We start from the raw sequence: 243,793 nt of genomic DNA on the forward strand, positions 1-243,793 counted from the left end.
GAACATGGGTCCTAACCATAAATACAGATGCCTGCAAGTTCTTAATCTACATGACTTCACATGTTATATGACTAGATATATTACTATAAATACTAATATTCATAATCAAATGTCAAATCACTGTTGACCCCTGCACGGCCACAAGTCTTATGTATGAACTTGGCAATTACAAATAGGGCTTCATCTGTAAAAGACTGTGTTGTCTAGGATTGAACTTCAGTTGAAGGTAAACATAAAAGAATAAAATTAAGGTCTAGAAAATTCTTATAGAGCAGTCTTCCCACTTTGGGATGTATCAACATTTTGGGGCCTTGGAATGCCATGCAAAGTTGGAGACTATCAAAACAAACAGAGATATCATTCTGTCAAGTCAGATTTTAAAATCAGACAATTTTTGGAGGCATATCTGAACCACAAAAGGTTGATCCGTATGTTCTAAAACTGGCCAACATGCAGTATGCTCATTGTTTTGAAACCTAGATCCAAGTCTTGTCTCTTTACAATGAGTTAAATCAAAGCAAGGACTCCAATTGTCCTCTTCGTGATTCTGCATCCAAATTCTGTACCTTGAGCTTGTCTCTAAATAGATATGTTAATATTCATTGTAAGGACATATATTTGATGTGAACTCTGATGGAAACGGGAAGACCCACTTCCTCTTTCCCTTGATAACTCATGAAAAGCAGTAAACATGCATGAGCCTGTTTTTAAAAAGCTACAGAAGTTTAAGACAAGATTAAAAGCGTTATAGCTTTCCCTTACTGAGATGCTGATGCACTGATTAAACTGAGGCTTCACCACTGTAGCTATTGCAATAGTCAAAACTGTGCATGGATCCTTAAGAGATGTTTATGTACACTCATGATATTTCTTTTTGCTATGTAACTAAGAAGTCACCTTGATTTATGCGGTAGAGCCATCTTTTTTTGCAAGAGACAAAGGTAGTTCATAATTTCATACCGAAGAGAAATCATCATGAATATGTGATAACTAGTATTACAGCTATGATTCTAGTACTACCCTTGCTGTTAAATTTCATTTTAGGCTTATATAACATTTTAAAGCTCTTGTCTTTTCCAGAACTTCTAAGATTTCTTCATTTCTTTTTGTCCCAAATGAGAAGATAGAAACTGAACCAGGAAGATAAAAACTGAACCCTTTACAGAACAGAAATCCTAAATTATTTCTGTTTGGAAGCACAAAAATATTCCAGTTCAGTGTTTTTCATCAAATGGAAATGTTTTCATTCATTTAGCTGTTGTGAAATACTTTGACTGAAGTCATTACATCATAAATTTTTATTTTCCCATAGGGATGTCTCATAGTAACAGTAGTACAGGAAGAAAACTACTTATTCCTTCACAGTAAATCATGTTTCTTGTTTGGATTGTATTGCTGTCATGAACTAGGCAGATTGACCACACAGAAACTGCACTTTGACAGATATAATTCTCAAGGAAGTCAGGCCAGCTAGAGTAGAGTAGGAATTGAAAGTAAAACTTCTTTTATCTAAGAAAAGTGAAAGTCTGTTTAAAGTTCTTTTGAGGTATTTCAAATTTAGGTATTTCATGTCAACTCAGAATCAATCCATTTCTCAAAGGAAAAGAGAATACTTGCAGTAATAGTACAATGTCTGTAAGGAAGATTTCAGTCGTTTAGAAATCACATTTGCCACTAGGACAGCCTTTCCAATGAAAATTCCTAAATAGTTGGTAGATACAACTTCTACATGGGGCCATAGCACTTGCTGCATCTGTACAAGCTGTTGTTTCACGTGGCTGTGAATGGTTAATAACATGGCCAGGTTGATTTTACTAATCTCTTCTGAGTTAAGGGTGAGAAAAAGAATGTTAATGCTGAGAATAATTACTGTACTGTAACTAGTTTAATAGTTTGATCTGACACGATACAGACTGATTGGCAGATAGTCAGCAAATGTCTCTGTAGTTGTTTTACTAGCTATTCTTTGAGCAAAATGTTAAAATGGATTTAATATCCTTAGTTATTTTCAATATAACTCTTGCACATCTCCATGTAATCCAGGATGATTATTAAATTAGATTTTTTCATCTAAATATCAAACCTAGAGTATTTGTAACATTTTGTCACTGTTTGGCATGCTTAGACTTGTGAATTTTGAGTTTGCAAAGCTTACAAATAAGCTTTGTAAACCAAATTAAATGTTCTGATCTAAAATATTTGTCCATAATATATTGGACTTTTTGTTCTACATCAAGCTCTCTAGATCGGTATCACTTGAAATAATGCCTTGGGCATATCTTCAATTCCTGCAAATTTAATATCTTCTGAAGGCAGCTGTTACACACTGTTAAATCCCATTAATGTAGTGTTTGTAGTTTGGGATTAAACTGTAGCAATTGCAAAACTATTAAACCAACAGTAATAAATGATGGAACAAATGGAGATACCAAAATCAAGGGGTTCAAAAAAAGGCAGCAGCAGCTCTAGGTGTAAAGAGTGTTAGCTCATAGCAACACAAACTGACTTTATTACTTTTTTGGTGTAGTTACTGTGATACGTGGTTCACTAAGGACTTGGAAGGAGAGGAAGAAGCATGCTGTATTCTGGACATGCCTGCTGAGTTGCAGGCTGACCATGGAGGTTGTACTGAAACACTGGCAATGTTTCAAACAATTATTGGCCAGTGCTGACAAATTATAGAGGGCAAGTCAGCGTGAGTGAGATATACAATGATTTTCTGATGAATGTGCCAGACAACTGTAAAAGTGGAAGTGTTGGCCATGCAGTGAGTACAGCAGCTTGCAACTCAACAGCTAATGAGATCACTTTGTGCTGTTTCTTTCTTGTGGAAATGTTCTTGTTTAGTTTATCAAGAAGTTATTATGCTGGTAACTTACTCCAATTTAGAAAAAATACGTTACGTTGTACTCAAGTTTCATTTTTTTTGTTTGTAGAGCACTGTCTCATTGAAATGGACACAGTATCTAGGAAGAGGGATGGAGGGAATACATCTCACTGAACTTGTGCCTTGACATTTACAATGCAGATAGTCACCTAAGGTTTCCTCTACACCAAGGAAGAGAAATAAAATTTTTATGTATAGTCCATTTGTTCCATGTTAGACACATATTTTTCAAGTCAAACTGTCTCAGCAAATTTGTATTTGCTTTCACAGCCTGTGAGAACAGTCTAGAACACTGGCTGAGATGAATGGCATTTAAAGCTACTAGAACAACAATTGGGGTGGGAGCATGTCTGTCACTGAACTTACATCCTTGATTTATTTCCTTTCTGTCTAGATATTCGTTGTATACAATTTTACCAGTGTTGTATTTTGGCTCTTAAAATCTGAGGTTAGTTTATCCAGATAACGTCTTTTTCAATAAGTATTACTTCAGAGAAAAACTGAGGCATAGACTGATGGGGAAGTTGGAGACATCTGGATCTCAGACACAAAGCAAAGACATGTGCTGAAGCTCTTAGTCTCCAAATTGCCTTTTTGTGGCTTAATTGAGCCTCACATACAAGGCAGAACTTCACCTGATTTCCTACAGTCCTTGAGATACCACATGATAAATATTACCTGACATTCAGCAGCACAGCATGGAATTGGCTGGAGAGTCTATTACAGTTGGTGAGCTCCCTAGAGGCTTTTACTCTCTTCAGTATATAAGGCAGCAACAGAAGCCTGCAGGGCTGTAGTGCATATATAGATACATATGTAGACTTGGACTAGTTTATGTGATCACAGAAACCTTCTGCCATAACATTTTCTCTGTAACAAAAGATCCTAAACATATAATATAGAATTATATGGTTTCTATAGGATATTTGCTCCTGCTATCTAAAAAATACTGGACCTGACAGACTTTAAAAATGAGTAGCACATTTCTGAAGCACCCCGGGTCCTTTTTCTCAGAGCCTGCTTTGGTTGTTGCCACCCAGCTATTGGCTCAATGAAAGCTCAGTCCGTGCATGCACCACCTCTGTCCCTGCACAGGGCTCACTGCTTGTGGATTGGCTGTGGTGGCCCTTTCCAACAGCCATCTTACTTCCTTCGCCCTTCGGGCAGGAAGCAAGCTGCTGGGCAAAAGACCCTTTGGGTACGTGTGAGGACACGGTGCAGTTGTGCACATGTCGTAGGTCTGGGTTTGTGATGGAAGAGGGACCGTACTGTACTCCACATTTGCTAAACATTCCCTGGCTTCTCATGACCAGAACAGGCTTTGTGAAGAGGTGTGTGAAAGGAAGCAGGTAACAGCTTTCCACGTTCTGCAATAATGCGAACAGCGAAAGCAACAACCAGGCCTGGGGATTTCCCACTCTTCAGCTACAGAACCCATGATTCTTGTAAAGAACACATGGGACGTTACTTTGCCCATATTTTCCCAGTTTTGGCTGTTCCCTCCACTTCTTCTACCCAGATGGTGGAATAAGAATTCAAAAACATGAAGAAAGATTTATTCCACATCTTTTTTAACGAGGAACATAGGATTGATTTGAGGATGAAGTACAGAAAATCCCACATCGTATAGGATTTCTGGCAGGTTTTGGTAATATTTTACCAGCTGTAGAAGAATTTTTTATTACAAGCTGAATTATGTGGGTTTCCACTATGATTTCAGTTCAGTTTTGTGTGGCAGGACACAACGCATTTGTGTTGACCCTGCTTTGACTTGTATTATGTTTAAAAAGAACCAAATAAATATACAAATATTCAGCTTCCTTGTGCTCAGAGGATAACTTCTTCCTGTTGTCTTTTTACTTTCATAGCTTTTGAAGGAAATTATTTGCCCCACTTTTTTCTCCAAAAACAGAAAGAATCTCTGCAAAGAAGTAAGTGCCTGACCTGGTATTTCATGTTCATGTTACAGCTATGAGTAACAGCTCCATTCAGCACCAGTTATATATTGCAGGAGACTGTACAAAGCACGTAATAAAAATAAGTTCTCGCCTCAAGGAGCAGATGTTTTAAAGCAATAGTTTTAGAAATTCTGAATGTAGAGTTTGCCTATAAAAAGATGGTAATATATGTTGTCTCACTCTGGTAAGTTTTACACTAACCCAAATGTGCTTTAATGTGCCACGCTGAGGTTTTGATGCCGAAGGATAGAAACTGTGAGCAGTTTAGTAGCCTTCCACACTTAGAAATTTGCTGTTGAGGTAACGTGTGTGATCTGTTTGATTTTCATTCCTGCAGATTAGTTCCTAATAATATCTAAGAATTTAGGAAATGTATTTTTTTGATGCTACAAAATCCAGGAAATGAAATAAAGCTGATTCTCCATGTAGGCTACATCTATGAGATTATTTTAAAAACCACGGGTTAAAGGAACTTTATGTGCAAGTGAAAGACCAGAATATGGAACATTTCTTTCTCACCTTTATAGCCAGCAGTCAGTGAGGAGTCGGGGTATGGTCAGGTCTCAGATTTAACATCTGGCTGTGCCAGCTGAAGCTACTGTTGTCACAGTTTTGGTAGTTTCCCAGAATTTTTCCTCCTACTAAGAATGGCTTGTGTGCATGAACCCAAACCTGCAAGCAAAATTAACTCCAGCCACCTACTTACTGCAAATTTGTGCTAGTCCTTCTGAGTCTGCAAAATACAAAAGTTATTAAGATACTACTATCTTACTTGCATAAAAATGTGTATGATGCCAAAGCACAAAACAATTAACATGTTATAGCTTTAAAGTAGTAGAAATATTAGCTACCAGAAGTACTGCTAGAAAGGCGGGTATCATCAAAATGTTAACTCATAATTGAAAGGGTAACTTTTGACAGCTGTGATTGTGGTATTTTCTGTTACAAAGAAATTTCACTTCAGTTCAAAAGGAGGCTGGACAGGTACTTGGAAGACAGAGCACAATGGGGGTAAGCAGACAAATCCCAATAACCTCACAGAGTCCCCTGGACTGAAAATACTTGGAGACTGAGAGAGTATCTGGGGAAGTATATGTGCTTGACCGGATGGTGCTCTTCCCTTGGGCAGTCCTTTAATATCACTGCTGGAAATAAAAAACTGAGCTACCTCAACCCTTGGTCAGAACCAACACACCTTTTTACATGTTCTTTTTTGAAGAAATGTGAGGCATTGATTTTTCAATTTAAATTTCATTCATTAAACATGTAATTTTCCACATCCATGACAAGAATGAATAGATGTCATATTCTAACACGGTATACTGTATTTTACAAGACGTGTTGTTCCACTAAGACAGGATACAGAAGGCTCTAAACCTTCTGAAAACACACAGGTTTTGCTAGATCCTTTCTAAAATAAATATGGCTATCAGTCCTAGTATTCTGAACAATTTTTCTATCATATTCTATTTACAGACATCCTTCCTAGCAATCCATAATCTTCATGGTTTACATTAAAATACTGTGCTTTACTGTTGCATACTGTTAAAAGGCAACTCTATGTACTCCAGAAGTTGCTGCATTTCAGTGCTTGACAGTGAAATTCTTAACCCAGTTTGGGGAAAATGCAGAGGTGTAGAACAAAAAGAATTACACAAAATGCAAATTTATTACAATGAAAAGTATTTCTTTAGGCAGGAGAAGCAGAGAGGGGTTTGAATTAGGTGAATTCTCATTTAGCATAAGCATCAAAAAGCTACATGAAGTTCATCCTAAATGTAAAAATAGTTGAGTACCCGTGATAAGCCAAAAAAAAAAAAAAATTAATTCAGCAATGCATCTCTGTTTTCTGTCCTTGCACCAAGAGGAACAGTGGGGCATGGATATACACAAATTAAAAGAAAATTACTAGATATGACTTAATAAAAACTGAATTGAAAAGACAAATATATAATCTAGGTTTAAATTTCTTGAGTTACTGACATTCCCATTTGTTATTTTTCTCTGATAAGCTTTAGATAAAAACAAATACACTGAAGACACTCCCATATTTATAGAAAGGGACACCTATTGCACTCTGACCATTTTGCGACCCCAGGCGATCGTTCCTGAAAGAGCTGGGGTTTTCTGGTCAGTGTCACTTAAGCACAACATATTAAACTAGACAGAAATGGGCATGAAGGATCAATTAAAACAATTAGGTGATTCCTACTTTCCGGTCAGATGTTCTGGACAGCACAGACGTATGGAAGAGGAGTGCTTTTTGCCAACAGGTAACACCTCATTGGGAAACAGTATTGTCTACATGACCTGAATAAAACCAGAAGAATTCTGTAGTCATTTGGTCACTCTTTTTAAGAGTAAAAAATGTTGCAGCTTTAAAGCAGTGAATATAAATTTCAGGTAGACTTTGCTAAACTTACCTGATACTTTGTGCTCCTAAGATATATTCTAAGATACTCAAGCTTCATATAACTCCATAAGCAAAAATAATTAAAAAATTCAAAGTAACGATCTGAGTCTGGAAGGATATAAGCAAGGACATGATTTTACTTCAGTAGTTCCATCAGCTTCAGAGGGACTGTTCAAATGCTTTAAGTAGGTATAGAAATATCCAACATCAAGTGCTGGAGTTGTATCTCTTTTTTTTATGATTCATTTCAACTTCCTAAAATCCGTCCATTCAGATGAAAAGCGATTACTTTCTAAAAATGAAAACTGATCAAAAGACTCCATATAGTTACAAAGCTGGCTGGAATTTTGTCACACAAAAACAGAGCCAAAAAAAGTGGGGACTTTTACAAGTTGGGCTTTGAAGACTGTGGTGTTAAAAGTCTCTCCAGTAGCAAGCTGTCACTTTTGCAAACAGATTGAGCTGACTGAAATAATAAGGTAAACCTTTATATTAACCAAAAAGAAGATGGAAGAGTGTTTCCCAAGCTAGGAAGCTAGGGAGCTCTCTTCTGCTTACAGTAAATTACAGTAAATTGCTCTGACTACAATTATTGTTTCACTTTCCTGATGAGATAAAATTTTGAGGTTACCAAAAATAAATGGTTAGGATGCTGTTTACATAATTAATCTGAGTAAAAACTTTACTAGCTTTTTCTGCTATTTATATTTGAAATGACAATCAGAATGAGCAAACATGCTGTTAGGAGACCTAAATCCATTTTTTTCTCTTCCATTTTTATAGTTTTGAGCAAGGATTCCTGTTCTACCTGGGGTGGAGGGCATTTTTCAACCTTTGATAAATACCAGTATGACTTCACCGGGACTTGCAACTATATCTTTGCAACTGTATGTGATGAAAGCACCCCAGACTTCAACATTCAGTTCCGGCGTGGGCTGGACAAAAAAATTGCAAGGATCATTATTGAGCTGGGACCTTCTGTTATCATTGTTGAGAAAGGCAGCATTTTTGTCAGGAATGTTGGGTAAGATTATGCATGAAGGGGTAAAATGTGTTTAAAGAAGGGAAGGATTTATATAACAGTTGCATTAAAGAAGACTAGGTCATATCAAAAATTAATGAACAAATTACAGAGGTTAGCACACCTAACTGGACTCTACTCCCATTTCTTCCTATCAAGCATTCACCCTTTCTAGATGAGTATTTAATTTGAAGCTATTTGAAACAAGCTTAGGGCACATTTGTGTAGGCAAAGGGATAAAATAACCTTCTCGGACTAAACCAGTTCTCACATTGAAACAATATCTCCTAGATACTACCAGTCTGCTTATCCTTTTCTCTGTTACAAGCACAGTTGAAATGGCTTATACTCTTTAGTAGATATTAGCTGAAATTCCTGTGTTTTGCTTAGATTTTGATTTCAGACTTAGATAACTCTGAACCTCTGTGCTAAAGATAACACATATATAGGCTATAGGAGAAACTTTGATCTATACAGCCAACAGAGAAGTATTGGAGAGGCTTACAAAGAAGTCTTTGTGTATGACACCACTGACTGTTCACGTTACTCCAAGTATGTCCAGAAAACAGCTGTTTTACTGAGGAATTACACTGATGGGAAACGTTGGGTTCAGCATCATTCATTCTTCTAGACAAATTGCTCCCATACAAGGAAATTTCTTCCTCCAGGGAAGTTTTAAGCATTTTTATCAGATAGACAGTGTTGAATTTTTGTCTGCGAGTACATGCAGATATGAGAAATAATCGACTGTGGATTGTCTGTATCTGATTATATTTACCTGGGTACAATAACCATCACAACAAAAAGACAACTGGCAGCTGTACCTTGAATTAGCAAACTGTATTTAGAAAAACTTCCTTTATTAATTTATATTCCAGGAAAGCTATGTAGGTCTATGGGCCTAACCCAATGATCTGCGTTTTAAATTTTTGTCCTACATTCACAAGAACCAAATGCCGTGACTGACTGGTTCTAGTGTTGCACATAGCCCTGATTAAGTGGAAGGCTGGCCTGGGCAACTTCATAAGGTCCCTTCCAACCAACTTCTCTATCATTATATCACATAGTTACTGAGTAAGTAGCAAAATATATTTGTTCTTTCACATTGTTAGTTTGTAGCAGTAGAATTCAGCTCAAGGATGAAAACCTAATTCTGCTACAACACTCTGGTTATGGATTTCTCTAACCTTGTCACTTTTAATATACAGCCCATATTAACAGGCTGTACTCCATAGAAGCTCTTCAGGATAATCCACAATAGTCCTACCATGCAAACTGTATAATTACAAGTTCTGGAAACACATAAGCTACACCCTAATAAAACCAAACCAAGTGAAGATGCCCAGTCCTGTGCAAACATTTTCACTATGCAACCATCTCCCGGTGATTTTTCTATGAAACCACTGACATTGACTTAAAATCAACAGAGATTTCAATGTATCTTGAAATGTTAGCGAGAAAGGAAAAAAATTCTATTTCATGGTGCTGCAAGTACTCAGACTGTATGTGTATTATAACTAAAAAAGATAACTGATACCTGCATGATATTGGCATGAAAAGGTCAGTTTCTCTTCTCGATTTGTTACAGTGTCATTAACTTGCCTTACACCAGCAATGGAATTCAAATAGCACCTTTTGGACGCAACATCCGTCTGGTGGCCAAGCTGATGGAGATGGAGCTAGCTGTCATGTGGAACAATGATGACTATCTCATGGTTGGTCAAATATTCTTGTAAAGAAGAGGAGAAAATTCTCACTGACTTACTGGAATGACAAGTTCTCATTAGACTTAATGGGGGCTTTTTGCGTGTGTTTACTATTTGAATATGTATTCTTTTCCTGCTTCATCCATTCCTTTTGAAATGCACAACTTTGCTTTTAATACCTTCACGTTCCTTTCACTTCCAGCATTGGCAGCTAATTAAAGTCACCAACGCTGAGCTTTGTGGATGCTTTCACAGACTTTAAACTTTCCTCAGGCTATTCCAGCAGCTACAAGATTTTGCTAAAGGGATGTTGAAGTTGTTCAAAGTTGTGTAGAATTTAATAGTGTATGCCATAGTTTTGTCATTTTTACCCTGCTTCCCCTGGACATCTTTTGGTTTCAAACCCATGGTGCTCCTATCAGCTCCTTTCTTTCTTTCCTTTTTTCTGAATCTTTTCATGTTGTCCCTCCAAAATCCCTGATATTTTAGAGAAGAGGATACATTTTCTCAGCGTGACCCGTGATATAAATGCCATGAAAGAAACTGATTTCTAAATTGGTAAGTTTGCTAAAACAGGGACATTGTTATGTAATAAATTGTCAGGGAGATTCACCAGCATTACTATCACAGATATAACAGGAAATGCTACTGTGATGGGTGCACACTATATTCTTCACATAGTCAGATTATTTCTGATCTACGGTTTTCATAACAAATCATTGATTGTAGCCAGTAGTAATATTACCACTTCACTTTCCAGAGCAATAGATACCTGAATAACCTTCTTCTGAAAAAAATATTTTCTTCCTGTAACCTTCAATTTCTTAAGAGAACAAACCTGAAACTTGTGCTCTGTCAACAATGATCAAGGAAACACCATCATTTCCTTTTCTATTTTTTCTTGCTCCTTAGAATATTATCCCCCCCTAAATTCTTTGCAAAAGTCTTAGAATCGTATTCTGTTATTATATCAAAAAAAATCACAACTATCACTATCTGCCTATTGGGAAAAGAAGTTACTGCTTCCAAAACTTTTCCTCCAGCCAGATCAGTGAAATTAATGAGAAGGATCACCTTTAACTGAATTCTTTAAATTTAAATTCTGAATTTAACTGGATTCTTAAACTGAATTTGTTTGAGAATGGTGATAGTGTATAGATAATTTTACTTTGGGTGATCCTTTTAAATCTTTTGTTTTATTTTATTTTAGGTTTTGGCTGAAAAAAAGTATATGGGGAAAACCTGTGGAATGTGTGGAAATTATGATGGTTATGAATTGAATGAATTTGTGAGTGAAGGTAAGATCTAAGGGCAGGTCAATGGAAGAAGAGCTAGTTAAACTGAGTCAAGGTGGAAATTTAATACTGTATGAACATTGCTCACTCAGTTTCAAATTTGAGTAAAGCACGTCCATAGGTCACCAACACACCTGTTGTATGATTATGCACACTAATATTTGCTATGATAATATTGTGTACTCCTCAGACAAGTGATAAGAACTCATATTTTAGAAAAAAGTGGTAAGGATCACAGTTGCTCTCACCTAACTTTCAGAACAGTCTAGGCTCATAGCAAGGCACAGTGAGGGAAAATATTACATTAAGCAGAAGCAAGAATGAGGTTACAATAAAAAAAGACAAACAACATCAACAAGTAGTGTGTCGCAATAAGGGTGAATCTTTAGAACAAAATAGTTGGTGCTGTGGTCTTGACCTCTGTGCTATATGTGGTTTGGGGGGTTTGCTTCAGAGTCACTCTAATCGGGTGTGTTGAACTCATGCCCATGAACAGTTGGAGCTCATTACACATGCTCTTGGAGCACATCTGGCTTGGTTTCATCTTAAAGAATCTCTGTAGGTGAAGACCACTCCACACTGGAAATCAGATTGTATGGAGTGGGGATGTTTGGAAGATGTACTTTAAAAGCACACTGCTAATATGAAGTACAGTGCTGCTGTGGAGATATTAAAATGCACAGTAAACTAATCTCACCTCATCACAGACAGAAGCAGTTTTCTGTACACGTCACGGTTCTAAAAAGTATACAATATTTTTGGGGTTGTGATGAGTTTTCCCCTGTAGGGGAAAATATAAGAATGAGGGATGAGGAGAAGAGGCATAAATTAACAGCTAGCAAAAGATAACACAGCTCTCAGAAAAGAGTAGCAGCTGATATCATGTAAGGTAGTAATGTGATAGATTAGGAAACAACTCAGAGAAAGGATCAAGGTGATAAAAGTATGTTTTACTGAATAGACTCCAGGTAAAGCACAAAGGAGGTAGTTGTTATCATCAGGAAGATTAATTAGTAGGACCTTTCACAGTTAAAGAGTAGAATCTCAGTTTTGCTACATCACAGTAACAAGGAAACAAATCCATGTGGGCTTTTTCCTGACAAATTATAACCCTTCGATTTACAGGTAGATTGCTGGATACATATAAATTTGCTGCTTTACAAAAAATGGATGATCCATCAGAGATCTGCCTGTCTGAGGAGATACCAACTTCCAACGTTCCTCACAAAAAATACGTAAGAAAGATCTTGGCTTTTCTGCAACGTGATTCTTAACAGAGGTGGAAAGAGAGTTAGAAATGAACCAGAGAGGCAGTGGAAACTGACTTTCATTAAAATGGATAAAGTCAAAATTTATATAGGATGATATGAGAAAGAAAAGGAGTTCTTTGCATTTTGAAAAATGCCCGTGGGCATTTTTAAGGCTGGATTTATATTGCTCATATAAACCTACCAGCATTTAGTTCACAGCTTTCTGAAATCTGATGCAGGTCAGCACAGGAAATTCATCTTCACTGGTTTCCAAGTTTTAAAGAACTTTTTATTGAACAACTAGAGACCTGACATTATAAGCTATACAGACTTGAAGACATTCAACAATGCTTTAAACATATTGCCATATAACAGCGCTCATAACAGGGACAGCCACTATCAACTCCTATCACTTCCAGTCCTAGATGAAAAGAAGATCAGTGTACCTGAAACATGATGCATCCTTTTGGTAGAAGCAAAGAACAAAAGGGCTTCTATTTCTTAGATTTTGCGGATACAGGAATCAAATCCTACTTAGGATGATCCTGTTGTTTCACTAGGAAAACTCAAATTTTCATTCCCACACTGATTTTACAGAATTACTGAGTGATTTAGCTTGGAAGGCATCATATCATATAATGTAGCCCAACCCCTCTGTTCAAGCAGGGTCAACAAGAGCAGGTTGTCCTGGCCAATGTCTAGGAGGTTTTGAGTAACTTCTGAGTGGATCTTCCAGGCTGAGGAGATGGAAACTCTACAATTTCTCTCAGTAACCTGCTCTTTTTTCTGCTTAGGAAGTCATAAAGTCATCATATACTTAAAATATACCTAAAAGTCACCATATACTTAATGTCAACCCTAATGGCTGTCCTCTGGAAAGCATTTCACTTTGCATAGATCATGCTCTTTCTTTGGTTTTGTTTGTTCTTCCTCACAAGAACATGATCTTTAGTAATTCTCATGTACTTACTTGTATACAGTATATAGGTTACTAGTAATTAAAGAATGCTTTAAAAGTTTTCTTTGAAATAGGAGATTTTTCTTCCTTTTTCCTTAATAGTTTCATCTTATTTTTCTAGCAACACAAGAATTTCTTAGTGTGAACATAGAAACCATTCCCCTTGCTAAAACATTTAGCTTTCATACGACAGAGAAAGAGCCAGCTAGAATCCTACTGAGATTCTCCTTTTCCCAGAACAGAAAAACAGAGAAACATTAGTTTTGTAGCATCTCTTTTACAAGAGCAGCAAGAGTAAAGGAGTTTCTATGGGCACTGAGGAAGATACTTTTCTGAAGAAGACGGTTGTATATATTACTTGTATTCACCCTGAAAAATTGCTCCGATCTGGTGGAGAACTTCTGTTGGCTGGGAGGTTTAACTTTTTTATGTTGTTCCTCTTTGAGACCTTATACTGCAGTAAGCCACATGATAGGCAATACAAACATATCAAATGTTTGCCTAGAGGGGAATGACTGTTGCTATCTTCACATTGAGGATGTTTGTTTTGGAACGGATTTCCATGAGACAACATACTTCCTGCCTTTAATGTTCTCAGCCATTTTTAAGGGTCCTGAAAGAATGACTGAATTTTCAACCCAATGAGAAGTGGAATTAACTCAACATATCAAGATCCTTCTAAATATTATACAACGGATTTATATTCCCTTATATTCATGAATTTCTCATGTATTTTAAGTTAAATACATAGTACTAAACTGTAGGGGGAAAAAAGGCAAACAAAACAAGAAAATTATAATAGGGATACTGTAATGTGTTTTCCATAGTGGGGAAACACTACTAGGAACAATTTTCTTTCTCTTTTTATTTAGGCCATGATCTGCTCTCAGCTTCTTAACTTGGTATCACCAACCTGCAGTGTGCCAAAGGATGGGTTTGTTGTTCGTTGCCAGCTTGATATGCAGGACTGCAGTGAGCCAGGACAAAACAACTGCACTTGCTCTACGCTATCAGAGTATTCAAGGCAATGTGCTATGTCACACCAAATGGTGTTCAACTGGAGAACTGAAAACTTCTGCTGTGAGTTCAAATGTTTTATTCACAGAAGATTGTACTTAACTTTGCTCTATCTAACACACAGAGAGAATGATGATTAACTGGAATTTAAATCAGCTGATAGAAAAATTTCTACTGTCTTAAATCAAACACATCATTTTCTTAAGAGAACAACAGTGGTCTTTCGTAAAGCATTAATGAGAAGAAGGGAGCATGAAATGTAGCTCCTACGACTAGATCAGTAGCCATAAAAGAAAGAAATATCCACCAAGTGAAAACTTGAATTTCTCAGACTTCTGACAGGAGGCTGTTCTCTCTTAGTACGGTTTTTAAATTATGGTACTTAGCAAATTAGCCAGTGAAAAGCGTCAACTTTTAAATGGCATCTGAAGTCTTTGAACCTTTTTGCTAACAATTGCCATAGCCCCTTCTATTCACAGGAGATTTTCAGTGGTCCTTTTTCAGATGCTCAGCCTTCTTAATTACAACTACTCATTGGAAGTAAATAGGAAGCAAATTGGAAGAAAATCTTCCATTACTCTCCACGTTTTACATGACTGGACACACTTTTTTTCAATTGCCTGCTTGTTATCAAAGTTCTGATTCACTTTTTGCTGTCTTTTTGAACCTACTTGAAACTTCAATCTATAGTCAACGTTATGTAGCAGGATTCATTGTTTTATAGAGAACATATTGATCATAAAAAAATTAAAAGTATCTTACACCGTCATTCTTTCTAAAACAACTCACACATTAAATTACACATTAAATTACCAGAGATGCAGCTCATGTCAAAAAAGACGAGCTTTCAAAATTACCTTGCTTAAGCATATTATTTAATCAGAAGCATATCATTTAATCATACTTTTATTTATCCTTTATATGAATATATAGTGATGGGCAGCAAATTCATAAAATAAATTGCTTGACAGGAATATATTTCTCCTTATCCCTTTATTCTTATTCTGTTTCAAAAATCTTTAAGATTGGCTATCATTTAGATTTTAGCATAAGAATAGTGAAATCCCATATGAATTATACTCCTGAAGTCATTGTTTGCCATAGTCTATGGTCTCACCACTGCTACTTACAAGGCTTTGCATCATTTTGCCATCCCTCTATCTACAGTGCCGTATTCTATTCTCTTGATCTTCACATATTGGTGCCACTCTTCATTTTTTGTTTTGTATTTAGCATTGAGTTTCTTTCATTCTTTCATCATACTTACTGAAAACGTTCCCTGATAAGCTCCCTCATGATCCCTGACACTTTAAAATTGCACCTCTTTCTAAAATAATTTTTCTCCTCCTCTTCTCCAAGGTTACCATCTTACATAAATCAGCAATCTATTTTATTCTTCAGTTGGCCTGCAATTGGGTTTAATCCTTAAAAACTGTAAACTCCTCGTGGCATTTTATAGATTCAGATAAATATTAGTAAGACACTGTGTGCATTCACAGGACTGTACAATAATTTTTACTAATTGCAGTAAAGTAATAGCCTAGTTTTCTTCAAGAAATAGCAGTTTTTGTGTTGCCCGTTGACCATTACTAGGACTGGTAGTAAAGCAATAAAAGGCAAATCTTAAAAAAACAGGGGAATGGGAACCCTTATTTCCCAAAAAAAACAAAGGTATGAATCTAAGAATTGTCAAAAAACCACCAAATATACAGAGGTAATTAACTTTTTAATCTTCGTTATTTCTTTGTCAGCCTCATCTCTAACTACCTTTATTTCCCTGCCTCACTTATTTTTACTCTTCCAGATAAGGAAAAAAAATCTCTGCTTGTATTTATTACATAATAAAACATGTTCTGAGTTTCATATATTATAATTGCTAGGTAGCTGCATTTTGAAAAGCAGATTATGTCTGAAAAGCAGAGACTATACAGAAGATCAAGAGTTATATTCTTTAAATCCTTCAAGTACTACAGGAAATCTGATTTGTGGTAGTTTATTAGGCTGCAGTATAGCCTGTTTGCCATTCTTCAAGCTTCTGAAAGGATTTTCTAATAGATAGGGCATGAAAAATTAATAAAAGCTGGAGTGAATATGATGGTAATGATGAATACTGAGATGATGAAATGAGTATTGAAGCAGGATAAGAGATTATTAGTGCCAGAAATCACAAAGTCTTCTCCGTCTTAGGTGGTAGATGAGAGATTATTCTATGTTTACACTTTAAAAATCTCAACACTTTCACTGTTTGTTGCAGCTGTGGGAAAATGTTCTGCTAACCAAATCTATGAGGAATGCGGTTCTCCGTGTATTAAAACCTGTTCCAATCCAGAGTACAGCTGTTCCAGTCACTGTACCTATGGTTGCTTTTGTCCAGAAGGTACCATTTCTGTATTCATCATATCCTAAATGGCCCATACAAATGTTTTTGGCATATATCCAGTCAAGTGGAACAGACTTCTTAATAATGAACTAGCAGTGCATTTCAGGGCATTGTGCTGCTAGAACTGCCATATCTCAGGTAATAGAATATAACTGGAGTCTCGACTAGTCATGATCCTTAAAGATCTTTGGTCACTATTTGCATGAACAGAGCTGTGAAAGCATTCTTCCCACAAGACTGTGATACATGAGGGGATAATTATATGCTGGCTGACTAAAGTCCTGTACAGTAACATACAGTGAGTAAGCTTATTTCCTATCCCAAAGAGATATCTAGCCTTTCAGGGCATCAGCAAGAGGTAGCATACCTCAGAGAAGTTTTGCAATATTATGGGCATTTTGTAAAATCCCTTTAAAATAGTTCAAGATTAATTTCCTACAAAAATTATAATTATGACTATCATTTGCATTGTTTCTTGAAATCTCAGAACCAAAATATCCTCCAAGGTTACTGTGACATGGGTATTTACATCAATATCATCACCGTTTTATAGCAGTCGGAAGTAATGTGTTGTGAGCTACATATTTAAAACTAGACTTAATACTCTAGGAAATAGAATGTGTCCGTTCTTCAAAATTCCCAACTTAATTGGAATGTCATAGCAAAAACAAAACAAACAAACAAACAAATATCATTGAAGCTTACTGGTATTTCAAATTAAGTTCAAATTTTGAATTAAGACAATTGTCTGAACTTTCATGTACTGAAGTAGCCAAACAGTGCTATCACTTGTAAAGAGTCAAGTTTTATTTTAATTAAGAGAAAATGTCCTGCATGTTATATCTCTAAGTATGGGCACTGGCTGTGCAAGAATAGCATTCTCAAGCTAATTGTGGAAGGCATTCAAGCTCTACTGCTAAGTAAGGACACAGAAAATATTTTGTTTATCTGCTTTGGCAGGAACTGTTCTTGATGACATCTCGAAGAATCGAACATGTGTTCACATTAAGCAGTGTCCATGTACATTGAACGGCAAAACCTATGCTCCTGGGGAGACAATGAAAGCAGCATGTAGAACTTGGTGAGCAGCAACAGCTACTTTCATGAGAGGATGAAGAGTATCCTGACCAAGCAATTGGAAAAATTAGTTTTCCAGAAGGCAGCTGCAAATGTGTCATACCATCTCTGAGGCCACCTTCTCTGAGTGGCACAAATCATATATTTGTAACTAAAGATGTATAAGTCTAATTTCTTCATTAATCTGTACAAATATATATGCTCCTTCAAGCCACACAAAACAGTAGCATTTTCATCTCCTTTGTGAAAGTGGACATAAAATCAGTACAAAACAAATATCCAGTATTTACACTTTATTTCTGGCAATCTCAGCATTTCTGATCACCAAATCAATGCTGAAAACCAAATTTCTGGTTTGCAACATAAAATAATTACTTAAGACAATATTTTTTAAATTTTGATTTTTTTTTCAAAAAAAATATGGAATAATCTTTTTTGGTGTTACTTCTCTTGTTATCATAATTCTAATAAATAAAATAAAGGATAAATAATGGAATCTGATCCTCAGAACTGTAACAATGAACGCACTTTCCATGTTTACTCTATTCAGGAAAGTTTACTGATGATCTATACAAGAGCTCAGCAACTTTGAATTAAGATGAACAACTTCAACTGGTACAGATAGACAAAGAAAATCAAAGCCTAGAAAGTATAAAGTGGTACAAATTACATCTTCCATTACTACGAAGTAGCTGAGTATTTAGAGCATAAAGAAAAGACATTTCAAACCAGCAGAAATAACAGTTCAGAATGTGTATGTAAGTTATACTGTGTTCACTAACCAATTTTGCATGTTGATCAGCTACAGCAAAACCTCCAGACAGGAGGATCAAATCCTCTGCTGGTAAATAGTGCCTTGGTATGAGAATAACCTTACACAGAATTTCTTGTTTTCCTCAGCAAATGTACGATGGGTCAATGGAACTGCAAAGACTTGCTCTGCCCTGGAAGGTGTTCACTGGAAGGAGGCTCTTTCATTACCACATTTGATTCTAGATCATACAGGTTCCATGGCGTTTGCACTTATGTTCTTATGAAGGTAATTTCCTACAGTCTAGAAACTCATACTGTCAAATGGATATATTTTAGTCTGCCTTTGGTTTCCTAATGGAACAGAAACTGAGGTTTTCCTACAATACACATTTACTCTAGAAATATTTGTTATTCTGTCACAAACTTCCCTTTTCACTATCTTCCTCCAGAGTTCCAGCCTGCCACACAATGGAACACTGATGGCTGTGTATGAAAAATCTGGTTATTCTCATTCTGAAACATCACTCAGTGCTATAATTTACATATCTACGATGGTAAGTACTCCCTCCACAGGTTCTATCCAGCATTTCAGTAACCAGATTAGCAAAATATTTAAAGTCATTGCTAAAAGCCTGAACTGAAACATTACTGGGGATAGATACTAAAGATATGTTTCAGTTCACGCGTACACAATAAAGATCTCAGTTGCCACATCAACTCAGGAAGTTGGAGTATTTTCAAAGTGAAAACTGAAAGCAGCATGGAATAAGACACGAGGAAAAGCTTGAATCAATCTTTTCCTATTGTATAGGTCACTGACAACACAGTTACTTAAGTTAGAAAACATATAAATACCATCAGTACAAATAATTACTTCTGATTCCATGTCCTTTTCTTACAGGACAAAATTGTGATTTCTCAGAATGAACTCCTTACTGACGATGATGAACTTAAGCGGCTACCTTACAGATCAGGTAAAGAAAAAGGGAATACACATAAAAGTCAAATTACATTAGATGTCTGTTTTACACAATCTAGCAACTTCTCTCTTACAATTGCCAATAGAGAGGAAGGTTAAAATATTTCCCATTGCACCTGTTCCTCTGGGGAGAGTTGTGTGTGGAAGGAGAAGACTTGTAGACAGAATGCTAGAACACTTACGTATGCATTAAAATCATTACTTTGCAATATCCTATGGATCAAAATCTCTATTTCTAAATATCCTTGTTCTTATAGGAAACATCACTATTTTCAGACAGTCCTCAATGTACATCCAAATGTATACAACCTTTGGGCTGGAGGTTGTAGTGCAAACATCACCTGTGTTCCAAGCCTATGTGAAAGTTGGATCACAGTTCAAAGGAAGAACCCTAGGTAAGAAATCGAGTCCCCCTTGTGAAGGTGAAAATGTAGGTAGTGTAATTTTGAAAGCTTAGTACTTAACCTTTAAGGAATAAACTTTCTTATCTGTATTCAAAGAAAAAACAACAAAAATACTTGCATTAGAAAACGATATTATTTTTGCTAATAACATTAAAATTAATCAAAGAAATTAGATGGGTGACATTTTTCGTGTGTAATATAATACTGTTTTTCACAGGTGTGTCTGTTTCAATATGTGCTTTACTACACAATGAAGGGGCAACAAATTAGTCTGTGTGGTCTCTACATCTTGGAGCACAATATTCTTTGATCGTAGTGCACGATCACTGTAACACAATGAGTCTAAGAATCTAAAAGCTTCTCAGGTGATAAGCACCAGATGGAGATGTTTATGCTTATTGCACAGCGACATTAGCCACAAAGGCATATCCTGCATTCTCGTTATCTATGGGGAATTACAGAGAGGCTTTAGTTTTTAAAAGGTCTACATATATGTTCTTTGTCATTACAGATTTTATATACATAAGAAAACGTGTAACAGCAAAAGTATTTCATGTTCTTTCTCTTTTACATGATTTAAGGCCACTAAAAAATCCTTCATTGTATAGAAGTGGACAATCTTAACTTGAGAAGGCAGAGGATCAGTGACTGAATGTGTACATAATTAAGATTTTCTAGCTACTTGATCTATAGAATTCATTGACACTCCATGTAGAACTTCTGAATCATTTTTTTTACTATTATAGAATGAAACACAGGCCATTGGGTACACATTCTTTAATTTTCAGCCATCCCTTGGATTTCTGATGTTTTCAGGTTTGTGTGGCAATTACAATGGAGACACTACAGATGACTTCATGACTAGCATGGATATCACTGAAGGGACAGCCTCCCTGTTTGTAGATTCCTGGAGGGCTGGGAATTGCCATCCTGCTTTAGAGAGAGACACCGACCCTTGTGCTTTGAGTCAACTGAACAGTAAGTAGATGATCCTCTTGTAACTGATCTTTCCAGCTAGCTTTGCCTGACACTGCCATAAACCCATATCAGGGGAATGAGAGAGTTTGAGAGAAGCAGAGACTGAGATGTTTGAACATCACAAATTCTGTCACCAAGATATCTCTGATTTCTAGAATACATATCTAGTGAAAGCTTATCAGATCCCATTATAGATCAGATCCCATTATAGAAATCTGGGACTGAGATGATGAATGAGAGGGTTTTGGTGATACTTCCAGTGAAATTGCAATGTCCAGGGATGTCAGTGTTGCTCAGCAGGACTGTGACTGAAATCCAGGCTTTGCCTTCTCAAGTTGCTATTGCTATTGGTCTTTTTTTTTTAAAAAACTTTTTTTTTTAAAAAACTTTTTTTTTTTTTTAACTACTGAGTTATTTGAAAAAAAATGTAGTCTGCAAGATAACAAGCTAAGAAGTTGTCCTTTTGTTCAATCCATCATTGCCAAAAGTTCAGCTAGATTAGTGTGTCCACAGGGGTTTTTTAATTTCTTTTTATTTATTTATTAATTTTTCATTTTTTCATTTCCTTTTCCTAAATTTGTCTGTTTAATGTCCATGATTTACTTTCATCATTAGAAATATCTGCTGAGACTCACTGCTCCATTCTTACCAAGAAGGGCACAGTGTTCGAGAAATGCCATGCTGTGGTGAACCCTATACCTTTCTACAAGGTAGGAAATTATGACAGACCTTGTACAGAGGGTGTTCAAGTATGGACCCGAATGTGCTCATGTACACTACCCCACTCATTTGGATCAGAAGTGCATAGCAGCTAAGGAACAAGTGTGGTTTTGAGATTTATGTCTCCACAACACTAAGAGTCTGTTTGTTCATAGGCACCAGTCCCACCTCTATGAATCAGAAGGTATTTTTGCTCATGTTTCAGTTCTCCATGTCAACAACTTTAACTATGCAAAGTATTAATTTTCCCATATAACTGAGCTCATTATATTTGCCAATCTCCATAAAACATTTTGAAAAATAATAATGAAAAGCAGTGAAGCAAAGGCATTTTTTAGGTGCTAAGTATGTTTTATTCCTGTCAATCAGGTAATTATCCGATCTTTTTCATCAGTTTTAGTTATGCAATATGTGTTTCGCATGATTTACCTCTGCAATTCAGCATAGAATCGTAGAATCATAGAGTCATTTAGGTTTGGAAATACCTTTAAGATCATTAAGTCCAACTGTAAACCTAACGCTGCCAAGACCACCACTAACCGTGTCCCTAAGCATCATATCTACAAATGTCTGCTCCGCAGTAACAGAGTAATCTCCATGTATTGGGTTTCAGAGATGTGTGTACCAAGCCTGTAATTACGAAGAGACCTTTCCCTATATTTGTTCTGCTCTGGGATCATATGCACGAACATGCAGTTCAATGGGTTTAATTCTTGAGAACTGGAGAAACAGTATGGACAATTGTAGTAAGTAACTGAACCAACTCTTAATAGTCTGCTACCAGATGAATGCATGCATACAGGTCTATCTGTTTCCATTTAGACTACCCCCATGTTTGATTCACCTATGGCCAAACTGAATAAGAGCAAGAACATATTTTAAAAGTACTTGTCAGTCATTAGAAAATAACTACTTACTGCTCAAGTAGTCCAACCAGCAGGTATAAAAGTCATATTCCCAGGAGCTGCTGACTTCACAGATGTGTCATAACACAATAAAAACCGTAAATGGTAAAGCAGTGTTCTAGACAGTGGGCAGATAATTAGAGTAATGAGGAAAGTAGTGAACAGAAAGAAGATGAAAGCAGAAACGGGATAACAGATAACCAAATTTTGAATATCCTTCTAGTCTGTTTCAGAAAAGGGTTGCTATTTTAAGACTACATGAAAAAGATTACTCATATGCTTTGATGTGAGCATGTGGATGCTTACAAGACTTGATAATTAAGTGAGAGAATAGACAGATAAATAAACCTATACTGTATAAAATGAGAAACAACTAGGAAAAACTCCGTTTAGCAGATGTGATTTTGTTATTAGACAGCTTAGACATTGACACAAATTTTCATAGTTACTCAAAAATACGTTGGTATTTCTGCAAAGCTTCTGTTTGCAATATTTTATTCCAAGATACACAAAGAAGCAGTAAGATATTTAACCTTCACAAAACTTCCAAACAGCTACATGGTAGGTGTTAAGTTCTCATCTGTGATATTTTTTGCTAAAGCTCCACATCCACAGGAAGAGAAGCAATAGGAAGCATTAAGCATTGAAGCTGTTGACACAATATATGCAGCACATTAGGAGCACAATTATCTTTCACAGGGAAGAGAATAAGTAAATGAAGTTTAACACATACTCTTGTCTTGTTCTACAGCCATTACTTGTACAGGCAACCAAACATTCAGCTACAACACTGAGGCATGTGACAGGACATGCTTGTCACTCTCCAACCGAGCCCTGGAATGTCATCCAACTGACATCCCTATTGAAGGCTGTCATTGTCCTGAAGGAATGTACTTGAACCACAAGAACGAGTGTGTTCGTAAATCTCATTGTCCCTGCTATTTAGAAGATAGGAAGTACATCTTGCCTGACCAGTCAATAATAACTGGCGGGATTACCTGGTAAGTGTGTCAACTTTAAAGATTACAAACTGGGAATGGAGACAATGGGTCTTCAATTGTCTCTGTTGAGGGTTAATGGCAGGAAGCAGCTAAGAACTACACAGTCGCTTGTTCACACCACTTCAGCCAGATGCAGAAGAGAATCAGAAGGGCAAAAGCAAGAAAACTTCTGCGTTGAGATAAAGACAGTTTAATAACTTTCTTTGTTGTTAATAAGCAAAGATAAGCTTATTTAATAAGCAAAGCGCCATGTACAATCAAAGCTAAGTAAGGAATTAATTAACTACCTCCCATCAGCAGGCAGATGCTTAGACATTCCTGGAAAACATGAATTTGGCATGCATAATGGTTACTTGGGAAGACAAGCACCATAACTGAATATCCCTCCTTCCTCCTTCTCCACCTGAGTTTTTATTGCTGAGCATGATGTTGTATAGTATGGAATATCTCTTTGGTCAGTTTGGGTCAGCTATCCTGGCTGTGTCCCCTCCCAGCTTGTGCACTCCCAGCCTGCTCATTGGCGGGACAGCATGAGAAGCAGAGAAGGCTTTGACAATGTCCAACAATAGCTAAAATAACATTGTTTTATCAACACTGATTCGGACACAAATCAAAAACATAGCACCATCAGGCTGCTAAGAAGAAAATTAACTCCATTCCAGCCAAAAGCAGCATAGCCTCCTTTACTTTTAAGAGCAAAGGTTTATTTTTTAAGACATTTTTTTTACCCTTTCCTAAAATACAAATATTTTTTAAATGGACAAAAAGCATTTCACTTACCTTAAGCTTGGAAAAGTTAAGGAAAAAATTAGAAAATAACAAGTGAGATCTGATTTCTAGTAGGAGGTTTTGTCAACAGCATCTGGACAGCTATATACAAACCTCTACAAACCTCAGGAATTATTTGGTAGGTAATCATAATAGTGAATGGCCTACTATTCACTTTCAAAACTGATGTTATTTTGTGCTACAGGAACTAGAGACAAGTTGACTCACGTTCCATTTTGAAGGATGGGGAAGGGCTAATAATATAAATGAAACATTTCCAATTATGAGAAACATGAAGTAATTTTGCAAAAAATTAAAACTTCTTTCTTAGGAGAGAATTTAATTGGTTTTTTGTTTGTTTGTTTGTTTTTTTCCCCCTAGCTACTGTGTTAATGGGAGGCTAAGTTGCACAGGCAAACCTCAAAATCCTGCAGGTATGGGTCTGATGTGGTTTACTTAGAAACATACTCTTTTCCTCTATGTTGCAAAATTGCTACCTCACGGTTTCTCCAATGTGTGTTTTTATTCCTTTTTCCTAGAAAGCTGCAAAGCTCCTAAGAAGTATGTGTCATGTTCTGACAGTTTAGAAAACAAGTATGGAGCTGCATGTGCCCCTACCTGTCAAATGCTGGCTACTGGAATTGAATGCGTGAGTTTCAAGTTTCACAGCTCTGGAATATTTATCCTCCTGAGAGAAGAATGTTCTAGTTATTACTTAGAACTTGGCAATGTTCCTTCTAGTGAAAAGAAAGGAGATGTTTGTTCTAACACGATACAGCTAAACAGATTTCCTTTCACAGACTGTGGACACAAAAAAATTACGTATATTCAAGAAGTGATTAAAGTAATTAAACTGCATTAATTAATGAATTAAATTCTATTAAATGTCTAGAATAAAAATCCATGAAGAATTCTTAACTACATGGCTCTCACCTCCGGCACAGGTACTCCATAAGCTACATGTCACTGGAAAATGACAGAACATGTCATTTATGCTTCATCTTCTATTCTTCCCCATCTGTTGCTGATGGTTCCAGGATGCAGGAGACCTAGGCTAAGTGGACTGGTCTGTCCTGACAGGGTTTTCTTATGTGTATTAAGGAAACAGACTAATTCGAAGAATTGTAATAGGCTTCCTTTATAAAGAAACTTCTATTGTCCTCTGTCTGAAAGATTGGTATCAACGAAAGATAATTTTTCCTGATGTTTACTATCTCACACAACAGATATATCTTAAAACTTCAGCGAAACTAGTTCAACTGACTAGATATTAGCACAGGGAAATATCACAAAACTGAAATCAAGTCTAAACTAGAACTTAGTACAGGTTGACTCTTGACACCATTCAGATAAAAGATAAAATGCATCTCACGTTTCTTCTCATTTTGCAATCTGTTGATCTTTACCAGATACCCACTAAATGTGAATCAGGATGTGTCTGTGCTGATGGGCTCTATGAAAATCTCGATGGCAGGTGTGTTCCAGCTGAGGAGTGTCCATGTGAATATGGTGGTCTTGCTTACGGAAAAGGTGAACAGATCCAAACAGAATGTGAGATCTGGTAAGAATCACACAGTTTTCTATTGTGGAAGCTCTGTTTCACTGAACTGTACATCTATGTAACAAAAACGTTTAGTTGATAGGAGAGTAGGAAACAGCAACAGCTGAACAGAAGGAATACAAAGCACAGAGGTGATAAAGAGAAGCTTAACATTTGACAGTATATATGTACAGATAAAAGAGTCATGGTATTGGCTTCAGAGATAATTTCTGCCATATGCATATCCAGGCATAAGGGCATCCAGTAGGGGCTGTAACTGGAAACTACATAAGGTCAAGGGTTAACAGCCCCACCTAAATAAAGATGAAAAGATAATCGTAGATAAAAGCAACCCCCCCAAAAGATTCCTTCCATCTCTTCAGCAACATTCTCAAATTACTTTATTCTCTTTCCAGTAACTAATCTAGTATTAAAAAACCACCACCACCCAAACTACATAAAACAGTGGCATCTGTTCTCGTTAAGAGCAAAAATAAATTGGTTTTATAGTCTTTCTTTCTTGAAAAAAAGAAAGGAAAAATTACTTAAGATTTCTTCTTTATCATGAATCGATTTTCTAGTCAGTCCTTAACTTTTAGTTATGGTTCTTATTTTAACTGTGACTTGGTCACCGTGTACACAAGTCAATTAAATGAACATCTTATCTGTAAAAGTATATCTATAGAAAAAGAAACAGGTTAAGGTGACATTTCTTTGAAATATCAGTATGGTTTCTCTTCTCACTCCCAGCACTTGCACTAAAGGCAAATGGAAATGTGTTCAGAAATCGAAGTGTTCCTCAACATGTAATCTGTATGGAGAAGGCCACATCACCACTTTTGATGGACAGCGTTTTGTGTTTGATGGCAACTGTGAATACATATTAGCTATGGTAATCTGTCTCTTACTGCTTATTTTGGCAGTCTCTTAAGATGAAGAAATAGCTTGATTTAAATGGCTAATGAAAACATCCTTGCATGCATTTACAACTAACAGAACAATTTGAATTTTTATAAATGCTTTATGTGTTTTTATATTTTCTGTTTATTTCATTACTTAAAATGAAAAGACTTCACTTCTCAAACCCCTTTTTTTTTCAACACAGTTACAGCCAATTTTAGATTTAATAACATGTTTAAGTTGTCACTGATATGTATGTATTCTGTACCAGCCAACTATATCTTTTAGAGAACTGTTATCAGTTTGACTACCAAATCAGAGGTTATGACCTTCCAAAACAGGTACAATCAAAGTCATGACATGTTTAAGCTTTCTTTACTTTTTTATGCTTTTATGTTTTGAGTTGGAAGACTCCGGACACAGACTCTACTGGGGTTTTGTGCTTTTTGTGATTTTTTTTGGTTTTTTTTAGGATGGCTGCAGTGTTAATAGACCTTTTTCCTCTTTCAAAATTGTTACTGAGAATGTCATCTGTGGGAAATCAGGGGTTACATGCTCCAGATCCATCAGCATTTACCTTGGGGTAAGATGTTTATTCTGCTGTTATCCAACTGAATAGCTATTTTAAGCCTCTGTCTGCTTCCCTTTTGGAAGCTTTAGCTGTGTCTTTGAAGTAATGTTTTGCAAGCGAAATTATGTGCTAAACCTAGAGCTTCAGTTTTGGTAGGAATTGCGATCAGGTTTTTTTTCAATTCTCATCTCAGTGTTTCAGTCCCTGAACTTCTTGCCTACATAGAAGCCAAAAAAATTTGAACTTTACTGAGTCAGCAGTGAATTGCTCAGTCAAAAGATAGTGATTTCCCCACTCTACCAAACTCAGGAAAACAGTAGTATAAAATTGAGGAATTCTCATCATGGATGATGAACGAAAGCTCTCAAAATTTCTCTAAGTCCAGATAATATATCTAGATCTTACCTGAGATATATCAGTGAAACTACAGCAATAAGCAGTTATCCTCATTTCCACTGCTGTGTGGCAGGTTCCAAACTGGGTACGTTTTACTGTTCTCAGTTCTATGGGACAGTAATGCTCAGTAGTATCACATCATCTTACAGTCAGCCCTTCATTATCCGACAGAGAGAAGAATATGGATGGATGGTATTTTATCCCAAGGAACACTCACTAGGAGCAGTACACATTTGCCACATTACTGACTAACTACTGGTAGTTTCAGCTAGTCAGTGCTGTGGTGAAAAGTGCTGTGCTGTTTGCTTAGGATCCAGTTTCATAATGCATGCTCCAGACAAATCTTTCTGTTGATTTTCTAGACACTGAAACACTGCAGTATGACAGCAGTAAAGTTGTAAGAGTCCACATGCAAGTGGGAAATAGTAAAATACCTCAACACAGAGAGCTATTTGCCCTAACTTGATTATTCTTAGGAACACATAAAAACATACTTCCTCTACTCTGCTGGCTGTATGTAGATGATGATACTATTTACACAAAATGCAGTCAAAATGTTAGCACACCTAACAATGAGGGTGGAAAAATGACAGATATTTTTGTTTCCCATGAAGATTTGCATATTTTGCATACAAAATAATTCCAAAGGGGTAAAAAAAGCCTGCAAAATAGAATCATAGAATAGAAAAGAATTATAGAAAAACTTGGGTTGGAAGACACATTTAAAGATCATCTAGTCCAACCTCCCTGCAGTGAGCAGGGACATCTTCAACTAGATCAGGTTACTCAAAGCCCCCTCCAAACTGGCCTTGAATGTTTCCAGGGATGGGGCATCCACCAACTCTCTGGGCAACCTCTGCCAGTGTTTCACTACACTCACCGTAAAAAAATTCTTCTTTACATCTAGTCTGAATCTACCTTCTTTTAGGGGTAAAACCATCACCCCTTGTCCTGTCGCTACAGTCCTTGTTAAAAGGTCTGTCCCCATCTTTCCTGTAAGCCCCCTTCAAGTATTGAAAGGCTGCTCTAAGGTCTCCCCAGAGCCTTCTCCTCTCCAGGCTGAACAACCGCAACTCCCCCAGCCTGTCCTCACAGGAGAGGGGTTCCAGCCCTCTGATCATCTTCGTGGCCTCCTCTGGACCCGCTCCAACAGGTCCATGTCTTTCCTCTACTGAGGACTCCAGAGCTGGACACAGCACTGCAGAGGGGGTATCACGAGAGTGGAGTAGAGCACAAGAATCCCCTCCTTGACCTGCTGGCCACACTTCTCTTGATGCAGCCCAGGACACACTTGGCTTTCCGGACTGCGAGCACACATTGCTGGCTCATGTCCAGCTTTTCATCCACCATTACTCCCAAGTCGTTCTCCCCAGAGCTGCTCTCAATCCCTTCATCCCCCAGCCTGTATTGATACTGGGAGTTGCCCGGTCTCATGTTCAGGACCTTGCAGTTGACCTTGTTGAACCCCACAGGGTTCACATGGGCCCACTTCCTGAGCTTGTCCAGGTCCCTCTGGATGGCATCCCGTCCCTCAGGTGTGTCACCACACCACTCAGCCTGGTGTCATCTGCAAATGTGCTGAGGGTGCGCTCGATCCCACTGTCCGTGTCATTGATGAAGATATTAAACAGCACTGGTCCCAGTACAGGCCCCTGTGGGACACCACTCATCACTGATCTCCATCCATACTCTGAGCTGCAACCACTACTCTCTGAAGGCAACCATCCAGCCAATTCCTTATCTACCAAATAATCAGTGCATCAAATCCATTTCTCTCCAATTTAGAGAAAATGTTGTGTGGGGACTGTGTCAAAGGCCTTACAGAACTCCAGACAGATGACATCCATAGCTCTGCCCTTGTCCACTGATGTAGTCGTTCCACTGTTGAAGGCTGCTAGGTTGGTCAGGCAAGACTTGCCCTTGGTGAAGCCAGACTGATTGTCTCGAATCACCTCCCTATCCTCCTTGTGCCTTGGCACAGCTTCTAGGCAGATCTATTCCATGGTCTTCCCAGGCACGGAGGTGAGGCTGACAGGTTGGCAGTTCCTAGGATCCTCCTTTCTCCCCTTTTTAAAAATGCCTGCAGTATTTCCCTTTTTCCATTCACTGGTGACTTCACCTGCCTGTCATGACTCTTCAAAAATAAGTGGGAATGTCAAGACACTCTGTAATAGCACAGCATCTGATCTTCAGCAATGTGACACAGAGTAAGGAAAATGCTGAAACTTGACAAGTTATAACATCCAGCTAAATTTTCTTCCAGAATTTGACATTCGTACTGCGAGATGAAACCTTTGCTATTTCTGGGAAAAATCCTGGAGTACGATATCATGTGAAAAAGAATGCCCTTCACCTGATGTTTGATATCATTATCCCAGGAAAATACAACATGACCCTTATCTGGAATAAGCACATGAACTTCTTCATCAAGATCTCTAGAGAAACACAGGTATTGCACAATAACTTCCTCAGTAACCTTTCCTTCAATTCAGATTTGAACGGCATATTTGATGATGGTTGCCTTGACTCTCTATGATGACAAAGGTTTTCAGAGATGCTACGAGCAATTCATTTCCATCATTATCTTCAAAACAGCAGAGATTTTCCTTAGAGGCTGATTTTTCAGTGATTACCCTACTGCATTCAGCTAAGTGCTTCTATTTTATACAACTGCATGGTCTAATTTGATCTCTAAAACATGACAGTTTACATTTTAGAGAAGAAACACATTCATCCACTGATGAACAGAACCTCATGCAGAAAATGCTAAGAATGTATGAGAGAGTATTTGTAGATCACATTCACTACTAAAGCACAGGAAACGCAATAATCAAAAGGGAAGGTGAGTAATTGTCACTTGCTGAACTACATTTCTGCTTTCATTTAATCTAGGAAACGATATGTGGTTTGTGTGGGAACTATAATGGCAATATGAAAGATGATTTTGAAACTCGAAGCAAGTATGTGGCATCAAATGAATTGGAATTTGTCAATTCTTGGAAGGAGAATCCTCTCTGTGGGGATGTCTACTTTGTAGTGGACCCCTGTAGCAAGAACCCTTATCGTAAAGCATGGGCGGAAAAGACATGTGCCATCATCAACAGCCAAGTCTTTTCTGCTTGTCACAGTAAGGTAAGAATTGATTTGCCTTCTTTTTTTTATAGACATAATCTCTATTCTTACAAAATGCTCACACTTGATTTTCTCTTCCCCAAACTGTTTTAATAAAACATATAAAAAATGTTTTATGGCTCTCATTTATGTTAATCTTCAACCTTTTTTTATTTGTACTTCACCAGCCCTTTTTTTAAGCATAAAAGCTAAGTGTGACATTAACTGATTAGTTAAGAATATCAATGTGAGAAACGAATGAAGACAACTATCGGAAATTAGTCAGTCTGTTGATGTTGCCGGATACTGATCAATGCACTGTTTACTCTTTTGAAACTATTTAGCCTTTGTTAGAAAACCGAATGTTAAGAAAAGCCTTGTTCTCAACAGTAAGTCAACAGCATTACTTAGAAGATGCAGATCAGCCCAAGAGCAAGCATCAACTCTTCTATTTGTTTTAAATTGTCCACTTTGTAGAAATGAAAAGATCTCAAAGTTCATCAGAACCAGGCCTTCTGAAGGAAAATCACTGTTTTCAGGAGGTGAAAACAAGTGAGAAATGATGATAATGCTGCAGTGCTCATGTAGATCTCTGAAGGGTGTACAGCTGACGAACGGATGTGGGGGTTTGGGGTGTTTTTAGCTGACTATACATAATATGTTCAGGACTAGTATGAATTTAGAAATACATATCTAGCAAAACATCATCAGTTTCTGTTGTTGATGTGGAGACAACTACGTTCTTGATAAAAAGATTTGTATGAAATGGGATTGTAATTCCTTTGGTAAGTGTTCAAAGGAAATCCTAGTCACTCTCACTTAATGGAACACGTATAGTTTAGCCCAGGGAAAAACACCTTCTTAACAAATAGGCACAAAGAATCCTAGAAAATTCATTCCTTCATTTTCCAATGCAGGTGAATCGTATGCCCTATTATGAGGCCTGTGTTCGAGACTCTTGTGGTTGTGACATTGGAGGCGACTGTGAATGCATGTGCGATGCCATTGCAGTATATGCTATGGCATGCTTAGATAAAGGGATCTGCATTGATTGGAGGACCCCTGAGTTCTGTCGTAAGTTTCTTTAAGCTCTCTTTAAACAGGTTTAAGAGATGATGATGATGATGATGATTATTGTGAGTATATTAATATGGCAACATAGGTAATTTCTTAATAAGCACCTCGTAAGATATATTTTCTTTATGGAGAAAGAGTTGGCTTCAGTCACATGGATTTTGAAATCTGTAGTTTTCACCTGTGCTAAATTAATCAAAATATTATATCTCTTTTTACCATGGAGAGAGCAAATAATGTGGTCATAAAAGGCAGACTCTTTCCTCTGTCACCTCTGTATAGTGAACTGTGAGTTTGTCAGCAGAAAGAGTATGATTTAAAAAAAAAAAAAAATGTTTCATTTTAGCTGCGATGAAATCAGCATCTGTGTAGATGTCAAGGAAATAAAGACAGCTGTGTTGGCTAGAACACTGTAAAACAGGAAAAACATATCAAGGTGTTTCAGAACACTGTATATGGAGGAAAAAAAGAGTGTGTTATAAATCAGTGCTAGAGTTGCCATCTTTGATGGTTTCTTTTCAACATTTCACTATTTTATGCATTAAAAGTTGTGGAAATGTCTGCATAGTGCACTTGCAAAAAAGAAACTGACTTCACTGGAGTGTAAATTTCAATTTACATCAGAAGCCAGTAACAAAATTTTTTCAAACTTTTTTTTTGTCCTCCCTTTAGTCCTTTGAAATTTTAGTCTTTTGCCATTAATTTGAAAAATTCTGATTTCTCTCTTGCTTTTACTTTTTTTTTTTTTAGCTGTCTATTGTGAGTATTACAACTCTCATAAAAATACAGGAAGTGGTGCTGCTTATTCCTATGACTACAACAATGACAACTGCACCTGGCATTACAGGCCTTGTAATTGTCCAAATCAAAACTACAAATATGTCAACATTGAAGGTAATAAGCTGTAGTAGTGTAAACCTGGAAACAGAAACATAGTCATTTTTTAAATGGTGTTTTTTAGATCAGTCATACCACAGTTAAATAATGGTATTCTAATTGATGCTATCTCTGAAGCAGTTGTAATGATCTTTACCTTACTACTACTGCTTAAATACATAATCAGTTCACCAGATCAAAAGAATATGCTGTACTTAGGTAAGAATTAGGAGTTAATATTTTTATTGGACAAATAGATATAGTTGGAGAAACCAAAAAAATTACGACATAGACAGACCCTTCTTCCGAGGATATAATTGGAAATGCTTACCTGAATAGATGATGTTGCAATCAATACATTTTTTTAGTAACAAAAATGTAAGATACTAGATTATATATAGTACAAAATAAATGCTCTTCTCTGAGAAATAAAAAACAAACTGTTCCCCTTTCTTCAGGCTGTTACAACTGCTCTCATGATGAATACTTTGACCATGAGATGGGAGGATGCATGCCATGTGGTAAGCAGTGACCTATATACTCATTTTCTTTCTCTACAGTAATTGGAAAACAATACAAAAACATATGTGTTTTCTCAGAGAAGGTATTTTTCCTAGTACCTCTCAATTAATGAGTGTTCATCCAAACATAACTTTCCTTCAAAGTAACCCCATTACTGTACTGTTAGTATATAAAACTTCAGCTGACAAATAAAGGAATGAAAATAACTAATTAAAAAAAAAAAAAGATTAAGGTAGGGAAGGCTATAATACAGAAGCTGGATGACCCTGACTGATTTGAGTTAAAAACATGAAAAGTTACATTCATGGTAGACGTGGGTCTTTCTGAAAGTGTATTGGTGTTCTGATCTGCATGAGGGGCTGCCCCAGCAGAGCTGTGGGTCTCGGATACATTCAACAGCTTTCATTAAAAAAACCTAGAATATATAGAAGAGGCTCAGACCTAGGTAATGGAATTTACTTAGTAAATATCTTTTTAGAGGGCTTTTTAAAAAATATATTTTTTTTTGTTATTTTAACTTCAGGTTTTTTATCATATGGTTTACTTCTATGAAAATCTATGTTATTAAATAATTTTTTTGATAGACTCTAGTTGCACATTTTGGATTTTCATGCAGATGTAAAAACATTCAAGGACAATTTTTTTCATATTACAGAATTCTAACTTGTGTAACCATGATCTCAGCTAGTGATCTCATTTACAGACAGAAAACATATTTCCATTATCCCTGAAAAGTGAGGTGCCCTTAAGCATAAAAATCATAAGAAAGGTAGCAAAAACTCATGTTCATTATTATTATGAGATGTATTGATTTCTTTGTCATTGTTTAAGTCCTTTGATGTGAAGTTTACCACTGAAATATATAATATAAAGCATTTTCAGGAATATCTCACTAATTAAGACAATCCTTTGAACCCAATCTGTAATTTGTCTTATTTGAAATATTTTAATATGCTTTGCTTCACACACTTAACCTCTTCTACCTTTACATAACAGGATATGAAAGCACTACTACCACACCAGAAACACCTTCACCTTCAACAGGTTAGTTTATATAGTTGACCAAACTAGTACTTACACAATGAGGTATCTCCTGATATGTGTTTATGAGGTAAGCAGCATCCTTTTTTGCATGATACAGCAGCATCACCAGTTTCAAATGCGTAAGATGTAATGATGAAAAATAACTTGGTACCAGTTATCACAAAATTTTTCCCAGAAGTATTTGTTAGACATCTTAAGAAAATCAAATACTGGGAGAACATTGTTTCCTGGGTATATATAGGCACTTCAGGATATCATAATGAAATATCTCTGTCAGTGAATAAGGACTTCTGTCTTGGCTCTGATGGACAGTGGGATCAAGCGCACCCTCAGCACATTTGCAGATGACACCAGGCTGAGTGGTGTGGTGACACACCTGAGGGATGGGATGCCATCCAGAGGGACCTGGACAAGATCAGGAAGTGGGCCCATGTGAACCCTGTGGGGTTCAACAAGGTCAACTGCAAGGTCCTGAACATGAGACCGGGCAACTCCCAGTATCAATACAGGCTGGGGGATGAAGGGATTGAGAGCAGCCCTGGGGAGAACGACTTGGGAGTAATGGTGGATGAAAAGCTGGACATGAACCAGCAATGTGTGCTCGCAGTCCGGAAAGCCAAGTGTGTCCTGGGCTGCATCAAGAGAAGTGTGGCCAGCAGGTCAAGGAGGGGATTCTTGTGCTCTACTCCACTCTCGTGATACCCCCTCTGCAGTGCTGTGTCCAGCTCTGGAGTCCTCAGTAGAGGAAAGACATGGACCTGTTGGAGTGGGTCCAGAGGAGGCCACGAAGATGATCAGAGGGCTGGAACCCCTCTCCTGTGAGGACAGGCTGGGGGAGTTGCGGTTGTTCAGCCTGGAGAGGAGAAGGCTCTGGGGAGACCTTAGAGCAGCCTTTCAATACTTGAAGGGGGCTTACAGGAAAGATGGGGACAGACCTTTTAACAAGGACTGTAGCGACAGGACAAGGGGTGATGGTTTTACCCCTAAAAGAAGGTAGATTCAGACTAGATGTAAAGAAGAATTTTTTTACGGTGAGTGTAGTGAAACACTGGCAGAGGTTGCCCAGAGAGTTGGTGGATGCCCCATCCCTGGAAACATTCAAGGCCAGTTTGGAGGGGGCTTTGAGTAACCTGATCTAGTTGAAGATGTCCCTGCTCATGGCAGAGGCGGTTGGACTAGATGACCTTTAACGGTGCCTTCCAAACCAACCCATTCTATATTTCTACCATGTACAAAATCCCACAAAAATTTCATCACAGTTCTTGGTGGTGACTGGACATATAATACTTTGACAGTTTAAGGTCTTCATGGAAATGTATGAATTAGCATACCAAAACTCTATAGCCTGATCCAGAAAGTTATCTATATATTAAGCTTAAGGTTTTTAGAAATTTCATTAATTTCCCTGAAGACAGATGGTATTGGGAAAACATTACACTCTCAGCTGTGTGAATAATAAAATGCTATTCCATTTCTACTGATATGAACAAGTATTTATGCCAAATTCACTTTAAGATAATGAAAAAACTGTGTAAAGTTTCTACAAGAATTCCTGTTCAATATATTTATTGCACATAAAAGCAAAGGAATAGATGGAAAGCTTATCTCAAACGTTTCATCTAAAAGCTAATGGCTTTCAATTGTAGTTACTACTAGTAGCTGTTAAGACAGTGTTTTTACTTAAAAATAATTTTCAATTTATATAGGTATATTATAAATGGATTATCAAGAGCTATTTCTGATCTTAATTTTTTCTCTCTCTCTTAGTAACAACTGTGCAGCCTGAAGTAACAAGAAGCTCTACCACCAGTACCCTACCGACAGGACCTAGTATTTCTTCTTCTGTAGCTACTGAGACTACAAATCCAACAATGACCTCAAAAATCACATTTCCAAGAACTCCACCAGCATCACCTCTTGTCACAATAAAGTCAATAACTGGTAGGTTTTTTGTGTTACTGTCTAAAATAAATTAGAGTAAATAATACTCTAAATATAACTGTAAATAGATTAGATATCACTACTAGGAAAGCATTGCATGCCATCTTAACATACAAGCACAGGACTCCATGAAGTAAGCAAAGCAGGCTTCCAGGAGGAGTCTGTAAATCAGAAATGTTCAGACATAGATTGAAAGTGTGTGGAAAGAGAAAGCACATAGACACTAGCTTAAAAATACAACCAAAAATCACTTGTATGACTCATCTGAGAAGCACATTAAAAGTTCTGTAAGCAGTGAGCCAGCTCAGCTCAGTTGAATTTATTAGCTCAGTTTCAGCCTTTTTTCCACAACAGGTTCAGTTATGTAGTAATATTCAAGGATCACCCAACCTACTAACTCTGAATATTATAAGCAGGATCCAAAGCAGAATCACACAGGTCCCAGTCCAGCAGCTTTGTCTAGGATTCTAGAGCCCTGCTCTCAGGAGGATGACTCCTCCAACATAAATAACTTTCTGATTCTATGTATTGTGGACACTCATAATAACATGTTGCTTCCCACCAACATGCACTCAACTAATAAGCCATCCTAGAACAGGCTATCAGGGAAAGCAGATTTAAAAAGAGGTCCTACAGGTGTCAAATCTCAGCTTCAAAGGCTGCCATTGTAACAGGTGATTGTGCACTGGGACAAGGAAAGTCTTATAGTATGATATTATTATCTGTGTAATACAAATTGTGGAAAGCTGAAACTGTGGCTGATAAGAATAGACAATGAAACTGTCATTCGGGCAAAGCTCATACAGACTTTAGCCAACGAATGACAACAAAGATAACTTCTTTAAAAAAGCATATAAAAAATAATCTAATACAGGAAAAATACAGAAAATGAGAACAAAAATATGAGATAACAGAAAACAAATACGTAGAGAAAGATTTTGCAAGCTTATGAGAACATGAATGTAAAAAAATTATACACAAAAAGAACAAGGATGAAAATTGAGTCTCTGGAATATGGGTAGCTTCTTCATAATTTATCTATTTTTAATTATTCAGTTGATTACTCACATTATATTATTTACCTTTACTCCAAAAGAACATACAACAACAATTCTTACCACACCAAATATGACTACAACCATCACTACTCCTTCCATAACTACCTCAACTAAAAGAACCATGACCACTACACCAAGGCCTACACCTGTTGTCTCATCAACCACTGCTTCAACAGAGACGGAACAAGCAAGGTTCGCCACACCACCCTTCAAGACCACTATCAAAAAGGAAACAACCACTTCAACACCTACTGAAACCACATCTCAGATAACAGCTTTCAGCAAGCCTAAACTAACAACAGTAGGTAAATATCACTTTTTAATATCTGCCAGGGGAGGCTATCACTCACAAGACACATGTCAATGTGTTCCTTATTAAAAAAAACAGGCATTCTTACTAGTTCTCTTAACATTGCGTATAGATAGGAAAGGACATGGATAACTTAAGAAGTGTGATAAAAACGGGAATTTATGTGTCTTGCCAATGGAGCAAGAATCTGACATCCAAATATCATCTTAAACCTAACATCTCTCTTCAAGGCCATACTCTACACTTCCTCCAAATTTATGCAAAATCTCTCTATGCTTCAAAGCAAGTTCTTGAAAACTCACAGATGGCAGAATGTGTTCCCCCTAGACATTGTAACAAATTCTCCCAAAAATAAATATTAAAAATAGGACTTTGGGATGTCAGGTACTCCATATGTCAACAAGGACAGTCTCCTCTGAGGCTGTATGACAACATGAATTACTAGGTTAGCTCCGACAGCAGAGACTGGGACAGAAGTCTCATGTAGTGGGAGGTCAGGTGTACACTCTCTCCCAATCCATCGGTCTCCCACAAAGTACTGTTGGGGTGCACACAGCTGGGTCTTCTTGTGCCAGCAATTGCAGCTTCCTCTGAGGAAGTATCATAACCCACTTTAATTAGGAATCTTACCAGTTCCCAACCATTACTACCAGCCATTCTTCCTTACTTTACAGAGAGTGAGGGGACCCAAGCAACCACTCTGCACCACCTCCCAGTAGGTGAGTAAGAGGAAGCTGAGAGATGCCCTTGGCCTAAGACTCTGCTTCACTTACCCCATCTTTTCCAGATTATGTTCTTGCCCAGTCTGGAACACCTTGGAGGGCAGACATGCACATCCAGAGAGGCTCTTCTTCCCTCAGGAAGAGGCAGGAAGTGCTGAATTGTCAGAGGGCACCCATCAGGCCCAGTTCTTGACCCGTATTTGGGGGGGGGATCCACTGGCCCGTTTCTCCCTCTTGCCCAGTAAGACAGTGTGGTCTGTCCTGCCTTTCTTACCTCCACCCATAGCCCGGGCATTCTGCCTGGGAATTGCCCACCTCCTTTGCTTTCCCCTTTTGCCCTGCCACCCTTAATCAACCTGTGCTTTTTTCTCTGTAGTTGTCACTCACAGCAGACCAACAAAGTCACAGCATCTCATCACACAGACCACCTCTGCCACATCTGCCAGCAGCACTTCTCTCCCAAGAGAGGCCAGCCCTGCCAGCAGCCCAGAAGTCCCACTGACAAGGATATCTCCAAGCACCAGCTCTTCACCTGCCACCTCAGCCTCATCTGCGTCCTCAACATGGTTGAAACCATCACATCCTGGTAAGGCTCCCTCCTGCCCTTCCTGCTGCTCTGCTTGCTCCTTCCAGCTTCCACCATTCTCTCCTAAGCTGTACCTCTCACAGGCTTCAGCTTTAGTATTCATTCTCAATTCCCACTGCTTTTGGCATGGAACTCCTGAGAGCCAGGCAGTGTGGGACTGGCCCACATGTGACCCTGACTGCAACCTCCTCCCTTGCCACTTCGGGAGTTAGGGTCTAGGACACAGGCCTTTACCAGGGTACAGACATCTGTGAGATCCTGCCCTACAACTAGCAATCAGAGACAAGCTAACACGTTCCCTCCCCTTAGAGTTTTGTCCTGAGAATGCACAGTGGGGGGGGAACAGAAGGCAGCGAAACTGGAATCTTGTCTCCCATTTACACCTCAGGACATTTTTGGGTGAGCGACAGAACACAAGGCATGATCCCCATCAAAAGGATGCCCAGCCCCTAGCACAGCTATGACAAGTGTGGGTCAATAAATACCACCTCATTGGCCAATGCTGACCCTGGGTATAAAAGAGTCACCAGGGGAAGGTGGGAAAGAAAATGTACACTCAAATCCAGGATAATATTCTCCTATTTAGACCCATCAGGCTCCACAGGCCTGGGTTGTCTTGATGTTGAACAGGACAGCATCGTTTGAGGAGAGGCTGCAATGTGCTTTGACTAGAATCCTTCCCAAGAATCAACCATTCTTTTCTCTCATCCCTTTCTTTGTAGCAAGGGAGCCAACCAGAGCTAAGAATTCAACTAGTAAAGTAGTAACAGGTGAGGGCTCTGGTCAGGAGGGAGCTAAGAGCCATACATGGGCAATGCCTGTCCCTTCAGTAGACTCAGCTCTCCCATGGATCCTATCCAGCAGAATCTACAGCAGACAAATTGTAAACTGCATGCCAACCAAAGAAAATTAACATGAAAGTAGATAACCACTCAAAAATTGAAAGACGAAGGAGACAGAAAAATTGCTAGAGGATATGTTTCAAAATGTTCTCTAGTCTAAAATGTCCAAAAGAAGGCAGGACAGGATGGGATAATTTGGAGGACAAGGCCCCATTCTTTCACCTTTAAAACACAACAGATTAGAGGGACCCAATTCTCCATTCCTTGCCCATATACTAATACTAGGTGTCCTAGGTGTCTACACCAAAACTGTCTCGAACACATAAGGACCCGTAATAGCTAATAAGATTCAAATGACCTGTGCTTTCCTCCAGCAGCCTTCACACACAAAGAGACAACCGTGCCGCACATCGCACCGCCTCTGACCACGCAGAAGACCAGCACCGCCACCTCGGCCACCAGCACCTCCAAGACCTCTGTCTCCAGAGAGGCCAGCCCTGCCACCAGCACAGAAGTCCCTCTCACAATGACGTCTCCAAGCCCCAGCTCTCCGCCTGCCCCCAGCAGCCCGCTCAGCACCCGCCTGACATCTCCCGCCACTTCCACACTCTCCTCCACAGCGGCCACAACCTCCAGCCCCAAGCCTACACCTACAACACTAAGGACCAAGCCTTCTGCCACGAGAACCACTGCTCCAAAAGAGTTGCCTGCCACAGAGTCTTCCTCACCCTCCACAGCCAAAACCAGCCCCCTGCCTTCGACTGCTTCTTCTCCCTCCTCAGCTGTGTCCTCAACATGGATGAGCTCCTCATACCCTGGTACAGCTCCCCCCTGCCCTTCCTCCTGCTTCTGCCTGCTCTTCCCAACTCCTACCATTCTTTCCTTCCTTCGTGCCTGCCTTCCACCCTTCCTTCCTTCCTTCTTCGCTTCCTCCCTTCCTTCTCTCCTGCCCTTCCTTCCCAGAATGATATAATTATGGAAGACTTTTTATGGCACTTGGCCCTCTCTTCCAGCTGCCCTTGGCCAGCCTGGGACCTGCCGCAGGCCTGGGGCTCAGCACTGTCTCTTGCTGGGACGGAGCTAATTTCTGTTCCTAGCAAGTCTCCTGGTGCTCTGGTTTGGATGTGTGCCCCAGCCAGTGTTCAGAGCACACAAGTGCTTTAGCTATGGCTGAGGAGTGCTAGCACAGCATCCAGGCCTTCCCTCTTTCTCCTTCTGCCTGCCAGCAAGTGGGAAAGAGGTGGCTCAGCGACACAGCCAGGAGAGGTGACATAGAGGAAGCGACCAAGGACATCCTCTGTACCACAGAACATCGTGATGAGTAGATAAATGGGGGGGTGGCCGGAGGGAGTTTTCCCAAGTAGCCATTGCTCACAGACTGCCTGAGCATTGGCCAGCGGTGTGAGGTGGAGAGGAACAGCATTTGTGTTTCATGGGTGGGTTTTGGGTTGATTTCCCTACCATTCCTTCACTTCTGGAAGATATCTCTCTCTAGACGTGTTGGGTTTACTCAGCTATTACACATGTGGGTCTCTCCCCCTTTGTACCGAGGAATGGCCCTAAATGTGGGCGCTGAGTGTCCTGCCAAGGTCACCCCATTGCCCAATGACACATACAATGTCCCTGACTGTGTCTCGGCAGAATGGGGAGCCTTAGGGAAGTAGTCAGAAGCCCAATCCTCTCTCTCATTCAACAAGAATTAGTATGATACACAGCTGCATCTTTTGCTACTTTTGCCCCAGGACCCAGCCCAGGGATTCTACGCACCTCCTTTGCCTTCCCCGCTTGGCCTAAACACCCTCAGTCAACCTGTGCTTTCCTCCGGCAGCCTTCACACACAAAGAGACAACCGTGCCACACATCGCGCCGCCTCTGACCACGCAGAAGACCAGCGCCGCCACCTCCACCACCAGCACCTCCAAGACCTCTGTCTCCAGAGAGGCCAGCCCCGCCACCAGCACAGAAGTCCCTCTCACAACGATGTCTCCAAGACCCAGCTCTCCGCCTGCCCCCAGCAGCCCGCTCAGCACCCGCCTGACATCTCCCGCCACTTCCACACTCTCCTCCACAGCGGCCACAACCTCCAGCCCCAAGCCTACACCGACAACACTAAGGACCAAGCCTTCTGCCATGAGAACCGCTGCTCCAAAAGAGTTGACGACCACAGAGTCTTCCGCACCCTCCACAGCCAAAACCAGCCCCCTGCCTTCGACTGCTTCTTCTCCCTCCTCAGCTGTGTCCTCAACATGGATGAGCTCCTCACACCCCAGTACGGCTCCCTCCTGCCCTTCCTCCTGCTTCTGTCTGCTCTTCCCAGCTCCTACCACTCTTTCCTACCTTTCTGCCTGCCTTCCACCCTTTCTTCCTTCCTTCTTCGCTTCCTCCCTTCCTTCTCTCCTGCCCTTCCTTCCCAGTAGCATAAACTCACTACAGATATTTTTGGGCACTTGGTCCTCCCTTACTGCTGCCTTTGGCCAGCCTGGGACCTGCCACAGGCCTGGGGCTCAGTACTGTCTCTGGCTGGGACGGAGCTAATTTCTGTTCCTAGCAAGTTGCTGGGTGCTCTGGTTTAGATGTGTGCCCCAGCCAGTGTTCAGAGCACACAAGTGCTTTAGCTATGGCTGAGGAGTGCTAGCACAGCATCCAGGCCTTCCCTCATTCTCCATCTGCCTGTCAGCGAGTGGGCAAGGGGTGGCTTAGGGACTCAGCCAGGAGAGTGACCCAAAGGTAGCGACCAAGGACATGCTCTGTACCACAGAATGTTGTGCTGAGCAGTAACACAGGAGGGTGGCCAGGGGGAGTTTTTCCCAAGTAGCCAGTGCTCGCAGACTGCCTAGGCATTGGCCACCAGTAGGAGGTGGGAGGGGGCCCTTTGCATCTCATGGGTGGGTTTTGAGTGGTTTTCCCTTCCATTTTTTCAGTTATGGAAGACGTCTCTCTCCTGACATGTCAGGTTTTCTAGACTTTTGTACTACTGTTTCTCTCCCCCTTCATGCTGAGGTGAGGGCAAGCAAGCAAGTGGCTGTGTAGGTGCTGAACATCCAGACAGGGCCACCCCACGGCCCACTGACACACATTGGCCCCAACTGCTTCTCAGCTGGACAGGGAGGCTTGGGGAAGCAGTCAAAAGCCAAATCCTCTCACTCACTCTATGAGACTCAGTGCGATACATGGCCACTGCTTTTGATTCTTTTGACCCAGGCACCAGCCTAGGGATTCTACCCACCTCCTTTACCTTCCCTGCTTGGCCTGACACCCTCAGTCAACCTGTGCTTTCCTCCGGCAGCCTTCAAACACAAAGAGACAACCGTGCCACACATCGCGCCACCTCTGACCACGCAGAAGACCAGCGCCGCCACCTCCGCCACCAGCACCTCCAAGACCTCTGTCTCCAGAGAGGCCAGCCCCGCCACCAGCACAGAAGTCCCTCTCACAATGACGTCTCCAAGCCCCAGCTCTCCGCCTGCCCCCAGCAGCCCGCTCAGCACCCACCTGACATCTCCCACCACTTCCACACTCTCCTCCACAGCGGCCACAACCTCCAGCCCCAAGCCTACACCGACAACACTAAGGACCAAGCCTTCTGCCATGAGAACCACTGCTCCAAAAGAGTTGCCTGCCACAGAGTCTTCCGCACCCTCCACAGCCAAAACCAGCCCCCTGCCTTCGACTGCTTCTTCTCCCTCCTCAGCTGTGTCCTCAACATGGATGAGCTCCTCACACCCCGGTACGGCTCCCTCCGGCCCTTCAGCTTCTGTCTGCTCTTCCCAGCTCCTACCACTGCTTCCTCCCTCCTTGCTTCTAGACTTCCTTCCTTCCTTTCCTCCACCCTTCATGCCTTCCTTCTCTCCTGCCCTCCCTTCCCAGAACCATAAACTCATGGCATATTTTGGGGGCATTTGGCCCTCCCTTCCCGCTGCCTTTGGCCAGCCTGGGACCTGCCGCAGGCCTGGGGCTCAGCACTGTCTCTGGCTGGGACGGAGCTAATTTCTATTCCTAGCCAGTCAAGTGGTGCTCTGGTTTAGATGTGTGCCCCAGCCAGTGTTCAGAGCACACAAGTGCTTTAGCTATGGCTGAGGAGTGCTAGCACAGCATCCAGGCCTTCCCTCATTCTCCATCTGCCTGCCAGCAAGTGGGAAAGTAGTGGCTAAGGGAGACAGCCAGGAGTGCTGACCCAAAGGGAGCGACCAAGGACAAGCTCTGTACCACAGAACGTTGTGATGAGCACTAAAAACGGAGGGTGGCCAGCGGGACTTTCTCCCAAGTAGCCATTGCTCACAGAATGTCTGGGCATTGGCCACCTGCAGGAGGTGAGGAGAGACTTCTTTTGCATCTTATGGGTGGGTTTGGTTCCTTTCTCTTGTGTTTCTTCAATTCTGTATGATGTCTCCCTCCTGTCATGTTGGTTTTTCTCAACTTCTGCACTTCCTGTTTCCCCCCCCTTCCTGCTGAGGTGAGGGCAAACCAGCGAGTGGCTGTGTGGGTGCTGAGCGTCCAGACAGGGCCACCCCACTGCCCATTGACACACACAATGGTTCCGATGGCATCTCAGCAGGAAGGGGACGCTTGGGGAAGCAGTCAGAAGCCCAATCCTCTCACTCAGCAAGACGCAGTGCGATTCGTGGCTGCTTCCTTTGATTCTTTTGACCCAGGCCCCAGCCCAGGGATTCTACCCACTTCCTTTGCCTTCCCCGCTTGGCCTAAACACCCTCAGTCAACCTGTGCTTCCCTCCGGCAGCCTTCACACACAAAGAGACAACCGTGCCACACATCGCGCCGCCTCTGACCACGCAGAAGACCAGCGCCTCCACCTCCGCCACCAGCACCTCCAAGACCTCTGTCTCCAGAGAGGCCAGCCCCGCCACCAGCACAGAAGTCCCTCTCACAACGACGTCTCCAAGCCCCAGCTCTCCGCCTGCCCCCAGCAGCCCGCTCAGCACCCGCCTGACATCTCCTGCCACTTCCACACTCTCCTCCACAGCGGCCACAACCTCCAGCCCCAAGCCTACACCGACAACACTAAGGACCAAGCCTTCTGCCACGAGAACCGCTGCTCCGAAAGAGTTGACTACCACAGAGTCTTCCGCACCCTCCACAGCCAAAACCAGCCCCCTGCCTTCGACTGCTTCTTCTCCTTCCTCAACTGTGTCCTCAACATGGATGAGCTCCTCACACCCCGGTACGGCTCCCTCCGGCCCTTCCTCCTGCTTCTGCCTGGTCTTCTCATCTCTTAATACTCCTTCCTTCCACCCTTCCACCCTTCCTGCCTACCTTCTCTCATGCCCTTTTTTCCCAGAACCATAAACTCATAGCGGATATTTTTGGGCATTTGGCCCTCCCTTCCCGCCTCCTTTGGCCAGCCTGGGACCTGCTACAGGCCTTGACTCTCTGCACTGTCTCTGGTTGTGACGGAGCTAATTTCCGTTCCTAGAAAGTCTCGCAGTGCTGTGTTTTAGATGTGTGCCCCAGCCAGTGTTCAGAGCACAAAGGTGCTTTAGCTATGTCTGAGGAGTGCTAGCACAGCATCCAGGCCTTCCCTCTTTCTCCTTCTGCCTGTCAGTGAGTGGCAAGTGGTGGCTCAGCGACACAGCTAGGAGAGTGACCCAATGGGAGAGACCAAGGACATGCTTTGTACCACAGAATGTTCTATTGAGCAGTAAAACTGGGGGGTGGCCACGAGGAGTTTTTCCTAAATAGCCATTGCACACAGAACGCTTGGGCATTGGCCACCAATGGGAGGTAGGGACTCTCTTTATGTCTCATGGGTGGCTTTTGGGTTTTTTTCCCTTCCCTTTCTTCAATTTTAGAAGAAGTCAGTGAGAGAACCGAGTAGAGAAGGTGCCCTGCTGGATCTCCTCTTTCTGAACAGAGAAGGACTGGTGGATTATGTGGTGGTTGGAGGCCAACTAGGGCACAGCGATCACAAAGTTATAGTGTTCTCTATTCTTAGAGAGGCCAGGAGAGAGCTAAGCAGCACTGACATCCTGGACTTCAAAAGGGCTGACTTCGTCTTGTTTAGGCACCTGTTTGAAAGGATCCCCTGGCAGACTCTCCGGAAGGGTACAGGGGCCCAGGAAGGCTGGGCGCTCTTTAAGAAGGAAGTGTTAATGGCTCAGGAGCAGGCAGTCCCCAGGCACTGTAAGAGAAGCCGAAGCCAGAGAAGACCACCCTGGCTGAACAGGGAACTTTGGCTGCATCTCAGGGAGAAAAGGAGAGTTTACAGCCTTTGGAAGAAGGGGCTAGCCACTCACAGTGATTACAGAGAGGCTGTGAGGCTATGCAGGGTGGAAATAAGGAGGGCTAAAGACCAGCTGGAAATTAATTTGGCCTCTGCAATCAAGGATAACAAGAAATGTGTTTGTAAGCATGTCAGTAGCAAAAGATGGTCCAGGGAGAGCCTCCATCCCCTGCTAGACACAGGAGGAAACATGGTAACAAGTGTTGAGGAGAAGGCTGAGGTGCTTAATGCCTTCTTTGCCTCAGTCTTTAATAACAAGATTAGTTGTATTGATGGAATCCAGCCTCCACAGCCAGAATACAGAGACTGGGAGAACGACCCCCCTGCAATCCAGGAGACAGTCAGTGACCTGCTGCATCACACAGACATACACAGGTCTATGGGACCAGATGGGATACACCCGAGGGTGCTGAAGGAGCTGGCTGGGTGCTCACCAAGCCACTTCCCATCATTTACCAGCAGTCCTGGCTGACCGGGGAGGTCCCGACTGATTGGAAACTGGCCAATGTGACGCCCATCTATAAGAAGGGTCGGAAGGATGATCCGGGAAATTACAGGCCTGTCAGCTTGACTTCGGTACCTGGGAAGCTGATGGAGCAGCTCATCCTAAATGCCACCATACAACACATGTGGGACAACCAGATGCTCAGGCCCAGTCAGCATGGGTTTAGGAAAGGCAGGTCCTGCTTGACAAACCTGATCTCCTTCTGTGACAGAGTGACCTGCTTATTGGATGAGGGAAAGGCTGTGGAGGTTGTTTACCTTGACTTTAGCAAGGCTTTTGACACCGTTTCCCACAGCATTCTCCTGGTGAAACTGGCTGTTCGAGGTTTGGACAACTGCACACTTCGCTGGGTTATAAACTGGCTGGACAACCGGGCCCAGAGAGTTGTGGTGAACGGAGTTAAATCCAGCTGGTGGCCGGTCACGAGTGGTGTCCCCCAGGGCTCGGTTTTGGGGTCACTCCTGTTTAACATCTTTATTGATGATCTGGATGAGGGGATCGAGTGCACCCTCAGTCAGTTTGCAGATGACACCCAGTTGGGCGGGAGTGTTGATCTGCTCGAGGGTGGGGAGGCTCTGCAGAGAGACCTGGACAGGCTGGAGCCATGGGCTGAGCCCAACTGGGGGAGTTTCACTGAGGGCAAATGCTGGGGGCTGCCCTTGGGCCACAACAACCCCCAGCAGCGCTACAGGCTTGGGGAGGAGTGGCTGGAGAGCTGCCAGTCAGAGAGGGGCCTGGGGGGGTTGGTTGCCAGCTGGCTGAACAGGAGCCAGCAGTGTGCCTAGGTGGCCAAGAAGGCCGATGGCATCCTGGCTTGTGTCAGCACTGGCGTGGCCAGCAGGGACAGGGAAGGGATCTGACCCCTGTGCTTGGCACTGGTGAGGCTGCACCTCACCAGCGGGTTCAGTTTTGGGCCCCTCACTCCAAAAAGGCCATTGAATGACTCAAGCGTGTCCAGAGAAGGGCAACGGAGCTGGTGAAGGGCCTGGAGAACATGTCATACGAGGAATGGCTGAGGGAACTGGGGCTGTTTAGTCTGGAGAAGAGGAGGCTGAGGGAAGACCTCATCGCCCTCTACAGTACCTGAAAGGAAGATGAAGAGAGCTGGGTTTCAGCCTCTTTAACCAAGTAGTAAGCAACAGGACAAGAGGTAATGGCCTCAAGTTGCGCCAGGAGAAGTTTAGACTAGATGTCAGGAAATACTTCTTTACAGAAAGTGTTGTTAAGTGTTGGAATGGGCTGCCCAGGGAGGTGGTGGAGTCCCCATCCCTGGAGGTGTTTAAGAGTCAGGTTGATTTAGCACTTAAGGATATGGTGTAGTTGGGAACTGTCAGTGCTAGGTGAACGGTTGGACCAGATGATCTTCAAGGTCCTTTCCAAACTAGATGGTTCTGTGATTCTGTTAAGTCTCATTCCTCACATACCGGGTTTTTTCGGCTTTTGCACTACTGGTTGCCTCCGCCTTCCTGCTGAGGTGAGGGGAGGCCAGTGAGAGGCTGTGAGGGTGCTGAGCGTCCAGACAGGGCCACCCCACTGCCCACTGACACACACATTGGCCCTGACAGTGTCTCAGCAGGAAGGGGAGCCTTAGGGAAGCAGTCAGAAGCCAAATCCTCTCTCTTGCTCAGTGAGACTCAGTGAGATACACAGCTGCTTCTTTTGCTTCTTTTGCCCCAGGCCTCAGCCCAGGGATTCTACGCACCTCCTTTGCCTTCCCCGCTTGGCCTAAACACCCTCAGTCAACCTGTGCTTTCCTCCGGCAGCCTTCACACACAAAGAGACAACCGTGCCACACATCGCGCCGCCTCTGACCACGCAGAAGACCAGCGCCGCCACCTCCGCCACCAGCACCTCCAAGACCTCTGTCTCCAGAGAGGCCAGCCCCGCCACCAGCACAGAAGTCCCTCTCACAACGACGTCTCCAAGCCCCAGCTCTCCGCCTGCCCCCAGCAGCCCGCTCAGCACCCGCCTGACATCTCCCGCCACTTCCACACTCTCCTCCACAGCGCCCACAACCTCCAGCCCCAAGCCTACACCGACAACACTAAGGACCAAGCCTTCTGCCATGAGAACCACTGCTCCAAAAGAGTTGACGACCACAGAGTCTTCCGCACCCTCCACAGCCAAAACCAGCCCCCTGCCTTCGACTGCTTCTTCTCCCTCCTCAACTGTGTCCTCAACATGGATGAGCTCCTCACACCCCAGTACGGCTCCCTCCAGCCCTTCCTCCTGCTTCTGCCTGCTCTTCCCAACTCTTATGATGTCTTCCTCCCTCCTTGGTTCTTGCCTTCCTTCCTTCCTTCCACCCTTCAACACTTCCTGCCTTCCTTCTCTCATGCCCTTCCTTCCCAGAACCATACCCTCAGGGCAGATTTTTAGGGGCACTTGGCCTTCCCTTCCCGCTGCCTTTGGCCAGCCTGGAACCTGCTACAGGCCTGGGGCTCTGCACTGTCTCTGGTTAGGACAGAGCAAATTTCTCTTCCTAGTAAGTCACCTGGTGCTATTTATGTGCGTGCCCCAGTCACTGCTGAGAGCACACAAGTGCTTTAGCTATGGCTGAGGAGTGCTAGCACAGCATCCAGGCCTCCCCTCTTTCTCCTTCTGCCTGCCAGCGGGTGGGAAAGAGGTGGCTCAAGGACACAGCCAGGAGAGTGACCCAAAGGGAGCAACCAAGGACATACTCTGTACCACAGATCGTTGTGCTAAGCAGTAAAATGGGAGGGTGGCTGCGAGGAATTTTTCCCAAGTAGTCGCTTCTCGCAGAACGTCTGGGCATTGGCCACCAATGGGAGGTGGGGAGGGACTCCTTTTACATCTCATGGGTGAGCTTTGAGTTGTTTTCCTTCATGTTTCTTCAGTTCTGGAAGATGTCTCTCTCCTGACATGTTGGGTTTCCTCAGCTTTTGCACTTCTGGTTCCCTCCCCCTTCCTGCTGAGGCACGGGCAGGCCAGCGAGGGGCTGTGCGGGCGCTGAGCATCCAGCCAGGGCCACCCCATCACTCACCGTCACACACAATGGCCCCGAGAGATTCTTGGTAGAACGGGGAGGCTTAGGGATGCAGACAGAAGCCCAATCCTCTGTCTCATTCAGCGAGACTCAGTGAGATACATGGCTGTTTATTTCCTTTTTTTGCGCAAGGCAACAGCTCAATGCTTCTGCCCACCTCCTTTGCCTTCCCCGCTTGGCCTAAACACCCTCAGTCAACCTGTGCTTTCCTCCGGCAGCCTTCACACACAAAGAGACAACCGTGCCACACATCGCGCCGCCTCTGACCACGCAGAAGACCAGCGCCGCCACCTCCGCCACCAGCACCTCCAAGACCTCTGTCTCCAGAGAGGCCAGCCCCGCCACCAGCACAGAAGTCCCTCTCACAACGACGTCTCCAAGCCCCAGCTCTCCGCCTGCCCCCAGCAGCCCGCTCAGCACCCGCCTGACATCTCCCGCCACTTCCACACTCTCCTCCACAGCGGCCACAACCTCCAGCCCCAAGCCTACACCGACAACACTAAGGACCAAGCCTTCTGCCACGAGAACCACTGCTCCAAAAGAGTTGCCTGCCACAGAGTCTTCCGCACCCTCCACAGCCAAAACCAGCCCCCTGCCTTCGACTGCTTCTTCTCCCTCCTCAGCTGTGTCCTCAACATGGATGAGCTCCTCACACCCCGGTACGGCTCCCTCCGGCCCTTCAGCTTCTGTCTGCTCTTCCCAGTTCATACCACTGCTTCCTCCCTCCTTGCTTCTTGACTTCCTTCCTTCTTTCCACCCTTCATGCCTTCCTTATCTCCTGCCCTTCCTTCCCAGAACCATAAACTCATGGCATATTTTGGGGGTCACTTGGCTCTCCCTTCCCGCTGCCTTTGGCCAGTCTGGGACTTGCTGCAGTCCTGGGTCTCTGCACTGTCTCTGGCTGGGATGGAGCTAATTTCTGTTCCTAGCCAGTCACGTGGTGCTCTGGTTTAGATGTGTGCCCCAGCCAGTGTTCAGAGCACACAAGTGCTTTAGCTATGGCTGAGGAGTGCTAGCACAGCATCCAGGCCTTCCCTCATTCTCCTTCTGCCTGCCAGCAAGTGGGAAAGTAGTGGCTAAGGGAGACAGCCAGGAGTGCTGACCCAAAGGTAGCGACCAAGGACAAGCTCTGTACCACAGAACGTTGTGCTGAGCAGTAAAAACGGAGGGTGGCCAGCGGGACTTTCTCCCAAGTAGCCATTGCTCACAGAATGTCTGGGCATTGGCCACCTGCAGTAAGTGAGGAGAGACTTCTTTTGCATCTTATGGGTGGGTTTGGTTCCTTTCTCTTTTGTTTCTTCAGTTCTGTATGATGTCTCCCTCCTGTCATGTTGGTTTTTCTCAACTTCTGCACTTCCTGTTTCCCCCCCCTTCCTGCTGAGGTGAGGGCAAACCAGCGAGTGGCTGTGTGGGTGCTGAGCGTCCAGACAGGGCCACCCCACTGCCCACTGACACACACAATGGTTCCGATGGCATCTCAGCAGGAAGGGGACGCTTGGGGAAGCAGTCAGAAGCCCAATCCTCTCACTCAGCAAGACGCAGTGCGATTCGTGGCTGCTTCCTTTGATTCTTTTGACCCAGGCCCCAGCCCAGGGATTCTGCCCACCTCCTTTGCCTTCCCCGCTTGGCCTAAACACCCTCAGTCAACCTGTGCTTTCCTCCGGCAGCCTTCACACACAAAGAGACAACCGTGCCACACATCGCGCCGCCTCTGACCACGCAGAAGACCAGCGCCGCCAGCTCCCCCACCAGCACCTCCAAGACCTCTGTCTCCAGAGAGGCCAGCCCCGCCACCAGCACAGAAGTCCCTCTCACAACGATGTCTCCAAGACCCAGCTCTCCGCCTGCCCCCAGCAGCCCGCTCAGCACCCGCCTGACATCTCCCGCCACTTCCACACTCTCCTCCACAGCGGCCACAACCTCCAGCCCCAAGCCTACACCGACAACACTAAGGACCAAGCCTTCTGCCATGAGAACCGCTGCTCCAAAAGAGTTGACGACCACAGAGTCTTCCGCACCCTCCACAGCCAAAACCAGCCCCCTGCCTTCGACTGCTTCTTCTCCCTCCTCAACTGTGTCCTCAACATGGATGAGTTCCTCACACCCCGGTACGGCTCCCTCCTGCCCTTCCTCCTGCTTCTGCCTGCTCTTTCCAACTCCTATCATTACATCCTCCCTCCTTCCTTCTTGACTTTCTTCCTTCTTTCCACCCTTCATGCCTTCCTTATCTCCTGCCCTTCCTTCCCAGAACCATAAACTCATGGCATATTTTGGGGGTCACTTGGCCCTCCCTTCCCGCTGCCTTTGGCCAGACTGGGACCTGCCGCAGGCCCGGGGCTCAGCACTGTCTCTGGTTGGGAAGTACCTAATTTCTGCTCCTAGAAACTCGTCCCGTTCTGTGCTTTAGATGTGTGCCCAGGTCACTGCTGAGAGCACAAAAGTGGTTTAGCTATGTCTGAGGAGTGCTAGCACAGCATCCAGGCCTTCCCTCTTTCTCCTTCTGCCTATCAGCGAGTGGGCAAGGGGTGGCTTAGGGACACAGCCAGGAGAGTGACCCAAAGGGAGCGACCAAGGACATGCTCTGTACCACAGAATGTCATTTTGAGCAGTAAAACAGGAGGGTGGCCGAGAGGAATTTTTCGCAAGTAGCCATTGCTCACAGAACGTCTGAGCATTGGCCAACGGTAGGAGGTGGGGAGGGACTCATTTTACATCTCATGTGTGGCTTTTGCTTTTTTTCCCTTGCGTTTCTTCACTTCTGGAAGAAGTCTCTCTCCTGACATGTCGGATTTCCTCGGCTTTTGCACATCTGGTTCCCTCCCCCTTCCTGCTGAGGCGAGGGCAGGCCAGCGAGGGGCCGTGTAGGTGCTGAGCATCCAGACAGGGCCACCCTACTGCCCACTGACACACACAGTAGCCCCAAGAGATTCTTGGTAGAACAGGGAGGCTTAGGGAAGCAGTCACAATCCCAATCCTCTCTGTCATTCAGCAAGACACAGTACGATTCGTGGCTGCTTCCTTTGATTTTTTTGACCAGGCCCCAGCCCAGGGCTTCTGCCCACCTCCTTTGCCTTCCCCGCTTGGCCTAAACACCCTCAGTCAACCTGTGCTTTCCTCCGGCAGCCTTCACACACAAAGAGACAACCGTGCCACACATCGCGCCGCCTCTGACCACGCAGAAGACCAGCGCCGCCACCTCCACCACCAGCACCTCCAAGACCTCTGTCTCCAGAGAGGCCAGCCCCGCCACCAGCACAGAAGTCCCTCTCACAACGACGTCTCCAAGCCCCAGCTCTCCGCCTGCCCCCAGCAGCCCGCTCAGCACCCGCCTGACATCTCCCGCCACTTCCACACTCTCCTCCACAGCGCCCACAACCTCCAGCCCCAAGCCTACACCGACAACACTAAGGACCAAGCCTTCTGCCATGAGAACCGCTGCTCCAAAAGAGTTGCCTGCCACAGAGTCTTCCGCACCCTCCACAGCCAAAACCAGCCCCCTGCCTTCGACTGCTTCTTCTCCCTCCTCAGCTGTGTCCTCAACATGGATGAGCTCCTCACACCCCGGTACGGCTCCCTCCGGCCCTTCAGCTTCTGTCTGCTCTTCCCAGCTCCTACCACTGCTTCCTCCCTCCTTGCTTCTAGACTTCCTTCCTTCCTTTCCTCCACCCTTCATGCCTTCCTTCTCTCCTGCCCTCCCTTCCCAGAACCATAAACTCATGGCATATTTTGGGGGCATTTGGCCCTCCCTTCCCGCTGCCTTTGGCCAGCCTGGGACCTGCCGCAGGCCTGGGGCTCAGCACTGTCTCTGGCTGGGACGGAGCTAATTTCTGTTCCTAGCCAGTCACGTGGTGCTCTGGTTTAGATGTGTGCCCCAGCCAGTGTTCAGAGCACACAAGTGCTTTAGCTATGGCTGAGGAGTGCTAGCACAGCATCCAGGCCTTCCCTCATTCTCCATCTGCCTGCCAGCAAGTGGGAAAGTAGTGGCTAAGGGAGACAGCCAGGAGTGCTGACCCAAAGGGAGCGACCAAGGACAAGCTCTGTATCACAGAACGTTGTGCTCAGCACTAAAAACGGAGGGTGGCCAGCGGGACTTTCTCCCAAGTAGCCATTGCTTACAGAATGTCTGGGCATTGGCCACCTGCAGGTGGTGAGGAGAGACTTCTTTTGCATCTTATGGGTGGGTTTGGTTCCTTTCTCTTGTGTTTCTTCAATTCTGTATGATGTCTCCCTCCTGTCATGTTGGTTTTTCTCAACTTCTGCACTTCCTGTTTCCCCCCCCTTCCTGCTGAGGTGAGGGCAAACCAGCGAGTGGCTGTGTGGGTGCTGAGCGTCCAGACAGGGCCACCCCACTGCCCACTGACACACACAATGGTTCCGATGGCATCTCAGCAGGAAGGGGACGCTTGGGGAAGCAGTCAGAAGCCCAATCCTCTCACTCAGCAAGACGCAGTGCGATTCGTGGCTGCTTCCTTTGATTCTTTTGACCCAGGCCCCAGCCCAGGGATTCTACCCACTTCCTTTGCCTTCCCCGCTTGGCCTAAACACCCTCAGTCAACCTGTGCTTCCCTCCGGCAGCCTTCACACACAAAGAGACAACCGTGCCACACATCGCGCCGCCTCTGACCACGCAGAAGACCAGCGCCTCCACCTCCGCCACCAGCACCTCCAAGACCTCTGTCTCCAGAGAGGCCAGCCCCGCCACCAGCACAGAAGTCCCTCTCACAACGATGTCTCCAAGACCCAGCTCTCCACCTGCCCCCAGCAGCCCGCTCAGCACCCGCCTGACATCTCCCGCCACTTCCACACTCTCCTCCACAGCGGCCACAACCTCCAGCCCCAAGCCTACACCGACAACACTAAGGACCAAGCCTTCTGCCATGAGAACCGCTGCTCCAAAAGAGTTGACGACCACAGAGTCTTCCGCACCCTCCACAGCCAAAACCAGCCCCCTGCCTTCGACTGCTTCTTCTCCCTCCTCAACTGTGTCCTCAACATGGATGAGCTCCTCACACCCCGGTACGGCTCCCTCCGGCCCTTCCTCCTGCTTCTGCCTGCTCTTTCCAACTCCTATCATTACATCCTTCCTCCTTGCTTCTTGACTTTCTTCCTTCTTTCCACCATTCATGCCTTCCTTATCTCCTGCCCTTCCTTCCCAGAACCATAAACTCATGGCATATTTTGGGGGTCACTTGGCCCTCCCTTCCCGCTGCCTTTGGCCAGACTGGGACCTGCCGCAGGCCCGGGGCTCAGCACTGTCTCTGGTTGGGAAGTACCTAATTTCTGCTCCTAGAAACTCATCCCGTTCTGTGCTTTAGATGTGTGCCCAGGTCACTGCTGAGAGCACAAAAGTGGTACCGCCCCCTCCTGCCCTTCAGCTTCTGTCTGCTCTTCCCAGCTCCTACCACTGCTTCCTCCCTCCTTGCTTCTAGACTTCCTTCCTTCCTTTCCTCCACCCTTCATGCCTTCCTTCTCTCCTGCCCTCCCTTCCCAGAACCATAAACTCATGGCATATTTTGGGGGCATTTGGCCCTCCCTTCCCGCTGCCTTTGGCCAGCCTGGGACCTGCCGCAGGCCTGGGGCTCAGCACTGTCTCTTGCTGGGACGGAGCTAATTTCTATTCCTAGCCAGTCAAGTGGTGCTCTGGTTTAGATGTGTGCCCCAGCCAGTGTTCAGAGCACACAAGTGCTTTTGCTATGGCTGAGGAGTGCTAGCACAGCATCCAGGCCTTCCCTCTTTCTCCTTCTGCCTGCCAGCAAGTGGGAAAGTAGTGGCTAAGGGAGACAGCCAGGAGAGTGACCCAAAGGGAGCGACCAAGTACAAGCTCTGTAGCACAGAATGTTGTGCTGAGCAGTAAAACGAGGGGATTGTCGCGAGAAGTTTTTCCCAAGTAGCCACTGCTCACTGAATGCCCGGCCATTGGCCACCAGTGGGACGTAGTGACTTCTTTTGCATCTCATGTGTGGCTTCTGGGTTTTTTTCCCTTCCATTTCTTCAGTTCTGGAAGAAGTCTCTCTCCTGACATGTCGGATTTTCTCAGCTTTTGCACTTCTGTTTCCATCCCCCTTCCTGCTGAGGTGAGGGCAGACCAGCGAGGGGCTGTGTGGGCACTGAGCATGCAGCCAGGGCCACCCCACTGCCCACTGACACATACAATGTCCCCGATGGCGTCTCGGCAGAATGCGGAGCCTTAGGGAAGCAATCAGAAGCCCAATCCTCTGTCTCACTCAGCGAGATACATGGCTGCTTCTTTTGCACAAGGCAACAGCTCAATGCTTCTGCCCACCTCCTTTGCCTTCCCCGCTTGGCCTAAACACCCTCAGTCAACCTGTGCTTTCCTCCGGCAGCCTTCACACACAAAGAGACAACCGTGCCACACATCGCGCCGCCTCTGACCACGCAGAAGACCAGCGCCGCCACCTCCGCCACCAGCACCTCCAAGACCTCTGTCTCCAGAGAGGCCAGCCCAGCCACCAGCACAGAAGTCCCTCTCACAACGACGTCTCCAAGCCCCAGCTCTCCGCCTGCCCCCAGCAGCCCGCTCAGCACCCGCCTGACATCTCCCGCCACTTCCACACTCTCCTCCACAGCGGCCACAACCTCCAGCCCCAAGCCTACACCGACAACGCTAAGGACCAAGCCTTCTGCCACGAGAACCACTGCTCCGAAAGAGTTGACTACCACAGAGTCTTCCGCACCCTCCACAGCCAAAACCAGCCCCCTGCCTTCGACTGCTTCTTCTCCCTCCTCAGCTGTGTCCTCAACATGGATGAGCTCCTCACACCCCGGTACGGCTCCCTCCGGCCCTTCCTTCTCCTTCTGCCTCATCTTCCCAACTCTTACAATTTCTTCTTTCCTCCTTGCTTCTTCCTTCCTTCCTTCCACCCTTCAACTCTTCCTGCCTTCCTGCCCTTCCTTCCCAGAACCATACCCTCAGGGCAGATTTTTAGGGGCACTTGGCCTTCCCTTCCCGCTGCCTTTGGCCAGCCTGGGACCTGCTACAGGCCTGGGGCTCTGCACTGTCTCTGGTTAGGACAGAGCAAATTTCTCTTCCTAGTAAGTCACTTGGTGCTATTTATGTGTGTGCCCCAGTCACTGCTGAGAGCACACAAGTGCTTTAGCTATGGCTGAGGAGTGCTAGCACAGCATCCAGGCCTTCCCTCATTCTCCTTCTGCCTGCCAGTGAGTGGGAAAGAGGTGGCTCAAGGACACAGCCAGGAGAGTGACCCAAAGGGAGCAACCAAGGACATGCTCTGTACCACAGATCGTTGTGCTAAGCAGTAAAATGGGAGGGTGGCCAGCAGGACTTTCTCCCAAGTAGCCATTGCTCACAGAAAGTCTGGGCATTGGCCACCTGCAGGAGGTGAGGAGAGACTTCTTTTGCATCTTATGGGTGGGTTTGGTTCCTTTCTCTTGTGTTTCTTCAATTCTGGATGATGTCTCTCTCCTGACATGTTGGGTTTCCTCAGCTTTTGCACTTCTGGTTCCCTCCCCCTTCCTGCTGAGGCACGGGCAGGCCAGCGAGGGGCTGTGTGGGCGCTGAGCATCCAGCCAGGGCCACCCCATCACTCACCGTCACACACAATGGCCCCGAGAGATTCTTGGTAGAACGGGGAGGCTTAGGGATGCAGACAGAAGCCCAATCCTCTGTCTCATTCAGCGAGACTCAGTGAGATACATGGCTGTTTATTTTGCTTTTTTTTGCACAAGGCAACAGCTCAATGCTTCTGCCCACCTCCTTTGCCTTCCCCGCTTGGCCTGACACCCTCAGTCAACCTGTGCTTTCCTCCGGCAGCCTTCACACACAAAGAGACAACCGTGCCACACATCGCGCCGCCTCTGACCACGCAGAAGACCAGCACCGCCACATCCGCCACCAGCACCTCCAAGACCTCTGTCTCCAGAGAGGCCAGCCCCGCCACCAGCACAGAAGTCCCTCTCACAACGACGTCTCCAAGCCCCAGCTCTCCACCTGCCCCCAGCAGCCCGCTCAGCACCCGCCTGACATCTCCCGCCACTTCCACACTCTCCTCCACAGCGCCCACAACCTCCAGCCCCAAGCCTACACCGACAACACTAAGGACCAAGCCTTCTGCCATGAGAACCACTGCTCCAAAAGAGTTGCCTGCCACAGAGTCTTCCGCACCCTCCACAGCCAAAACCAGCCCCCTGCCTTCGACTGCTTCTTCTCCCTCCTCAGCTGTGTCCTCAACATGGATGAGCTCCTCACACCCCGGTACCGCCCCCTCCTGCCCTTCAGCTTCTGTCTGCTCTTCCCAGCTCCTACCACTGCTTCCTCCCTCCTTGCTTCTAGACTTCCTTCCTTCCTTTCCTCCACCCTTCATGCCTTCCTTCTCTCCTGCCCTCCCTTCCCAGAACCATAAACTCATGGCATATTTTGGGGGCATTTGGCCCTCCCTTCCCGCTGCCTTTGGCCAGCCTGGGACCTGCCGCAGGCCTGGGGCTCAGCACTGTCTCTTGCTGGGACGGAGCTAATTTCTATTCCTAGCCAGTCAAGTGGTGCTCTGGTTTAGATGTGTGCCCCAGCCAGTGTTCAGAGCACACAAGTGCTTTTGCTATGGCTGAGGAGTGCTAGCACAGCATCCAGGCCTTCCCTCTTTCTCCTTCTGCCTGCCAGCAAGTGGGAAAGTAGTGGCTAAGGGAGACAGCCAGGAGAGTGACCCAAAGGGAGCGACCAAGTACAAGCTCTGTAGCACAGAATGTTGTGCTGAGCAGTAAAACGAGGGGATTGTCGCGAGGAGTTTTTCCCAAGTAGCCACTGCTCACTGAATGCCCGGCCATTGGCCACCAGTGGGACGTAGTGACTTCTTTTGCATCTCATGTGTGGCTTCTGGGTTTTTTTCCCTTCCATTTCTTCAGTTCTGGAAGAAGTCTCTCTCCTGACATGTCGGATTTTCTCAGCTTTTGCACTTCTGTTTCCATCCCCCTTCCTGCTGAGGTGAGGGCAGACCAGCGAGGGGCTGTGTGGGCACTGAGCATGCAGCCAGGGCCACCCCACTGCCCACTGACACATACAATGTCCCCGATGGCGTCTCGGCAGAATGCGGAGCCTTAGGGAAGCAATCAGAAGCCCAATCCTCTGTCTCACTCAGCGAGATACATGGCTGCTTCTTTTGCGCAAGGCAACAGCTCAATGCTTCTGCCCACCTCCTTTGCCTTCCCCGCTTGGCCTAAACACCCTCAGTCAACCTGTGCTTTCCTCCGGCAGCCTTCACACACAAAGAGACAACCGTGCCACACATCGCACCGCCTCTGACCACGCAGAAGACCAGCGCCTCCACCTCCGCCACCAGCACCTCCAAGACCTCTGTCTCCAGAGAGGCCAGCCCCGCCACCAGCACAGAAGTCCCTCTCACAACGACGTCTCCAAGCCCCAGCTCTCCGCCTGCCCCCAGCAGCCCGCTCAGCACCCGCCTGACATCTCCCGCCACTTCCACACTCTCCTCCACAGCGGCCACAACCTCCAGCCCCGAGCCTACGTCTATATCCCTCACTACTTCACCTTTTAGGTCTGCTGAGAGTACTACGTATTTCTCTTTACAAAATACAACATTTACTCCACATGGCAAAACATCTTCATCAGTAGTTCCTACTAGTATCTCTAAGTCCACTCCAGTTTTTATCCCCACAGTTTTATCTACAACCATTACTTTTGCTCCAAGTGTTATCACTAGTGCTTCTACAGAGTCAGTGGAAAGAACTTCTTTGCAAACAACAACATTAACCACTACTCGCACTACATCATCTCCTTTGACCTCTAGACTTTCAACATCCTTGTCTTCCATTGTACCGTTAACTGTGCCACAAGGTAAAGTATATATCCATACAGTTTCCTATATCATATTTTTGCCATTAGCACATCTTTACTTTCATGAGTGTATGAACTTACATTCATACCATTTGTACACATTGCCCCCATCTTTTCTTTTTTTCCTTTCTGCAGTTATTTTTTGTAGAGCAGTCATTATGAAATCAAAGATTTCGGACAACAGGTTCCCTGCTACATACTAACGTAAACATTAAAATGTGTGAGTTAAGGAGGCCGACAGGATGTGTATCAGGAGATTCACAGAACTGTTTGGGTTTTAATCTTAAAATTCTAGTTAGGCAGTGTAAGGAATTATATTTTATTTGGATGGGCTACCTCTTGACTTACCTCCTCTTAGCTCTTGTATACTTTCTGCATACTTGATCATTTTTGGGTATCTTTTCTGTAGGATACCGTTTTCTCAGTTTTCAAGGTACAGTGATGTTTTTTGGCTGATATGTGTAATTAAAAGCTAGTATGTTCTGACGGAGGGAACTGCACATTCTACATACAATTTCTGCACAATTTCATGTGAACGGAAGCACACAAAAAACCATCCTCTCTTCTGGATTTAAATGGAACCATCCTACTTTAGAATCCACAGTACAGGAGTCAGGAACACTGTCATGGATGCACAAGAGAGACTATACATTTTTAACCTTTATATGTATAGGTAGCAGAGCCCTGTTTCTAGTCCTAGTTATTAACAGTGAGGCAGACAGTTTTTATTCCACAATTCCTATGATATCAATTAACCCTTCTAAGAATAAACCAGATATATGTACCGTTCAATCTGTGAATGGAAGGTGAATTTCCTGTGTAATTCTTTTTTGTATGTTTGTTTGTTTTAACCACTGTTTGAGTACCCAGGGAAGAGTTAATCAGCTACTTTGCATTCTCTTTTGGGAGAATTCAATATACAAAGGAGAAACTATCTGGAAAATGTACTTTAGCCATATCATACTGCCTCCTTTCCTATTGCCTTCTTGAGTCATATACGAGTTTCCCTGTTCTCCTTTTCTGTGTTTAATTCGTAAAGGAAGTACAACCTCAGCTCCAACAAGTCACTTGCCTTATCTTTTTTAAGATTTAGGAGGAGTATACAGCATCCTAACAGGCCTGCTTAGTAATTAGATTATAAGTATTTGCATCTTCTGAACTTTGAAGCACATGTTCAAAATTTTTTGAGGCCTATATGCTGTTTCCTTAGTTGTTGTGAATCTTCGCACAAAATCCTCCGTTCCATCGTTACAATCAGATCATCTGAAGCAGAAACATCTCTAATAGCAATAAAAAATGAATAAAGTGGAAGTCCACACTACTGAGTCTTACTCCAGGAGACTGATTTACACAAAGGGTCCCAAATAGTCAACTAAGGAAACTGTGTTTGTGGTTTACTACTACTCTGAAATGGTGATGTAAGAATCAATATATAATCGATATATGAGTGGGTATAGTCGTCTGCAGGAGAACCTTTCATCTCTGTTTTCACTGCTAACCTTGTCAGCAGAGTGCAGCTTGTACAGGTCAGTCAGCTCAGCCACAAGGCACAGCAGAAGGACCTACCTGTAGAGCAAGCAACTGAATGCAGGGTCTGTCTTTCCTCAAGTAATGCAGTACATAGACACTGGTTTCAGGTTTTTCAGCAGAAAGAAGGCTCAAATTGACTGCTTGCATGAGCAGGAAATGATAGTTTGACTCAAGGAGATGGGATTCTTTCTATTTCCCCACTCCCTTTGATCCTGCTTTCCCTGCATCTTCATAATTTGCACCTCACAGAATGGGAATCCAAGTAGCAACTCTCATAAGCAGAAGGATTTCCCCCCAGTATAATTAAACTTTTGGTGCCTGCTTTAGATTCTGTTTGCATTCTTTTTCTAAGAGAAGTGCTTCAGAACACTATCTTGCCAACTATACCATTACCAGGTCTGTTCCTTGAAGTTAACAGGCAGTACCTCCCAGTATTTATTTCATGAAGTTGAGAACTTCTTTCTCTGCACATTTTTTCAGCCCTGAACTGAGCAATTCTGGTACTTTTTAGTCTTGCAGAATATTAACAATACCTTTCAGTCCAGAAAGAAAGTCTTTCTAGAAAAGAAAATACTAGCCTAGTTCCTAGCTTTTAATTTATGAGATACAGTGTCCAGTTATTAGCTGCTTTTTTTCCAATGACAAATTCCCTAATTCCTACTACAATATTAACTAAGCCTTCCCTGCAACAATGTGCAGGTTTCATCTATAACCTTTCTTCAAGCAGGGAACGTGAATGTGCTCAAAAGCACGTTGTACAGGAGCAGCATGAGAGATGCATAAATTGCCTTCATAGTATTCAATGCTTTTGTTCTCCTTAATATAAACTTCAAAAATCAGTCTTTAAGCTTGTTGGAAAGCCTGTGTTTTCAGTCAGCTTTATGCTTCATAAAGTGCTTAGTGTCTTGCTTCAAGTCAGGAGAAAATGTAAGATCAACATATGTAATCATTACCTGCTATGTAGCATTACGCATTCTATCTAGTAAAGAGAGACAGACTCCAGGCAGGCATTTAAGTTGAACTCCTGGCTGCCTATAAATCAATCAGTCCTTAAGATGAGTAAATGAAGCATTTTTCAATTAAGTAAAATCTATTAAAAGTTTGTCAACCAGAAATAATTCCACCAGAATTAGCCAGCTGGTTGGTTGATCAGCATCACTGTGTTCTCAGCGGTGGATTAGTGTTTTGCCCTGCTGGACTGAATTTGCACTATATTCTTAACAGAAACTTTTTTTTTGCTCATTTTTAATTCCAGTAACTTGCATTTTCATAGTTGTCCTCCAGGGTAACTATCTCAAACATCTTCAGTGCCTAGTTTAAAACCTTCTCTTGCCGTCTTACTCACTTGTGACTTGTTAACTGACTCATGCAGTAAGAATGGTTTTCCACGAAACCAAGTATGGAGGCTTTTGGCATCCAGCAAAGGTCCCTTGAGAGGAGTAAGAAAAATTTCTGCTACGATTTTTTCTTTTTACATTTGACAGAGCGTTGCAGAGAGCTCAAGTATGAAGAAAACATAACTTACAAAGGCTGTTCTACAAATGTCACTTTAAGCCGATGTGAAGGATCGTGTCCATCTTCAACAAAGTAAGGATAGTTGAGAATGTATAGTACTGAAATTGCTTCTTTTTCTTACTTGGTCATCTCTCAAGTAGTGATATTTGTTAACTACCAGTCAGTCCTCTATAACTCAGGGAGAAAAATATGGTTGGTATCTACCCAGCAATACAACATTACAGTATAAGCCAGCTAACTAGAAACAACGCTAAGAAGGTCATTTAGTTCATACGGATTTACAGTTTGAACAAAGAATGTTATCTCACTTCCTTAAGATTTTTTAAAAGAACATACATCAGTGATGCAGTCTGGGGTGTTTTCTGTTGTTTTGTTGGGTTTTTTTCTTGTTTTGTTGTTGCTGTTGCTTTTCTTGTGTTTTTGTTTTGTTTTTTAAGATGGAAACATCAGTTAGACTACAAATACTTTTTTTCAAATAGTCAAGACAGCAAAATAAGAAATTTATTAGACCTGAATACATGAAATCACTTCAGTTGCCTTATAATGTTCTTTTAATAGCATCATTCAAGGATATTTTGTAGTTACAAGTGTGCTGTTTGTGCAGTTCTGCTTGCTCACTGGGAGACTACTCACACAGGGAATCAAGGCTTCAAATAAAACTAAACTCACTGCAGCAGTGTTACAGAGTTCACAGCTATCTGGGGAAAAAATGTAAATTGTTGTACTCCCAACAATCCAAGCAAATACAATGTTCAAGCAATGTTCATTACTTTTACAACAACTAATCTAAATTAATCCTGAGGCTACAAATTATCCCTGCAAAGGGAGTTCAGGTGTGCCTCAGCATTTTCAAAACCAAGTGACTGACTTTGTATTTTGAGTTTTCAAAAGGGGTGTGAAGCCTGGAGGAAGATTTTTAAAGTTATTAAGGTTCACCAGAGTCACCGAAAAAGTTGTGGTTAAAAACCAGATTTAACTGAAACCAAGAAGACTTGTTTCCCCTTTATAGAGATTTTCACAAAAATACTTTTTCTGTAACTCTTGTTCTCATAGCTGAATTCTAGCCTACATTTATGTAACTTCCCACTGACAAAAAAAATAAAAATACAAGCAAGACCAGCAGCAGTTGGCTGAACATGGTGAGAAAAGCAACACTATAACAGAACAACAATATTATCAGAAGAAAATCTAGTCTCACCTGGTTATTCAAGTTATTACTTCACCAATCTGTGCTTTATTCCTATTAATTCACCAAGATATGTGCAAGTCTACTACTACTTTGTTAAGTGACCTCAGAGCCCAGAGTTGATATTAGGCAGGCATCAGCTCAGACTCTGGTGCTCGCAGTTCCGAGGAAGAAAGGGAACTTACTTCCTCCATCAACTGTGCAAAAGGAACACGCAAAATTTAGCATCCTTGTTAACAGGTCATACTAGAAACCTTTTGCAAACTGTAAGTAGTATGGTGCACAGCTTTACAAAATTTTAAATATATATATATATATTTATATATATATATATCATAAGGTAACTACTTTATGATTTCCAGAATTGCAAAAGGAGAATGGGGAAACTAAATTTAGTTTTCCAGTGAGGTCTGAGGAATAGCTAAATAATAGCAAAATATAGCTAAACAATAGCTAAAAGCCCTTTGAAAATTCAGTCTTAAAAAGGAAAGCAGCAGCTCAGTACACCTGAACTGCAGGAGTCATCATGAGAACTTAAAATACTCAGTTGCTGCACTGTTTGTAGTTCTGTAGTTGACAGAACCTTAAACTCTAAGGGTTGTGCTCTTTCCTCTAAATGTTCTACTATTAGGGAAAAAAAAAAATAAATTTCAAATACTTGAAAAGCTGCAAGCCTAAAATGCTGTATACTAATCCTTCCTCTCCTCCAAACAGGTTGAATGTCGAGAAGATGGTGGTCACAACAGCATGCGGCTGCTGTAGGCCACTTCAGCTTCTTAAGAAGGAAATCCAACTACCATGCCAAGACCCAGATAACCCTGGAAAAAGGCTCGTGACAGAAATAATTGTATTTAGTGGCTGCGTTTGTAACTTTGACAGTTGCATACACTAGCCAAAACTCCAAATGGCCTCAGATACCAATTTTTTTTTTTTTTTAATTAAACACTGATCACAATTGAGTACTTCCACAGTGACTGCTCGGTGCTGGGAGTTCTCCTGTACAGATTATACAGGACAGCCTTGCAGTGAGGAGCTACCTGGAGTGTCAATGAAGTTAACTGATAAATTATTCCTGATCAGCAGAGGTTGGGGGGTGGGAGAATGAAAAAGGGGGGGGGGGGTGTGGGGGGGTGTGCAAAGACCACGTCAGAGACTGTCTGGCATTGCTCAGGGTGATATTTAACCAGTGGCTAAAAACTGGCCTATACACTGTGCAATAAGAGAAATTTGACTTTCAAATAAAGTAGAAGGAATTGAATTTACTAACTTATTTGTCATTATTTGACCAATTATTTTAACTGAAAATAGTCCATTAGGTTCACTACAGTTGAACTAGGACCTGTGGAATAGCTCATTACTGCACTGGGAAAGAGAGACCAGAGGTGACCTGTTCCCTTTCCTTTGAAACCCTGTCCTTGTCACCCATACACAGCTGCTGTCAAAGCAAGGTGCTCCATGAGCCAAAAGCTAATTGTGAGCTTTCTACATGGATCCTTCATGTGGCGGGACATTTCTAGAAACATCATTAGCGCAGACATGTAGTGGCTTTTGGACGAAGCCAAAATTTGCAGGGCATTTCTCTGCACAAAATCAAAGATCGTGTGTGTCTAACAGGACACGGGTAGTTCATCACAAGCAATTTCAACTCGCTGCTAGCAGAGAGTATTCTTTGTGTGCAATTCATTCAAGAAAAAATTGTATGAATGCACAAAAGCTCACAGTGCCCAGGTTTTGTTTTGGGTGGGGTTTTTTTAGCAAGTTTGAGAGAAGTATTAAGAATCTGAAGCAACATTTAAAGCTTGAGTGAGGTTTTTTAGCAGTTTAGATACTCTTACACAACGTCAACTTTTTTTTTCCTAAGTCCTGCCTGTGTGTAATACAGGTGTGTGCTTCATACCCTCAACCATACCCCACTGTTACACCAGTTTGTAATGATACACCAGCATGTACTGTTAATATACTTACTGTTGTTAAAACACTATAGGAAGAAAGATTTTTACATTGTTTTTCCTTACAGCAGAGTACTTGTAACATGTGACCAAACAGACCAACAAAAAAGCCATAAACAAACCCACTGAGGAAGCAGAGATCTGCAGACTCAACTGAACACAACCCACCAGTAGTTTGCAGAAAAGAATTTACTATTACACATAAACTCATGTTCCATAACAACCATTCCATGCAAGTATTTTTTACACTTCCATGCGCCCAGACAAAAAAATGACAGTTTGATTACTGTTCTAATCATTTATTTAGTCTTAATACGGTCTTCTGATGAATATAGTCTAATATATAGTCTCCTATATGAAAATTCTCCACTTAATTTGACAGAACTTTGTTTTATACAAATAAGACAATCACCATAAATGTTACATACTGGAGTGTAGGTCAAGAATGAACATATGCTACCTGTTTTGCTATTCAGTTATTTTCACATGTCAATGCCTGAAAATACTGTACTTAAAAACAATAACACTGTTTACTGCAGAAATTACTTGTCTGCTTGACAGGATACATCACTTTGGTAAGTTAACCATCATTCACAAAAAAATAATCAAGTATTTGTCTGAATTTGTTCACTTTTCTGCTCATGGCTTCATTGAGCTGACATTTAATACAAAGTGTGAACAGTCATAAGCTTAACACAGTCACCACTGAAAAGACACTTTCCCTCACCCCCCTTCTTCAAATATTTTTAATGCACATTTTAGCACAGCTTGAACCAAAGCAAAGTGAACTAAAGTAGTGCAGTGTCTCAAGGTGTCCTTTAATGAGGGCACAGAACATTTTCAGAGGGACAGATATACAACAGGATTTGGAAAAAATGAAATATAAGCTCCTCCCCTGTCTTTGCTAAGACTCCCTTTAGTTCAGCACATCAGATTTGTAATGTAGCAGCCAACAGCACGGTTAAGATAACAGGACTAATAGAGACACACTGCATCCAAAGGACAATTAGTATTTTGCCAGCTGCCCATCCTGACTGCAGGAACTGCTCATGAAGATTTTCAAAGACAATGTTTGTGATCAAAGAATCTTGATTAGCTATTTGAAAGGCCATAAAAAGGCCAATTGTTCAAGAGAACTTTTGCAGAAAGACCAGGACTATAGCCAAGTTTTCAGTCGTAACATCCAGTTACGAGCAACTTCTGGAAAAACTAAACAATACCCCCCCCACCCCACCCCCCAAAACCCACACACCACAGCCAAACCTTTGTTCTTCATTTTGCACTTGCACTCAAGTATGATCCCTAGCCTTCAACCAAACCAAATTATAATCACCCAGTTCCATCATTTAACTCAAAACACTGAAGAAAAAAAGCAAGGCACACTCAATCTTGTAGCATCCCTGTCCCCTGCTGTGCACTGGGCAACATGAAAGGAGCCTCATTTAAATGTGTTTTCAATGTCATCACTATCACTCAAAACCTTTATTTCATGGGCATACTTGGCTGTGTGTGTTGTGAGAGAGCAGTCCCAGGCTTCCTTTAAATAATCTTGAGGAAATCTTGATCTGAGGTTCACTTCTCACATCAGCAGTAGCTGATTTCGTTCATCATGACCTACAGTACTCGCCCACAACTGCCCGCAGTTTCTAACTGTATGACCTCACCTGCTTTGCTTTAGCAGCCTTTGTTGCACCTGAAGGCTTAAACAGCATGAGCCAAAATCGTGTCCACTTACTTCTGCAGAGAAGCTGCAAAGAGTTTGCTGACGTGAAGCAAGTTACAAAGGATTTGGTCGTAAAAGCCACTACAAAAGCCGAGCAGTTTTGGACCTTCTACTCTCGGTCTCAACACAAGTCTCTACACCATGTTGGATATTTTTACCACCACTGATAGACAGGAAACTGTTCAGATACCAGTTATTCAACCTCTCGAGTTTTAACATTACTCTACACTGGGGAAAAAATAGTTTAAAATTACATTTTTATCTAAGACTACATGCCTTACAGCCCTTCAAGGGCCCATTTCTTCCCACTCCTCCTTTTATACAATACCAGACTCTGCAGTTAGTTATATCACATCATTAGGACTATTACTTGCTAAGTCTGATGGGAAACAGAAAAAACACAAAACAGAATATTTAACATCAGTTTGACTAACAATGAACAAGCATGTACTCATTCACCACCTACTAAACAAGCTCACCTCATTATTTGAGATAAGCAGAAGGCTTAAGAATAGCTTTTGTGTTCAATCCACTTTCCAAAGTTCAGAAAACATTAAGAAGTAAAGGATTACAAGATTAATAGTCTAAGACTCTGGTCCTGTGGCATTTTTCAAATACAAAGATTGATGACAATCAACATAAATGTTCACTCACTTGAATCCGATTCAAACACATCTTGGAATCTGCCATTCCACCCAGTACAAGACTTGTTCAACTTTACAAAGTTTTGACTCTACATTAATATCTGAATTAACCTTACTGCGCAGCGTTACGTTGGTTACTTTCAACTCGGAGCAGAGCAAGTACCTGTTAAAGGCACTAAGGCAGAATGTTACTAGCCATTTCCAGTTGAAATCCTTGGTTACCACGTCTAAATCAACTTCCTTTAGCAAAGTTAAAAGCCTGACCTCTGCAAGAAAAAGGAGCACAAGACAGCCCTCCCACCCTTTGTGTAACACACTAAAAGCCATTTTTAATGTAAAAAGTCACTTCCATGTACTGTACATTTTATAGTCTTAATTTCAAACAAGGGTCAAGTCCTATTAAGGCAGGGAGCTGGTATTGGTTAACATTGCAGTACTCAGACAGTGATGTACAAGACATTTATTTGCAGTATGATGACAGTGATATAAATGGAAAAACCAAAACTGACATGATTAATATTAAAACTGTTCTGACAGCAATTCACATAATCTCTGAGATACAGCTTCTTTACTTGTTCGTAGTGTGAGCCTATACATCTGAAAAAGAACATAAGTATTATTTACATTTTAAACAGTTTGGCATTAAATGAATGCACAGTCAACTAGTGAAAGCTACCAGTTATCTCTTAGCCATTTTGTTAGATTTGGTAGGAAAAAGACCTCAAGTGAAAACATTCAGAAGCAGCAGCCACTGAGTAATACAGCTTTTTCAAACCACAGGCTGAAGAACATATTCAAACCCTTGTTAAGAGTTACCATTGCTCTCATATTTTCAGGCTTTAAGAGCAAGGTGTTGTCCAAAATTTTTCTTTAAAAGAAGTAAATGTTGTGGACAAGTCTAAAGACTCTCTATCACCACTTCTTCAGAAAACAGGAAACTTACCACCCCAAAATTATTTTTAGTCCTCAGTTAACTTTGATAAAACCTCTATCAAAATGCTTGAGGAAAAATATAAATATTCTTTAACATTGTCTTCACTTGCTTATGTTTTCTCTTTTAGCCAATCATTCTTTTAGTAATTTAAAATGGCAAAGGGAATTCTACTTCATCTTTCCAAGGTGCACAAAACAGAAACATTAAATGTTTCCAACGTTCAAGAGAAGATGAGACTCCATGGACTGTCTGGAATAATAAAATGATCTCTTCCAACGGGAAAGAGAATTGCTATGAAGAAGTAGCTTACCAAACTGGGCCAGGACCCGCTTCTACAATTTAATTTCTTGTTGGAGTCTGCAGTCACAATTAGCTATTGCAGTAGTGATTTTATATAAATACCTTAAGGAGTTTCAGATATACACAGATATTTAGTTCAAACGAGAATCTGTATTTAAGCTGTAGATACTTAAACAGATACCTGTGCCTGGAGGTTGGGTTCAAGGCGCAGCAAGCATCCAATCTGAGTAGTTTTTGTATGTATGATACCAGCACCGACAAAGTTAGCAGGATTGGGATCTACCTCCTCAAGTAGGGCTGATCCAAAGCCAATTATCTGTGAAAGAAATCCCGAAGATTTTCATGTGGGGACTGTGGGACACCAATACTAAGTCTACCCAAGCACAGCCACCGCCAACTAGCAAAACAAGTAGGAGACTAATTTTTATTTGACATGTTCAAGACATTAAAGGATTATCCTATACCAATTTTATTACAACAAATTTTTGAAGTGACAGAGTGACCCTGATAATGCTCCTGAAAAAGAGGTTCTCAAAAATAAACTGATAAATAAGTTAGATATCCAGGTTTTGATAAAGCCACTCCTGTCTTACACTAGTCACTTCTGTTTTGCCTAAGGCAGCCAGTTCTACAAAAGGTCACTTGTTTTGTTTTCTTTTCTAACTAGTAACTCTAGTATAAATTAAAGCTTGAAGTATCTTTCAATTCAGTTTTAAGCACTGAATTGGTGTTTCCTTAAATACTTTCAAGTTTCCAGCTGCTATTGAAGACTAAATCTAATTCAAGCCACAATGAGAAACAGTCTACTCAACCCGGCACTGCCAAGGGTCTGTTACACAACATGGACTCAAATTTTAACAGGACAATCCAATTCCCATGTAAACCAAGACAAACAAAGTTTGTGTATACTGCTATCCTTATACTCTGAATCAAAAATACCACACAACACCCACCTTTGCTTTTGTGATCTCTGCATCCATTGGGTGTTTTGCTTTAAAGATATTCTGTACTTCTTGTTTCGGACTGCAAGACAAGGCAAGATGAACATATGGTGTAACACACGTATGGTGTACAGCACTGTTCAATAGCAACGGATTATACTGGGAGAGTTTATAAGTCACAAGATTAAGTATGAGATGAGGCACTGCACCAGCTACATTCACAGTATAACCTTTTTCTTCCCTTGGCCCACCACAAGAGTCCCAAGCCCAAACACAGACAAAGTCTTACTTGCTCAGTTGCTTCCAACGCTGAAAAAAGTCTTGAGAAGACATCTCTGTCGGCTGGAAAAATTTATTCAGTGTGATGGGTAATTTTACTGAAAGATTTTGAAATGTTCCGCCATACCTGCATATGGAACAGAAAGAACACTGTGTATGAAGCACAGTGCCAGCAGTGTCTCAGCCTAAATCAACCAAGCAATTGTGCATGATTAGCGTTATCTGAAGTTCACAGATTTTATTTCTAAGATACAGGTTTAATCCACTGTTAAACAAATTTATTTGCTTTGCTTAGATGGCAAATGAAAATGAATTGGCAGAACTTCTAATAAGGATCTCTCGTCTCAACATAGGTTGTTATCCTTCTAGATAGCCCCCATCAAAGGTGTGAAAATATATCCCTGTGAAAACATACCAGGAATAATTGGTTTAGACTAGAACATCAGAATGTAGCCCAGAAATCAGAATTTCCTAAAGGCTGATGTGAGTGGACATAACAAGATTCTGGTTTTGACTGCATGCATTTCCAGTCCACACTGTTTGCAGAAATGTTCTTGGTTTCCAGAAGGGAGAAGTTACTAAGTATATTCCTATCAAGACTTCTTAAGCAAACAGGAAGACTGCTGTTTCATACGGATAGTGGAAAGAGAAGTCATGGAGATATTTTACCAGCAGCTGCTTCTTGATTAGTAAATCACATTGTTCTAAGTGGATTCCCTACCTTACCTAGTAACTTAAAGCTTGGTTAGATCAACGTGTCCTTATTCTACACTTCAGTCATAGGACCAGGACAAATTCAACATCTTCCATCCAATTAATTCACTAACATTGGAATCCTATGTTTTACCTGAATTGAATGTTCAGGATTGGAGCTTCCATAAAGTCTGACACACATTCGATGTTTACAACCTGCTGAACCTGTGCACCTCCATCCACAGTGGGGTCAACAGGTTTTGTCTGAAGATTCAGGCATAAGAACTGCTTAAGGAAACTCATCAATGAATTGGTAACTTTTTTTTTAAAAAAAAGCAAATCCTTCAATAAGCTACATGAGGAATTAGCATCATTCACTCATTCTCTATATGCTACTGAATATTCAAAGGCCAATTCTTGTACAGCAAGTTGGGGGTTTTTTCATACTGACACACCTAGAAGCAATAACCCCCCACAATTCTCAGTTATTTGGATACTCTTAAAGAAAGGTGCCCTCAAAAAGATATGAAGGCACAGACAGACTTCACAATAGACACCACTGGATGTGAACATCACAGTGATGCTTTGAGTCAAACAAGCTTGATTACACAGTCTCCCAGAAATCCTAAATTTGCAATATCAAGTGTTAAGGATGAACTGTAAATTAAGAGCTTATTTTATATCACCATCTTTGTGCACATGTATTCTTCTATCTCCATCTCATCTGAGGTTATCTCCTAACACAGGACTTGAAGGATGTCACATCTATACCCCTGCCACTTCATGACAGTGGCGAAAGCTACAGTTACTTTACGTATTTATTCAGCCAAATTTCTCCTTATTTCAACAGTAAGTTTGTGTTTGTAACCAGAGCTTTAAGGAGAGAATGTTCCCTCTCTGCTCAAGGCCTGTTCTTTCTCCAAGAACTTTAGAAAGTTATCAGCAAGTTTCTCATTTCTTCATATTCAAGGACACCATGCCTTGATCCAGCAGCTTTACTATAATTTTGTGTGGCATAAAACACAAAACCCAAATAAGAAAACACATGCTACTTCATTTAAGGATATTTGACTGTAGGTCATCTGAGCAGATTACTGTTGGAGTAAAATTCAAGAACTGTGTTGATGTCTTATTACCATAGAATATGAACATACGTCCTAAAAAGAAAAGAATAAAAGACATCAGAATTTTTAGGTACATCACATATAATCATATTAAAATATATGTGCTTCAATTATCTAATATCTTTCTACCTTTCTTTAAAGCAACTTTTAAAAACAAAGCATGATTTACATGGTTTATCTTACCAACATATTCACAGTTCAAAATGAAATAACAGATTAAAGCAAACCGTGCAACTTCTCCCACAGTAGCTGTCACACAGGCAGTTAAAGAATCTGTGGAAGTCTTTCCGAGAACATTACTTATTGTGTAAACAAACTGTTATGATGTCAAAAGTGATGCAGAAGGCAGAAGCAAGCAATCCTAGTGCTGGCCTGTGTCTGATTCCTAGCTCTTTCCTAAAGGTCTTCAGTACCTTGTGCATTAATGTATTATGATAGACATATCTGAAATGTATTATTATTACAATAAGCTATACTGTAAGATATAAAAATTGAGGAGAACAGTCCTTTATAACCCTGGCTGTACCAGTCTTACAAAGAGGCAGCAAGAGCTGGAGCTTACAGTACCACTTAACACTCCCAGTTCATCTCAGCTACCAAAACAACCCATAAGTTTAAGGAAACAAGAACCCACACAGAAGCCAGAGGCACACAAACAGTGAATATCCTAAGACAGGTTAGGCCTGAAATCACATTTCCCTCTTAAGCAGATGAAAAGTAAATCACATCCATAACATTGTGCTGGCATTGGAGTTGATGATGCAGACAGCTAACCACTTGGCCTGAAAGATCTTACCCAGGTTCTGTCGAAATTCAGACTTCAATCCAATTTGTAGCAACTGATTTTCAAATAAGACTCCATTATTTTTACACACAAACCTAGGGGAAGAGAGAAAAACATGTTTTAAATTGAGTTATATTAAATAATACTTAGAACCACAAAATTCAGGGTTTACACAGAGGATGAAGATTGTGGTTAACCTAGAGTGCATAAGTCTGTGAGAGAGGTCTTTGCAGAAAACTGCAGAGTTAGAAAAGACAATTTTACAACCAAAACCACCACTTGTAGGACATTAAAAGAACTGAAATTTTTATTTGATAGGATGTCTGAGAAACTACAGAGGAAGCCACAATGTGCTACACACACACACACACACACACACACATTGTCTATAAAGGACCAGGCAACAGACTAGGATTTTTCTTATGCATATTCTTGACAACTTCTGAAACTCATTAGGCTGGTGTAGAATTGAAAAGTTTGAGGCTTTGACTGTTTAAACCTGAAAGAAAAAAGAATCCCTTGTTTTATCAGTTCCGTATCACATAAGTCAACTGAGAGCTGTATTATTTTTTTTTTCCATTTTGAGAGAGGAAGCCCATTCTACAGTGATTTCAGTCCTTTCTGTCACCCTTCACTTAAAAGTAGAAGAGGTGGTCAGCAAACATCAGCCTTTCACATACAAGGCACTTAAAACATACTCCCAAGTATCAGTACTTTTGACAATTTACTCTTTCATGGTTTTCCTTTATTTGTGAATAGTTGCAAAACTTAATCTACAACTGACATCGCCTCATTTTAGAGCAGTGTGTGATAGCACTGACTCATAAAGGCAACTCTAACCTGTGTATTCACAAACTTGTCATAAAATCCACAGCATCTACAGAGGTATTCTAGTCACAAGTCTGACAGTACATGTTTCTCTAGTTTTGCTGGTATTAAGTTAATGCACAATAGAGTTTTGCTTTATAACTATAATCTGGAAGTTGCCCAGCCTTGCAAGGTTTTAGTATTGCTTACTTGTGAAAAAGCTCATCAGCATCATGCACAGTATCAGCTGGTTCCTCAGAAACTACCTCAGATGAAGCCAGGTCAGGGCTAGTTCAGGCAGCACAAAGGAAGAAAGGCAGTAGCGACAGAGATAGCAGGAGTTAGTAAAGACAGCTTAGTGCTTAGTTATTTCTTTTACCTCCTTCCTCAAAAATGGCAGTGCTGAGTTTAATGCATGAAAAATTTATTAGCTGCCCTAGCTCAGTACACCTAGAAAGGTTTTAGGCATTAGGCAATGTTTTCCCCACTTCTCTCCCCCACCCCACCCCTCCCTGATTGTCAGGAACCAGCAATTCTTCCCCGAGACAGGAGACAGTTGAAGGCGTTCAGTGGCTTAAATTTATACCTCTTAAAGAACCAACTCCTTTCAGGTGTTTAATTGTGACAGCAGAAAACTTTCAGTTCAAAACCATAAAGGGAGATGTACATTAACTACTACAAAGGTGCTCTTTGAAGCAGAGGCCTCACCAACCTTAGTGGCACTTCTAATTACAGCTGCACAATCTGTTCTTAAAAACACGCACGTATTAAGTGTAGGCAAGGGTATACGGGCACACAGAGAATGACTTACCCCAAGTATCAGATTAGAAACAAAAGTGACAACAGCACTAAAAAGAGGCAGGAAACTGTAAAAGGCAACTTCTCAGTATCACTAGAGAAGCATTTCATCATCTACAGACAGACCAAGGGGTTGGGCAATGCTATACTTTCTTCTGCAGAAAGAGAAAACTCTTTTTAGGTAACTTTTGCTTATGAAGCTACTAGTATTGGTTTCTTTAAAAGAGGAAAAAAACCAAAAACCTCTAACAAGCTTGTGTAGCTTCTTAAAGTTTTGGTATTGTATAGCATGATTAAACATCACTTATTGACTTTCAAGGAAAACACAGGATCAAGTCCCAATCACTGCAAACCTGCAACAATGCATTGCCTAGTATAAAATTTTGATGAAAGTCTCAATGATCCAGGCAGATTAGTTTCGCTAATTACGTCTTTTATATTAAGATGCATTGTAAATCTGTCATGCCATCATTTAAAATTTGGTCCTTGACAATAGTAACACATTCTTTGGCCAATAAGATGAGAGATTTTTTAAAGGCATTCTATGATTTTATACTATTTATTTCCAAAATTTTAGCCAAATAATTTTTGAGTGTAGCTACAGTGGCTTTGAATATTAACAAAATTAAGAACATATTGCACCTACACTACACTTGGTAATGTATCTAGGAAGATACTTGTATCAAATACCCTAAAAAAAAAAAAAAAAGCAAAGCACTTTTTTTTTTTCCCCTTTTCACACCTGTTTGTCAGACAGTAGCAGAACAATTTAAGTGTATCTTGAAATTCTGAGAACCAGTATCTCTGGATATAATCCATCTCATTGTTCCAGTATCAGCTTGCCGTAAGTGGAGAGACACAAGAATACTTTATGGAAATAAGAGAAGAATAAACGAATTCATATCAGGCCAGATAACTCCCAAATTCAGGATGTATTGAGATGCACAAGCAGCTTACTTTAAAGAAGCAAAACCAGCATGAAAACTAGGCAATACTGTGTGGCTAATACCCTCAGGTTGATTACTACAGACTCAGTTTTTCCATGAACAGAAGTATTCAATAAAGATAGCACATCCAGCACAGTGTTCAAGAACACCTCTCTTGCTGTGCTACTACCACCCAGGAATGCATTCCATAAGCTGGAACAAAACTGGAAATTAATGTATTTTTTTTCTCTAATCCTGTTTTAAGAGACAAATTCTTCTTCAGATTCCTTACAGGGTGACTTAATTACCTCGCAAAGTTGTCATCAGAACCAGGAGCAAGAGGTGCAACTGCAGAAGCTGAATCTGAAAATACATCCACCAGCAGGCTACCACTAGAGGACGGTGGGGGAGCTGAATTGGTGAGAGGGGCAGCACCCAGACCCAGCAGATCCGCAGATGGAGAAGGAGTAGACTAGGGAAGACAAGACACTTCGGTGTTACACTACAGCAAAACTAAAACAAAGCTGTCTCTTTTGCACAGACAATTAAGCGATGGCAAAGTGTCTCTCCCCACCACAAATCAAGCTTTGAATGGACGTAGTAGGCCTCATGAATGCAGCTATCACCTTGCATTTCAACTTAAGCTCATTAACAGATGTGGGGTTTTTTTTCTGTTGAAGAGAGTCATATGTCCATCTAACCATTACATAAAAAACCAAAATTAATCTGTCTGGAATCTGATTCTGCAGAAGAAAGATGACACTTTTTCCCTCTCTCTTCTCACCTCTTAGTTTCAAGGGAAATTAAGTACTGTAGGGAACAAAATTCAAATGTGCTGCTTTTCTTTCATGAAGAAGAATCTAGGAAGAAATATAGTAGCTTTTATGCAAACCTAAATTAAAACATCACAGCATCTTTAAAATTGACTATCAGTTTAGTCCGGAGTTTTTGAAGCTTGGCAAACCTTAGAAACCATGTAAGACCTAACCAGCAAAAAAGCAGAGCCTGTAGCTAGTTCAAGCTGCAAACACTAAAGGTAGAGGTATGACCTTTGAAGTTTTTTTTTTCCTCAAATACAACAAATCAGGTAGCCAGGACACAGAATCGTGCAACAGAGGCTGCATATATGTCCCCACGTCACATGCAAGAACAAAGCATAGACTGTTAAATAAAATGTTCATGTATTAGACATTAGCAGCCTACAATACTCCATATACACTCAAGATGAGTCATGAGATGCATTTGGATTGAGCCTGAAATTTTGGTTTTGTAAACAAACTCAAAGTTATCGTATACTCCAAAAATGGAATTTGATGCAGTAAATGAAAAATACCCTGGCAAAAAGTATTTCAGAAGCCAATTGGTAAGAAATACTGAAAGCAAACAGTTGGGATTTCAATTTGGAACATATTCTTGGCATTTAAGCCGGGGTCACACCAAGGCCACTGATGACAGTAACAGAACGGAGTTTCTTACATGGCTGCAACCCATAAAGTGAAGCTTATAAAGCATAATGCAATTTTAACTGCCAGTCACCTCTGTCAATTTGGCATGCAAAGGAAACTTGGCAACTTTTCTGCTGGAAAGGTATTTCTGTCCATTCAAAGATTTTGCACTTGGAACATCTACTCTTACATAATGCAATGACTAAGAGTTAAAGGATTGCACTTCAACAATCTGGGCAGAGAGTGTGCTACAGCGTTTCCTCCTCTTAGGTATACTACTGCCTCTCAAATGTAATTACAAGCTATGCTAGTCATTAAAACCAGAAACAAGTATTACATTATGGAAACAATTCATCCTCCCACCTTTAACTGACAATACGAGAACTTTCAGCTCAGAATAAACAAGACTGTGGCCTTGTCTACCATAACTGAACTCAAATACTACTGTCAAATAAACAGTAACAACATTATATTGTTTTAAGGACATCTGTCTTAAGTCAAGTGTCATCCATTTCTAGTAAAAACAGTAACAATCCAAAACAAGAGGCAAAACATGTACCATGTTAGACAAAGCAGAACAGCAGCTGATATATTGAAATTCAAGTCATTATTCCTTTGAAATATGTTAATTTTATCATCTCAATTTCACTGCAATTTCACCAGCAAGAAAATTCCCATTTCTAAGCTTACAGGAATATTTTTCAAATTAACAACATAAAAGGGATTCTTTTTTAGATAGTTCGTCCCCATTTACATAAGATTTCCAAAGAAAAACTGCATCCAAGCATGCAGTTGGGGGAAAGAAACTGTATGTGCCCCTGCTGCTTTATGGCAAATACCCATACTTTCAAACCCCAAGAAGACACTTTAAGGAAAACATTATTTTCTCAGGCTGTCTAAATTAGTGAAGTAACAGCTTTTAAACTCACAACAGCACTGGCATTGACAGAGGTGGGTTCAGCACTTCCATTCATATCGGAGCTCCTCTCCTTTTTGATCTCTTCCAGGTCAGTAACTGTGCCTGGGCCTTTCTTCTTCTTGAGTTTAGCCAAAATAGAAGATTCCCTCTCTGGAAAGGGAGGCATTTCTTCCAGCACTGTAGCCTTATCGCAGAAAAAAATTATTAGCTAAACTTACAGAAAAAGTCAAACCAGCTTCTTTGAAGAAATACACCTTACAGATTGCATGAGGCAAAAGCAGAAGTAATTATCCATACAGAAAGTAACAATGCAGTTTATTGTACGGTGATGGAATAGACTTGCTTTTTTCTTTAAAAATAATTAAAAAAAAAAACACAAAACTTTAAGTCCTCCCAAAGCAGTTATTCAAGAGAACAGGAGCATATCGATTCTCTGGTACAGTATTGTTGAATTAAAAAAAAAAAATAGTAAAAGAAATTAGATCACAGCAGGTCCTTACGTCAAACAGATCTAGACTGAAACCACAGAAGATTCCCCAAAGGTCTAGTCAGACCTAAGCATTTATTAGCTGTCAAGACTACGTGTGCCATGCTCTGGCCAGATCTGAGAGTATCAGGTTAAAACACTGTGAACTTCTAGAGACAGAAAAACATAAAATTAAATTTAAAAAACCCAAAATCAGCAGAATTACAAGTTTCTTCCCACCATCAAGTAAGTTCTCAGAACAAAGCACTAGCCTTTTGGTATCTGAATGCTGTGGGACCCTGTACGCCAGCTTTCACTGGCTTCCCAGCTCCAGATCAGCATCCTTTAATGGTCATTTGTACCACTAAAACAATAACAACTTGGATTTTAGCTCTAAATCAAAGGTGACTGCAGCTGAGTTAGGCAGACTAAAAGAATAAGTGCCCACATTGTGGATCCTTAATCCTTCTTTAAGACTTCTGAGCAATCAGGTAAGGTTTAGTGGAATTTACTTGTTGACAGAAGACACAGCTACAGAGTTCCACACAATAAAACCAAATGATCTTTATACCTACCAATATATCAGTACTGGCAATAGTACTGAGCCTCAAATACTCAACAGCTCTCTGCTGCAGCTCAACATCAGCATTCTTTAACTGACTGTCACTGCGCAATACGTCTTGAATTGTGGTTTTGATTTCTGGAAACAGGTTCACAAACTTGATGTAGGTAGACAGAAGCAGAGCTCGGGTAGGAACACTACACAGATGAAACTTGGAATGTAGCAAGTTGAACTGGATGAGGGGACTTAAAAGACGGGAAGAAAAAGAATTTTTATCAGTTCTTGTAGACATGATCCTTCTTAATGCATTACTAGCAAGAGCGGAATCATTTGTTAACTGGCCTTTAGGAGTATTAAATAGACATTAGATTCTTTACAGAAAGTGTTACTACTTCAATATTTTAGAAGGTGTTTTACCTTGATCTTGGATCACCTGCTATCAGATTTCCGAATTCTCCCAAGATGTAGCCACCTACTTTTACAAGATTCTCATGGCATGCTGGAGCTTGAAGGGCCTGTAAGAACACATTAAATAGTCATTGGTCAGCAGTGTATCAAAACAAGATCTTTTCTGTCACTTTCATGAGCGGTTTCCTAGTCTACTTTCCTGTAAGAGCAGACCATAGGTCTAGACACTACAGAGCACTTATGAGAAAAGCATGATAGATGGTATGACTTTATATAAGAACCCTTAATATAAGTATTACTTGCTTAAGAGCTCTCTTAGGCCCACCTAGCAACACTGTGGACTTCCGAGGATAAACACAGCTGCTTAGGTTTCCCCTTACATCTTTAGAGGTGTCAGAAAGATATTAATACACTTAATTTGAACCTTGCAAGAATGTGTTGAAGTTGTCCAGGATATAAATACTGTCTTTATTGAGCACAAAGGAAAACATAGCAGGGATGAGTTCTGAAAGTCAACTTTAACATTCAGGAAAGGAAATAAAAAAAGTGGAACACCCATATGAAGAATCCAGTCAGAGCAACAAGGACAGACACTTGGAAGTGTTCTCCTTTAATAGCTCAAATTCCAGTTTTATCAGAATGGATGGATATATGCTTCCAGAAGGATCATCAAGGTATAATTTTGAGTGTTTTAGATTCCTGCATGCAGAAAACTCAAAACCAAAAAGCAAGCCACCCTGTAAAAGCCTTCTGTTTTTACTACATTTCAGTAATTTTCCAGGTAATGCAATTCCCTTACTAAGCCATCCATTCAATGCCATCCACCAAAATAATAAAAAAACAGCATAACCCGCCCTGCCCTCCTTCACCAAAACCAGAACAGTACCAGGTGTATTCTACATTACTTAAGCCGAAGAAGCTTCTCCTCAACTTAATACAGTCTTCTGACTCTGAAAATCTATGATGCTAGTTTTACAGAAAGCTCAGCAGCATTTTATTGAAATATTCAGGATCTTATTTTAACTCCTCCCCAACGTGGGGAAGCACACAAATCTGCTAGATGATGTGGTGTTTACTTAATTCCTACCTCATTTTGAAATTGAATTGAAAACAGTTATTCTCACCTCAAAAACAGTCTTTGCTGCATACCCTTGAACATCATCCCTGTTGATGACAATCTGAATAACTCGATACCACACTTCTTCACTGACATAGTCACCAGCAATGCGAATCAGATTCAGGATTGTGTCCACATACCAGGTATAATCCACTGCATACTTTTCAGCTAGAATTGCAACTTTCAGAACCTGAACACAGATAAGAGAATAGAGAAGGTTGACTAGCTTCTACTATAAGCTGCGTATCAGGACTCACTTTCATACACACACCTAGTGATACCCCATGGTAGCCCAGAAGCCCAGCTAAGGTGACAGCTGAACATTGAATTCTGTGGCAGAACACACCAGTTGTCAGGTACACAATGCCCTCCCCATAATGCATTTGAATATGTTGTACCTGTGGCTTTCAACTGTGTAGCTAAGCAATCAAGAGCAATTTAATGAACATTTTTTGTTTGCTATAAATATACCATTTAAACCATCACCAAGACAGGACCAAGTAGGAAACTGGACACCTCTTAAAAAAAGAAAAAAGGAGAAACTCAAGTCAGCAGAGACAGATCAGAGTCACCAACACATACCTGACTTTTTCAGGTCATACTGATCCCTAGATCCTGAAGCAAACAATCAGCATATGAAGAGACCTCCACATAATTTGTTACCAGTTGTATTTATACTGACATTCTTTTAGGAGTACTAAATTAAGAGAATGACATTCACACTATCTGCCAAGTCAGGGTAGATTGCCCATGGCAACAAGACAGTACAAGATGTAAATCACCTAACACTGTATCTATGTTAACTTTTCTGACCAAGAAACTTTGGCACCTAACTAAGCTAAATGACTACCATAAACACAGGTTCTGGCTACCATGCTAAGGTGGCTGGTTTTTTTTCCCAATGGAAGGAAGGAGACCGATACCATGGTTGTCTTTTACCTGATTATAAGGTACTGGTTTTGGGAATCCTTGGACTAAGAGAACATTCTCACAGCATACACAGTATGAAGTTCTACCTACAAATAAGTATTTATCACACTAATTTTTGAAACTACTAAACTACTAGAGTAGGACACAACCCTCAGAACCAGAGATTGTATTTCCTCAAGCCTTGATAAAATTCACTTCACTTTCTACATGCAATGCCCCGAGACAAAGACTTAGTTTTTAAAATTCCTGGATTCCAAGGCTGTGGGGGTTTTTTCCCCTCTCCCATTAGTTTAACCTAAATAAAGAACAGTCTTTGCTATTAAGCCTACAAACTTAGGGGGGGTGGTTGGTTTTTTTCTTTCTTTGTTGTTTTTTTTTAAACCACTATGAAAAAGAATCTCTATCACAGACTATCCAGCATCCCAATCAATAAATAATACATAAGCTGCCAAAGCCAGCTACGAAAAAAATAAGGAAACACAAATATCTCACAATTTCTTCTCTAATAGAATAATCAGCAGTCTCCAAGTAATTCAGCATTTCAGCCACAATCTGTTGGGCATTGCTCCGGTCACACATTGCGTACAGGAGATCTACAGCTCTTTGTCGTACACTTACATCTCTTTCAGTCTGCAAAAGGACACACAGCAAAAGATTAAGATGATTTCATCTTTATTGGGAAAGCACATGCAACTTACTGAAGAAATAAAACTTATAATACACAGCCAAATTTAAAAGAAAGACATTTTCATAATCTTTCAGACACAGAATTAATTTAGATATATCCTTCACAGAAGCTATGAGTTTTTCATGTTATTCTCACTTTCAGTCACCTAGAAGGAAGTCACTGGACACTCAGACAGCTTCCTGCTCTTAGATAATTATTATAAAAATACAAATCATCAGGTTTTGTTTCTGTAATATACATATCCAAATCTGTGCAAGTGCTGAAAGGATGGAGGAGTTTGTACAGAATACTCCACTACTACCATAATGAGGGTGAATGAGTTTGTGGTCCACCGTGCACTGGGTAACTGGCACCACTGGCCACAAATGCACTAATTACTGGCTGAAACCGTCAAATCATCACCAGGCCAATGGGCAATTGCCTACCTGTAGGTTTAGTGTTGGGCTTGCCTTTTATCAACAAAAAAGCCCAGACAGAACAGATATGTACTTTAAAGTTAAGTGTATTAAGCATGAGCTTGAAAGAATACAATACACATAAACACTGAAGTGTGCAAGTAAATTTACATGCAAATCAGTCTTTCTCTTTTGACTTCTGCTTTTTCATATAAACACGGCCTGGGAATGTGTCTTTCTGGTTTCTTGACTTTCTGATTCTGCAGCAGAAGCTGATCTGCTTTACTGCTCCCCTTAAGCTACCGCAGTGAAGGAACAGCATCAGATACCAGCAAGACACTAATAAAACGAAGTCTTCCCAGTATTCTCAGTTTTGAAAGAATTATTCATCTTCAGTCTACAGCATGGGAAGATACCAAAGTGTTACAGGGGCCACAGCTACAAGTATCAGATTTAATAGGAAAGTGCAGAAATAAACTGAAGCTGACCTCTATTGCTGCCAGCACAGCAAGGTTTTGAAGGATTGAGGAAAAAACCTAAAGCAGACTTCTGAGAATCACTCATTTGGTCCCCAAGTATTGTTAGCTTAATTGGGGATGGGGGGCTTGGGGCAGTGGGGGGAGAGGGCATGGAGGCAGAGGAGAAGACAAGACTAAGAACAGACTGCACACTTAAATATTTACCTTCAATGCATTGATAACTGTTTCTATGTGTGTTTTCACAGCCTCATGTGAGAATTCAGAGCTGGCAAGCGTGCACATGCTTTCCAGTGCTAGGTAACGCAAATTAGTTTCTCGGTGCTGCAAGAACTGACCTAGCTGGTTACAGGCACGGACTAGTAGATTTGGCTCACTGCACAGAACAGGAGAGAAAGTGAAAGGGTTAAAAGCAACAGGTTTGAAAACATCCAATACAGAATACTACTTCTGCAGTTGAAATTTCTTAAAATGCTTCAAAGTGTCTGCTAAAATGCCCTGATGATGAAATGAGAATTCAGATACTGTGAGCAAATACCCTCTGTTGGATTAGAGTGGTGGGGTCAATACAAAACACCAAAAAAAAGAAGTAGCAAGAAACAAAGCAATAAAAAATATGCTGACAGCGACATGGTTCATTAATATTGTTGAATTCCATTGCTGTGGTTGTGTTCCAATCTAGCAAGCAACTTCATATTCTGTTCTCCCCCCGTCCTTCCCACCCCGGGAGAACCCCATTTAGTGTTCAAGACAAAGCTACAGCTTTTCCCTTTAAAAAATCCTCTCATAATAGAAGTGTGACAGCTCACCTGTCATGATGTATAATTAAGCTTATTGCCTCAAACAGCACAGCGTTCTTTGCATTTGAGTGTTGTACTTTTTTTGACTTTGGTGGCTCCTGTGCTTTGTTAAGAATAGTTTCCAGACATTCTGTTAGACGACCACGTACCGCCGGGTCTTCTGGAGAAGAACAAGCCGTTGGACAACTTCATTTTGCTCAACACCCTAATCCCTACCTTAGGCCTTCCACCTTGCTAAACCTGAATAAACTGAGGTATTCTGATACATTAAAAACAGTTCACCGTCCCCCAAAATACAGTTGGCAAAAGAATTCTGAGCCACAGTTCTATTTGGGTGAGAACAAATGCCAAACGTGATCTGCACTATAAAATATTTCAAGGCTTTAGTACAGTTGATAACATTAAAGAATATTTTAAATGGCAGTTGCAATGGGTTTGTAAGATGCACACTGGTTTGACACTTTGTTCTAAGCTACATGGCCTTTTGAATTATGTTGTGTTTAACAATTTGAAACACTCAAGAATACACACTTCAGAATCCTTGTCTTAAGTCAACATGCTTGTGCTCCAAGTTACAGTAATACTACTGCATCGTAGCTCTTTGGAGACTGTACTGCATAAGAGACGACCACTGTTGTGATTTGTGCATTACCTGGAGGTGGATAGCACTGTAACAGCCTCAGAAGTTTCACAGATAACCAAGGAGCAGGAACAAAGTAGTACGTATAGTCCTGAAGATCTGTTGATGCAGAAGTTACAATCTGTAAATAAGTAGACAGGATGTTAGCTACTGAAGGTAAGTGATGCACAATCAAGAGAAGCACCCAAAGAACACTGTAGGTCACCTCTGACAGAAGCTTACAAAACTATGTCACTAGTAATGTTTAATGCAGTAGATTAGTCAGGTGCAAGTTGTCATACTGTGAGTATACCACGAGTCTAGGTTCCCTAGCAATAGAAATTCAGTTTTACAGATACATTAGTCTATGAAGTCTCTTCCTGAAAGCATACATGCTTTTAAGAATGAAGATCACCATCTTGTAACACCAATATATTTAACTAAAAGCTTGACTTTCTTTGGTTCAGCAATTCATAGATTCAGTTAACAGAACGCCTAAATATGGTGTTATAGCTGACTGCTGATAGGTGAACTTGGAGTTCAATCACAAGATGCTACGACAGACGGAACTAAAGCAGAAGGACCAACTAACACCTTCCATAACATTCGTACTCCAGAGCAAGGAACAGATAGCTTTCACAGAAGAGGTTTATATGCATAGTGAAATGTGATAAGGATTACATTAAGTTTTAGAGGGAGTACCCCTCTGCATGGATTTCTCTTCCCCCTTTGATTCTAAGGTAAGAATGAGTTTGGCACTAGCTTTGCTCAAAGAAATTCCATCTAATTCTTGCTGCTCCATTACAGAACAGAAACACACTTCCCCTAGCAGTCTCTTGCTTTTAAGTATTAGACAAAATCTTCATATTTGAAAAGAAATTAAACTTCTCTGACCTACAAGTAACTGTGGGTATAACACTGCATAAATCTGGGTCTAAAATACATTTGTGAAGCAGCATCCTCCCACGTCTTGTGTACCATCCAAAAGACAAAAATCAAACAAAACAGTAACGTAAGTTTTCCAGCAGGACATGCTAACTTACAGAAATGTCTCTCCACCCCTCTCTGCACCCTCTGTCCTGGCTTAGACCCCTACACCCATTTACAGAATATCAAATGTTTATGATTATTAAAGCAGCAGCAGCTCAAAAGAGAGAACAGGAAGAAGACTCATCTTGTAAGAAGCTCAGATAAAAGTCAGAAGTACGGGCTGTATTTTTGAGGGTTCTGCACAGAAGTTTGCAGAATTGGTCTTGGATCCAAATACTTTTTCATGTTATAATAACATAAAACGAAGATTAAAAACTCAACCGCATCATGGTGATCCTTTCAAATACAATTAGATGAGACAGACAAACAGACACCTTTTTTCTACATAGACTTGGAGCAAAGCAAGGATTACAGCAAGAAAATTTGGGCAAGCTTACCAGTGTCCTGCTCTGGTAAGCAGCAAGTGTTAAAAGAGGCTAGCTGAACCAACTGCGTGAAGTGAAACTGAATCAACTTCTCCTTTAATGGTATGCTAAACTGATCTGACCTAGGAACCTGAGTAAACTGAGCAACAGTGAAGTATTATCAGGGTTATCGTTGGACTCACTCTGCTTAATCTAGACACTGCCAAGGAGACTGAAGTTTTAAACTCTTCTGGGTTCTTCTGTGCCAAAGTGGTGATCAGACTTGTAGCTGCAGTAACCACACCCTAGAAAAAAAACAAAGCAATACATTCAATTTTGTCACACTTTAAGGAGCTGCCCATTAACACCTTTCACTTCAAATACTTTTAATACGCAATAAAACTAAATTTATCCCCATGATAAAGCCCCACATTAAAAAGCCCTTCATTTGGCTGGCAGCTAGACTAATTATACTTCTTCAAAATCCAACAGGATTTTCACCAACATGATACTCTGCTTGGCCCTGGAGGGAAGAGGGGCCCAAGAAAGCTGGTTCATGTTCAAGAATCACCTCCTCCAAGCTCAGGAGCTATGCATCCCAGCAAAGAGGAAGCCAGGCAAAAACACCGGGAGGCTGCATGGATGGACAAGGAGCTCCTGGACAGGCTCAGACATAAAAAAGAAGCCTACAGAGGGTGGAAGCAAGGACAGGCAGCCTGAAGGGATACAGAGAAATTGTTGAGCAGCCAAAGATCAGGTTAGGAAAGCTAAAAGCTCTGAATTATCAGGCATCAAGGGCAACAAGAAAAACTTCTTGGTACACTGGTGATAACGGTAAGACTAGGGAAAATGTGGGCCCTTCTCCAGAAGGAAACGAGAGTCCTGGTTACATGTGATAAGAAGACTGAGGTAGTCAATGACTTTTTTGCCTCGATCTTTACTGGCAAGTGCTCCAGCCACACCACCCAAGATACAGAAGGCAAAGGCAGGGACTGGAAGAAGGGAAAACCACCCACTGCAGGAGCAGATCAGGTTCAAGACCATCTGAGGAACCTGAAGGTGCACAAGCCCATGGGACCTGATGAGATGCATCTGCTGGTTCTGAGGTAACTGGCAGGTGAAGTGGTCTAGCCACTGTCCATCATATTTGAGAAGAAATGGTAGTCCAATGAAGTTCCCCTGACTGAAAAAGGGGAAAGAAACATAATCCCCCTTTTTAAAAAAGTTTAAAAGATCCAGGGAACTACAGGCCAGTTTTACCTCCGTGCCCAGTAAGATCACAGAGTGGATCCTTCTGCCATGTTAAAGCACATGGAAAATAAGGAGGTAATTGGTGACAGCCAACATGTCTTCAATAAGGACAAATTATGCCTGACAGATCTGGTGGCCTTCTATGACAGGGTTACAGCATTGGTGGATAAGGGAAGGAGCAACAGATGCTGCCTACTTGGACTTTTGACACTGTCCCACATGACATCCTTGTGTCTAAATTGGAGAGACATGGATTTGATGGATGGACCACTCGGTGAATAAGGAATTGGCTGGATGGTCACACTCAGAGTTGTGGTCAATGACTCGATGTCCAAGTGCAGAGCAGTGACAAGTGCTGCTCCTCAGGGGTTGGGACCAGTGCTGTTTAACATGTTTGTCAGTGACATGGACAGTGGGATTGAGGCACCCTCAGCAAGTTCACTGACAACACCAAGTTGTGTGGCAAACATGCCAGAGGGAAGGGATCCATCTAGGGGTACCTGGACAGGCTGGAGAGGTGGGACTGTGCAAACCTCATGGAGTTCAACAAGACCAAGGGCAAGGTCCTGCACATGCATCATGGCAATCCCAAACACAAACACAAATACAGGCTGGGCAGAGAATGGATCAAGAGAAACCCTGTGAAGAAGGACTTGGGGATGTTGACAAGAAGCTCAGCATGACCTGGAAATAGGCACTTGCAGCCCAGAAAGCCATTTGGATCCTGGGCTGCATCAAGAGCAGTGTGGGCAGCAGGTCAAGGGAGGGGATTCTCCCCCTCTGCTCTCACCAGACCCCCCTGCAGTGCTGTGTCCAGCTCTGAGGGCACCAAATAAGGACACGGACCTGCTTGAGTGGGGCCAGAGGAGGCCACGATGATGATCAGGGGCTGGAGCACCCCCCTGTGAGGACAGGCTGAGAGAGTTGGGGGGTTCAGCTGGAGAAGAGAAGGCTCCAGGGAGACCTCAGAGCGGCCTCCCAGTACTTAAAGGGGCTACAGGAAAGAGGGGAGGGACTCTGGGGTCATAGAGTGTATCGGGGTGTAGAGATAGGATGAGGGGTAATGGTTTTAAACTGAGTTTTATTTATATTAGATATAAGGAGGAAATTCTTTACTGTGAGAGTGGTGAGGCCCTATCACAGGTTGCCCAGAGAAGCTGTGGCTGCCCCCTCCCTGGAAGGGTTCAAGGCCAGGTTGGACGGGGCTTTGGGCAACCTGGGCTGGTGGAAGGTGTCCCTGCCCATGGCAGGGGGGGTTGGACTAGATCTTTAAGGTCCCTTCCAAACCAAACCAGTCTAGGATTCTATAGTACTGTCATGCCTACAGAACATTTCATGCTATTTTTGTGTTAGCTCTGTCTCATGTTTGGATAGTACATCTAAAATGAGAGCTATATTAAAAAAAAGCCAGGATGAAAATTATGTTATTACACAAGAGAAGCACAAGTAGAGAAACAGGATGCAGTAGATTATCCAGGAAAGAATTCTGACAACCCAACATGAAGAAAAGGCTTTGCATAACACAAACATTTTATATTACTGCAGAATAAAGCACTCTTTTTACTGTTGAAGCACGGGTCTTAATAGCCTTACTTTCATAAAGGAACTAGACAGGAGGAAAAATAGAGTCTCTTATCTAAAACAATTGTGTTTTTTGAACCAGCAAAATAAGAATGACAACAATGACACCACAAGACAAGGAAGTCCAAGCACTGCGAAATCAGGCCTTGCATTTTTAGTGCACGTCTAATCTTAAGAGGCCTAGAAAATTTGTATCACAGCTATGCAATTATACTTAGGATCACAACACACAAGATTAATTTATTTACAGCCAGAGCAAAAGAACTTGTACATAGCATTTTTATATCTCCAAGAAAAAGGTAAACAAAGCTTTATTAAAAATACATACAGTAACTAAGAAAGGACAACTCATTCCATCTCATTCCCCAAGCCTGAAGAAAACATCAACTCACTTGTTTGAAAGACTCGAGAAGAAATAAATTAATCGTGTATTTAACTGCAGAAGAGACATCATTCTCTATACAGAGTAGGCCTGAGAAGCATAATGAAGCTGATTTACCAAGTGCTGGTCATTGAGGAGATGCACCACTCGAGAAGTCCAGTCTCCCATGGGGACAAGGTCAGGAGAAGTTCTATATAAACGCAGCAAGCAAAGGGCAGCGCTCTGCTTCACACTATCCATAGTATCTCTGCAAGACATAAATATGGATTTAAAATACAGCGGTTGAGTCACAGCAATACTTGCAGGCTGGCATTATGCTAGTCTTTGCACTGACTCAGCATCCCCAGCCAGGCAGCATCTTTTCAACAGAAGTTGAAAGAGAAGTTCACTAAATTAATCCTATGTTATAGTATTCGTTGTTCTTAATTTTGTCCAGCAAGTTTAACTAGTTTTCAACCATTACATGTGTCTAGTAGCCTCTATAATGATATTATATGATACTATAATGCAACTTAAAGTGACATTTCACATCTTTTTATTAGAATTAGTAAAAACTGGCTTCTTGATGAGTCAGTTTGGAAGAAGCTGATTCTTAAGTCAAACAGTTAAGGGACACTATTATGCATGTGACCAAAGCTGGATCTCCTGATATGCAGGACCTATCAGAAACAAATCACTAACTACTCAACAGTTTCAGTACCTACAGCTAGCATGTAAGTCAGCTAACTATCACCAAGCATGCAAACGACAAACCTATTCTCCTTGCCATCCATGCTGCTGGAATAGAAATGGAGTATTTTAAGAGCAGCATGCTACTATTCTAGTTCAGTGAACTCCCTTTCACAAAGTAGTCAATTAAACATTTTGTATGTTGTGCAAACAACAGCTAAAAAGTGTATAGAGCATTATCACTGGAAGTTTTAAGAGGTAGTTTATACTATGCAATCTTGGTTAAATGTTCAGAAACCTCCACATTCCCAATAGAATTTCAGTCCACCTGTTCTTTATGAATTTACCAATTTTCCATAAGATCAAACCATACCTCAGTTAAGAAAAAAATCCAACAAACCAACCTATTTCTCCCCTCCCTGTCCTCTCTCTCCCTCCAATTTACATTCAAGCTAAGGGAGCTCCACTAAAGTTGCAAATGTATCGAAAGTGCTCATACTGCACAGGTCACTTAGACATAACATGTACATATACACATTTTATATACATATTCTCTTAGAAATGCAGAAGGAATGAGGCCCTGAAGACTGATCTCAGAATAGAAACACACCTCAAAGTTCAAACAAGTCTGAACTGAAGATGCTGTGGTCTGTCAGCAATTGATGACCCTAAGTAAAATTTGTGGAACTTTTAAAGGTTATCTTATTAAAACCCATGCCTCAGCATTGCAGTGTTGTCTCCATTATGCTACATGGAGAATGCAGGACAGGACAACAACAAACCACACAGGAGCCCAGAACGTTCCATCTCTAAGCATGTGCCCTTACATGGGGAATTCCATGTCTGAGAAGGGTGGAATTACAGGATAGATTCTCCACCATTTCCTCCACCAGATCAGACCAGACCCATACTGAGCATCAGGTGCCAGCTGCTCATTCTGCTTTCTGGCCCATACTACATTTCAGTTCTGCTAAACAGTAACAGTGTTCAAGTGTGGCATTATAGAGACACTATTTCAAGAGTTCAGAAGTATTTCCTAAGACTTTTGCCACAACTAATCATCACGTGATATCCTTCCTCTTGTCACTAACTCAGACAGTATGCACAATAGACATAGTCAGAATTAGTGTTGCATAAGCACATCTCCAACATTTGCAAGCTCTAGTGCTTGACATTTAGAGTATTACTGCTGTTCTTGTGCAACATGTCACTTTTTTATATTAATGTAAGACATTAGTTTGTTATAAAACAAGATTCATGCATATTCCAAAATATTTCATGTTCATAAGAGTTTACAAGCAGTTTGCAACTTGGACATTTTAAGTTTCAATATAAATTAGCCCTGTAATCACAAGTTTTATTTTAGATTTACTTAACTACAGTTCCAGAAATTTGCCAGGTCTGCTTAGAGACATCCAGTTATACAACAGAAAAGTTAGAAAGTTGGCGGTGACTATTTGTCATTTACAGGAATTGCTGTTTACATGGCTAGTAGAGGAAGGAAGAAAGTTCACACAGCAGAATATTCTCACATTCCTTATTAAGTCAGAAACGTTTAAATAAGGGCTTCGGTTTATAACAAATTTTGTACTGTACACATCTATTTAGGTTCATTTATTTCTTCTTTTCATCAGGAGGGACAAGGGAAGTAAAACATACGCAGTTCAGGGGTATTCACTGCCACACATTTATACAGAACTGGATCACAACAAAGCTGTAAAAGCCTATGCAAGATACTGCCATAGTCTTAACTTCCATGTTGTATTTGTACACTTACACAAACAACTTCATGCTCAGGTATATCAAAGTATCTGCAGTTACTGGAAATTGTCACTATTTGTACTGCAAGCCAAGGGCTGTACAGCTCTGAGCATGGATCAAGCTGCTGCAATCGAAGTCAGTTGCTGAGAAGGTTTATTGATGTGTATTTGAAGGAGGCATGTCATACCTACCCAGCTACAAGTATTTTGGGGATTTCTCCAGCAAATGCTTCTGCCATCTCCCGGCTACCCACGTTAGCAATACAATGCAGAGCAAGCCCCATGAAGGTGGGGTTGCGGCTGGCCAGATCATTCTTGATCGCATTGTTTATTAAGCGAATCAGCTCACTGTTAGAGTTCACTAGTACGGAGATGAAGAGATATCCCTGTGATTCAGAAATAGGAAAATGAAAATGGATTTTAGCTGACTTAAATTATGTTTTCTGTTAATGCCACAAGTAATTCTTTGAAACATACAGTTCTCCTCCAATACCAAACATATGGGCAGAAATAGATATTTAGATAGCAGAGCAAAGTCTAGACAGATTAAGTGAACAAAAATAAGTTTAGCATTATCCTAATCTATCAGTTTTTAAGCATTTCAATCTATTTCAGCATTTTAGATGAAGGGAGTAAATAAAAAATTTGACTTACTATTCAGACACTAGTAAATCACATGTACCTGAAAAACACAACCTTATCTAAGAAGATTTAAAGAGATATTCTGCAAATTAAAAGGTGACTTACCTTTTAATGCAAGACTCAAGGCAGTTTCTTAACAAGAGTAATAATTTTACCCAAAGTCCACATTTTAGCTTTTAAAATTAATATAAGATTCCCTGTGCACAAAGGTGTTTAAATTTCAGAACCACTGCTAGATCCAAAATAAGGCTTTAAGATGGGGGCAGAAGGGTGGGAACAAAGCAAAGTGCTTTACAGCTGAGGTAGGATATTAGACAGAACAGCTTATCTTCTACAGAGACAGAGTTACTCACAATTTGTTTCTCTGTATATCTGTTGGAACTGAGCAGGTTTACAGCCTCCATGTGACCAAAGTCAATGTCATGCCCCAGGAGAAAGATGAAAAGCAGTTTGCAGACATATTTTTTCTTACTGTAACCATCCAGAGCCTTGTCACCTGTAAAGTAAGGAAACAAAGAACAATTAAGCCTATACTGTTCCTGTATCTGGTTCCCCTGGCTCCTCAGTTCCACTGAGGTATCTCATCATATCTTACAATGAGACAACTTACAGTTGTACTTAACAATTAAGACTGACATTTGATTCACTACGTATCACCCTACAGAAGAGGGATAGAGGGTTCAGCTATTGCGGTACTTGAACTTCACAAATTTTAAATGTATTATTTCAGCTTTTATTCACTCTACAGTGAGCAAAATACTAAATATATCCACTTATCTCTGACTTAAAGGACCATTAAGTCTTTACAATATTTTGTGCTAAACACATAAAAGTTATCACAAACCATCATCATCAGATGTCAGGCAATCAAATGACTCCTGGGTTTAAAAAAAAATAAATAATTATTCCCAGTCACAGAACACAGGTAGCTTCCTAATGGTTCAAGACAGAAAAAGGCATAACTGAAAAAGCTCTGCTTCAGCTGTCACTGTATCAACAAGACAATCACATGGTACTCATTTATAAGGAAAAACCCCACCAAAAACTGAAGATTTTAGCATTAATTCCATTTACCATTATCTATATCCTAATGGACAGACATGAAATAATCATCTAGTCCCTGAATTATCCTATGTCCTTAAAAGTATTTTCTTGTTAAGAGGCAAGTACATTATGTGTTTACTCAATTTTGATTTTCCTATTTAAGAGAAGCTATGTCTTCCATACACATGTTAAATCAATTATCAAACCTTTATCACAGTGAAATGTCTTAAGGAAGAAGAGAAGAAGATATAGAGAAGAAGGTCTTAAGAAAGAAGAAAAGGGAAAACTCAGTCATAGCAAAATAAAAACAGCAAGTCTTTTATATAGATGGAATGATAGAGGTATATCCCAAAGCCTTGAAAAAACACATGAGATTACGAGGAAAGCTTTAAAGTGTCTGTAAAATGACAGCATTCCCAAGTATTTCAGTTTTAGAAGAAAAACGTGCCCTAAATAGCTTTGGCCTTATGTTGCAGTATTGTATTTTAGAAGCTTGTAAAAGCTACATGGAACAGTATGGCAGCTTACAGCTCATCAGGCAGACTGTTTCTCCTGAAGAAAAAGGGTACATAAGAACATACACTTTTTGCAGAACATTCTCTCCCTACCCCAAATCAGGATATAAAGGAGTATCCACTAAATCAAGCAAGCCTGAATGCTAGGGAGTTCAGTCAGGGTAGCAGAATTTTGATAGGTGCTGCTGCGTAAAAGGCTGCATAAGCTCCTCAGCCTCTGCATTCTGGGCCCAAAGTAACTAGTCTGATCAGTGTGTACTCCTTAGTGATGGGCTGGTTCAGCCAGAACAGCATGGCATAAAGTAAAGTTTAAGTAAGATATCCCTAACTCATTGCCTTTACCAAAAAAGCTTCAAGCTGCATCTTTTTAAAACTTCAGATCTGTGTAACAGGCAGATAAATATATAATAAAGAACCTTAATATTATAGAAGTTTCTCCTTCCTTCTCATCCACTGGTGCAGAAGCAGGTTAGATTTCCCATGCCACATGCATCCAGAGTTCCCATAGATTTCACACTACATTCACTGACAGTATAAAAACAATGGAAACCTTACCACTACAAACTTATAGTTTGTGAAAGAAAACTACCATCAGTGTGTGAAGCTGTGTCATGTTAGTGAACCAAGAGAAAGCATACTGGCACACTGAAGTAGACGATGATAAAAGGTTACACCTACAGGCTGCAATCATGCATTTTCAAAGGTTGCTTTCTATTTTGACTCTGAAAACTTACTTTATTGAGTTTTATTTCAACTGAGAAAAAAAATTTGAGCACGTGACTGCCATTTTAATATGAACAACAACAGCCTTCAAGTCTGAGTCTTTAGACACCTGTTGATTTGTTTTGTTTTTTGTTTTGTTTTTTTTTAAACTGGCACAGACAGCATATCAGCTGCCAAGAAGCATTACGTTAAAGCTACTTTTATGTCACACAAAGAAAAGTTGCCTTCAGGTCCATACCACAGAAGCCGATACATGTCACATTTTACTTAGATACATGAAGCAGCATTACTAAAGATACTTATGGCAGTGAAATCCTGCTATACTGGATCCTGACAAGATCCTCTGTCAACAGCCAGCTCGGCAGAAAGTTGCCCAAAGACATGTTTTCTTCAAGTCACATTTACATTTTGCTGCCATAAGGCTATTTAACTGTTGAGTCAGCCAACGAATCCAGGGCAGTGCAAAACATTCAGACTGGAGCAGGAGAAAGTTGCATTTGGGGTTTTTCTCCCTTCTTTAGAAGCAATATGGCCAGAAGGAAAAGAAGATATTCAGCCATGTCTGTCTGCAGTGGCCTTCAAACTATGGCTTGAGCAGCAAAGGAATAAAGTCTTCTGTATTTATAACAGGGGAAATAAATACCTCCTGTTATGCTATTTCCCCAATAAAATGGTACTCGAGAGCGGAAGCTTCTTCCCATATCATCATGGTGGGAAGATGCTGATCAAAGATACCTTCCTTAGGAAAGGCAAGAAAAAAAACCCAAACCAACACACAAAAAAAACAAAACAGGAAAAGGCAGTGACATCTTTAGTTTTTAAACATTTTTCAGCTGCTGAAAAAAAGTTTCTACAAACTCTTAGGATTTTATTTTCAATTGATCTCCTCCATGAGATCTGCAAGGAAAAGAAATAATTAGTGAATAAACCAGGGTGGCTTTATATTGCTTAACAATAAAATATGCCAACTCATAACAAGACAGCTGTTTCCAGGTGACTGAATAAAGGAACCGGTGATGCTGGATACTATTATGATTCACAGAAGGGGACACTAAACAAGCTGAATCTATTTTGGTCAGTGTTCCTCTGCTGGATGAGATCTACACAATTGAGGACTTGCTATGGTATTTAATAGCATTAATAGTTGCCTCTCTCAGAGATACAGACACACCAAAAAGGCATCAGAAAGTAGCTTTCACATGAACTTTACCATAAGTGAGAAAAATCCAATCAGTCTCCAAGACTGAAGCTCCCAAGGAATCCAAGAGATTGAACTGCAGTGGCGTGTTACTGTACAATCCATCAGCAATACACAAAAGTCACAAGTATAAAACCTGTTCTCTCATGTTCTCAAATGACTCTGAATGTTGACTTTGTGAGATCAGAAGAGAAGAGGGAGTATTGAACACTACAACCCAATTTCTTAATGAAGAAAAATGCAGATGAAAGTATACATACTCTGAACCACATCAACTTTCACAGCAAAGTACTTGTCATGGTTTGGCAATTCCTTTTTTCAGGTTTAGGACCCAGGTATTTAAAGCATTATATCCTTCCAAGATACCAGTATTTTAAGAGCTCAGATTAGCAAGGTCCTTGGATCTTGGGGTATTTGAAGCATTTTTGATGGAAGCTATGCCATGCAATCAAGCTCAAAACATAGCACCATCCTACTGACAAGGAAAAAACACCCTTCTCCATCATGTGCTATTGAAGGAGAATATTGTAAAAATCAGTACCTGAAACTTTTTCTTAAGACAGAAAAAATAGTTCACTCCTTTCAAAAGCTTCCATCCTTTGTATGCAGAACTGAAGACAATGTGAAGGTTCTCAACAACAGGCAAGCTTATGAACTAAGCCAAGTAACAGTTACTAGAACTCTTCTTTACAGCCTTATTAGTTCCCAGCAATAAGAGAACATCATTGTCTTTTTAAAAAAAATTGTTTAATTAGCTGAGCAATTTGAAAAAAAGAGCATTGCAGTCAAAGGTCTCACTGTAGTTGCCTAACTCTAGCTATGTTTGGAAGTAGTCTTTGATTCAGATTCTTAGTGAAATTTCAAGTTTAACTATCCAATTCCTCTCTCTCTCATGTAGCATTTACCAAGAGATAAAGATTCTATTTTAAACATTACTAACAAGTTTCATTGCTTAAGTATGTGCTAAAATAGTACAGCTTTCCCCAGCCTCAAGCAAACATCCGAACAGAGCAGAAGGAAATTTCACATGTTCTGTTATCTTTATTGCAATACACAATCATTTCTTTTAACTCAGCTCATTTTTAAATGCTTTTGGGAACATTTGCAAGTACTGCAAATCAAGTCAGCAGAAACAGGAAGGATTCGAAACATGTCAGCATGTTTTGAGCACAGTGGGCATTTCAAAGGCTACTTGCTTTCCCTGGAAAGTTTATTAGTCATTCTGCTAAGAAAAGAATTATTAACAACTGATCAGCAAATAGTATTATTATTAAGAAGGAATTACTACCTTCACATTTCTATGCATCACCTTTCTACCATATCAATGGCTAAGTTTGAGTTTTCATTGCTCATACATCTCTTTCACACAGCCTTCCAAAAACAAAGAAATTAGGCATTATGAGACCCTTTGGTTCCCATGCACAACCTTCTCTAAGTTGGACCATGAGTTAAAAAACAGCACCTGCTTTTGAATCTAATTCAGTATGCTTAACAATCAGCCTGCTGCAGTTACAGAGCCTGCCGCCAGCCAGAGGGGGCACGAAGGCAGTTTAGACCCGTGGGATGCTCACTGGGGCATAGAGGGTGAGGAAGCCTGACACATCTAGTCTCACTAGCATCCAAATGGTTGATTGCTATCTCAAATCAAGACAATCTTTGATTTTAAAACTGCAGTGATGACATGTAAAACAGGATGGACAACACCCTTAGCTGTTTCTTTGCATTCAGTGGATCTCCTTCTTAGATTGACACTGACCTACATTCATGCAACTGACAGCAATCCAGTGCTATACAGTATCACAAGGCCTACTACTAGCTTAGATGTTGAGACAAGATTTGGCTTTCTATAAGAGTGACAGTCCAAGCCCTCTAAATGAAAGGCTGAAAAATTGTGGCAGAGAACCCATACAAAACCATAAGCTAGTATTTAGTTACCTGACTACTACCACCAGAGTATTACTAGAACAGCCCTACAATTCAGGTGATACTTGAAGCCTCATTTTGCTTCCAATAATTCACTCCGTCAGTGAAGACACTTCATTATTTTACTGCCCAGTTGCCTTCATACAGCTCTTTGATGATCAGAAAACAACTTTCATAGCCTGACAGGAAAGCAATTTACTGGTATGCAGCTCTGTTTAAAACAAGTATTTAGAGGCTTATCTTGAACTTGCTGCAAAGGGTGTAGTTTGGGGCAACAGAGAAGTCTTGCTTGAATTTGGGAAAAACAAGTGAGCTGAAGTAAAAAAAAAAAAGAGGAAAAAAGCAGAGATTATCAACTGACATTGGGGCACCTCTGCACAATCCAAAACTAATATACACTAGTACGTCTGAAATCTAGCAACTGCTCCTGTAACACAAACCCTATTAAGCAGTTGGAACAAAACTAAAATCTAATGCCAGATCTGGAAAAAAGAACAAGCCTGAATCAAGCAGAGAACAAAGTTCCTTTGACTGCAGAAACAATTTATAGATTTGTGGGCAGTTTCATTAGTATACAAATTCTGCTATGAGAGATCAAAACAACACCACAAATTAATAAACCAGATATTTTTTTCACTTATTTACAAAGCAATTACTACTCTGACAGCCAGACTTCTAATTCGGCTCAAGCATGCAAGCAAAATCAGTTTACAGTATGAACATTTAAAAGGAATAGTATTCTCCACACTTAATTCCTACAACTTCTGCTTTATTACACTAGTGTAGCTTCTCTCTACTACACACATCTTATCTTAGTTAATGCAGAAGCATTTAAAGCAACTGTCAAGGACACACTGACCTCAGCAATGGAACTTCCTCACGCTGAAACAAGAGACAAAGTAGCCTTAGTCCAGAGATCCTAGATTACTTCTGAGCTTGCAGCACAGAAGCCAGAACAGAACACAAAGCCATGGCATACGTTCCATCAGTTCAAGAAAAGTATGGCTTTACTAGAGAGTGTAGCCTCATCTCAGCCTATTAAGTACAAGCGTATTTTAAATAGCAATTACTGAAACATAGGCAGGTAACAGGCTTGCCAGCTCTCGCATGACAGAAGTAGAAATACTCTGTAAAAGAATGCATCTTGCAAATTATATTGGGGGGGGGGGGGTGGGGTGTCTAGATAATAAGAGTATGCTGAAGGGTCTAAAGGTTCAGAGGAAGGAAAGGGTACTCATGGTATACCAGTCTCTCATGCCAAGAGGCACTACTACTGGCCTTCCTTCTCACAGACAGCAACGCAGCCAGTCCAATGGGGGCATCTTCAGCCAAGTGATTAACCCAGGGCACCATTACTCCCCATAGTTACCTAGCAAGGGACTCCATCTTAAATTCACAGTCACACATTTGTCTCAATCCAAACTATTTAACAACATTTTAAAAAGTCAGAGCTAAGTAAAAAGAAACTGGGTTAAGCTGATCTCCACTTAAACCAAGAATAAAATGCATTATGAAGGTCTGTTTATTTTTAAACAGCCCTTCTGCAAGAAAAAGCCATGCAGCACAAAGCTGATGTAGAACTCCTGCAGCAGAAAGATACACAGCTATCACCTCCTCACACTCTCAAGGCCTTAAGCAGTTACACAAGTTGTCCAAATTCAGCTGCTTCCAAATTGTGACATTTATGTCTAGTTTTTGTTTAGTCTACATCAAGTTACTGTCTTCAGTTAAGTTTTTTTCACCTAAAATCCATACAAATAAAGTAGCCATAATGAAGATCAGCTTATGGGAATGTTCAGCCATCTTTCATTCAAGCTACTGAATAAAAACACACTAATATTTATTCAAAACTATTTAAACTGTGCTTAAAGGATGCTACTTTAAGTAGGCTAAAGTTATTGCAGGCTAAAATTATTGCACAACTCTGCTGAAAGCACTTCTGTTCTCTGATCATTGCCGACTCATGGTTCCACACAGCCCAAGCTTCCTAAGGTCATAAGGAGCTGGGCTAGTAAGCAGCAAGTGAGATACTAACTCCTACCTAAAAAGGATTACTTAGTAGGGTTTGATTCCAGCCAAACAGCAAGAACTGGACTATACCCCTGTAAGTCAGTACTGCAACAGCTGTAACCATTATGAACTTTCCTGCAATCCCCTATTGCATTCCTTTACAACAGCATGCTTAACTCTAGCAGTGAAGTGAGCAGGTCTGACAGAACCTTCTTCATGCTTCAAGCATGCTGGAACACACAGTAGGCACTGAGGTTCTTCAGCAGCTTCAATAACTTTTTTTTTTTTCCCCCCACCTTTTCAAGTTTGCAGAACTTCACTGCAGACTGAAGACTTAGTCTGATGAAAGCTTCTGGTTTCATTAGTGAAAAATTGATTAGGTTTTGCAAACAAACTAAAGCTTGCCCATCAAATCAAGATTAAAAAAGTGGTGTAGCCTGAAGTTAAATTGCTGAAAGAACTAGATTTCTGTGTTAGTGTGACTGCAGCAAGCTTTCCAGCTAGGCATTAACTGCTAGTTGTTCTTGATGACAGAAGGGCATAGGCGGAGTAACTTAACATATTTACAGGGAAAGTGACTGCTGCTTTCTAGAAAAACCTGTCCTGTCTAAACAATTAAGTAACGAATTTAGATGCTGACATGAATTTTGGCAATAGCTGATAACCAATAATGCCGCTGTCTGACAGCACGTAGTTTTACAAACACAGACTAAGGGAAAACAAGCAGTCTTTTTGCCTGTGTCTTCCATATTAATCAACTTAAGATTAGTTGAAAGATGAAGTAACAGAAAACTTTGATTAAGTGTGCAGAAATTTCTTAAACAGATTTTAATTAAACTCAGTCTCTATCTGAAAAATAATAAAAGATAATTAATTTGTCTAGTACAGATCTTGCTTGGAGATTAAACTGCTTTATTTAAGAGTTAAAATTTTATGCTTAAACTGACTAGGCAACAAGATGATCCACTTTGATCACACAGCTGGAACTAAGAAAATGGCTGTTACTCTTGTATGCAGGTTTCTATCAGACCTTGAGCAATGAGCTAGTGGCTCAGGGTGCGCCCATACTCAGTACAAGATGGCAGGATCTGCTGGTCACTGACTGGAAAATGGATACAAGTGGTCACTGTAACTGGAAAATGGACACAAACAAGTTTTAGATTTGGATCGGGTGACAGAGAACAGCCTGTAGCACAGACTGTACAAAGCCTGCTACTTCTAGCAAAAATCAGACCAATGTCAGTGTCAGATGGAAGCTTTGCCATGAAAAGGAACTGAAAAACAACATGACAGCATAGGGACGTGACTAAATTAAAGTTCCTTTTTATTTACCATAGAAAAATAGTCATTAAAATTTCCTCGGTTACCCTATGACTGATGTTAACAATCTGGATAAAATATGCTGAAATTTCTAAGGGAAAAATGTTAGCAGACACATATCATGGCATCTAACTTAGAAGAATTTCCTAACTTTGAGTGTCTTTCACTGTGGACAACTTTTCCCTTCCAAACTGTTGTTGACACTCAAGTTTTTGCAGGTGTTCATATGCCTTTAAGAGACATACCACTTAAAAAGTAGCAACAGATCCCTGAAGTTCAAAAAAGTTATTTCAGGCTTTGTTAACACATTGAGTATTCCAAATAGGCACATTAAGTCATGACAGATGACTTAAACAGGTTTAATCCAAATACAAATACAGCAAATTCTGAAGCCACACCCCACACTGCAGTGCCTTATCTAGCTACACACACAGCCCTGTGTATCTATTTAAACAGAATGTTTGCCACGGCCACTACTGCTAGAGCTCCATTCAAAAGCATCTAAACTACCCTTCCGAATCTTTAAAATCTGAAGCCACACACACAACTTGAATACAGTTACAGCATGAGTTTTACCTCACGTTGTTTAAAAGTGAATTGCTGCCTCTTGGAACACACAAGGATGGAATTGGTCACCGCATATTCTTTGTTTCATATGAATGGTTTGTATTGCTGTTGCTTATGAGAGCGGTTAAGATGTACGGATTTATCAACTACACATTTTTATCTTAATTTTGCCAGAAGACAGCCTAACCCATCATTTTGCTAAAGAGGGCGGAGGGGAGGGGGAGAGGGGGGAATGAGGATAAATTTAAACAGATTCCGGTTTACTGGAAATAATTACCTCCACTCATGTTTCTTCAAACTAGTTCATGACCTTCTGGAAGAAAACAGACTGGGTAGTCACACGGTTAGGAGGCAAAGTATTAGAAAAAGTTTGTGAACAGTAGCTCAATTCTTGGATATAGGAGGGAGTTTTCTTCTGTTACAGCCAAGAATCACAGGACTGTCAGGAAGTTCTGTAGTTAAGAGAACACTTTGAATAGTTATCCTAATTGCCTGCTCTAGTATTTTGTTTGTATCAAGAGTTAACAGAAAAGTCTTAATGTATAAAACCAAAACAAAAAACTATAGAAGAATGTCATATGAGGAAGTATGTATAGTTTAATATGAACAAGTCACTTACCTTTAAATTTTGAACGAATGTTTGCTAGTTCTTTATTTATCCTCTTTATCTCCGCTTCTTTACTTTTGCCTGAAATCAAAAGAACACACATCAGGATACAGTGCTTTGGACAGCCCTCTGCCACACTATGCTTCTTTCCACCCAACCATGCTGTGTGAACATACAAACGTTAGGAGGAATTACTATTCTCCCTTTCCAGTATTAGGACTAGATGAAAGCAAACATCACAGAAGTAACTTAACTGCTTTACAGAGGAATTTGAGAAGCTAAAAGGACCTCCCAGTTGCAAGAAGCTTTGCAGATTTAAGACAGTATCAGTCACATACAATTAATCTGAAATGCCTTTATTACTGACTTTCACAAATCCTTCAGTTTTTATATTCCTTAAACTGGCAAAAGAAAACTGAATTTTACTTCCAATTTGAGTACTAGGTTGACAGTGCTCTTAAGGAAAGAGTCTTCTAAACACAATCTTGTAAACAAACATCTTGTGTTATCCCTCACCTTAAGGACAAGCCAATTTACTGTTTCTCAATTGAATGGCCATTCAACAGCTTTAAAAACATTCTTAACAGACACTGCAGAGGAAAAGCAGTAAATTCAAAAGTAGCCCCAAGACTCACTCGAAAAAAAAGAAATATTTAAAATTCACATTTTATTAGGTAACTTTGCCACCTTAGGCTTCTCAGCATAGTCTATATAAAATCAACTTTTGATTCCAAGAATAGGTATTAGGATTTCTAGTGCCAATTCAAGTTAGATATTCAGAGAAATAAGCTGCAAGCTTATTCAAGTAATACTTGCATTGTCCAAACCAAAGCAGCTTATTGCTCTTCACCATTTTAGTTTTTGGGGATTGAGATTTGACAGATGTCTCGGTCCATTATCTCCTGCATCAGTGAGCATGGTAGGGTAATGTATCCAACTCCAGGCACTATATTCAGTTGCTTGAAGTTTGAGGAAAGCAAATTAAGTTCACTTCAGTAATGAATAACCAGCCATTTAGTTGTGTTGGAAATTCAGACCTGTACCTACTCAAACTTTCAAGCAGTTTCCAAAACATCAACAAGCAGCATGAAAAAAGACAGCTTCCTTTACTCTTCATCATATATCTTTGGCTACAAGGTTATGAATAAAACATTCCTGGCCCTGCTTGAAAATGGCCCAACCTTATTAGTAGTGAGGATCAGATGCTCTGCTTTCACACCCCACTTTCCCCCACACCACTCCAATCATGACTACAGCCATGTCACTGCAAGGAGGGCATGTGACAAGACTTGAAGAACAGATCAGAACCAGCAGATCTGATGCACCTCCAATCTCACCCCTTTCTTCCATACAAACACAGCAACAATTCAGAGCATTTAAACATCCTGCTACCTTTGTATGTCTGAACCCAAGCCTCCTGTGTCACCCAATTACCGTTAATCATGCCTTTACCATTCCAAAAATGACCTGACAGCAGGCCAGATGAAAGGTGATTAAGTAACTCACGGAAACAAGTACCTTGGGATAGGTTAAAAGCAAAGTATTTAAAGTATAAGGGAACCCCATGATGAATAAATTAATCCAGATTTTTTAATTTCTCTTTTTTTGAGTCTAAATCAAGAAACTGAAATTATGCACTTCCAAAACCAACTCTTCCATAAGATGCAGAAAACCACTTTATAATAATATGCCCATAATGGCCACAAGAGTACAGACATGTAGCAAGACTAGCACACTGTACAAACAGAAACAAGTTAGGCCAAAATCAGAAGCAACTACTTTGGTTTGCCTTGCCATTTTAACAAAATGCCTACAAATTTGCTTAAAATTGATTTTTTTTTTCCATTCTACAACCTTGTTTTGTAAGGGACACTGCTCAAAACATTGAAATGCAGGGTGCCTTGGCAGGCACTCCACACGACAAAAACACCCCTCAGCTTCCCCTACACCCAACCCTGAAAAACTACTTCCTTGTACCTACTCATCTGCTTACTGCTTTTAAATTAAGCATTTTCAGAGCTCAAGAATTCATGGTACCTGTTTTAAACATAAATTGTAGTTGCTATCTGTAGGCATCTTGGTTTTCAGATAAAGCAGGAGATATGTCCACAGTTTTACTTTGACCTAGAAACTCCGATTAACTTCTAGAATGACAAGAGATCACAGTTTACTTCCCGCAGTTTGAGAGATGCATCTGCTGGGATCACAAAGCTTACCCCGTTTTCACTAATGTATCAAGCAACACATTATAAGTTTTCTTCTAATTTAACTTGTCAACTTAAAGTAAACTGGCTTTGAAGCAGTAACACTATTTACTGTATAAATAAGCAGCAGCTTGTACAGTCTAAGGCTTGAACTGTCTTCTACCATAGATCTTAGATTTGTCATAATTGGATTAGATTCTTTGTCTGGTGCACATGGCAGACACAGTCAAGGGTTCATGTCTAAGATACTTACAGCACTCGGAATTCACTACTAGACTGAAGCAAGCCTTTACGCTCCTGGGTCCATACTCGAACAGAGGGCCACAGTAACATATGCCAAAAGGGTGCAAGTGTTTATGGAGAGAGACAACACTCCCATTTTCTAAGATATCACATTAGCACCCTTTTTTAAAAGACTTGAAAAACACTTCTCTTATTTTCAGCAATTCATCTGCTCCAGTTGAAAATATTAATTTCTAAAACTATTAATTTCATTTCCCTTTTACCAAGCAAAGACCACATCTCATTCAAACGTTACTACCAAGTCTGGAGATTTTGCACTTCGTTTAAATTAACAGGGCAGAGAACACTGACCTCAGTCTGGGATACTGCTAACCTGAGTAGGATATTTAGTTACCTAAGTTTGGAAGCTAAGTCCTTGCTCTGTATCTTTAGGTTCTGTTTATAAGGAAAGCACATTGCAGCATTTACCTTGAATTATTAGCAATTGTCTCTCTAACCTTAACAAGCATGGCAATAATCACCAATGTTAAAAATGGGGGGAGGAAGGTGGAACAAGAGTAAGTCAGCCACTTTTTCTTAACCCAAGATGAAATCAAGGCCATCTTTTTAAAAAAAAAAAAAAAAAAAAAAAAAAAAATCACCAAAACCTCTCAGCAAACTTCAAGCAGCATTATCTACTCATTACACTCACAGGTTATCAGTTACTGCTAGAAACTGGGTTCTTTGTGTCCTCAGCAAGCAACAGAGCATTAAGGGAAGCCTGACTAAAATACTTCAGGAATCTGTGAAGTCAGCACCTTTGGTGGAAATGGACTGCAGCCTCAGCAACACAAAAATCAAAATCCCACCCCCTGTGCACACAGCTGTAGCAGTGAGTTGACAGGAACGCCCATATTAAACAGCACATTCACATCTGAAGGTTCATGCTCTCAAAGTTAAAAAATTTCATAGCATATGAATAAAAGCCTGTTCTGAATAATTCCTTCAGGCTGTTCTATTTTTGAATGCAGTATATAATCTCATCTAGACCTCTACCAAACAAATAGCATAGCAACTAGCTGGTGATAAACGTTTAACTCCATACACTGGAGCTGAATCAAGTTGAATGATTGAGTCTTAAGTTGTCTCCTTATTACTGATTACAGTCTATATGTGCCTGAAATTGCAGTTTTAGAAAGCAACACCAGCACATCGAATGTTAAAAGTCACTGAGGACAGTCACATAACAATGCTTAGGATAACACATGAGAGTTAAAACCAGGCTGAAGTATCTAAAAACAAATTTCCTGAAAACCAGCAGCTATACTGCATGTAACTTGTTTACATTAGAGGATGACAAAGCAAAATAAAATCTCACAGTGGTAGGTAGCTTCAGTTTATTCCATGTACTAGGAAAAAGAAAACAGAGGTATCAAAAACTAAGGACCAATTTATGTGGAGCTGGAGGGCGTGGGCAGGGTCTGTTAAAGAACATGTGTATGATTAACTGAGTTCTCATCACATTATTCAGCCCTGGTGACACTCACTGAAGAATTTCTACGTGCTTATTTGATTTTTACCATCACTAGAAACACTTAAAAAGGAAGGCAAGACTGCTGCTGCTGATAGTTAACAGATTGCTGTGCTGCAGAACCAGAGACTTACATTTCAAAGCTTGCAAAGGCAATTGTTTCACCTCATTTCCAGGCTGTTACACAGTTCCCAATTTCAAGAAATTACCGGAGCTGTATTCCAACAAAACATGCTGTAGCCAAGCTAGTCAACTTGGAGAGGCTTAATAAAGGTCACGTCGTGTACACAAACTGATGGGTAGGATAGTATTTAAGCCCGAGCACAACAAGATTATGTTCCACATCAGTTCAGGCCACATCCTTCTCACTTTCACTTATTCAGGCTTTTTGCACTTCAGCAAGACAATGATTAAATGTCCATAACAAGTTATTAAAAGAGGTGATTGCAAGCCAGTAAGTTCTGGTTGGCTTTTTGCAGAAAAGACACAAACTGTTAACAGCCTTACAGCCCTAGTATGACTGCTGTTGGCCTTCTCCAAGATGAGCACCTGAGCAAACAGATACCCAGCCACAACACCGACCAAGGCGCTTGTGAGTGATTGCTTCACACTTGTCAGTTTGCAAGGCTTCAGACTCCACTGTGCTGCCTGCTGCCTTCATTAGGCAAGGTAAATCTAGTCTGCAGTACACCATTATCTTTAATTATCATCTTGTTTAACAAAGATAGACTAGGGAACATCAAAAGTCATCCAGCTCTTGAGAGAACCAATTACTATTCTTAAATCTGGTAATCCAGGCTAGAGCCAGAGCTTCAGTACTGCAGGAATAACACCTCCATATCTCAGTTTGGAGTTTTGCATTACAACCTACAGAAGAACAAGAAAACAGATGTTACAAAAAAGGGATTCGTTGAGCCGTTCATTTGAAGAGAACATTTAACATACCTTAATAGGAACTTGGCAGCAGGGTTGCAAGACTATGCGAGTGCTTCCAGGCTGGAATTAGTGGGCTGCTTGTGGCAGTGACCTGCTCCATCAGGATTAACTTGTTACTACGCTAACCGTAGACTGCCTAAGCCAAGTTTGAGGCATGAAGTGCATCTGTGCTGATTAACTAGAACTGCTACAAGTTCTTAGCTTTCACACAAACTATTTAGAGGCAGGTGTGTTTCTGAACCAGTCTACACATTTATTTCCCAAAGGAACAGAGAAGCACTTTTCTGTACAAGTGTCTACACAAATACTGAGCAGAGTAGATTTCTGCAGGCAAGTTCCTGAGACAGGGTACTAACAACCGTTAAAGCAAAAAAAAAAAAAATTGCTTCATAAAAGTTTAGATGTTCCCAGTACCCATCTGACTCCACTCTGCCTATGGCCAGCAGCCAGCAGAATTAAGCCCACCCAACAATTCATTTATTTTGAATTTATGCACAGGTCAGAACGGTTACATTGTATTAGCTCATAGCCTTCCTTGCCCTGTGGCCATCTGACAATCCAATGATTATAGATGTGCCATTATTAGTGTGAAGAACTATAAAGCATGTTGGGTAGAAGGTTCTATTAGCATAAGAAAAAGCTTGCCAGCATTTTGTCATGCTTCTTGAAGGCAAGCAGTGGTGTTGGCTACTATTTGTGGCACTACCATTTGTCTAACAGAACATGCCTCTCTGTTCACATTCAATTATTGAACAGGCCTTGAAGACAGGACAACTCTAGTTTTCTGTTTAGGAGAGCAGTAATACAAATGCTGCCAAGGTTAAGAGCAGTAGCTTCTCCTCTTAACTCTGTAGTGGCTAGGAACATCTATTTGGGAAGAATATAGTTCTTGCACAAAAGATAAATTCTCAATTTTAAAGATGTTATTAGATGTTTTCCTTGAGAGCTGTGAGTCATTGTTTTCCAAACATAAGAAATTTTCTGTTTTGTTATGTTTTCATTAGCCTCTACATTAGGAGCATCTAAGCTCATTGGCGAGTTAGGTGGGAGAGGCACCAGTCAAACTGCTACTAGCTTCCCTTCAGCAAAATATGTTGATATAGTTTCATAATCAGTTTAATTCAAGGCTGTACTTCTTAAAAAACAACTCCAGACTCTTCCTTAGCACTGCTCTCCTGGCTTATACATTCCTGCTACTACCTTGCACTGCTGCAGGTCACTTAGGGAGCCAAACAGCCAAAAGCAAGATTTTATTCTATTGGTAAATCCTATCAGCTTTGCTACAAGTGATAATGCCAGCAGAAGATAGGTGAATACATGACCAGGTAGAGGGCAAGCTCACTATATTCACCATCCAAACACACTTTAGTTGGCATAAAACAATCAAATTATCCACTTGCCTTTCGTCTTGCTAGAGCAGCTTACAAGCACGATGCTAAGACTACAATCCATTCTTAAACCCTACTGTCAGGGGACACAGAGAGAAACTGGTTGAAAGAGGGGGCCCAAATCAAAACAAACACTAGAAACTCTACAGTAAAAATGGTGTAAATACTTACAGGAAAATACTAATGTAAAAGTAATCAGTGCATCCATTCCTGCCTTTGTGAAAGAGATTTTATAGTACTTACATCTCATATCAGTAAATTAAACTGCTACCTTTACCTGCCAGCAGGACAGATCTAGAGTACAGATTAGCCATTTGCTATGTAGATCATTAGCTTCATGAAGCAAACCACCAAATCCATCCTCCATCTCTCCCTAATATCTCAGCTGCTTAGCACAGCAGGGAAGAGAGCCAAAAGGGAGGCAGGTGACACAGCAATACATTAGAGTGGTCTATTTGCTGCGTGCCTGCCCTCACATCATGAGAGTTTGTCTGCATAAACTCCTCTGTTTGGCTGAAGTATCTACATCACTACCCTAGAGGTGCAAGTTACTGAGTACGTCTGAAGGAGGATGCTGGTGCTATTGTTTACAAACTCACTGTGCAAATCCAAAGAGACCACTATAAAACACTGCACCTTCCCAAGACATTCATTAGTAGAGCTTCAGTTTGGTTCACAAATCGACTGGTACAAGGCTGCAGAACAAGAAGCTTTTTGCTTAATGATGTATTAACATCCTGTTATGAACGAAAACATGAGTGCATGCTGTCCTTTCACAAGATAGATTTGATCAGAGGAAAGATGTGCCTGTCTGCCATGTTGAAGATCATGAATGGCATAAAGGCAGTTGAAGATTGCTGTGCCTTGGGCCATCCAGTGGTGATTAGATATCCATTACTACCGACAAAGAGATCAGTGACCTACTGATCACATTTATCAATGCTGTAGAGTACATTTTCTAAAATCCTACACAGTAAGTGAACTACTGTCCACAGAACTGACTTCTTCCTCCAGTATGCTGCTAGAGATTTGACCCTGTAAAACCACTTCTCATGAAACAGCAGGGAGTCACAGGCTTTACTGTAATCCAGTAATCCATTAACTCCTTGTCCTCGCAATGGAAGGGAAATAAATGCAAACGAGCACACAGCAGCTTCTAAACACTATCACAATTGAGATACTCTAATTGCAGCAATTTAATACAAGTTTAATAATTCTAGGTGCCTACCGTGGATGGTGCTTTCTTAACCAGGCACCACAAGTTAAGAAAAACATTACAGCTCAAACTGTGAGAGAGTTGGAATAACTAGGTAATAGGGTCTTAGCTTAAGACCAGGTATTTCCCCAAATGAACCAAAAACTTACTAGCAGCTCATATCCAGGTGACTCTATGACATGTAGAGCATCTATTTGGCAGTTTAGTTGACAAAAAGACTTTGACTTCTATCAAAAGAGAAGCTTTATGCTAAGAAGATATGCAAAACCAGAAGTGCAAGGTTAGGCTACAAGCAGCTCTTCCTCCATCATTAACTGAGCAGCATTTAAGCAGTCACTTCCTTGAATAGTATTTTCACACTGTACAGTTAACACTTCCTTCAACAGGGTAAGGTGGTATTTGCAGTGATTTAGTACAAGTCACTGTGGACTCTCTTCTACCATAGCTCACATTCAACTAATAGAAGAACAGTTTGAGGCTTATCCAGAGTCTCCTAGTTTATCATTTCTAAACTATTATTTCAGGAGCCTTAAAAAAAAAAAAAAAACCAACACAAAAACTACCTATATGAGCTCATTAATTGATGCAGATATCTAATATTCTCTGCAATAGTCCTTAACTTCCTCTCACCAGTCCTAATGGGCAGCCTTTATCCAAACAATTTCAAATTAAGCAGATGTTATATTTTCTAATGTCTCTAATGGAGAGGTTGGATGTCACATGAAGGATTCTAGCTCTTTAATACCTCTCATCTATTAATTATCATCTTTGCCTACTCTCCTCTTTTCTCAGCCAAACATGCACAAATTCAACAAGTGTAAAAAAAAATAAATCCCAAAGAAACAAAAAAAAAAAAAAACACCCCAGAAAATCCCTCAGCCCCTTAGGGTTCCATGAAATGACCAGAAGAAAGCTAAGAAAAAGAAGCCATGGGCAGAACACCTCTGGTTTTACACATCCTCCTCAGATTAATCTCATGCTAATTGTGTTTTCCCTAAATCACTCTCCTGCAAATAGTAGCAAGTGATGTAAGACTTACTGCTTATTATAGCTCTAAGCAGCATGACCTTAGGGTTTTTTCAGGCCAGAAACTGTCCATATTAGATGAGCGGCCATAGCCTTGCAAGAGAAACAGGAGAGCAAATAAAGAAGAAATTTGAAGGCAAAGCATCTAAGAGGTAAGTAATCTAAAAATACAAATAAAGTGATTGACTGTCTACAGAAGTAACTCCAGTCCTACTTTAAAACTAGAGCCAAAACAAATAGACTCTATGCCTCAGAGTAGCAATGCAATAGCTTTAGCCTACACACTGAAAGCCATATTTTTGACATATAGCACTAAAACAAGCTGTATGTGCCCAGCTCCCCCATGTGAAGTTTGTTTCACTGTGTGGCTGCTCTCACAGAGAACAAATAACTCTATGCATATCCATCTGGTCATCTAATTCATGTATGTGCCTCTCCTACATACACAGGTAATATGCTCCATTATCTACCATCCAGTCAAAAGGATGATTATATAACAAATTTCATGAACCAGCCTTTTTTTAATCCCCACTTGCTCATCCATAACCTGATGCACCAGTCTCAATTCAGTGAAGTCTGACTACAGCAGCTTTGCTTCAAGAGGCCTCAGCCTCTGGACGCTCTCCCTGTTCAGAACAAAGAATTAATGCATTAAGTTCTGTGAGAAGAGATAATCCTTTGTTCAATATATCTGTTGGGTTTTATTTAAGGAAAAAAAATAGCCCGAGGAAAAAGGAACAGTAACTTGGAACAGAGCATATACAGAAACATTTGGAGAACAAACTAAAGGAATCCTTCCTCCCTCTGTCCAACTTCTAAGGTGACACTGACAAGGTAAGGCAGTTATCTAAAGCAGTAAGGGAAATGAAGAACTATCTTGTCCTCCAAGACTGTGGAAAAAGCAGCTTTTGCCTCCAGTAGATCCGTTTCATCAACCCCAAAGTAGATGACTTCCTGATTTTACAGTGGAGGAGGGTGTTGTTACCAGTCGTACAACTGAATATTGTAGTAGAAACTGTTTCTACACTACCACCTCCAAAAGAAAGAAGAAAAGCAAGCTTTCCTAGTTTTCAGGGTGAATATCAGATAATACTGTTATTGCAACAGAATATGTTGAGGGTTGAGTGATAAATGACTTACAAGTACTTCATCACCAGATAAGCATAAACCTATTCGCAAAAAATACCAAACAACAGACTCCTGATGATGTATCTGTCAGCTAAGACAGCTGAAGAGTTTATAAAATACCATCTTGCATAAGCCAAATCATTTCATCATCTCTGCAGTACATACACAAAAAAAGATTTAACACACTATTTAAGAATTTCTTGCAGGAGTCCATATGCTTATAACACATGCAGATCTTGTTGGGTTTTAGTTCATGAGGAACTTCATCCAAGCAATGACAAGGACTCTTCCTGACCTGAACTCCTAAATCTGGACGGCACTTCAAACCGCAGGATACAGACCTTTCCAGCTCCACTACCACCACAATCTATTTCACAGCATGGCCTCGCCTTGCTCTTTTCTCAGTGGGCCACATTAACTAAGTGCTGATTAACTGGGCTATTTTAACCAAGTACTTCAGCTTTCAATCTATAGTTTTCTTGCTTCTTCTCTGGAGTCTGCAAAAGATAAGACAAAAACATATTTGCTGTACTATTTCATATATGTTATAAAACAATTCAAGTGAGCAAGCTTCTAGAAAGGCCCACACATACTGGCAAGTTGTCAGGCATCTAAAAGGGTTATTTTCTTAAAAACTGGGTTTTTTCCTGCCATCTGCACTAGGACCTCTATATGCAAAATACAGAGCTTGCAACAAGAAGCTGCACTGAAACAAAATTGTGGAGAGCTATCAGGAACTGATAGGATAAGTTCTTATACTATTGAATTTTGAAAATTCACTTGATATTTCTATGAATAAAGAACATTTCACTTTAAAATATTACAGTTTTATAGAGACTAGAGCAAAGTCAAAGAGTTAAGAAGCAATTTAAAATATTTTACAATTGTTGCTACAAGTAGTATGCTTTTTTATGAAAAGCTTTATAGACTTTCGAGAAATCACCCCATTTTAAGCAGACCTTATAAAGTCACACAGAAAGTAATTGTTATATTCAAAGTCCTGTGTTGCATAGAAGCATTTAACACAGAGATCAAGAAGTTTAATAGATAACCCAAGTGCCAAAAACATGACTAACCAACAAAGAGGTCACAACCAACCTTTTAACTATTAAAGACAGACCAGCAGCGTGAGCTGTTCGTTCACTCAGTCAGCTAGAGTTATAAGCACTGAAGCTATCAAGTAAGACTTTTTTGAAGCCTGTAACAGACTGGTAAAAACAGATAGGCAAGACAAGCATCACTCACAAATCAGAGAGTGATGCATTATTTAATGCTACAGACGCTGTAGGTTAAAATGCCCAAGAAAGAACATCTGATGCAAGAAGATGAAGCACTTCCAAAGGTAGATGTCCAAATTTACATAAGCATTCCCCTGAAGTTTAGGTTATTTTATTAATTTGAAATCACATGCACACAACTGCATTTTCAGTTTTCAGCAACATATATAAAGCAGATGCCTTATTTATGCAAAACCTTTCAGAAAAAAAACCCACACACCATGTTTCAACATTACTCATAATCTGGAAGGGCTGCAGGCAAACTAAAAATGTCGGGCCCTTATAGTAGTATTACAAAGAGATGAGTGCAACAAAGCCAAAATTAAGACTGAAATTCAGAATGCCAGCAGGCATTTTGCACATTGGTGCAACTGTCAGATATTTAGGTCCAACTTTAAACCTAGAAACACGTTAAGAACTGCACTTAGTGTCTAGCTGCCCTCCCATCTCAGAACAGGAACATTTTTTTAGATTCACAAGTCAAAAGATTCTGTTCATCTAAACAGCTGTTACTCTTTGTTCTTGACAAATATCCAGTTCCCCACTCTGAAGAGGAAAAGACGGATCTTAAGCCAATACCAGTGCCTACAAAGCAGTCTCTAGAGAGTGCTGTCAAGTATTTTTGGGAACCTTAGTCAGCGTACACCAGCCCACGGTTAGCTGGCAACACTCGGAGCTCTCTTAAAGGAAAAAGATTCAAATGCCATTAAACAGCTATTTGGAAGATGTAGTTGCTTACTTCATTATGAAAACGAGAAAGATACAAAAGAAATTACAGCTCCCAAATAGCTGTTTGGACAAGGACAAAACATCTGAGAAGTGTCAGTATTTGTTTAAACAGTGAAAGTGTTAACATTTTATTTGTTTCACAAACTAGTTACATCTTTGCCATTCTTGCAGAGACTGAGAGCGTGAGAGGTTTGTTATCCAATCCGGACAGAGAGGTGGTTGTTCCATCAGAGCTCTCACACTGTCTATGCAATGGGAAGCTTGTGGGGAGATCCATAGTTAATTTGTTCTATCCTACTACCTTAAACCTTGTTATTCCACATCTCTAAACACAGGTTAGGAACCTAAGAGCTTGAATGTTTGTTTCTGCTGTAGTCCATCCTACTGAATTCCACCGAAAACAAGAGTGGACAAACACATTAACCAACTGCAAGACATAAGAAACTGAAGAATATATCCATACTACTTCCAGCTAAATTAATGAAAACAATCATTAAAAATTACTGGGTAGATACAACAGCAAGTCTTCAATGCTGTGACACCAGGTGAAACTACATTACCAATGCAGCTTGCATAGAATACCAGGGCACTGAAAAATTTTTAGTAAATAGTTGGGCCAACCAGACAAAGCACAAGAGCATTCACGTAACCTTGAACTGATACAAAACACCTTTTAGAAGCCGCCTTCTACACATACAAGAGTGAACTCTGAAGAAACCTCAGGTCCTGGCAACTCTATTCTGAAAACACACTGAGACAGCTTCTGCTGTAAGGAAGATTAGCAACATTGAATTTTACATACAAAGCCCTTGTTTACATGGCTAAAAGTCCAAATCACCTGAATTTAGTTTAAGGAAACTCTGCATTCAAATGGTGTAATTTTATCAGTATAATTTTCTCCCCAGCTTTTTGTATTAGGAGTCAGAAGTTTTCCAAGCTGATGTGGTTATCCTAATACAAGCCTAGTTAAGTCATCATAATTCACATCAAAAAAATTCTCCAAATCCACTTTCATCTGTTAGAGAGGAAACCTTACTGCCATTGTGTTCAAAGTAGCCTCAAGTAATCTACAGAGACACACAGGTGGACAAAATAGAACTGTTTCATCATACCAACCACAGTGACCTTAGCCCTTCCCCAGGCAATTCCTGCCACATCATACACTTAGATCTCTAACTCTGATTAATATTAAACTGCTATCACATGTAATTCTTAAATCAAAACGTAAAGCTGAGCACCGAGGTGTGCCCCCAGACATACACCTTCCCCCCGCCCAGCAGCAGCACATTTGTACTCCTCCTCTCAGCACTGCACACTCCCAGGCACGGTCCCTCCTCTCCCCTCAGGGGGGACACTTACTCGCACCCCTCTCCATCCCCTTTTTAATTACACAGATTCTAAGAGCTGATTTCCGTCAAAGCAGACTTTTCAAGCAAATTTTAAGTTAAGCCTAGGCATAGTCACAGAAGGCCCTGCTCGCAGGCAGCCTTACAGAGAGGCCTGCTTTCCATCAGTGACGTTTTGAATTGAAAGCCGTTCAGGGATTTGGAAGGAGACCAGAGACGCCTCTCTCCGGGCCGCCACAGACCCACCCGCACCCCGAACACACCCCGGCTTCGCCTCAGCGCCATACACACAACGGCGGCGGCGGGCACCAGCCTCTCGGCACCCCGTTCCGCCGGGGCAGCGACCGCAACGCCGGGCACCCCTCCGCGACAGGGAGGAGGAACGGGGAGAGGGGGGGAAATACTCTAATCAACCCACCCAGAGCGCACAAACCAACCCAAACCCACAGCCCGAAGCCTTCGGCTGCCCCCCCCCCCCCCCCCCCCCCCATCGCCGCCGCCGCGCCGCCTCCCCCGCCGCCCCCCAGGGCGCGTCGCCATTTCGTGAGGCAGGAGCGCTCCGAGCAGCCCGCGGCGGGGGAGTGGGGGAAAGGGAAGAGCACTGGGGAGGGGATTGAGGGAGAGAAACCCCAGCCCCGCGGGGCAACGGCCCATGGCAACGGCCGGCCCGGCCCAGGCCCCAGCCCCACCGCGCCTCCGCCGCCAACTCACAGTTCCGGATATCGGAGATGAAGACCGCCAGGCCCCGCATCCCATCGCCCTTCGACACCGCAGGCATCGTGGCGCGCGATCACGGCCGCCCAGCGACGCGACAAACCACCGCAACCACCGGGGCCGCCGCCGCCCGCTCTCCCCGCGGCGCTCTCCAGGCCGCGGCCGCCTCTGCAGCGCGCAGGCGCGGGGATGGCTCCCGCGCCCCCGCCAGCGCCCGGCGCGCGCGGCTCTGGCGCCACCTGCCGCGCGGAGGCGGGCGGGGCGCTGCGGGACCGGCCTCACCCCCCCACCGCCGCGGCGGCACCGCCCGGCCCGGCCTCTCCCTCCGCGCCCCGGGTGTCCCCGCAGGGGCCTGGGCGGTCCTAGGCCGGCTCTCTGGAGGCTGGGCCCCGGAGATCGGCGGTGCCGCTGCTGGGACGCGATTATCGGTCACCGCCGTCAGGGCAGACGGGCCCAGGCCGATGTGAGGTCAAGGCGGGCCGTCCCCGTGAGGGGTCGGCAGGGCGGCTCAGCCGCCGGATCCGCGGGTGAATGCCACTGCGTGCTCCCTGCGCAGGAACGGCCTAATCCCTTCCTCTCCCGCGCCCCTAATGATCGAGAAGTTTTATGGTTTCTCAAGGAGAAATATCGGGCTTCACGGGTGCCTCAGGGGGTGTAACTTCTGACGGAGGAGGAGAGGGACGGCAGATCGGAAGACAAGAAGATGCCGCTTCATCAGCAAGCTCTGGACAGACTGTTAACCTTGGATCTTATTTCTAAAATGTGGGAAGCGGGGTACAGACTCTTTGGTATGGTATGTAAGATCACACTTTCCACAGGGTGGACTGACAGAGGTCGTGCCTTGGTCGTCCGGCTCAAAAGGGGCCCGTAACAGTGCACAAGATCTACCTGACGTAGCGTGCATAGTCACTCGGAACATTTGCAAGAGCTGCTATATGCAGAGCCATCCTTTGACACATACCCCTCGTGAGCCTGCTCTCAGTTGCATAAGTGCCACAGTTGCTCTGCGTTACATGTGACAATTCACACTCCTCTGACTCCCTGGGCGTGCAGGCGTGCAAAACCAGGGCCACGTGTTTCTCGTGGAGGCTGAGAACATGCAGAGCGACACAGTCCCACGCCACGTTTACTCCTGAGATTGAAAATATTTCAAGGTTAAACTGTCTTAAACATGCCAAAGAGGTAGGACTGCACAGAGCGTTTAATCTCATCAGCTGAAAATAGATTCAAATGGTGTCAAAACTGGCCTAGTCTGCCTAACCAAATGTATGCTGAGAGTTTCATTCGTAATACAAGTGATTAGTATACTTAGTAAATTATAATGACCTGTAGAGTCATGGGGTTTTAGGGCTATGGGAGATCAATCAGTCATTTCATCTGTTTTCCTGTATACTTCAAGCCATTTCATTTCACCTGTTTTGGTTTGAGTTTTTTTTCCCCTGAACTGAGCATTTAGTTACAGCCTATCTTCCAGAAAGGCATCTGACACCATCAAATTTACTGTTTCCCTGCACAGTTTGTTTCCATGGTTAATCCTCCTCATTTAGAGCTTGCATCATATTTAAATTTATCAAGCTCCAGTGCCTTTAAGCTAATGATACATTTTTCTCTCATAGATAAAGAACTACATAATACTTGATACTGTATCTCTGATAGTGGCTATACACCCCAGGTAGGCCACCTCTCACCTGTCTGTTCCGCATGTTTTCAGGATACATTGTTCCATGAGTGCTTTTTAGTTGTGTAAGTATCAACTAGAAAGACAAGATGGCAGTATGTGGCAGTCACGCATCTATCTGTTTCTCCCCGGACCCATTTTGTAGACCAAGTACAACTTATATTCAGCTCTGATACTCTGCATCTGCAGGCTTACAGAAATAAAGCTCTCCTTTTTCATAGCTTTACAAATAGATTTTGATGCTTAACTAATTTCCATTTGCCTTTGAAGCTGAAAACTTAAGATGTCACTATGTAGGAGTTTCTGTTTCAGAAAAAAACATCTTTTTTGAGCTAGCCAAAATGTTGAACTAATTTCTACTCTTAAGAGCACAGTGACACCTAAAGGCTAAGTGTATCTCTCCTGTGGCTGTCTGCCAGTCAGTACTGCAACTGCAAGTCATGCAGGTACACATAAACTATCTCTTAAGTGGTGGCTTAAATACTGCTAGCAGAATAGCTGTGGCAGCATGGGCTGCAAATTCTGCTTGGGAACTGGGGTAAATACTCAAGTAGTTAACCTATATGGAGCGCTTTAGTTTTGTAACTGTATTGCTAAATATTTCATTTGAAGTGGCCCACTATGCAGTACACATACCCTGGTTATTTTAGGTCAACCTCCCTTGACTTTTGAGGCTTTACTGTATTCATCCTTGCTCCCCATCTTCTTTTTGTCTCAACAAAGGCTCATGCAATTATAACAAATGTGTAGGTATACGTCTGCCCTTACTGCCTTATCATTTATAACTTATTAGTCCATTTCAGACAGGGAGAGGATACAAATTTTATGTCAATAGTTAGCTAGAGGAAACAGAGCCTGTAATGGTCTCTATATGTGTCCTGACTGAAAGAAAGAGTGTAATGCTGTTATTATACAGCACAGAGTTCACACTAGGCAGAGTCCTTTACAAATGCACTGAGTTAATAAATGTGGAAAACATTTTGGTTTGAGCTTAACATCCATAAAATAATGGCCTGTGAAAAAACAGACTTCATTAGTTCCATACATCCCAACATGCTGTGATTTTTAAAAAGATTTCTTACTGTAAAACCAGCAGTAAAGGGGAAATAGTCTCAAGAAATGCTTTTCTATTACACAGAATGTTTTGCAGCACATTTATTTGCCAACAAAATCCACAATGTCTATCCATTCTTTCCCATGTTATATGTTAGTTGCTTTAATAATTTTAAGAATTGCACTGTACTTCGGTACAAAGACTTGAATAATTACACTGACCTTCATAAAACTATTAACTGAATGGATTCAGCTGGTGAGTATCCATTTGTGGGAACCACAAAGAGGAGTTGTTCCTTTCCCTTTGTTACTTCTGTTAGATTTGTCCCTTACCCCATCCGTTATTGCATTCTTCTGCTCCTCATTGTCATTCTAACCATTACCAGAAGCAGAAAGAGCTAAGGAGAAAAAAGAATCAGTGGCTCCTCATGTACACTCAATCGTGTTTCTCTACCTGACATCTAACGTTCATTAGGCGTTAACAGAGCACAGGTTTATCAGCAATGCCTTCTGCCATGCATCAGATGTTCTGCTTTCATGATTAAGAAACACAAAGTTAGGTTAATATCGCTAGCATGAAACCCCAAACTTCCAGAAATTTGCAATGAATTTGCCTTGATCTTTTCTTTCCAGTGAGCTCCTCAATGACCAGAAGGGTTTTACACTCAAAACACAAGGTTTATATTAAAATGTTGAATAGAATAGTTAAGCTTTAAAATAAACTCTAAGAGAGTAGATGAGATAAAATAAGGGTGAATAAAGGTTTTACAAACAAGATCTCCTTTGCCACCTGCATGCTGCCAGAGTAATGTCAGCTAGCTGGGTGGCTCTGCGAGTTGCACTGAACTCTGTATAACTCACTTTAGTTCACAGGAGGTTTTTTTCATTTAATCTTTGAGGTCCTTCTGCTGTTTCTCTTAGTTTGCTTTCTCCTTAACTACAGGCTTCCACTCATTTCTTGCTGCCACGACATCTTAATTTTCTGAGTATGCACTGTTACTTGTGAGGAAAGCAGCACACTTCTACTCTCCCCCAGGTGTCCTATCTTACTCAGGTACTGCTTTTTTAAAGGAGGCCTGGTGTATAAACTGAAAAAAAAACCCCAAACCCAGACACAAACAAACAAAAAACCAGAAATAAAACTGATATGGTCTATCACAGGCAACCATACCCCATTTTTAAACTTATTCATGCCTCTCTGAGCGGGCCACAAATGCATAGAATTAAAGCAAAAGTCTTGTTGTCAGTAATAATAATCAAAATGAGTAACTGCTAGAGTATGAGGAAAAAACAAACAGAAAACTGATCAGTATTTAATGTAAAATACCTTCAAAGTTCAAGGCCTTTTCTAGAAAAACTAAAAGTTAAGAAGCATAATGTCAGGAAAAGCAAAGTGAAATTTAATGAGTTTCAATTAGTTACATAGGGGGAACTTGGGTGCAATTGTGGCACCCAGCCTTCAAGTACACGGCTCAAGGAAAGGAAGTCATCGTGCCAAGTTCCGTTCCTGAATCTGGTAAGTAGTGCATGGGGTAGAGTGGGATAAGATATAAACAAGATATATTCATGATTCCCGTAACAGATAGACTCCTGTCTCTTTGGAGAACATTGAAAATGTAGAAGCAAAAAGATCCCCTTACCTTTTAGTCTTGCTTAGTGGAATGCCAGTCTCTGGTGAAAACTGCCCAACACTTTGCAGAGCTGTTAAAAATTTGGATGCATCCTTACATGTAAGAGATAAGATCTGTGATTCCCTTACAGGTAGCTACAGGTCTCATCAATGGCAGCATGCACCCTCCCTGTCAACTATTTGCAGCAAACCTTTGAATCAGTCCCACTAAAGGCTACAAGAGAGTCAATAGGAGAATATGGTGGGAATGCAACACAGAAAATCATAGATTTCATTACAGAGAGACTGGAAACAAGACTGATTTTTCATGCCCTCATGCCTTATCTCTGTTGTTCCTGCTACTTAGAAGTGTAACATTTAAAAGTTAATGGAAACATTTAAAGTTTGGGAGAGATGAACAAGATGTTATGAAAACGACAGAAAATCTGGTACCACATTGACTGTAAATTACTTTAAGTACCTAGAAATTCAGGGTGGTTTATATATGAAAATATACTGTGTTTCAAACACACTTATCAAGCAGTTCTACGAGATGGAAAAATTCACCACTTCTTGAGTGAAAGCTGAAGGATATGGGGGTGTGGGATGACACATTCCTTTTTCCTGCTCTCTAGTCTGGAAGTAAGTGGGTCCAAACGTGCTAGCAAATACCATTTTCCTTTCTGAAGTCCTTGCTAGAATTTAAATCTGGGTGATTGAGTGCAGAGAAACTGTACACATTCTCAGCACTTGCCAGAGAAACCATACATCCAGTTCACTGGCAAGACTTTTGTTCAGAGGAAAAACATTTCTATTTATCTTTTCAGTGCTAAACAATGTTAACGAGGATCTTCATTACACAAAAGGGAATGAAAGAGGAGGACAAATCAGGAGAAAATAAGGTAACCTCTGCTTCAGGGAGGTCACACCAAGCTGTAACCAACCCAGAAAGCTGGTCACAGAAAGGCTTCTGTTGGGAAGCATGCTCTCGGGGTAAACTAGGCTTGCTGCTACATCACGACATAATACATCTGTTTTTATCAAGTCTTTTGATATGGTATTTAGTCCCTGCAAGCAGCCTGTGAAATAACAGGGTTACATCAAAATGTCCACTGCAGTAAAAATAGCAGCGGCACAACCATGTTGTATGTAAACCCACAAAGTGCAGAAGGTCAAAACAGGTAATAAAAATCTCAATTTAAAACATAAACTTTTCTTTTAAAGCCTGTTAACGGCTGTCCAAGATCTGAGCCCTCCTTTCTGCACACCTGGACTCAGCAATACAGCTTGCTGACCCTCTGCAGCCCCACCTGTACTGTCACATTGTGTCCCCAGGCTACCGCACGGATTTTAGCCCCAACTCCCCGCTTACGCACACTATTTGCTACAGCCTGGAGTAAACCAAGCAGCCCTCCAAGGGAATTTACAGTCAGGCCGTGACTAGCACTTGCTTTCTCAGAGCGCTGAGGAGCGCCGCGGCACCGCACACCCCGGGCTGGCGCCTCCTCGCCGGGAGCTGGGCCCGGGGCCTACAGCGGCCCGCGGGCCGGCCCAGCCGGCACCTCCGCGCCCGGGTCTGGGCTCTGAGCCCCGGCCCCGCAGCGGCGCCCGCGGCCCCCGCCCGTCCCGGGGAGCCGGCGCCGAGCGACGGCTCCGCCGCCATGTCGGCGCCTCCGGCAGCCGCCTGCGTCCCGCCACCGCCTCAGCGCGGCCCCGTCAGGCGGCGGGGCGGTGCCGCCCGCCTCTACTAACGAAGCGGCGGCGGGCGGTAGGTGGTGGCAGCGGCCGCGCAGCGGGAAGGGGCGGGCGGTGGCGGCCATCGGCGGCCATCGGCCTGCGCCGCAGTTGCGGCGGGGATTGTGACCCGGTAGCGGAGGGCGGCCGGGCGGCCCCGGGGTCCGAGGCGGGGCTCGGCGGGCGTGCAGGCTCCGGCGGCCCCTCAGGTCCGCGCTGGAAAGCTTTGGGATCTCCAGAGTCAGACGGGTATGGGCGGCAATTCTTACTGTCACAGCAGGGCATCTTGCAAGAGCGGAGGGAGTAATGTTTACACAGGTTAAAACCGGTTTATTTTCACTCCTGAATCTAGCTTTTGTTGATTAAATTTAAAAACACATCAACACAATCCTTCCCGGACTTCCTTTACTAAGCGATGCAGACTACTTCTGCAGCAGCAGTTAGAATCTGGTTTCTTTAGAAATACAAGTATAAACATTAACTCTGATTCCAAATAGTTACTGTGCCAGCCTCCGAGATTACTTAGTTTCTTTGGTTGCTTCTTTGTACAGCCTAAATCTATGCTAGCTTTTCTCTCTTAAAAATAAAGATGCATTTAAAACAGCTGATTAAAAGTATGTTACCTTATGTGGAGTCTCAGGTTAAACAGCATTTGTGACCTGGCTTAAAAACCTGTGCTTCAGTTTGTCAAAAGATGTTTTAAACCTTCAGTTGTTCCTGGTATGAGTTGAACAAGGACTCAGAGTCAGTCTTCGGTTTTGCTTGTGTTTTGCAATGATACGGGAAACAAATGAGTGCCAAGCTCATACAGTTCTGCTCAGTTTAGTTAGTTTGAGAAGAATTGAACAGCGATGAAGGAAGGTTTGCAGAAAGAAAACTTGACGGGGAACTAATTTTTGTGAAGCTTGTGAAATTCACGCTCATAGTTTCCATAAAGAGCATTTAAATTTTGACTAATTCATCTTCATGTAGTAGAGCAACACTGTCTACTTAATTTTCAATAAACCAATGTTAAAGAACAAATTATTAAATGAAGGTTGCAGCCAAGAGTCAATATTGGACTGTCACTGGCAGAAACCATTTTGCCACAGGTTTAGTGCATCCTATAGATCTAGGAGTTGATGTTGCCTTGATAGTAACTGGCAGATGGATATGATCATGTCAAGGAAATGAACACATTTTGATGTCTAATTAGAGTTCAGTGATGTTTTTTTAAAAACTTCTGTTCTTCAGCTGTTAAATACTAACTTTTCTTCAGGGAAGTGGATGCTGTTGCTAATTGTTTCTGAAAGTTAAATCCAACACCTTAAAATCAATATATACCAGTTTCTGAAAGAATTGATATCCTGTCCAGATAGTTAAGACTTGTATTGACTGTTCAGGCTCTCAATTGTTCCTCTCTGCAGTAGTTTATAGATCCTGCCAAGCTAGGAACGGGGTAGATGATATCAAGAGCAACCTGCTTTGTCTAATTTTTTAGGATGTGGAAAACAAGGGGGTTACCGGTGACCTTGAAGTCAAAGTAGAAGCATAACACCTTAACTATTAATAATAGTGAATTTTAAATGGTACAGCGATTTAGCTTTTACCCCACCCTCTGGATCTAAGAAGTATTAGAAGGCTTTCTGCTTTTATTCTGCAGTCTTTATAAGACTTGACTAAAGCCTTCAAAACATTTTGTACGTGAGGTCTTTGATGCTCTGTGTTCTTTGGTGCTAGTGGCATTGGTGTTTTCAAGCCCTGCCAGTGCCATCATCCATCTTTCTTCCCTTATCACGTACTCTCTTTTCCTGCAGAATCCCTAACTCCTGCAGTAAATATCTCTGCCTTTTAAAACCTCACTGCTAAGACAGCCACATCCAAATATGTGTAAGTTTATCAGGTTGTTCTCATCTCTGCTTTACCACTGTTGGCCTCAAATAGCTGCTGTTTCATTGAGTACACTTCCATGTAACCTTTAAGGTTCCTTCTGCCACCATGCTACTGCCACAGTGCTCCTTTAGAGTGCTCTCAGCCTGTTGCTGTGGGATCCCTCGTCTGATGTTTTATACAGAAACAAAGTACTCAGACTTTGAACAGCACTTGTTACCAGTGCCAACAGAACAAGTCTTGTAAATATGACTTGAAGAAATGAGCTCATAAGTCTTTAAAGTGAGTGGTAGAAATGTTAATTCTTCAGAGTAATACAGGAAGCATGAGAATTTTTTAAGTTTGATGAAATTTTGGAAAATTATGGGAATGGTAACCTTTTTTTCTTCTCCATTAGGATCTCATGAGAAGCAGCCTGATACATTATCTAGTTTATTATAGATGAGAGCTAGTCCCAGTTTGATACTTAGGACTTCCAGAATTAGTAACAGGTTGCTTTTCTTCATTCTGGTATTCTATCTCTTTTGGCCCTGGTTCCCCTAATGCTAAATACTTGTTTTCTTCTTACCCACTGCTGGGAACTAGGCTGCAAAACCAGTGCATCTCATGAATGGGGAGAGGTTGAAAAACAAGCTCTGACTGTATCTGAAATTTTTTTTGTAAAGTCTTTCCTCTGACAGAACTAAAGTGTAATAGATAAATAGCACTGAACAGAACTGTTCTCTATTAATTCTCAATTCTTTTATCTGGAGCTGGAACAAACTGTTAAAGTCATTCTTCTAGACCAAAAGGGCCCCTATTTTTTTTTTCAATTCTGTATGTATCACTGACTTGGCAAGGAATTGAAAGCAGAGTTCTCACCTGTTAGGGTAAAGGCACATAGCTATAAGCATATGGCTATAATTCTTTCTGTCTCTTAATTAATTTGTGACTTGCTGACTGGGTTAGGCAGGAGCAGAAACAAATGGTATCTATTTGCTATAGAAAAGGTAAGGTGATGCTGTAAATGTTCTGAGCAGCAAACATTTATCTCAGTTTCAGCTGTAAACAGTTAGTGTTCTTTAGGGATTCTTTAAAAGGGAAGCTGCAAGTGTCCAACCCACTTTCTCTGTGATACACCTACTGAAACAAGGGACGAAAAAAGATGTTCAAGTCTAGCAATTTCTTAAAATACTCTGCTATTTTGCTGCCAGAGCAAAAGCACTATTAAAACAGTACTGCCTTAATAAGTCTGATTCTAGAGGACAGATTATAAGAAAATTGCTTGACTTTCCTTAGACAAGAAAACTAAATTAAACTGTTACATTCTTCTGTTTGCAGAGATTTGAAGCCTTATGTTTTCAGGGCAGAGAAACTTGACATGGGGAAAAACACCATGAGGCTTCTCTATACTTCACTTTCTCTTACTGTGATTTGTTGGCTAGTTGAAGGTACCCTGTCAAAAACAGATGCAAAGAAAGGTGCTACAAAAAAACTTGAAGAAAAGGTAAGAGAAGTAACTGAATTGCTCATCTTCTCTAACATGTGCAGTGCACTAACTGAACTTTGGTAAATGGACTCTCATTCTACCAAAATGGTGTTAAAAGCAACCATGCACTTCCACTGAAGCTTATGCTCACAAATAATGCTACCTGAAACTGTCCTTTCCTTCAGCTTTTATGTGTGTCTCACATTTGTTCACTCCTTGAGCCAATTTGCTGTAGACTTCTGGAGTTTTATCCCCCGTGCAAGCTGCAGAAGCAGGAAGGTTTTGCCTCCTCTTGCATAGCTAAAGGAGACATACTTCCATCCCTTCGGAAAGGGGCATGGGGAGAGTAGTTTGGGCCAGGAGCACTAGGTCATTTACTGGTGGAAGGGAAGGTGTTCTCAGCCGTGCCAATGGGAAGGCTGAGTCCTGATAGAAGAGTTTGAAGAGCCTTCTGACCAGCAGTTCTTTTGCAGGCAGAAATGATTCAAAGTCCTGTAGCAATCTGAGCAAGTGGAGCCAACATGCTAAAGTCTCTCTTAACTTGCTGAGCATGTCCTTGTTTCCTGCCTAGTTTCTTTCAAAACTGCAAGAAGGCACAGCAGTGTAAGAGAAAGGGTGTGTATGGAGAGGAAGTATATTTACCAGTGCATATACCAAGTGTATGTACATAGTGTTGCTAAGCATGTTAGGTAGAAAAGTAGACGTGTTCAAAATCATCTCCCATAAACTATAAGTATAGTTAATCCTTCATTATGCAGATACATCTCTCATTGTCTTTATTACTTGCTAAGTGTCTACCAGGAAGAAAATCTAGTTTGCAGGTAGTGAGGATAATACAAAGCATTAAGACAGACCTTATCCCTGAAGTCCTTCTGCTGAACCAGTAGATGGTTTCTGCTTACTTACCATGCACACTTTGTTAGGCATTCTCACTCTGATTCTGTCTGATAACACTATTTGTGCTGTTTTAGTTGAAGCAAATGTTCCTTAAAGAAAAGTGTTCAGAACCTTGGCCTTCAATGCAGCATGCTCAGTCTAAAATATATCCAGTTTAAAAGCCATCTTCAAATTCTTTGTTAAGAACTCCTACTCCCTTTTTGTCATTTTGGGGTTAACATGCCACAAAGCATTGACTAGGGAGGAGAGCACCATCAGCTGTGGTAAATTATGTTCTTTAATTTTGTCACTTTTTTTTTTTAATATGCTTTTTGCCTTGCAAACAAAGATAAATTTACTGATGATGACAAATAATTTCTGAGCACTTTCCTGTTTCAGTTTTAAATTGAACTCTTCTACATCATTTAAAAGGATTGCTCAGAGTTTAATGATGTGATGGTTGGGGGGGGGGGTGGGGGGGGGTGCAGTTTGAAGTCTGTTGCTACTGAAAGTGGGCTGCTTTGTATAGCTGGTTCTAAAAACTGTCTTCTTCCCCCAGACACTGCATTCTGATAAAAATGTGCAGGACCGGGGCCTGGTAGTTGTGGATCCAAAGGCAAAGGATATTATACTGGAACACAGAAGTTATTGCTCCAAGAAGATGAAGGAAAGACATTTCTCAGGAGATGTTCTGGGATATATTACTCCTGTAAGTTAATAAAATGAATAAAATTGGTGTTTTGAATGAATATGCAGTGGACTGTGCTAATCTGCAGTCTTGCATCCATGCTTTAAAAATGTTTTTATAATAATGAGAACTTCTGGTCAAATAGCCAGAGGATTATTTGAGAGCTGGCTTGGGATTCAGGTGCTCTCAAACCCTTGTTCTCCCGTCCATCTCTTGGAGGATGTCTAGGTCATACTGTTTTGGTTTGTTGTTTTTTTTTTTTCTCACCAGTAAAACAGAGGTGATAGTATTCCATTGTCCTTGATGGGCCATGTGAAGTTGCAGTAAAATTAGAACAGGAGGGCAACTAAGTGTCATCATACCATGCAGCTACCAACTTGAACCTTCTAAATAAACAGTGCAAATTTTATGCTGCTGTCAAACATCTCTTTTGCTATTCAGTCTATTCAGAGCATCCTTTCTTGAATAATAAATGTTTCTTCCTTCTGTTTAGAGGATGCTTTTAACTTGTTTCAGTCTTACACTGCTCTAAAGAGAAATAGGTGCCCTATAAATTTTCATCTTTCTCAAATTCTCTTGAACATAAATGCAGAGGCTGTAAATTCAAAACTGTGTTGGAATCTACATGCAAATTCCTGTAGTTCAGGTGAATTTGCAAAATTTGAAGACTGCCTTCCATGTAGCTCTCAGAGTTTCCAGAGTACTTTCTTGTTTAAACAAAAATAATGTCCCAAAAAGGTTTCCTCAAACTAAGGAATGGGGATCTAGCAAATGATTACATTTGTGTTAAAGAATTTATATTGGTCAAAAGTAAAGTGAACAGTTTATCTTGCTTTTGAGCCTCTCACTTTTTTTTTTCCCTCCTTTCTTTTGCAAGTGGAACAGCCATGGATATGACATTGCTAAAATATTTGGAAACAAATTTACACTAATCTCACCAGTCTGGTTACAAGTGAAAAGGAGAGGGAAGGAAAGGTTCCAGTTCACTGGGCTTCATGATGCTGATAAAGGTGTTACCTTCTTTTTCTTTTAATATGCATTGCAAATTAGATTACTGGTGTTGTTGCAGACTAGGTAACATTGGTAATAAATGCATGTGGGTTTTTCTGGCTCTGCCTCATGGTGAAGTACTTTAAACCGTTCCATTTTGGGGGCAGTTTTCTTTAGAGTGAACTTTCTTCTGGACCCATCTGATCCCATATGTGTACATAGTTTATGTGTCCAAAGAATAAGTAGAAAGATTGGCTCTTCTATCAGGCTGTCTGCAAAGCCCCTCTTAAAAAAAAAAGGACAAAGCATCTGTACCGGCAGAGATAGTCTTTGGTGTTTGCACTGTGCGGTTGTTTACCTACAAACCAAATTATGGTTTGTTTTACCTTTGCAAAAACCTTTGGGTGAATTTGTTCTGGGAACGGAGGTTAAATTTAATCTGAAGATGATTTTTTCCTTCACTGTCAAGAAACTGGCAGCAAGTTCAGATTTCAGCTAGTATGTTCTTAAATAATAACTAAGTAGTTTATGGTTTTGTACTTGATTGAACATGGAATCTCATTTGAAATGGCTATAATTCTTACCATGTTAGTACCTACTAACAAATTAATTTTAGTACAATGACTTCCAAGAGGAATGGATGGGATGCTTGCAAGTACCAATTTAAGAAAATAATAAAATTCCCTCCAGGTGATGCTAGGTGACTAGAGAAGTGTTGTTCCGAGTAGGTGGTTTCTATGATGAGGCAGAACTGTAAGCAGCAGGGAGGGGTTGGGTAGGGACTATTGTAAGGTTGTAGTAAATGCTAGTTATGCTGTAGTGGAGGTGAATAGCTTCAAATTCTGTGCATGAGAGAGTGTTTTGTATGTGTTGGTTATGAACTAGTAGTCTGTGGCAGGAACACAGGTACAGTGAAACTATGCTACATTATTTGAAGAATGCTTGAAAACATGTTGTCATTGTCAACATCATTTATATTTTAACAGTTGTTCTCTTACTTTATACTGTTTGACAGGCTGGATGAAAGATGTCAGAAAAACCTCCAAAACTGTCAAAATAGGTGAGCCTCTGTTTTATGTTTGTTTGGGTTTTGTTGGCTTTAGCTGCTAGCAGAGCAAAAGAAGGCTTTGTTCCAGGTGTATATGGGAGAAGGGGAGGTTCCCTTACCATAGCTGTATGAAGGAGGAAGTTGGTCAGAGTGAAGAGCAATTATATTTGTCATGGGATATGTTGTTTAGTGGGATCTCTGCTTGTATCTGTTGTATTCTACTTCTGCAGAAATATTCCAGTATAGAAAATAAATGCTTAATTTTCACTACTGATTGATGACTTTGCTTGATAGTGCCTCGAATTTTGTTTGATGGCTGGACCTATCAGGACTTCGAGAGTGTTTTTGCCAGTGAGGATGAGATAGAGGAGCTTTCCAAGAACATGGTTCTGCTAGCCAAGGTAAAAAGACTTTCTGCTAAAGCCTATAAAATAGTGTGAGATGGTATTTGATTCTTTTTGTAACTGGTGTTTTCTCATTTCCCGTAGAAATATTCTAGAAAATAAAATTCTGCTCAGCACAATAATAAGGCAGGATTCTTAATAGAGTATCCTAGTATGTGTTCAATTCCTGTAAATGCAAAGTATAGCAACATCGAAGTGCAGTTAACTACAAGTCTAAAATGAGACTATGTAAGTCTGATCAACATAACCATATTAAGTTCTTGTTGGCAGCTGCACTGGTGATTTTTGCCTGATATAAATTGTGATTGAGAAAACCTGTGCCAAACAGCTGACAGGCTGAATGTTGCTGAGGCAGTAGTGGATACCTGATAAATTTCTCATGGAGGTTGCCTAGTGAACAGACTTTTCTTTTAAATTTCTATTAAAAAAGCTAAATCTATTTAGCAGGGGCTAAAGTGGTTAGTGGCGTTTTTTGAAAGAGGGTCACAGGTGCAATGAGTGTTGTATTCTGTGTTACAGAAGTACATTCAAGGTCAGTGTGCTAGAGCTAATGAGTCGCTTTTAATACCAAGAATAGCTCAGTGGGTATCTGTTATTGTACAGTTTTGCTCTGATAAACTAGTTTCCTTAAAATGTTAAGAGGCTGGACAGAGGAGAAAAGGATTTCATTTAAGAAATGGTTACTGTTTGCTAAGGTTTTCTGGGCAGCCCCTTAGCTACTGGTTTTAGAGCTATGTGTGTGTATGGCCTGACAAGTTGCACTCAAAAGACATTCAACTTCAGTGGTTGATTCATGACAGCCTGCTTAATTATTGTCAGAATAAGGTTTCTCACTTGCTACATGATGCAAAGAAATCTTAATGTGCTCTAGAGGAAGATGGATGTAGAGGTAAACTGGATAGTTTCTTAAAATTGATAGCCAATACATCAATTTTAGGTCCTCAGTAACAGCTGGCCCCTTGAGGAAAGGGTACTCTAGTACAACAGTATCCTTGATATGCTAAACATAATTATCACAAGTGAGATTAACTGTGGGTGAAGTTTGGAATCATGCCTGTGCCAGGTTAGTATTTATATCTTTAGGCTCAAGAGCTCATGAATTTTTTCCCAATATATGTGTAAATGTATGTCAAATTATTTGCTTAACAACCATCTTTCATTAATGGCTGAATTTTCCCAGTCTGATACTGGTTTATTCTGTAAGAGTAGAAGTCCTGGATAACTAATAGAGGTTTTCAACTTTTGCATGTTTGTTAAATAATTTGTACTTCTCTTTGACTTCTTCATGAAATGCTGCATTGAAGACAAAGCTAGTATAAGAACACAAAACATGTTAAATCTGTAACATTACAAGCAAAATTATAGTAATTGTGTGCTTTGATACTGTATTATCATCTCTGATACAAGCATAATGAATAAGCTTGGTGATTAACTGCATATTGTTGTTGATTCCCTTTAGAATGAAAATTTTGATGGTTTTGTAGTTGAAGTCTGGAGTCAGCTGGGAAATCAAAAGCAAACGTGAGTATGAGTCTGTAGGATGTGATTCCTAAAAACTGGCTCTTTTAAAGCATCTTTTAAATTTGTCCAAGTTGATTTGAGTTTGTCATTATAAAATACACTTCATTGAGGGACAGCCAAAGGTTGTTCCACTTAGAATAAAGTAGAAGAGTCTACTCCACTCCACATGAGCTCAAAGATTACATAATAATCTTCACAGTGTAGTTAGCAGACCACATGAGCCTTTCATACTTGATTTCTGCAAGATGTTGCTGTTGTACAAGGGTGAAAGGGTATCTCAGTTGCTTAGACCTTGGCACTGGCCTTTATTATGGCATTGATTGGTTTGGGTTACTGGGTGAAGCTTGAAAGTGTGGGATACTCTCAAGACCATCAAATTTGAGTTGATTAGGAAACCTTCCAAACCTTTCCGGAGAGATCTTTTAGACATACCGAATCTAAAGCCAAAATCCCCAATCTGAAGCAAATCTAGGGAAAAACTGGCTTCCGTTCTTGCAAGCCCAGTGTATTTTAAACTTTGGATTATTTGATTTACCTTTTGATAGCTCCACTATGAAGTTTCAGTGAATCTGCATTAGTTGTAGCTTCTAAAACTAAAGGTCTTATCCATATTAAGATTTTTTTCTGACATTTTAATCTGTTTTTCCTTAAGCAAAAGCCCCTTGGCTGCCTTGGCACCTTGGACAGAGTCAGGGTAAGGTGAGCTCTGAACTGCTGCTTCATGAGGAAAAGGCAGAATGTGTGGTGAAATGAATGATTCAGTGCAGCAGTCTGAAGATTTTGTGTTAGTTTTCTCAGGAAATTCAAGCATCCATTCCCTAAAGCACAGTATTCCTACCAGCTCTCTATTGCCTAAAATCAGTGGGGGAAAGTAGTTTAAAAGAAAGCTCCACAGAATGCAAACTTCATTATGAGAGAATTTAACCTTTCAAAAATGGTTACTTCAGGTTATTCTGTTTAGGGAAAATGTTACTGCTTGATGGCATATAATAATTACTTCTGGAACTGAGTGTTCTATTAACAGAGTCCTACATTTTCCCTATAACGTCAACACTTGAGAACAAAGAACTGAAACTGCAGAATCCTTGTAGCCTTGTCAGGGGCTTCATCATTTGCGCTGGAATGAATAATCCTTAAAATAGATGCTTTTGCTCATATTTAGGTAATTTTCCAGGTTGTTCCTAAGAGTTAATCTCTATACTGAGCTCTGAACCTATTGCAGTGTCTTAATAAGACAGCCAGCGAGGTGATCTAAGCAGTTAGTAACTGCCAGCCCAAAGCTGGTTGTAGTGGTCAGTTTATTTATTGTGCTTGCTGTATTTCAGTAAAATTGATAGTTTTCCTATTAGTTAGCTTAGACAAATGTAAGACACACTGTATTACTGTAATTTTAAGACTCACTGAAGACCAATTTAAGCAACTGGCGTCAATGTGCTGTATTGCAAATGACATACATGAACAAAGCATATGTTTTTATTCACTCCAGGATGAGTTTACTTGTGGCATGGTAAAAATGTTACTCTTTGCCGGGAATAATGCTGGTTCAAAACAGTATGGCTTGTCCCATCTTATGTGGTAAGAACTGTTTGTACTAGAGGAGGGAACTGCTGCATAGTTGTTCTGGCCTTCAGTACCTGAGTGTGATTTAGGTGAAGTGTAGAAACACCACTTACATATTCTCTGTCTGTCATTGATAGACAGGAGTTGGAAGTATTTTCCGTAACTTTGGAGAAGGAAAGGGTTATTCTCATAGAGAGAATCATAATTGCCTCCTTTGCTCCGAGTCAGTAGTGTTTGATCATATGTGGCCACCCGTGAACAAGACTTTAGGATTATCCTAACTAAAAATGTGAAAGATGATGTTTGGCAAAAAACAAGAATAGAAATAAAAGTTACAAACTGCAGATTTTCCTCCTCTTAAAGACCAGTTTTAATTTAAGTGCTGAATTATAAATTCATCTCTGTGGGTTTTGTTTGTTTTTTTTTTTCCTCCTTCCTTTATTGCCACTTCCCTAGAAATGGGTAGGGTGTTTAAGTTGCAAAATACCTGGTGTCAGGCTTGCCTCCTCAGAGACAAGCATTCTGAATAAGGCTTATCTAAGTAGCAAGCTGAAGCTAGGCTAGTTTGTGGAATAACAGCTGTTTCGTGAAAAAAGAAGTACATCATTACATTACACTTTTTTTCTAATGATGCTTGTAAATTATGGGATCGGGATCTTAATTTTGAGATTAAGTCAGTTTGTCCATCACTTGCTCTAAAACTGGGTGACTTGGCTAGCCGGTGCCCCAGGGGTTTTCCCTGTCAATGTTTTTTGGAGTGAACGGTGCATTGAACGGTTCTTAAGGGGCAGAATTAAGTGAATTTATCACCTTGCACATCGAGTGCCGTTGCTCCGGGACCTGTTCGTTTACTTTTGAATAGCATAGCAGAGTTATTCCTGAGAAACGGGCAAGCACGGACGGTCTTTTGCTTCGCTTGTCCCTGCCAGAAAAGACTTGACCGCTCTAGCCACGGAGTGGCAGTGTTGTAACGCGAGTCACACCTGATCGTCCTTTCCGATTGTTTTCCGAAAGCGACAACCACCAGTAGGAAAGCCCGTTCTTAACCTTGGAAGGGTGAGGGACAGTTGACAGGTCGGTGTCAACACAGAGATGACCCCTAAATCCTTCGGAGATGTTCACAGAACAGCAACTATGTATGCTCCATAGGAAGCATCTGTGTTAACTGTTAGGTACATAGTGTGGGCATTCCTGATTAAGATCCTTCAAGGTCAAACACCTGAAAGTAGCTTAACCTACTTCTAGGTAAGGCAACAAAAGATCATAATGATGGTCCTGGGAACAGATAGTGTGCCTTCAGATTACTTTCAGAGCTGTCTGACAATACAAGGAGACAATGCTAATACAATTTATTCCTATATAGTGTGAAAATGTTTTAGTTTAGAAAGAAAATGAAAGAATCAGATGGGTTTTTTTCCTGAAATACAAGGACTAGTCTCACATAAGCAGTTAGCAACAGGTTATTGAGACTCAACACAGGGGATATGCTGCAGCTGCCAGCTTGCCTTACAAAATGACAGAGCAGTTGTGTAGATCTAAGTAAAAAATACTTCACTTAAAATCATTATGGTTTTCATTTTTCAAAACCTAAAGTAAGTGGATACCTAACTATTAAATTAATAAACCATAAAATGGCACTCAGTTATTCTAGTGCATCCTTTCATGTATCTGTGTTGAGGGGAAAGCTGTGGAAATGATTCCTGTTATTTTTTGGATAGCATTATGGAAACAATCTATGATCCCATCCCTTAGTGGTGGAGGAACACCTTTCTTTATCAGACTTAAAATGACTAGAGAGTGGGATTTGCTTATGGAACATTTGTGCTTGATATGGTGCTTCAGCTATGAAATCACATCCACTGTCCAAAGACGAAGTGCAGTGATACCACTTAGCAGAGTGCACCAGTATTTCCTGAGGTAGGTGAGTCTGCAAAAGAATCTGAAAACCTGCAAATTAGTGTCCTAACTAATAAATTGGGTTATGATTTAAGCACTACTTCATATATCCGAAAGCTGGATTAATTGCAGCTGAAACTCTCTTCTCAGCAGATGTCAACTGAGCAAGTGTCCACAAGATACCTTTTTTTCTCAATAGCTGAACATCAATTTTGGCTGGACTAAAGAGGCATGCTGACATCTTCACAGCACATGCTTCCCCCCATTTTCTTGATGTTGAGGCATGAAACACTGAACTGTTTAAAGACCTTGTGACATATTTTCTAAATATCTCTGTATAACAGGGTACCAATGTTAGCTCTGTGCAATACATCTGTAACCCATAAATCCTGTGACCAGCCTCTTCAAGAACCTGTGATCAATGAGCGTTTTTAAAATGAGACAAATTCAGACACTTCTCTGTCAACGCTTTGCATGTTTCTAGAAAATCTTGATTTTTTGGGGGTACTTGTCAGAAACGAATGAAAATTCTCCCTGCAAGGCCTGAGGAGTTATCTAGAAAGAGCCTTCAGTTTCTTGTTTATCCTAGCTGGCATTACAGATGAGGTGATATGTTGCTAAGAAATTATGTTGCTGGCATCCACTAAAAGATGAAATTCTGTGGTTTCAGGCTCTCCATGTATCTTCTGTTCTACATCTTCTTAAGCAGAACTAACTTAATCTGGTTTTGTTTGTTTTCAGGAACAAAAAATTTTCTAATCATTCTGGTTTGGGGTTAGAATTGCTCTGTAATGCTCACCAGACTGAAGTCTTATATCAATCTTTTGTGCTGCTTTCTTTTGCATATTCATTTAAATGTTGATTTTACCAGCAGTATAAATTTTGTATAGGAGAAATATATGCCTAAATATAGCATGTTAGATATCCTAAGCAGCCTGGTTTCTGGCTGTTCATGTAGGGTCTTGACTCTTACACAGCAGTCCTATATGCATGCTTTGTATACCTTTGGATGCATAAAATGGCATTAGGTTCTTATATTTTGATGCCCAAATAGCACCTGTTCTATCTGAAGAACCTGAATTGTCTTGATATGTGTGTGTGGACCTAAGTTTTAGGGGGTTTATACTGACCAGTTCAGGCTCCTGTAGACGTCTAATACAAATACTTCAAAGTACCCTCTATAGTCGATACCTACTTCATTCCTGTGATTTCTGGGAATAGAATTATTGATATACAGATCACAGTGAGGTCAAATTTAATGTGAAGTGAATGACTGCATCTAACTGATTTTGCCTCCTCTCGTGCTGACAGTCATTACACAGTGAAAAAAGTATTCAGCTTCCCATCTTTTATCCTAACACAGAGGAAATTAGTGTCCTAACAAAAATCAAAATCAGCTAAGCTATCCTATGCAGATGATACCTCAATTCTAGTGTGTTTTGTCAGGTCTTATAGTTTAAACCTGCTTCTTAATTAAATAACTGTCTTTTAGATAAAACTTTCTTGGCTGATTTTGCAATAAAATATTCCAAGTTATTCATCCTATGGCATTTAAGTTTAGAAATGTACATGGCAAAAATATTGAGATAACTGAGCAAGCAAAGGTTCTCTGTTTCTTATTTAACAGCTAGACAGGATGATGTCTCTCTTGCTAATCTCACTTGTGGGTTTATTGGGTGTTTTTTTTCTCCAGAGACCTGGGTCATGTTGTGAAGAAGGCACGAATGTACCCGTCAGAATCTCACAGCATACATAAAAGTGCACACATTATTCTGATCAGTCTGGCATTAGCTGACAGATGGCACTGCCATCACACAGAATCAATCTGAAAAACGTGATTTTTTTTTTTGTCGCCACGTGCTGCAGGCACTTGGTATCATGCAGAAGATGACCTTCAGACATCTTATTAATGTTGGTAGGAGTATAGGAGCAAAAAGCTCTTCTGGCAGTTCTATCCTTCATGTTAGTCCCTGAAAAATTAATCTATTAATCAAAGATTTGCCATAATTCACTCCAGTTTCTTGGTATTAACTAGGCAATGAAATGGCACAAAAGGGCAATTTCTTCTTGAAGTAGACAGCTTTATTCTGTCCAATTTTCTTGACAAGGCATAAATTTTATAGAGTACTGACTACCAACTTGAGAAAAAAAATGGCTGCAGTTAGAAAGTTGCAGAGTTTTGAAGGGTCACTTAACTGAAGGGGAGGATGTAACAGCCACAGCCTTACGTGTTTTCTGCAAGGCTTTTCAAATACACCTACAACCCACCCTTGTGCACTGAAGTAAACTGTACTACAGGGTGTCCCAAACACGATAGACTGGCAATGCTGGAAAAAGGGAGTTCTGAAAAAAATAAGCTTCCCTCAAACTTCGGTTGATGAAAATTTGCAGGTCTGCATACTTTGTATGGAACAAGATACTTCAAAATCATGAACACTTGGAAAATTGACCTACCAAACGGTAGTGATAATAGAAGGCTTGAAATAGTAGGAGTGAAGTAGACCTTAATTAGCTCAAGATAGAGTCTTAAAGCTGCCAATGTTTTAGTAGCTACTCTGAAGTTAAATTTGACAGTGGTGAAGTCTCTGGTAAATATTTAATGAAGCCTTTTCAGGAAGACTGATTCTATTCCCACTTTCCTGCACCTCATTATAATGTTTAAAATGTCTAGCTTTGCTTTCAAAATTACCTGTGGTAATATGGGAGGATATTGTGTTTAAAACACTGGAAAGCACTGTTGGGACACCACAGAGTTTTAATTTATAGTGCAATAAATGAGCATTCTACTATTGCTGTTTGGGGGAGAGGGGGAGAGTGTGTATTTGATTTACATAGTCTGTCTTGGCTGACAAATGGAAGTGAGCCTAAATTAAGTGGTTAACTATTTAATTGTGCCTGATTGCTAGAACGTTTTGAGTGCCCAGAGACCTGGCTTGACAGGTTAGTGAGTAGATGTTAATCTGGGTTTCTTGAGCAAGAATCTGCAGTTGTCCAGCTACCACTTTTCTTCCTGACCTTCTCCAAGTTGAAACTAATTTTTTGGCCAGAGCTATACTGCTTGGATTTGGTGGCAGGAGGAGAGGAAGTGCCTGTTTTGATGGAGTCTGTTTTCAGTCCTGTCTGCTAGCGACAAATTAAAACTAGCAGTCTAAATTGCACTCCTGCCCCTCTATCAAGCCGCAAATCTCTGTCCTTCGTTTACAGTTGTAGGTTGTAGTTCTACACTCTGTGCCTTTCTAGTTTTAAGATGCCTGCTTTTGTGCAGTCACTGTTTTTGTGCGTGCATCACTGCTTTTGTGGATACATTTTTACCTCTGCTGGCCAACCACCAGTGTCTGACATTGCCAGGGAAGGGGGAAACCTTGAATTTAATATTCACTTGATTTATTTTTTCTGCACCTGGTTCAAAATAGTCCCCACTGCTTTTCTTCTTATCCTTCATAGCATTGCTATCTGAATAGAAAAATTTTAGGAGCTGAGGCAGATATGTGAAGATGCAGAGTGGCAGCGAGGGTGTTAGCCTTGTTTCTAAATGAAAAAGAAGACATTATCTTCCTCTGCACCTATGTTAGGGGTTTTTGTGCTATTCTGCCCCTCCTACCCCCTCCTTTCTAAATAATTAAATTTAAAGTCAGTGAATATTTTCATGGTATAGAGGTCTCAAAGTTCCTACAGCTAACAGAGGCAGCCAGGCAGAAGAGATCCCTGCCGATGAACAGTGTAGAATAATCTCAATACCAGAGGAATTAATTCTTTGGTCAAATTTACCTTATATGTAGCATTTCTGACAACTAATAAAGGGTACAGTCATATTGCAGTTTGGGCATAATTAGTTTAAAAGGTCACTTAGCCTTGAGACACAAGTCAGTGGGAAAGAAGACTTAGCTACTTTTAATACAGATTATAGATTTTGGTAAGATTATGTCATGTTGGAGCCATGATGTGTATGTTGGAGTCAATAAATGTCTGTTTAGTTTAGTGTTGTGATTTTTTTAATGCATTCCTATGGCAAAGGATTCTTCTTTGCTATAATTGTTTTGTCTGAATAGTCGTGCTCCTAATGTGGAATGCACATGAAGGAAATAGGGGGGAAATCACTTTTGCACTACTGAAATGGGCTGTGAAGTTGCTTTCTATTTGGTTCACATTTAAGCATAGTTCTGAACAGATCTAGAATTCTGTGCTAATATGATCTGTCTGACTGCCTTCGTGGATCCATCCTGCCGGTGGGTAAATATGAAAGTTGACTTTGTTCTGAAAAATCTGATGGCTTAAAGAAGGCAAACAGAAGGGCTGTATTTATGGGGCAAATTTAAGGTAATATTGGACTCCTCTTAAAAATAGCCATTAAACTTTATTTCTGCAGTCTGTCTCTGAAGGATTTTCTCTTAACATTGCCCTTCAAATCAGGAAGACTAAAAACAGTTTACCTGAGAATTTTGGAGTTTATTTTCCTGTTGAAGTTTTTAGAATATGGGTATGAAAATCAGCTTTTGTGAAAGTCTTTAAATTATGCATATGGAAGGTGATACTTCCAGATATGACATTGTCAAACATTTATTTTGTAGCTATACGGTAATGTATAAACAAAAGAATTGTTCATACAGAAAAAAACAACAGCAAAAATTTTTCTAAATACAGGCTTCAGAAATATCCCCTGAAGATAGCATGTATTGCTGGGAAAGCATCTTTACAAATTCTCAGACCTCATATCCAGTAATACAGTGGCAACTTGAATTTATTCAACAGCTGCTTGTCTCAGAACAGTGTTTGGTTGTTCTAATTCTTTTTACTGAATATGATCTCAATAGGTGACCTGCTCAAATAAAATATACTGGTTTTATATGCTGACAATGTATAGTTAGATTAAAATAAAACTAGGAAACATTTTAACCCCAAGGTGATCACCAGTTCCAATAAAACTAAGACAGTCTCCAGCAGTTCGGTGTTCTTTGTCTTGGAAAAGGGTAAACCTGTGATGAGTCTTCCTAATTTTTTTTTTTTTTTCCTGCTTTGGTCATTTCCTACAAACTCTGTCTGGCTATCTTGCCAGTTGCATCTTTTCAATTATTTCTACTGTTACTTGTTAACTTGTTCTTGCCAATATGTAGCACCAGTTTTACTGCCTTTCCCTCTAACAATATATTTATATTTCAGGGAGTTGATTCACTTGCTCATTCACCTTTCTGAAGCTCTGCATGAAGCACAACTTAAACTCATACTAGTCATCCCTCCTGCAGTTGCAGCAGGGTGAGTATTCCTATTTAGATGGCAGGTTCCAGATGAGAAACACTTTCTTGTTTGATATACAATAAATTCAAAGCTTTATTTATAGCTATGCAACTTAAATGAATAAGACATTATTTGAGTTTGGTAGTCTTCATGCGTGTTGCCCTGAATAATCTTAGTAACTATGTGTGTTCATATATACCTCGTAACATTTGATGTCAAAATAACTTGCAGAGGGACCTCTTATTTTGGTGTTAACCCAAAATGTCTGGTAAGAACTTCCAGGAGAATAAGAGCAAAATCAGTTGTGGAGCTCAATGACTTGTTGCCAAGGAGTGAAAAGGGTGTCATCAAGGTAGCATACAAAAGAACTTTGTGAGCTTTTGGGCACAGTTTCAGCTATGAGAGATAATAGTTATTCTTTAAGTAAGAAACTACAGGAAGGAATTTTGTCTATAATAGGGCTGTGGGTTTTTAAAATTATTTATTTTGACTTGATAGTTCATATGTGCAGGAAATATATTTAATAAGAGGATAATATTTAGAATTTTTAATGGTTCTGTTTATTTGTGCAATGATTTGAATCTGATGGATGTACCAGTTTATATGCTCTTCTGGCTCAACAGCAGTAAGCAGTTCTTATCCTTCAGTGTTTATAGCAGAGAGATATTTACTTCCTAAGACTGTATTTGTTGAAAAAACAAAACCTGTGTGGAAAATGAGACTGTAATTTAATTGTATGTGGAAGGAATTTGAATCCTCTTTAAGTTTTTTCTTTTAGGAAAAGATTCTACATTAAGTGATATATAGTAAAACCAAAAAATCTGTTTTACTGTATCTCTACTCTTTTTCTGGAAAAAAAAAAAACACCAAAAAACAAAAAAGGCACTCCAGTACTCTGGTATTTCGGGGAGAGTGTGTCTAGTCCTTCTGGGATTTGTATGATCAATCAGTGATAACATCCATGTGAGAGTGAGCAGGTAGAGCTGAAGACAAGGGTGGAAGGTGATTCAGATTATCAGCAGAGTGATGTGACTTCATTATTGTAATTTCAAATTGAAATGTGGGCTATGCCAGTGCTATACAGCTTTATTAGCAAGAGTTTTGCCCGTATCCATCAGCATTTGTTTGCATTTGGGTGCCCTTCCGTGTCAAAAGATGCATGGTATCCTTGCGTTGTAAACATAGCTACCTGTTGTGCTACCTTCTGGAATAGTGTTTATGGTATACAGTAGTGCTCCAAGGATATACAAGGAATACATTGTGCCTTTCAGAGAATTGTGGTAATAAGCGTTATCTTATTGCCAAAACTACTGGGTTCTGAATCTCTGTATTCCACTCACCACTTTCCTTGCTTCTCAAAGGTAAATGAGTGTCCCTGTTACGCTGTGGATAGGCCGAGTGCTAAAGTTATGTATATGTCATGCATGATGGCCTTTTCCTGTCAGTGAGATGTTCCAAATTACTATTAGTTGTTTTTAAGAGCTTTGGTGGGGGCTCTTGTCATATGGGACTGGAGAATAGTGAAGCATGACCTATTGTAGAGGATTACATACACAAAACAGTCTTTATAAAATAATCATGTTGCAGTGGTCCTGCTACCTGCAGATGACAGATGGGACTATGATGATACTCCTATGTTGTGCTTATTTCCTATCTCTGAACTTTACCTAATGAAACAGGTACCTCCTCCTGGTTATGCAGATATTTTTGGCTTACTGGCCTTGTTGATGATGATAACTGAGGAAGATTTGCACAGTTGGCAATGCAAGATTTTTTTTTTTCCAAGTTTCCTTCTTCCTTCAAGCTCTTCAGCAACATTACGCCTGCACATGAAAATTCAGTAATATAAGTCAATCTTAAACAGAGAGCTATTATTAGGTATTTTTCAGATGACAGTTAGTAGACAGATAAAGAAAAATTTTACAGTGACTTATTTTTCTCACCTTGGGCTGTATAACAGTATGGGCAGGCTCACAGCCACTACAGTTTATGACAGTTTAACAGCACAATTTCAGGATAGTGGTGTACAACCTCCTAAATTTCTTGCAGGCTGTCACAATTTTTCAGTGTATATTCATTTTCAAGGTGCCAAAAAGGCTGAGAAAATTGAATGCCTGAGCAGGCTTGTAAATGTGTCTCTGCGACTGGACTTTTCCCCGTGATGGTCTCCAGTTTTCATTTAATTTTGTGGGGAGGTCCAATAGCACAAGGGGGAAACAAAGCATTTCTGCCTACAGATATCTGTGCAGACCTTAAATGCTGCCTGCTGAAAAGATTCAGGGACCCTGTAGTGACTAAAAACTTGCCTATGTGCTGAGATCAGTTAGCATCTATAACTGTGATGTCCCCTCCTCTGGTTAGTGATTAGGTTAGTGTTGTAACTCCATTCAAACCAGTTCCTGAATACAGATAAGTACTTTCTACCATCATAAGACTGTAAGCTCAGAATAATATCTACCTGCAATTTTGTTCTTCAACAGCTGTATGAAATCTGATTGCATGTTATCTTCTGTAAAACCATGTAATTGAGGATGGTTTTTGTTGCTTTTTTCCACTATCGCACAGTATAACTGTTTTATATCCTTAAAATGAAGTCGCTAATTTAATGCAAAAATCCCTTTGCTTCCATGTGTGGCTGGCCACCAAATTTTGATAGGCAGAATCAGAGAAGCAATGTGTTGAAGAGTATGGCAAAAGCAAACAAAATAAATTCATTGTAAATTGGTAAAGTAATTGTAAAGTTATTGTGAAATAGTATCTGTGCAGAGCCCTTTTCTTCAGAGACTGAAGGGCTCTTGACAGCCTAGCTGCATTTTGAGGAGATTCCTTCCTATCGCTCAAGCTCCTCTGTTTCCAACTGAGTTCTGGTGTTTTCTGCATCATGTTTTGTGAGACATGTTAGTCATAGAACAGAACTAATTTCTGTGCATTATGGTATTGAGTAGATCCAGGTCTCAAGACAACATTAGACTTTGTTGTTTCTTTTTCTCTAGACATGGTGTGGCTTCTTCCCTTTTTCTCCCTGTGCTCTGTATCTTCCATGGTCTTCCCAGGTCAGAATACAGACCCTATGATCCCGAGGCAGTCTGGTATGCTGCTACAGTCCAAATCTTGTAATGCCCAAAAAGGAATGTACTATTTAAATGGGGTTAAGAGTTTATTGTTTGTCCACTTATGTTTTAATGGTCTTATAGTCCCCATTATCTAGTTACTACAGAAAAGCCTCGTTAACTTTACAGCTAGAATTGTTATGCAGAGCCTTCCTGCTTTCTAACCCTTTTTATGGTGTAATGCTCCTGTGGGTCCTGAGGTTGACACTCAGTATTCCTTCAGCAGAAAGATGACTCGTCAGCATGGTGAGGACTTTCTCAGGAACAGTGTTTCATGCTGGAGGTTTCTTCTTTGTCAGCCTTGGGTGTCACTTGGGGCTATTTCACATGTTTTCTAACAACAACATGCTTCCTCTTCACTGGCTCTCAGCCAGAGTTTGAAGTTTCTGCAAACTGCTCAGGTCAGTCAGACCTCTTCTGTATGTGGTATTCCCAGAGCTGGAGGCACAATTACTTGAAAGAAAGTTCAGGCCATAAGATGCAGAGGGTTTTAAAAAGGAGGAAACTTTTAATCAGCACCGTTTCTCAGGATGAGGCATCGCATGTGTTGCAAGTAATCAGAGCTACAGGGCAGGTACGTTGTTCCCTACTGTCATGGATGTCTTTGCACAGCTGTTGAGAGCCACTTCTGTAGCTGGTAATGCTTGAGTCTTAGGAAGTCAGCTTTCACTGTCAAGAGAAGCTTGAGAGTCATTAAGGTTTGCTTCAGAATGTACATGCTTAGGAGCTTTTTCTGACACATGGATGGCATTGCTGGTAAAACTTTCTACTGTAGGGAAGGTTCCAGAAACTGAACCATGCTTTTTGCTGTTGCCCTCTGAAATGCTAGCATGGCTTCCAGTAAGTCAAAGTGTTATATGCCTTTTGTATTAACTCATTGCACCACAGAGCAAGAACAGTAATACTTCTTTAAAAGTAAAGACATGGAAACTAAGTCCTTAAAAGTCTATTCCTGGCTCATGAGATAACTTCTGCAACATTCACAGACCTCTCTAAATTCTTGCAGATTTCTCTGGAAAATTGGGGGTTGGTATGCCACGGATGTTCAACAGTGATAACAAATACTTTGAGATTCTTGTGCTTTGGTTAAGTTAAAAATAATGAGAAATTACAGCATCTTCTCTCCTGTCGTTTATCGCAGTCTTTCATGCTGACCTCTTATGATCTACAATTCATCCCAATTGATAGTTCCTTTTTAAAGCAATTTTCTGTTGCCATTAATTGTAGGCTCTTACAGATAAAGCAAAGGAGAACACTTTAAAACATTTTTCTAAAACGCTTTATCAGTCACTTCATCAGACAGATGCTTTTTAAAACGCTAGTGCATGAATTTAAGTAATTGCTGTAAACAATGTTCACATTAAAGTGTATTTGCTCCTTTTGGTGGTAGAAAGTGGAGAATAGTACAGACCTTAAGATTCCTGTTCATTGTGATGCCTATTGACATTACCAGATTCAGTCTCATAGCCAGAGAGACCTGAAGTTGTTTTGTTCATATACAGTCACATGGGGCTCTACAGTCCAGTGTTTGTAAATCCTGAACAAGACTTGAAGCCACTGTAAAGCCCTCTGGATTCCTGAACACATTTTGCCTTGACCAGAATTTGCTTTGTTATGGTAACTGTACCTTTCAGGAGTAATTTGCAGTGGAACTCCACACTGAGGTTTGGACCTTGTGTTGTCATTGCCCCTCCTGCTGCTGTCCTGCACATAGACAGGATAGTGGGCTCACAGTTCCAAAACCTTTCTGAACTGAGATTTAGAGATGCTTTATTAGAGCTGGGAAGAACAGTCTGTCTAAAGTGTAATTTTTAACCTGAAATATGTATTGTGTGCTTGTCCCTAAATGACCTTATCAGTAGAGGAGTAGTGAAGTATTCCTGTTTTCTAGCTGTGGGAAAAAACACCCATGGTTTATATGAAAGAAACCGAAAGTCTTATTCTCCTAAACCAATTATTTTGTTTCTTTATGCATTCCTAAAGTTTCTGGGGTTTATTCACAAGCCTTTATTGCCCAGGAGAATGCATTAGTCACTTTCTTTTCAATTAATGCTGTTATATAACCCACCTGTCTGTCTTCCATGTATGTCTTCCTATTGCATTAACTAGAAAAAACACTTTAACTTAATAGGTACCTGAAAGTACTTCATAAGTTAACATCTGAAAACTTTCACAATGTCCATGCATGCTTTAAAGTTTAGAAGTACAATAAGCAGAATCCTGATATTTTCTTTCTGCCTTACTTGACTTTTTAGACAGTAGCTGTACTTTAAAAATTTAGATCTGTAGGATAACAAGGCTTCAACTGAAAAGTGCTTCCTTCCTATTGTGTATTAAATATCTTGTGTCCTGAAACTCACTTTGGGTTTTAACACTTACATGTGGTTGAAAGTGGGCTTAATGCATCTTACATTCTTTATTTGTTGGAATCACTGTAGACTGTTAATCAAAAATACAGCAAAAGGCATGGAAATTAGTACCATCAAGAATCAAATAATGTTTTAGAGTTCAGCAGCTGGCAAAAGACTGATAAAGGAGACATGAGCTGTATGTGGAATACCCTAAGCAGCTTGGATGCTAGGAGCTGAAACATTGTTCCTTTTGTGTTCTACCCTGATTAAAATTTAAAGAGAGAGCATAGTTAAATGTAAGCAGTTTATTTAAGATTTGTAATTTAGACTTATTTGATATGCATTAAGATCAAAGCAGTCTAGCAGCAAATGCTATCTGAGAGGAGACACTTTTAAGAGCTAAAAATACTGTTTTGCTTAGGGAAAAGCAGTCTGGAAAATGCAGCGTTGCACATGAGATCAAGTGCATGATGCAGGAAGGAAGCATACTGGGTCATCTGTTTTTAACTTCTTAAATTCAGCTTTTGCAAATAAAACCTGAGACTGATCCTCCAGCTGAAGCTTGCTTTCATAACTAAAGGACCCAGGGAAGCCTTTGGTTTTTGGTTTGCGAAATGTTCTGGCCTAAAAGAAATCTTCACTTGAAAAGCAATTTCATTTTTTTTTTAAAATTCAGACATTTTATATGTTCCTTTGCAGCATTTTTTAATGTATCCCCTTACAGCATTGTCCAGAGACATTTGCACTAGAATAATCAAAGAGTGGGGATGGGTGTGGAGGCTGCTGGGGAGGCTGGAATCTCTCTAGCAAGCTTTGCTGTCTCAGAGAATGCATGTAGAGCTACCATGGTGGCAAACACAGATCGAGATACTTAGTATTTCCATCCACCTGATGTCCAGGAATTGCCTGATTTTCCTGCAAGCATAAGTGATTTGCAAGAGAGAGGAACAGGAGGAGCCAAAGCTATGCTCTAAAAAGTGTGTGTGTTACACTGTGACTCTCCTTAGGGGATGGGAGACTTGTGGTTGGGTATATCTGAAGAGAGGTGCTAGGATTGCTATGTTATGTAAAAGGCTGCTAGAGCAGATGGTTTACTGAAGACTTCCAGCCTGTCTTTGAACAGATTATCTCAAAATGTTAGAGCGTTGCTGCTTTTAACATGCATGGATATGGATGCATGTATAAACTATATGAGTACCATTTCTAAAATGGCAATGGGTAGCCAGGCATATTCTGGCCATTGGTGATGGTGGGTAACTCCATTTGTGCTGACTAATCTTGGTCTTGATTAAATTCCTGGCTTAAATATGTGCACTTCAGTGATTATTGTACTGCAGAAATTATACTGGTGAAAACTGTAGATGTTTTTATACCAATACCACAAGCCTCAGCCTCTTTCTGAATAGGATAGCTGTGCTGGAGTGAGCTACTTTTATGCCTGAATATGCTGTCAAAAAAAAAAAAGGCAAAAAGGTCTTGAAATTTGGTTGCACCTGTTCTCTTCAATCTATAAATCAGAGGGATTGAGCTGGTTGCTTTATTTGTTTCTCCATACTTGCATGCTTTATAATATGTTAAGGATGCTGTTACAAAGGCAAAATGAGACTTTGAATAGTAACGTCTTTCCTGTCTGCAAGTGAATTGAATTTAATGTGACTAGATTGCTACATATTTTGTCCAGGTTCAACAACTGTTTTATGCATGGTGTTTCCCAGTTACTGTGAGGAAAACAGTAAGTAAAGAAGATTCTTAACTTTATTTAGATGAGCTATCATAGGAAAGAGCATCAGTAATACTCCTGTTTTCTGCTGTCCTGAGAAAGAGCAAAGGCAGACAAAAAGCTCACAGGAAATAGCATGTTGTCTTTGCAGGGATTCTGAATCTAGCCATAGTTGCATAACCATGGCCTTTCTGGCATTTAGGGTTTATTACAGACATTAGACACATGGTATAATTTTGTTAAGGATCAGCTTGGTATACACTAAGTAGATAAAAGCTCTTAGTTTTGCTAAACACAGTGTTAAATAACTCCGTATTTACAGACAGGTTGTTAGTGGTTACTTTTCTTGGACTTTTATTGTCCCCTGAAGTATAATCCTTTGCACAAAGTAGCAATAAAAAATGGCACTGCTGTGTCACTTCATAATATAACACTGTGCTCTTTACCTGCATTTTGATGGTTAGGATATGCACCAAGCAGTTTGTCCTGTGTGATGGATATGCTTTTAAAACACCTATCTTTAGGTTACAAGACAGTAGCTGCTCCTTGAATAGCAGATAATTCTTCATCTCTTGAAGTTGTATGGAATCTGTAAATGCGAAAAAGTAAAATCTCAAGTAAACAAGTAAACTCAGTGAGTCAAGCAGCTCCGGTGCTGGCATGATCTGCAGCAGTGTGCTCCAGTGGTGCATGGGGCATTCCCGAACCGAGGGAGTCCCAAGGAAACTGAGCAAGGTGCCAGGAGCCAACAGCTTGTGCCACTGTGGCTGGCGGGACCCGGGCTGGCCAGGAGCAAGGGTGGCCAAGCCCCACCACACGTATAAAAGAAGTCCCTGGGGAGTGCTGCGACCAGGGCATGGCATGGCAGTTTGTGTGGAAGGGCATGGAGGATGCTCTGCCATCTCAACCAGGGAGCAGTGGTATCCATTAGGAAGAAAGTCATGGCCTCTCTAAACTCTGCACCTGCCACAGCCAACACAGCTTCCCAGACAGAGCTCTGGTGGGAACACGCTGGCACTCCAGTGCCAGGGTGCAGGGTGTGCCCTACACTTAGGCTGGCACTTAGTACCGGACAGCAGCGGTGAGCACATCTCTGGGAGGTGCACCCACATAGAGGAACTGCTCTGCCTAGTGACAGAGCTCCGGGAGGAGGTGAGTAGGTTGAGGAGTATCAGGGAGTCCAAGAGAGAAGCTGAAAACCATTGTGCAGTGGAAGCTATGATATAGTTGCAATCACAGAAACATGGTAGGATGACTCACACAACTGGAGTGCTGCAATGGACGGCTATAAACTTCAGAGGGGATAGACAAGCTGGGAGGGGCAGCAGGATAGCCCTGTATGTTAGAGAGTTTTTTGACTGTCTAGAGGTTGACAATGATGATGAAAAGAGTCAAGTGTTTATGGGTAAGAATCAAGGGGAAGGCAACAAGGCAGGTATCATGGTGGGAGTCTGTTATAGACCACCCAACCAGGATGAAGAGGCAGGTGAAATATTCAATAAGCAACTGGGAGAAGTCTCACGATCTCTAGCTCTTGCTCTTGTGGGGGACTTCAACTTACCAGACGTCCTCTGGAAATACAGTACAGCTGAGAGAAAGAGTCTAGGAGGTTCCTGGGGTGTGTGGAAGAGAACTTCCTGACCCAGCTGGTGAGTGAGCCAACTAGGGAGGGCACCCACTGGACCTTTTTTTTTGTGAACATAGAACTTGTGGGTGATGTGATGGTTGGAGGCCGTCTTGGGTACAGCGATCATGAAATGATAGAGTTTTCAATTCTCGGAGGAGTAAGGAGGGGAGGTCAGCAGAACAGCCACGTTGACCTTCAGGAGGGCAGACTTTGGCTTGTTTAGGGGCCTAGTTGGCAGAGTTCCTTGGAAGGCAGTCCTGAAGGGCAAAGGAGTCCAGGAAGGATGGAATTATTCAAGAAGGAAATCTTAAAGTTGCAGGAGCAGGCTGTCCCTGTGCTGAAGGATGAGCCAATGGGGAAGACCACCAGGCTGGCTCAACAGAGAACTTTGGCTGGAACTCAGGAAAAAAAGAGAGTTTATGACCTTTGGAAGAAGGTGCAGGAAACTCAGAAGGACTACAAGGATACTGTGAGGTTATACAGGGAGAAAATTAGAAGGGCCAAAGCCCAACTAGAACTTAATCTAGATAATGCAGTAAAAGACAATGAAAATGTTTCTATAAATACATTAAAAAAAGGCGGGCTAAGGAGAATCTCCATCCTTTATTGGGTGCAGAAGGAAACAGTGACACAGGCTGAGGAAAAGGCTGATGTGCTTAGTGCCTTCTTTGCCTCAGTCTTTAATAGTAAGACCAGTGGTGAATGGAGTTAAATCCAGTTGGTGGCTGGTCACAAGTGGTGTTCCCAGGGCTCAGCACTGGAGCCAGTTCTGTTTAATATCTGTATCAATGGTCTGGAGGAGGGGATTGAGTGCTCCCTCAGCAAGTCTGCAGATGACTCCAAGCTGGGCCGGAGTGTTGCTGTGCTGGAGGGTGGGAAGGCTCCACGGAGGGGTCTGGACGGGCTGGAGCGATGGGCCAAGGCCAGCTCTATGAGGTTCAGCAAGGCTGAGTGCTGGGTCCTGCACTTGGGTCGCAACAACCTCACACAGCGCTGCAGGCTCAGGGCAGAGTGGCGGGAAAACTGCCTGGTGGAAAAGGACCTGGGGGTGTTGGTCAACAGCTGGCTGAACATGAGCCAGCAGTGTGCTCAGGTGGCCAAGAAGGCCAATGGCATCCTGGCTTGTGTGAGAAATAGTGCGGTCAGCAGGGTGAGGGAAGTGATCCTCCCCTTGTACTCAGCACTGGTGAGGCTGCACCTTGAATACTGTGTTCAGTTTTGGGCCCCTCACTGCAAGAAAGACATTGAGGTGCTGGACCGTGTCCACAGAAGAGCAACAAAGCTGGTGAAAGGTCCAGAGAACAGATCTTATAAGGAGCGGAGGAGGGAACTGGAGTTGCTCAGTCTGGAGAAAAGGAGGCTCGGGGGAGACTTTGATTGCTCTCTACAGCTACCCGAAGGGAGGTTGTAGCGAGGTGGGTGTTGGTCTCTTTTCCCAAGTAACAAGTGATAGGACAAGAGAAAATGGCCTTAAGTTATACCAGGGCAGGTTTAGATTGGATATTAGGAAAAATTTCTTCACTGAAAGGATTGTTAAGCACTGGAACAGGCTGCCCAGGGAAGTGGTGGAGTCACCATCCCTGGAGGTGTTTAAAAGATTGTAGATGTGGCACTTAGAGACATGGTTTAGTCGTGGACTTGCAATGTTAGGTAAAAGTTGGACTCAGTGATCTTAAGGGTCTTTTCCAAGCTACATGCTTCTGTGAGAGATCTGACATGCCATTGAGAAATTTTTTGGGGTGTTTTTTAAGGAAGATCATATTTTAGATACTAAGGGCTTGTTTTGTCATACCTTGAATATGTGATGAAGCTACAAAAAGCACTGGTTATTTTTTTGTCACTGTTAAAGAGTCTTAGAATTACAGACAAAAAGCCTGTTAAAGTAGTGATTGATGTGTTTCTGGAAAAAAAAAACCAACAAACAGCTATTTAAAACCTCCAAAACGTTAGAGTTTTGTATGTATCAATCATAATTAAAATGCATGGAAGACAGTTTTAAAAGCAGATTGTTTCAATTGTCTAAGCCCCAGGTAACACAAGGCAGCTTTATACTTCAGTAATTTTATCAAGTCTAGCATGATACTACTAGATGTATATCAGACCTTGGTCCTTGGTTTAAGTACTAGTATGCAATATAGCTGTTGTTCTTACCTGTGTGTTAATAACATGCTTACCAGTACAAAGCAGGGGACATTGAGCAGTACGTTTTCATTTAACCTTATGGGATGTGGTGTTTGGGATTGTTACCAAGAATGAAGTACATTGTAAACAAATCATTGGAGCTATTACTGTCCTCATGAAGTTCTCGAAAATACTACTACTGGTAAATTGCATACACTTTGGCTAGAATAAATTGTTATCTCCTGGCCAGTTTCTGATAGTATATATCAAACTAGTATTTAAATTAAAAATAAGCATGTTTGTATTTGATAAAAGGTGCACTTAACCTCACAGTTTCCTATCTGGCAGAACGACTGGGAAGCATTAGTGGAAATGTGAAATATGGTTCCTTGTCTCTAAAACAAAAGCTCTCAGTATGAATTTGATGTAAGTTCCAGCTTTCTTAAAATAGTCCGCTCTGCAAATGTACGACTGTCAGATTGGGATGGCATTTCAGGTGGTACCCATCAGCAAATCTTGTATGGAATAAATAAACCTAAGTCTGTTAATGTTTTAGTATGGGTCATATTTTCTAGACCTTGAATCGTTCCTCTGGATTGTCTTTAAATCTCCTACATCTTTCTTAATATATGATTCCCTGAACCATATATTTTAAGCTGTGGCCCTTAGATTTTCCAGGAAGAAATATTGTCCCTATGATACAGAGCAGAATGTATAGGACAGTGCAAATCAAATGTATGGCACATGCCTAGCAAGTCTAGTATATTCTGGATACATTACAGCTGTTTTATATGCAGTATAAAAATCAATCTTTGCTGGTTCTCTGCAGAGGCTGCTGGACCTCTCTAAAATCAGGGCCAAAAAAGTGCTAGGGCAATATATCTTGTATGAAAGTGACCTAAAGCTTTTTCCTAAAACAGTAAGGCTGATGAAATGGTTTTAAGTATGTGGGAGATACAAGATCGGTCAGTAAAGATTTAACAGGAGGTGATCAGTTCCTGAAGTTATTCCAGAAACACTGAAAATTACCTCGGATTAATACCATGAGATTAAGTAATGATGGATATAAAATACTATTTTAGGGAGGGAAAAGTAAAACATGGAGATACATGGAAACTTTCTGGACAGACCTGTGTTGAAAGAGGATTAGACAGTTTTAAAGTGCCAAGGCAACAGTGCTGTGAGATGTAGGGAAAGGGATACTTTTCACTTTGAGATGATTGTCAGAGAGCTTTCAGGGTGATAAAAGGTAATTATTCTGCTCTCAGTGCTGGGTAGGTCTTATGGAAAACTGAGTCTGGGGTACTATATTTATAGGAGGATGTAGAAAAATGAGAGTGTTCAGAGGAGAGCAAGAAAGAGCAAGAAAAATGACTAGAAGTATAGATAATGTCTCCTTTGAGGAAAGTTTGAAGAACTGTATTTAGTATATTAAAAAGAGGAAAAAAGTGTCAGGAGACATAATAAGTCTTCAGATGTCTCAACAGGGGCTGTACAAGTGACAGTGATACATTGGTCTTTACATCAGCTTGGAAGAAAAGGATAAAAATACTCAGTTTATGGTAAAGAATTCTTAGGTTGAACACTAGAAAGAGTAGTCAGATGACAAAACACTGTAGAAACACCTAGAAAAACTTTGGAATCTTCATATGCATTTTGAACTTACACATCTAGATAGGAGGTGATGCACAGCAGTTTAAAGAGAAAAGGGAGAGCAGCACCTTTATTAACTTCTTTGGGTGGCAGAATTAATGCTCTGTAGTGCCTGTTTGGCAGAAGAGTGCAAGGAAGCAGAGCTGAGCCAGTGGGAGAAAGAAGAAAAAGAGTATTCTCTGTTGTGAAACTTTCATACTCTGTCCCAGAAACAAAGCAAACGTTCAAATACACCTTTCCTCTGTTTTGAAGAGCTGTGGGCAGGTCTTTGTGCAGGGGACTCTAAACTAGTCTTACTCTCTTTTTAATAGATACTTTTGAAGGCTTTCTTTGTTAAGCCTTCCTAATAAAGTTTTATGTAAGCTAGAAATCCAGAGAAGTTTTTCCTCTAGTTGTGATTACAAAAGGGTGAGTGGGGTTGACACAGCAAAGGAATGGAGAGAGCTGAAGATACCTAAGTCAGGTTTTGGCATCCTGTTCTTAAATTGAGACTTTATAGGCTTGCTTTTAGCCTCAGTGAATTAAAATGACAGGTAAACATTTCCAAAATAACGTCTAAAGCACTGAAGAAGCCCATACTGTTAAATTTATAGCCTTATTTGAATTTTCATGAGTTGTCTAAATTTGACAAAACATGCTATGACAAAATGCTTTCTGTCAGATAGTGTGCTGGCTGTTTTCTCCTTGCTCTGAGAAGTTTGCCACAATCTGTATGTGAAGCACAGAATCTCAAAGTGTGTTTCTGCTACCCATCCATTCTCAGCTAAGTGCAGTTACGTCCCAACCATCATTTTTAACTGCTGCTTCTTCCTGTGGCTGATCTCTAGTTTGATTGGGGGAAAAAAAAAAAAAAAAAGTTGAAAATCATAGCACTTCTTACATTTCAAACAGTCTGAAGTCATAAGATTTGGTAGGTGATTTGGGTTATGCTGAGGTTAAGTGTTCTTGACACTACAGGGTTTTTTTTAAAGCAATGAGAAGTTGTTGGCAGAGGATATTTTTGGTTTATGTGTGTATTATGAGACAGGGGACTTTGAGAAAAACTGAAAATACCTCAAGAGCCATTACCGTATTACTGTTTTTAGAGTAGGGAGATTATAAAGCCTTGGTAGTGTTTTACTGTGATTCAGCAATTTTCCTCTTTTCAGCCTGAAAGGGAGTTTGATTTAAGTCATTAAAGAGAATGTATTATATGTTCAAATGGTGCTTACTACTATTTTGAAATTTGTCATTATAGGATACTCATTGTTCTAGGAGCTGTATCTGTTGACATTCCTGAACAAGGCCAGGAGGAATGTTCTGTACTGGTTTTGCTTTAGTTTTGTAGTAGTGGGGGTGGAGGGTAGACAAGACTGATTCTAAATTCCTGTATTTTTGTCATGAAAAGACTAGCTGTCTTGTTTGGTGGATTTGAAATATCATTCTTCATTCACTGAACAGTAGGGTCTGCTATGGTGATACGTGAATATATGGAGTTAACCTCGCTTCTTTTAGGAGATTCGTGGGGGGCAAAAAAAAGAGGCAGTTAACACAGATTCTTGTTTAGTGCTATGCTGTTTAAGCAAAATTATTCCAAGATTTTGTCCAGGTTACTATAATACTTAGTCTTTTCTAAAAACATGTAGCTGAAATCCTTCCAGGACTGTATGGGGGCTGTAAAGGTTAGAGTATACTAATCCTTTCTTTGGGAAGGAAGAAATTGTATTTACAGGAAAACAAGACTTTAAAAACACTTATTTTGGTGGAGTAGAAAGTGAAGAGAAAGCTTTTCTGTAGAAATTGGGAATCTTTTCATAGTGTCTCTGCTGTTTATGAGATATTTATGTAACAGGGTTTTCCTCCTTGAGACCACTAGTTGACTGTTCAGAATAGATGGTTGTTTCTTTGTGGTTTTCATTTGCTGTGAGAATCAGCTGTCTCAGGCTTGACTGTAAGTTTATGGATCAAGATCCACCTTTGTATCCGGGGGAATGCTAGAATTGTTCTGTATACTGTCAGCAAGGTATGTAACAATGGATTTGGGGCACAGAGTTTTTAAGTGATTTATCTTTTTAAAATGTTCTTGCAAAAGTTCAAGTTATTACTACCTTTGTTATGCTATATTTAGTATAATCTCTCAAGTGAAATACAATAAGAAAATGCTTAAATATACATTCGCTGTCTGAAGTTTAAAAGAAAGCCAGGCAACTGAATTAATGGAAGTCACATGTTAAGCAGCTGGAAGCAGAGATGGCTGAAAAGCAAGATTTCCAATTTATGCCAAAACATCCTGCAAACCAGAAGTTTTTATATTCAGGTGCTTCAGCTTACTCCACTGTCATACTGTTTTAGTACCTGTTTGTTCTTTAGAGAGTTTGCAAAATACTTCTCTGCTATGCAGTGGTCTTGCTCACAACTTTTTACTTGCTCATGAAACACATGCAGTTAAATCTGTAGCTGAGCATGAACTTCATTTTTCACTGTTTCAGATTCTAGGCTTTGAAAAGAACATATTAAAGCTACTGCAGTCTTGGCAAATAATCCATATCAAATTTGTCTGTCTTTATTGCTTCCTTTGAGATGCACAGCAGTAGTGCAGCTGCTTTCATTTGAAAGCTGCAGGAACTCAAACCACTTTTCTCTCTTCAAATACCTGAATGTAATGTATGCTCCTCATTCAGAATACGGCAAGCATCCCTAACTTGGAATGTTTATATTTGCATATGTAAGATTAAAAAAAAAAAACCACACTACATCCTTTCTCCTTGTTAGTTAAAGCTTCTCTAGACACGTACTGTTAGTGTTTTCTACCTCTAAAGTCCTACTTCTCCAAAATTAAGATTTTTAACTCCACAGTTAATTCTTTATTCTTGCTGCAAAAAACATTGGAGACGTGAAGGACTGTCTTAAGTAGCTTCAGCTCTTTCTTTCCAGAGCTGCTGTGCAATGAAAATTACCAGAATCTATGCAGTCTTCATTACTGCTATCTAGTAGTGGTGGACATTAGCTTAGTTTTGCTGCCCTGCCTTTTGGGAAAGATTGGCAGCAGGGCAGACAACTTGTCCCTCATTTTACTTTGTACTATTGTGCTCTTGTCGTCCTTTCCTATAAATACACATACGTACTTGGCTGAAAAGTAGGAAGAGTACATGATGGAAAGTTTTTTGTTGACCTCACCATTGCTCAGCTCAATGGATGTCACAATTGACCAGTATTTTGCATGTGTGATAAAGGAAATAGGTGTTTTAGTCCCTTAGAAGTTGATTATGAACACATGCTTTTAATAATTAAGGTTATCTGTGTTTTGCACTAGGAGCCTATCATCTTTAGAAGTTGCTGCAGATTCAATTGCCTTGCAATAGCTTTGTGTATACAGAGTGATATGTTTGTGGGTTCATTATTCCAGTATATATGCACAGTTTTCCTTAGGAGCATTTCTAGAAAGTAGTAATATGCAAGTCAATGACAGGGTAATTTTTATGATAATGTTTGGTAAACAAATTCAAATTATAAACAGCTTCTAAGATGTCTCTGTTTTGGAGTGAAATGGGGACTGTCACTTTACTTTTATCATCATTCTCAGGCAGGACTGTGTGGACCAGAATGTAAAGCCTTGAAATTTTGCTGAGTAAATAATACCAGGGATCAAAACAGCAGGAAACCTAATGCTTGTTTTAGATGGAATTTTAAATTATCAGATTATGGCAAATAACAGCATACTAGAAAAAAACCTCTGTAGAGTAGTGTTTATTAAATAGGATTCTGTTTTACCAATACTTACATTTGACGTTACGCAAGGTTAAAATGTTTGAGAAACCTGGACATAATCTTATTTTGTTGGAATCAATAATACTCTTGCTGCACTTTTCTGATCTGTCTACGTGTCTGATTATCTTTCTTGCTTTTCCTTCAAATTTGACAAATGAGGTCACATAAAAGCAAGCAATTCTAAAAATGACCAGTGTGCATTCATTGTAGAATTAGCTAGTATATACACCAACTATGCTCTCCCATGCTTGCTGTTGCTAATAAAGAAATTTAATGCTGAAAGACAATCTCTTTTGGCAAGTAATATACAGAAGATGGGAGTTGGGAAGGAATATCTGTTTCCTCTTTGTTGTGCCTGGTTGATAATAGAACATTGCCCTCCATTGTTCCTGGTATCATCAATCTTCCAGTGCGTATCCTAAAAAAAAAAGAAAAAGGCAGTGTCAGAAATATGGAGAGTACAGTTACATATCAAGAGATTTTGAAATCAGTCTCTGTGCATCGACTTCACCACTCAGAAAAGCATAGAAATGGCTCTTAATGGGCTGTCTAGGCTAGCTGACTGGCATAATAGTTTTTATTGCATATTAGAGAACCTGGAAAATACATGTGACTTAGATCACAAGATACAGCTTGAGATACGAGTTTATACTGAGCAGAGCAGAAAACTGGGTAGGAAATGACTACTGACTACTTCTGAGTAACAGTTATTGGAGAAAGTATAATAACCTTTTCAAATTACAGTAATACTGTTGAATCATACTCAGAGTTGGGCCTCATGGGTTTTGTTTTTTCCCTGTGTAAGTAAAGGCTTAAAGTATAGGTCTGTCAGTCACATCTCTTTTTAACTGAATTCTGTTAGCTGCAGTAAACCTGGATGCTCATTAATGGCTCTAAAATACATCCATTTCCCTCGCCAATGACTTCCCTGGTTTTGCTGCTGTTTGTTGGGCTGCCAGCTCGGTACAGCATGGCTCTGACTGCAGCCATGAAAAGTTCAATGCCTTTTGTATAGATTTAGAAAGGACTTGAGAGGAAGAGCCACTTAAAAGTGGCCTTTTAAAGATCATGCCTTACTATATAAAATTAATGTAGCCAAGGTCTGACTGCACTGACACATGCTGAAGCAGGTGTACACATTTGTTTTTGAATTCCCACTAGGGGGAATCATTAAAATAATCTGTAGGTCAACTAACAATGGCCAAAGAGAAGAAAAAGTGGAATGTATTCCTCACTATGTCTGGCGTTTGTAGCTCTACCAATTCTGAGCCAGCTGCTGTAGAGCAATTACTGCGTAAGTTTCAGTGTGAAGTTGGAAAACTCTCAAAAAAAAAAAAAAATCATGAGCATTTTAATCTTTGCAAGGCAGAATTAAGCCTACATTTGGTGTGTTAGAGTTTTTAAATTAGGCTCATATGCTCCAGGGTGCAAGGCTGTTTTGTGTGATGTTCTCTATTGGAGCATGGCTTGCCTGGGCACTAAGCCCTGGCATGAAAGGCACTTGAATAGTTTGGAAATTGGGACAACCAAATGGTGACACAGTGGATGTTCATTTATGCATAGTCTTGCTTAAATGACTCCTCTGAAGAGTCTGAAGCAGCTAACAGAAACAGCATTAAAGGAGAGCAGTTAACCTCCCCAAAAATGGAAACAGCAAATACAATGACAAGTATCAAAGGAAACTTTTTCTTCTTTGATATTCAGATTGTCAGACAGGTGAATTTCTTTTTTTGGTTTAAGAGTTTCAGATACAAATTCTTAAATTACTTGAAAAATACAGTGTAAGTGGTGCAGACTGGTTTGCCAGCATGCCTCAGCTCTGAGGACAGCAGTTTTCAGGCTCATTTGTCCCTAGGTGTCTGCTGGGATTTTATGCTTTGTTTTCAGGTTATATAATTGTTGGCATGTTTCTCCTTCTTGACTTCTGTTACTGGTTTAAACCAGATGGGCCACAGGTAATTAGGTTGGCTTCAGGAAACTGTGTAGGCTTCTCCATGACAAGAACAGATCCCATGTTTCTCCCCATTTGGAGAGCGAGTACTGCAAAGGCAACAGCTGGGATGGGATGTGTATATTAAGGAAGAGTGCCAGCCCTCAATGTTCTATAAAAATTTCATTTGGTACATAAATACCATTTTGTTTCCTAATGAAAATCCAGCAAGTTTTTACTTGTCAGTCTGTTATCATTTACAGTCCCCTAGTGATGTGAAGCACTCATATTGTGTGAGGTAACCACTCCCATCTCTTTTGTATTGAGAATCTGTAGTACTCGGTTGCAATGCTCTTGCTTGTCAAGATGGCTAGGTTTTGTTGGTTTTTAAAAGCCAATCCTAATCTAAACTGAGAATTTGGTAAAGAGATTCTTGTCATTAAGAAAACTTGAACATGTTTAGTAATGCTAATAAAATCAGTCAGGTTTGTGTTCTTAGGATGCACTTGGTAGAGTCTTTTTTTTTTTTTATTTGAATATTTTAAATTGTGGTCTTTTCCATGGACAACTGGTAGCCCTATGCTCTTTGAAGACATCTGAATTTTACTGTTCCTATCATGAAAACAGTGCAGCAGACAAAGACAGTGCACAAGTAGGGGTGAGGGCTTTTATTTCTGAATTTAAGCTACTATTCTGAATAGTAGAGAATAGTATTGGAAGGTGCATTATCTTAAGGCAAAATAAACTATAACTGTGTGACTTTTGATGTAAGTTTATTTAACAAGGTCCTAAAATCTACCTATGAATGAATGTTATTACAGTGGTCTCAGACCACCTGTACCACTAGAAGGTTCTTCCTAATGTCTAGCCCAGGCTTGCTAAAGTAATTATCTTGGGATATTCAGGCTGTTCCAACTCAATAGAAATGAACTCTGAAATTGTTGTGTTTTCATTAGAATTCCCCTTTTTTCATTTGCTCATTCTGTCATAATTTTGATTACTTGGAATGATGTTTCTCTAATTTATCAACAATAAGGTAATCTTTCGTATTACATGAGCAAAACATGATTTGGAGATGTTAAGAAGATGAGGGTTAGTTGGGAGGGGAAGGAACTCCTGGTTTTTTCTCTGCTTTCATCTGTGCCAACACTTCTAGTGTGTGGAATTGGGAGTGTTCTAAGAGTAGAACCAGATGAAAAGCCATGCCTGGAAGAGTGTATGAGCAGTGGTGATTGCACTGGTTTTATGGAGTTACCTTTCAGTTTGATTTAAGATGGGACTTTCATACAGATTGTAAAAAAAGGCAGAAATTTATACTAACTTGGAATCTGTGTTATTTGTTTCTCCCCCAACAGACTGACCTCAACACTATGGTTCTATGGACTAACATCTTTGATTTTGCAATGTACAGTCCCTGATTTGTCATACTGATCTAGGTTTGTAGGCCACAAAATCAGATACTGTGTTTAAGCTCTGATTTAACTGAGATTTGGATCACATCACATCACTGCATGCAATTCTTCAGCTTTTGCAACTTTTTGTCCGTAGAAAGGAAATAAAGAAAAAGAATGCTGTATTACAAATAGTTGTGAACATATTTGAATACTAAGCATGCGCATTTTCCAGAATTCTTAATGAGTAACATGCATCTCTGTAAAAGGCTTTTTATGTTGTCTGCGAGTATGTGCTCACTGAGGGAGAGGTCAGAAATGGAGATCTTGCAATGCTCTTTAAAATGTCCAGTCAGCTGCATGGAATTCGGCCCCTACTATGTATTAAATCTGTTTTAATCTGTCTGAGAACCTCTCTTTTTTGGTTAATCATTCAGTATGATCACGTTCTGGTTTTGACAGCAAGGATTAGATCTGTAATTATTGTTCATGCCTTTGAACAGCAGTATTGTGTCAAGGTCCTGTTGTTGACTTGCATGCCTTATCCAATACTATTGCAGGCAGACCTTAATTCTATTTTTAGCACTTTTTCTGAGGAAACAAGGTGTCTGTAAGGTTTATCTCTTCCATTCTTCATCTCTCTGCAAAAGCTTTTTTAGCATTTGACCAATTTAAAACAAAACTGACAATAGAGTTTTAATAGTCAGGTCCCTGCCACTTCATGAAAATAGGCAGCTGGACAGATGAAGATGACCCATCTTTTTTTTCCAAAGACCCAGCAGTGAGAGGGCATTGTAAACAGAACATCTGTAAGACACTAGAGAATCTAGTTGCAAAACATCCGTGGATGCCAGAATCCATGTAGAACTGTTTTCTAAATATTGATAGTGGAGAATTACTTGAGTGAGCTGTCATCCTTCAGAGTTCTGGAAAACCTAAAAAGAGATAGTTACAAAACTGCCAAGACGATTTTACCTGAAAAGAAAATGGTTTCAGATTTAACTTGTTTATGCGTTTGACTGCTTCATTATTGATACTTATAATTGTGTGATGCACAGGGTAGAGAGTTTAGCTCTTTCTCCTGTTTTCTGTAGAACAGACTGGATGCAGGAAGAAATGGTGAATTTTTATTCAATGGTTGTGCATTAACTGAATTCAGTGGTGTGTGTTCCTAAAACACAATAGTGTTATACTTTAGTGCAGCTAACTGCAGAGAGCTATGAAAACCAGTAATATCGGATGGTGAAGAAAGATGGGAAAAGGGAAGATTTGCAAACAGTTGCTTTACAGAGAAAACAGAATTATACACAACAAGAAAATTAAGTCATTACTGGGAAGATGCCTTCTGAAATAGATATATACAGGAAACAGAAAATCAATCAATTTTCCATTACGAAGGACTATTCAAAGACCTGAGAATACAGAAAACTACTCTTTTATAAGAGAGAGGGAAGGTGAGGTAACCAAACAAGTATGCAGTTTGAACTTGCCGGGAATAGCAGTCAGTTACAAGACCTTTTTTAATTTTTTTTTTTCCTTATTTCATTTTCAGGAGTAATCATAGTGAGACAAGAAGTAATTGAGGATGTAGATTCATTAGGAAGTAAATGAAGGTGGCTTGCATGGTTGAAGTATTTTTTCCAGTCTTTCATTATTAAAGTCAAAACCTTACAGAAATACTTATCAGTAAAGCACTAATGGGAATTTTTATACGTATGACCATATGCTGTTTGAAAAATTCGGGTAGTAGACATTCTAGGCTATAAAACAAACTCCCCTGCACTTATTTTAGATGTGAAAGTACTTGCAGCAGAGCAGGGGATCGTGGTGTGCAAGGGGAGGTTTCCTGCGCTGGGGAAACCCCAGAAGAGTGTGGAGACCCACCAGGAGCCGGCAGCTCTCATGGGAGTGGCTGACAGGTGTGGGCAGGGCCAGGACTAATGGCAGCCACCCTCTACTCCCACAAAAGGCAGCACTGGGGAGCACCAGCCACCAGGATGGGCAAACAGGCATGACATGGCAGCTTGTGCGGGAGGGTGCGCAGGGTGGGTGCCTCTTCAAAGGAGGGACATTCCACTGGCCGAGTGGAGAGGCTTGAAGTACACAAAACCCAGCAACAGGGCACTGTTCTGTGACCATCTGCACAGGTCAAGGGCACTCATCCTACCTGATCTTCAAGGCAGGATGGCGGGCACTCATCTGAGAGCAAAGGCTGCAACTCTGACTGAAGGCTCTGCACCCCAGCGGTGGATGATGCCTCCATGCAAATGGGGCTGATGAAGGGGGCGGCTGCAGAATGTGCCCAGACCTTTCTGCCTGGGGCAGGGATGGGTGGCAGACCATGCTGTGCCCAGGTGGAGGAGCTCCTGCAGCAGGTGGCTGAATCTAGAGGCAGTGAGAAGGCTGCATAGCAGCTGGTTAATGTTCAAGGATCAGCTCCTTCGAGCTCAGGAGTGATGCATCCCAACAAAGAGGAAGTCAGGCAAAAACAACTGGATTGACAAAGAGCTCTTGGACAAGCTCAGACACAAAAAGGAAGCCTACAGAGGGTGGAAGCAAGGACAGGCAGCCTGGGAAGGATACAGAGAAATTGTCCGAGCAGCCAAGGATCAGGTTAGGAAAGCTAAAATCCCTAATAGAATTAAATCTGGCCAAGCACATGAAGAGCAACAAGAAAAACTTCTGTAGGTACATCAGTGATAACAAGAAGACTAGGGAAAATGTGGGCCCTCTACAGAAAGAAATGAGAGACCTGGTTACGTGTGATAAGGAGAAGGCTGAGGTACTCAGTGAATTCTTTTGCCTCAGTCTTCACTGGCAAGTGCTCTAGCCACACCACCCAAGATACAGAAGGCAAAGACAGGGACTGGGAGAATTAAGAACCACCTATTGCAGGAGCAGATCAGGCTCAAGACCATCTGAGGAACCTGAAGTTGCAAAAGTCCATGGGACCTGATAAGATACATCTGCTGATTCAGAGGGAACTGGCAGGTGAAGTGGCCTAGCCACTGTCCGTCATATTTGAGAAGAAATGGCAGTCCAGTGAAGTCCCCAGTAACTGGAAAAGGGGAAACATAACCCCCATTTTTAAAAAGGGAAAAAAGGAAGACCCAGGGAACTATAGGCCAGTCAGTCATGCCTCTGCAGCTGGTAAGATCATGGAGTAGATCCTACTGGAAACTGTGCTAGAGCACGTGGAAAATAAGGAGGTGATTGATGACAGACAACATGGCTTCACTAAGGCCAAATCATGCCTGACACATTTGGTGACCTTCTGCAATAAGGTTACAGCATTGGCAGATAAGGGAAGAGCAACAGACATCATCTACTTGTACAAAGTATTTGACACTGTCCTGCATGACATCCTTGTCTCTAAATTGGAGACATGGATTTGATGGATGGACAATGCTGTGGGTAAGGAATTGGCTGGATGGTCAGTCAACAGCTCGATGTCCAAGTGGAGAGCAGTGACGAGTGCCATTCCTCAGGGGTCAGTGTTGGAAACGGCGGTTTGACAGCAACATGGACAGTGGGATTGAGGCACCTTCAGAAAGTTCACCAATGATACCAATCTGTGTGGTGTGGTCACATGCTGGAGGGAAGGGCTGTGCCATCCAGAGGTACCTGGACAGGCTGGAGAGGTGGGACTGTGCAAATCTCATGAAGTTCATCAAGGCCAAGTGCAAGGTCCTGCACATGTTTCAGGGCAAGCTCAAGCTCAAATACAGGCTGGGCAGAGAATCACGGAGAGGAGCCCTGTGGAGAAGGATTTTGGGGTGCTGATTGACAAGAAGCTCAACATGACCCAACAGTGTGCACTCACAGCCCAGAAAACCATTTGTATCCTGGGCTGCATCCGGAGCAGTGTGGCTGCAGGTCAAGGGAGGGGATTCTCCCCCTCTACTCTGCTCTCGTGAGACCCCCCCCTGCAGTGCTGGGTCCAGCTCTGGGGGCACCAACATCAGAAGGACACAGACCTGCTTGAGTGGGGCCAGAGGAGGCCATGAAGATGATCGGGGGCTGGAGCACCCCCCTGTGAGGACAGGCTGAGAGAGTTGGAGGGTTCAGCTGGAGAAGAGAAGGCTCTAGGGAGACCTTAGAGCGGCCTCCCAGTACTTAAAGGGGCTACAGGAAAGGTGGGGAGGGACTCTTGATCAGGGAGTATAGGGATAGGATGAGGGGTAATGGTTTTAAACTGAAAGAGTTTTATTTCTATTAGATATAAGGAGGAAATTCTTCCCTGTGAGGGGGGTGAGGCCCTGGCACAGGCTGCCCAGAGCAGCTGTGGCTGCCCCCTCCCTGGAAGGGTTCAAGGCCAGGTTGGACGGGGCTTTGGGCAACCTGGGCTGGTGGAAGGTGTCCCTGCCCAGGGCAGGGGGGTTGGGACTTCATGATCTTTAAAGTCCCTTCCAACCCAAACCAGTCTGTGATTCTATGTATGGTAATAAGGGACTGTGAAGTTCTAAGCAGTGCACACAGAAATATGAAAGAAAACGTGATTTCTTCTTCCAAGTCTGTGATGTTTTCCCTAAAATAGTTTCTGTCTATACATACAGCAGCACGCCATCAGAAAATTCAGGGATGACCAAGTTAAAGCATGTTCTTAAGGGCGTTATCCAAATGCCTCTTAAACACTGACAGGCTGGGGACATCAACCACCTCTCTAGGAAGCCTGTTCCAGTGTTTGACCGCCCTCTCAGTAAAGAAACGCTTCCGAATACCCTGCCTAAACCTCCCCCAGCACAGCTTTGAACCATTCCCCTGCATCCTGTCACTGCTACAGGGAGAAGAGCTCAGCACCTCCCTCTCCACAAACCCTCCTCAGGAAGCTGCAGAGAACAGTGAGGCCGCCCCTCAGCCTCCTTTTCTCCAAACTAGACAAGCCAAAGTCCTCAGCTGCTCCTCACAGGACATTCCTTCCAGCCCCTTCACCAGATTTGTTGCCCTCCTCTGGACACATTCAAGGACCTTCACACCCTTCTTAAATGGTGGGGCCCAGAGCCGCGCACAGTACTCCAGGGGAGTGAAATGCTGGGGTTTCAACCCCAAGCCCCAGATTAAGGTTGACATATGGGTGATTCCCACAGCCCTTCCCAAAGGGGGGTGAGTTTGCCTTTGGGCTTCCCTCCAGGGTGGGGCGGCCTGGCAGACAGAGCCGTTGGGTAGATGAGCCCCAGGGGTCTGCACTGAGTAACCCAAGGTCAGGTGTCCCACTGAGGGATAAAAGCTGGGACCCCTTGCAGGAGGGGCAGTGTCTGTGTGTGAGGTGGGTGCCCTGTGCAGAGTTCCCTGTTGGGGAAGGGCCTCCTGCCTCCCTGGGACTGGGCTCCAGTCAGGTCTGGCTTTTGTAAACGTGGGCTGTGTAGAGATTCAGTATGTGGCTTCCTTGGTCCTATATGTTTGGCTTGTTGGCTCAGTTGTCTCCTGTCCCTTCTATGGGAGACTGCATGTCACCGTTTATTCCACCCATTGTTGGTCGTGCGGTGTCGTTGTTGGGCTCAGTGGGATTGATGTTGATTATGTATAATCTGACTGACTTGTTTGTACCCCCAGTGCTCACCCATGTACTGACCCTTTTGTAACCAAATTGTATTTGATATTGGTTCATCTTTATGCTGGCTTTGTCCTTTATGCTAGGCCTAATAATTGGCAAAACAGGGAGGCTGCACCAACGCTGAATACAGCAGATCATCACCTCTTCTCCCCAGCTGGCCACGCTGTGTTGGATGCAGCCCAGGATGCCGTTTGCCCTCCTGGCTGCCAGGGCACACTGCTGGCTCCTGTTGAGCTGCTGCCCACCAGCACAAACACCTGGGATAATGTCCTATACACATCACAATGGACATTATATCCAGACCCCAGCTGAAATGAATGTTTTGTTGTATATATAGCGTCCAAGGTGGTTTTTTTACTGCAGTTAAAGTGCCATAAATTTAATCTCTGTGATGAAGTTCTCCTCACGGAGCAACTTTTACAGTCCACATAGATAAAGATTTTGCCAAGATTGGGTGGCTGTTTCCAAACCTGAATAGTTTGGGTTTTTGCAAGTATTTAATATGTTTCAGAGGTAACTCTGTTGAACAATGATATAAGAATCACGTAAGAACACGAGTGCATTCAAGCAGAATGTTAAGGAAACTGAATGGCATTTGCTTAAGGTATTGAGTTAGAAAAATATAAATGCAAATATCATATGAAGTGTCTGGCTCTTAGAACAGCAATAAAAAGGATTTAGTATAAGCTAACATAAAAAGAACACCCTTTTCTGCTTAAATTTACTTCTTGAATCCAAATTGTTTCATATTTATAGTGCATGTTGCATAATTTCAGTATATTTTTAGGCCAGTAGGAGCAGTTTTCTTTAAACAGCAGATTTCTCTTGTATTCAGTGTTCAGCATCACTCTTTTAATGAGTACATTTGTTAGACTCAAAATCATGTAAGTTTTGAACTGTGTCTTATAGTGAACTCAAAGATAAAGCAGATGAAGCATTTCTGAGTTCAGGGTTAATTCCATGCAAAGAGACTTTTCAGATATATTAAATAATTTGCTTTTCCTATTATTCATGTTCATACACCTGACTTCTGCTCCTTCACATTGTGATGTTGATAGTGAGAAAATAAAATTACCGAGGTTTTAATCATCTGACACTTTAATATCAAGCTGTCTTTAGTGTGTATATTATGCAGTGCTGATACATGATGATGACGTTTCTGCTACATTACTGCATATTTTGGAAATGGTATTCAAGGCTTAGAAGAATGGCAGGGTTTTGGCTTAGACTTGGAAACTTTTATTCTTTTGGACTTTGCATATGCTGTGCCAAGTCTCTTGATTTTCTCTGTGCTAGTTTTCTCAACAATGTTGTCACTTGAACATACCTGCTCTTCAGTTAAGTTTACAATTAAATATACATTATACATAAAGACACAATTAAATATCATAATGATTGGAAAACCTCAAATGAGAAGTATAGTTGTTGAAAATATGTAGTTTTTAATCTTTGAGTGCCAATTTTCTTTACTCAGAACAATTCTCAAGGCACAAATCAAATAGTTTTGTTTATGATCCAGTGAACAGTTTCCCAGAGTGCATGACTAGAGCAGAATTCACTGGTGGTGCTGACTGAGCTGGCGAGTGGTGCTTGCTTTCTGTGAAGAGTGGTGGTGTCTTCATACTACCCATGAATGGACAAAGCATATTCATTGCTGCTGGGTTTGTTCCAAGTTGGAAATTTCCAAGTTGGAAAACCTTGCTCCTCAGATGACACTCCTTTGTAGTGGAAGTAGTTCAGTTACATGCTTGCTTTGGAGAAAGTGATGACAATACCCATTTTAACCTGTTTGGTGTTTTTTTTTCCTTTTTTTGGGGTGGTGGTGGTGGTTATTTTTTATATTCCTTGACAGTATACATGAAAAATGGATGTAGAGGACAAGTCACATGTACAAATTTCATTAAAGTATCTTAATCTATAAAGCAATCCAATTTGCCCTAATATCTAATACAGATTATAATTACTTCTTATGCTTTCCTTTCATGAGTAATCACAATCAATTTACTGAAAATGTGTTTTGCTGGAATTTGCGTTGGGGAATTGCTTTGCCTACAGACATCCAAGTTGCCATGACATTGTTTCAAAGATGTCTTTCGTTTTCTTTATCCTTGTAGAACAACTGTAGTTTGCAATGGCAATAAATGACAAGGAGATAACTATCCAAAAAACTGAGGTCCACCAGTAGGTTCCAGAAATGAAAATTTGTTTTAATTTGTTAAAACCCTGGAAGGAAAGGGATGGGATTTCTCCTTGGTCGTTGTATATCATTGGTTTTGAAAACTTAACACTTCCAGAACCCCACTATACTTCATACAAATTACAGTTACATAATCCAGTGTATTTTTGGTCAGGTTCATTGATCTGACTTGCAAATATCATTCATGCTTTGCTCCCTTATAGCATGACAGGTATGTGAAATGGTTTAATCTACCCCACTTTGTAACCTGTACTCTGTTAACCTCTTTCCTAATGTGATGGAACAGAAAATGTCCTTGTAAACTGATAAATGAATGCTGTTATGCTCTGTCGATTCACTCAGCACATATTGTTGGATGGAGAATTTGTACACTGATCCAAAAGTCATAAGGGTCAAAATAAGTGATTTTTCAGTTTATTACTTGCATCTGTCACTGATCATCCTTTAGATTTTTACATTTAAAATGGGAAGTGAGTGGTTTTAATGTCTACCCTGTCTAGGCAAGGGTTGCCTACTAATTTCTAGATCAAGGAGTGGTTTCTGATATTACTGGGAAGGTGCTGGATTCTTTAGTCTCTCTGCTCTCTAGAGGAATCTTGTACAATCCTCTAAGTTTGCCTCTTGAATGGCAGGGCTGCACCAGAGTTTGTAGCTGTTAAACCACCTTTTTTTTTTCTTTTCTTTTATAATGTTCCCCTATGAACTCTGCTCTTCCAGGCTATTTAGGACAATATGCTGCTACTCTCTACCTGTCTGTCTCATCTTAAGGTGCTTCAGAGCCCTCTGGCTGAGGGCATGATTCTCCTGGCAGCAGCTTCTGCTTTTTAGTTCAGCCCCATCTTTGCAATGTGCTTAAAGCTGCCTTATGTTCCCTGCTGTGCTATGTGAGCTGCTAGTTTGAAGTTAAAAATTCTCTTCAAACAGATTCAATGTTTTCAGGCAACTTGTGTCCATTAATTTTTTCCGTGTTGAATGGTTGAAGTAAGTCAGTAGTCTCTATGAGTTCCAAACTGTCAAAAATACACCCCCTCACCCATGAAGCCAAGGTAGGTATTAACCCAGTGCTAGATTTTGTAAATCAAGGATAAGTAAAAAAATGGGGAAGTAAGAATTGTTCCATATTTTATACAAAGATATGCAGAAAGCCTAACTAGACTAGACTAGAGAAGGTCACAGAATGGATTCCATCCCATCCCCCCCCCCACCACCACCCCCCAAAAAAAAAAAGAAAAAAAAGATGTGGTTTTGTCTGCAGAAAAGAGGTTTGTATAGTCTTTTGCTAAAAGCCAGCAGTTATATTTGCCTTCTGCTTTTCAGGACTTTTTTGCAAGGGAACAAAAAGAAACTAAAGTGTTTTTCACCAGTGAGACAAACTTTTGAGTACAGTGAAAGCTGAAATTATTGTTCTTTTTGAGAGTAATAAAAAAATTACCCTCAGTTTGTGTTTTTGTACCAATAGCTGCACTCATCCATTTATTTAAGTATGGCTCAGATAACTTAATTTTATAAGTATCAAAACCAGTTTGACAGGTCAAGCAATTAAATGTTTTGTAAAAGCTTTTAGAGTTCAACTGATTGCTACCTAAGGCAATTTGATTAGTCCACAGCCCTTATAATCGCTATTGTAGCCGTGCTGAAAATGTTTATTGGGTAAGTATGCTGTGGAACTGGCAACATAAGTAGCATTGAATATTTTTTTTTTCTTGGGCAGTTATTACAAGAATGGCACTGAAACATCTTTTCTTGCCACCTCAGAATGAAAGATTTTTCTTACTTGATCAAATCATATGAAACCTGAAGGAGAGAATAAGCCAGATTATTGTATTAATTTATGTCTTCCTTTTGTTTTTGTTTTGCTTTTTTTAAAAGGACTAACCAGCCAGGAATGTTCACAAAGAAAGAATTTGATCAGTTGGCCTCGGCTATAGACAGCTTCAGTCTCATGACGTATGACTATTCAACACCACAGCGGTAAGACTCCATCTAATATTAGAAAAAAAATGCTGAAGGAACTGGTTTCTAGTTAAGTCACTATTAAATCTACAGTATGAGTTCTTTTTTTCTTTTTTTTTTTTTTTGTAAAGTGGATAATGTGTTTTAACTGTATCAGATACTGAAGTTTTGGTTTACTAATTAGGATGGGTGATTTTTGCACAAGCCAATAGCTCATGACATTGTTTAACTTCAGTGTATATTTGGTACCCAGATATTGTGAAAGGCTTTGTACTCAAGCTAAAAAAATCCTTATACTAGTTCCATGACACTTACTCTTCTCCAGGCCATGTTATTTTGTGTTTAGTTATAGTCATGGTTTAACCCCAGCCAGCAACTAAGCACCGCACAGCTGTTCTCTCACTCACCCCAGTAACATGAGGAGGAGCATCAGAAAGAAAAAGTAAAACCCCTGGGTTGAGATAAGAACAATTTAATAACTGGAATAAAGTAAAATATGGTAATAATAGTTGTAAAAAGGAAGATAGCAAGAGAGGGAATGAAAACCCAAGAAAGACAAATAATGCACAATGCAATCGCTCACCACCCGCTGACTGACGCCCAGCCAGTGTCCGAGCAGTGATCGGCCCCCCCCAGCCAAGTCCCCCCAGTTTCTGTACCGAGCATGACATCCCGTGGTATGGAATGGCCCTCTGGCTAGTTGGGGTCAGCTGTCCTGGTTGTGCTCCCTCCCAGCTTCTTGTGCACCTCCTTGCTGGCAGAGCACAGGGAACTGAAAAGTCCTTGACTTTGGATAAGCACTGCTTAGCAACAACTAAAACATCAGTGTATTATCAACATTATTCTCATACTAAATCCAAACCACAGCACTGTACCAGCTCTTGGGAAGAAAATTAACTCTATCGCAGATGAAACCAGATCAGTTATTTAGCACAGTTCTGCAGGATAGGTATACAGATAATCTAGCACATGCCATTGTCGGTAAAATAAGCTTTAAAGCATAAGTGACAACTCATTTGCTTCATCCCGAGGCAGCAGACTGCCTTTTGGCAGCACTGCTAGTGTAGACATTCTTGAATATGTTTTTCCATTCTTTCACTAGTTCCTCCCTTGTACTAATACAGCTGCTCATGCAGCAGTTCATCAAACCAGATCAGGGAGCTGATCTGACTGAAAATAACACAAAACCCCACTCTTGTACATGAATATTAATTCTCAGGAACTTAATATTTTTAACTGTGTGAAAGTGGAACAGCAGTTTAGTTTGAGAGGTCCTTAAACTCTACAGAGACTCTTAACTGTTCTCCAAAAACATGGTTCATTTCACCCCCAAATTGCAGGTAAGGATATGCTTTTGGAATTCCTGCGAGATTCTGTATATCTTGCTTCAAGGTGGCTGTCCAGGATTAATATTTGTGGTAAACTGGCAGATTTAGAAATGCCATCATTTTTGTGTTTATTACATCACTAAAACCTTTGTCACCTAGAGTATTTCAGCATTCTGATAATGTCTAGACAGGCTTAACAGAAAGGAACTTGTGTTTCTTCTGAAAAGAATTTATATACCTCCTTCCTATCTCTCCCCAGGCCTGTCTCTACAACTTCAAGCCTAGCAACCTAGGGGAGAACAAACGTAGGCAGTAAGGTGTACTGATGTTAGAACAGATTTTGTTACTCTCCTGCTGGAATATGCAGCATGGGTGTATCCAGTTTAGCTTTCCTCTAAGTAAATCTGACATCATGAAGATGAGGTGCTAAGGGCTTTTGTATAGGCTATACAAACCCATCTGGAACCCTGAATGCATTTTCAGTTACCGTGTTGTGGGCTGCATCTTTCCTGTGTGGCAAAGCTGCACCATGCTTTATGCCATGTTAAAATCACAGGTTCTGTTATGGTACAGTCACATCTTTATGCTTTTACTGGTGCTTTAAATTGCTTAGACCTGAATTGGGGCTGATAATCTTTTTTACTTGAAAGGAGGAGGAAAGTACTCTCCAGTTCACACCCATTGTATTTGAAATGAATGTAGTTTGGGATGTAATGCTAATGTCTGAGAAAGGATTTGATAAAAAGAATTCAAACCTTTTTCACTTGAATTTGCTTTGATTGGTCTGAATTTATGAAATACAGGATAATACGTATGTTTTCTCACAATTTTTTTGCCTTTAAATATGAACACAATTTCCAGCAACATTCCTGTACTGTATTAGCACGTTGAGTTTTAAGGGCACAGATTTCCTTAAGGCTTTGAGACAGATAGTTAGTAAGGAGTAGAAGATGTTGATATTTTTAAGACTAGAATATGCTTTTCCTTTTATCATGTTAGTGAGTGTTTGTGATAAAGCCTGCTCTCCTCTCTGATGAGATAGGAATGGAATGAGGACAATACTGTGATACTATTATGTATGACAATTCAGTTACTCTTGTGTATTAAAGCTCTACTCTTTTTCTTAATGTATCTTTTTGTTAGGTAATTGCCTGTTCAGGGTTTTAACCATAAATAAGTGTTAAACAATCATTGAAACCTCTCTTGCTTACCAGTCATTGATTTTATAGTACTTTCTGTAAGTAAGTGGTGGATTTTGTCCCAATATGTTGTGCCAGTTTACAGTAAAAGCATTGAGGAAACAACCGAAAACAACTGAAGCATTGGAAAACAACTGAAGTCACAGAGAGTTTAGAGTTATTGTGTGGCCATCACACCAGGCCCTGTGACAGGGAAAATGTGCTAGGTGGAAACCTTTTCTTACCCACTGTAAGAAGCTTTGTGTCCCTTCACCTTAGAAATTAATCACAAAGTCAAAAGTGGGACAAGCTTGTTTTGTGTATTAGTGCTTCAAGCCCCTGAAAAAATGTGTAGGTTAAGCTTCACAATTTTTGCGTGCCATAATTTGCTCTGTACAATTACTCTAGTCAAAAAGAGAAGGCTGAGAATGAATGTGTACTTTTTCTGACAACCTGTTTAATTTTTGCTAACTTGACAGACCAGGTCCAAATTCCCCTCTTCCCTGGGTACGAGCCTGTGTTCAAGTACTGGATCCTGATTCCAAATGGAGGAATAAAATACTTCTAGGGCTGAATTTCTATGGCATGGACTATTCTGCTTTGGGAGCCTCTGGGGAGCCAATCCTTGGTGGCAGGTAAGACTTCTCTGAATAGTAAGTACTTATGTATGATACATTCTCACAAAACTCAGAAATTCACAAGTATTCTTGTTTAGAAATATGGATGTGTTAGTAAAATAGAAATGGTGATAAATCTGCACGTGAAATAGTAGCTCATCAGATAGAGTAAGTCCTGTAACTTCTCTTCTGTGTACAGAAGTGCAGATAGATGGCACAGTTATCCTGTCAGAACTCCTAATTTGTGGTTTTCCCTCTTTCCTCTACCCATGTTTGTACATGCAGTTTGCCATCTTTGTGTTAATATGTTCTGCAGTATTCTCATGCTCTGTATCATTTTGGAGGTTCATGCAATTGACCTAAAGATTGTTTCTCTCAGCTCCTGAAGTTCTTACCTGTTACTCTGAAATTTAACACTGGTTTCAAACACCAAGTTTCTTTTGAGTAGAAAAAGCTGCAATAAGCTCACCTGGAGTCAAAAATCTATAACAAGATAAAGAGAAGTATTCCAAAGTCAGCCTGAAATTTTCTATTGATTCTCAGAGAAAAATGGTTATTTTAGTTTTGCGTAATAACCACCTATAATAACAGTGAGCTTTGTAGAAATACAGTCAGGATATAGTACATCAACCTAGAAGAAAAAGCAAGAAAAACAGTGTGAGTTTGGCAGGAAAATCAGGTTTGTCTGAAGTTTGTTACTAATTTATAAAATAAAACCAAGCTAAGGGGAAACAAACCTAAAGCTCAAGAGGTTCTCACTTTCACAGATTACTAAGTTCACTACACCAGGATATTTCAATATAGTAACTGTTGCTTGGTAGGCGTTGAAATACTATCTGAGGTGGATTGTATAAGGTAAGGGCCTGAATTTCATATCTCCATGCCTTCAGTTACACAATCATTTTGTCATCATTGCACATGCCTCTGCTGTCTTTCTGCTTCACCTTGGTTGTCTGCAGAGGTATAAAACTGTAGACACAGTTTTCTCCCAGTGCCGAATTGTGTCCATATCTGGGTGAGTAACAGACAAATACTACAGGGTGGGGAAAATAAAGCCATTGCCTATAGTGAAAAGTATATAGTGAGTATATCAGAACAGCTTCTGTAAAATTAGTTGTAGCGATTAGGCAGGAAAAATGCTCAATCATCATTGTTGATTTACAAGCCATATTATACAAGTCCAGCACAATTACTGTAGCTTCACTGCAATATTTACAGTTCCTTTTGCAGGTAGGAGTATAGCACTATCTAGCAGAATAAAAGGATCTTGTTTTTCTCTGAACTGCGAGTTTTGGAAGGATTTTTCCTCTTTAAAACATACTGCACACTAAGATGGCATCTACCTTTACTTTTCAAAGCTTCTTCTGGACTGTATTAAAGCATTCATTCATGCTGCTCTTTAATTAATGGCAAAAATATCCTAGCTAAGAGTCATGTATGATTAATCTAACTTTTAGCGAAAGAGGCTTTGTTTACCTGTATGTAGGGCACTGGTACACAGTATGGGACAATATATTTTATACAGAGAATAGTCCTGTTAACATATTCTTTATTGACAGACCATGATACTGTAATTTTTCAGATATGTACCAGAAGCAAGGTTCTGGACAAAGTCTTTCAAGAGACTTTAAGTTTATACATAAACCATCTATTTTCACTTTGCTGCCTTATCTGTCAGTCAATGGTTAAGTTTATTTTTCCAGAAATATATTTTTGAGCACGCACAGTTATATATTAGTCTTTGCTGTATATGTCATGTGTAGTAATGTAATAATAAAATAGGTTCAAGGTCAACCAGCTTCAAAATAGGCCAAGTTTCTGACCCAAAGAAAACAGAGAAAAGGTTATTAGTGTAAAATAAGTTTTCTGCCACTTAACTGATAACAGGCTGTTTGTAAGGAAGTCTTTGAAAACTATCACTATCATTGTCCAGTTGAATCCCAGAATGGGCACAGCTTGTTCAGAGATGCTCTTCCCCCGTTCCCTCCAAGAAAGCTTCCCTCTTATTCTGTTATTAATACTCTGGCTACATCAGGTTTTTCATTCCCTAATAAGACACATGGCTGAGGCTGATCTTATCTCTTATCATTTTCCTATCTGCTTCATACTACATAAAAAGGCTGCTCAGAAGCTGTGTCCAGTGTAGAAGCAGATGGCTTGATTATTTATTTTTCTCACCTTGACTCCATAATGAATTTAAGCTTCCAGTTTCCTGTAAAAAAAGCGTTAAAGGATTGAGTCACAGCTCCTTTAAGGCACCCTCCATATGTGGTGATAGTGACGTTAAGCTAAAGTACTGGTATTAAAATTAATTCAAAATCTATTCAGTTAAGCGCAGTATGATAGGTATCAGCTTTTTAGTTGTAGGTTTTTCTTCAGCTTTTTACATCTGAAATTTGTTACGTGTACAAGTCTCCAACATGCCAGTGCTCTTTGGCACATTGTAAGGTGCACACTGTCTTGTTGAAGCATATTTGTCAGAATCTTACCAACTTTAATGAGAGAGCTGGAGAATTGTAAGCTTCAGTAACAAACTGTGTATTCTCAAGTTGTTTGATGTAAAGGTAGTATACACTTAGTTGAATATACACTTAGTTATTAGTTGGGCTTGCTAGACTCATGTTTGTTTTTTTTTCTTTAGGATAGGACTTACATGATGGAAACCTCTGAATGTAGGTAGATTTCATTCACTGATTTTCTTTTTCAGTTCAGAAGTTCATAAAACAACTTTCAGTAGAATTCCTATTTGCATAAAATATTATCTGGTAGTGGTTTTTTATTGCAGAATGTAATCTAAAGGTAGAAGTACTTAGTTGCCATTTTGCTGAAAAGATATACAATCTTTCCATATAATATCCTTTTTCCTTCATACACACCATAAAAATTAATATGTATATGCGTATGTGGTTATGTAGGTGTATATATATCTATACTGGGATTAAGTTAAATGAAAACAATTTTTCTTTTACAGCACAATGTAGTTTGTCTTTGGCTGTTGTTACAGTCAGAACTACAGTTTATATTTGTAGCAACAATGTGTTCATCTTGCAGCTCAGTCACAAATATTACTTGTTAATACAATGAGTCAATCTCAGAGATTACAGAACATTCTGGTTCTTTAATCAATCAGGTACCACTGTAGTTTAGCTGTAGGGAACCTATTCCTGTGTATATTTAGTTCTGACCTAATTTATATGAAATGCTAAGCCTGAAATAAAGGTGTTGGACCTGTGTTTCTCCAGATCACCTCTAGTGCTTCTGGCAATGTTTTCTGCCCTCTGGCTGTCAGGAATCAGGTGTTTGAAGATGTCACCATTAAAATTTACCACTGTATTAAAATCCTGTCAGAACATAACCATCTGGTGTTGCTGATGTGCTGCTCTAATGATCAGTTTGTTCCAGCAGGTCCTCTATTGATATCACAACCTGACAGCATTTCTTCTTCACCTCAGATGTGTATGTCTTGGGTAAATAATTCTTCAGTATACCCTGAAGCTTAAGAAGTTGTCCAGTCTTTCTGCAGAATCTCTACTTTTGAGTCCATTTTGAGACCTGTAGTAGGTCAGCAAGCCCCTCAATCTCATGAGATTCTAACTTCGATGTACTTTTTTTGACTTTAGCTATCTGCTCTTCAGAATCTCTCTTAATCATTAGGACATTATATTTCAGCTGCAGTACCCATTGTTTTCTTTTGCCTTCTCATGAGAGGTTAGGTTTTCCATTACATGCCATCTAAGATCTATAGGCTCTATGACCTGGACCAACAGGGAGTTGATAAACTTCATTGCTATCTGTGAATTAAAAGCAATGTAAATCAAAGGCTATCATGTGGCAGTGATGTCCCTTACATTTAATGAATCAGCCTTCTTTACTGAGCATATCCCTGCTAAGTTTAATGTGTTAAAGACATTTTGTCCTTTTTTTGTGTAGTGTTGAAAAAGGGAAGATAGATCTCTGATGTTCCACCCGGCTGTATATAACTTTTGAATATATTCTGCATCCAAGCTGCTTTTGTTCCAAACGTAGCTGTTGAAATGTGATATGTGAATAGCTCCATTGTTGTGGGACAATGCTGTGTGTGCTTGCCTTTTATTTAAAAGAATCTAAATAGAGATTTTTATGGTTTTTTTAAACACTTAAGAAGATTGATATAATAAATTGCCAGTTGAAGCAAGGGAGAAACTGATTTGACAATGCATTGTGCTACCCAGAGATAGAAAATAAGATGACTTGCAAGCTATGTGAGAATGTAGAGTTCTACTGAGAATTTTATTGGCTGCCTGCCATTCTGTAAATAGCAGGTAATAAAAAGTGGTACTTAGAAACAGTTAGAGGGGAGCTTTTTTCCTGAATTACCATGGCAGTGTCTTTATTAGCAGCAATTTAAGAAGATTTGGGCCAATTGTGACTCACGATTTTGTCTTACAGAAGGTAGCAAAAAACTTGCAAGGGGTGCTTTTACTCTTCAAGCTTCAAGGCTTTCGCAACATTTCTCTTCATGCTGTAGTTCTCTCGGGATTTTCATTGCTTCCCTGCATACCAGGATTCTGTCTCCCGATTTAATCCGTTTTGCTCGTAGTTTATGTAACATTGGAGATATATTTCAAATAAACCAATGGATCAATTAGCTCTGTAGGATTGAACATCTTCTTGCTCTGTTGTCCACCTCTCCGCTTCACTGGAGAATCTGTTAAGCTCTTTCTTCTTAAATTGTACTGCTGGGTCAGATGGTAAAATCATGGAAGTGATAGGAGGAAGTTACAAATGGGCCTGGAATCGGAAAGAACTTATTTCTGTATTACAAATGTCTAAATAATTCAGGAGTGTTCCAAGAGGTTTATTCTATTAACTTCCCTCTGGGATATTCTGTTAAGTGTGGCTTCCATGGTTTATCCCTCCCTCCCTCCCTCCCTTTAGGAATGGAAGGGGAACATAAGATGTTATCTGAAAGTGGAATACTAGTTAATTCATATATTTTTATATATATAATTCATAGATAGAACATCTTATGAAGTACAATTATTATCATATTTCAGCTTGTGCAAGTTGTAGATATGATGTTAAATACAAAAGCTGTTATAACTGGTTTTTATGTAAAATACATTCCTTATTTCTTTTCAAATGAGGGAAAGGTGCCTTATTAGGCACACAATTCGTTCTGAAGCTCAGTTGTACAATGGCATATTGTCTGTGGGTGAGTGTGTGCCTCTCAGCGCATCTGTTTAAAAAAATGTAGTTCAAAAAAATTTAGTCAGTTGTGATGTACATTTTAAATGGTGGGCATATTGCTGTGAAATGTGCTCTTCTCTGTCTCTCAGGATCTTTTGTAATAGTAAATTTGCCACAGGTAATATATAGGCAATCAAGTGTTGTCTAATGATTAAAAGATAGCATGATGGAATTGGGGAAAAATACTTCTGTGGTTTTAAACAAACAAAGGGAAAAGCCAGAAACCTTTAGTTTAATTTAAATTTACTTATATTCATAGATTTGCATGTGAGTGTCTGCACCTGGTGTAAAGCGAAAGAAACTAATTGCTTTGGAAGCCTTATTTGGGCTTGTGAGATCACTAGTGGTGGACCTAAAACCACCACTAGCCCGGACTGAATCTCTACAAATATATGGGAATTAACAAACAACATAGAAGAGGTAACACTATGTGTGTGTCCAGATTCCTCCACTGTCAGTCCCTTACTCCCATTGCCCCATCCTATCTCATGTTCAGTGCTGAAAGGATAATGATTAATTTTTGCCTGGTGTTGACTGTCCCCCACAACATACTCCTCCTGTTCAATTCCATTGCAAATCAATTGGGAATGACTGTGAAAAGGCCCCCCCTGGAAGTGCTTAGTATCTTTATATGAGTTATCCTGGAGCTGGCTAAGTGCACTGTGCTGATTTGTTGGATCATGTGCAGCTTAGATTCCTCTAGGAAGCTTCTGGTTCTGAAGGCATGAAGTCATCCTCTTTTTGAGCCAAAAAACAGCAGTCTGGATGAAGTTAATCAGTCGCCCTGGGATCTAGTCACCACTGACAGGGATGCATGGACTAAAGTTCTGACTCCGGGCAGCTAGATATTTTTCTCTTATTTCTAACCTGGGAGAGTTTGTGACCTTTTTCTGAGAAAAAGACATCCTGGAGTTTGGGTTTATTTCTTTCTTTGTGGTTTTGTTTTGTTTTTCTTGGGTCTGTGTCATGTTCCCCCTGTCCCTGACTGTTTTATTGTCCAAATTACTTCCCCCATTGGTTTTGAGAAGGTGGACCACTTCTTTGTTAATTAGTATGTCTGATGATTGAAAAACTGGCCTGGCTTGAAAAATAATGAAATACATGTTTCTGAATACAGATCCTATAAGACACAGCTTGTTTATCTTGCAACTTAAATAGAGCCAAACCCTGATTGTGTATTTACTAGAACATTGACAAGTAATGAGATCGTTTGTATTTTGTTGAAGGAGGGGCATTGTTTGATGTGTAGTGTATACTTGGATTTTTTAACAGACAGGCTTTTCTTTTGTCTTAAAAGAAAGCAGCTTGGCGTGTTTCTACTCATAAACTGATTTTGCAATCCTCGTTACCTAATTTTAACATTAGTCCATTCAGTGAATTGAGTTGCCATGGTTGCCGAGGAAGCAGTCAGAACTAAAACCAAGATATAGACCTGTTGAAACTAATCTGAGTATCATCAGTACAGGTTTCGAAGTTGGGATGTGCTTTCTCGGTAACTCAGATATCATTTCAGTTGGTTGAATATATATCAAGACAATTATATACTCCTTCATTTGCTAAAGAGCACTACTTTCAAAGCTTTATTTAGCTCTAAAACTTAGGGTAAATCCTGATAAGAGCACAGTTCTTTGCGCTTTTTTTTTCTGATCTGCTAAAGTTCTGTCTTCATTACTTGGCTATGTGTATGATGTCAAGCAGACTGGCACAAAAGTGGTGGCTGGGCACACAGTGCTGACACGATGGGTCTTTGGGGCTTTTTTGTTGCGGACGACTCTAGTCTGGTCCTGTGGACTGAAACTCTAGCAGTTGGAGTGCTGCTTCTGCTGCTGTTTCATCCCGAAAATCCCATCCATTGCATGCACTCGGAGGCTGCTCCATGATGCAGACCAAAGTGTGGTGTTAGTTTTTCTTGTAAAAGCTCAATCCTGATGTGAACTAGAAGTTTGATGTAGGCAGAATCGTACAGCCTAAATGCCGCCTTTCATTTTGAAACAGTGCTTTTAAACAGTACAATTTTAAAAAAAGGTAAAGTTATAAAACCGATTGATTACTTTTTATAAGGCAGTGGAATAAATTCTGTAAGAATATTGTAACATTTCTCAGGGTTGGTTTTTTTTGTGCACAGTTGCTTTGGAGGGCAAGAATAAATGTGCATGTTTATTACAATTTCAGAGAAAAGTAGCAATGCAGCAACAAAGTATGCAGAGTGATTTAATACTGATGGAAGGACTTGATAACTGAGTCAAGAGCCAGCATGGAAATATGTAAGATTTAGGAATAAGCTTGGAGCTTTGAAGTAGTACTTACAGTAATAGACCATATAGCTACACAGTCTTGGAAGTAATAGAAGTACAAGTATGTTCCACAACATTAACAGCTTCTGATTTGTGCAAACAGCATGTTTATACTAGGAGTTATACAGCAGGTGATTGAATGAGGTTTCTGGTGATAACATTCAGTAGCAGTATAAGGTCCAATAAATTTTTTCTTTACATTTTTATGAGATATAACACCAGAAAGTAGAGGGAGGCGAGGTGTCCCCCCCCCCCCCCCCCCCCCCCAAATTACTTCATGCCTATTTTGGGAAAATGGATCTAGAAATGTCGAGTAATACATTTTAGCTAAAATAGTTTTTGGGTTTTGTGCTCTAAAAATAGGAGAGCTTCATTTCAGAATGGTACTGAAACGTGGTGTTGTTCATGGCTAAAATGGAACTCAAGGCAGAGTCTGATACTTAATCTACTTTTAGGAAAAAAATACAATATTAGGAAAACTACTACAAATGAGTTATTTGGAAACTCAGTGAAATTGCAAGATTATGACCCAAATATATCTATATATCCTAAGTAGTTACCTCTTTCTGACAATTTTATGTATGTCATTTACATGTTAAAATCAAATGTTGGTTTTGTTACCCTATTTGAGAAAGTAACTGTCTTTGAAAAACCTAAAAATCTCTCCATATACCACATCTTTGTAAACCTTTTGCAAATAACTTTTGCCTTTTGTAATTTACCGGACATTAAGGTTGGGGAGGGGAAGGAAAATTCCTCTAGAATGGTATTTCATGTCAAGTTCAAGGTAGCTGTATTGCTAGGCTTAGAGCAGGTACGTGCACTTTCCTCTTTGTGAGTGAGGACACTGATCGGGCAAGAGGGTTAAAATGGAGTTGTTAAATTCTGTGTCCCATTTTCTCTAAGACTGTGGATAGTCCTACTGCCAGCCTCAGATACAGGGTGGGGGTGTAGATGGCAGCTGGTGCTTGCAATCTTGAATATAAAATTATCTACTATAGTGGTTAAAATCCAGGGGAGGTCATCTTATCAAATTTACCAACATTTAGAGACAGCCTAGAGAAGAAAAGGCATTGGGGAAAGCTTATAGCAGCCTCCCAGTACTTAAAGAGGGCTACAGGAAAGCTGGGGAGCAATTCTTGATCAGGGGTGGAGGGATAGGATGAGGGGTAACAGTTTTAAACTGAAAGAGTTTTATTTAGACTAGATATAAGGAAGAAATTCTTCCCTGTGAGGGGACTGAGGCCCTTGCACAGGCTGCCCAGAGAAGCTGTGGCTGCCCCCTCCCTGGAAGGGTTCCAGGCCAGGTTGGACGGGGCTTTGGGCAACCTGGGCTGGTGGAAGGTGTCCCTGCCCAGGGCAGGGGGGTTGGAACTGGGTGATCTTTAAAGTCCCTTCCAACCCAAATCATTCTATGATTCTGTGATCAATGTTTTACAAGATTAATTTTTTCCTGTTTGAGTGAAAGCAAAATTTCCCTGAGTCCTGGGCTTTGAGTCCCAGTAACTTATTTTCTTAAGTTGTTTCCAGCTTAGGAGCAGTTGTGGGTTAGAGGTTTGTGCTTAATACGCTGATCACTTGGAGCCATAAACCTGGAATGGTAAAAGTCAATGAAGCTGTCACTTTCTATGTTCACTGCTTTGAATTAGTTTTAATGGATTTAGATATAGTTACTTTTCACTGGATTCTACATTTTATAGTAATGAGGTACTAAATAGTTTGAGAAAACTCAATATAGAAATGGAATATATTTTAGTACTGATGGTGCAAGTGAAGTTATAATTGCTGTTGGGAATAATAATCTATAGAATTGGCCCTAGATTTTAGCATTTGTGGATTATGAGCATATGGAGAGAAATCAATGAGACATGCATCCTTAGGGGAGACCTTTATGTGCCAGACCTGGGAAACTAATGTGATCATTGCAAACTGGCATTGCTGAGCCCTCATTATCCAGTGAATACACGATGAAAGCATCATGGTGAGCATAGTGTCTCTGCAGTTAACACTAGAATTTTGAGCTATAAATATGATGTGGGTGTCTCATACCACCTTGATTTGCTGCTTACTTACAAATTAAAAATCTCATTTCTTCTGTACTGCGATTGCACAGTCCTTAACAATTGATTTGGGGGGGGGGGACATTAAGTCTTAGCTGGGTCCAGGCATTCCGAAGTGTTTGGTTTACCCTGGTCTTCTGTCTGTATTTCAGTTTGCGTATTGAAGGCCTCCTGAACAATTCTCTTTTTGCTGATGCATGTATCCTTGGAAAATGAATTAGAAGGCAGGAGAATGGGTAGAATAGTTAAAGATGAATGGTAAATTGTTTGTCATTTGTAAATGCTCTTACATTTGACCCTGGGAACCAATATTGTGAACATCTGTATGTGTAAAGTGGATATCATGTTGCAAAGGCTTAAATCTTAAGTGCAAGTGTCTCCATAAGCCTTACTTGAAGATGCCAATTGCAGGATTATTAGAACGATGACTTGATAAGGGCAGCAGACACAGTACCTCCATTTAAAAGCATAGCCAAGTGTAACAGTGTCTGTGTGATACTTTTTCTGATCTAGAAACAATTATACTCAAAAATATTTTACACAAATCTAATAATGAAAGAAAACTGATCAGTCTGGTGATGGAAATTGTAAATGAAAACCAGCTTTGTCTTAAGAAACTCAATTAAAATCTAAGTCAGGAGAAACTAAGGTGCTTGATAAGTGTAGTGTAAATTTAGCCTCTCCCCAGGTAAAAAAAAAAAAAAAAAGCCCTGTACCACTGGTGGTAATATGTCAAACTTGCAGAGAGCCACCAATAAATTTTGGTCAGGTCTGAAAACCTCTCCAAAAATGATGAGTTTTCTTCCTACTCCTTAACCCTAGAGTATTCCTTAAGAAAATTCATAAAGGCATATATTAGGCATAAGATATGCCTTGAACCCGTAGTTGACAGTCAGCATTTATTTAGCAAATGTATTAAGAATAGTTGAAAATCTGTGTGTTTTTAAAGCAAAAATCTGACACTGAATCATGAGCTTTGCCTAAAGTAAAACACTGATAATTTGCAGAGAAACTGTTTGCCATTAGTCTTTTGTGAAATGGTCATTATCAAGCTGCGTAATAAAGGAGTGATGGCATGCATTACTATGTACAATAAGATCTTCCAGGATAAGTAATATTTTGTTAGAATCTGTTTTATAGTACTGTGAGAAAGAGATAAAAATTAGGAACATAAACTTGAAATCTTCAAGTGCATTAGATAGATTTAAGCAGTAGGGAGTCTGTGGCAAAAGTTGAAACAATTTGTTTTGAAGGACTCCTCAGTAATCTTGTACTTGAATAGGAAAAGAAGTGATCATTTAGCTGCAGTAAGGAAAAACAAATATCTTCAAGAATAGTAGTAGTTTTGGAGCATGGAAAAAATTTTGTTTTCTAGACCTGACGTGGAGCCATTTGTTTCAAATTACATTAATGTGCATATTTTGACATGTGCTGTTCAGAATTACATTCTAAATAATTTATTTTTCATACACATTCTCCAGGCTCACTGCAGTTAGTTACTGGAATTCCCTTCTTAGCAATCGACACAATTTAAGATCACCCTCTCTGCTCTGATCTATGTTGACAGCTCCTGATTTGAAATTAGAGAGTTTCTGTTCACATGGATCTGATGGGAAGTTATGTTTGGGATTTTAACATTGTTATTTCAGTACATTCTGTGTAGAAAAAACACTGAAGCAGTCTACTGTAATTCACTCCAATACCTATAGAGGGTTTAAAATTTTAAGAATGGGTTATGTCCAAAAAATATTTTTTTTTCCCTACCTCTTTAGTACCCAAATTCCAAAATGTGTGCACGGACCACTAGAGTAGTATTAGCTAATCTGGGTCGTATTTTCCTCGTGGCAGTTTGTATTTTGACCACTTTTCTGAATCTTTCTTGGATTCAGCATTTATTTATCTGCTGTTTTAAATGTGTCTGTTCCTCCTTGCATGACTTTGGGAATCTCTGCAATTAAAATATTTTGGCAGCTTTAATTTCTTTGGTATCTGAATTCCAGTTTCTTGAGGTTTCTTGAGCTGAAAATTTTTTAAAAACTGCTGATTTATCAATAAAATCTTTTTGTTCACAGGATAATAAATTTATTTTCAGATCTTATTTTCACATTAAATTTTCAGCTCAATCTTTGGTTTGATTGTTATTATGAATGAGAAACACATTTTATCATTCATCTATTTTAGCATATTTTACACATAAAGCCTGCAGCTCAGATAATCCACAGCCATTGAAAAACTACTGGTTCATGAAAATGAGTCCTCAGCTGGCACAAAATCAGACATAAAGGCAAGAAGAATAATGTGAGAGAGAAGGCTTTGGAAATTAACTTTCCCTCATTTATATAAATGCATAATGTGAAAAATGATGGTATAGTTATTTATTTGGTACTATTATGTCAGTTTTAAAGCTGATTTTACTTTCCACAGTCTAATTGTATTCTCTGGTAGCCAGTAATAGATATGTTGAGCTAGCAATATTTATAGAAATATGGGGAAAAAAATCCTTGCAGAAATAAGTCTGAGTCATATTTAAAAAAAAAAAAAAAAAAAAAGTAGGTTGACTGTTTCTATGGAGGTGCTGGGCCTTGAAGAAAGAAAGCAAAAACATAAAATTGTGGCATAAATTATAGAACTATATACTTATTTACTTTCAAATTCTCAAATCCGAATTTCTTTATAAAACTGCTCATTTTGATGTGTGGAGTAATGATTCTCTGCATGTAATCTTTCATAGCTCATGAAGGTTGGAGCATCTTGCCATTTAAAGATGCATAAAACCCAAGTAGTTTTAGTATTAGGCTATTAGGTGTAATGTACTAGATGACCGTATTATAACACTCTAGTGCAACGGCACAAAATGTCCTCAGTTTCCCTTGTTCTCTTCCCTCAGTGTTTTGTCATTTTAATCATTGTAATGTACTGACTACTCTTCTGTAGCCATGTTTCCAAGTTTAATGGAATAATAAAGTAATCATTTGATCAATGGAATCTTTATTTGGAATTACTGTTCCACTGTTTTTAACAAAAATGAGCAGCTTCTAATAGTCAGTAGCCATCTAATTTAAGGGATGCATTTGTGACCTTTGAGCAGAACTCTCGAATCCCATCACCTGAAGCTATGCTTTTAACTAGATGACCTGCCTTGCCTTTTGCACCTGCCTTGAACAGTTTCTATTTATGTTTAAATACAGCTTTCATTTAAGATGAAACTGTCCTTTAAGAAACCTGACCTTGTGACCTAGGATGTTCCACCTTCAGAATGTTTTTTTGCTGGGACTGTCAGACTGAGGCCTACATCTTCCACCGCTGGCTACTGCCAACATTGTATCCGAGGAGAACATTGCTGTGTAAATGTTTTCCTTTCCTTTGTCTGTATTTTTGCTAAATCTGTATATTTCAGTCACTATGCTCGATAACTAACAGTGCTATGTCAGGGGGGAACAAAGTCTCTCATCGCCTCCAAAGCAAACTGTAACATAAGACTAGAATGTTCTGGAGTTTGGAAAGCAAATGATATTCAAATAGTCAAAACAGCTTATTCAAAACAGTCAGACATCTGTGGAGAAAGACCCTTCTCCTGTTGGCTAGCAAGATAAAACTTCAAGGTTGTTTCTGAAGGGAAAGCAAAGGAATATGACGGTGAAAAGGCAGAATCTTTAATAGAACTAAAACTATTCTTTTTCATTGTCTTTTTCAACTCTGCTGTTGACTTCACTGTAAAACCTTAGCACTTTATTTAACCTCTTCCCATTTATTTGAACTGTCAGAAAAGCAAAAATGTATGTATTTTAGTTCTAGGAGTATTGCTGGTAAGAGATCTGCTTTTGAACTTTGGCAAATACTGAGTTTTTTAGTACAGGTGAAACAGCTTGGAATTAATTTCAATATGCAGTTTGTGCATTTGTAGCAATTCTGTATCTAAAATTGAAAAGATACCACTTAACATAAAAAGACTGGTACATTGTCCAGAGCAATTATGAATGTAGGTAATGCAAAAAGGAAGAACACTGGGGCAGTAATAGTATAATAAATATCAATACTTGGGTGTCAGCTAGAGACCTTAACTGGGCTCTGCTTGTGTTTTGGTTTGGGTTTCTCTGAGTTGTTATGAGGAACATCTGACATTTTCACTGAAAGCAAATATGTGCTTTGCCTTATCCGATAGTAACTTTGTATTTTCCAGTTTCCTGAATTACATTAATCGTATATATTTAATCCGTTATTTAATGAATCGTAGACATTATCTCTTCTTGATTCTTGATTCCTCTGATTTCTCTTAAAGGCTTTTCCTGTTACTGTCACTTACTGGCTTGTATCCAGCACCTTGAGACTCTTGCTAGTTATTTGTCTTAGTTTATTCCTAAATACAATCTTCATGAATGGAATTGCTTTGCCTTTTCTCACCAGACAATTTGTCTGGAGAATAGATTTATGACAGGGAGAAAAAATGGCAAATGTGAAGTCTATTAAAAAAGCAATACCTCTACTAGGTTTGCTGTTAAGTTGGGGGAAAAAAAATAATTCATTCTCATGGGAAATAAACTGAACTTTTGCTTCCTAAACATGTTTGATACTAACAGTGGTTCAGGTAAATTATTTTTATCGTGCAAGTGATGGTGCAAGAATCATCTCATGAAATGAGCCAGAGAACTCAGCCTTTCTCCAGCCCTCCAGTGGATAACAATTCTGCCCTTTGTTCCCTTCTGTTTATCGTTGCCAGAGCTACTGGGAGAGAATAAATAAAGGGAAGTAATAGAATATTCTACCTTATTTGATAGCCTGCTGAAAGGAAACTGTTTTGACCATTTTTTACAGCCTTTAAAAGAATGAGTTTAGAGTTTGGCAAGTGAGTTGCTTTATTGTGGAGTGGTTTAGGACTTAATATTAAGAATGATCCTGGAATATTGTGCAACAAGGGATCTTGGTTTGGATTTTGAAAATGTGGTTTTGAAAATGTTGACATTTAATATTTTGTCTTCCTTAACAATATTAACTGGCAGCATTTTCCTCCATTATAGCTGAACAAGGAAGGTCATTTTATAGTGTCCTCTTCGTAGCGGGAGAAGATTGTCTTAAAACTGTATGTTCAAGGATAGTCTGGGGATGTGATAATATTTTCACTCACTTTTAAGTGACTTTGAGGAGATTTCAAGTTATTTGTCCTTTTTTTTTTTTTTTTTTTTCATGTTATATTAGTGTACAGAGTAAAAGTTCTGAATGTTGTCTATTCCAGAAAGATAATCTTTGTCAGAGAAGGATATATGATACTGTCTTGCAGCAGTACCGGAGGCCCATTGTAATGCATTTCTTCTGTGCTGGAAACAAATAACAGTCCAATAACTTTACCAGTGCTGTAAATCTTGTTATACTTGCTATGTTGTTCTATTCAGGTTGATGTGCAATTTTTCTGCTATTTATTCAAAAATCTTTAATACTTCTACTACATACTTTTAATTTGCACATTCACCTCATGGAAAGTTCATCATACCCACAAAAGATTTCTTACCCTACACGGTGCTAAAGACTGTATTTTTTTAAAAAGTGATTCTGTTTATAATTCCAAATTCTACTTTTTTTAGAAACTTTGACACATTGATATAAAACTTTCTTAAATAAGAATGTTTCAAGCTGGTATTGAGTGTGTTGTTTTCAGAGCAGCTTAAACCTTCTCCCAGTGTTGCAGCACCAAAAAGAGACATTCCTGGTGCCAGAGTTGGAATTTACCTAACCCAAATAAGGAACCAGAGAAAGTGAGTTAGATTAATATTTGAAATTGAACTCAAGATCTGGTGAGGCGGGCAGAAGAGCACATTAATCTTAAAATAAATTGGGAATATAAATCAAATATTTAAAGTATTACAGAACTTTTGATCACCTTGACCTGCTTGTATTGAAAAGAGCTTTATTTTAGGCAAGAACAAACTTATAAGGAAGCTGAGCAGAGAGGGATCAGGGAGGGATGCTAATCATTCATAGTTGCATAGTAGAAATATAACAACACTTGAAGAGCAGTAAGACTGCCTGAATAACTTGCATAAAATGTTTTTATTTACCCGTGTTGTGGCACTGTTAAATTGCAGAATTGTGCTTCCAACTGCTGAGAAATATAAAATGTATAAAACCAAATTCCGAGTATTCGTTATACTCATCTGCAAAAAAAATGGCTGTTTTGGGGACAAAGCTGAAGTAAATTATGCATTGAGATGCCAGGGAGTGATTTTTGAACTAGCAATGAATAATAATATCTCTTTACAAACTGCTTGAAGTTTCACTGAGTTCTATTTGCTTTTGAGGTACTTATGCATGTTCCATATATATTTGTGTTCAAATACATTCTTTGGTTTTACTTTGATAAATTTCATATCTTGACTATTCTACACTCAGTCTTCCACATTATTACTATTTTTCTTAATTTCTTAAGGAAATAAGTTTCATGACTCATGTTGTCTCTGCTGGTGAGCTTGTTTTCTGCAGTGCCTTTTGGATATATAAACAACTTTAAACCAAATTTGACGAAGACTGAAGTTCTCAAAGATATGAAAACTTTTCTGAATATAGGTGGCTTAGCAGTGCTGTAAATTCTAAGTTATGGTTGTGGAAAGTAAGCCTCTCTACCATAAGTTAGTTGCCAGAGAATCTGTGTAAAGCTCAACTGTGGAAAGTTTGGATTTGATTAGGTAGAGGGAAATCCTGCTAGAAATAGGCAATCAGATTTCATGAGTTCTGCTGTGCATGGAATTGCTTGCTATAGACCTTGATGTTTTGAGGGGAGAAAAGTTGTAGGAAATACCACTTTTTTCAGTACTTCAGGGTCTCCTTCTGTCTGCTGTGAACTGTGTACTTAGTTGGGCTACAGTAGGTTATGTGTGTGCATTTCTCACTATGATTCTTTGGATGTGGATTGCATGGAATATTGTAACCACTTTTGACGGGTAAACTTGGCTGCTTGATCATACATAAATTTGGGAAAAAGAACCTTCTTTGCTTTACACTGATCTGAGACTCAGAAAGATGATAAAAGTGTATTTGCTGTCAATTTGCACAGCAAGCAATATTCTGCTGGAAACAAGGTATGTAAACTTTTATTTTCTGAATACTATTTAAACTGACAGAAATGATACCCAAGTCTGCAAGCCTGTCTAAATGATAACTGGTGTCAGTAATCACATTTAAGATTACCTCAGAAACGTCCTCTATTAGCTGCTGTATCAAACACAGACTTCATCTTTCAGTGGTTATCACTAGCTTGTTCTGTATCCTGAGGAAGAAAGTCCTCATATGTTACTTCTGCCAGCTCTTCCTCATACTCAAGCTGAGCAGAAATAGTTTATCCACATGAAAGTTTCAACAATGAATAAAAATAAAATTTTATTCAGTATTAACAATTCTGCTCAAAGCAAGTTATTTTACAAAGCTGATTTTAAATTATAAAGCTTGTTGTTAATGTACTGTTACTGTCACATTTGGGAACTAGGTCTTTAAAATGGCTTACTGCATAGATGCAGATGGATTTGATAGATACAGATGTAATATTAGGTAGATATCTAATAATTGGTATTTTTCAGAGGAAACATCTTAAATATATGTGTGCCTTGTTTTTTTCTTGCATTGGTAGTGCTGGTCTTATTTAATTTTTCTCTCAACAAGCACTAAGTCTTCCTTTTCTCTTTATAGTCTTTCATCTTTAAACCCCACCAAAAACTTAAAAAAACCAATCTCTGAATAGAGCAAAAGATTTTTTGCCAGACTTCTGTCATACATTATTTGCACTGCAGTAGCATGTAGGAAACCCAGATGTGGACTCCATAAGCACAGTATAAATTAAAATGGCACTGTCTCATCCTTAGTGATTTCAGTCCTATATAGATGCTTCATTACCCTAAGTAATCTTTCAACTGTCCTTCAGATGTTTTTCCCCACAAGGTCTCTACTTTACATGACTGTAAACTGTTACTGGATTTTACACTCCTTAAGGAAAGAATTTGGAAAAAGTAGAGGGTTTTCTTGAAATTTAAAAAAAAAAAAAAAAAAAAAAAAAAAAAAAAAAAAAACAGGAAAAGGAAGACTGAGAAAGGTATTATTGTCACATTCAAATGCTAGGTAGACGGAGGGATTTGTCAGTAAAGAATGATTTAGCTAGGTTACATAATTTCTGTTTATCAATGATACTGTTCTCAGAGAACTAAGGCTATTGATCTCGTAGGTGATTTTCTGGGAAACAGGTAAAAAGTGGCAGTCCTGTTTGTCTCAGGCTACTGTATACAACCCTTTTTTTTTTTTTTTCTTTTTTCCTTCTTCCTTTCAAAACTGTTTGGCAGATGCTAAGGTTAATGAATTTTAATTTTAATTTGGCCTTTTCCTTGGGTTGCTGACAGTTTCTTCTACACCACAGGGACCTTTCTTTTCCAACTCACTTCATGTTTTAGTAGGAAGTGGAGCATCTGATGGAAACTTCTTCATGAATAAGTGAACCCAACTGGAGCACAGCCAAACACTGTCAGAACTGGCTCCCTGAATCCCAGTCTTGTGTTTTACTGTGGTATGAGAGATTAGATTCATTAACCTCTCATTAGAAACATGTCAATGCTGAAATCCCACAGTATGCTAGATTCAGCCTATTAGATGTCCCAAAAGAGCAGTTAATGTTAAAGAAATAACATTTCTTATTCCAGAAGTTAATAGTAGATTCCTCATTTGGCTTCATTCCATTTAATTGATATGATAACTTGTTAGGTGCTTTTTCTTTTAGAATTAGCAGAAATGTTATTAATACAGACAGAACTGTTTGATAAAAAAACTTTTATTATAGTAGAAATACAAGTGGTATAAAAATGTTTGTTTCATTACTACATTTTCTACATGTGTATAGAGAGAATTTCATATATAAACTACAGTATATATTTTACTTATAAAAACACTTGCAAGAATTATCTCTGTACCAGTGATAAGTTAGACAGAACTTACTATTTATAGAAGGATATTAAATCCTATTTAAGCAGATCAAAATGCATCCAGATATTAAAGCACTGTGTTTAATTCCAGGTAGAGTTCAGAGTGTGAGGTGGAATGAAACATCTTTTTCATTGCCTTTTGACCTAAGGAGCTTTCTCCTCTAATGAGAAGTAGTTCTGCAAAATATTTTGAGTAAGATGGAATTCATTCTGCACCAGTCATATTACATAGCTTCTGCTCAAGCCTGATGTGAATGTCAGTTAAAATCCATAAAACAAATAGCAAATGACCCTTTACTAGCAATACATTTTTGTGTGTATTCATCTGCTACTGTGAGCAAAAAAAAGAAATTTCCATTTTGTGTGGTTATTAGAAGAAGCATAAAATAATACTTTTGCATCACTTAATGTCATTGCTTGAAATGGAAAACAGTATTTTCAAAGACATTGCACTTTGTTATACAGAGTTACGCTTATCAGCCACTATTATTAGGACATTTGGCTGCTATTTCAAAGTATGTAGGAGTTGAACACAGGATCATTAGTAGGGAAAAGAGAATGAGTTAGATTGGCGGAACCACACTCAGCCCTCCCTGAGACAGAAGCAGAAACAGCCACCAGAAAAAAGCACAAGACTGAAGGGACCGTGTATGCTCTCCCCACCAGGCAGAAGGCAGTAGCTTGAAGGAAAAGAGGAAATGGAGGCAAGTCCATGCTCGGGGCAGCAGACGAAGCCCTTCCTTGCCCACCTCACCTCCCCAGGTGCTTCTATACAACAGGTATGAGTCTCTGGATGTGGAAGGTCAGTCAATGGATGGTGTGGATGATGGTCCATTGACACCAGAGTTGTTGCCAAGGTCAGAAAGGACTACCCCCTGTATTGTGACCACCTGCATGAGGAAGAAAAAATGGGTTATAGTGGTGACTCCCTTCTGAGGGGAACAGAGTCCAATATGCTGGACAGACCTTCCTCTTAGGGAAGTGCTGCCTCCCTGGGGCCTGGGTTAAGAACACCACTAGGAAGCTTCCTAGCCAGGTACAGCCCTTGGACTATTACCTGTTATTGCTGTTCCATGTGGGTGGCAAGGAAGCCACATGTAGTCCAAAGGCATTCAAAGGAGACTTCAGGGCCTTGGGATGGTTGGTAAGGAAATCTGAGGCACAGGCAGTTTTTTCCTCTATCCTCCTAGTTGTGGTCAGTGATATTGGAAGAAACAGACAGACCCAATCTATTAATATGTGCCTTCATGGTTGGTGTCACTGCCACATTTTTTGGTTTTTCTATAACGGGATAGTCTACACAGCATCAGGCCTGCTGATGTCAGATGGGATATGTCTTTCTCAAAGGAGGGAAGAGGTCTTTGCTCATGAGTTAGCAGGGCTGATTGACAGATCTTTAAACCAGACTTGAAGGGGAAGGGGGACAAGCCATCCGATGACACATCAAGGTTAGAGGGACAGGGTGCCAGTGAGAGCTCTCAGCCTGTTGCTCTGAGACCTGCTCGGTACAGCAGAGCACAATTGAAGTCTTCCTGAGGAGAGCCAGGAGCTCCTGAGGTAATAGAAGCCAACAGGGAAACATGGGTGAAATACCTCAAAGGAATTCAGGTGTGTTCCTCTGAAAAGGTGACCCGGCCAACAGTCCAGCTGAAGTGCCTCTGCACCAATGCACATAGCATGGGCATCCAATAGGAGGAGTTGGAGGCCACTGTGCTAATAGAAAGCTACGACCTACTAACCATTACTAACAGTTGGTGGGACAAATCCTGTGACTGGAGTGTGGCTATCAATGGCTGCAAGCTGTTCAGAGGGACAGGCGAGGAAGGAGAGGTGGAGGGGTTGCTCTCTACATCAAGAAATGGATGGATTGTGAAGAGCCATCTCTGAAGAATAGCCATGAGCAGGTTGAAAGCTTATGCATAAGAATTAGAGACCGAGCCAACAAAGGGGACCTTGTGGTTGGTGTTTACTGCAGGCTGCTGATTCAAGGAGAGCCCTTCACTAAGGGCAAGTCTTGCCTGACCAACCTAGTGGCCTTCTACAATGGAGTGACTACATCAGTGGATGAGGGCAGAGCTATGGATGTCATCTGTCTGGAGTTCTGTAAGGCCTTTGATACAGTCCCCACACAACCTTCTCTCTAAATTGGAGAGAAATGGATTTGATGGGTGGACTGTTCGGTGGGTAAGGAATTGGTGAGATGGTCGCATCCAGAGTAGTGGTCAATGGCTCAATGTCTTGATGGAGGTTTGTGACGGGTGGTGTCCCTCAGGGGTCTGTACTGGGACCAGTGTTGTTTAATATCTGTTTAAAAGGTCAGCAGGGGATGATAGGGTTTTGCTGAACCAAAGCATTAACATGCATGTGGCATCCATTAGTACACACATGCCTTAGTCTATGCACCTCAGTTGTTTTGTGAAACATGCTGCTGTGCATAACCCATATAGATCATTAAACGAAAATTCAGCTTCCATAGTCAGGTCAGGAATTTAGGCCGTAAATGTAGTTGGTATCCTAGCTTTGATTCAGAGATTGCTACTGATAAGAGCAGTCTTAATTCATCTCTTATCTCATGTATTAACCGAAAGGGAATTCAAAATATGTAAGTTAATTCCAGAAGATGTGAAGCAAATCAATTCTGCAGATTCACTGTTTTCCATTGTCACTGGGATTAATCCTACAACACTTTAGATAATTTCAACCATCCACCTTAAGCAAATTAAGGTAAGGTTATATTTGACCGATAATGTAACTTTTCGTGTCCTCTGAAAAAAAAAAAAAAAAAAAGGCAAATGGAAGTAGCATCGCGGGATGTTTTGTTTCCACTGAAGTTTCTGAACATCCTTAAATACCATTTTGTGTTTTCTATTAATAAATTTTCACTACTGCAGAGAAGCAGAGAGCAAAAGAGACAGTATATCAGACTGGAAGTGTATTGTTTTCATAGTCCAAACTAAGACATGAAAAGTAGCATTCTTAAAAAAAACCCAAGTGAAACTTGTTTGATAAGTCAATTATAAAATAGCTGGAGAAGCTTGAATTTGCATTTATTGGCTTATATCACTTTAGAAGCCTATTTTATAAAATAAGCAGACAGATTTTTGTGGTGCCAAGGTTAAGTGTTAAGACTGTTTTTTGTATTTGGGGTTCACGCGATTTTTTAGAGTCATTAAGAAATAAAATAAGAAACATCAAAACCCTGGTAAGAATCAAACCAGACATATTTTTAATCAATGAGGTCCCCTTGTCTTAGTTTGCAAAGTGAAGTGAAATTTTTAGTTTCAAAGGCATGCTTAGATCACTGGGGTTCTTGGCTTCTTTGAAGTAACTAGTATGTAGGTATGTAGAAGCATAGAATCATTTAGGATGGGAAAGGCCCTTGAGATCATTGAGTCCAACTGTTAACCTAACACTGCCAAGACCACCACTAAACCATGTCCCTAAATGCCACATCTACATGATTTAATTAGCTGTTAGTTGTGGAGGTAGACATACATGTTTTGACTCAGAATCTGTAATTTGTTGAGTTAAAACACAAACAAGGTGGCAGAACAGTCTTTTAAAGGAACTGAAGGGGGTTTTTGCCTGTAGCAAGCTTATCAGATTGCCCTAGAAATTTCAGCATTACTCCATGGAATTTCTCCATGCCAAGAGGAATTTCTTGAGATTTCCAGTTAACTTGGAAAATGAAACTTCTAACTGATGTTGTCTTTGAAAGAGAGCAAAGAAATGCAGGACAATGTAGACTTTCAAAGTTTTGACTAAGGTGACCAAACACTACTGATTTGTAATTATTTTCATTCTCACCTTTTGATAAACATATATATTCTTGCTCATCCATGAGCACAGTTTTCTTCTCTGGTTTTCTAGGGAAATGTGACACCTTCACCATAAATTCATGTCTCAAGACGGCCTTTTCTTTCATATTCAGATGAAGAGCTCTCCATGATTCTTTCAGTGTTTCATATTAATCAGATTTGCAAATACTATTAGGCGTATCAGATGTTATTGGGATTGGCATGTCTCGTGCTGGTAATGCTTAACTTCCCTGTGATGGTTAGCTCTGAGACAGCTGAGAGTCTTGGCAGGTCTTCTTGAGGTTGTAGAGTGGATGGGAGCAAACCAACAGGCACTGAGTGTAGAAGAGGGTGAAGTAAGGACAGCAAAAAGGAACGATACAAGATTATGTCAGTACTTCAGTATCCATTAATAGCTTTATGGAATGCTATTTACCAAGAATTGGTACAACTGATGGCACACTTGACACTTTCTAGTGTTGCTTCATTGTATTTCAATAAGTCTTTTGACCACTGGTGCCTGGTCCCAGAGGTTGCGTTGGTCTCCTTCTGGGTGTCAGTCTTGCAATTGTGTGTGTTTTAGTGATGTCAGAGCAAGACCACTACAGTCTGCTCTGAGGAAGTTTTATCTTCAGTCACTGGAACAACACAGAACGTATATTTCTGTGACATTACCAAGTAGGGTATATCTTTGGAAGGGCAAAACTGAATCAACCATCTGAATGGAAAATGTAAAAGCAGTGGATTTATGGAAGTGTTTTTCACAGGAATTAAATGTATCATCATCACTAGAAAAACAAGTTTTTAAAATACAAAAGGATAGCCACCATGGTTTCTGTAGGAGTAAACTGTGACCTTTCACTTGTAAGACTTGTTTGAAAAAGGTATTTTACAAGGAACAATTTCATTTCTATTTGGATCTTATTTTTTTCTTTTAGAAGCCATCTGATAAATTGCCTCAAAAGATCAATAAAGAAACATAGTGGTAGAGAAATTAAACTGTCCTTGTTATGTATAATGGCAGTCACTGAGGTATTAAGAACAGAACGATTGATGTATGGAGTAAGAAGGTATGGGCAGCATGATTTCCTTAGAACACTTTTTAAAAAAATGTTTGAGTGATTCCAGAATCACACTCAGTAGAGAAGAAATGTTTGAAATATATATCCTTCAGTTACACACTGTTGTCAGTATAATTTTAGGGGTTTGTTGTGAGTTTAAATTAATGTTTTATTTTGAATAGATGCACATTAGAATATTAGAAGTTTGGACTGTGTTTAGAATTAAAATATTAGAGAAGCTTTCTTCAAAGAAAAATGCAGGGCAGGAATTCAGTTTGGTTTACCGATTTCATCAAGCAACACAGAGCTGATTTCTGAAACAAAGTTACACCTGTCAACCAGGCAGAGTAAGAAAATACAACTTGGTTACCTTGGTTTTTGAGACGTGTTTGGACTTTGTTGTGCACAGCCTAGAGAATTCTTTGCTCGGTAGTTTAGGGTTTGTAGTGGGGGTTTTTTGGATTGGTTTGTTTTGGTTTTGGGCCTTTTTTCTGTTAGTCTTTACCCAAAGCTAAGACATTTTTTCCCAGAATATTTAACTGAAGAGCAGCTGTTAGGTTGAATAGCTGTAAAGGAACAGCCCTCTTCCGTCTGCTGGTGGTTCTTAGTGGCATGTGTACTTTTCAGTATGTGGAACTCCTGACCTGTGTAATTTGAAAGTCACCCATGAGATGTGCCCACTTGTATACCCAAGTGGAACAACCATAAGATTTGTGCTGGTTTAATTCAAGAGATTTTTGCCTTCTCTGGTGCTAAATACCAGAGGCAATGTAGCATATTGCTTAAAAAAAATTACATATAAAAATCATACTTGTCCACACTATAATAGTACTTGTCTACTTTTATGTACAAACAGAAATTTTGGTTCACTTTGTAACTTTCTGGAAAATGCAGTTTCCCAGGAGCTTTCATTGGACCTGAAAAGCAAAGCTGCTTTCCACACACATTGAGTATCCTGTGGCATTATGTGGGCAGTGTTTTTTCCCCAGGGTTGACATGATTTTGTGTATTATTCTGAATGTGTTCATTTGCAGAGATGTGCTGCATTTCAGAGTTCTATTTTGTAAAGCTCCTTGAAATTTGATGTTGAATGACATTATCGCTAATATGGTTTTAAGGAACTTAAGTCTCAAAAGTCTTTAACTGTAAACATCTGCTAGTACTCCTCTTCTGTATTTTTGGTGCTGAAGAGCTATCTTGGAAGATGACAGGCTTCTCTGGGTTTCAGAGGTTTAGGGTTTTTTTCTTTTTCGTACGAAACAAACCAATGTACCACTGATTAATACAGAACTTGTTTCTTAAATTGCACTGAGTATTCTCACAAGGGACAGTGTGTACTAGTGATACACTTAAAAAGATGTAGTAAATGTCTGGGTTCCTTAAAGCATTCTGTAAATAAATAAAGAAATAAATTTGCTATTTTTCTACTGCATCATCTTCAGGGGGTAAGGTCTCCATTATACACAGTATATTTTGTTAAGAGTCTGGTTGAAAATGAAAGGAGGTTGTTCCTGACCTCTTTGCTCAGTCACAGTTCAGCTTTTATTTTATATCCTTTCACCTCCAGATAGCTTGAACTTCTGGATATACCACCGATGGTGACACATGCTGATTAAATTTGCCATGACCTCTGAATATCACAGGGCCACAAAATCTTCTTTCTCCTTCTAGCACCTCATTCTTTTAGTGGCACTTTGTTGCAGCTAGGAAGGTTCTCTGATGACAGTGAAACAATGAGCAGTGTCATTTGGTGAAAGTATAGGTTGCTGATCATACATTGCATCTGCTGTTACTAGTTTCCATGAGAGATGTGTCAACTTTACATACACATGAGCGGGTATCGTGACCCCTTATATAACAATTATTTTGAAAGGTTTGGGAAAGTAGAATTGTCCTCTGGCAATATCTTTTTATTTTAAACCACTGTCAGATCAATATTTTCTTTACATACATACTCTCATAAGTATTAGCCAAGCCTAGAACATGTTGATGTTAACAGACATGATATTTAACTTAGTAGCATGGAACACTTTTAAGTCACAGTATGACTAATCCATGCTAGTGAATCCATATATGATATTGAACGTGGCAAACTTAGTGCTAGAGGAAAGACATTTCCTAAGGGAAACTTCAGGATACTTGACATTCTACCTGAAACAGCAGTAAGCACTTAAAGATGTCTTTGTCAGGACTTGTGTGTTAGCTGCTTTTCTGTTTCTATTTCTGGTCTTACTGAGTGATTCTGCTAAAATTAATCTTGCTTCCTTCACCTGCAGGAGAACTTACTTTTAAAGCAAGTGCTGGGTAATACTTCTGTACAAACTGTGATGGCTTAGCAGGCCCCTGCAATGTTTTTTGCCTAGGTGAAAGTTGAAAACTTCCTAGCTGTTTACTGTCCTTTAGTTCTTTGCTTTCCAACTTTGGCAAAATAATTCTTGCAACTTTGGAGCTTTAAGATGTCCAGTATTTCCATCAGTGGTGTTTACTGGGTGATTGATTCATACCTTGACATTTGTTGCTAATCCACTGGTTCTGTATAGTATCTGAACATCTCTTTTGCTAAGTTCATATATGCATACAGTAACTGTCTCAGTAACCAGGTCACATGCAGTGTTTATAAATGGATGCGTATCAGCTGCATGTCCTTTACAGCCACTAACCAGCAAATACGTTATCGTGTGTTTTTAGAGCTAAGGCAAGTCTAGCCTTTCAGTGACTGCCTATAATCTCATTTTCAATTACTTTTACATCCAGTACTCATTCTTCATAATAGAAGCTTATGTAAGCTTCCTATTTTTGTCTCATTCTAGCCGTGGCATATGAATAACTTTTAATACACTCTAATAGCAGTGAAATTGCAAATACACACTTCAGGGCATTTTCTTACTGAGATTTGCTAATGTCTGCAATTCATAAAGACCTCAGTGGTCAAACGGACTGTTCCCCTCCTGTCATTTAGCCTTGCATGGTGAAATGACATTCAGAAGCTTGTAGCTAATTACACTGGATAATAAGTATACTTACTTTAACAGTGGCTATTAGCAGAGAGTATACTTGGCATTTTATGTATTCTTTCAAGATGATGCAATTTTGGAAGTGGTATCCAGGGAAAGGTCAGTCAACATTTAAATTATGTTAAACAGATTGTCCTTGAATAGTGCCAAAGAGCCAGTACTAGACAGAAGGGCATAATCCTTGTGATGGACCAACAGAAGCATAACTGTCTCACATCAAGAAACTATTTCAAGATCCAAGAGATATTATTAAGGCTTAATATTTTGACTTCTGAAAAACAAGAATTAGCTTGCTTTCAGGTAATAAGTGGTTTACAGAAGACAGCAAGTTCTTGTATCTGAATCACCACCTTGAATAACACTGAACACCACATTTTATATAAACGTCGTATGTGTCAGGACATTTGGACTTTCATTGTTCATAGGTCTGAGATGCTTATTATGTATTGGAAGTGTTTTATATGGTCACACAGTGGGTTTTGTAAGCCAACCTTTGTAAATTAATATGCTCATAAAAAGACTCAGGAGACAATTACCTGTTGTTTTATGATCTAAGGGTGATGTTTATCACCTACAAAGAACTGATGTGTACTATATCCCTGTAGTTGCTGTGGTCTGTCAGTATTCTCAGTACCCTCTTGGCTGCCTTGGCAACAATTGCGCAATGCACTGATGCTTCACTACTTTTCACCAGCATCCCCATCTCCTCTGCTCCTGGGTGTTTTCTTTTTAAACCACAGGCTTTAAATGCCTTTTTTTTTTTTTTTTCTTTATTTATTTATTTCAAATTTAATAGATACAGTGAAATACGTGGCAATTACCTTGGGGCTGAGGACAAGTGGCAGGACATGTATGCCTAGGATTTAAGATTGATTCTTAAGAAGCCTTCCTCTCTGAGGAAATATAAGCTGGGCATGGATGATGGAATGACATGGACTCTGTTAAACATGCATGGGTGCACTGTACTGGTGATGCTGAAGCATAATGTTAAAGTGTTGAGGGGAGGGACAGAGGTATACACCATCATTTACAGCCATTCTTAAAAGTGGACTGCTGTACGCTTAATTTGACCTGTTTCAGTGTTCAGTTGCAGTATGAGTGTAGGGTAGCGCATGCAGCTTCCTTCTTTTTCCTTCTTTTTTTTCAATACTTCTGCTGGAGTGCTGTGATGTTGCTGTATTTCAGCTATGTGCAGAGCTTTTTGTAATTTCAGATCAAGTTACTGTTCCACTGTCTCTAGTTCTGTGAGCTGTTATTGCAAGAGACAGACACAGTCCTTCTTACTAAGCAGAAGACTGTAGTTAAATTCTTGATGAAGTTTCTTCAGCAAATTTGACATTTTCCATCAGACAGGTTTCCTGTACATCTTTCTTGTCTGTCTTCCTTTTTTCCAAATACTGCCATAATCAGTGAGTCTCAACAAGCAAAGAATGCGGAGAAGGAGACCTCGTATCTGGTAATATAAGGAATACAAGCTCAGGGAGGCAATGTTTCATGAATGACAATCCATTCTTACATTATTAACCCAAGCTGGCTGTTGTGAACACTCAGTGATTTACCTTTTTTTTTTTTTTTAAACAGATGTTCCTTAATTGCCTTATGTATTGCGTTATGTTGTAATGGAGTGTTTTTGCAGCCCATGCTGCTACTGGCAAAGTTTAGTTGTTGTTTTTAATTCTTAATGGAAAAATTGCTTCATGAAATGTTTTCCTTGGCCAAAGCTATTCTTGAATTGTTTATTATGTATGAGAACTTTCTGTATATTCTGTACCTGAAATATTGCATACTATCAGTGCAAAGGCAGAATTTGTAAAAGAGGTAAACTGAATGCTATAATAGCAAATGTCTACTTCCGATGTGACTGGGACATTGCAGATGCTGCATGTGTTTGAATGTTGATGTGTGTAATTTTGTCAGGTAGCACAGGAGGGTTTTTTCAACTGTTCTATGATATTTCAGTGTGCTTAGTTTGCAATTCATGTGATTCCCCCATTCTTGCATCACTTAAAAATTTGTAATGAAATGACCCATCTTGTACCAGTCGGATACTATTGTATGGAAAATATGCTTGTATAGCAGACTGCTAGATTATGGAAGTGTAAGTCCTTAACTTGCAAATTTATTGAGGGAAGCATCTTCTAGACTTCAGTGTAACACATCAACCTTTTGATTTTAAGCCAGAGCAATAACAGTTCACTGTCTCATTCTCCACACAGAGATGAAAAATAAAGGGGTCAGAAGGAATACCATCATTGCTTTTGTCCTTAGTTACCATTGAAAAAAAGCTATATGAAGCTATGGGTAAAATATACTTTAATTATTTAGGATTAATTCAGCTTTCAGTTTAAAGATGTCCATTATTCTGATCTGGTTTAATGAAACTGGTCGGGGTAGACCTTCTGATATGTTTGACTTCATATTTTGGAGTCTGTCTTACTGCTTTACATTGGTCAGCCGCACTCATCCTTGCATGCAAAAAGATCATATTCATAGGAAGATGTATCCATTTCCCTGGGAACAAGTGCACTGAGCTGGGACAGTCAGCTAGCCAAGTGAAGCCAGTGCCATCCTTTCCACTGTTCTGTGACAGCTGTAAAATTTTCCCTGAAGTGTGTATCCAGCTGGAGACTTCTCATTATTTGTGTGCAAGTGAGTGGTCAAAAAAAAGGAAAGGTTGGCTGGCAAGTATAATTCCAAGGTAGTAATGCTTAAGGGGCGAGGGGAAAAGAATGTTTATTAAGAATGCATGTACCAAGTTCATCTGCTTTCTGGGATTTACAAGATAAGTCCTATGGAACAATGCATAAAGGGGTGAACTTGAACACTTTCTTAAGTGGAACAGGCAACTATGCAGTATCTTTGAGTAGAAAATAAGATAAAGACGACTCTATTTTTATAGGTTTTGGTGTCTGTTTTTCAGGAAGCTTAAGGGGCTGCGGTACTGTCACATTGAGCGTGTGCATGTATTTATATATATTCTGTCAACATCATTTCTGTGCTTATATTAGGAATACGTGTTGTTTCCCCTGACTTTAAGGACTTTACTGACTAGCAGCTTAATGAATTCAGTGAGGAACTGGACTCTACTGATGATTCTCTTATTGGCCTGTGTAGCCTTTGGCAAATTACCTAATATTATATTTGCATTTCTAGTATTTGAAAAATGTTGGTACTTATTCTTGTATAATGCTTCTGGGGAAAACCAGCTGTAGAGTGAAAAATTGCTGGATAAATTAATGTTTATTTTTATATATTAAACCCATCAGTCTAGGTTTTCTTCCATATTTAGTTCCTCAGGCAGATGCTCAATTCAATAATATCTTCTTTCTGGTACAGTTCTCAAAATTATTTTCAGGGGACTGTTTATGGTATTGAAAGTAAAGAGGAGGTAGAAGGCAGGGAATCACTTTTTTTTTTTTTTTTTTTTTTCCACATACTCACACTTTGCCCCAGTAGAGAAGAATTTATCTTCAAATACAGTGGTACTTCTGTTTTATCGCACAATGTCCAGACAGGCATGTGGCAGTGGAGGGAAAAGGTGATGTGTTATGACTCCAGAAACATACTGGGAAATATATTGGCTTGAAAGTAAGAGAATACCATTTTTCAAGGAGGATTTTAAACCAAATATTAAAGTATTGGCATTTGATTTTTTAATTGGAGTAAAATATGTTCCTCATGCCTAATCAGCACTCGTGGAAAGCAACTGGCTTCTTTGCTAGAAAAGGTGCTAATCATTTTATCTACGTGAGAGAAAGAATGGATGAAATAATGCAAAACAGTGTTTCAGATTTATTTCTGAACACTAAATATCCGGATAAAGGCATGCTGGGTTTTTACATCATGAAAGTTAGTGGGTCTGTAGTAGCAATAATGCAGGTACTTCAGTATTTTTGTCACAGTGTTTTGAATTTGGTTTCACTAGAAGTATATGGAATGGTAAAAAATAGTCTTACTTGAGAATACTTTTCTTAGCTCTATCATTAAAAAATTACCAATCCAAAAATGTGCAATGTGCATAAATTAGGATGGGAATGTAAATGAGAGATTTGAGAAGTTCCCAGTGCAGCACCATGCCAATTATAGTTTAATATTATGGACTACTGATGGATGCATATGCATGAGATATATATATGCATAAAATCTATTAAATTTGGCAGGTTTTTGAGAGTTTTCCTTTTCAAATTTCCTGATGCTTATCCATTTAAAGTCTATTTGAAATCTCATGCCTGTTGAAAAACTATGACACCAGTTCAATTTCCTTTTTGTGAATAAACATAATACTAATTTTGTGTATGTGTGTGATCTTGTAAAAGAAAAACTACAAAATTCTATCCAATATATGGTGAAAGGAGTGGACAGGTTTGAGAGCTTAATCAGAATTATCAAAATGAAAGTGTTGTGTATAGAAAGCTATTTATAATCAAGTAAGATAACACGTAGTTTACTCTGAAGAAAGATTTAAATGGGTATAGTGAGAATAATGTCCTACAAATTTGAGTCAATAATAAAAAGTTTGAAATGATAGTGCTTTTCTACAAATTCCATGTTGTGTGTTAGCAGCAGTGGTCTGCAGGCTTGCCAGGCTCTGCATTCTTATGTGTGCTTGTAAAGGCAGGCTCTGATGTATTTACAGAAATACAAACACACAAGATGTGGTGCAGTTCAGGAGTCAGACTTGTACGTTTGTGTAAATGCCCACATGTGATCTGTCTGCCTAAAATACCATTTCAGTGTGTGTTTTAGTAGTCAGGCACTGGGGGATTGCTAGTGAGATCAGTAGTCCTCTGAGGGGCAAACTGCTGCCTGCCTTCTCCAGCAAGCTGTCTCAGGGCAGCCGTGGTGCCAGCACGCAAGGATATGTGGCTCTCCATCGCCTTAAGGCCTTCTGCTCATGAACCAAATTCCTTCATAATGTGCTATGAGAATTGGTCAATTACTGTATGTTAGCAAAAATTAATAAAACAGTAATAACAGAAACTAGTGAAGCAAGACAGTAATGCTCAGTGAAACATTTATTTAAAGAGCGAGAAGATCAAATAGTAGGAGACACACTCAGACACAATACCTCACTCACACGTGACTCATTAGTTATTTGCTGTTTATAGCCCATGCCATGGCTACACCAGAGAAGTTGTACTCCCGTTCACCTTCCGTGACAGCTGACTGCAGGAGGGCACCCATCTCGTCTGAGAGCTGATGGGGACGTGGTCATGCTCACCACTTAGTCCATCAAATTACTTCAGCCTAGGTCCAGCAACAAGGGCGAGACTCCAGAGCTTCTTCCCTTGGGTTTTGATGCAGTCTCCCCTGAGGTGGTGTTTCTGCACATAAGTTGTGCCTACTGGTGGCTGTTCCTCCAGGTTTTTTTTTTGGAAGGATTTGGCCAAAATAATACAAAAAGTATACCTAGATTAAGAAATTAATCTGTCTGTATTTCATTTGAGTTTTTGTTACTGCACATTTTGATGCCCTTTGATGAGGGGGCATTTTTAGTCTGTTTTTGCAAAAAATAAAACTGCACATGGCAGATACAGACAGGAGGGGTCACCTCAACTAGCAGGAAAATTAACTGTCAAATTTCTCTCCATCAGCTGTTTCCATCAAAACCAGCAATTGTTTCAAAGAAAAGATTACATTCTCTGTTGTTTTGGGTTTTTTTAGTATACATATCTCATTGCATTCAGATAATTAAAATGCCGTAACAGTTTTCACATTTCATTGCCTAATTAACAGCAATAAAGGCCACACTAAATCAGGATGAATCTGTAATTTCAGCACTAATCACACAAGTGTGAGTGTCAGCATCATAATGAGATGCACAAATCTGGAGGTAATGAGGCTGTGGCTGTCTGGGAAATTAAAGCAAGTGCTGGCACAAATTGTACAGCAAGGTTTATTCCCATTTTATTAATTATATGCTTGCACAGGGAATTGTAACCAATTCAAATTACTTTAATTTGTGAAATTCATGCTTCAGCTATGAACTTGACATCTGAGCATGAAGTTGGGTTCCCCCATCCCTCCCTTGGTGCAAAAATGACAACAAAACCCCCAAAGCCCTGGAATGTTTGTTTAGATGTGAAGACTTCGACATTCTAGCGTGCAAGGGTATTGCAAAGCTGAATGATGATCATTTAGTAGTGATGGTACTGTCCTACTATGTAGGATGCCAAGGCTTTCTAAGGTGGACAGAGGTTTCAGTAATGCCAAAGTTAAGGGTATGACAAATAAAAACGTTTGGGGCATAGTTAATGATTGGTATAATGTAATTTCATCTCTTACCCAGTGTACTAACCCTCTTTGATTGACCTACTGAAAAATACCAGCTTGAATGTTTTCAGTGAAGTATAGTTTTGCAGTCTAAAAACACCTGTTGCAGTGCCACAGATGAAAAAATACTAATTCAAACTTGTTGATTTGTATGAGTTTGGCTGGTTTTATGAACAGATCATGCAAGTTCATCTGTGTTTTAGATCAAGGTGATTAAATGATTTGTGCTGATTCTATCCTGAGGCTGCATTACTTCTGTGTAATTTTTATATAGTGCCTGAATTAAATATTTGAAACATATACACATTTTATGTTGATAGCCAGGGATCACAGTGATCTTTCTCACACTGTAATCTTTTATAATTAGTTAATACTCAGCTACCTTAAACTTTCATTCTCAATGCTACTTGACTGGTACATGGAGAATTTTCTGTAACATACTTACAGAATCACTGCTCACGGTATCTATATTCAGATTTTATATTGCGTTAATGTTTCAAACCAAATAGATGATATCAAGTTTGCTGTCATCACCAAAAGGATTGTTCACAAGGGGTTGAATGAATTATATTTCCTGGGATTTGTTTGTCATGACGTTGAGAAGTTGTGCCAGTGAGGTTAATGATTATCTTCAGTAGCATGATAAGCATTTTACAGGAAAACACTGACAATTCCACTGTGGGTAACACTTAATTTGTTCTCTTTCACTAGATAAAGGTTGTTACTAGCAAGTAACTTCTTGTATTGGGAGTTAGTAGCTAAAAATGTTCTTCAAAAACTCATGGATTCTTCCTCTTCTCTGGTCATATTGGATGCAGTGTTACTTTTTTTACCAGTCAACAGTACTGCATTCATCAAGTTTGAGAGAGAGATTTCCAGTTTCAGATATTCACCAGGAAGAGCCGCTATATATTACCTTATAATGGATCAAATTCTTGATAAAAGACTATATGAGCAGCCATCTTGTGTGTGAAACAGCTGTATGTTGTTTTAGATGAAAACTATCTTTCAGTCAATCACAACAAAGCTGATGCATTTGATTGTGTCTTGGCTTGTGGTTTTGCTTACGTTTCCAATCTTGATAAGTCATTTAGTTCTTTGTATTAAAGGAAAAACAGTAGCCTTTTAACACCTACAATAGTACCAAAAGTTGCTTCTCCATCTGGGTTTTCTTAATCAGCCCAGCTGGACTTACTCAGTACTCTACAGATAGTGTGTGTCATTCACTGACATGTGGGGTTTATCAAGGTGCAACCGAAAACATACTAATGATTGCCATCATGAACCCAGTATTCACATCTTCATCTGGTATTAACAGATGGTATTAGAAGAGGTTCAGTATGGTCTTTCATAATACTTGCTGACTGTTACTTTAGAAGAAAATTTTCTCCACTTAGTTTCCTATTTGGCAAAACTTGCTCTTAAGAAATTTGACAAAACCATGATTCTGTCACATACCATAAGGCTGGCTGTTCTGTCTCAAGATGCCATCTGTCATGATCCTTGTTTTTAGGTTTCCATTCCATGGTGGAAGATTTTGGAAACCACAAATCTCTAAAAGGGCAGGTGATAGACTGCAGTGTAGCCTACAGAGTCTGTAGCTGCACGCTCTGCTCAGAGCTTACCCATAGTCTTTGATGAGTAGCAGGCATGTCCTTTTGACTCTGTCTTAGTAGAAAAACTTTCAATGGAAGTTATATCTTTTTCTCAATTTTTGTTTTCCCTTTAGATTTCCCCACAATGCAATTAGGTATATTCTGAATTCAGCCTTGTCATATAGCTGTACATCTTCTGTGATCTTTTTTTTGGCTTTATGAATGCTCTGTTGACCATTGTATTGCTTCAGAATTTATTTATTTTCATCCTAGTACTGATGTGCTATAATCAGGAGCTGAAACTCAATTTTTTTTTTTTTAAGGCTTTGCATATCTGTGAATATCCAGGAGACTTATGAGGCTTGGAAACAAAGCACAGGGAGAAGGAAAACTTAACGATATGTTTTACCTTAATATTTATTTTGTATACCAATTTAAATCCTCTTAGGCAACATATTTTTTTTAGTTATTTTGGTTGGATAAACCAGAGGATGGCTGATTGGCTGAAATATCCCAAAAGCTGTCAAAAAGTGCCCCATGACATTGGTACCATAATCTTGGGATAAATTATATATAATATAATAATAAATTATTATCCCAAGATAAATTACATCTAGCCACCATCACAGCTCCAGGAGCTTCTGTTTATCTCAAACATGGAACTGAGAACCAGGAATGTGAATTCTCTCAAATCTCAGAGGCAGAACTGTAGACAATATTCTCTTCTCAGGTCCTGATACCTTGTGTCGATGCAGAATTAGTATTCTAAGGATCTTCGTAAATTTGTACACTGCACTGGTGGAATTCTAGGAAATGTTCAGAAAACAAGAGGGTATGGAGTAGAAGCAACAGCTCAGCACTGAGAAATGAATCTGTTTTTTTTATCTACAACTTATAGATGGCAGTGCTAATCATATATCCGATTATGACGTCTTCCTCTTCTCTTGGCCTTCTATGTAAGTTGGTTTAAAAGATGCCTTTTTGAAGGGTAAGAAGTATTAGAACACAATTAAAAATTGGTAGAGGTAATTTAAAGTAATATGTGTAAGACTCTAAAGCAGTAATATGAATTGCAGTGGACCTTTTTTTGTTTATGACTTAAACTCATGCTGGCTTTGAAATCACTGAGGCTTTCGTACCATAAACTGTTATTCTGAAAAGTGATTATCCTGTTGAACTGTGGTTAAAATTTGTTATTACTTCATTCATTGTTGAGAATACTGTAGCCTTAACAGTAGCTTAGGATACATGTCATGTATTTGTAATGTATTAATTCACTTTCAGCATTGATCAACACTTACTGTGTAATTAGCAAGCAGCTTTAACAGTCTCCTAGGATGATACTCTCTGTTGCATGACTGTTGTGCTCATATCTCACAAAATCCAGGGCAGAGAGAGGCCACAAGAGAAAGATTGTCATAACTGCACTGTTGTTCAACAAGCAAAAATAGTGTGTTCCTGGATTTCAGAGTGTAGTATTTGTGTGTTGTATTAATACCAAGTTGGTGCTGGAAGGCAAAGTAAAATGGAATATGCTATGTATAACACTGGCTTTAGAATTTGAATGTCAGGAATGAGTAGGTGTGCTGCATAAGGGATATGCAGTTTTAAAATGAACCTTAGATGATCTATAAGAATAACTGAAATTAGATCCCTCATGTGCGTGTGTATGTTTTGCTGTCTTACAATACCCTTTGGCAGCAGGATAATTGAAAGGTCTAGAGGGACTTGTTGCTAGAAACACCCCCCTCCCTTTATTCAGCTTGCACACTTATAAATAAATTCACAGGCATAACAAGCTGTTCTCAGCTGTTGTGGTACTGCTCTTCACTCAGAACTTTTAAGGAGGAGTACTGTAGAAATACCGACTTTAGAGCACTGCTTGAGGGCTTCATCTCTTCAGGTATATGGTGCTTGAATATCTACAGAAGGAATAGATGAATGAATGAATGAGTAAATAAATAAACACTATATGCATCTGCTGCTTAGAATTTCTACGAGTATAAACCTGTTTCGGAAGATTACTTGACCTGTGCTCTTCACTGGTGAAAGCCTGTGCACTTCTGCCCAGAATGCATATTGATAAAAGAGCTGTACTTGGTTAGTATAGGTTTGAAACCCTGAAATATATACATTATTCAACAGATTCTAACAGGCAAAATCTTGATGATATTCCTTATGTCACACTGACTTTCCGGGTTGCTCTGAGAACACTGGAAGAGTTGATAATCTCATGCGGACATCTGCAGTACAGCATGGCAGTCAGCTGTTCATATGCAACACTTAAGAGCTGTTTTAGTGAGCAAAAGTACACTCTTGATGTATTTAAACACAATTTTCATATTACAAGCAATTAGAATAAGTTGTTTATGGAGAAAATGAAAAATTTCTGCACATCAAACATGATCATTTCATCTCTCAAAATAGAATTCAAATAAACCTACATCATATCTAATAATAATTGGGAAATATCGTCATTCCTATAATTCCAGCTGGCCAAATGTTTGGTTGCTAGATGATTTTCAATGCAAATACTTGCTTAGCTATGTGAGATTGTGAAACAGCTGCAATAAAGGCTTGAACAAAGATACTGTAGTAGTACCTAGTCAGCCCACCAGAGCACTGACTCTGAGGTCACTGCTTATCAGACCAAGACATTTGACAGGCTTTTAATTTTTTAATTTTCATATTTTAAAAAGATTCATCTAGCTGCAGCTATAACCTGATCTACTGTTTCTCATACAAACTGTTAAGGGGTAAAAATTGCTGCATTATCACACAAAGCTTTAATAAGAGTCTCCTGTAAAAAGAGAATCAGACAGGCAGTGTTCAGTAGTCGATGCTACTGTATACATGGGAAGAATCACTGATGGCAGCAGCTGTAGCAATTAGCCAATAAAACAGTTTTTATTGATGGTCTGCGATAGCTAATAAACTTTTAACAAGCTATAAAACACCCCATGGATCAATCTTGGTATTAACAGCTTGGATCATAACCAATACTTACTAATTCTAACTAACATTATTGTTTGGAAATAGAAGGAATAAGTGGACTGTATGCCAAATTGTGGTAGTTTAGGGAATATTTATAATTTACTTCAGCAGACAAAGCAATTTCTTTGAAAAACAGAGTTTGGGGGCATCTTTTTAGCTTTCTATGTTGTTAAGCCAAGGATGAGACTGTCAGCCGTGGAGTTACAGCACAATCACAGAAAAGCTGATAAAGAAAACCAGGCAGGCTTGGAGGGGGGGTGAGGGTTAGGGAGTTGTTTTCTATAGTTCCATGTGACACAAAGCCATCTTTGGGAGAAACACTGTTAAAAACCATGGGGCTTAAGTAACTTTAGTGACTATTTGCCTGGTACTATATTTTTATCTGATTGGCTGAATGTTATTTTTCTCAATCAAAATGGTTATTTAATGTTACACACAGACATTTTGGGTTTTTTTAAGGATAAATAAATAGGAAGCTAATAGGGAGATATTTAAGGATTAAGAAATTGTAGGGAATAAATGTTGACAAGTAAGATATTGCTTAAAGTTTAAATTACCATACGTAGTAAAGAACTCAAGAAGTATTTAATTAGCCTTATTGTTACAGGCTAAATTCACTGGGATTCCTGGAATGTCAAATGGGTGACTGATATAACTGTGAATTCTTGGAAGGTTCTTGACAAATTTCCAAACAGTGCCAGTGTTAATAGTTTGCATTTTTAAATTTCTGATGTCACATTTACTTGTGGTTATTCCAGCACTGTTCTTTCAGTGATACCATTACTGAAATGTCACTTCAGCTGAAAATTCAGATTGTTTTTCAGGGGAACTGCTGTGATACATCTGTATGCATGTATGTCCATCCAAATATGCACTTAAAGATGGAAAACAATTTTGCTTAATTTTTGTCCTCTTATTAGCTCTACACATAAAAAGCACTTACCTCATTGTAACATAAAACCTATACATTAGGAGTTAAAACATTAAATTCTTGCACAAAAATGTAAGCTTCATATGTAATGTATGGTTTCTCTAATACTGAGTTGTCCCATGTCCTAGAGGGTTTTTCTTTGTCTTCCTCATTAGTACAGCACTCCAAGGGAAATTTTCTGCACCAAAAGTAACTGATGATTTCAAAGTATTTTTGTAAATATTTGCTTGAATGCTATATAAATATTTGCTACAGTCTGCAAATGTTTGTAGCTGGCACTAAAAATATTTGTAGGTATAGCTACCAAAGAAAACACTCCCTGTGTAAAGTATGTGAAAGACAGTTAGAAAAAAAACCCAACCCTCACTTACCAGTTGAGAAATACTGCAACAAGAATCACACCTATAACCATCATGTCTGTCCAAGCAAAAACTTCACTTAGGCTGCAGTTGTTGCTCAAAAATCACCTCTGGTTTCTTGGCAGTAAGATAATTGAACATATAAATGATTTATAAATAAAAGCTACTCTACTAAGAAAAGTTTGGAGTGAAATCCGTTATTACAACTTCAGACTTACCTGAAGGATGAACAGAACCTATGCAGAGAATGTAGGTAAACCTATAAAGTATTGGCTTTGGTTAACTTCAGCATGTCTTTCTTGTTCCGAAGTCACTATAAACACAGTCTAAAGTCAAAATAGTAAAGCGTGTAAAATTACACTTGATGGTAATTATGGTTCCATCTGCTATGCAGTCAAGTGTTTAAACTTTTACATGTGAGCCACAACCAAATCTTTTATCTAGTGTGTGTGTTCCAAGAAATACTGGAATGAGTGGCTAGGTGGAGTAAAAGAAAAAAAACCATCTGTAATAGCATGTCCCTATGAAATACAATGAAGAAACAGATAAATTTTGCTGAACAGCTCACTCAACTCTTGGAGATAAGTTGAAGTGTTTATTTTCCACTTGCAGCAGTTCTAATTAATGTAATTGATGTGGTGAGATTTCCTCAGGGTTTTCAGAGGAAAAATTTGTTTCTGCACTTGGGACTTACCTCTGAAACTCTTTGCAGGAGCTGGAAACAAAAAGCCAGGGCAAGCAATGGAAGTGATGGCACAAGCACACCTTGGTTCTGTTGCTGCATGTGCAGACTGCTGGGTTTGAAGTTCACCATCATCCTTGTGCTCACGCCTTTGCTGGCTCTCAGCTGGTTACAGTGCTGTCATTCTCCTTGCTTCCCTGAGTTTTCTTGGAGGCAGATCCTTGTCTGTTCTCTGGTAATGGACTGTACCTTGCAACTGCCTTATTTAAGTTCCCAGATGAGCACGGATCCTGCAAATTCGCTGTTAGCACACACTCTCCCTGAGCTCCTGTTGTAGTTTCATTTTGCAGTTTGTCTTATCAGATATTTGTGATACTTACAGGAAAAACAAACAAGTAAATACCCATTGGGACTTGCTAATGGGTCCAAGAAAACACTCTTCACTTTAGCTAGAAAAAGAAATACACAGAAGGCAAAATAATAAATGTTTGTTTCCTATGGTTTTACTTTCCTCAGTGAGTATTATTTAAAGTTGCCATCAAAGCCTCTGAAAGTTCATTACTCCTCTCCTGCACATAGTTTTTACTCTTCTGCTTAGGAAAACAAAAAAAGTCCCTTTGCTATTTTCTCCCCAAAAAGCCATTATGTAACCCCTCCTTTTATAATCCTTTGTCTCTCTTTCCCAGGCAGCCTTGTCTGAGGATCAAAGTTCGTTCATTTATTTAGAGCCTGTTAAAATTAAAAGGTAAACCGAGTTTTGTCTTGTGTAGCGAGCCCTCCTCCAAGGTTGTTCCCTCTGAATAGCCGGTCAGCAAATGATTCTTTATTGCCTCTGACCTGGGAGACCAGATGCTGCTCTGATAGAGAACTGCAGAGTGTGTGCGCGCTGAGCCATAAGCGGAGCGACATTTTCATAACCTTAAGAAAAATTCATAACTTAGTGACATTCTCTGAATTGTCAGAGGTAGTTGATGGAAATACATCTTGAAGAAATGAAATTTAAAAGATTTATTAGGGGCTACATTCTATGACCTATACTGCAGAAGTAATGAGAAAATGTTCTGAAAAGCTTATTGTGATGTTGCTTTTGGATAGAACATGGATGGAATGGCAATGCAAAGCTTGTTAACCCAAGTGAAAGCAATACATACAAAGGCATGGATGTGAAAGAAGCAAATGAAGACACATCTCTTTATTATTCATAAAATGAAGTTTTTCAATGCAAGGATTCTGGAATCCATTTCTGTTTAAGTCTATAAATATTGCACTTTATTAAGAGGAGACAGACTGCATGCATCATAGTTTTTAATTGCTATTAAACGGCAAAAATGTGCTTACAGAGCAGAAAAGAAACATGAGGTGCACTGGATTGTCCAACTTCTGGTTTTCATTTGGATTACATTTGTAAATCCTATTTCTCTACTTTGAAAATCTTCATTTTCTGTGTTTACGTAGTTAACTGTTTTTGTTATTCTTTTCACTTGCACAAAGTAAGTGGCTTCAAAATACTGACCTTATAGTGAAATGGAGAAAATGAATTGTATTGACACATTTCAGTTTTACAGATAAGACATAGTTTGAGTTTGTTCTTTTTCCTGTTCTATCTATGCTGCACAATCTGCGCAAGTTAGGACTGCTGCAAAAATTGTTACTCCAGGTGACATTTAAGATGTACAATGTTTAAGCTGGTATTTGCCTTAAAATATTAGGAAGAAGAGTGATTAAATTTATGCTCTTAACTAGCAAAGCTTTATGCTTACAAACCCCTAGTGCAGATTCCTTTATCTTTTTGCCCATTTTACTTACTCTAATTGAGTAGCTGAGTTAGGCACTGCCAATAAAAACTGTCACTCCTATAGGTGTGTTTTCGTTTTGGAGGGATGACAAAGTCGGGTTAAATTGTGACATGCTAGATACTTTATTTAAATATGTACCATTTGATGAATTGGCCTGGTCTTCTTGACAAGAAAAACACTTTTAATATTTTATATTTTTTATATTTTATATTATTTATTGCTTGCATTAACAATTGCAGTAAGCTGAAAGTTTGTGGGATTGTACATTTACAGGCACACCAGGATTATCCTATGCTATAGCTCAAAACTGCAAAGTGGCAAGAAGTATGCCACTTTGAAGTGTTTTGTGATCTTTAAAGTGTTTGTTATTTATGGAGGTTTTGTTATTTTCATTTCAAAAGTAAAGAATTCCATCTTTCAGTATCTCTTGCAAGTTTCCAGATTTTTCATCAGTCTGGACATCTTTTTTGAATCCTCAGATTTCACAACATCATCTTGGGTATTATCACTCATGGTTATGATTTTGCAGTTGCGAAATCTCTGAAGCATATTGCAATGAAGTTACAACCATAACGTTCAACCGTGGTGCCATCGTAGTACTGCTTCCGTTTATGATACTGGCTTGCTACAATTATGTTCTTCAAGTGATCTTTGCAGTTTTGCAGATAATGTGTTTGCTGCTTCATTATCACACCAATTGGAAAATAATTTTGGTGTTGCTGTTTGTTTTTTAGGAAAGGAGAGAAGTTAAAATCATTGTAACAAACTTATTTATGTATTAACTGACATTATGTTGGCACTGACTTTGAGTCAGTTTTCTGTGGTAACCAGTCTGTTTTGAAACTTGGTAATGCTCACAATTTTTTCTGAGTGAAAAAAATAGCAAATTATTAGAAAATGTAGCTCATCTCTATCTGCAGCTGACTTGCTGAAATACCATAACAGTGGTTAAAAATAACAGCCATTTTATCAGTGATCTTAAATTCCAACAATTAACAGACTTTAATTTTGGAAAAAATATGATCATGTTTAACACTTTTTAGGATTACAGAACCCACATATAAATGATAAATCAGGAATAACTCTCTTTTTAAGGTGTTTCTCAGCATATTTACATGGTGTATGTTTCTAAAAAGCAAATGTTCTACCAAATTTTAAAACCCTGATCCTTTAAGTATATTGTACAATCAAGTTGGCAAATTATATCATTAAGATGCCAGGTCTGCTGCAGTCAAAATGAAGAATCTCTCTTTATTTCTAATGCTTTTCTAAATACTGTAAAATTAACATGCTTACTTAGATTTACCATGGAGTTTGGTATGTCTCCTGGCAAGGTTTATGCACCAAATTAGCACTTGTTGTAATACAAATCAGTATCTCATCTGCTCTTTTTCTAAATCCTCCCCAGCCCACAAAATTTTCTGTTGATTGACAGGTTCTATTAGTGCTTGTTCAGATATGGAGATTAAACCATGACTAATGGAACTGTGCCCCAGATTTTTTCATTTCCTAGATGTCTCCCTCAACTACTGCAATGGCAACTACTTGCCCTGTGGGAAAACAAAATTGAAAGAGGTGCTCAAAACAAGATTAGTTTTACATTCACCTAACTGATTGCAGTATTTATGGACAAAGAAACACAAATGATTTTTGGTTTGTTATTTATTTCTCAGTTCAAGGGGATGTATAGCAGACAGTGGCATTGGCTGGAGACTGGTCAGACTCTGGTTAGGTGGGACCTTAGCTGAATGTTGCTGTATGATTTGTTGAAATGTACTTGATACATACCATGGACTTCCAAGCACCAGACCTGAGAACTGCATTCAGAATATTTTGTAAAGTGAGTGAAACAGTTGTATCACTTGTAGTTCATATTTCTGCAATCCTTTCTTATTAATTTCTAATATTCTGTCTGACTTCTTGACAGCTTTTGAGTGCTAGACTGATGTAACAGAAACAACCTATAGAAACACCAAGGTCATTTTTCTGGGTGATAACAGCTTATTCAGAACCAATACTGTACTTTTCTCATAGTTATTATTTTGTGTTTATTGGCATCAGGTTTTGGTTGCCATTTTACTGTCACATAATTCATTGCTGTGAACTTCTGCAACTTATTTCAGTCAAGTTTGGTTTTAATTGGCTCTGAATATTTTCATATCATCAGCAAATTTTGCACCCTTGCTAATTGCTCCTTTTTCAGATTTTTATGTGTATAGATTGAACAGCAAAGGTGACAACACAGATATTTGTGAAATGCAGTAGCTTACTTCTTTCTGTTGTAAAAACAACCATTTACTATTGCCAGATAGTCCATATGTCTACTAATTTGATGAAAAAGCCTTATTCAGTGCAGAACTATGGCTTTCTACTAGTATCTTCCTTCCATCTTGAGAGGGTTTGAAGTCAAAAAATGACAAGCTTCTGACATGTCAGAAATATAAAATTATGGCAAAAGTTCATACAATGGCTGTTCTCTCTTGCAGTGATGCATCACTATGCCCAGTAGTACTTGCGGTCTGCCTTTGTATGCCCTTAGTAGGAGAGAAAAGTCCCCATCCTTGGGTCACACAGATTAGCCTCTTTAGGCTAAAGCAGTTGTTGCCTTCCACTTCTGCAATTTCGCTTGCTCACAATTAAATCTACGCACCGTGCTCTGCTCCCATTTTCCTGCTGGCAGAAAACTGTACTCTGAGAGGCCCACGCATTGCGTTTCTCTGTGCATCGTGTACCCGTTGGGTGCCGAACTGGGGAATGCTCAGATCTCTCATGATGCGTATGCAGCTCTTTCCCGTGTGTGGGCTGGGCTGAGGACCTTGGGGAAACACTGCCCACCCATCATAGCTTTGCCATACTCTTTCTGTTGATCGCTCTATAGACTGCAGATCAACGTGAACTGGAAGTGACTGGATGGTGTGCAGGTATTTCCCAGTGTTCCACTGCCAGCAAAAGCAGGTGACACTCAAGTTTTGAGTTTGAAACACCTTCACTCCTCCTCAGGCTTAGCGTTGCACAAGGGCATGAATACCATCAGGCAATCTTTGAATTAATGAATTTATTTCATGACTGAATAATGTATAAACCTAGCTCTTAGTGCCACCAACAATCCATGTTGTTTTGTAATGAAATATGCATTTCTTTTATATTTGAAAAACGTAAAGTACATTCATTTTGTGGGTAGTGTAAAATTTATGATCTTCTTAATTATTCATTTCAATGTTTCTTTAAGACTGTAGGTATATTTAAATGACATGATAGATGACCACCCTGTCCCTTACCAACCCTTGAAAGTAAGATAAGATAGATTTGGAACTCTTAAGGCCTGAGCCTTCTCTTTTCCCAGTCACTTTAGATATGAGCTCTAGAGTCTGCAAGGCAGGTTGCCAAAAGCATTTGGGCACTTATACTGCAGTCTTCTATATCGAAGGATCTTAATAGATGTGAAACCTGTGAAAATGTTTGAGCATCTATGCTTCACCACCTGTAAGGTATCAGAGGATCAGACCTGGCATGCAAGTTTTTGTGGTGCTGTGCCATGTGCAAATCAGGGATAGAAGCATTCAATTTGTGCCATTGGCCTTGTATATACTCCTTGATAGTCAGTATTTTATTTATGTATTTTCACAATAAGGATTTTTGAAAAAGAAGATTTATCTTGGTAATGGACACAGAGTAATAGAAATTTAGATTTAAGAAAAAACAGTAATAAATCATGGTTTATCAGATCTGGATTGTTACATCCAAGTGATAAACGAGAGCAGCCGTGTACTGCTTCTGACTTTCTTCTGGGTCTCCTGCATGAACACAGTTCTAGTTCCTATAACTTTGTTTTGTGCAATTTATATGCTTTATTTTTGTTGATCACATTCTGAACATGACACTTGGAAAAAAATTTGTACTGACTACCAATTCGATTAATCAAAAAGTGAGATGAAGGGAGGTATGTTTGGTTTTAATAGGGCTTCAGGTTTTTCCTGAGAGAAATTCTTAAGTGTGTCTTTCAGACACTGTTTTCTAGATGTTTCAACTTAAAACACTTGATGTTTTTGACAGTCATTTCTTTGGAGGCTGTGCACATTGGTTTTGAAACAGTCAATTGCAAACCAGAGGATGCAGTTCGTTCAGCTTGCCACTGCTCTCGTTTTCCTTAATGGAACCACCTTGACCATGCATACACTTCAACAACCACATATTTGAGACTTACCCATGATGATTACCATTGATTTGCCTGAAATAACTTAGCAAGACATTTTTCTGGATTTAGGGGGGTAAGACTGTACTTTAACTTTGTTACTTACTGTTTCTAACAAGATTATATTGTTTTCTGATTCAAAGTTGCAAATTGCGCGCTCCTTCAGTTAATAAGATTCTTCCAGCATGCTTGTACTTCTCTCTCTCCTACGTTAGACTGCTCTCTGGGCTTTGAGAACCTGTACAGCTGTAGATTTCTTTGTTCACTTATTCCTGTACATCTGATTTTATGACACAAATATTTAAATCTTTTTTTTTTTTTTTGTAAAAAATTTTAGTAATGTTCCTGTAGTTCAAAGGCAACAATTAGTGCTGTCACAGAATAAGTGTTTAAGACAGTGTAACCACTAGACTACAGTGTGCCCTCCCAAGTAGTTTTTTATTTCCCCTGAAATCATATTTAAATTCAACCATTGTCCTGTCTGACACATCAGTCTTAACAGACCACATATTTATTTTTACAGGGTCCTCTTCTGCATTTGACCTGATTCAGCTAGAGACCATTCCACAAATTACTTAATTCTCTTTGCTCACATGCCTCACTGGGATGGCCAGTGCCAGGATGTCACTCATCAGCATTTTCTTTGATGTATTTAATGTTCTGTTAGTGGATTAATGCTGAGTTTGACATTCAGTGCATGATGAATGTCCTGAGGGCCACTTTGAGGTACTGTAACAAGGCTCTTGCTGTCCGATTCCATTTTGCATCATCTGAGAGGCTTGCTGAGGATCAGACTTCCTTCCCTCTGCGGTGGAAGTGAGCTAAACCAGACCCCTTTACTGTTCAACTCCAGCTGTGGAAGACTTGATCAACAACTGGTAGCTTTTTCTTGAATGATAATTTTAGAGATTCTCTAGTTGGCTATTTGTGGACGAAGAAAAATTGAAATGAAAGATCAAGTATCTTAACATCAAGCATTACCTTAGGTGCCTCACAATTTCTGCCTTTTTTGTGGGGTATTTTACCTATTCCTAATGCCTTTGAAAAGAAGATAGAAGGTAGTACAGTGCAAGCAGGTAAATTGTTAGATTTAATTTTTATTTTCTGTTAGACTTTTTATACTAGGATTCTCTTTCAGAATTTTTACCATATAATTCCCATGTCTCAGTTATTGGCTCAGCTGGACTTCACAATTGTATAATTTGCTCACAACTGGGAAGACTGATCTTAGCACTGCTGTGTCCAGTGTTCTTGTTCTTTGTCTTCCAATGTTTGTTTGCTTAGTTCTAGAAAGAACTGGGAGATGGTAGTGCTGGTGTCCGTTAGACAGCATGACTTTCCTGACTGTTGATTTTTCCGATGTCTTATTTTAACTTCGGAATTGTAACAAGTTTCAAGGAAGTAGCTGGTATTTCAAGAAACTAAGTCATGGATTTATTGAAGTGTAAATATCAATGAAAGCCTGCAACAAGGTGACTAAAAAGCCCCCTTTGTATAGATCAGTATCCGTCACATTGTTTTTATAGAATAGGATAGAATCACAGAAGTGTGTAGGTTGGAAAAGGCCCTTAAGATCATCCAGTCTAACTGTTAACCTAACACTGCCCAGTCCACCACTAAACCGTATCTCTAAGTACCACATCTACATGTCTCTTAAATACCTCTAGGGATGGTGATTCAACCACTTCCCTGGACAGCCTGTTCCAGTGCTTGACAACCCTTTCAGTGAAGAAATTTTTCATACTATCCAATCTAAACCTCCCCTGGTTCAACTTGAGGCCATTTCCTCTTGTCCTGTCACTTGTTACTTGGGAGAAGAGACTGACTCCCACCTCCCTACAACCTCTTTTCAGGTAGTTGTAGAGACTGATCAAGGTTTCCCCTCAGTCATCTTTTCTCCAGAATAAACAACCCCAGTCCCTCAACCCCTCTCCATAAGACTTGTTTTCTGGACCATTTAACAGCTTTGTTGCTTAGCTGAGAGTATTTTCTAATGGTTGCTAGCTTACTGTTTACATACTGCAATGAGTTTTAAATTATTTGGCTTATATAGGTAGAAGAACAGGGTGAAATCAGACTCTCGCTACTCAGGGATTACGATGAATCCTTCATGGTCCTTTCTTATTTTAAAACATTCCACAACTTCTTTATGAACAGTACATACAAGTTAGGCCTGACACTCTTTATGTAAGCTTCTAAAAGAACCTTGGAAGTAGTTCACGTGGGTATGGTATTCAGTCTGAAGTTCCAATGTGTCCAGCAAAAGCAGATATAGCCTTGTTTTATGATGGGGATATTCCCTGTTAAAAACAACTTGCCTGTAACCATAAAAGAGAGGGAGGAGCAGCAGACCAGCAGCAGCGTTCAATTGATAGCTGTCCTGTGTGCTAACTCCTAGGTCCTGCTCTCTCAGGATTTACTAAACTGATTCACACAAACTTGCTCTTAACATCTAGTTCAGCCTTGTAAAATCATCACGAACTTAAGGGAGTTTCAGCACACAAACTAGGTATTAATGTTTCTTATGAGTAATACAGTGAAAAAGGTATTTATTCCTCTGTCTCTACAAATACAATTCACGATGATAATGGAGTCATTTTTTGTTCACATCTGATATGAAACAGAATTTGAAGAATTTTCTTACATATTCCATTTTTAATACATGTGGGTGTGTATATTGACTTTTTTAGTACTGATATTTTAATAACCATGCTTATTGGTATTTTAATTATTTTTCAATCCTAATGTTTCTATGGTGGTCCTTAATGGTCTTATATACCATTAATCTTTCCTTCTTGTATTATGAGTTCTGAAGACTCTTATAATTTTCAGTGTCCCAGTTCTATCTTTTCCTGATATCTTTTTCTTCCTCCTCCTGCCATACATAATGTCCCTCCATGAGTTTCTTCTCTCCTTGATTACAGGCTAGTAATCCCTCCTAGATTACTGCAGATGTAATGACCTTAGTTTTGTACTGTGCTTTTCTCTGTGTTTGAGTACACATTTTTTCCAAAATTAACTACAGGCAAAATTTAACTCAAAATAATTCAGTCACACTGTTGTCTGATACATGCTTGGTTTACTAATGATCTCAATTCTTAAGTTCTTCCAGAGGATTCCCAAGACAATGCTTAGTGATTTTTGAATTTTAACTTAAAAAATACAATAATTTTAAACATAAGATTGAAGTGTCACACACATTCTTAGAACTAGAAAATGTATTTTAAAAGTAGAAAAACACTTTGAGAAAAATCCTTAAGAGAATTAGCAAAATTCTTACAAGAAGAAGCTAGAATTTTATGGAATACTTTAGAATGTAGCTGGAATTTGTGAGAATGAAACTTGATGTTGTTTAAAAACAGGCAGAAGGAACGGGAGAGAGAAGAGTGTACCATTACAATGACATCTGTACCCTGCCATATTTCACTTTGGTTTTTTTGTAGAAGACTCAGACTAAGCACCAGCAAATAGTGACTCATATAAAAAACCCATTTGATTTGCAGAAATAAACAGGAGTTCAAAATTCAGCAAAAATACTTAAGCATTGCAAAGGTAGAACTGGGTGACTGAAAACTTCAGGAATCTTAAGAACTCAGGATAAATTAAGGAAAGATACATGAAAGCAAGCATGTATTAAGGCCCTTTTCAAATTAAGTTAAATTTAATTAAATTAAACGTATAACTTTTTCTATAGAACATGTCAACGCAACTACAGTCTCCTGAAATTTTCATGGCACCTATTAAACTTCATCCTCATTTAGTTTCAACAGAAGGAAATAAACTTGTTCTCTAAGTTGGAATCTTGGTACAACCTTGGCTTCTAATTTGGTACTCAAACTGGTGAGCAAGCTGGGGAATAATCAAGACTTGTGCTTCTTGTAAATACTGAGGAAGAAAAATGTTAATCAAGTGGGCAGTTACTTTATTTTTTACTAGTTGTATTAAAATTGTGGATTAAATCTGCTTCAAGAAACTATTTTGATAAGAATCAGTCATTTATCAATAGACACCCACCATTTTTTACAATGGCAGACTTCTGTTCCTGTGATGATTTTGAATATGTGGCTTTGGCGGGTAACACAAGTAAATGTCTCTGCCTTTTCTTCCATGTGGAAGATGAGATGCTCACAAGATTAATTGAATAATGCCAGTGAGACATTTAGAAGATGCCAGAGCTTTATGAAAATAAGAGTTACTCTACCTGTCCTTGAAAAAAATCTGAGGAGACTGTGAACAAATAATTGTTCAGACTTCTGAATTTTTCATAATTTTATAGGAAATTCTGGAAAGGGTAGAGTAGTCTTTATGTACATGTAAGATGTATGTTATAGTACTTTTTCCATTAGTGAAAACTTCTATTTTGTGTTATGAGAAAGTGTCTTCTTAATGACTAACTGTCTAACCAGGTTATCTTGCATGATAAATCAAAACAGCAAGGTTCATTAGCCTTCGTAATGCTTTGGAATACATAAATTATGGAAGTTATTAGTATGTTTTACATACAGTGATTGCACAGTTATATTAAAATACCCTTTCAGTGCAGTCAAAGTTAAGCAGTCAATTAGTCAAGTTTAAGAGGTGCTGAAGTTAAATTACTCTGTGTTTTCTTGCATTAATGAAAATCATCATCTGGACTATTTTCAGAAAAAGATGTAAAGCTCCAATTTCAATTTTTCAGTGCTGGCCCATGCAGAAAGATTCTTTCCATACGTAAGGACTATGTGCTTCAGTGTATGTGGGGGTGGGGTGGAGTACCATCAGTAATAGTATCCTACAGTCTAACAGATCTCACCTCTGAGATGTGAATTTCCATTCTTGACTAATGAATTTATTGTTTTCTTAGTAGCTTTGAAAATCAAACTGAACAGCAAATCATATAGTCTTCTATCCCTCCTTGGAAATACTTTAAGAGACAAGTCAAATAGTAGTGGATACTTAATTAAATAGTGTGGAAATCCTAAGCCAGAAGACTTCAGTAGTGTGTGGAAAAATTGAACATGTTTGTATTATACGTAGCTCTTTTACCCTTCTGTAGAATGGCAGTAACATTGGAGGTAGAATGTTATGTCCAATATGTCTCCATTTCTAGCAAAATCTGGTTTGTGTGTATAAGTTGTTTTTAACCCTAATTCTGTCCTTTTAAAACACTTCTTTGATCCTTTTAATTTATTTTCCTTTCTGTAAATATGATACATGTATATGAATCCTTTGATCAAATCAAATTGCACAGCAAAAAAACCCTGTTGCTGTTTTCGCAATGAAAGATAACTAGTTTTGACTATTAATAAACATTTTGGATTTATTTCTATATTTTTCGTGTTTCCTAACTGTTACTAAAAATATCTTAATGTTTTGAATAGTTTCTTAGTTTATGATTTAGCTACGTTCTCTTTTGGAATTATTTGTGGAACCAAATGCAGATATTTGTGTTCTGCTAACACTGACTAGCAGAGGAACAGAGGTAGGTTTTCCCTATTTGTTCAAGGAAGGAGAGATACGATTGATTTTATACTGACAAATTGGTCAGTGTATGTGGTTTTCTAAAGCACTTGTGAGGCTGGGTTTTACTCACAGGTTGGATTGACTTGCTAAAGAAGTTATAAGGTCAAGAAGAAAGGTTTGGTGGTGAAGGTGAATATCAGACATCAGTCAAGAATTTTTTTCTTCTGTTATGTTTGAGATTGTAGTTAGGGACAGATAATACAGTTATAAAATTCTAGTGATTCCCATCAGTTTTAATTATTGGAGCTGACATTTTTTAAGAAATTATTTAGCCTCTGTGTAAAAGCAAACACAAATACCCTGTGTTAGCTTTAAATTTGAGTATCCAGTAACTGAAGCGAAAAGGTAAGAAAACTTGGATATGTTATTTATATTTTATCATAAACAACATAGGTCTGTTTACTGGAATGAAACTGTATCTCTGGTTCTGTGAAGCTTGTGTATGTATTGTCCTTCTGCACTCAAAATTACAGAACCAATTCTATATGGAATAATGTTTCTGTACCTGTAAAAATTAAGCACCTTTCTGAATTCCCTTTGAATTACTCATCCTTTCATTGTGTTAAAAATAAAATTTGAATCTGAGTGATTGTCCAGATTCATATGGCCAAGAGTGTAATTTGCATTAGCTATAAGCTAGAGCAAAGTGCTCCTGAAGTGACACAGTCTTGTCATATAATATACTTCCCTAAAACTGCTCTTCTGTTAACTTGGTATCTTCTTAGCTTCCACTTTCCCTCTGTGACCAGGCATCATTTGGGGGGAAACAATGAACATTATCTGGAATCATGTAAAGAAATTTCAAGAGTTTTTATAATTTTCAGATATCTGTCATATTATTTTTTTCTACACATCTGCTAATGCTGTTGCAAGATTTCTGAAGAAATATTTATACATCATGGCATATTTAGTTGTTGTCCTTGCAATAAGAAGTCACTGTTTTATTATGCAAAATTGGAATTGGAATTGCTTATGTCTAGTTTAATTTATAGCGTGATCCCAGACTTCTGTCTTTCAGAGGAAGAACTTGTTTCCAGATAGATTCTTTATTTTAATCAGTAGCCTTCCCACCTCTATCTTAATTGCTTAACATTTATGCATCATCCTGAAGTATAAAATACTGTGACAAATTCATGGGTTTATGAATTCTTTCAGCACTCTTCTATTCAAGATATTCTTATTTTATTGTAGGTACAAACTGCAACAAAGATGATAGGTTTGAAAGTGGGGGTGCAGTTCAAAACTGTTCTGCCATGGGAGGAGAATCTGTAATACCTGCCAGTCAAGTTCATTAAATTATGTTGTTATAGCAACTGGTTAGCCTCTTCTGTACTTAAAATATCTTGTGTCAAATAATTAGTAATGCTTAATTGTATTTTATTGCAAAAGAGGCAAGTAATTAAAGAGGTTCTTGCAATGACTGTGGGGCCAGAAAGGGTCAGAAACTACTAGTAATTGGAATATATTTTCTGAATATAAATTAATAGGTCTAATAATCTGCCCTTCATTCCCCAGGATCCAAAAAAATATGCAGCATATTTGAATTACTGTTGCTTGCTCAGAAACATTAATGGATAAAAATTAGTTCTTGGCCCCACTCTTTTTTTTTTTCCTTTGGTTTCTTGTCAGCATAAGAAACCTATAACATGTATAATGTATTTAGACCTCCCCTGATGTGACAGCCACATAGACAAATGGCCCAATAAAATCCATTTTGGCCTTTTCAGAGTGTTTCTTTGTGTTTTGTCTGTCAGTCATGTGCTGCTGCAGATTCTTTTGTTTTTCCTCCTAGTTTGGTCTTCTGCATGGAAACTTTCTGAGCATTCAGTTGAAGACAGCGGTCACCATAATCCACAAATGTAAAGCTCTGGAGGGGAAAAGATTGCTCACAACGTAGTATTTGGGATTGTAAGTCAGCAAGTGCCAAAATCAGTCAGAAAAACTAGTTCAACCCACCCCAGTTATGGAATCAGAGCTTCTTGAAAAGAAAAGAAACTGCATTTTTATCATAGTCTGAGGAGGTAATTTTTATTTCTCTTCAGGACTTCTGGATTTGATTCACCAAAAAAATTATATACATACCTGTTAGAGGTAAAATATTATTGCACTTTGAAATTTCCAGTTAATTTAAAGAAGAAAAATGTGGTGGCCATAATTTTGTCCCTTGATTTGCTCTCCAAGTGTTGCCATTTGATTTAAGTAACAGTTCTTCTGGAAGTCATTTTGAGTAAATATATGTGTATCGCTTTAAAATTTAATCTTAACCTTAACAAATTTTAGCAGGTGGCACAGATATGTTTGTTTAGCAGAACATAAACAGATAAAAATACACAAATATTTGTTAGAGTTACAGCAAAGATACAGAAGATGTTATGCTGGTTTTTTTCATAATGAAAAGTGCCAGGCTTTTCTTTAAAATTGAACACTGACACATGAATATGTATTAGTTTAACTAAATATCAAGATATTTAAAATCCATGTTCTCAAGTATTTACTTAACTGCCTTGATGAAGATAGTTTTTTAAAAAGACATAAATCTCCACTTTCATAGCCCTTCTTCAATTCAAGTCATGCCAAAAAAGGAGGAATTATATGCCATGCAGATTATTCTAAAACATGTTAAAAATGTACTAACCCTCTGAGATTGGTGTTATTTATGAGAGATTAGTAGTCATTTGCATGAATTTGTCATTATTCTATCTTTTTGAAAAACAAAGGCTGAAAGTCTTATATGAGTTCTATTGGTATAAATCCAGAATAAATCTATATAACTGTGACTAAAACATGGACAATTGAGAGGAGAAAACTCCCTCTGCCAAGTATGAAAAATGAATTCAGAACTCAGCAGAAATGTTCTTTGTTCTTCACTTAACTTGGTCCCAAAAGATGGAAAAGAGTATATAGTTCATAGCTTCATAGGACACTGGAGGTTTGTAGAGTTTACTGATCTGCCATAGATTTTCCTTTAGGATAGTTGCCTTCTTCAGTTACAATATTCCCAGTCAGGGGTTGAATTTATGATTTCTTTCATATGAAGGTAAAACTATCTGTTATATTGTGCTTGATCATTTAAATTTATTACTGCACATCCATAACTACTTCATGCCAAAAAACCATCCCTGAACTGTGTTTCTTTTATCTTACAGAAAGCATTTGGTGTTCAGGTCTTCAGAGGTTGAACTTGAGACATGACAGGTGATAATTAAAAGACATGGAGTAGCTTTGAAACATTTTTCTGCTTTGTGAGAGCTAGGTTGAAATACCAGAATTTAATTGACATGTCAGCTAATTAAAGTAAAAATGGGAACAAAACAACCCTGAAAATTTTCAAAAACTGTGTGTGTGATATCCTGGAAGTCCTATTTTAGTCAGATTTCTCAGCATTGAGAGTATAGCTGATTAAACTCAAATGTACAAGCAAAGCTTGCTGGATTTTGGTCTTTGCTACCTCTAAAAATCAGAGAATACTACAATGTGTTTCCATTTAGGAACATAACCTGAAATAGGTTTTGAATGCATTAATTTTAAGAGGTCATGGGTAACATTTACTGGCAAATTAAATCATCACAGTAAGATACATAAAGCTTGAGCAACTCTGTATTTTTGTAGCTTGTTTTAGTTTATTACAATTGTTCTTATGGAATTTATAATTTTTTTGGTAACGAATTATTTAAATACCCTGATTTTAATACGTATTCTTGCACTTTGAAAACATTTACTACATACTTTTGAAGTGAACTGAAATAGGTACAAGAAAACGGTGAATATTTTGCCCTTGTTTGTCATAGCAGCGTTGAAAATTACAGTCCTAGGGCTCTGATAGCTGCAGGTATGGCAGTGTCCCAGATGGCGGAAATAAGACCATGAATTTGTTGTTGGGCTGACATTCAGACCATTCTCAAAGGCATTCAATTTGTTGCATTCAGGAGGATGCTTGCAATCTCAGGGACCTGGAGCAGAGCTGCACAAGGCAGTGATGAATGCTTATCTTCTTGCTTCTTGGACTGTTCTCCCTACAGTTTAAGAATGAAGCGTGTTTTATATGCCGAAGTGCAGGGCCACAGTAGCAGAGGCTGCCTTCAATAAATTTGAAGGATATGGATACTCCCACTGCTTTGAAGAGAGGGGGCTGTTCAACCCCCCTCATCCTATTTATAAACCATAAAGGTTTAGCATTTTGTATTGGCTTTGCTTTCAGAGGTCACGTTTTACTGAAACCCCACTCATCATGAGGCCAGGCAGTGGTACTGCTAGTGGAAATTGTAGGCCTGACATGATAGTCAGCTAAAGAACCTGAACAGTCTTCTGAGGCTACTTGGAAGTGGAGATCTATTTCTGTGTCTCATTTGCAGCACCTTGTGAAGCAGATGGAATCCAAATAGCAGTCAGCTTTCTCAGGTGACAGTCTCCTACTGTAGTTAGTTCTGTTCATCACTTGATGTTCTGTTTCCTTACAGACAACACTGCTTCTCTCTGTCCTGAACTATTTCTCCTATTTCTGGAGAGAGAACAGAGCTAGCATTTGTCCCCTAAGGCTGTTTGCTGACCCGGCTCAGTTTTGCATACCCAGAGCCCTGCAGCCTACAAGTTTTGTGCTGTGCCTGGCTAGAGAAGGTAGCTAGGGAACTGCTGGCAGATCTTCTCCTTCAGTCACAGCATCCTTCTCCCATCCTTGGTGCCTTCTGCTGCTTTGCACCAGATGTATGTTCCCTTTCATTCTCCTTTGCTACGAAGTGTAACCTTTCCATAACTGTGCCCTGCATGGGGCGCGACCCCTGCCCGTCTGTCTCAGCCAGGGCCTCTTAGCAACCCTGTGGAAACAGCAGCCCTTGAGCACCTACCCGGCACAGGCCTCCCGGCACCCACAGAGGTGGTCCTCCGGTACCCCAGACCCAGGTCAGACAGGGTTGAAGTGGAAGCTTGAAAGAAGAACCATGCTGCTCCTTTCCTGACACAGGATGAGGAAAAGATGTTCCTGCCGGCTTTTGTGGTTGTTAAATCTGATGGGTGATGTTGTTATTGACCTCATGCTTGTATTGGGAGGGTTTTAATTCAGCAATGGTTGAAGAGAGATGCAAGAAGCAACTGGAAGAGTTAGTGATGTTCACTAGCATTAAGATCATTGGAGCTTTTAGGCAAGGATGGAAAAGAAATGCAATTTTTTTTTATATCTACCTTTTAAAATGAAGTAGGCATGGAAGAATTAAGAATATCAAAGTAGATGACTCTGCAATCAACCTTCATTTTCACAGCTGGAGTGGATCAAATTTCATCTCCTGTACACTGAATTAAGATAATCTGTATCTGTCAGGCTCCAAGTACAGTATAACACAGTTTTTCATAGCTAATCTGTGTAGCACTGTATGAATATGGCTTATTTGTATATTTTGAGCAAGAAGAAAGTTTGGAAAGTTTTTATGGTGTGTGTAAAAAAAAAACCAACAAACCGAACGGGGCATGCAACAGAACTAGCATAGTTTTAGTTTCTGTTATTTGCAACTGAAGCTGAACAGCGGGTATATTAGTGTATCTGAACTTTGTTCAGCCTCATATCCAAAGACATACGGCCTCACTTTTTCATATGCAATTGCCTATTATGTCAGTTCTTGGAAGAATGGAGCACAGTATTATACTTAGAGTAACATATTTGAAAATGGTTCAACCTCAATTGAGTGTTACTTAAGCGTTTCAGAAAATGTACCCTTAAACTACCAGTTTTATCTTCAGAGATTTTTTTTTTTAAGATGAACCTGCTGATTCTTGAAACAAGCTGTAGGTATAAACAAGCATTAGTTTTTGTCATGTTGAGAAGTAGTTTTAAGCAGAGAGACTGTGTCTTGTTTCAGATTCTGTAGTAAACCAGATTATTGGGTGAGCTAGAGCAGAATTTAATCTTTTATCTTATTCGGTCTAGGAAGGACTAATACTTCTACCATTACATGATGATATATTGCCTTTTATGACTTTATTAGGACCTGTGTTTCCTCTGTGAAGCATGGACATTAAGTTGCAGTAATGTCAGTGTGGTGGTCTGACCCTGACTGACAAAAGAATCGCCTATGGCTTCTCAACAATGTGTATTTTCAATTCTCCTTTAGACATAGTCATTCTCTTAGAAGCCTGGCAGCACTTTTAAATACTTCAGAATTCTGTAAGGATAACATTTCTGTGACTAAGCTTGTTCCACACAGTAGATGCTTGTTCTGTAACTTACACATTATGTGTATTTAATTTTGACAGCATGATTATTTATTTATTATCCAATATAATTTATTTAACCTTTTCTTTACTACTACTAGCTTCTAGTGGATATTCATATGCTAAAATCTTTGGTGTTGAGATGATTCTTATCCTGGATTACAGCAGAAACTACCTTAGTATGACAGGAGTAAGCAAAGCTTTCACTGCTCAAAGCAAATTCTGGCATTGCACTGTAGTATCTTCTGGTATAATCATTCTGAAACAGCATTGGTAGTCTGAGGCTTGTCCTGAAAGGATGGTTAGTTCCCAGTGCTGTTGTCCATGCTACGTGGGGGCATCTAGAAAGAATTCAGTTTGGTACAGATCTCCACATTCTGTCCTTTTTTTTCCATATGCCACAGAAGAGCCGGATTACAAATCCTATCCAGACAGAAAAGTAGAGAAGCCCCAGGTATATATCTATACAGAGACCTGGTAAGGCAAGCGATTTAAAAAAAAAAAAAAAAGGAAGCTGTGATTTTATCTTTTTTCAGAATGGGGAAGTTCTGCTTAAATTTTACATCCTGCAAGAAAGTTAGGCAGGTTATTGATGAAGTCTTTTTGCTGAGTATTCTCCATTATACTTTTTTCACCCTAATAGTTTTGTGACTAGAGGGGGTAAAAATGAGATAATCTTCTCCTACTTTTTTGTAGTATCATAACAAAGAGTTGAAACATTACATTGATTTTAAATTAAAATATAAAATTATTATGGTATTTTAATAACTAAGTGCAGATTATATGATTTGACATACAGTGGTATAATAAGTACCACTGTTTACACATCTACATATTTTCTTGAAATTGTCTTTTGATTAGTAATGTAACAATATGTTTTCAATTCTATTTAGGGCAGTTTGCATGTATGCAGATGTTAAATATCTCCCAAAATTAAATATTAATTAAATAAATATAAATTAAATATCTCACAAAATCTTCTACCATTAACTTGTCTTCTGCCTGACCAGGAGGGTGTCCTTTGGCAAGAGCAGAAAGGGAACTCCAGTCGATACAGGAGCATTTTAAAGGCAACAAACTCATTCTTTCAAGACAGCAGAAACTGCCAAAACTAAACCCCAGTATGAATACTGACCTGTCATGTGATAAATTAGATAAATTGGAAAGAAAAAACTATGTCTAACTGAACAAATACAAGCAAAATGAATGACTCAAGCATGTCCAGAGAAGGGCAACGGAGCTGGGGCAGGGTCTGGAGCACAGGTCTGCTGGGGAGCGGCTGGGGGAACTGGGGGGGTTCAGTCTGGAGAAGAGGAGGCTGAGGGGAGACCTCCTGGCCCTCTGCAGCTCCCTGCCAGGAGGGTGCAGAGAGGGGGGATGAGTCTCTTTAATGAAGTAATAAGCGATAGGACAAGAGGTAATGGCTTCAAGTTGCACCAGGGAAGGTTTAGACTGGCTCTGAGGAAGTATTTCCTTCCAGAAGGGGCTGTTGGGCGTTGGAATGGGCTGCCCAGGGCAGGGGGGGAGTCCCCGGGATCCCTGGAGGGGTTCAAGAGTAGGGTCAACTTAGCGCTAGGGTTCTGGTGTAGTTGGGAACTGTTAATGTTGGATTGATGGTTGGACTGGATGATCTTCAAGGTCTTTTCCAACCTAGAATATTCTGTGATTCTGTGAAAATAAAATGGAGCTGCTGAACAGCAGTGTGTTATTGAAAGTATACAAACAGATATGCAAGCCTTCTGCCTCAATCTAATTGTGTATCCACGGTCTGAGAATTAATTATTGGCTTAGAAATAAAGATCTTGTTTTTTTAATGGAGATTTTAATATCTTCTTCTCATATCTGTCAGTTTGAGTCGAAACCGTAAATATGTAAATGTTCACATCTTTTTCTGCCTTCTCTGTGATTAGTTATATTCTTTGCTAAAAATCTAACTGTAACTTTGTTTTCTTTTTTTTCTTCTTTTGGTTATATTGAAAAAAGTTAGCATGCGCTAGTGTACTTTCAGCTGCGCTCACAGTTCTCTAGGGTGATCTGCCAACATATCATTGTGTACACTCTCAGACAGGGCTTTTTCTTTATAAAACCTCTGTGAAATTGAGAATAAGGGGCACTATTAACATGTAAACCTGTATGCATAGAAATGCTGTGATGTTTGTGGTTTCTTTTGTGTTCATAGTAAGGCACTGCAAGATTTTAATGCTTATGGCTTCCCTGAGACAGGAGCAAGGTGAGGACACTTCTGAAAAGCTTGACATTGTCTTCTGTGTCTCTGGAGTTCTATAAAATAGAAATACTTGGCTGCCTCTCTGCAGTTGTGTCCACCAAAGTATTATTGTTTCTAAATTACTTTGAGAGTGGTAAACAAGGTGCTCTTCTGAAGAACCCAGAGTCATGGCAGAAGTGTTGCTGAGGTTCTGCTTATTTTCATTGGGCTGGTGCATCATGGATTGGCTTGCGCATCATGGCAGAAGTTAAAAGGTCAATAGCTTTGCGTGAGGTTGATGTAAGTGTCATCTGTCGAATCAGTGATGAAGTATTTGGAAAAATCAGGGAGAATGACTTTATAAAACTTACTGAAAGCAACATACCCACAGAGAAACTGCTCTGTTGGAAATCTATTGCTATTAAAATAGTAAAAATACTATTATTGCCTTTTAAAAATGACAGAGCAAAGGTGCAGGCAACAATGGAGAGAAGATTAATAGAGAAAGATGATGCTTGCTTATAGATTTATCGTTTCTAGGCTGCTACTTAGATCCTTTAACAGCTTTACCCAAGACACCCCATAGTAATAAAAGTGAACAGATTGGTTGCTCTCTGCAAACTGGATTTAGTTTCAAGTTGTTTTACATTAAATAATCTAAATAAAAATTGTAACAGAATCATTTTTGAATAACATAATCTGAAGACAGAATATATGAGTGTGCTCTCCACTCCATGCGAATGCATAAATCCTCAGAGTAAAAACTGTTTTAATGTTGATTAGTGTGTTCTTTTGATTCTTTAGAAGATATATACTAGCTGCCTTTTTCTGGGATAACCTATTTGCTTTAGAAGGAACTTGTGGGATTTGTGTTAATAAAATCCAGATTCTTTAATGTGCAAGAAAGGGTTATTTTGACAGCTTTACCACCTTTTAAAGCTGGAAATTGACACTTATATATTGTAAATATGGTGTTATTGGGTATTGAATGGTGAGAGGAGATGAGTAAAAAGGTGCTTAAATGATCCTGATGGGACCAATGTGGTGAAAGCTTACTTCATTGTTCAGTCCATTACCGACCTTTATTATTGCGCACTATATAATACTATGTATATATGTCTATACACAACATATATAGTATTATGCATTTAGTGACTCTGCAGCTAGACCCTTCACAAATTTATGTTGCTCACAAAACTATTTTAAAGGCTAATATCTAAAGATTACTAAATTGCAAGACATCTCCAGCTTTTGCAAGCTACAATTTTAGGGATGAAAATCTCTGTATAATCTTTTTTCTTTTTAAAATTTTATTCCTTTTGTTTTTTCATTTATTACCATTGACAGCATTCTATATCAGAAATGTTAGTTTCATGGTGGAATTATTTAGTAGCTTATTTAGCTTATTTAGTAGTAGTATGTTCAGCAATTTTGCAGCTGTTCTTTAGAAATGATCTTCCAAAAAGCAGAGAAGGCCAAAAAAATTCTCAGTTTTAAAACCTTTTAAATTTAAAGTTTAAAAATATCTCCAGATTATATTGTTTCTTGACATTTTCTTCCACCAAAAAGGAAACATCTCAAGAAAAGCATAAACAGCCAAAATATGAAAGTGTTGTGGTAGTTGAAATTAAATAAAAGGGGGTTTGACTTACAGGCTGTATCTATATCCCCTCTGAAAAATCTTGTTTCGAAGATGGGTATTTGCCCTTTTGCATAGTGTCCTGGTGTACACAGAGCAGTGGGGAGACTGACCAGCACTGTTTGGAAGATAAGGACCAAGAGAGGGAATGTCCTTCAGAGCACTATGTTGAAAACTGTTTCAGAGGTATTTCTGTATATTCTGCATCACTGAATCACTCAAGTTTGTTATAGTGGAAGATAAGCTCAGTTCACTGCAGCAGGAGCAAATGATCCTTCCTTCTTACTAGAGACCTGTTGCTTCTAGTCAGAGTTTTGTTCATGTGAGAACTGAGGAGAAAATGTAAAGTGTGTCATCAAAGAGCATCAAAATGGGATGTATGCTCAGTAGTGGTTTCCTTTTCAGAGTAAAGCAAAAGCACCTGAGGATTAAAGAAGTTAACCTTTGTAAATAAATCCTAGTCTATAAATCGTATAGGAAGCTATATATTTTCCTAGAATGTATATTTTTGTTTCAAAAGATATACTAGAGATCTGTTTCTTTATATTCTTCATGAAAAAGCATTATCCATGAAGATAAATACCTTCTTCGGGGGCCTATAGATCATGGGTTTTACCTTAACGTATTCCAGTGCCATACCATTTTTCATCTTTTGGAAGAAAAGTGTCTTAGAAATTGAACACCAGCCATAAAGCTGAGAAGCTTTATTCTGGATCCTTTATTTATTAGTTGAATGTGCAGCAAAGTGCAATAGTGTGTAGGTGTAGCTATATTAGTGTTGTTCATGTTCGTACATCTTTGGCAGGACTGACTTTATAGGTACTCCATAATATGTACATTTGGCTTCTCATTTACTCTGCAGAAGGGAATACTTGTTTTAGTCCAACCCTGCCCATGGGTTTGTAGCCAGGAGTATGAGAGTCATAACAATAACAGTTGGTGTCTGCAGACCAAGAAGTGTCCTTTTTGACAGAGGTATGGCCATAAATTGCCCTAAACCACTGCAGATGTATGTCTTGTATGAAAGGTGGCAGGCAGACTTCAAATTGTTTCCAAACACTTTTGTGTTATGTGGCTGTGATTTTACTGGGTTGTAACTTTTAAACTTTCAAAGCCCAGTTGCAGCAACTGAATTGATACTTTAGCTGCTTAGCTTTATCAGGAGGGAATGTTCTGGGGAACAGAAATGGTTTTTTGGGTAAGTTAAACCAAGGCCTGTTTAAATGAGCCAGAATCTCAGTTTAAGAATAAGTATTTGCAAGGTGGATATGTAGGTGACATCTGCCTTTTGTTACTATGCCTGATAATCCATGCAAATTCATCATTTATACATGCTGCATTGGTGCTTCCTTATTGACTAGCATCAAGACCAGAGAAACAGCATGACTTTCTCTGCAAATGGCCACAGAATTCCCAGTGCAAGGGAGTGAGGCTGAGTTTTCAGTGTTTATCATATTCTTAACTGCTGAAGCAGCTTGGTAGAAGAAGAAAGCTAGTAAGGAGATGGATGAGGAAACAAATAAATTATTCTGGATAGGAGTATAAAAGCAGATTCAAACTGGGACAGTGGCAGTAGAAAGAGAGATAAATTAGAAAGAGAAAAAAATAGCAATAAATACGAGTCAAAAGGAGAAGAGTGAGGTGAGAAGTGGAAAGAAGAAGGAAGGCTGGCTGTGATGAGCTCCCTGCCCATTCCTTTTCCTCTTTGAGAACCTGGAAATGAATCTAGATCTCTTGTACCCCAGGTATATCGATATCCCATGCTTGTCTGGTTCATTGTGATGGAAATTTTTTTTTTTTTTTAATAACTGCGTATCAAATATTTGTTGAGTCAAGTAATGCCTTATCTAGGAGATTATATATTAAGAGTGGCTGGGTAAGCATTAGTTGAACCCATCGACTTATCACGCACGTAGTAGGATAGCACAGAGGTAACAGGAAATATGGTGTAACTGGGAGATAGTGCCTGTAAAGCTCCTGTAAGTTTTATAGCAAGAAAATGAATGGTGGCTGGGGCAGATGACTACAGGAAGGGAATGGATAGTTCCCAGCTTTGGGCAATAGAAAGCCTATGTGAAACAGCTCTGGTTTGCTGCTGTACCTCTTCCAGACTCCTCACAGAACCTTGCTGTCTGACTGAAAAATATAAAACTTGACTCTCAGAAGCATTGAGTATGCAGTATGAGTATTACAATTGAAGTAAATGGGAGCTTATTTTTTTTTTAACATTGCACTTTGAATTTTTATTGTCCTTAAGAGAGACAATGTAAAAAACAAGTTAATGTGTTTCAAGTAGGTTCCCCCAAAATTAATGGATAGTGGTGACAATTTTGGGCCTAATATTTATTTTTTCTGCAACTCAAGCTTGGAGCTGGTCTCACCACCATAGATGTGATTTGAAAATGAATTTATTAATTTTTGGTCTTACATATTGTGGTGCTAAATGCCTAGAGGGAGGAGAAAGGGAAATAAATTCTCTGTGCCTGGTCAGGATAGGTTCTCATTAAATGCAGTGCATGCCTGAACAGCTTTAAAATAATAATAAACCTTATACATAATAGGCTATAATAATTGCTTCAAGTTGCATTTCTAATTTTAAAGCTTTTTTATATGTATATTGAAGAGTTTTTAATTGTGCTGAGATTTTTAGCAAGCAAAATTAGGATTTCCCATCTAAAGTCATACTTTCAGGAATAAAACTGTGTGCCAGGGTGTTTTGGCTGGTAATTCTTGTCTTCTGGGCCATGACATCTTGGTCCCATGTTCTACAGGAGTGTTGTCTCCTGTCAGTACTGAAGCTGCCATTCTGGAATGGGGCAAGGTGTTAGATTTTCAATATCTAACACTAGATCTCTTTGCATATTTATCTAGTGGAGTGACTTAACATTTTATATATCTTGAAAAGGGATGGGCAGGTTCCAACGTTTAATTTGCATTATTTGAAAAGGTGTGTTGTTCCAGGGCATGTGTGTATTGAGGAAGAGTGCAATAGCTGCTACCATGTGTTTGCTTATGTAGATACTTAAATAGCATGCCTGGCTCAGGCTTGTTTGACTTAAATACAAAATGAAAATCTTTTCTAAAACGGCTAACAGAAGGCAACAATTTACCAATACCTGAATGAGCAAGCCACAGCAAAAGAGAGGAGATATTCCCTGTGATGCTGAATGTTGTAATTGCATTTAGAATAAAACCAAATGAGAAAACAAATCTTTTTCAAACTGAGAAATACAAACGTTTTCTCTTTTTTTTATAGAATATTGTGAGGTGGAATTTCAGCACTGATGGAGTCAGGATAGTGGCTGATGGAAATCAGTTATATCATCTTTTACATAGGAGACGGAAATTTCTTATTTAAAAATAAGATGATTTGAAGGCAAATTTCTCCATGCAAATCCTGTCATGAGCAAAGAAATTATTTCAAGAATGAGACATATCGTGGAAGAGATGGTTTTGGTAGATTTTGCAAAAATAAAAAAATAATTTTAATGCTACCTTATGATCACCATGTTTGCCTGTGATAACTTTATATAATCATGATAGAGTACTGATAATGGGACTTGGAATTCAGATTCCTGATACGGTCCCCAAGGAAATAAAGAAACTGGTGGTGCTTGGCCTGTGGTGAGATAAACACTCTAATATTTAATCAGGAAATTTGTCAGCAGAGTTAAGTTCAGCCTTCTTGCTGGCCAAAGATGCAGGTTATTTCCTATTTCTGTGACACCCATGTGGCCTCCATCACTGGCAGTAGCTTGCCATCTTCTGGTCTTCTTACATGAGGCAGCAAGCAGCTTTGCTTCTGTTGTGCCGTCCGAAACGCAGACACAAGGAGACACTGTCTCTACACTGAGATGATACTGTGAGCTAACCAACAACATGAATTAGAGTCTGATTCCTGTAAATGGAATGCTAACTATTCCACACCAGTTCCCTATGCAGTTTTTTGTGTACAAGTAGTATTCTGTCCAGACTTTTTTTTTTTTTTCCAGGTAGGTATGAAGTAGGTCATTCCACATTCAAAATGTCCATGCAAGAGAATAATGCCAAGAAGCTAGTGGTGGAAGAAGTTCATATGCAGATTTACTTAGCAGTAACTTTTCCTTGAAAATGAGCTCTTTTTAAATTTCATTTTTAGAAGGTTAAGTAAGCCCGTTTTATAGCAGAGCTTTTTTGATCACATAACAGTGGCTTAATATTAAGAATTACATTGACTAGCCTTGGAGGACACAATTAGGTGCAGCCTGGGGATGACTTCAATTCCTGTGCTTTGGCATATAGGAATCAGACTGTAGAAATATTGAAGCACAGCCTTCGTGTGCCTTTATAGATTTGTCAACTGATGAATGTTAATTAATTCATTGCTTAAAAAAGAAAGGCCTAAAAATGCAAACATGGCAAATTGTAACGTGGCTGAGTAAATTAACTGTCAGCAAGAAGATATTTCAGTTACAGTGTTCAACATCTATACACGATACAACTGCTTTTTCAGAAATTTCTTCAATGTAATTTCATTACTGCTTTTTAGAAAAGTTAATTCCATATCTGTGTTTTTAATTTGTAGGTACATTGAAACCTTGAAGGAGCACAAACCAAAAATTGTCTGGGATGAACAAATTGCTGAGCACTACTTTGAATACAAAAAGTGAGTTACGTTTATTAACTTATGTTCTGCAAATATTTTTGGGCATGGCCCAGTACACAAGGATTTACCAGTTAAGTATAGAATGCAACTGATCTCAGCAAGTGGAAATTCTGCTGTTTGTGATCTGTGTGTCAACAGTGAACTGCAGCATAAAAGAGTGCTTCAAGTGAGAGAAGTAAATCAGAGAAGGATTAATGAAATAACATAAGCCAAAACAATCTTTAGAAGAGAGAAGTCTGATGAGTCATATCTTTAGAAGTTATCCATCAAAGTTATCTGCTGCGTATCAGTTAATCAGAGGCTCTGAGATGAGTACTGTGAGCTCTTGGGTGATTACCAATAACTCAGCCAAAAATAGTTCTGAGAAAAATCTGTGGTACAAGACCCTGGTTTTACAAGTCCCAGTGATAAGATTGGTCAAGCAACAGACTTCCATTAAATGGAAAGGACCATAGAGAAATGTAATGAGAATAATATCAAGTGATAAACTTTTTTAAAGGACTGAGAGCATGAAGGAAAAGGGTAATAACTTCCTTTGTTCTCCCTTTATCATCATGAAATGACAAGAGGATTCCTGATGCTAGGAAAAATCCTATCTAAAATGGATTTTTTAAAAAACCCAGCGACATCTTATTAAACCTCAGTGATAATTTGCTATTTTTGTATGCAAATATACAAAATGTGGTAAAATTCTAAAAAAAAAATAATCCTACTGCTTCTACAGAACTGTATCTTGTATATTACTCAGTGCATTTGTAATGTGAAGACACACCACTGAAAACAAGAGCAAAACACATTTTAGGGTGCTTTAAGAAAAAAAAATCAGAACTACTTTGTTCTTTCCAAAACACCTTCTTGATTTTAAATATTAAAAAACAAAAACAACAAAAACCTACAAACCCCCCAAAACTAAAAATGTCCTACTTTTATATTTTTAGTTTAATTTTCAAGGTTTCTCTCAGTCTGTAATTTTCTCCTGACTTCTCAGAGACTTGTATTTCTTATCAGGAAAAAAAAAAATTACCTGTTGGTCAGCAGTGTTTTAGTTTATTTTCTGTGTCTGTATGAAAGGCCTGGGTTTTGTTCCTTCCTACTTAATGCTTTGGTATCCTGTTGCAAAATTACTGTGTGCCAAACGATTACAAGGTTTTTCATGATAACTAAAGAGGAATAAATCAGAAGCTTTGTTTTACTGATCTTTAATGCACAATGCAGTTGGCGACACAATGACCACTGGATCAAAACTTGCTCTCAGAAGAGTAAATCCAAGGGCTCTGAATGGCATGCTTCTGGGATTCATTTCTGAAATGCATTTCCTAAACACCTCCTTGCAAACTGGCTGTCTGGGAAAGAGATAGCCTGTCAGTAGTACTACATCTTTTGCTTTTGAAAGCCAGTCTTGGGAGATTCTTGTTTGTGGGCTTCTTGGAGGACTTTTTTGATGCATAAAGCACACTGGATCTGAAAATCACCATAAACTTGACTTACTGCACTGTGCCTGGCAGGCAGCAGCGTGACTCAGTGTGTCTGCAGCCGTTCATCCAGCTGCAGAGGAGGGTTATTCAAGTGAACTCTTTTTCTTACTGCTTTGGTTTGCAAAGGTTCAGTGACATTGGGTGGGGATGGCAGCCAGGCCTGAAATATGCTTCACTGGTAAAGCATCTCACCTGGAAATCTTGCACGTCTGCAGTTGCTAAGAAATCAAATTATGAATCTTTAAGCAATGCACAGCTAATGATTGTCATGTAGCAGGACAGAGACTAATTATTACAAATAGTTACAGAAATCTGTTGTCTCTGAGTGCTTGTCCCAATGCACTTTACAGGTAAGTACGCATTTATGTCAGTTGGGAGATTTTAGGAGCAATTCCTACTTGGAATGCTCTCTGCATTTCCTCCTAGCCTAACTGGTAAAGTGGTGCTGTGAGACCACTTGTAACCCATCCTTCTCATTATTAGGGGTTTAGAATGCAGCCTTGGTATCTGTGCCCAGTGTAGCTTGTCCTGTCTGTATATTTTATACTGCCAGCATTGAATTTAACCTGAAAGATAATAATTTAGGGAATTGGAGAAAATTTTTCACAGTTTGCATTGGACAACCAAATATCTTCTTTTTTTTCAGATGCACATTTAGTAGGTGCAACTGTCTTTTATTATCTGACAGTTTTATAATCCAGTTGCAACAAGATATCTCAGTGTGTTTATTTAGATCTAGTTTCAGACCATCTCTGTTGTGAGATCTCTTCTATTGGTGTCAGCCTTTTCACTTAAGAGTTGTCCTCCTTAAAGGCCACTACTGTGGGGTAAATAAATACCTTGTCTGACTGCCTATATTGTATTTCGTTGTAACCAGTTCTCGGATGAAGCGTTAGGCCCAAAGAAGTTTGGTACTGTCATCTTAACCATTAAAGTTACCTGATTTCTTCCCAAACTTTATGTTAGTTATTAGGAAGCTATGCTCTGTTCTTTAGATGTTTTGAAAGGCCTTATCCTGAAGCCACTTAAGGAATCCTTTAGATAACCAGGGATTTTTGTTGTTGTAGTTGTGGCATGATGCAATTGCTATGCAAAGACTCCTCTAGCAGGTTTTTGACTCTGTACAGTCATGTTTTGAACTTGCTAACTTTCCAGCTGCTAGCATTGTCAAAGCCTGTTTAAGTAGGATGATTTTGTCAGGAGGACCTTTCTGACAAACATTCCTGTAACTGATACCTGCAGGACAGTGACACGGTTGCATGGTTGACTTTTGGATATGTTGTGTACCTTGTCTTAATGGGTTTTATTTCCCCACTGCTTTGGATTTATGTGCTGTGATATGTTTGCATCTAGTAGGTACAAACAGTAGAAAAGGGTCAGGAGTAGAAGTTCTTATCTGCAGTAGAAAAGGAGAAACAGAGAAGATTTTGGCCCTACCCTGACATCAGTAGATAGAGTAGCCAGAGTGCAAGTAATGAGTGAATGGAAGTTGATAGCAAAAGTGACTTCAGAGGCAGCATGCCTTAGATTCCAGAGTGGTATGGACACTGACTGAGAAATCTCAAAGATACAAGTTACTAACTGGCAAGTACTCTCTGTCTTTGGTATTGGTATATTAATGCTCATGTTTTTAACATACTAGTGTATCTTATTTTTAATAGAAATAACTTCTTCAGGATAAAATTGGCAGTTTTCTTCAGCACTGTCTTTGTTTCCTTTTAGTGGGAAGGAATAAACTGGTTTTGAATTCTAACCTCAGCTAAAAATCCTATGGGAATCTGTCAGAGATATTGTGACTGTTTGGTTTTCCTGTTTTGCAGAAATAAAGGAGGAAAACATGCTGTCTTCTACCCAACACTGAAGGTAGGTGCCACTTTTTCATGTCAGAGGTCTGTAAGAGGAAAGAGATGTTTACTTGACTCGTTGCATTATTGAGACACTTCAGAAAATGTTGAACTGGGTTAGGCTTTTGTGAAAGTTTACTCTCATGGGGTTGTTATGATTCAGAGCTTCAGCTGCCTGTACAAGAAGATTGTTTTTTCTGTCTTGTGCATAATGGGGTTTGGGGATCTTTGAAGATTAGCCATGTCTAGAGATAAGACACACCAGGGCAAACCAGTGCTCTGAGAGGATCTGTTCGAGTGCACAGTTCGTGTGCTAACAGACATGTTGATTGTCAGACAAGAGACCAAAGAAATTTTCCTTCTGATCATGTTGGCTGGAAGCTTGGGAAACTTTTGCTTTTCTCTGTAACGGGGTCCTGATTCTCCCTGGCAGCCTGCATCACCCTGTTTTCTTCAGTTCTGTTTCTGTGGAACATATTTTAGTGTTGTGAAAACTTAAGAATTTGGCCTTACTAAAGTCCCCTGGCAGGACATACGATTTCTGTCTACACAATAGTCTGCAATACACCAGAATACAGGATAAAATGATTATTTGCAGCCTTAGTTCCTAGGAAGCTATCTTTAGATTTTTGCAAATTAAGTTAAAGGCAGTATGTTAAGCCTCTGTTGGCTTTTAATATTGGAAGGGAATTGCTTCTGTAGTGAAGGTATATCATATTTACAGAGAGCAGAGACATTTTGCATGGTTAAACTAGTGTGAAATGATCCAAGTCTCTGGTTTTCTTAACAGAGTTGTTATTTTAAGCTCCATTAGTACAAGGATATTTCCCTTCATTAATCTAATATTGGTGGAAGTACCAGCACATATGAGATATTAATTACCACATCTGTGTTCTTGCTAGTAGTACCTGTCTTAGAGAGTTAGAAAGTTTCATTGCAAACCTATCAGATTGTGCTGCAAGTTGTTACACTACAATCGCTTTGGCCTTGTGGAAGGATTTCACCCTGCTATTGTCAGTACTAACGAGGTTAAGAACACTAATTCCTGTGCATTTCATTCATTACTTCTTCTCTAACAGATACTCAACTGTGGTGGTTGGTGAATTTATGGAACCAGGTTTTCTTTCCAATTTCAACAAGCTTGTAATGAAATATTTGAGAAAATGAAATTCTGAGATTTGTATGCTATGCTAGGGAAAATCAAAGAGTTTTTCATATAATGATGATGAAGATGGTCAGGGAATACTTCATTTTATTACCCCATGAGTGTGTTTCATCCCCTTTTTAATGTTATAATCACTAGCAGGTTGCTCAGAATTCATTTGTTCATGATTAGTTAAAAGTAGTCATGAACACCAGGCCCAGTGGATCTGTTAATGATGCCTTGAAACTTTGTTCTGTTTTCTGTGGAAATTAGTTTTAAACAGATCCCTGGTGTGAGCAGTTTAAACATTGCAGTGCTGCAGTTCAAAGGAAAAAAAAAAAAAAAAAAAGATTAAATAATAATTATTTTTATTGTCTGAACTGAAGGAAGTGCAGAACATGAATTGTGGCGTTGCTTCCCATGTAAACCAATGGCTAAACTCACTCCAAGTCAATGGCTGGAGCTCAAATAGGGATACTTTTAAATATGAATCTCCCAGAATCTCTTTAAAATAGAATTGTGATAATGAAAACTGTGACTCGTCCTGAGAGAAGGCAAGGGTAGGTAAGAGATCTTGATGGTATTTGACAAGTTGTTCCAATTGTCTTCAGTGATAAAGTTTTATTTTACCCCTGAGACATTTCTGAGTAGTGTTAGAATTTCTGCACATTGTGAAATGATAGCCTGAATTAGAATAGTCCTTTGCATACTTCATAAACCTGATTTATTCCTGTGGCATTTTGTCTATTTAGCTGGTTATCTTTTATTAGGTCATTGAATTAACTGGTGCAATTAACTGTCTCTTACTGAATGATTGCTTGCTAACCAGAGAGTGTTTGAAATACAGACTAGGTTTTTCAGTATCTGGTTCAAGGATAGATGTTTTAAAAAATCTGATAACGGCATGAAGAAATGGCAGCATTGAGCGTCTAATGTCTCTGACTAAAAGGTAATTGCTTTATGTGTCTTTGTCTTAGTCCATCCAGTTGCGCTTAGAGCTCGCAAAAGAATTGGGCACTGGAATATCCATCTGGGAACTGGGACAAGGCCTGGACTATTTTTATGACCTGCTTTAAAATAAGAGATGACCTGGGAAAGACTTTATTTGCTTCACTGAGACTCTACCTTCAATCAATTTGGGTATACTGGAGAGGTGATTTTTAAAACATTTTTTTGTAATTTATATCATATCTGTATTAAACTTTCATTTTTCCCAATAAAGAGCATTTTCTGATTGCCACACAGATGTGATTGTTGGTATCTGATAAAATTCAGAGAAAAAAAACCCCAGAAATTTCTTTTAAAGCTCCTGAATTCAGATTCATTGAAAATAGACCAAAATAACTAGGATGGTGCCAGGGATGAAAATATTTTCTGAAATGTTTTCTACAAGAAATAACGTGGACAAGTTGATGCCATCTGATCAAGGTTTAAGACTGAGACCTCTCAAACAATTGCTGGTAATAACCAAAGTAAGTGAACAAATAAATTCATCAGATTATGTTCAGCAAATTTAATATCTGCTGGACTCTGCATCTTGCTGTCTTCTGATAAGGTAAATCAACATAAAATGTTGGGGGGAGACCAATTAGATATCTTTCCCTCAAGCTGGCAGATAATCAAGCACTGACATGCTAAGCTGTTAGCTCTGTTTGTTTTTTCATGTTAGTAAATTCCTTAAGTAGTTCAGTCACAATAATTTCAATTTATGACTTGTTTCGAAATTGGTTTTGTTACAAGTGATGTTCTGTGATTTCTCTCTGCTTAGCCTGCTTGGTGTCTCGGTTTACAGTAATTAGCACTAGTGCATGATGCATTAGTGGTTAGCTTGTGGGAACAATAAAGTTAGCACCGAAGGCTCTAATGTAATGATGGATTACATGGCTGGCCCCCATAGACAGAGCCCCACAGCAGCTCTGACAGCCCCTTGACTTAAGTAGGTGCTGTGAATGTGACCAGCATCTTCGTGCATGAAGCTGCTGTTCTTTAGCTGTATACATTGGTGCTTTCAT

General features: G+C 39.8%; 3 protein-coding genes across 7 annotated transcripts; 2 read left to right on the top strand and 1 right to left on the bottom strand.

Moving 5' to 3' along the window:
• Window positions 1–7,015: 7,015 nt before the first annotated feature.
• Window positions 7,016–38,728, top strand: MUC6 (mucin 6, oligomeric mucus/gel-forming). Its single transcript, XM_074918646.1, has 30 exons — window positions 7,016–7,118; window positions 8,042–8,282; window positions 9,868–9,994; window positions 11,196–11,283; window positions 12,406–12,515; window positions 14,361–14,568; window positions 16,760–16,882; window positions 17,846–17,966; window positions 18,863–19,001; window positions 19,165–19,269; window positions 19,617–19,689; window positions 19,952–20,089; window positions 20,915–21,076; window positions 21,692–21,786; window positions 22,410–22,542; window positions 23,453–23,702; window positions 24,852–24,904; window positions 25,010–25,119; window positions 25,880–26,031; window positions 26,761–26,902; window positions 27,383–27,493; window positions 30,141–30,326; window positions 30,770–31,009; window positions 31,906–32,062; window positions 32,813–32,956; window positions 33,397–33,459; window positions 34,457–34,504; window positions 36,272–36,445; window positions 37,542–37,808; window positions 38,601–38,728. The coding sequence occupies exons 1-30, from the start codon at window positions 7,016–7,018 to the stop codon at window positions 38,726–38,728; spliced, it is 4,191 nt and encodes a 1,396-aa protein (XP_074774747.1).
• Window positions 38,729–68,531: 29,803 nt separating this feature from the next.
• AP2A2 (adaptor related protein complex 2 subunit alpha 2) lies at window positions 68,532–115,960 on the bottom strand. 4 transcript variants are annotated; one of them, XM_074917778.1, is made up of 23 exons: window positions 115,798–115,960; window positions 102,096–102,164; window positions 92,530–92,672; window positions 91,727–91,920; window positions 89,223–89,352; window positions 86,095–86,196; window positions 84,531–84,639; window positions 83,888–84,035; window positions 83,286–83,454; window positions 82,012–82,149; window positions 80,597–80,779; window positions 79,482–79,579; window positions 79,078–79,309; window positions 78,047–78,220; window positions 75,981–76,144; window positions 74,159–74,236; window positions 73,154–73,236; window positions 72,301–72,390; window positions 71,388–71,511; window positions 70,551–70,667; window positions 70,274–70,343; window positions 69,502–69,636; window positions 68,532–68,683 (listed from the first exon to the last, which is right to left on the bottom strand). In XM_074917778.1, the coding sequence occupies exons 1-23, from the start codon at window positions 115,862–115,864 to the stop codon at window positions 68,606–68,608; spliced, it is 2,895 nt and encodes a 964-aa protein (XP_074773879.1). In that variant the 5' UTR covers window positions 115,865–115,960; the 3' UTR covers window positions 68,532–68,605. The 4 variants fall into 4 exon arrangements, with proteins under 4 accessions (XP_074773879.1, XP_074773878.1, XP_074773881.1 ...); XM_074917777.1 differs by having other exon boundaries at window positions 83,888–84,038; XM_074917780.1 differs by lacking the exon at window positions 74,159–74,236 and having other exon boundaries at window positions 71,388–71,510; window positions 72,300–72,390.
• A 5,776-nt stretch (window positions 115,961–121,736) lies between these two features.
• CHID1 (chitinase domain containing 1) lies at window positions 121,737–243,025 on the top strand. 2 transcript variants are annotated; one of them, XM_074918147.1, is made up of 13 exons: window positions 121,742–122,123; window positions 125,064–125,229; window positions 126,647–126,796; window positions 127,653–127,785; window positions 128,781–128,825; window positions 129,108–129,214; window positions 130,677–130,738; window positions 139,352–139,444; window positions 168,697–168,798; window positions 171,766–171,921; window positions 237,238–237,318; window positions 240,614–240,656; window positions 242,759–243,025. In XM_074918147.1, exons 2-13 carry the CDS (start codon window positions 125,104–125,106, stop codon window positions 242,855–242,857), a joined length of 1,197 nt encoding a protein of 398 aa, XP_074774248.1. In that variant the 5' UTR covers window positions 121,742–122,123; window positions 125,064–125,103; the 3' UTR covers window positions 242,858–243,025. The 2 variants fall into 2 exon arrangements, with proteins under 2 accessions (XP_074774249.1, XP_074774248.1); XM_074918148.1 differs by lacking the exon at window positions 139,352–139,444 and having other exon boundaries at window positions 121,737–122,123.
• Window positions 243,026–243,793: the final 768 nt, after the last annotated feature.

Source organism: Athene noctua, chromosome 14 (genome assembly GCF_965140245.1).
Source record: "Athene noctua chromosome 14, bAthNoc1.hap1.1, whole genome shotgun sequence".
NCBI lineage: Eukaryota > Metazoa > Chordata > Aves > Strigiformes > Strigidae > Athene > Athene noctua.

Bases quoted from the DNA above. Each gene is read 5' to 3' on its own strand.
- AP2A2 (XM_074917777.1), bottom strand. From the start codon at position 115,864: ATGCCTGCGGTGTCGAAGGGCGATGGGATGCGGGGCCTGGCGGTCTTC. The intron at 92,673-102,095 runs GTAAGTGACTTG...CTTACTTTACAG, and splicing joins CATTCGTTCAAAATTTAAAG to GTGACAAGGCTCTGGATGGT. The intron at 70,344-70,550 runs GTAAGACTTTGT...CTTGTCTTGCAG, and splicing joins CGTTGGAAGCAACTGAGCAA to TCCGAAACAAGAAGTACAGA.
- CHID1 (XM_074918147.1), top strand. From the start codon at position 125,104: ATGGGGAAAAACACCATGAGGCTTCTCTATACTTCACTTTCTCTTACT. The intron at 126,797-127,652 runs GTAAGTTAATAA...TTCTTTTGCAAG, and splicing joins TTCTGGGATATATTACTCCT to TGGAACAGCCATGGATATGA. The intron at 139,445-168,696 runs GTGAGTATTCCT...TTTTTTTAAAAG, and splicing joins CCTCCTGCAGTTGCAGCAGG to GACTAACCAGCCAGGAATGT.
- MUC6 (XM_074918646.1), top strand. From the start codon at position 7,016: ATGGGCATGAAGGATCAATTAAAACAATTAGGTGATTCCTACTTTCCG. The intron at 25,120-25,879 runs GTGAGTTTCAAG...GATCTTTACCAG, and splicing joins TGGCTACTGGAATTGAATGC to ATACCCACTAAATGTGAATC. The intron at 32,063-32,812 runs GTAAGTTTCTTT...TTTTTTTTTTAG, and splicing joins GAGGACCCCTGAGTTCTGTC to CTGTCTATTGTGAGTATTAC.